Genomic DNA, 215,050 nt, shown 5'->3' with positions numbered 1-215,050 from the left:
TCACCATGTTGCCCTGGGAGGTCTCGAACTCCTGAGCTCAGGTGATCCATCTGCCTCGGCCTCCCAAACTGCTGGGATTACAGGCATGAGCCACCGCACTCAGCCTCTCTTTTTTTTTTTTTTTTTGAGATGGAGTCTTGCTCTGTCTCGCTCAGGCTGGAGTGCAGAGACATGATCTTGGCTCACTGCAGCTTCTGCCTTCCTGGGTTCAAGTGATTCTCCTGTCTCAGCCTCCCAAGTAGCTGGAACTACAAGCGTGTGCCGCCACACCCGGTTAATTTTGTATTTTTAGTACAGACGGGGTTTCACCATGTTGGCCAGGCTGGTCTCAAACTCCTGACCTCAGGTGATCCACCCGCCTCAGCTTCCCAAAGTGCTGGGATTACAGGCACGAGCTAGCGTGCCCGGCCTTTTTTTTTTTTTTCTCTTTTTGAGACAGGGTCTCTCTCTGTCGCTCAGGTTGAAGTGCAGTGACAAAACATGGCTTGTTGCAGCCTGAACCTCGTGGATTCAAGCGATCCTCCTGCTTCAGCCTCCTGAGTAGCTGGGACTACAGGCATGCACTGCTATGCCCAGCTAAGAGACCAGCTTTATCCATTACCACAAGTGTTTATCAAATTAGGATATTGTCGCAGAGAAACAGAGATAGTACAGATTTTGAAGATCAACTTTATTGAAGTACAATTTACATACAAATTTTATGTGTATTGGCCGGGTACGGTGACTCACGCCTCTAATCCCAGCACTTTGGGAGGCCGAGGCGGGCGGATCACGAGGTCAGGAGATCGAGACCATCCTGGCTAACACGGTGAAACCCCGTTTCTACTAAAAATGCAAAAAATTAGCCGGGCGTGGGGCGTGGTGGCGGGTACCCGTGGTCCCAGCTACTCGGGAGGCTGAGGCAGGAGAATGGCGTGAACCCGGGAGGCGAAACTTGCAGCGAGCCGAGATCGCGCCACTGCACTCCAGCCTGGGCGACAGAGCGCGACTCCGTCTCAAAAAAAAAAAAAAATTATGTGTATTTTTTTGATGAGTTTTGACAAATGTATAGGTAATTTTATGTGTGGTGGAGGACATTAAGTTTCCCTGGGATTGTGCAGGTCCAGGGATTTAACAGAGGGATCCTGGTTAGGAAACAGGACAACATTAAGGCTCTTGGGAAACATAATCAAACAGGAACAAGTGGAAACCCCAAGGGCTGGCCAGAGGTTGGTCCTGCGGTTTCACTGCACCAGGATCTGGCCCTCTGGAATGCCTGGCGACTTTATGGCAGCTCCTGGCCCTCCTCAGGGAGCGGTCTCACCACTCTGACGTATGTTTAGGCCACGAGATGAGACCTACGACTGGGTTCTGGCTCTCTGCCCTGCAACTTTCCTGCCACTACCCGCGCCCGTATCCCTGCCCACCAATGGGGAGCGCTCCAGTCGGTGACAGCCAACTTTCGCTGCTGCCACCACAACCGCAGGGCCCGATTACCTCTCCAGTCTGTTAGAAACCGGTTTCAGATCCGCGGTGGAACCGCGGGCGGGAAAAAGCCCAAGCGCTGTCTCGGGTGCCCCTTCGGGTCAGCCATCCTCTGGTCTCCGAGGCTCGGGGCTAACTGGGCGTGAACCGCTGAGCCCGCCTACCAATCAGGCCCTTTCTCCCGCCCCTCTGCAGCTGAAACCCTCAAAGGGTTGCAGTTTCAGCTTTCACTTAGAGACAGCAACTCCAAATTCAGGGTCGCTGGGGAAACTGAGGCAGGACTGGGGACTCTGAGTGAGAGGTCAGACGCTGGTCGCGGACTCTTTCTCCCAAGAACTGCGGATAGCTCTTCCGATAGCTCAAAGCGACTCACGCAGATCCTAGAAGAGAGCGCCGAGGTCCGGGGGGTTGGCCCCGGAAAGCGAAGCGCCGCCCACGCGGCTGGGAAACCTCAGGGTGGTGCTGGTCGGAGGTGGGGCCAGGGGCGGGTTCCGGGCGGAGGGTGGGGCAGACGTGGGTTACCGGGTGTGCCAGCCAAACCTTGCACAGAGGAGGTGGCGGTGGTGGCCCTCGCCTGTGGCCCCCGTGCTGCTTGCACTCGAACTCTTCGCCATGGAGGCGCTCCAGGAGCCTCTGAGTGGACAGCGCCGGCTCTGTTTCACGCCAGCTGCCCGGACCAGCCTCTTACTGCTCAGGCTCAACGACGCTGTGCTGCGGGCGCTGCAAGAGTGTCAGCGGCAACAGGTACGGCCGGCTCCCTTCTTCTCTAGTCCCTGCCCCTGGGAACCTTGGGCCTCAGCCGGCGACCCTGGAGAAGGTGCAGGGGAGAGGGAGCGGCATCCGCAGGCTCTGGCCTCCCCACCTCTCCAAGTGAAGCCCGCTAGGCAGGTGATCCCGGGCTCCGGACCCCAGATCCTGGGGATACCGCTTGACCTGCGCTCAATGGTCACATCTTCGCTCTCCCCGCAGGTACGGCCGGTGATTGCTTTCCAAGGCCACCGAGGGGTAAGTGCGAGCTCAGGGTGTGTGAGCGAGGTGAGGGCGAGGGAGCATAAACGTGGGCTGGAGGTGGAAGGTGTGGTCGGGGCCGGAGGCTGCCAGTGGTCACGGTCTGAGGTATTTCCGAGAACTGAACTCCAAGTGGGGCGAGGAGGCTGCTGGGGTTGTCCCAGGGGGCTGTGGTTGAGGGGACTGTGCTGTTTCAGCCTCCTGGGGAACTCAGGCCCAGCTGCACCTGGTGTGCTAACGAGCCCTGTGGGGCCCGTCTTAGTCTTACTTAGGCTGGCTCCCGGAGGAGTGGCGGCGTCAGGAGGGGGAGGGGCTGACTTCATGGGGCTTACCGTCTCCTTCCACCTCCAGTATCTGAGGCTCCCAGGCCCTGGCTGGTCCTGCCTCTTCTCCTTCATAGTGTCCCAGTGTTGCCAGGAGGGAGCTGGTGGTAGCTTGGACCTTGTGTGCCAACGCTTCGTCAGGTAAGGGGGAACAGGTAGCAGGCAAGAAAGGGTTTGTGGAAAGTGGGGGAGGGAAATGTGGAGAGGTGCTTAAGAGCTCACCCCCCTATTTTTTTCCACCATCCCTTTCCAGGTCTGGGTCTAACCGCCTCCACTGCCTAGGCTCACTCAGAGAGCGCCTCATTATTTGGGCAGCCATGGATTCTATCCCAGCCCCATTATCAGTTCAGGGACACAACCTGCCTGAAGATGCCAGACATCCTGAGAGTTGGCAGAACACAGGAAACTATTCTGAAGCAGATGTAGTATCACAGCCACAGATAGCACTAGAGGAGGTGAGGCCAGAAACTGCAGGGAGTTGTGATAAGGTGGGGCAAAGCCTGAAGTCCAAGGTATCCCAGTACTCCAGGGAACCAAGTGCTCCTGCTACTTTCCCCACCAGGTGTCAGTGTCAGATCCACTGGCAAGCAACCAAGGACAGTCACTCCCAGGATCCTCAAGGGAGCACATGGCACAGTGGGAAGTGAGGTACTTGGGATGGGGTGGGACTAACATGGGAAGCTTTGGCATTGTCTTCCTTTCTAATCTCCACTCTTAAATGTTGTAATAAAAGATCCAGTTCCACCTCCTACCCTGGTCTTCATCTGTCCCATTCCCTGAAAATATCCTAGAAACCAGACCCATCTTCCAAACAGAGAACCTGTTCAGGCGCTGCCTTCCTCTGCCAGCCGGAAACGTCTGGACAAGGTAAGTTATAATGGCAAGGGCTTTTCTTTCTTTTCTTTTTTTTTTTTTGTAACATTGATATAATGAAACAGTGGCAAAGACTATTTTGAAGAGCACTTTTAGTCAAGCGAAAACTTAGAAATTGGAAGCTCATTATATAGGAGGAATTTTTTTTAGAGACAACGTCTCTGTTCCCCAGGCTGGAGACTCCTGGGTTCAGGTCATCCTTTTTTCTTCTTCTTCTTAGTCTCACTCTGTCACTCAGGCTAGAGTGTTGTGGTATGATCACAGCTCACCACAGCCTTGAACTCCTGGGCTCAAGTGATTCTCCCTCCTCAGGTGGTGTGTGCCACCACACCAGGCTCATTTTCTGATTTTTTTGCAGAGATAGATAGGGTCTCACTATGTTACCCAGACTAGTCTTGAAATCTTGTGTTCAAGCGATTCCCCCACCTCAGCCTCTGAAACGGTTGGGATTACAGGTATGAGTCACTGTGCCCAGCCTAGGAGGAATTCTTGAGAAAAGAACATATTTAGGAAGTTCTTGGCTGTTTAGGTTACACAGATATTTTCCTCAACAGAAACGTTCAGTGCCTGTGGCCACTGTAGAACTAGAAGAAAAGAGGTTCAGAACTCTGCCTTTAGCGCCAAGCCCCCTACAAGGCCTGACCAATCAGGATTTACAAGAGGAAGAAGATTGGGAGCAAGAAGATAAAGATGAGGACATGGACCCCAGATTAGAACGCAGTTCCTCAGTTCAAGGTGAGTTAATGAGAGGAGGGTAAAAATGCCAGTGGAAAAGACTTATAATCACTTGTGTTTTCTTGATTCCTTCCTAGATTCTGAATCCCCAAGCCCAGATGTACCAGACTACCTCCTGTGAGTTCCCTTGCTTTTTCCAATTTCATGAAGCCTTGTGCATATATTAAGATACACTTCCTGGAAGCTGAGGGCTTTTCAGGGGCAATGAAATTGAAGGTGACAGCTCTCTGCTCTTGGCAGGCAATACAGGGCCATCCGCAGTGCAGAACAGCAACATGCCTATGAGCAGGACTTTGAGACAGATTATGCTGAATACCGCATCCTGCATGCCCGTGTTGGGACTGCAAGCCAAAGGTTCATAGAGCTGGGAGCAGAGATTAAAAGAGTTCAGCGAGGAACTCCGGAATACAAGGTAAGGACAGGACCCAGCCTGGCTTTCCAACTCTACTGGCCATTAACCCCCTGCTAACCACCCATATGCCTGTGTTCATAAAGTGACTAAGCAAAGTGACAAGGAAACCTGTTTGAAGGGAAAAATTAGTCTGTATCATTGTATCACTCAGTAGAATGAGAAGGGAAGTTACTTCTCTTTTTTGCAACAGTCTAGCTCTGTCTCTCAGGCACAATCTTGGCTCACTGCAACCTCCACCTCTTAGGCTAAAGCAATTCTCATGCCTCAGCTTTCCGAATAGCTGGGATTATAGGTAGGTGCCACCATGCCCAGCTAATTTTTGTTTTGTTGGAGACAGGGTTTCACCATGTTGGCCAGGCTGGTCTTGAACTCCTGACCTCAAGTGATCCACCCACCTCAGCCTCCCAAAGTGCTGGGATTACAGGTGTCAGCCACTGCACCTGGCCCCTCTTTTTTCTTTTTGAGGTGGAGTCACTTCGCCCAGGCTGGAGTGCAGTGGCACGATCTTGGCTCACTGCAAGCTACACCTCCTGGGTTCACGCCATTCTCCTGCCTCAGCCTCCCGAGTAGCTGGGACTACAGGCGCCTGCCACCACGCCCGGCTAATTTTTTTGTATTTTTTAGTAGAGACGGGTTTCACTGTCTTAGCCAGGATGGTCTCTATCTCCTGACCTCATGATCTGCCCACCTTGGCCACCCAAAGTGCTGGGATTACAGGTGTGAGCCACCATGCCTGGCCACCCCTCTCTTTATTTCTTAATGTTGAACTCAGTGCTAGTATTTTCTGTTTCAGGTGCTGGAAGACAAGATAGTCCAGGAATATAAAAAGTTCAGGAAGGTAAGACAAGGTCGGGGAATGGAAGCAAGCAAGGTAGAAATTAGAATTTTTACTTTTTGACATGCTTTTTCTCTGCAGCGGTACCCAGGTTACAGAGAAGAAAAGCGTCGCTGTGAGTACCTTCACCAGAAATTGTCCCACATTAAAGGTCTCATCCTGGAGTTTGAGGAAAAGAACAGGGGCAGCTGAAGTTATCAAGGGAGTTCTTGAGCCTCTGCTTAGTGAAACACGAAGGAACAAAGCAGCTGTAAACTAAATAGAATGCAACTATCTGCTTTTCTTATGCTGACCACTGGAGTCCATGGTGGCAAGTAGAGAGTTGCTCTAGCTTCCTGAGGTTTGGTTTTCATTGTTAATTTTTGGGGTGTGGGCACTGTGCAAAGACTCCATAGCTAGGCCTAGGAGTTTAGGAAAAGTGACAGAGTCTTGGCTGTTTCACCTTTAGTTCAGCCAAGTCATTTTCAAGTCCTGAGAAATGACATCATCTTCAGGATAAGATAATGAGGACACTAGACAAACCAAACTAAGTGAATTTAGTCTGGTAGCCTGCCTAAGGAAACAGTAATAATAACTTTTGGTAAGAGCTAAAATAACTTGTAGCATACCTAGATATAATGGGAAAGGGCCTGGGTGGTACCCACATACTGAAAATGAACTTTTTTACCAACATGGCTAAAAAATTAAAACTGACTGCTTCTATGTCCTTTGTACAGGTTTATGTTTTCCTTAAATCTTCCAAGGCAGGTGGTTCTTAACCCTACCTTCACATCTGAGCCACTTTTGGGGCTCTCTAAACAATTAGATCCCTGGACCCCAGCCCAGATGTTATGAGTTAGAATCTCCAAGATTATGGTTTAGACATCTTTTACTTTTTCCAAGCTCTGTGTGTGACCAAGATACATACTTTGCTGTAAGGCTCTACCAAATTCATCTTAAAATTGACAGCTACGGCCGGGCGCGGTGGCTCAAGCCTGTAATCCCAGCACTTTGGGAGGCCGAGACGGGCGGATCACAAGGTCAGAAGATCGAGACCATCCTGGCGAACACAGTGAAACCCCGTCTCTACTAAAAATACAAAAAACTAGCTGGGCGAGGTGGCGGGCGCCTGTAGTCCCAGCTACTTGGGAGGCTGAGGCAGGAGAATGGCGGGAACCCGGGAGGCGGAGCTTGCAGTGAGCTGAGATCTGGCCACTGCACTCCAGCCTGGGCGACAGAGCAAGACTCTGCCTCAAAAAAAAAAAAAAAAAAAAAGACAGCTACATACTGTAATTATATAGTAGGAAGAAAATTCTTTTCTGAACATAGGAGTTCCTAGGATCACCTAAAGTAGGGCTCCTACCTCGAATTATCCAGTGACTGAAAACTATAACTGGGCAGGATTTGAATTTACCTACAAAAGGAGATAAATGGTTTAATTGGACAAAAGATCACGCTTCAGTCCTTTCTGTTCCTCATTGTTACAAAGGAAAGTGAACGCTTTACTCATAACTAGGAATGATACTGCCTTTCCCAGTTCTACTGAAGGGGGAGGTTAAAGGGCCACACCCTAGGCTTTGGGAGATAGAACTGCACCCAACAGTGTCAGCAATTCCTGAAACAACTTGGATGAAACCTCGTGATGCCACACCCTTGACAGGGCATTTCTGGGCAGAGAACAGTCCTTGGGAGGTATAAATATGCAGTAAGCTTAGCTGCGTGGCAAGGAAAAACAGGAACCCATCCTTAGGACATGGACAGCCTAACAAGAAAGGCCCTTCACCTGTTCTAATCACCAGGGTAGGCCTGGGCAATAAACATGTAAGGAGAGAAAGAGATAATAAATTTTGAAAGAATTTTGAGGTGATTATGGACCCAGTCAGTCAGTCTACAGCTGCAGTGATCAGTATGGTAGCAACTGTATTGCTATTTAAATTAATGAAGACTAAAAATGTAGTTTCTAGCCATATTTCAGATGCTCCATAGCTACCTGTACTGAACAGTGTAGATTACAGAGCATTTCCATCACTGAGGAAAGCTCTATTGAACAGTGATAGTGTGCAGAGAACACCTGGTTCTCAATCTTGTGGAAAATAAGACAGTTTAAAGGGGTCTCATTTATTGTCACTGTTCCAAATGTACAAAAAAAATTAGAAAATACCCCCAACTCAACCCCACCCCCAAAACATTTCCCCCAACACAAATAATTTTTCCCAAAACCACAAACATAAACTGGTCCTGGTATTTCCATAAACAGTGCAGCTAAGAAACAGTTTAGAGAAAATTTAACAGGATTCAGATTATATCCATTCTGTCCTCTCAGCCCTGAGAGGTAATAATTCCCATTTGGGTCCCAGTCCTCCCTAATGGTTTTCCCATCTCTGGTGGAAGAGTCCTTTTACAAAGTGGCGTTTGGCTACTGCTTTAGAGATCCTCCTGTGCCTTCTTCTTCTTCTTGGGTTTTTCTTCTTGAATTACAGGGGGGTTTGTAGCTTCTCGTTGTAGATAGCTAATAAAATCACTTAATTCACGGCCACCCTGAAAACAGAAAGATTATCTTAAAAATGTAACTTTTTAAATAACCCTGATCTGCTCCAAACAGGAAGACTTTTGAGTTTGTAAAAGCCCATTAGCAGCCACATATACTGACCATGAGAGTTTAAACAGTTTTTAGTTAAATAAACCCAATTAGCCTGGCGTGGTGGCTCACGCCTGTAATCCCAGCACTTTGGGAGGCCAAGGTGGGCAGATCACCTGAGGTCAGGAGTTCAAGACCAGCCTGACCAACATGGAGAAACCCCATCTCTACTAAAAATACAAATTAGCGGGGGGAGGGATTGCATTGGGAGTTATACCTGATGTAAATGACAAGTTGATGGGTGCAGCACACCAACATGGCACAAGTATACATATGTAACAAACCTGCACGTTATGCACATGTACCCTAGAACTTAAAGTGTAATTAAAAAAAAAAATACAAATTAGCCAGGTGGTGGCACATGCCTGTAATCCCAGCTACTTGGGAGGCTGAGACAGGAGAATCGCTTGAACCTGGGAGGTAGAGGTTGCGGTGAGCCGAGATCACGCCATTATACTCCAGCCTGGGCAACAAGAGCGAAACTCCGTCTCAAAAATAAATAAAAATAAGTAAATAAACCAACCCAATTAAAGAACTATGTTTAAGAGTGTGTGTTTATGTCTGTGTATGTATTTGTGGGGATATGGGACAATTCACTTACTTCATATTTCTTTGGATTTAGCTTCTTGTTGGCTGGAGAGAAGTATATGGTAGGAAAACTGGGGAAAGAAACATTTATTAATTTGAAGCAGTTATGTGGGCTTATGTGCAGAACTCTTAAGCCAAGAAGGAATCAGTGGTTCTGCCTTCAACTGGAATATGAAGACTATGTCTAGTAATGATTTCCTGGTGGTTACAAGCTTTATTCCAATCAATTGCCTAGACACTTTTGTTAATTTTTAATCCACTTACCCTCTAACTTCATATGGAGAAGGCACATCATTGGCTGTGGCATCCATCTTGGCTATGACGATATTTGGGTCTTTGCTGAGCTGTTAATAAAACAGGTTAAATGTTTACATTTCAAGTTTTCAGTGACAGAGGGACACTTAAGTCAATTCAAGACTTAAAACAATCTCATTCTTCAAACACTAAAAATACAAAAATTAGCCGGGTGTGGTGGTGCGCTCTAATTCCAGCAGATAAACTGCTGTTCAGGTGGGAAGAGTGCTTTGCAGATGGTAGTACCTCACTTTTCACAAGCTTCCCTTTTTTCTCTTGTATTAAGACTACATATTGCCACCTTCAAATTTACCTGGTCTAAATAAAACATTACAAAGGCTAAGTCAAATGTTTTAAGATGAAGAACCATATGGATTCATGTAAGCCATTACCAAAATTGAGAAGTTCTTAGATATTTTGAACTATTATCTAGATTGAGCCTGAGGAATGGAATGTTAAAAGTGGGTATCTCAGGCACTGCACAGGCTGGAGCACTAGGGGGCAGTCAAGAGAAAGTGAGTAAACAGCAAGTAATTGGGAAAAAAATCTACCAGTACTTAGGAACCAAGCAAATGAGCCAATGCTGAATACATATATAAACTTTGCTCCTGCTCAAATGTTATCCTCAGAATAGGATTCACACTTACCTTCTCTCCAAGTTCTTTATACTTGGGCTCCAGATTCTTACAGTGACCACACCAAGGAGCATAAAATTCAATCAGTACATCTTTATTTTCATTATTCACTATTTCATCAAAATTCTCTGCTACAACTACCTGGAAAACACAGAAGAATCTCTAGTTGGTAAGGTAACATAAAAAAATAAATTAACAAGCTGTATTTGTTCCTAGACCCAATCCCTCTCCAATTTGATGTGTTACCACGGAAAATAAGTCATGGAAACCCAAATCACATTTACAGATTAAAGATGTTGTCATTCACTAGATACCAACTCGTTCCTTTGTCTGTCACCTGTCAAACTATGTTCAGGAAATTACAGGACATAGAAGTGCTACCCAACCGTTGCTTAAAATAATTTCAAGCCAGGCTTGGTGGCACATGCCTGCAGTCCAAGCTACTCAGAAGGCTGAGACAACTGAGTAAGACCACACCTCTATAAAAAAATTCAAAGTAACACACTGTTCTTAGAGGTTGCTCTATCCTCAAGAGTAACTTAGCCCAATATAAATTTCATCACAAAATTCTATGCAGGCTTTATACTCTTGCCCCTACCAAGCATTATGAGCCCTGCCAATGCTTTTTTTTTTTTTTTTTTTGAGATGGAGTTTCACTCTTGTCGCCCAGGCTGGAGGGCAGTGGCATAATCTCGACTCACTGCAACCTCTGCTTCCCAGGTTCAAGCGATTCTCCTGCCTCAGCCTCCCGAGTAGCTGGGAACACAGGCACCCGCCACCACACCTGGCTGATTTTTTTTGTATTTTTAGTAGAGTTGGAGTTTCACTATGTTGGGCAGGCTGATCTCGAACGCTCAACCTCATGATCTGCCTGCCTCGGCCACCCAAAGTGCTGGGATTATAGGCATGAACCATCGCTTGGCCTGCCAATGCTTATTTTATGACTCACGGAATAAGGACAAAAAAAAAAGAGATGGCCAACAAAGTCTTCATTTAGATCCCACAGTTTTGGAACAAAGAAATGAGGAGAGGCAATTGCTCATAGCTTGATGAGGCTGTCAGTACCTCACCTTTACAGGCCCATCATTGCTCTCTGGGATAGGTTCAGACTTCAGGTATCTCTTCAGATTGCCATCAAAGTAATCCTGCAGGAACCTCTCCAGAGCCTTCCCATCACGCCTACAATTGGAAGACAAGGGTAAGGCTTGTTAATCTATTCCCACCACTGAGAAAATTATAGCAATTGCTTTGAATAGTTACTATGTATTTTAGCTTTTCAAGGCTAAAAAAAAGGGGAACTCTTATCTCTCAATATGCAGAACTACAGACTGAAGAAACAAACCGTTCCTTTTATTTCTAATGTGTTCTTTGTGGATTTCAAAGTTCAGAGAAAGAATCATTGGTCTGCTAGAGATTCATTTTTGTAAAAGAACCAGGTCTTATTGCTCTGGAGGATAGTGTGTGTTTACAGTATTTCATTTTATTGACTGTCTCACAAGGAATATTTTCTCTTGTCTCAATCTCCCAAAATCTCAGAAAGTGAGGGTAAAAATTGTTTCTGGGGTCTTAAGATCTTACTGATTCTGAGTTTACTTTAGACCCATGTGGTATTTCAAAAAGAAAATACATTCTGTAGGGATGAGCGGGGAATGGTTTGGTTTGCAATTACATCAGTATCAATGAGGCTGGTCAATCTTTTTTTGGATTTTTCAATTTTTAAGAGACGGGGTCTGGCTATGTTGCCCAGGCTGGCCTCAAACTCATGGGCTCAAGTGATCTTCCTGCTTCAGCCTCCCAAAATGCTGGGATTATAGGTGTGAGCAACCACATCTGGCCCAAAGGAGGTTGTCCAATCTTATCTTAGTTTTTTGAGACACAGTCTTGCTCTGTCACCCAGGCTGGAGAACAGGGGCGTGATCTCGGCTCACTGCAACCTCTGCCTCCCAGGTTCAAGTGATTCTGGTGCCTCAGCCTCCCTAGTAGCTGGAATTACAGGTGCACACCATCACACCCGGCTAATTTTTGTATTTTTAATAGAGACGGGGTTTCACCATTTGGGCCAGGCTGGTCTCGAACTCCTGACCTCAAGTGATCCACATACCTTGGCCTCCCAAAGTGCTGGGATTACAGGTGTGAGTCACTGTGCTCAGCCTTTATCTGCAATTAATAATGACCAAGTGGAATTATGTAAGAATTCCAACCTGCCATCCTTTCATTAGTTTTCAGAATTCATTAAGGATCATAATCCTTAAAGTATCTATATGTATTTACTTATTTTTATTTATTTCTTTTTTTTGAGACGGAGTTTTGCTCTTGTTGCCCAGGCTGGAGTACAATGGCACGATCTTGGCTCACCGAAACCTCCGCCTCCCAGGTTCAAGCGATTCTCCTGCCTCAGCCTCCCAAGTAGCTGGGATTACAGGCATGCACCACTGTGTCTGGCTAATTTTTGTATTTTTAGTAGAGACGGGGTTTCTCTATGTTGGTCAGGCTGGTCTCGAACTCCCGACCTTAGGTGATCCGCCCACCTTGGCCTCCCAAAGTGCTGGGATTACAGGTGTGAGCCACCATGCCTGGCCTAAAGTATCTATATTTAAATTGAGAAAAACGACAGTCATAGGTCTTGATTAAAAGACCTATCTTCACATTCCAGGGTTATTGTTCTTCAGAAATCCTTTGTAGTATAAAAGGCTTTAATAAATGCCTTGGAGAATCAAAGCCCAACTAGCAACTCACGAGAACTCCTCCTGCATGACAAACTTCTCTCCTTTAGCAGTTCTGATAGCAACAACAGGAATCTCTCCAGCAGTGCTCTCCAAGCCAAAATCAGAAAGTTCATGGCTAAAGGTTTTGCGGCTAGCTACAGCAAAGTTGAGTTTGTGCCCAGCATCCAGGAATTTCTTTGCCACCATCATTACCCTGTGGGAAACAAGAGACATCTGTGCCAAGACTATACAGGGTGGTCAAGCACTTTTGAAACTAAGAACCAAGTGACTGGAAAGCAAAGACTAAGTTCTATAGTTCTAGCCTTCTGGAATCAGTCTGAACAGTCTGAGCTCCTGGGCCCTGACACAGGGTTATGATGTACTTCAATGCCTTACTGAACTTCACTGGCAAATTGGTGATGCCCAATCAACTGGTGCATTCCTGCTAAATCTTGCTGTAATATACAACTGAAATCTGTTTTAGGCATAATGACTGATTGAAAAGAAAATTTGTAAAGGTAAAATGCACTGAGAGTCTAAATGTGCAAGTAAGCACAATGCTTAAGTGCATTTTATATCAAATTTCCACCTTCTACTTAGAGTCACTGTGTCACAAAGCAAAGAAACACCTACGAAATACATGCCCAATAGATTTTGAAAACAGTTTATGTTATTTGTCCTATGGCTTCAAATGTAGTTTTTGGAAGCCAAATGTTCCCATTCTTTCCTGCTCTTATACCACACATGGTAACAGGACAGTAATTTTAATTTTTTTTTTTTTTACAGCTTAAGGAACCATTTATTGTTTTACAGATTCTTAAGGAAACAACAAGATAGTTAGAAGGGACTGTTTATACATTGGGCAAACTTGTCCATGTGGGAAAAACATAATTCTTATTACCTGTTTCTCCAGTAGTTGGAACCTTTAGCATTCTTTTCATAGTCCACGTCATAGTAAGCAATAAGTAAGTCCTTGCCCTGTATCAAATCTTTATTGTCTTCTGTCATGTGAGGGCAGATACCGAAACTGAAATGAAATAATCCATTATCAACTGGCTTGGCAAGTTTTTAGCTATATCATAAAGCTGCCACAAAGTAACTGATAGCATTTATGAAGGAAAGAGATTTTCAACATTTAGGACAAGTACTGAGCAATATATACCTTACAGGATGACAACAGGAGTTCTAACACCCATACATTACAGCTTTAATATAAACTCAAACTATTATTATTACAATCCCCCCGAATAGACCGTTTAAGCCAAAATATAGTTCTGCTTAATAACTGAGGTAAACAAACTAAAATCAAGCAAATAAATTCCAGACAAGATACAAAGAAGTACTCACATGTTTTCCTGGATGAACTTTTTAATTTTGCCACTGGTCATTTTTTGCTCTGTATATGCCACAGTCTTGTCCTCAAACTTGTTAGTCAGATGTGAAGGACGGAATAAGATGATACCCCTTAAAAAAAAAAAAAAATGTCTCAGTAGGCAGATAGCAGAACTGTCTCCCATCCTTTTTTTTTTTTTTTTGAGATAGGGTTTCACTGTTGCTCAGACTGGAGTGCAGTGGTATGATCATGGCTCACTGTAGCCTTGAACTCCCAGGCTCAAGTGATCCTCCCACCTCAGCTGCCCAAATAGCTGAGAACACAGGTGTGCACCACCATGCACAACTAATTTTTTATTTTTTAAAATTTTTATAGAGATGGGGGTCTCACCATGTTACCAAGGCTGGTCTTGAACTCCCAGGCTCAAGTGATCCTCCCATCTCGGCCTCCAAAAATGCTGAGATTACAGGCGGAGCCCCCATGTTTCATGTAATGCTCAAGACGATTACTTTTGCTGCCACTTTTAACTAGCAACATCTAAGCACATAAGGACTCTTTTCTAGTACCACAGATTCAGCAACATGACATTCTCATTAACACTAAGATGCTAACCACCTTAATCTTAAATGCAATAATTGGGTATAGGGTTTAATACATTTTGGGTTGGAAAATTAAGAGAACGTGGTTCTAATCATAGTTCCCCAACTAATTCCAAACACATTAGACCAGGTCTCAATTTAATCCTTCTGGTCTTCAGCTTTTTCATTATCTCAAAAAGGGGTTAGAGTAGATTTTCAAACCTTTACAAACAATAGCAGGCTGGCTGTGGTGGCTCACGCCTGTAATCCCAACACTTTGGGAGCTTGAGGCAGACAGATCACCAAAGGTCAGGAGTTTGAGACCAGCTTGGCCAATATGATGAAACCCTGTCTCTACTAAAAACACAAAAATTAGCCAGGTGTGGTGGTGCACACCTGTAATCCCAGCTACTTAGGAGGCTGAGGCAGGAGAATCACTTGAACCCAGGAGGCGGAGGTTGTAGTGAGTCGAGATCATACCACTGCACTCCAGCCTGGGCAACAAGGGTGAGACTCCGTCTGAAAAAAAAAAAAAAAAAAAAATCCCTCAAACTTACTCTAAATCTTCTCCTTTTCACACATGGTTAGTGACTATTGTTTACATTTTTTATACTCACTCCTTCCTATCCATTGCCACTAATGCTGTTGACCGAGTTTAGACTCTCACATGTCATCCTCAGTTTAGATTCTCCTTATAATCCTTAGAATTCTCCTTAGAATCCTTTGAATGCCTTTCACCACTCCCCCTTCAAACCATTATAATGTGGTTGCCAGTGACTTCTTCACAAATTTAACCCATTTATGTGGGAGGTTGTAAATTGTTTTTGTGAAAGATCAGACCTTGGCAATGACCTTGAGCAGGAGGCTATAACTCCCACAAGCTTAGTATTCCAATAACAGAACACTAAGCATTACTCCCCAGCCCAGAGTCTTTCAATGGCTCTCAAATGTCTAAAAGATAAAATCTAAGCTCTTTTGTATGGCACTTAAAATTTATAATTTGGTCTCTGCTTAATACTCCAATTTTATCTTTCATAATCTCAATCACAAACAATACTCCAGCAGTACTACGGGCCCCAACATACCTAGGCTATCTTACATTTCAAGGCCTTCACTCCTGGTGCTCTATCTGGAATAATTTTTATTTCAAAGGCCATAACCTTCCAGAAACAACCCATCCTTCAAGAGTCACCCCCTCTATGAATTTTTCTGATATTACCCCCTACCCCAAAAGAAGAAAAACAATCACTCCCTCTTTTGTACTTCCAACCACTCTGTATATAGTTCTATATATACTTATACTTTCATTTTTTACATATGTTCATGTATACAATCTCCCTTTACTAGATAGAGGGTTGTTCCTTGAAGGCAGCAATAGTTTCTGGCATGTAGCATAATGCTTTGAAAGTACTCAATAAACCCTTGGGAAAAATTAGGTATAAAAATGACCAATTCAGGTTGGTGTGGTGGCTCATGCCTGCAATCTCGGCACTTTGGGAGGCCGAGGAATTTGAGACCAGCCTGGGCAATATGATGAAACCCTGTCTCTACTAAAAATACAAAAATTAGCCAGGTATGGTGGCACGTGCCAGTACTCCCAGCTACTCAGGAGGCTGAGGCGCGAGAATCGTTTGAACCTGGGAGGCGAAGGTTGCAGTGAGCAGAGATCGCATCACTGCACTCCAGCCTGGACGACAGAGTGAAACCCTGTCCCAATCAATCAATCAGTCAATCAATCACACCAGTTTACACAATAATACTTGGTCCGGAGATTCAACTCAGTCACTTACTCTCCATTATCATCATACTCGTTCACCAGAGACTTAACATTCGTATGTGCAAATCGGTAGTTATCCCTCAAGTTGCTGGCTGCTTTTAGGAACTCAGAGTGAGCTTCACTGAATAAATCATCGAAAAAACCTATACAGAAAATATTAAACACAAGGAAGAAGCAATAAGTGCTGACAGATAGATATTCCAAACCATAAACGTTTATTTTTCAAGGGTTTCATTCTACTTTGAGGACTGGGTCTGCTTTGTCATGACTACCTCAGACAGGCACAATATTTAGGATGAGAATTTTCCCTCTACCCTTTACGGACACACTTCTTGAGAGAGCCAAGGGAGAAAATTTGTCAGTGTTCAAGTCTTCATTCTACTTTCCCATAATTGAACAAATTCGGGCAAATTGCTTAACTTAAGAGTTTCAGGGACTATTTGAGGTATCAGAAGGATTAAGACGATACGTCAAAATAGACTGTAAACCACTTCACCCAATTTTTTTCTTTCTCTATATTTGTCTTTAGTATTACTCATTTAGAAAAGTGACTAAAACATAAATGTTTAATGAATACACGCTAACTCTTTGTAAAATATAAAGAATCAGTAAAATTTAGATGATAAAAAGTGGCTTTTGGCCAAATTTAAACAGTAAACCATATTCTGCTCCCAGAAAGTCAGTATTTTTTGTTTGTTTGTTTTTTGTTTTGCGACAGAGTTTTGCTCTTGTTGCCCAGGCTGGAGTGCAATGGCGCGATCTTGGCTCACACCAACCTCCGCCTCCTGGGTTCAAGTGATTCTCCTGCCTTAGCCTCCCGAGTAGCTGGGATTACAGGCATGTGCCACCACGCTGACTAAGGTTTCTCCATGTTGGTCAGGCTGGTTTAGAACTCCTGACCCCAGGTGATTTGCCCACTTCAGCCTCCCAAAGTGCTGGGATTACAGGCGTGAGCCACTGAGCCTAGCAAAAGTCAGTTTTATTACAGTAATTAGGAGACTAAGAGAAGCACAAACATAGCTTTTACGTTTATATTTATTTTTTAGTCAAATTTATCATATATCACATTTAAAAAACAAAATAATGAACATCTAAGATGCAGAAAGTGTTTAACTGGCTCATGTCATTTAAAAACGAGATATTGCAACACATGAGAAAGCAATGAATGCTGCAAAAACAAGACAAATCCTAGTAATCTGATTTTAACTTTTAAGTTCCCTAATTATTGTGAAAATAGCAGAGTTTTATTATTTACTTGTATCTTCCTACCTTAAAACTTTATTTTCAGTCATAACTACCTTATGAGTTAAATCTCAGAGTTTAAGAAGCATTAGAAAATGCTGAAGATATTCCTATCCTAGTCCTTTATTTTTCTCCCACGCCCACCCCTCCTAGTCCTTTAATTGAAATTAAACCTTCACATCTATAAGACCACAAACCCACCCAAATAAAACACCAATTGCCCCCACATTATAATTACATTATATACTAATTATATAATGTACTATAGTACATTATAGTAATTGCTAACCCAATTCTGTCAGTTGCCTTTTCAATTGCCCCAAAGTTTCCTTAACTGCTTTAATTCTGTGGCTTTCCCAGACATGGAGGGTTTTGGAAACCAAGTTGATGATTCTGTGGCACAGTTTAATATTTGCTACTTACCTACTACAGACGCATCTTTATCACTAATGAATTTCTTAAATTCTTCCTCAGTCCTGAGAGGCACTGAAGCTGGTCCTGCCTGCTTCTTCAGGTGGCTGACAATTCCATCTTAGAAATCAAAATAAAAGTTATAACAACACAATTTATTTATAAATTTTGAGAAGGCAATTATTTATGATTCAAAATTCAGAAGGTACAAAAGGGTATATGACGAAATTTTCTTGCCACCCTTGTCCCTAGTCACCCAGTTTCCTCCTTATAAGATTTCAGTTTCTTTTTTTTTTTTTTTTTTTGAGACAGAGTCTTGCTCTGTCGCCCAGGTTGGAATGCAGTGGTGCAATCTCAGCTCACTGCAAGCTCTGCCTCCCATGTTCATGCCATTCTCCTGCCTCAGCCTCCCAAGTAGCTGGGACTAAAGGCGCCCGTCACCACGCCCAGCTAATTTTTTTTGTATTTTTTTTTAGAAAGACGGGGTTTCACCGTGTTAGCCACGATGTTCTCGATCTCCTGACCTTGTGATCCACCCGCCTTGGCCTCCCAAAGTGCTGGGTGGGATTACAGGCATGAGCCACTGTGCCCAGCCAAGATTTCAGTTTCTTGTATATCCTTCCAGACATTTTATGCATAAACAGGCATTTATATATAAACAGCTACTTCAACCTTTTATTACAATGGCATAGCGTTTTTATTATTGTTTTAAAAAGTTTTTTTTTTTTTTACATAAACATTGTTTACAATGCTAGTGTTTCACTATAAAAGTGCCACAGTTTAACCAGACACAACTGCAAAAATGATAGACATTTGTTTCCTATTTTTTTTTTTTTTTTCTGAGACAGGGTCTCCTTCTGTCACTCAGGCTGGAGTCCAGTGGCATGATCATTGCTCACTGCAGCCTTGACCTCCCAGGAGGGTCAATCAGATCTCTCTCCTCAGTCTCCTGAGTAGCTGGGCCTACAGGCACGCACTATCACACCTGGCTAGTTTTTTGTATTTTTATAGAGATGGGGTCTCACTGTGTTGCCCAGGATGGCCTCCAACTTCTAGGCTCAAGTGCTAGGATTCAGGCATGAGCCTTGTTAAACCATTTTTTTTGTTTGATTGTTTGAGACGCAGTTTCACCCTTGTCACCCAGGCTGCAGTGCAATGGCATGACTGCAACATTGGCTCACTGCAACATCCGCCTCCTGCATTGGCTCACTGCAACATTCAAGTGATTCTCCTGCCTCAGCCTCCCGAGTAGCTGGAATTACAGGCGCCCGCCACCACGCCCCGCTGATTTTTTCTATTTTTAGTAGAGATGGGGTTTCACTATGTTGGCTGGCCAGGCTGGTCTTGAACTCCTGACCTCGTGATCTGTCCACCTTGACCTCCCAAAGTGCTGAGATTACACACATGAGCCACTGTGCCCGGCCCTAGTTAACTATTTTTTTTGTTTGTTTGTTTTGTTTTTTTGAGACGGAGTCTCGCTCTGTCGCTAGGCCTGGAGTGCAGTGGCCGGATCTCAGCTCACTGCAAGCTCCGCCTCCTGGGTTCACGCCATTCTCCTGCCTCAGCCTCCAAACCATTTTTAAACATACAATTCTGTATACTATTTGTGCTACCTCATGTAAGTGGAATCATATAGCAGCATGTAGTCAGAATTTTCTTCTTTAAGGCTGAATAATCTTCCACTGGATGCATATACCGTATTTTGTTTACTATTCATTCACTGATAGACACTTGGGTTTCTTCTAACTTTTGGCTACTATGAATAATGCTGCTGTGGATGTAGGTGTACAACTATCTTCTTTTGGGTATACAATAAGTCCTCACTTAACATTATTCATATGTTCTCAGAAACTGCAACTTCAAGAGAAAGAATGTACAGCAAGTCCTAGAATAACACTGTTTCCTATAACATTGATGAGGAAAAAAAACACCAAGTTTTGTTATAGGTTGTTTCACTTAAAAGTTACAGCTTCCAAGAATCTATTGACAACATTAAATGAGAACTTAATGTATACTCAGAAGTGGGTATACAGAAGCTGGATCATATATATGGTAATTTTATTTTTATTTTTTTTGAGACAGGGTCTCACTCTGTCACCCAGGCTGGAGTGCAGTGGTATGTGATCTCAGCTCACTGCAACCTCCACCTCCCAGGTTCAAGCAGAATTCTCCTGCCTTAGCCTCTCAAGTAGCTAGGACTACACGTGTGCACCACCATACCCAGCTAATTTTTGTATTTTTTGGTGGAGACGGGGTTTCACCATGTTGGCCAGGCTGGTCTCGAACTCCTGACCTCAAGTGAGCTACCTACTATGGCCTCCCAAAGAGCTGGGATTACAGTCATGAGCTACTGCACATGACCTTCCATTTTTAATTTTTTTTTTTTTTTTTTTTTTTTTGGAGACGGAGTCTTGGTTTGTTCCCCAGGCTGGAGTGCAGTGGCCTGATCTCGACTCACTATAATCTCCGCCTCCCGGGCTCAAGCGATCCTTCTGCCTCAGCCTCCCAAGTAGCTGGAATTACAGGTGTGCGCCATCATACCCTGCTAATTTTTGTATTTTTAGTAGAGAAAGGGTTTCATCATGTTGTCCTGGCTGGTCTCAAACTCCTGACCTCAAATGATCTGCCTGCCTTGGCCTCCCAAAGTGCTGGGATTATAGGCATGAGTCACCATGCCCGGCCCTATTTTTAATCTTTTTTTTTTGAGACGGAGTCTCACTCTGTCGCCCAGGCTGGAGTGCAGTGGCCGGATCTCAGCTCACTGCACACTCCGCCTCCCGGGTTCATGCCATTCTCCTGCCTCAGCCTCCCGAGTAGCTGGGACTGTACAGGCGCCCGCCACCTCGCCCGGCTAGTTTTTTGTATTTTTTTTTAGTAGAGACGGGGTTTCACCGTGTTAGCCAGGATGGTCTCGATCTCCTGACCTCGTGATCCACCCGTCTCGGCCTCCCAAAGTGCTGGGATTACAGGCTTGAGCCACCGCGCCCGGCCCCTATTTTTAATTTTTAAAGGAACTACCATACTGTGTTTTCCATAGTGGTCGTCCCAGTTTACATTCCTAATAGTGCACAAAGTTTCCAATTTCTCTACATCCACACCAACACTGGCTATTTTGTTGTTTTGATTGTGTGTGTGAGTGAGACAGAGTTTCGCTCTTGTTGCCCAGGCTGGAGTGCAACAGCACAATCTCGGCTCACCGCAACCTCCGCCTCTCAGGTTCAAACGATTCTCCTGTCTCAGCCTCCCGAGTAGCTAGGATTACAGGCATGTGCCACCATGCCTGGCTAATTTTGTATTTTTAGTAGAGACAGGGTTTCCCCATGTTGGTCGGCTGGTCTCGAACTCACGACCTCAGGTGATCCGCCAGCCTCGGCCTCCCAAAGTGCTGGGATTACAGGCGTGAGCCACCGCACCCAGCCTATTTTATCGTTTTTTTTAATAGTAGCCATCCTAATGGGTATGAGATGGGTAGCCATCCTAATGGGTATGAGATGGTTATCCATATATATATGGAGACGCATACGCTTTTTTTTTTTTTTGGTGGAGATGGGAGTCTCACTCTGTCGCCCAGGCTGGAGGGCTGTGGCACGATCTCGGCCCACTGCAACCTCCGCCTCCCGGGTTCAAGCGATTCTCCTGCCTCAGCCTCCTGAGTAGCTGGGATTACAGGCGTGTGCCACCATGCCCAGCGCCAATTTTTGTATTTTTAGTAGAAATGGGGTTTCACCATGCTGGCCAGGCCGGTCTCAAATTCCTGACCTTGTGATCCGCCCACCTCAGCCTCCCAAAGTGCTGAGATTACAGGTGTGGGCTGGGCACAGTGGCCCGGACCACACTTTTTATTAGAGATGGGGACTAATATTGCCCAGGCTGTGCTCAAGACAGCCTCTCACCTCAGCCTCCTGAATAGCTAAGACTATAGGTATGTACGTGCCATTGCACCCAGCTCATCTAGATTTTTAAAACTTGTTTGTTGCCTTCTTCCCCTCATCCCCCAGAATGTAAGCTTCACAAGAGTAGGGACCTTGTCTGTTTTATCAATAAATACCAACCACCTAGTATATTTAGAATATCTGGCATATTCTAAATATGCCATTACAAATACTCAATAAATATTTGTAAAATGAAAAAATGTCGAGCTGACCTTATAAATCAAGTTTGTGTATTTTCTGTATTACTTATATAATCTGTTCATTTAGAGAGGTCTTTTGTTACCACCAAACTAACTGACCTTTTAGATGAGGAATTTTTAAGACTGAAAGTACACTGTGTAGAAAAACACATTTTTATGTTTCCACTACAAAGAATAAGGTACTTAACATTAGTTTCCAGAATGTAATTCAGGATCCTTACCAGCAGTCCTAGGTCCATCATAAGCACCTGCTTCTTCACCATCTCTAAATATCTTCAGGGTTGGATATCCACTGACTCCGTATTTATTACAGGTGTTAGTGTTGGCAGTGCAATCAACCTAAAGATCAAAATACACAAACAATTTTCTTATCCAAGTATCTGCTGCAGGTTCCTCCTATATTCTCAAAATAATAGGATTGGTCAAATCCTAAGGGGATCAAGGAATTCTTGACATACATGCCATAGAACATTAGATTTTCAAGGCAGACTGGAGCTTGCCTAACTACATCAGAACTGCCTAAGGAATTCTTTAAAACTGAGATTCCTGGGCCTCACATAAAATGCAAATGTTACTGTTTAAATTCTGCTCTTGGAGCCTCTATTAGCTAAAGCAGTGGTCTTCATCTTTTTTCTGCCTCAGAACACATGAGGGATAAATCACTTAAATTATTAACAGTGGCTTACTTTGATTATGACTATCACCAAGGGGATATATAGATAGAGGTACATATCCTTTAGGTGGAATATAATTTGATTTTGCAAATCACTTAGAGATAGTATCAAAGGTACCAATACTTGTACATGTTCCCTGAGCTAGTCTGAATCTGGGCTAAACCATAACATAACAGATCTAGTGAGACCTATCAGGAAGAAGGAAAATAATTTCCTGGAAGGAGTCATTTACTCCAACCCAGGTACGAGTACTTTGCATATATTATCTCATTTAATCTCCACAAGATTCTTAAGTATGATCCTTATGCTCTAAGATGGGTAAACTGAGATCCAGAAAATTAATGTGTCTATAGTCACACAGGTAGGAATTGTGATTGCATCTTTTTTCTTTTTTTTTTTTTTTTTGAGAGAGTTTTACTCTTGTTGCCCAGGCTGGAGTGCAACGGCGCGAATTCGGCTCACTGCAACCTCCACCCCAAAGGTTAAAGCTATTCTCCTGCCTCAGCCTCCTGAGTAGCTGGGATTACAGGCACCCGCCACCACGCCTGGCTAATTTTTGTAAATTTAGTAGAGATGGGGTTTCACTATGTTGGCCAGGCTGGTCTTGAACTCCAGACCTCAGGAGATCCACCCACCTTGGCCTCCCAAAGTGCTGGGATTACAGGCGTGAGCCACAGTGCCGGGCTGTGATTGAATATTTTTTTTCCTATGGCAAGCTGCTTGATAGGATTAAAAGTAGTTTCCAAAAATAGCCTTATATATGAACTATTTGAGGCTGGCAGAAGTATGAACTTTTAGACTAGAACAACAACGGGTTTACTACAGAATGGCAACATTCTAGAAGTATTACTTTAATTGTAAAAACAAATACAAGTTTACAGTTGACCATTTGGTTACATTTTCATCAATATCCTCAAATCATTTTCACATTCCCATCATTGTGATTATCATATGGCAGTTTAGGGAACTCATTTACTCATAGATGATGATGATGATGATGATGATGATGATGATGATGATGATGAGGGAACTCATTTACTCATAGATGATGATGATGATGATGATGGTGATGATGACGATTTGAGATGGAGTCTGCTCTTTCACCCAGGCTGGAGTGCAGTGGCCATGATCTCAGCTCACTGCAACCCTCCCACCCTCCTGGGTTCAAGTGATTGTCCTGTCTCAGCCTTCCAAGTAGCTGGGATTACAGGCACCTGCCACCACACATGGCTAATTTTCATATTTTTTAGTAGAGACAGGGTTTCACCATGTTGGCCAGGCTGGTCTCGAACTCCTGACCTCAGGTGATCCGCCCTCCTTAGCCTCCCAAAGTGCTGGGATTACTGGCATGAGCGACCATGCCCAGCCTCAATGATTATTTTAGCCTTTACAGCTGTACTTCTGCTTTCCACATTTGACCTTTAATTCTTATTTACCATATACTTTACTACTCTTTTTTTTTTTTTTTGAGACAGGGTTTTGCTCTATTGCCTAGGCTAGAGTGCAATGGCTCAATCACAGCTCACTGCAGCCTCAACCTCTCTGGCTTAAGCAATTCTTCCACCTCAGCCTCTGATTAGCTGGTACTATGCGAGCCTGCCTGTATCTTTAGTAGAGATGGAATTTTGCCACGTTGCCCAGGTTGGTCTCAAACTCCTGGGCTCAAGTGATCTGCGTGCCTTGGCCTCCCAAAGTACTGGGATTGTTTTTTTAAGAGACAGGGTCTTACTCCGTCACCTAGGCTGGAGTCCAGTAGTATGGTCATAGTTCACTGCAGCCTCAAGCAATCCTCCTGCTTCAGCCTTCTGAGAAGGTGGGACTACAGGTGAGTCACCACACCCAGCTTTTTAAATTTTTTGTAGAGATGAGGTCTTGCTTTGTTGCCCAGGGAACAAACTCCTGGCTTCAAGTGATCATCCCAAACTGCTGGAATTACAGCTGTGAGCCATCACACCCGGTCTATTTTATTTTACTTCTTATGCCAGTAATTTCCTTAGTCTCACTACTTTTAATTTTTTTTTTTTTTTTTTTTTTTTGAGACGGAGCCTTGCTCTTTCACCAGGCTGGAGTGCAGTGGCCGGATCTCAGCTCACTGCAACCTTCGTCTCCTGGGTTTAAGCAATTCTCCTGCCTCAGCCTCCTGAGGAGCTGGGACTACAGGCGTGCACCATCACGCCCAGCTAATTTTTGTATTTTTAGTGGAGATAGGGTTTCACCATGTTGGCTAGGATGGTCTGGATCTCTTGACTTCGTGATCCACCCACCTCGGCCTCCCAAAGTGCTGGGATCACAGGCATGAGCCATCGTGCCTGCCACTACTTTTAATCTTTTGAAACTAAGTCAGCTAAGTATTTGCCCAGAAACTAGTATTCACTCTTCTTAGCAGAATAAGAGTATAGAAAATAAATGTTAATCTTACAATTTATTACTGTTATTTTTTTCCAAGTAACAAACTACTTTTTAAAATACTTCACATTCGTTAGTGAAGAACCCACCTGTACTTACCTTTGCTAATGGGACTATTCCTTTTAATCTGGTAGCTGCAGCTTCATATTCAGGAGCAAGTCTCTTGCAGTGTCCACACCTATATACATATTAAAAAAGCCAAATTCTCAGTTTAATCCTGTGAATTTGGTAATGTTGTCTCACTAGGAAGAATCTCAAACTATAATATTACCTTTGAGCTAGTAGACACTTCCAAAAGCAAAATCATCACATGAACAACATTCATTATTGTTAAAGTAAACCAGAACTCTCAGAAGGTAAAGGTCCTATCTCTAGACTGACGTTGACTCTATAATACTGGCTCAACCCAGGGCAGCTTTATTTTCTCAATATAAAGTATAAGTAAGTCGTGAAAGCTGTAGTCAAAAGTGTACGCCACATTATTAAAGAGGGTTGAATGGGTTAATGCCCTTTTGACCAATTAATAAGGCTGAATGAAGGACAAGATAGAAATAATCCCATTTCTGATAGAACTCCCCAGAGGAAAATACAATTCCCTGGAAAACCAGCATTGTGGCTGTTTTGAAGCTCACACCTGTAATCCCAGCACTTTGGGAGGCCAAAGCGAGTAGATCACTTGAGGTCAGGAGTTCAAGACTGGCCTGGCCAACATGGTGAAATCCCATCTCTACTAACAATACAAAAATTAGCCAGGCATGGTGGTGGGCACCTGTAATCCCAGCTAATCGTGAGGCTGAGGCAGGAGAATCGCTTGAACCTGGGAGGTGGAGGTTGCAGAGAGCTGACATTGCGCCACTGCACTCCATCCTGGGCGACAGAGCAAGACTCCGTCTCGGAGGCGACAAAACTGTGACTGAAACCCTGTAATGTCTTTTAGATGGCAGGCCTGATTTTTTACAGCTACACAGTTCACCTGGCCATGAGAACTGAAAACAAAGCATGTAAACTAGAATACCTTTCCCAGAGGGCCACCAGAAGCACCAGAACTCCTCTGCCCAGAAAGTCCTAATCAGTGTATATACAGCCAGCACCAGCTGTACATCACGTCTTCAAAAGCCAATGGGTTGGAGAGGGATCACGTTGAGAGGGTGAGTTCTGTAACCTCCCCACAGACAGCAAAAATAGAAAGATAATATAATAGAGAAGAAACTTGAGCAGATGTAGTTCAATAGTCAATTATGTAATTTTATTAAGTGATGGATGACTTGGAAATATTGTACATCCAAAACCTGTTTAAAATAAAGGACTATAAGAGCTTATTCTCCAAGGTCTTCAACAGGCCTATTAAAGTATAAAAGAACCAAATGACAAATACCAAATTCAGGATAAAGGAGTGTATAAGATGGTAAAGGGGCACATAGGGAACTTCAAAGTACTGGCTATGTTTTTCAGACTGAGTGCAAACAAATGGTATTCCTTACGCTGTATTTCACAGATTCATTTTTTTTTTCTGAAATTAAGATATGTTTTGCAGTCATGTTATAGTTTCAATGGTAGTATTTCTTTCTCAGTGAGACACAAGATAGTTCCTCTCACAATCAGTGATACAAGATCTTATGTGTGTGAAATAGGGTATTACTCATTATATCCTCTGTATTCCTTTAATATTGCATAGTAAATGTATTTTAAAGGGAGTAACAACTGGATCTGGGTCTTGAAGGATTTAGCACTTCAGAGAGGAGAGGGCAGGGTATTCAAGATGAGGGAGATAGCAGAGCAAACATAAAAGAATACCAGTAAGCATGATGCATTCAGAAAACTGTAAAGGGCTCTTTTGAGATAATAAATGTGCATGCATGTGTACTAACACTACATCAATTAGCAATGTCAAAGACTGACAGAAAGGGAGAAAACAGAGACAAGAATAAAGGCATCTAGAAGATAATATATTTCATATGGCAGACAATAAAAGCTTCTACCAGAGTGGCAGCAATGAAAATAAAGAGACAGAAGAGAGATTTCTGTTGAATATATAGTAGTTGTCAAGGCTGAGGCAACAGATTTATGAGTTAATCGTTTCAACTACCTTCAAACACTTTAAGATAAAAAAACACATACAATAGTTACTAGGTCAAGCTAGTGGGTGTCAACTCTAGATGCTTATCGAAAATACCCATGGAGCATTAAAACAAAAAAAGTATGCATGGCTTACAGATTGAGAATCTCCAGAAATCTGGGGAGCAACCAGGTGTGTGTGTAAGCTGCAAGGCTGGGACTAAAATCCACTGCCTTAAACTTTGGCAATATCCATAAGGTCATCAAATCCACAAAATGAGTTTCAACGAGGCGGGAGGAAACTCCCCTCTTCAAATCCACCAGGAATGGAACTCAGGTGGTATTTAAGGGAAATCAGAGTCAGTTAACATAGATCCTTCAAGATTAACCACTACTTCTTTCACCCACCCCTAGAAAATATTAAAACATAATTAATTCTATCTATCCTCAGGGATGGCACCTGACAGCTGATAATGAATTCCAACATATATTCACCCAATAATCATCACTTCATCATGTGTGCCATGTGTCAAGTGCTTTTTGATAAGTGCCTTATCAAGTGTCTTTGATAAGAAAATTGATATAGTCCTTTCCTTATAGGAACACCAGTCTGGCAGGGGTGACAGAGTATTATTAGATGCCAATGGAGAGGCAGGATCAATCAGTTAGTTGTCCTGGGAAGGGAAACAAAAAAAATTTGAGCTAAATGTTGATGTTGAAAAGATCAACTGGGGGTGGGGATTACAAGTAAAGAAATTAGCATATATATATATACACACTTTTTTTTGAGACGGAGTCTTGCTCTGTCACCCAGGCTGGAGTCCAGTGGCATATCTCGGCTCACTGCAACCTGCATCTCCCGGGTTCAAGCAATTCTCCTGCCTCAGCCTCCCGAGAAGCTGGGATTACAGGCTCCTGCCACCATGCCTGGCTAATTTTTGTATTTTTAGTAGAGACAAGGTTTCACCATATTGGCCAGGCTGGCCTCAAACTCCTGAACCTCATGATCTGCCCGCCTCGGCCTCCCAAAGTGCTGGGATTACAGGCGTGAGCCTCCGCACCTGGCCATTATTTATTGCTACTGCCCTAGAGGGTAGCATACACATCTATAGCATAAATAGATGTTGAGGACTTAATATTAAATATTAACACTGATCAATAAATTTTCAGATATTTTCAAACATTGAAATAGTGTTATTTCCCCAGAGAAATTGAGATACTCTTATCCTTAGAAGTATATAGAAGATTAACTCCATAATGGAAATATTAGTCTACAAAATCAACTGCAAAGAAAGCTTTCACTATGCCGGGCACAGCGGCTCACGCCTGAAATCCCAGCACTTTGGGAGGCCAACACAGGTGAATCGGTGAAGTCAGGAGTTCAAGACCAGCCTGGCCAACATGGTGAAACCCCATCTCTACTAAAAAAAACAAACAAAACACACACACACACACACAAACAAAAATTAGCCAGATGTGGTGGTGGTGCATGCCTGTAATCCCAGCTACTAGGGAGGCTGAGGCAGGAGAATCACTTGAACCTGGGAGGCAGAGGTTGCAGAGCCAAGATCGCGCCACTGCACTCCAGCCTGGGCAACAGAGACTCTGTCTCAAAAAAAAAAAAAAAGCAAGCAAGCTTTCACCTTTCACTTTCACTTGAAACATGAAAGTGGAGAAAGAACTTGCTTAAATAGCTCTATTTTGTGATGAGACTAAGATTTTTTTAAAAAGTCCATTTTACTTTCTTTTTTGAGACAGAGTCTCACACTGTCCTTGAGGCTGGAGTGCAGTGGTGCAATCTCAGCTCCCTGCAACCTCCACCTCCCAGGCTCAAGTGATCCTCTCCTCCCACCTTAGCCTCCTGAGTAGCTGGGACTACAGGCGTGTGCTACCACGCCCGGTTAATTTTTGTCCTTTTTTGGTAGAGATGGGGTCTGGCCATGCTGCCCAGGCTGGTCTCTAATCTCGCCACTGCCTCCTGAGTTCAAGCAATTTTCCCAACTCAGCCTCCAAAGTAGCTGGGATTACAGATGTGCGCCACTACGCCCAGCTAATTTTTGAATTTTTGTATTTTTAGTAGAGATGGGGTTTCACCATGTTGGCCACGCTGGTCTTGAATTCCTGATCTCAAGTGATCTGCCTGCCTTGGCCTCCCAAACTGCTGGGATTATAGGCATGCACAACAGGACCAGACCCCATTTTACTCTTACTAAGGATTCTTTAACTGTTCCTTGTAAGATAGTACTCCTGAAATGTACAAAGGAATATAGCAGTCAGAAAACATTTCCAGCTGAAATGTTAATAAATAAAAATACCGAGGCCAGGCTAGGTGGCTCACGCCTGTAATCCCAGCACCTTGGGAGGTCGAGGTGGGCAGATCACCTGAAGTAAGGAGTTTGAGACCAGCCTGGCCAACATGGTGAAATCGCATCTCTACTAAAAATACAAAAAAATTAGCTGGGCATTGTGGCAGGCACCTGTAATCCCAGCTACTCAGGAGGTTGAGGCAGGAGAATCACTTGAACCCAAGAGGTGGAGGTTGCAGTGAGTCCAGATCGTGCCATTGCACTCTAGCCTAGACAACAAAGCGAGACTCCATCTCAAAAAAAAAAAAAAAAAAAACTGTAGTGGAATGTGAAGAAATAAAGACCTCAACAGGAGACCTCTTTAACTCCAAATTGCTCATTCAGATAACTCATCTTCCTTGCTGACATCGTGGAGGATGACTTTTTCTTTTAAACCAATTAAAAGCAGACACCACAGCAGAGATCCACCCAATTCTTGGGATAGTCAGTGCCTGATGGGATATGTAGTTCTTTTTTTTTTTTTTTTTTTTTTTTTTTTTTGAGACGGAGTCTTGCTCTGCCGCCCAGGCTGGAGTGCAGTGGCCGGCTCTCAGCTCACTGCAAGCTCCGCCTCCCGGGTTGACGCCATTCTCCTGTCTCAGCCTCCCGAGTAGCTGGGACTACAGGCGCCCGCCTGGTCGCCCGGCTGGTTTTTTGTATTTTTTTAGTAGAGACGGGGTTTCACCGTATTAGCCAGGATGGTCTCGATCTCCTGACCTCGTGATCCGCCCGTCTCGGCCTCCCAAAGTGCTGGGATTACAGGCTTGAGCCACCGCGCCCGGCCTTGGGATATGTAGTTCTTAGAGTAGCACGTGCAAAACTTCAAGTAGGAAAGACCCCTTTCTTTTTTTTTTTTTTTTTTTTTTGAGGCGGAGTCTCGCTCTGTCGCCCGGGCTGGAGTACTGTGGCCCAATCTCAGCTCACTGCAAGCTCCGCCTCCCGAGTTCACGCCATTCTCCTGCCTCAGCCTCCCGAGTAGCTGGGACAACAGGCACCTGCCACGTCGCCTGGCTAGTTTTTTATATTTTTTAGTAGAGACGGGGTTTCACCGTGTTAGCCAGGATGGTCTCGATCTCCTGACCTCGTGATCCGCCCGTCTCGGCCTCCCAAAGTGCTGGGATTACAGGCTTGAGCCACCGCGCCCGGCCGACCCCTTTCAATTCAAACAAAAAATTCTGGTTTTTTTTTTTTTGGTTTGTTTTTTTTTTTTTTTTTGAGATGGAATTTCACTGTTGTTGCCCAGGCTGGAATGCAATGGCACAATCGTGGCTCACTGCAGCCTCTGCCTCCTGGGTTCAAGCTATTCTCCTCTCAGCCTCCTGAGTAGCTGGGATTACAGGCATGTGCCACTATGCCCGGCTAATTTTGTATTTCTAGTAGAGATGGGGTTTCTCCACGAAGGTCAGACTGGTGTCGAACTCCCAACCTCAGGTGACCGCCCCCCTTGGCCTCCCAAAGTGCTGGGATTACAGGGAGGAGCCACTGTGCCCAGCCCCAAAATTCCTTTTCTATTTTTATTATTTATTTATTTATTTATTTTTGAGACGGAGTCTCACTCTGTCGCCCAGGCTGGAGTGCAGTGGCCAGATCTCAGCTCACTACAAGCTCCGCCTCCTGGGTTTACGCCATTTTCCTGCCTCAGCCTCCCGAGTAGCTGGGACAACAGGCGCCCGCCACCTCGCCCAGCTAGTTTTTTGTATTTTTTTTTTTTTTTTATTAGAGACGGGGTTTCACCGCGTTAGCCAGGATGGTCTCGATCTCCTGACCTCGTGATCCGCCCGTCTCGGCCTCCCAAAGTGCTGGGATTACAGGCTTGAGCCACTGCGCCCGGCCAATTCCTTTTTTAAATTAATATTCTAGTGGCCCACTATTCTCCAACAATTCCTACTTTAAATTGTTGCATGACCCCTGTAGTAAAAAGCATCACTCAGATCTGACAAACTCAGTGACACCCCCAGTTTTTACAAATTTAGTGACACCCCCTCAAAGCTAACAGCATGATTATATAATTGGGAAGAGTTGTTCCTAAGAGAGAACATGAGTTCCAGAGATCTATAAGAACTATCCATAGGCCGGGTGGTCTTCACTACAGGACTTTTTTTCGTGCAACCCTAGTTGATTGAGGCTAAGTTGATTGAGGCTAACTAGTTAGCTAGTTGATTGAGGCTAAGAAGTGAAGACTTGAGTCTGAAGCAAATATAAGTTACATACAACTTTTACTGACATTTTTGAACACAGATAGTTTTAAACCAAGGGTCACTGTGCCAGGAGGGGAAAAATTAAGTACTGTAATTATATATATTGAATTATATAGAGAGCTATCCCAAGGATAAAGGAATCACTGTTTACTCTGGTAATCATCTGGAGGTTTAAAACACACACACACACACACACACACACACACACACACACACAAACCAAAAAAAAACCACTCAAGTTGACTGGGCCAGAAATCTTATTTGCTCTTCCTTCTCCCTAACAGATTTTTATTTCGAGTTAGTTCTATCTAAGGAATTTACACCCTTGTTCACTTAAGTCACCCTAAAGCGGAGTATTTAATCAATATTGGTTATTTTATCATTGGAGTCTTGACATTTTTAAAAAATTCTATCAAAAACCGACAATATGGACAGATTCTGATGGAATTATTCTTGTTCACCTACTCTTTTCTTTTGGACAGAGGTGTCTGCCGGTACTGAAATGTAAGTGATCAGCTGAAGGGAGAAATTGTACACCATGTGACGGACAAATTACCTGCCTTAAGAAAGCACTTACGACCATTCTGCAGCCACTCAGTGACCTTGGCTAGAAACCAATGGCTGTGCAGTGTGATACGGTAAGAGGAAAGTAAATACCCTAGGGATCCAGGACTTGTGCATTTGGTGAAACGTCCGCTTCCACTACAAGGCTTTGGGATGTCTAGTCTGTAGACTGGAGGAACGTTAATACTGACTCACGCAGAAACGATATAGCTACATATTGAACTGGGGGAAGGGGTGGCTAAACCCTCTGCAAATAGGAAGTGCCGCAAGAGCACTAGGATGAGGATGAGGCCCTGCGTGAGCGCAGCCTTCGGGTTTTCCTTCTGCCGATCAGCACCTACTCCCCCGCTCTCGGCCAGGCGCCTCCAGCTCCCGGTAGTGAGAAATGTGCCCGCCGCAGCAGGGGCCCACAGGAATGAAGGGCGCCGGCGCTGCGTAGGCCCAACAGTTCCCCGCGCCCTCGCCCTCGGCCCAGCCCGGCCCTTCTTCCCCCGTCCCGAAAGAGTGGACTCACCAGGGGGCGAAGAACTCCACGAGCATAAGGCCCGCAGAGCCCGTGTCGGAGACGCGACTCTCGAAGTTGTCGTCCGTGAGTTCTAGCACATCAGAGGCAGCGGCGAGGCGGGCCGCGGCGAGAAGCAGCGCCACGCCCGGGAACAGCGCAAGGCGGCGAAGGCGCATGGCGGCGAGGTGGGGTGGAGGCGGCCGGAAGGGTCGCGGCTCGGCTGGGACTGCGGAGGTCGTGCGCGCGACCACACACCAGCTGCCTGCGCTCGCGCGTCTGGCCCAGGCGGACCTGCAGCCGGAGGTCCCAACCCCCAAGCCCGGCTCGGGCCGCTGTGTGGCAGCCGCCGATTGGCTGCGCGGCGCCTGCGTCGGGCGGGTGGAACCAGCTGGTAACGGCCGAGTGGCCGGAGTGCGGGGCGGGGCCGAGGCGGCGAGTGGCTGGGAGAGTGTGGCTGGGCCCGGTCCTGGGCAGGGGTCAGGAGCTAGGGCCGGGTCCCGGGGTGAGCCGAAACCTGGGGGTCGGGCGGGGCGGGGAATGGGGCGCAGTGAGGCTGGGAGGCGGTCCAGAGCTCGTCCTGCGTAGGGGTAGCCGGGCCCAGGGGGCGCCTGAGCTGGAGGCGGAAGCGTGAAGTTGGGACTGAGTGGGCGAAGAGAACCTGGGCTGAGGTGAGGCCCAGAAGCGAGAATGGAGGAGAGAAGGAGCTAGCCCCCGAAGGAGTGTTGGGGTGGACACACCTGGACGGGACCCATTTTCAAAATGTCAGGCTTTTGCATTTTGTCCAATTTCTTTTCACTTGGTTTCTCTTTCATGGGCAGGCCAAGTCCTCGCCGAACTCCATCTCATTGCCCGATTCTCTCAGGCCCAGGTGGGGCCCAGATTCTTCTTTGTCCAGTCCCGGGCCCCTGCCCTTGTGGCTGCTCCTTTTTTATTGAGGTGTTTTGTTTTGTTTTGTTTTTGAGATGGAGTCTTGCTCTGTACCCCAGGCTGAAGTGCAGTGGCGCGATCTCGGCTCACTGCAAGCTCCGCCTCCCGGGTTCACGCCATTCTCCTGCCTCAGCCTCCTGTAATTCAGAGTAACTGGGACTATAGGCGGCAGCCACCATGCCAGGCTAATTTTTTGTATTTTTAGTAGAGACGGGGGTTTCACCGTGTTAACCAGGATGGTCTCGATCTCCTGACCTCGTGATCCGCCCGCTTTGGCCTGCCAAAGTGCTGGGATTACGTAAAGGCGTGAGCCACCGCGCCCGGACTTTTTTTTTTTAATAAGCTTTTAATTAGTAATGCCGTCACAAAGTAAAGATGCGAGACCACTTGGTCGACTGCGCAATGTCTTTACGCCTCTTAGCCCCTTTTGTTTCAAAAAAAACCCTGAGTATTAGTACAGTGTTTATTCTTCCCAACTGCTCCTAGTTCCTAAATGTGGGTACATTAAGGAATCTTAAGGCCAAAGAGGGTGGGGTGGAGGGGACAGAAGACCTGTGATCCTTGGTGCAGCTCCAAGAATGAAATGACACTTGATGCTTACATTTTCTTAGCAGACATGACCACTTACCACCAAGAAGGGCAGATGCAGCTGCCCCGAGCTGATGCCTTTCGTTCACGTCTCATCAATACTTTCTCTCTCATCGAGCATTTGCAAGGCTTGAGCCAAGCTGTGCCGCGGCATACTATCAGGGAGTTACTTGGTCAGCAGCCTATTTCTTCACTAATTTAAATTTAAGACTCCTATGCACATCCTCTACATTTAAGAGTGGAAAATTCTGGGGAGGTCGGCTTAGTTTCTGGTTTACCAAACTTGATAAATCAAGGGCTTGTAAATAAAACTGAGGAGATAGAATCCATGTCTTTCACTTTTAGGCCTAGGATAGCCACTAGCCATGGGTGATTTGGAAAAGTTTCTGTCAAAGACACTTAAGACTTTGTGAACCTGTTGCTTTTGTGGGCATGGACAGTGTTGGTCATAAGCAGTACATTTTCTCTCCAAACAGAATTCTTAGTTGCTGTGAGAAGAGAAGGACCAGCAGTAAGGCATTAGGGGGACCCATTATCTGACCAATATCCCTGCCCCGAACCCTACCTGCTCTATTTTCTTTGTATTTATCCACTATCCCTTTTTAATTTTTGTTGTAGATCCTTCCCGCCAGAAGAAACTTATGTTGGGAGATCAACACCAGCTAGTGCGCTTCTCTATAAAGCCTCAACGTGTAGGACGGATTTCACATGCCCAGAGGCTGTTGAGCAGGCTTCATGTGCGCTACAGTCAGAGGCCACCTCTTTCTTTGTGGGCCGGATGGGTCCTTGAGTGTATCCTTTCACGTCACTCATTTTTGTCCTGGCTGTTGATGATCTGCCTAATGACTTATTTTTGCTCCCCAAACTCCATTTTCTCATTCTCACTGCTTATGTTATTGCCCTTACTATTTCAGCTGCATAAATCAGAAAGAACTCCACTCTGTACGTTTCCTTAAGAGACAACAGGTCCTCTCTTCAAAAACTTCATCCTCTTCCTGATCTTTTTGAATACGATCGTATTGATGGTTGAAATAGGTGAGAACTGACATTGTATGAAAGAGGAAGTGAGGCCAGGCACGACAGCTCACGCGTGTAATCTTAGCTAGCACTTTAGGAGGCGGAGGCGGGCAGATTGCTGGAGCTTCGGAGTTCAAAACCAGCCTGGGCAACATGGTGAAACCCTGTCTCTACTGAAAAAATACAAAATATTAGCCGGGCGTGGTGGCACGGCCTGTAGTCCCACCTACTCAAGAGGCTGAGTCAGGAGAATCCCTTCAACTCAGGAGGCGGAGGTTTCAGTGAGCGGAGATCATGCCACTGCATTCCAGCCTGGGCGACAGAGTACAACTCTGTCTCAAGAAAAAAAAAAAAAAAGGGAAAAGGAAGTGGGTAGGAATAATTTTTTTTTCTAAATTGATCATTTTACATTTTTGAATGTCATTTGAATTGTGACATTTATATTAAGGACAATTATATTAAGCCTCCTAGAGTAGGATTTATGCAACTGATAAAATCTAGAAATATTGGCTGGGCATGGTAGCTCACCCCTGTAATCTCAGCACTTTGTGAGGCCAAGGTGGTTGGATAACTTGAGGTCAGGAGTTCAAGACCAGCCTGACCAACATGGCGAAACCCCATCTCCACTAAAAATACAAAAAATTAGCTGGGTGTGGTGGCGGGTACCTGTAATCCCAACTACTCAGGAGGCTGAGGCAGGAGAACGCTTGATCCTGGGAGGCGGAGGTTGCAGTGAGCTGAAATCATGCCACTGGACTCCATCTCAAAAAAAAAAAAGAAATATTAATATTTGGAGGGCTCTCAAGAGTATACTAGATACAGAGCATCTAGACACATAAAACTAGCAGTAATATGTAGCAATGTAACAAATCCACAAGGAACTGAACTTGGGAAGACCACTTTTATTTCTGTTGTGAGTTTAGCCTGACGTTTGTTTGAATTAAGGTTTCCTTTTTTTTTTTTTTTTTGAGACGGAGTCTTGCTCTGTCGCCTAGGCTGGAGTGCAGTGGCCGGATCTCAGCTCACTACAAGCTCCGCCTCCCGGGTTTACGCCATTCTCCTGCCTCAGCCTCGGGAGTAGCTGGGACTACAGGCGCCCACCACCTCCCCGGACTAGTTTTTTTGTATTTTTAGTAGAGACGGGGTTTCACTGTGTTAGCCAGGATGGTCTTGATCTCCTGACCTTGTGATCTGCCCATCTTGGCCTCCCAAAGTGCTGGGATTACAGGCTTGAGCCACCGCACCCAGCCTGAATTAGTTTTCTGTTAAAGATATTGGTGCCTATTGGTGAACGGTCTAACATTTACATTTCTTTTTTTTTTTTTTTTTGAGACGGAGTCTCGCTCTGTTGTCCAGGCTGGAGTGCAGTGGGGCGATCTCAGCTCACTACAAGGTCCGCCTCCTGGGTTCATGCCATTCTTCTGCCTCAGCCTCCCTAGTAGCTGGGACTACAGGCACCTGCCACCACACCCAGCTAATTTTTTGTATTTTTTAGTAGAGACAGGGTTTCACTGTGTTAGTCAGGATGGTCTCAATCTCCTCACCTCGTGATCCGCCCGCCTCGGCCTCCCAGAGTGCTGGGATTACAGACGTGAGCCACTGCGCCCGGCCTAAGATTTACATTTTTACAGGTATATTTAGAAAGATTATTTAAGTACAAATAAGAAAGCTCACAAAGTATGGAAAGATAGGTACAACTAAGATATTAGCTGAGCCAAAAAAATTACTTAAAAGGAAATAATTCTTAAACCATAATAAATTATATGAAACATATTCAAAACATAAGGATGTCTGCAAACTCAGTGAGCTCATTTGTTGATAATCTCAAACTGCTCAGAAATGATGAAAGGACAGTAGAACTACTCATTTGTATCATTTTCACTCTTGTGGGGAAGTCTACCACTTTATTTTTTAGAGGCAGAGTCTCATTTTGTTGCTTAGGTTGGAGTGCAGTGCTGTGATCATGGCTCGTTGCAGCCTCGCCCCGCAGGGCTCAATTGATCCTTCCACCTCAGCCTTCTGAGTAGCTTGGAGTACAGGTGCATGCCACTACACCATGCTAATTATGTTGATTTTTTTTTTTGTAGAGACAGGATCTCACTATGTTGCATAGGCTGGTCATGAACTCCTGGGCTCAAAAGATCCTCATGCCTCAGCCTCCCAAAGTGCTGGGATTACAAGCATGAGTCACCATGTCCAGCCTAGGAGGAATATTTAAGAGAAGGGCATAGTTATGAAGCTCTTGGCTGTTTATGTCACATAGATATTTTCCTAAACAGAAATGTACAGTGCCTATAGCCAGTTCAGAACTCTACCTCTAGGTCCAAATCCCCTACAAGCTTATCTCTGGGGCCCAGGCATGGTGGTTCATGCCTGTAATCCCAGCACTTTGGGAGACTGAGGCAGGAGGATCGCTTGAGCTCAGGAGTTTGAGACCAGCCTGGCTAATGTGGAGAAACCTCATCTCTACAAAAAATACAAAATTAGCTAGGCATGGTGACACATGCCTGTAGTCCCAGCTACTCAGCAGGCTGAGGTGGGAGGATCACTTGAGCCTGGGAGGCGGAGGTTGCAGTGAGCCATCATGCAACTGAACTCCAGCCTAGGTGACAAAGTGACACCCTGTCTCAAAAAAATAAGATAGTCCTTTAGTGTAGTGAGGTCAAAGATATTTAAATATACAACAATAATTGATGTCACTGACCCAGTACAGTATACTATATACTTTGAGGTGTTTTATTTCTTCCTCATAATGTTGAAGATTCTGAACTAAGTCACTTATAATTGCCTTTTATTGTATGATTGCTGCCATGTATTTGCCTTGTACGGCTAGGATTATAGTCCTAAGCCTTGGAATGAAGTAAACAATAGTAAATATACAGGATTCCCTGGATCAGTGGTCCCCAGCCTTTTTGGCATCAGGGACTGGTTTCTTGGAAGACAGTTTTTCCATGGATGGGGTAGGAGGGATGATTTCAGGATGAAGCTGTTCCCCCTCAGATCATCAGGCATTAGATTCTCCTAAGGGTCACGCACATGCAGTTCACAATAGGGCTTGCACTCCTGTGAGAATTTAATGCCGCAGCTGATCTGACAGGAGATGGAGCTCAGGCGGTAATGCTCACTCACCCACCACTCATTTCCTGCTGCATGGTCGAGTTCCTAACAGACCATGGACTGGTACCAGTCCGTAGCCTGGGGCTTGGGACCCCTGCCCTAGATCTAATAGACGAATCAAAATAGAATAGCACTAACTGTTCTATTTGTTAAAACAGTTAACTGAATATGCAACATGATCACTGTGCCAGAGGATAAGTAGATTGCCAGACTGGAAATGACCTGTCAAGCTCATGGAAATTTTATCTTATTAAGCTTATTCTTGTGGTAGAGAGGGAGGAGGGATTTTGCAAAGGGAAATGATTTGTGATTAACAGATTTCTTTGAACAGACTAATTCATATGATAAACATTAAGACTTTTTTTAGGCTTAGAATTTTTTTTTCCAGATCATAAAGTGATCTAAACTGTTAGGGCTTTAAAAAATCTACTTCCACAGCTAGATATTGGTAATTCTGTTTTGTACTTTAAGCATCAATTGGCGTATTTTTAAAATCTCATATTTTGTTTCTAAATAATGAGAAAGAAAAAAAGATTTGACTCATTTGCAAGCCTTTGTCAGAAAATAACACATCGCAAGTGTAGACAATGCTTGCTTAAAATTAAAAACTGAGTGTATTGGGAGGCTGAGGTGGAAGGATCACTTGAGCCCAGGAGATTGAGGCTGCAGTAAGCTATGATCTCACCAGTGCACTACAGCCAGGTTGACAGAGCAAGACCCTGTCTCAAAAATAAAATAAAACCTAAGTATAATATCATTACAATTTTTTCCCAAAGGTGGGCGTATTCCTGAAGGTGACCATTTTTTACATTGACTTTTAAAGTCCTAGAGATGGCTTGATGTGCTATATAAAGTTTTTGGTCAAATGAATGGAATATATAGAATCTGATGAAGATCATCTTGAGATTAAACTTGCAGAATTATCATTCTTTTTTTGTATTTCTGTTTGTTTTTTTGAGACGGAGTCTTGCTCTCTCTCCCAGGCTGGAGTACATTGTTGCGATCTCTGCTCACTGCAAGCTCCACCACCCCTGGGTTCACGCCATTCTCCTTCCTCAGCCTCCCGAGAAGCTGGGACTACAGGCGCCCACCACCATGCCTGGCTAAGTTTTTATATTTTTAGTAGAGACGGGGTTTCACCATGTTAGCCAGGATGGTCTCGATCGCCTGACCTTATGATCTGCCTGCCTTGGCCTCCCAAAGTGCTGGGATTAAAGGCGTGAGCCACCGCGCTGGGCCAGAATTATCATTTTTAATGCTGTTCGTGAAATTGTATTTCTGGCTGGGCGTGTGGCTCACGCCTGCAATCCCAGCAATTTGGGAGGCCTAGTCCTGTGGATCACTTGAGGTCAGGAGTTCAAGACGAACCTGGCCAACATGGTGAAACCCCATCTCTACTAAAAATACAAGAATCAGTGGGTATCATGATGTGCACCTATGGTCCCAGTTTCTCAGGAGGCTGAGGCAGGAGAATCGCTTGAACCTAGGAGACGGAGTCTGTAGTGAGCCGAGATAACAGCTGGGCAACAGAGTGAGAATCCATTTCAAAAGAAAAAAATTATGTTTCAACATCAGTGTTCCGGCCGGGCGCGGTGGCTCAAGCCTGTAATCCCAGCACTTTGGGAGGCCGAGACGGGCGGATCATGAGGTCAGGAGATCAAGACCATCCTGGCTAACACAGTGAAACCCCGTATCTACTAAAAAATACAAAAAAAATAGCCGGACGAGGTGGCGGGTGCCTGTAGTCTCAGCTACTCGGGAGGCTGAGGCAGGAGAATGGCGTGAACCCGGGAGGCGGAGCTTGCAGTGACCTGAGATCCGGCCACTGCACTCTAGCCTGGGTGACAGAGAAAGACTCCGTCTCAAAAAAAAAAAAAAAAAAAAAAAAAAAATCAGTGTTCCTTGCTCCTTGCTTCATGATAGATATAACTGGCCAAAACATTACTAAAAATATTAAAACTGTGTAAATGTCAAAATCTACGTCTCAGTTTGTTGTTACAGTGTACTATTCTCACCTATAATATCGGACTCCTTGAAACCAATGTGAATTTACCTGGTATTCTGTGAGGTGACCTACTGTTGTTTTTCTAGAATAGGGAGTAGAAATAGATGACTGTTGATGGTGAACTCTACCCTGTAAAGCAGAATTATATCTTTAGCTGACTTGCTTGATCCAATGACTACTGTCTGTCACCCTGAGAAGAATATTCATGCATAGATGTTCACTGCTACTTCACTACACTGGCTAAGATTCCTGAGTAGACTTCACTGGGCTCCCGGTCTCTATTTCCATTAAGACTCCTTTGCCTTGCTATAGCAGCCTGAAAAATTCCAAGAATTTTAGAAAGTTGTTTTTCATCTTCAGAGAGGACACATTACTTGATGTAGAGTGGAGGCAGTCACTTTTGCATATTCTGTGCTGCTGAGGCAATTTCTGCTATTCATTCCTCTGAACTTCCTTGGGTTCGTTTAGCTTCTATGAAAGTATTCCTTTTTCCAGAGAGTAAAAGTGCTACTGCCTCTGTAATTTGGACTTCCCTACTTAAACTATTTTAAACTACTTAAAACTATCTTCTGCTTCACAAGAGCCTTATTTTACTTCATTTCTTTCTTTGGGTTCCTGTTTTGCAAGGGCAAAAACTGAATAAGAATGATAGCATTCTATTTTCCAGCCACAAATGTGGTTCTCAGCTCTTTCTAATTATATAATCCCATGCTCCTGAGAGCTAGCATTTATTAAGTGAAAAAAATTTGTATTTTATTGAATCTAAGCTGTCATCAATGGTGAAATTCACTATTTACCACTAAGAAATAAAAGTCATGCCCAATTAAACTGGGACACATCACTGGTTGTAAAATGCATCCTCACTTTGGGAGGCCAAGGCGGCAGATCACGAGGTCCAGAGATGGAGACCATCCTGGCCAACGTGGTGAAACCCCATCTCTACCAAAAATACAAAAATTAGCTGCGCATACTGGCACATGCCTGTAGTCCCAGCTACTCGGGAGGCTGAGGAAGGAGAATCCCTTGAACTGGGAGGCGGAGGTTGCAGTGAGCTGAGATTGCGCCACTGCACTCCAGCCTGGCAACAGAGCGAGACACCATCTCAAAAAAAAAAAAAGGCATCCTAATTTCATATATGTTAAAATGTGAAAAATTGTCCATCTTAGAGAAACGTGGGAGAAAGGAAAATTTATGGAAGAAACACAGAGCCTAAATAGGCATAGGAGTGCTGGGTGCAGTGGTTCATGCCTATAACCCCAGCACTTTTAGAGACCAAGGTGGGAGGATTGCTTGAGCCCAGGAGTTTGAGGCCAACCTGGGCAGCATAGGGAGACCCCATCTCTACAAGTAATGTAAATAAAAAATTAGCTGGGCGTGGTAACATGTGCCTGTGGTCCCAGTTACCCAGAGGCTCTTGAGCCCGGGAGATCGAGGCTTCAGCGAACCGTGATTATGCCACTGCACTCCTCCAGCCTGGGTGACAGAGTGAGACTCTGTCTCAAAACAAGCATAGGAATAAGTATAACATAACTCCATTGGTTTTTAGAAGGGGCCAACCTCTGTAAAATTCTAGGGATGATTGAAGTATGACTCTGTTCTTTTTGTCTGGATCCAGTTCAGCATCACAATGACTTTAAAGCCAGAGCACCACAATGTTGATTTCTATTTAGCTTTTAAGCCTATTTTAATCTCAGTTTTTTTTTTTCTAGAGCATGCCATACATCCATTAATTATATAAAAGAGATAAAGGAGGTTGAAAGAGAAAGGCAATGAATTAAGGAATAGCAATTAGTAAATAATAGGGTTCTAGAGAGGAAGTATGCATTCAATTTGCTCTGCAGAACAAAACCAATTTTAGACAGGGAAGAAAGGAAAAGTTTTAAAAGGAAGCTAACAGAACCAGGTGATTTATTGTTATACTTGGATATACCCCAATGATTCTGGCTTGTTTCTACATTCGTTATAAAGTACTTAAGATCTCATGGCCCTGTATTTTCATTCTGTTCTCAAGACCCATTGTTTTCTTGTGAACTTTGGGACTGAGATAACAGTGCAGTAGATGGGGGTGGAGGGTTGGAGGTAGGGGTAATTAAAGAGAGTATTCTCTTAGTGGCTGCGTGACCCCCACAGTGGATAGGAAGTGACTTGTAGCTGGGCAGACATAACTATATCAACAGATTAGTTGTGGCTATGTTTTATGGTCAGTTCTGTCCTTCCCTGTATTTCACAGGTTGAAGCAACAATGTTAAGAAGAGAAACTCAAAGAAAAATGGAACAGTAGTGGGCAAAACTGTGGTTTATTAAGTGTGATCATTCTCCATCATTCGGTTTCCAGCTTCCTTAACTTTTATTCCTCCTTTACTCTATCCTCACAGAATTGCTGGAATCCACAAATACCAAACTATGGCCATTGAAGCTGACTTTGGAGGTGGCAACTTTGTTTATCTTGTTTATTTTCTTCCTGGAGATCCTTCTTAAGTGGCTATCCAACTTTTCCCTTTTCTGGAAGAGTGCCTGGAATGTCTTTGACTTCGTTGTTACCATGTTGGTAAGGATAGAGATCCTGAGGGTTCCTTTAGTGGGATGAGGAATGTGCCTAGGTGAATCGAAAGGACAAGAAAAATTAACATGATAATAGGAAGAAACAAAAATTGACTTAACTTCCTTCATTTGATTTTTTTTTCCTAAAACTAAACATCAGTCATTGCAGGAGTTGTTGGTATTAGGAGCAAGGTAGACTACAACATCAATGCCAACAAGAACATCTGCCAGTTACTGAGCACTTATGAAGTGCCAGGCACTATTTTAGGTGTTTTCCTTACATTACCTCATTTATGCTCCACGACAACCCAATTAAATAACCATGAATTTTATCCCCCTTTTTATATCTGAACTAGTTGAAGTACAGTGTTTAAGCAACTTAATATAGAAACGCTGAATAGGAAACAATTCTCAGAGAATGCTGTTCAAGGGATAATGCCCAGGGAACAATGAAGAGGATGAGATGAAGAAGGTGCAACTGTGCCTGCGTGCCTTGGGGTGTATTTTACTCATAATCTGTGTGTTTTCCACAGTCCCTGCTTCCCGAGGTTGTGGTATTGGTCGGGGTAACAGGCCAATCGGTGTGGCTTCAGCTTCTGAGGATCTGCCGGGTGCTGAGGTCTCTCAAACTCCTTGCACAGTTCCGTCAAATTCGAGTTATTATTTTGGTCCTGGTCAGGGCCCTCAAGGTGATTTGACTATTGCAAGCTAAAGCAGGGGGCAAGATAGATAAATATGTGGACTTAACACAGAATATAGAACAAATCGGCCAGGCACGGTGGCTCACGCCTGTAATCCCAGCACTTTGGGAGGCCGAGACAGGTGGATCATGAGGTCAGGAGATCGAGACCATCCTGGCTAACACGGTGAAACCCCGTCTCTACTAAAAAATACAAAAACTAGCCGGGCGAGGTGGCGGCGCCTGTAGTCCCAGCTACTCGGGAGGCTGAGGCAGGAGAATGGCGTGAACCCGGGAGGCAGAGCTTGCAGTGAGCTGAGATCCGGCCACTGCACTCCAGCCTGGGCGACAGAGTGAGACTCCGTCTCAAAAAAAAAAAAAAAAGAAGACACTTACTAATATTTACACCATGAGAGCTGCAACAAGAAGGCAGAGCACTGCTTTGTTCTACCTCAGCTGGGAACATGTGTATCAGGTGACTCAAACTTGTCACTTCTCAATACAAGTCTGTGAATGACCTCAATAGCACTGTAAGTATTGATTTTGGGTTACAAACATTTAGTGACTAGGCAAATCCACTAATACAGAACTCACAAGTGTCGAAGACTGGCCGGGCGCGGTGGCTCAAGCCTGTAATCCCAGCACTTTGGGAGGCCGAGACGGGCGGATCACGAGGTCAGGAGATCGAGACCATCCTGGCTAACACGGTGAAACCCCGTCTCTACTAAAAAATACAAAAAACTAGCCAGGCGAGGTGGCGGACGCCTGTAGTCCCAGCTACTCCGAGGCTGAGGCAAGAGAATGGCATAAAAACCCGGGAGGCGGAGCTTGCAGTGAGCTGAGAACCGGCCAGGGCACTCCAGCCCGGGCGACAGAGCGAGACTCCGTCTTAAAAAAAAAAAGAAAAAAAAAAAAACAAGTGTCGAAGACTGACTGTAAATGCTGTGGGTAGTTTGGAGCCTCAGGCTATTTTGACCTTGTGACACTGCCATCTCAACATATAGTTTCTAGTTTCTGTTGCCTCAACAGGGAAGAGATTATTGGAGGCTCATTTGCTAGCTCTTAAATTCTTTGGTCAACCACAGTCCATTGAACAGAACTGAGCCCACCTAACTGCAAGAGATCTGGGAAATATGAGGAACACCTAGATATCTAGTAAGCAATTAATATTTCAGTTACAAAAGCCAAAACAAAAAAAGAGAAAAATAATTGTACTTTACAAAGGGAGGCATCTGGCTGGGTGCGGTGGCTCACACCTGTAATCCTAGCACTTGGGAGGCCAAGGCAGGCGAATTGCCTGAGCTCAGGAGTTTGAGACCAGTCTGGGCAATGTGGCGAAACCCTGTCTCTACTAAAAATACAAAAAAAGCAGCTGAGCATGGTGGCGCGCACCAATAATCCCAGCTACTCAGGAGGCTGAAGCATGAGAATTGCTTGAACCCAGGAGGTGGAGGTTGCAGTGAGCTGAGATGATACCACTGCACTGCGGCCTGGGTGACAGAGTGAGACTCAGTTTAAAAATAAAATAAAATAAACAGGCATCTGTTTTTTTTTTTTTTTTTGAGACAGAGTTTCGCTCTTGTTTCCCAGGCTGGACTGCAGTGATGCGATCTCGGCTCACTGCAACCTCCGCCTACCAGTTTCAAGCAATTCTGCTGCCTTAGCCTTCCAGTAGCTGGGGCTACAGGCACGTGCCACCACGCCCAGCTGATTTTTTTGTATTTTTTAGTAGAGACAGGGTTTCACTATGTTGGCCAAGATGGTCTCAATCTCTTGACCTCATGATCCACCCGCCTCGGCCTCCCAAAGTGCTGGGATTACAAGCGTGAGCCACCACGCCTGGCTAGGGAGGCATCTGTTCTTGTCAGGCAGAGAGTGCCCTGTGGGAGTTTTGGGGAGTGAGGATGTTTCAGAGTTCTCAACTCCTGTGGCTCTTCCCAGGTATGTCCATTCCAACTGGCAGATCACAGAGTGTTCTAGTTATCACCAGTCTTATCCATTTCATTTTAGCAGGACTAAATTTAATTGATTAATTTCTTTTTCTGGACTCTTGTAATTTAAGTTTGCTGGTTGTTCTCTGTTTCCATTTGGCCATCTGTAGGTTGGAACTTGTCTCGCTCTTGTTGAACTTTATCAAATTATAAGCAATAACCAATACACTCAAATAGCCTGGCATATTTGCCATAAACCCTAAGCACTTCGCCCTCAGTTTGCACATAGTCTGAATCCTTAGCAGCAAGAGAATTGCTTAATCAATGGTTTACAACAGCAGAACGTGGACTGCCAGGAAATTTTCCATGCTGAGTTGAGGGAATCCTCATTGTTTCTCTCTCTGGTTGACTCAACTAGTTCCATATTTGTTCCGAAGGTCTTTCACTCAAGATACAACTTCCAGATAATCATTTATGTCTTCATTAGAACTCCTTTAGTTTCAAGTAGAAAAAATCATCTTGAGCTATTCTAATATAGTAATAGTAACATTGAGTGGGCCGGGTGCAGTGGCTCAAGCCTGAAATCCCAGCACTTTGGGAGGCCGAGACGGGCGGATCACAAGGTCAGGAGATCGAGACCATCCTGGGGAACACAGTGAAACCTCGTCTCTACTAAAAATACAAAAAACTAGCCGGGCGACGAGGTGGGCGCCTGTAGTCCCAGCTACTTGGGAGGCTGAGGCAGGAGAATGGCGGGAACCCGGGAGGCGGAGCTTGCAGTGAGCTGAGATCCGGCCACTGCACTCCAGCCTGGGCGACCGAGCAAGACTCCGCCTCAAAAAAAAAAAAAAAAAAAAACATTCAGTGAATGTTTATTCTATACCAGTGTCTGGCACGTAATAAATGCTTAATCTTTGTTGAATGAATGCTAGACATTACACTAAGCACTTTAAATGCATTATCTAATTTAATCCTCACAAAAACTCTACGCTAGGATTTTTTCCTTTTTACAGTAAAAACAACAGCAACAACAACCACAACAACAACAAAACAAAAACAGAGATTTAGAAACTGCCCCAGGACACACAGTTAGTAAATGTTGGAACCAGGGTTTGAACCTAGACCATCTCATTTTTTGCTACCCTATGAGGGGAAAAGGAGAATTTATTATAAGAGGGTTGTTACAGAATGAAGGGCAGAAATTCAGAAGGATTACACAATGGGCTGGAACTGGAAAGCTGTTGGGAACTCGGGTCATAGTCTCCCTCGGATTCATCTGTCTGCTTTCTAGACTAGATGTGGTATCCTTGATGGGCAAAGGGAATGTGGGTAAAATTACACAACAGATCATTTCACACATCTCAACTTTTGATTTGCCTTGGAAAATCCCATCATTGCTCCCAGCTGTCTTTGTGACCCGGGTTAAGTCATTCCATTTCTTTGGGCTTCAATTCCCCTGTCTATAAAATGAGAAGTTCTTACCAGAGGATTCCTCAGGTCTCTTTTGTGATCCTGGGAGGCCGAGGCAGGAGGACTGCTTGAGTCCGGGAGTTCGAGGGTGCAGTGAGCTAGGATCATACACAGTATTCCAGCCTGGGCCACAGACCAACACCCTGTCTCTAAATAAATACATAAAAGTAAAACTCCGTGATCCTAAGTGAATCTTCTAGGTCAGAAGCACATTAATAATGAAGATCCATGTGTGGATTTAAGGGAGAGAATGGGGAAGGGTTCTAGGGAAAGAAAGAATAAAAGTTTGGGTATAGCTTCAGTGTTGAGTTGCTGTTTAGAGTTGGTGTAAAGTGAAGGCCTTTGGGAAGATATAAATGGAGAATGGAAAAGAGTTCTAACCCTGGCCTGGGGCAGTGGCTTAAGCCTGTAATCTCAGCACTTTTGGAGGCCGAGGTGGACGAATCACTTGAGGTCAGGAGTTCAAGACCTGCCTGGCCAACATGGTGAAACCCCGTCTCTACTAAAATACAGAAATTAGCTGGGCGTGGTGGTGCATACCTGTAATCCCAGCTACTTGGGAGGCTGAGGCAGGAAAATCGCTTGAACCTGGGAGGCAGAAGTTGCAGTGGTGAGATAGCCCCACTGTAGTCCAGCCTGGGCAACAGAGAGAGATTCCATCTCAAAAAAAACAAAATCAACCCCCCCCCCCGCAAAAAAAACCCACAAAAACAACAAAAAAGACTTCTAACTCTGACCAGACCAGATTATTTTGAATGACATCTCTTTCTCTCTCTGTTCCATGAGCAGTTCTGTGTGTAGGGAGATCAGTCCCTGTGCGTAGTGATTGAATCTGGTTTCTCTCTTCTTGGCTCAGAGTTTTTTTTTTTTTTTTTTTTTTTTTTTTGAGACGGAGTCTGGCTCTGCCGCCCAGGCTGGAGTCCAGTGGCCGGATCTCAGCTCACTGCAAGCTCCGCCTCCCGGGTTTACGCCATTCTCCTGCCTCAGCCTCCTGAGTAGCTGGGACTACAGGCACCCGCCACCTTGCCCGGCTAGTTTTTTGTATTTTTTGGTAGAGACGGGGTTTCACCGGGTTAGCCAGGATGGTCTCGATCTCCTGACCTCGTGATCCGCCCGTCTTGGCCTCCCAAAGTGCTGGGATTACAGGCTTGAGCCACCGCGCCCGTCCAGCTCAGAGTTTTTGATAGGGCTTTCACCTAGACCACAGAGAAAGAACCAAATAATAGGGGATCCCAGAGGGGAAGGGAAGACCCCAACATTTGAATAGCCTAATAAGTAAATCACATTTCTCTGGGTCTGTTTCCTTATCCATAAGTTGAAAAGTTTGGTCTATGTGATCTCTGGGGTACTGTTCAGCTCTTGACACTCTGTGATTCTGGGTAGTGAGTTGAAAGCAGCTTTCCTCTTCCTGATTTCTCCATCCTTGGACCAGACCTCTGTCTTCATTTCTCATCTGTTTATACCTTGCTGCCCAATTTCTTGCTCCTGGGCATCCTTTCTTCCTCATTTTCCTCAAATCCTACTTGCTTCTTAGCTCCTTCATATCCTCTTTGTTTTCTGTGTTTCTGCAGAACCCCAGATTACACCCTTACACACCTGTTCTCCAGTTCTCCATCTCCATGTCTGCCTATTCCTTTCTGCATCACGGGCTCATAACTCAAGCAATCTCCTTGGGTTCCTCTCAGGGGCTCCTGGGATCCCCTATCATTGGTCCCTCTCACAGAAGCATACCCTTCTCCAGAGCCAAAGGATCAGATATTCAGTGGCTCAGGTAACAAACCTGCTGTCAGGTTACAGATATTGTTTCCTGAAAGACCACAGTACAGTGTCAGTGGAGCCTCAGGCTGCCTGCAGTGCCCTGACCTCACCTGGCTATCCCACACAGTTGAGAATAACCAGAACTCCCCTCTGGTACCAGTGTTCACCTGGAAACATGGCTCGGAGACTCTGGCCCCTGCTGCTGGTGCTGCTGCTGTCCTTTGCAGGTGAGAAGAACAGTGAACAGAACTGGGGATGAGGATGAGGGTGGCTGGAAAAAGACTTTAAGAATGTGGAGGTTAACCTGTTAGATAGAAGGACAAAGGAGAGAGGCAGAGACTTATGCAAAAGGAAAAAATGAGGGCTAAGAAAAGCAGGCCAAGACTTAACTATGGGCCAATGAAAGGGGTTCAGCTCACCATCCCCTCACCTCATCTTTAGATCCAGGTAGGGAACTGTGCTCAGAGGCAGGGTTGAGTTTGGGATCTATGTTTCTCCCCTTTAGTAACATCTGGTTTCTCTCCTTACAGTGACTCTGGCCCCTATGGGTCTCAGTCCCCGGACCCTGGTCTCTCCTTCCTGAAGCCATTGCTCTCCACTCTGGACCAGGCTTCCCAAGGCTCCCTGAGCCACTCACAGTTCTCTACATTCCTGGCCAACATTTCTTCTTCCTTTGAGCCTGGGAGAATGGGGGAAGGACCGGTAGGAGACCCCCCACCTCTCCAGCCACCTGCTCTCCGGCTTTATGATTTTCTAGTGACACTGAGAGGCAGCCCGGACTAGGAGCCAATGCTAGGGCTGCTGGGGGATCTGCTGGCACTGCTGGGACAGGAGCAGACTCCCCAATATTTCCTGGTGCACCAGGCTGGGGTGCTGGGTGGACTTGTGGAGGTGCTGCTGGGAGCCTTAGTTCCTGGGGGCCCCCCTACCCCAACTCGGCCCCCGTGCACCCGTAATGGATCCTCTGACTGTGTCCTGGCTGCTGACTGGTTACCTTCTCTGCTGCTGTTGTTAGAAGACAAGTGCTGGCAAGCTCTGGTGCAGGTGCAGCCCATTGTGGATCCCACCAATGCCATAGGCCTCGATGGGAGGGAGGCAGCTCCTCACTTTTTGTAGGGTCTGTTGGGTTTACTTACCCCAACAGGGGAGCTAGGCTCCGAGGAAACGCTTTGGGGCAGTCTGCTACACACAGTGGGAGCCCCCCTCTATGCTGCCTTTCAGGAGGGGCTGCTCCGTGTCACTCACTCCCTGCAGGATGAGGTCTTTTCCCTTCTGGGGCAGCCAGAGCCTGATGCCAATGGGCAGTGCCAGGAAGGTGAGTGTGGCCAGGGTTGGGGCTGGGATGTGGCAGGGCAAGGAAAATAAAATTGGGGTAGTTCTCTTCCTTACTGTTTCTCTCCTAGGTAACCTTCAACAGCTGCTCTTATGGTAAGTAAGAGGGGACCAGTTCTGAGGGATTGGGCCTGGAAAATCTGGAGGTTGAGAGCTGACAACATCAGCCTTTAGAGAGGAAAACTCCTTTAGGGAGGAGTGTGGTTTAGTGGTTTTGGAGTGTGACGGTCTGGGTTAGTGTCCCAGCTCCACCTCTTCCTAGCCATATGACCTTGGGCAGGTTACATAATCTTTCTATACCTCAGTTTCCCCATTTATAAAATGAGAATGATAATATTAGTTACCACAGAGTTGTTGCACCCCATTAAATGAGTTGATACTGTGCATGCAAACAAAACAGTGCTGGCACATAGTGCTTAATAATGTTAGCTAGTAGAGATGGGATTTAGAAAATAGGGACACAGCTGGATTCCTCTACCCTCTTCCTACTTCAGTACAACAGTGCCAGAGCATAGTTAGACATATTGAGTTGCTGAGCAGATTTCCTAACAGGAGGCCCGCTGAGGGTTGTGTTTCAGCTATCTAAAAGCATATGAAGAAAGGAGACAGAAGGGAGCGAGGTGGACAGAAAGAATTCCAACTGGGGCTTCTCCTAGGTGATTTTGGAGCTTGGCGGGGCAGCTCTCTCCTTTTTGCCCTGTCGCAGCATTTCAACCAGTAATGCCTAAACTCTCAGGGACCTCGCTTGTAGAAAAGCCTATGCTTGCCATGCCCCTTGAGGGCTCTGAGTCAGGGTCAGAATCTTCAGCCAAAGGAAATGTGAACTGACCAGATCCTGCCTGCTCCTCCCTCTGCACCCAGGGGCGTCCGGCACAACCTTTCCTGGGATGTCCAGGCGCTGGGCTTTCTGTCTGGATCACCACCCCCACCCCCTGCCCTCCTTCACTGCCTGAGCACAGGTGTGCCTCTGCCCAGAGCTTCTCAGCCCTCAGCCCACATCAGCCCACGCCAACGGCGAGCCATCACTGTGGAGGCCCTCTGTGAGAACCACTCAGGCCCAGCACCACCCTACAGCATTTCCAACTTCTCCATCCACTTGCTCTGCCAACACACCAAGCCTGTCACTCCACAGCCCCCTCCCAGCACCACTGCCATCTGCCATACCGCTGTGTGGTATGCAGTCTCATGGGCAACAGGTGCCCAAGGCTGGCTACAGGCCTGTCATGACCAGTTTCCTGATGAGTTTTTGAATGCGATCTGTAGTAACCTCTCCTTTTCAGCCCTGTCTGGCTCCAACCGCCGCCTGGTGAAGCGGCTCTGTGCTGGCCTGCTCCCACCCCCTACCAGCTGCCCTGAAGGCCTGCCCCATTCCCCCTCACCCCAGACATCTTTAGGGGCTGCTTCTTGGAGAATGAAACTCTGTGGCCTGAGTGACTGTATGGGGAGGCAAGTATACAGGCTGTGCCCCCCAGCAACCAGGCTTGGGTCCAGCATGTGTGCCAGGGCCCCACCCCAGATGTCACTGCTTCCCCACCCTGCCACATTGGACCCTGTGGGGAACGCTGCCCAGATGGGGGCAGCTTCCTGGTGATGATCTGTGCCAATGACACCATGTATGATGTCCTGGTGCCCTTCTGGCCTTGGCTAGCAGTCCAGTGCAGGATAAGTCGTGGGGGCAATGACACTTGCTTCCTAGAAGGGCTGCTGGGCCTTCTGCCCTCTCTGCCACCACTGGGACCATCCCCACTCTGTCTGACCCCTGGCCCCTTCCTCCTTGGCATGCTATCCCAGTTGCCACGCTGTCTCTGTGGCAGCTGTGCCAGCCCTTGCTCACCCCACACGCCTACACTATCTCCTCCACCTGTTGACCTTCCTCTTGGGTCCAGGGGCTGGGGCGCTGTGGCCCAGGGGATGCTGGGTTGGGTCCTACTGCTCTCCAGTCTCCCAGACAACTGCTCCTTCTGGGATGCCTTTTTGCCCAGAGGGCCGGCATAGTGTGCTGCGGACGATTGGGGAATACCTGGAACAAGAGGAGGAGCAGCCAACCCCACCAGGCTTTGAACCCACTGTCAACCCCAGCTCTGGTATAAGCAAGATGGAGCTGCTGGCCTGCTTTAGTGTGAGTGCTCTGCCAGAGGGAAAGCTCCTAGAACAGTGAGAAGGCCCTCCAGGGGAATTCCTCGTGTACTCAGAGGCAGTAGTGTGGGGTAGTAGTTGAAGCACACAGCTCTAGAGTCAGACAGGCTTGGATTCATATCTTGGTTCTGTGACCAGCCTTAAATGAGTTATTTAACTTCTCTGAGCAATATTTTTCTCGTCTCATTTATAAACTAGGGATGATACTGGTATATGAGATAATACCTGCTGTGGGCTTAGCACAGTGCATGATACACAAATGTGCAATAAATATTACCTTGTTATTCTTTGGGGCTCTTTGACTCTCCCACTTTCTGCACCAGAAAGAAAAAGGATCAAGTTAGAGGACTCTTGATTTTTTCCTAGAGAGTGAGAATTGGAGGCTGGCAGAATACAGGAAGGTAAGGCAGGAATGAGAAAGATTCAGGGACACTACCAATCAGAAAACTTTGGTTCTAGGTTCAACTGTGCCACACATTAGTGTGATCTTAGGCAAGCAATTTAATTTAGTTTTTCTGGGCTTCAGTTTTTACTCTGTTGCATGGAAGGGTGGGAATATGTTAAACACCATAATTCATTCACTGAGTGCCTATTATATGCCAGGCACTTTACTGGGTAGGTTCTGTAGGATATATAAAGATTCCTTACTCCATTTTGGGGCTCCATTTTTCAAGCCCTGGGCCCAGTAAAATGGAATTAGATAGTCTCATAGTATTTGGTTCAGGTCTGCAGGTATTAATTGATCCAACTATGGACCTGGCATGGGAGAGGGTACAAGAGAAATTAGAGATATGATCCTGGACCTAAAAGAGCTTAATATCTGAAGAATCACAGTTGAGATGAAGGACAAGCATCCTAGCAAGTGGAGTTGGAAAGCCTGGGGGAGCTGCAGGAGAGGCAGAGAAGACAGCTCTGTTGGCATATTGTCTTTCTTCCCACCAGCCTGTGCTGTGGGATCTGCTCCAGAGGGAAAAGAGTGTTTGGGCTCTGCAGATTCTAGTGCAGGTAACAGGTGGAGGGCCCATGGGTGGGCTGGGTGACAGCCATGGCCAGAGGTCCCTGCCCTGTGAGGCCATACCCACCATGACCTCCTATTCACAGGCATACCTGCATATGCCCCCAGAAAACCTCCAGCAGCTGGTGCTTTCGGCAGAGAGGGAGGCTGCACAGGGCTTCCTGACACTCATGCTGCAGGGGAAGCTGCAGGTGAGCATAGAGAAAGAGGGGAGCAAGGGCACCTGGAGCCTTGTGTTCAGAGGGCTTGCCTTAGTGGGAGGAGGAACTCCAGAGAGGAAATGGCAGGGATACTGAGCATCTCCAGAGGCAGAATCCATTCCTGTGCCCCCACAGGTACCACCATCTGAGGAGCAGGCCCTGGGTCGCCTGACAGCCCTGCTGCTCCAGCGGTACCCGCGCCTCACCTCCCAGCTCTTCATTGACCTGTCACCACTCATCCCTTTCTTGGCTGTCTCTGACCTGATGCGCTTCCCACCATCCCTGTTAGTCAACGACAGTGCGTAAGGTTCCTGCACCACTCCTTCTGCTCCTGTCAGGGCCAGGCCAACCCCATCCAGCTGGAGCAGCTCCTTCCGGAGCTCCTGTTTTTTTCTTTCATGCCAGATAGGTAATGTGCCAACATCGTAACAAGGTTTGAGAGAGGCACATCTCATACCTGAGTGTGAAAACCCAGTCATGATGCTAATGAACTACAAAAGGATCAGAGAGGTCCTCTCTATAAAACCAGGGAGAGGCCGGGCGTGGTGGCTCACACCTGTAATCCCAGTACTCTGGGAGGCGGAGACAGGCAGATCACTAGTTCAGGAGTTCTCTGGCCAATATGGTGAAACCCTGTCTCTACTAAAATACAAAAATTAGCCAGGCTTGGTGGTGGGTGCCTGTAGTCCCAGCTACTTGGGAGGCTGAGGCAGGAGGATAACTTGAACCTGGGAGGCAGAGGTTGCAGTGAGCCAAGATCGCGCCACTGCACTCCAGCCTGGGCAACAGAGCGAGACTCCATCTTAACAAAAAAACAAAACAAAGACAGGGAGAGTCTCCTTCCTATCTAAACAGCAAGGCTATAGAGGGTCAGGGGAAAACAGTTTGGAAGAAGACAAAGGGTTAAGACCCATTACTCCTCATAGCCTGGCTGCCATCGGGGATTACAGCCCAGGAATGAGGCCTGAACAGAAGGAGGCTCTGGCAAAGCGTCTACTGGCCCCTGAACTGTTTGGGGAAGTGCCTGCCTGGCCCCAGGAGCTGCTGTGGGCAGTGCTCCCCCTCCTCCCCCACCTCCCTCTGGAGAACTTTCTGCAGCTCAGCCCTCACCAGGTATGAGAATCATCTTCTTTATTTGACTGGCCCATCTGCTAGTGGGGACGAGAGTCAATGGCGTGTCTCTCAGTGGCCCCTCCCTGCAAGAACCCCACAGTGACCCCAGTGCGAGCTAACCTTCCCCATCTCAGATCCAGGCCCTGGAGGATAGCTGGCCAGCAGCAGGTCTGGGGCCAGGGCATGCCCGCCATGTGCTGCGCAGCCTGGTAAACCAGAGTGTCCAGGATGGTAAGGAGCAGGTATGCAGGTGAGTTGTGGGATCAGTAACCAAGGCCAAAGTGGAAGAGGTAGAGAGAGGAAAGTACAGGTGTCATGGTGGGTAGGTGTTCTAGGAAGGAAGGGGCAAGGGAGTAGGCAGTGGCCCCAGGCAGCGCAGAGTTCCAGGAGAGGTCTATAGATGGTGCCCCTGTGTAGTGGTGTAGTGGTCAGAGTGCCCAGTGTGTCTGCTGCCAGGCCTGCCTTAGTGCTAGTCTTAGGGACCACACAGAGGTCAGCTTCATGCCCTCCTCAGGCTTGGGTCCCTCGCCTGTTTCCTGAGCCCTGAGGAGCTGCAGAGCCTAGTGCCCCTGAGTGATCCGATGGGGCCGGTAGAACGGGGGCTGCTGGAATGTGCAGCCAATGGGACCATCAGCTCAGAAGGATGAGTGAGCCCCTAAGCACAAGCCTAGAAGACTCTAGGTTTCCCCTGGGTCTGTGTGGATGGCTTTCCCATTGTGTCAACTTGAGCACAGTGGTGCCAGCCCCCCATCCCGCTTTTGCAACAACCTCCATTCCTTACTCCATGGCCATTCTTACCTGTTACCACCTCTTCCTGGCCCTTCCCTATCTGGTCTGTGGCACCCCAAACATACCCGTTGCCATTTTGAACCTAATCTACTCCAGTCCAATCCCTAGTTCCAAACCCTAGCCCAAGCCCTGGGAAATTCAGATATGGGATTAGAGAGGAAGTTCAAGGTTCATCTGTCTTTTCTCTCCAGTCCTAAACCTTCTTTGGTTACAGGTGGCATATGAACTTCTGGGGGTATTGCGCTCATCTGGAGGAGCGGTGCTGAGTCCCCGGGAGCTGCGGGTCTGGGCCCCTCTCTTTCCTCAGCTGGGCCTCCGCTTCCTGCAGGAGCTGTCAGAGCCCCAGCTTAGAGCCATGCTTCCTGTCCTGCAGGGAGCTAGTGTTACACCTGCTCAGGTTTGCCTCTCTCACTCCCTGGCATGCACCCTCCATCCCTGCTTGAGCCCTGTCAAGAGAATCCCATTCAGGGGTAAAAGCAGCCCCTCCTTTCCCCAGGTGAACAGTAGAGGTAAACTCTGTCCATACGAGGACAACTTCATTCCCTTTCCTCAGATCAAGAAGGGACCTGAGTCACTGAGGATGGTTACTGGGGATGTTTAAGAGGGAGCGGGAAGTTTTGGAGGGTTTGCCTTAGGAACCCACTTAGGACCTGGCTGCTGGGTCCTGAGAGCTGTTGTTTTTGGTCCCATCCCAACACAGGCTGTCCTGCTGCTTGGACGGCTCCTTCCTAGGCATGATGTGAGTAGCAGCAACCTCTCAGCCTCTCGCGGGAGGTCTCTATCCCCCTTTTCCCTGGCTTCTGCATCTGCTCCTCCTCTCTCTCCACTCCCCTCATACTTATTGCCTTGCTGCATTGTGATTGTTGTCTTCCCTACCACCCTTCCCTTCCTCTTCAGGCCTCTTGTCTCTCTTGCTCCTTAGCTATGCCTGGAGGAACTCTGCTCCTTGCATCTTCTGCTGCCTGGCCTCAGCCCCCAGACACTCCAGGCCATCCCTAGGCGAGTCCTGGTTGGGGCTTGTTCCTGCCTGGCCTCTGAACTGTCACGCCTCTCAGCCTGCCAGACCGCAGCACTACTGCAGACCTTTCGGGTATGAGAGTAGCAAGGAGGATGAGACAATCAGGGATACGGGCTCTCTCTGGTTGGGAGGAAGGCATCTCCCCTGAGGCCACGGAAGGCCTTTCATACCTCCCCACTTAAACACACACACACACACACACACACACACACACACACACACACACACACACAACCAATTCTCATGCAGGTTAAAGATGGCGTTAAAAATATGGGTACAACAGGTGCTGGTCCAGCTGTGTGTATCCCTGGTCAGGTAATTGTGAGATCTCCCAGCTGAGCTCTTCTCCCCATTTTGGGGCAGTTTCATATGGCTGGTGCTGCCTCCCCCACTACCCTGCAGTGGCCCTGAGAGTTCTGGTTAGCTCTGTACCCATTAGCAGCCCTCCCCAGTTCCAGATGCAGGACAGCATGATCCACCCAAATTGTGCTAGAATAGTGTCAAAGCTGCGAGGGCCTGAGAAATCTTCCAGGCCACCCACCCTGCTTTCAGCTGAAAAGACCAAGGCTCAGAGAAGCTAAGGGACTTTGCTTGCCTGGTGTGTAACTAGCAGCAACACCTGACCACAGCAGCCTGCAGTGTGAGGCTCTTAGGCGTTTATTGCTACAGTGGCAAATGCCATTCCACTTCTGTCCCACCTTTGGTCCGTTTCCACCCCCATGGTTTCTTTTCTCTGAGTGCCAAGTCCAGACTCTCACCTATCACTACACTGCTATACCCATTGCTGCCAGCAGCCTGTTCCCACCACCTGGCCAGACTGCCTGCTTCCCCTGCTCCCATTAAAGCTGCTACAACTCCAAAGGAGTCTTCCACTCTCAGGGGAAGTGCTGGAGACCTTAGGCCCTTTGGTTGGATTCTTGGGGATAGAGAGCACACGACAGATCCCCCTACAGATCCTGCTGTCCCATCTCAGTCAGCTGCAGGGTTTCTGCCTAGGAGAGACATTTGCCACAGACCTGGGATGGCTGCTATTGCAGGAGTCTGTTCTTGGGTATGGATCTTCGAGAACTTCAGATTCTAACTCATTCTGTACCCAATCCTTCAACCACCATCATCAGTGGCAGCCTGTTCCATATTCTTAAGATCCCTTGGAGCCCTGTGTCCCAAATCTGAGCATGTCCTCTTTTCCCCCTCCTTTTCCTCACAGTTCCCTCAGCTCCCCAGCCCCCGATTTTCTTCCTGTCCCCAGGAAACCAGAGTTGTGGAGCCAGGATGAAGTAGAGCAAGCTGGACGCCTAGTATTCACTCTGTCTACTGAGGCAATTTCCTTGATCCCCAGGGTGAGATGAAGGAAGAAGGGAAGGGAGTAAATGCATAGAGGGGACTGGTGAGCTGGTTATGAGGACCCATGGCCAAAGAGGGCAAAGGATATGAAGCCTAGATCTGGGGGGAGACTGCGAAACAGAGACAGGACTTTGGAATTATAGCTACAGCAGCAGGCCCTGATCTGTCCAGATCTCCCCACTCTCCTTCTACCTTCTCATGCAGGAGGCCTTGGGTCCAGAGACCTTGGAGCGGCTTCTAGAAAAGCAGCAGAGCTGGGAGCAGAGCACAGTTGGACAGCTGTGTAGGTGGCCACAGCTGGCTGCGAAGAAAGCAGCCCTGGTAGCAGGGGTGATGTGACCAGCTGCTGAGGATCTTCCAGGTGAAACTACCCAAATACTCATATGTCCAGTAGGATCTACAGGGAGTGTCAAACAGTCTGCGTTCTACTTGTGCTCTTCTCTGGGACTGGGTTTTCTAATTTATAAAGCAAAGAGGTTAGAGGGATGATCTTCAGATCTCTTCTAGTTCTAGAATTCTATAGCTTTGGGAGTTTGTAACTATTAAGTTTTCTTTTAGACCAGAACTTCCATTTTCCTGCTATCTTGTCTCTTTAAACAGCTGACGAAGCTCTAGCTCAGCTAAGTGTGGAGCTCTCTGCTGGGGAGATCCCTAGCAGCTTTGAAGGAGACATTGTGAGGCTCAAGAGCTGGGTTCAAATTCAGCTCTGCCATTAAATCCCTGACCAACATCCTCAGTCTTCCGTCTATAAAACAAGGGACTTGGCATCTCCAGTCACGTCTTGTTCTATTAACTTCTAAGCCCTATTCATCTTACTCTGTAATACTCCCTAGATCCCTACTTGCCACAGTGCTCCATCCTCCAAAGGTTGGAAGAGTCATTCCATCTACAGATATCTCTGGGCATATTTTATTACCATACTGACCTCCTGGCCCTGCCTTCCCCCTTCAGAACCTGTGCCAAATTGTGCAGATGTACGAGGGACATTCCCAGCAGCCTGGTCTGCAACCCAGATTGCAGAGATGAAGCTCTCAGACTTTGAGGACTGCCTGACACTATTTGCAAAAGATGCAGGACTTGGGCCCAAGGAATTGTGGGCAGCCATGGGCAAAGCAAAACAGGTTAGTGATGGAGAGCCAACTAAAGTCGGCCATGAGGAAGCTCTTTGGGTGTGATGTAGGACAAGAAGAGAATGGAGAGTTGGATGAGAGGTGAGGGAAGCAGGAGATTAAAGAGAAGATTTGGGTCACAAGTAGGAGGTGAGGGGGGATAAATATTGAGGAAAGAGAGCTAGTATAATGAATAGAGGGACTATAGCAGTGGTTACCAAATTTTAATGTGTATCACAATCATCAAGAGAACAGACTTTTTTCTTTATTCTTTTTTTTCTTTCTTAAAAAATAATGGCATGCCTCATGAATTTGTGTGTTATCCTTGCGCAGGCGCCATGCTAATCTCTGTATCATTCCAATTTATTTTGTATATGTGCTGTTGAACCGAGCACGGGAACAATGCCCGTGCCAGATTACCATGCTAGATTGACTTAATGAAAACCTTTGGGGAGGCTGGACGCAGTGGCTCACGCCTGTAATCCCAGCACTTTGGGAGGCTGGGGCATGTGGACTGCTTGAGCTCAGGAGTTTGAGACCAGACTGGGCAACATGGTGAAACCCTGTCTCTACTAAAAATAGAAAAAAAAAATAGCTGGGTATGGTGGTGCATGCCTGTAATCCCAGCTACTCGGGAGGCTGGGGTAGGAGAATCCCCTGAGCCCAGGAGGTGGAGGATGCAATGAGCAGAGATTGCACCACTGCACTCCAGCCTGAGTATTAGAGCAAGACCCGGTCTCATAAGTAAATAAGCCTCTGGGGGAAAGAGTCCAGACATCTGCATCTGCTTTTTTTTTTTTTTTTGAGACAGAGTCTCACTCTGTCACCCAGCACCCACACTGGAGTGCAGTGGTGTGATCTTGGCTCACTGTAACCTCTACATCCTGCGCTCAAACGATCCTCCTGTCTCAGCCTCTCAAGTAGCTGGGACTACAGGTGCACACCACCACACCTGGTTAATTTTTGTATTTTTGGTAGAGATGGGGTTTCGCTATGTTGCCCAGGATGGTCTTGAACTCCTGGGCTCAAGCAATCCTCCCGCCTCAGCCTCCCAAAGTGCTGATTATACCTGTGAGCCACTGTGCTGGGCCTCAGGCATCTGTGTTTTAATAAGCGTCTCTGTGTCTGATGCACATAAAAGTGTAGAACTCATGGACTAGAGTTAGTTTGCTCTTCTTTTCCACTGACTGTAATGTCTTTTGCTTATTTTTTTTTTTTGTCTTTTTTTTTCTTCCTTTTTGTGGAGAATGGGGTCTCACTATATTGCCCAGGCAGGTCTCGAACTCCTGGGCTCAAGCTATCATCCCACCTCTACCTCCCTGAGAGCTGGGATTACAGGCGTGAGCCACCGCGCCCGGCCTGCATTGTCTTTCAAAACACGTTAGTCAGAGGAACTGTAACGCAACTGTCTCATTTTATAGTGGAGGAAACTAAAGAAAAGGCAGGTGACTTGCCTAGAGTTATACAGCTAAGGGCAGAGGCAAGACTTAAAACCCAGCATTCTGACTCCCAATCCACTGCTTTTCCACTCACATTGTTCCTCTCTTTCTCCTAGTTGTGGGGTCCCCCCCGGGGATTTCGTCCTGAGCAGATCCTGCAGCTCGGTTGGCTCTTAATAGGTCTAGGAGATCGGGAACTACAGGAGCTGATCCTAGTGGACTGGGGAGTACTCAGCACCCTGGGGCAGATAGATGGCTGGAGCTCCACTCAGGTAACACCTTTCCTCCTCCCTACCACTTCCCAAACACCCATCCCACAGACCCAGCCCTGTAGATCATCTAAAGTCCAAGGAATTTTTTCCTGTGACCTTACCTGGTCATTCTTTCTATCTTTTGTTGATACCCCCTACTAGTGACCTTCAGGACTCTGATTTATTCACTCTGAGGCCCTGAACACATAATACTGTCTCCTACCTCTTTTCCTGGAGGCCTCCTCTTTTTCTATCCTTTTCTTTTCTGAGTCCTCGGCCTTCCCCGTGACTCTTTAGGTCTTAATAGTAACAGAATGTAACCCAGCAACACCTATCACTTCCCTGTCCATTCATTCTCCATAACTTTTCTGCTTCCCCTCTGCCCCCAACCCCCACCCCAGCTCCGTGTTGTGGTCTCCAGTTTCCTACGGCAGAGTGGTCGGCATGTGAGCCACCTGGACTTCATTCATCTGACAGCGCTGGGTTATACGCTCTGTGGACTGCGGCCAGAGGAGCTCCAGCACATCAGCAGTTGGGAGTTTAGGTCACTTGTGAAGGGGCTGAGGGTGGTGGTGCTGAGGTAAAGGTGGACTTACTGGGGAAAGAAGGATCATGAAGGTTTGGTCCCATGGAGGAAGGGAACTCATCTGAAACCATCTCTTCCTTTGTCTCATGACCACAGCCCCTTTCACTGAAGCTGAATTCTTCTTCCTTCCTTCCCACTGTTCTACAGCCAAGCAGCTCTCTTCCTGGGCAGCCTGCATCTCCAGTGCTCTGAAGAACAACTGGAGGTTCTGGCCAACCTCCTTGTACTGCCTGGTGGCTTTGGCCCAATCAGTAACTGGGGGCCTGAGATCTTCACTGAAATTGGCACCGTAGCAGGTGGGGAGCTGGGCTACTGCTGGTGCAAGTTGGTTTGGTTTCTATACCATGGGTGGACTGGATGGAAGACTGCCCTGCAATTCTTGAGGTGGGGACCTGAAAGTGTTTAAATAAGGGGCTAGAGACATTCTGGGGAAAGTCTACGGTAGGGCACTTTGGGAGTAGTTAGAGAAGGTCTATCAGTTTGAAGAGAAGGAAGGTGAGTAAGACAATGTTTGGATGCCACTTGCTTCAACAGCTGGGATCCCAGACCTGGCTCTTTCAGCACTGCTGCAGGGACAGATCCAGGGCCTTACTCCTCTTGCCATTTCTGTCATCCCTCCTCCTAAATTTGCTGTAAGTATTAATGGACTGGGGTGACCACAGGAAGCCAGGGCCAACTGGCATGCACTGATTCCTACCCCTGCCCCCAGGTGGTGTTTAGTCCCACCCAACTATCTAGTCTCACCAGTACTCAGGCTGTGGCTGTCACTCCTGAGCAAATGGCCTTTCTGAGTCCTGAGCAGCGACGAGCAGTTGCATGGGCCCAGCATGAGGGGAAGGAGAGCCCGGAACAGCAAGGTGAGTTCCCAGCTGCACAGCTTGAGCCTCCATCTCCCGACCCAGAATCAAACCCCTAATCTGGTGCTGTCTGGCTCTTAGAGTGCACCCAGGGAGATCCCTGGAGTGAAGGAGTCTATAGGCAGAGCGCTAATTTCCAAGTATCAATGCTCCTGGAGAGCAGAGTTGTGATATGACTCCCATTCCCTGTCTATTATAGGTCGAAGTACAGCCTGGGGCCTCCAGGACTGGTCACAACCTTCCTGGTCCCTGGTATTGACTATCAGCTTCCTTGGCCACCTGCTCTGAGCCTGTCTCTACAGTAGAAGGAGATTGTGGGGAGAGAAATCTTAAGTCATAATGAATAAAGTGCAAACAGAAGTGCATCCTGATTATTTTCAGAAGCTGATGAGGAATATGGGTAAAATGTTAATGCTTTCCACCCACCTGAGAATCAGTGTTCCCAGGATGCCATATCTGGAGTCTCTTTCCATCATAAATAATCCCACTGCCTCTTTTCATTTCCTGAAGCCTGCTCCCCTCCTCACCCCACCATTAGAAATAACAGACAGCTGCAGCATAGCAAGGAGTCTTTACTAGGATGGAGGCAGGGGATGTGGGGGCAGGTCCAGAGCAAGTAGAATGGGCCATCATTAGAATGAGCAGAACTCCTGGGAATCTTGAGTCATCAGCTGGTGGTGGGGAGTTAATGCTTGGTATGGATGACAGGTGTGGGGATGCGGATATCCTGGCCTCTCTCCAGACGCCGTTCACAATCAATCAAATAGTTTACTCCATCGATGACCAGCTGCACAAGCTCCACCTGAAGGACACTAATCTTTGATCTCTGCTTCCTACAATCTGAGCTTTTCTTTAGCACTGACTGACTTGCCTGCTCATTTCCAATCGCCTCCCCACACGACCTGAATTTCATTTCAGATTATGTTACGTCCCGGAGGCTCACTCACTGCCATATTTCAGCCCCCACAGACCTATAGCTCTCCTCACCCGAATCCCTTAGGATCTCACCTCTGATTTGCCTAGTCGGTCCAAATTAGAAATATCAAAGACACCGCCTGTGGCAGCAGTGTCCACTCCTCCAGTACCACGCTTTTGGAGTCTTAGGTTCTCCAGGATCTTTGGGAAGCGGCTATCCTAGAGAGGAGATAGGAATTGGGAGCACGGTCGATAGAGGCAGAGACTAGTCCTACCTGAAAGAGCCCTGAACCTGCTCAGAGCTCTGTTTCCTTTTTGTTTTTTTTTTTCAGACAGGATCTCTCTCTGTCACCCAGGCTGGAGTGATCACAGGTCACTGAAGCCTCAACTTCCCAGGCTTAAGTGATCCTCTCACCTCAGCCTCCACTACACCCAGCTAACTTTTGCATTTGTAGTAGAGACAGGGTTTCGCCAGGTTGCCCAGGCTGGTCTTGAACTCCTGGGCTCAGGTAATCGGCCCACCTTGGCCTTCCGAGTGCTGGGATTACAGGCATGAGCCACTGTGCCTGGCCTGTCCCCTGAACCTTTAGCCACAACATGTTTGGCTTCTTTCCAAAGGGTCCACTCCCTCCCCATCCACAACCCACCCTTCCTTACTCACACCCCTCTGTAACCCCACAACTCCTTTACTTTGCTTAGCAGGGGCAGTTTGATGTGCACTCCTGCCCGAAGTCCAGTGCCCAGGTTAGATGGACAGGTCAAGATGTATCCCAAACGCTCATTCCACATGAACTCCCAGCCACGTTCTTGGATAAGTCTCTCCACCTGAGTCCACAAAGGTTTTGTTAATGAAAAATCAGGGATATTTCATTAACCCTGGACCCTCCCTTAGCTAGACACACAAGAACACTAGAAATATGTCTAGAACAGAAACTTGGCTGTGAATGGATGACATTGGTCTTTTTTTATGAAAATGGCTTGTTATTGTTTTCATGCATACATGATGCAAAATTATGATGTGCATAATAATGAGATTGTGAAAAAATATCTTATGTGGAAGAAGAAAACTCGAAGGAGTGGTGTATTAGGGATGATCTAGGGAAATGAACAGAGGTGGTAAACTGAACAGAGAGAGGACTGATTATTCAATGAGTTCTGCATGCATCAATTATCTTTGCTTTGCTAATGAGCCTAGAGCTTGGAAGGGTCCTTTCAGACAGAAGATGAAGGTGTAAGCTTTGCCAGGAAGAGGTAAGATAAGGTTCTGTTAGCTGTGAACGGAGCACCTGTGTCAATGCAGAGAAAGATGAAAACAGAGCAGAAAAGCCAGATTCATAGGAATAGGGGCAGGGGGAAGGCGTTTTGCTTCACTTAACCACGTAGTCATGAAGATGACTATTAGAGTTGAAGAGACAAGGGATCTACCAGAGTGATGGTCACAAAGACCACTACCCAACGTGAGTAAAAGGATCCTGTTTATAGTTCAGAAAGAACCATGGCATAGGGCATATCTTACATGCTGAATGCGGAGGAAACCCATCTAGAATAATAATGCAGCTAACACTTTAACACTTATTAAGCCCTTTCTTTGGAGCAAGTACTTTATCTGTATTTCGTTTAATCCCCACAACAACCTAAAATGTAGAAAATCTCATTATCCCAATTTATAGATGAAGAAACTGAGGCATATAATTTAAAGGTACTTCCCGACCCACTCATAGTCAGAATATGTTATCTATTACTTGCCAAAAATAGTAGAAACTTCTCAGAATCTAAAAGAGGAGCCCTTTTTCTTTGCAAACCTAAAATAGAACTGTATGTTTGAGAACATAGACTAAGATTGAATTGAGTTTATGGGGATTTCTAATGTAGACTTGAATATGGAGACCCAATCTATGTAGGATTGATGATTCAGTTCAACTCTCATGTAGAGCCACATATTCTAGAACTCGAACCATTCGATTCTCCACCTTCCCCAGTCTCCCTCCCAACTCTCAACTTAAAGCCTCGACCTGATACTTTAACAAGAATGATAGAATCCAGAGTCAAGGCCTACCTTGGCTCAGAACTGGGTGGTTATATTGGAATCATGAACACAGCAACCTCTCCCCGCCAACATCAATCTAAGCTCAAATGTTCTCCTTATCTGCACACCTCACCATTCCACTGCACACATCCCAGGCACTGACCTGCCATCTCAGTTATTCCTTTTTTGCATTATCTGGCAACTGCCTTATTCACTTCCTAAGGTTCCTGACACTCTTTCTTTTCCTAATCTTAGGGTGACCACATGTCCTGGTTTTCCCAGTATGGTCCCAGCTGGTTTATACCTTTATTCCTAGAGTGAGTCCTAGATAGTCCTTTTTACTATCAGACATGTCCTGGGTGGGTTGATAAATTACATAATCTATTTATGCTACTCTTTGGTTTTCCTTATGTCCTCCCACCTAGCTCCCCTACACAATCTTTTCCAACCTCTTTGAGGCCTCGGCAGAATCTTTCAAACACTCTCTTCATGTTGCCACCCTTCTCCATGGAGATGACCCGCGTATGATCCTCCTCATTCACCCAGATCAGGAAGCTCTTCTCATTGTTGTGCCTGAGGGCAGGAGAGGGACAGTGTTCAAGAGGCAAGGCAAGAATTGGGAGAGATAGAGGGGGAAAAAAAAAGCATTTATGAGGGCATGAAGACAAAAGAAGTAAGGAGCAGCCTCATACCAAATTCCACGAGCATCTGGCCAGTCTCGAGCCATTCCTGCTGCGGTCAGCAATGGGGACACAGGCTTATCAAACAGAAAGTGGTCCTGGGAAGAGTAACGGGACTTGGGTTAAGAATCTTCATGGTGGCCCCTGGGCCTCTCAGAGCCCACGTCTCATCTGGCCCAGCCTTCCCTCTGGCTCTTTTTTCCATCTGCTCCCACCAACCAGCGCCCTCTTAAGGCCCTCACATCAATAAGCTGCTGCTGTTCAGCCTCTGTCATCTCACTGAGCCTATAGTAACGTCCAGCCAGGTCACCCTTCAGGCCACTCAGTGCATCCACCACAACACGTTCCACCTCCCGTCGCTCTGCTCGAGTGCAAGCTGGAGGCAGACTGAGTCCTCGGATGCTTCGGCCAGTTCTGACTCTAGAGGACAATACATACCTCTCATCAAAGTAGCCAGAACGGATCTGGGAGATAAGGGAAATGAATATAAGTCACAGAAACACTGTGGGAACTGAGGGCCCCTGGGAAAGGAGAGATCTTCCTTAGGCATTAGAGGACTCTTTGTGCATTCTACTTGCGTGCGTTGGAAGAAGAGGCCCGTTGGGAAAGCACTCCAATTGAAGGGCGCATTGCAGACCCTTCCCCAAACCGCCCACCTCGGGCCATGGTCATTCTTATCTATCCTTTCATCTCCATATATGCTGCCCCTTAAGATATGATTCTTCCCTTACATTAAGATTAAAAGCTCAGCAGTGTAATGACCATGAGTCAGGAAATAAGGTGAAGGGATTGGAGATACAGTGTTGTACACAGGCAATGCAAATCAGAAGCGGGATATTTGAACTCACTTTACTGGCATCCAGATCCGTGGTGTGCTTCATTGTCCGGGGGTCATATCCATTGTGTCGCTCTTGGATCACAGGGTCAAACAGGTCAGCAAATACCTAAGGGGAGTTAAGAGGGAGAGATGGTTAAGGAGAGGGGATCCCTCCCCAGACTTCAACTGTGCATTGATTTCACTGGGTCAGAACACTTAAGTATGGGGGGGCTCAGAGTCTTGGGGGAAAGTGAGAGGTCTTTAAGGGGAAGGAGCTGGGATGACTGGGAAGATGAGTTGGATCATCAGGGAGACTCTGGGGACCCCCTACCTCATAGGTCTCCTCATCTCCAGCCACCATGCCCACAGTCTTGATGAAGGGGTGGCCAGGGTTGTCCACGCCAGTCTGGATACACTGATCTAGCGTCCAACCAGTGGGTGTGGTCTTGTCGCAGAGCCGTGCATAGACTGCTGGGGTCAGGTGACTGGCCATGCAGTTGTTGTGCTTTCGGAGGTCTGGGTACTCAGCGCTGGGGAGGGGGTACCCAGTGACCATGGAGGGAGGGCACAGACCCTAGACCTAGTGCAGTTACCTGGGAGCTGTCCAGTTGGCCATGTCTGGCTTTGCTCCGTGGGAGGAGGGGGAATTAGAAAGAGGCTAAACCTTGGTAATCTCTTTAGGGACTTTCAGAGTCTATGCTTTTCTAGTAGTTCTAGTTGCCTCTGGCTGGCCAACTCAGTTTCTCCAGATCTGCTCAGTTCTTTCCTCCCATGACACAACACTAGGGATGGAGGAGGGGAAAAGCCTAAGGAGAGGAATTGAGGAAATGAGGGAAACAGATGGAGGGGAGCGAAAAGGATAGTTCCCGGCTTTACACTTAGGGATTTGGGCAGCGAGTGCAGCTGGAACTCGTAGGGCCAGAGGTGGTCTTGGCAGGTCCCCAGGAATGTTCTTGCTTTATGGTTTTGGCCCCCACCCCCACTCCGCTGAGGTCTGCAGACTGCACAGCCCTCCAGCTCCAGGGCCTTCGTGATTATAGCCCTTCTCTGTTGCCCATATTCTCATTTCTACCCGCACCTTCAATCACCACCTGCCCCCGCCTCCTCCCGCGCCTCAGGCACTGTTACCTCGGGGGATACAGCCTCCGTCGTTCACTGGCCGCTCGTACAGGTTCCGGTCGGAGCAGAAACCCAGCGGCTAGAGACCCCGCTCCGGCCAAAGCCAGGAGCCTGATTCCCGGGCGGGCGGACAGCAGACGGGAGAAGGGACCAGCCATGGCTTGAGGTCTGGCCACGGGATCCTGGAGTAGGCGCTAGCGCAAGATAGGATCCGGAACAGGGAGGGAGGATGCAACCGGATAGACTGAGGGCCGGAGCTAGGTCCGAGGCTGCAGCCGAAATGGGGGTCGGATTGGAGGCTGGAGCCGGAATGGGAGCCGGTGCCAACCAGACTGCAGGAGAGGCGCAATGAGCTAGTGGCAGGTGGGCGGAGGAGGGGGAGGCCCCAGCCGCAGTCTCCAGGGGTGGGGCTCCCCGAGGCCCCGCCTTCCCCCCCTGCCACCGCGCTAGGTGCGGCACCCGCCAGGTAATTAGCGGGACCTGAGACTCGCGCGTCTAAAGCCGGGGATGTAGCCCCCACCCGCCCCCGGGATGTGGCGGCCCAGATTTCAGCACCAAGTGGAGGACAGCACCCGGATGGACTAGCTAAACCCCAACACCCTTCCCCCAAACCCCTCGGTTTAAACCGAAACCTGATCCATCTACCCTGTGGGTGTAGAAGGGTGACATTGCCCAACCTATTCTCTGCTTTCGGCCTGCCCCAGCCTCCTCTCCCTTCTCCCGGGGGCAGCCGCGGGGAAACCGCGGAATAAACACAGATACCAAAGGAGGATATGGAGAAAGCACAGGGTTAGAGGCAGGCACTGGGAAAGACACCCATTGGCTCAAGGTCACCTTTTCCTTAGAACCAGGAAGAGGAGCAAGGTGCTTCCTTGCCACCTCTGTGCACTCCTTACAAGGCTGAGAAAGGAGTCCCTGGCAGGAACCAGGGAAATATTAATTCTTATGCCATCTGTGCTGTGTCCTCCACCTCCACTCTGCACCCAAGTCTGAAGCCCTGTTACTTCCTGCCTCTACTTCTCATGATCCCCCACTTTTTGTTTTCCTTTTGTCTCTCCCACATTCCTCCCCACCCCCTACCTTGCCTTTGATATTTTACTTCTCTGCGTCTTTTCCAGACTCTGACGTGTTCGCTGCTCACAGGATGCCCTCTGCGTTTTCGGCAAGCTTGCTCACCTGTTAGTGGTGCTGGGTGTGGGGCCGGGGTTGGGCAGGGAATCGTTAGTTTCCTCTTCCTCCTCTCCCTTGGCTTCTCTCTCCGTAGTTCCTAGTTCCTGGGCTGGAGGAGAACGTAAAGTGAGGTGGTGAAGGGTGTGGTGAGATGACTGGGTGTGGGACCGGAACAGGCAGGCACAGGTCTCCAGACACCACATGTGTTTCCTTTCTTGGCTCCCTAATGCTGTTTAATCCAGAGAGTAAAGGCAAGTGGTGTACAAGGGCATGAGGTCGTCAGGGCATCTCTGCCTTCCTCTTGGTTCCCTCTTCTGCTCTCTCTCCTCATAAAATGCATATTCAGACTTGAGAGGGCTTTGTTTCCTAGCTCCAGGTATGATTTGACCTTTGTCCTGGTAGCAAGGAGAATGAATGCTAGAGTTGAAATAGAGATGAGGGGCTTCAACGTAGAGGGTCAGTTAAGGTGGAATGGCACTGTGGCATTAGTCCCCTACCTCTGCTATCCTGTTGTACCCACAAGACAGTAAGATACTCGGAAATCTTAAGAGAGAGTATTTGGGAAAGAGAATTCCCTTTCCATCAAGAACTCCCCCATACTACTCTCATTCCCTTCTTTCCCCTTAGGCCTTCCTTGTGTTCTTTTTTTCCACCTTCTTCATTTGTGGGTATTCTTAGAAGTATCCACCTCTCCTTTGGGCTCATTCCTTCCCTCCTGGTAAGACATCAATTGTTAGAGAATAGAGTTATGCAGCTGCAGTGTGGAAAATGTTACCTGTGTTGTGGGGTCTCTTTACCTAGGTTAAAAAGTAGCCATGAGTAAATAAATATAACTTCTTAGAATAGCGTGTATTTATCCAGATTAATAGAAGATAATCTTCCAGAGCTGTAGGGTAGCTATTTGATTGAGAGGGTGGTTACTAAGATTAAGGAATAGGGAGTGGGAAGAGATAATTACAGAAGGAGAAATAAGACAGCCAGAGGAGTGGAGAAATTACCCAAGTTTAGAGAGTAGCTTCCCAAATGTGAACAATAATTCCACTGAGAAAACACATGTACTTGTGCACTTTTCTTTTCTTTTCTTTTCTTTTCTTTTTTTGAGACCTTGTCCTGCTCTGTCACCCAGGATGGAGTGCAGTGGCAGGATGTCTGCTCACTGCAATCTCCGCCTCCCGGGTTCACACCATTCTCCTGCCTCAGCCTCCCGAGTAGCTGGGACTACAGTCACCCGCCACCACGCCCGGCTACTTTTTTTTTTTTTGTATTTTTAGTAGAGACGGGGTTTCACTGTGTTAGCCAGGATGGTTTCGATCTCCTGAGCTCGTCATCTGCCTGCCTCAGCCTCCCAAAGTGCAGGAATTACAGGTGTGAGCCACCGCGCTCAGCCACTTGTGCACTTTTCTTATCCCTCCTGTGCCTTTGACAGGCACATAATATATTAATGCTCATTTAAAAAGTTATTTTACAGCATATGGAAGTAATCAATATATTGTATTGATATATGGTATTTTATTTATTTAATAAGAATTATTATTGTAAATAGTATTTAATATTTTTAAAGCACTTTACAGTTACAAGGAACTTTTATATGTATTATTTCATTGAGTTGAATTGGATTGTTCCAATGATTACTAGGGACAGAGTCTACATTTTCAGGGGGATAGGAAGGGAAGTTAACTACCTGGAAGATGCTATAATAGCTAGTTTGAAGGGCTAGAGTGATGGAGGGGGTATGAGCCTGAGCATGAACTAGGGAGGCATCTATTCCTCTTAGAATAATCTATTGCAGCCCTTAGAATCATTTCTTTGTCCATTCAGAAGGCCTTGTGGGGTCAGTACAATGTGGCACCACTGGAAAAGTGGCAAGACCTCTAATGTTGCAGAGAAGAAAGAGGGAACAACTGTCTTGACCAGGGAAACCCAAGCGAAGATGCAAAGATAATAAGAACAATAACATATACAATAGAAAATGCTTCCATATTATCAGTATCCTTTAAGTGAGGTGTTTTGTTGTTGTTGTTTTTTGAGACAGGGTCTCGCTCTGTCAGCCAGGTTGGAATGTAGTGAGGTGATCTGTGCTCACTGCAAACTCCATCTCCCAGGCTCAAGTGATCCTCCCACCTCAGTCTCATAAGTAGCTGTGACCACAGGCATACCCCACCACACCTGGCTAGCTTTTGTATTTCTTGTAGAGACAGGGTTTCCTCATGTTGCCCAGGCTGGTCTTGTACCCCTTACACTCCAGCAATCTGCCGCCTCGGCCTTCCAACGTGCTGGCATTATAGGCATGAGTCACCACAACAGGCTTTAATTAGTTTTTTTTTTTTTTTTTTTTTTTTTGAGACGGAGTCTGGCTTTCTCCCCAGGCTGAGGTGCACTGGCGCCATTTCGGCTCACCGCAATCTCCACCTCCCGGGTTTAAATAATTCTCCCAAGTAGCTGGGATTACAGGTGCGCACCACCACATCCAGCTAATTTCTGCATTTTTAGTAGAGACAGGGTTTCACTATGTTGGCCAGGATGGTCTCGCCCTTCTGACCTCGTGATTCGAATGACTCGGCCTCCCAAAGTGTTGGGATTACAGGCGTGAGCCGCCGAGCCTGGCAATAGGTTTTTAATCCCAGTTTTATGGATGAGAAAAATAAAGGCTCAGAGAAGTTAAGTGAGTCGCTCAAGGCTGCACAGATATTAAAGGTAAGGCCAGGATTCAAATCCAGCTTTGTCTGGAGCATAGAGAAAAAGCAGGCTGTGGAGATAGGAATCAATTTGTCTAGAATTCCAGGTCCATCCATTTTCTTGCCTCCTCTGTAAATGTCTCTCTGTTCCTTCTCTTAACTTTCTTGTCTGCTTCTCTCGTCTCTTTTTTGTCTCCAGTCTCCCTGTCACTGCTCTTTACATCTGTTAATATTTTCAACCTTTATTTATTGGATCTGTACATATGAGACCCTGTTTTGTCTCATAAGACAAACAGAAGACCCGTTTTTTTGTTTGTTTGTTTTGAGACGGAGTGTCGCTCTGTCGCCCAGGCTGGAGTGCAGTGGCGTGATCTCGGCTCACTGCAAACTCCGCCTGCCGGGTTCACCTCATTCTCCTGCCTCAGCCTCCCGAGTAGCTGGGACTACAGGTGCCCGCCACCGCGCCCAGCTAATTTTTTGTATTTTTAGTAAAGACAGGGTTTCACCGTGTTAGCCAGGATGGTATCTATGTCCTGACCTCTTGATCCGCCCGCCTCGGCCTCCCAAAGTGCTGGGATTACAGGCGTGAGCCACCGCGACCGGCCTTTGGAAGACCTGGTTTTGCTCTGAAGGAGCAGCAACGGCACAAACTCTGCCTCTTCCTCTTTCTCAGCATCAGGCTTCCCACCCACCCCGTCGTCTCATGGAACGTCTCTGTCTAGACCATGCATCTGGACTTTGGCGACGCAGTAAGAAATCAAAGGAAGGGAGCATCAAGTTGCATTCCCTCCGGGAGCCACCAGGGGTCACCGTCCTCCGTGCAGAAGCGCCGGCCAACGCAGCCTGACTCTGTTGCCGGTGCGCGCCCTTCGCTGATTGGTGGCACCGCAAAGAAGTCGCGCTTTGATTGGGCCGCTGTCAGGTGTCGCTGCCGGCAGGTTCGGCTGCGTGAGCGGAGGGAGGCGGGTGAATGAGGGCCGGGGGCGGTGGGGGAGTGGCTGTGGCTGGGGGCGGTATCGGAGGGGGTGGGCGCGGTAGAGTGGGCTTGGTGGATTCCCGGAGCAGGGAGGGGTTCGTTCTGGGTGGGCTCCGCTTTGGGAGGAGGCCCAGCGGAGGGGCCTTAGTGTCAGCGTAGGGAGAGTGGGGCATCGAAGGCGGGGGCGGGCAAAGGCTAGTGGAGTCGGGATGGGAGGGCGGTATTCATGACCGGGAGCTGTGCGAGGAGAGTACCGAGGAGAGGGTCGGCGGGAGAGGAGGTGGATGGGTATGTGGGGGTCTGCGTGAGGAAGAGGGGGTCCTGCGGGAGGATGGAGGAGCGGAATCATACAGGGGAGAGGATCAAGGTGGAAGGGATCTGCGCCAGGAGGGGTGGGGCTGGAGTCCAAGGGGAAGGGGTAGCTTGAGGAATGGGTTGCGGCTGAGAGAAGACAGCCTGGAGAGAGGGGTGGTGTGAGGAAAGAATGGATGGCAGGCCGTCATTGTGGGGGGGTCACTGGGGGTCAATATAAAGATGTTACCCAGTATGGTGACTCGTGCGAGGGGGTAAAGGAGTTTAATACTGGGAAATCAGTGAGTGAGAGGATTAGTTGGATTAATGGAATTAGTTGACCAATGATGCGGGGCGGGATGAGGAGGCTGCAGTCAGTATTGGGGCAAGAGTCCTAGCAAGTTGGGGAAGGAAGATGGAACGAAGCAGCTGATACTGAGAACAGGGAGAGGAGCACAGTTGATCAGAGTCGGAAGGAGGAGTGTGTCTGAAGAATTAAAAATTGCATTAAGAAGGAAGTGAGGCGTCCACTGTTCAAGGTGGGCAGAAAATAGTGTTGGTGGCCTGAGGAGTTTTTCTGTGTTGGAAGTATTCCTGCCTGAAATTTGTATTGATATTTCCTCTTCACTACCAGTGGAGTCCACCATCGAGTGCCTAGTGATTTAGGAAATTAAATGACTATGCAAGCAGCCCTAAAGTCAAAGGGATAAAGAAGTTACACCGTGTACCCTCCCTTCTACCCCTTCTCCAGATCTGATTTAACATAGATGTTCCTGAGAAGATTGCCCGCCTGCCCCTCCCTCCTTACCTTACTCGCCTATCTCCTTGCTTCTTTCCTTCCATTCACATTGATTCTTGTCAGCGTAAGACTGCCCTTTAGCCCAGTGTGGAGTGTGAAGTTTTCTTTTCTTTCGCAACACAGTTTGGGAGAGAGGCGGATGGGGAGAAGAGCATGGAAAACAAGGAAGCGGCTCTGGGAACACCACATTAAAGCCCAGCTTCTCCCAGAGGTGCATCTAAATAAATCCTGGCTTATTTCATAGCTATTTCTGTCAGGCTTCTATTTTTGCTTTGTTAACTGAGAATTTAGACCTTTCGTCTCTCTTCAGCCACTTATTTTTTAAACAGGCTCTTCCCTATTCTATTACTTACCATGCCTCGTTATGTAGTTGCAATAGAATTTCAAGACGATGACTGTACATTCGGTAGAAAACGAGGAAGGACTCAATGGAAGAAAGGGCAAAGGGTTAAGAATCTTAGACTTGAGAGAAAGTCCCTGCTTCAGAGCAAGGATGAAGAATGCAACAAAATTCTAATTGCTCAAACTATACAGGGACCTTGGGAATGTCCCAAGTCAGGGAAATTGGGTCAGGTCACTGAAAAGGAATTCAAAAAATAGCCTTTTTATCAGGGAGAAGAGTGTGTGTATGAGACATACAGTATGCAACTAGAAATATTAAGTCTAAGGAGAATGTTGCACCCCCGTGGCAGTTAAGAAGTAAAGACAGCAGTTGATGAAGACTGGAAAAATCGAGAGTTCGAGGTCTGTATAAAGGTCCGCTAGAACTTTTTTTTGTTGTTCGTTTGAGACAGGATTTTAACTCTTGTCACCCAGGCTGGAGTGCAGTGGCATGATCTCAGCTCACTGCAACCGCTGCCTCCTGGGTTCAAATGATTCTCCAGCCTCAGCCTCCTGAGTTGTTGGGATTACAGGCATGCGCCACCCCAACATTCTAATTTTTTGTATTTTTAGTAGAGACGGGGTTTCACCACGATGGCCAGACTGTTCTTGAACTCCTGACCTCAAGTGATCTGCCTGCCTTGGCCTCCCAAAGTGCTGAGATTACGGGCATGAGCCAGTGTGCCCAGCAGTCAGCTAGAACTTTCTAGTCAAAATTGCAAGCCCGGCCGGGTGCGGTGGCTGAAGCCTGTAATCCCAGCACTTTGGGAGGCCGAGACGGGCAGATCACGAGGTGAGGAGATCGAGACCATCCTGGCTAACACGGTGAAACCCCGTCTCCACTAAAAAATACAAAAAACTAGCTGGGTGAGGTGGCGGGCGCCTGTAGTCCCGGGTACTGGGAAGGCTGAGGCAGGAGAATGGCGTAAACCTGGGAGGCGGAGCTTGCGGTGAGCTGAGATCTGGCCACTGCACTCCAGCCCGGGTGACAGAGCAAGACTCCGTCTCAAAAAAAAAAAAAAAAAATTGCAAGTCCCAGTTGTAATGAAAGAGTTTAAAATAAAGATAGAGAAAATAATTCAAGATTATTTTCAAAATCTGAGACTAATTACATATATAAGATATCATTTCTGTAAGACAAGTTCATTTACTTAAGAAGTTGGTGGCTTTTACTAGAGTCACTGCTCAGTGTTTCTGAGAGCTTTTGGAGACCATGAAAAATTGCTGATGTGTGACTCAATTTTTGTTTTTGGAAAATAATAACATATTCATATCCTTACAATTCATATGAACAAATGTTAACCTTTTGTGTATTTGCTTCAGATCTTTTTTTACAATTGAAATAAACATTGTAGATAAGGTTATGAAGTACCATTTGAATCCTCAGTTCCATTCTCCCTTCTTCTCAAAAGTAACCCCTATCATGAATTTGATGTCTTTCTTTCCAGTCCCAGTTTTTATACTTCTGCTAATTATATATGCAGTCATAAACCGTATGTAACATTTGTATTTATACAAGTAGAATTGTACTGCAGGTATATTTCTGCAGTTTGTATTTGCAAACTGTCCATTTATTACATATAGCTTTTATTTTTACATTGTGATTAGTCTGTCATTTCTATATGACATTATATTTATTGATTCTACTTGTAACCTCTGAACTGTCTTGTTTTTCTCATTACCAACAGAGAGATGAAGAAGGTTAAGAACTTCCTCACAAAAGTCTTCTTATGTAGGATAATTTCTCTACAGCAGGGTTTCTCCACCTTGGCACTACTGAGATTTAAGGCTGGATAATTCTTGGTTGTGAGGAGATATCTTATGCATTTTAGAATGTTCAGCAGTATCCCTGGCATCTACTCACTAGATGCCAATAGTACCTTTCCAATTGTGACAACCAAAAATGTCTCCTGCCAAACATCCCCTGTGTAGCAAAATCACAGCTGGTTGAGAACCACTACGTTACTTGTGTGTACACAGAAGTGGAACTGCTGGTTCAAGTTAAAGTTAAAGTCTCTCTTTTTTTTTTCTTGAGACAGAGTCTTGCTCTGTCGACCAGGCTGGAGTGCAGTGGCAGATCTCGGGTCACTGCTTGCTCTGCCTCCCAGATTCACGCCATTCTCCTGCCTCAGCCTCCCGAGTAGCTGGGACTGTGGGCACCCACCACCAGGCCCGGTCGATTTTTTTTTTTTTTTTTGTATTTTTAGTAGAGATGGGATTTTGCCGTGTTAGCTAGGATGGTCTCGATCTCCTGACCTCGTGATCCGCCCGCCGCAGCCTCCCAAAGTGCTGGGATTATAGGCGTGAGCCACTGCACCTGGCCCTCAAGTTAAAGTCTTAAGATATTCTTACTTGTGCAGTTTTAGGCAGGATTTTTTTTTTTTGTCACTGTTGCTCCTGGTATGAGGGACCTTGGCCTAGACTAGCACTGGTTCTATAGTACCAGGAGACACTAGAGAGAACATTGAGATTTCAGTTTGAGAATGGGTTGGAGACTGCTGTATGGATGCCTGTATCCTCAACCTCCCCTCCCAACCACACTAGACCTCTTTGCCTGAACAGATTTTTTGAACTTGGGCGTCTGTCTTTTATTATTATTATTATTATTATTATTATTATTATTACTGTTATTATTATTTGAGGCAGGGTCTTACTCTGTCACCCAGGCTGGAGTGCAGTGGCATGATCACAGCTCACTGCATCCTTGACCTCTTGGGCTTAAACAATCCTTCCACCTCAGCCTATTGAGTAGCTGGGACCACTGGCAAGTACTACTCACTATGCCTGGCTAATTTTTAAAAACTTTTTGGCCGGGTATGGTGGTTCATGCCTATAATCCCAGCACTTTGGGAGGCCGAGGTGGGCAGTTCACGAGGTCTGGGGTTTGAGACCAGCCTGGTCAGCATGGTGAAACCCCGTCTCTACTAAAAAATAATGCAAAATATGGCCGGGCATGGTAGGGTGTGCCTGTGTTCCCAGCTGCTCGGGAGGCTGAGTCAGGAGAATTGCTTGAACCCGGGAGGCGGGGGTTGCAGTGAGCTGAGGTAGCGCCACTGCACTCCAGCCTAGGTGACAGAACGAGACTCCGTCTCAAGAAAAAAAAACTAATCTTTTTTTTTTTTTCTTTTGAAACAGAGTCTTCTGTTACCCAGGCTGGAGTGCAGTGGTACAGTTACGGCTCACTGTAGTCCTGACCTCTTGGGCTTAAACAATCCTCCCAGGTTAGCCGCCCAAGTAGCTGGGACCTCAGGCATGTGCTACCATCTCTGGCTAATTTAAGAAAAAGCTTTTGTTGGCTGGGCGTGGTGGCTCACGCCTGTAATCCCAGCACTTTCGGAGGCCTAGGCGGATGAATCATGAGGTCAGGAGATCGAGACCATCCTGGCTGGCACGGTGAAACCCCGTCTCTACTAAAAATACAAAAAAAAAAAAAAAAAATTAGCCGGGCATGGTGGCGGGCACCTGTAGTCCCAGCCACTCAGGAAGCTGAGGCAGGAGAATGGCGTGAACCCAGGAGTCGGAGCTTGCAGTGAACCGAGATGGCGCCACTGCACTCCAGGCTGGGCGACAGAGCAAGACTCTGTCTCGATAAAAAAAAAAAAGAAGAAAAAGCTTTTGTAAAGGCACGGTCTCCCTGTATTGCCCAGGCTGGTCTCAAACTCTGAGGCTCAAGCAGTCATCCTGTTTCAGCCTCCCAAAGTGCTGGGATTACAGGCATGAGCCCCTGTGCGCAGCCTTAAATTTCTTTTTGTAGAGATAGGATCTTGCTATGTTGCTCTGACTGGTCTCAAACTCCTGAGCTCAAGCGATCTTCCTACCTCAGCCTCCCAAAATACTGGAATTATAGGGATGAACCATGGCATCTGACTGGGCATCTGTCTTTTAAGGTGGAGTAGATGAAGGAGAGAGAGAGCAAGGGGGTTTTATTATGTTTTTTTTTTTTTTTTTTTTTTTTTGAGACGGAGTCTCGCTCTGTCACCCAGGCTGGAATGCTGTGGCCGGATCTCAGCTCACTGCAAGCTCCGCCTTCCGGGTTCACGCCATTCTCCTGTCTCAGCCTCCCGGGTAGCTGGGACTACAGGCGCCGCCAACTCGCCCGGCTAGTTTTTTGTAGTTTTTAGTAGAGACGGGGTTTCACCGTGTTAGCCAGGATGGTCTTGATCTCCTGACCTCGTGATCCGCCCGTCTCGGCCTCCCAAAGTGCTGGGATTACAGGCTTGAGCCACCGCGCCTGGCCTATTATGTTTTTTATTTTTGGTTTGAGAGGGGGTCTCACTCTGTCACCCAGGCTGGAGTGCAATGGCATGATCTCAGCTCACTGCAATGTCCACATCCCGGGCTCAAATGATCCTCTTGCCTCAGTCTCCCAAGTAGCTGGGACTACAGGGATGCACCACCGTGCCTGCCTAATTTTTGTAATTTTTTGTAGAAACTGGGTTTCAACATGTTGCCCAGGCTGCTCTCAAACTCCTAGACTCAAGTGATCCGCCCTCCTTAGCCTCCCAAAACACTGGAATTAAAGGTGTAAGCCAGCGTGCCTGGCCTTAATGTTCTGATATAATACTTAGAATGTAGGGTACCCTCAATAAATATTTTTTGAGTTAATCTTTGGGAAGAATGAAGATGAGGTTCAAGGGGAAAGGCAACTGAGCTCTGTCATTCCTCTGCCTTTGAATTAAATCACTGAATTCAACACTACTGTGAGGAGGTGGAAAAAGGCTAGGAACATTGTGGAATGAGTCCAAAGTTTGAAATGTCACTCTAACCTTCTCTTCTGGTAGGACTCAACAGTAGCCTTCCTTGAGGACCTGCCTTTCCCATTTGCTGCCTGAAGTTAATGTTTCTTGCTGGCCAAATCAGGGACATGCCGGCATTGTAAGGGCTGATTATCTGATCCTCTTACTAATTTATTGGTTGGGGTGGGATGAGCAGGGAGGAAAAGGGATACCTTGCTTTTCTTTTATGGCTCTTTTAGCATCTCAAGTCATAGCCCATATGCCTCCTTTCTTGTTGATCCTTCTTCCTATAGCTTTGTTTTGTTTCCCCTTATAGTTCCCTCTTATGCTTTTCATCTCCATCCCTATCTGCATCCATAGCCAGGGGGCTTGGGTTCTGAGCTGATGGGGTACCCTCCTCTGCAGAGCGGGATGAGTGGGTGTTCCGGCAGGGATGTGGTCATTGATGGCCAATGAGGGCGAGAGTACCACTGCCCACTTCTTCCTTGGAGCTGGAGATGAAGGGCTGGGCACCCGTGGAATAGGCATGAAGCCAGAAGAGAGTGACAGCGAGCTCCTTGAGGACGAGGAGGATGAAGTGGTAAGAATGGGGAAAATGATGTAACTTGGTGTTGGAGCCTCTGTCCTCGAGAGTTAAGATTCTGTTGATTGGAGATACCTCTCTGTTCTTTCCAAATGCATAAACTCCCTGTCATAAACAGGCCCTATCCTGGTTTAGGGGAGGGGGCAGTAGAGATTAGTTAGGTTGCCTCTCTTAGAAACCCGTGCCCTAGCCGGGCGTGGGTAATCCTAGCCCTTTAGGAGGCCAAGGTGGCCAGATCATTTGAGGTCAGGAGTTTGAAACCAGCCTGTCCAACATGGTGAAACCCTGTCTCTACTAAAAATACAAAAATTAGCTGGGCATGGTGGTGGGCGCCTGTAATCCCAGCTACTCGGGAGGCTGAGGCAGGAGAATCGCTCGAGCCCAGGAGTTGGAGATTGCACTTTGGGAGGCCAAGGCAGGTGGATCACCTGAGGTCAGGTGTTGGAGACCAGCCTGATCAACATGGTGAAACCTTGTTTCTACTAAAAATAAAAAAAATTGGGCAGGCTCGGTGACTTCAGCCTGTAATCTCAGCAATTTGGGAGACCAAGGTGCGTGGATCACCTGAGGTCAGGACTTCAAGACCAACCTGGCCAACATGGTGAAACCCCGTCTCTACTAAGAATACAAAAAAAAAAAAAAAAAAAAAAGAGCCAGGCATAATGGTGGGCGCCTGTAATCCCAGCTACTTGGGAGGCTGTGAAAGGAGAATCACTTGAACCCAGGAGGTGCAGATTGCAGTGAGCTGAGATCATGCCACTGCACTCCACCCTGGGTGACAAGAGTGAGACTCCATCTCAAAAAAAAAAAAAAAAAAAAAAATTAGCTGTGATGGTGGGCCCCTATAATCTCAGCTGCTCAGGAGGCTGAGGCAGTAGAATTGCTTGATCCCAGGAGGCGGAGGTTGCAGTGAGCTGAGATCATGCCATTGCACTCTAGCCTGGGCAACAAGAGCAAAACTCTGTCTCAAAAAAAAACCCAAAAAACTGTGTATAGATATATGTATATATATACACACACACACACACATATGTACATGTATATGTATGTGTGTATATATATGTATATGTGTATATATGTGTATATGTGTGCATATATGTATATATGTATGTGTGTGTGTATACATATATATTATATATATTTGAAGCGCCTATATACTCCTCCCTGGTAACATCCCCTCCCCATCCCCAGAGGGAACCACAATCCATAATTTGGTGTTTGTCATTCACATATATTTATTTATATTTCTACTGCATATGTATGGGTATTTGTTTGTATGTTTTTAGACTTTATATCAACGTATTCTTCTGCCTGCAGCCTGCTTGTTTTTGTGAGGTTCATTCATATGAGTAGTTCTGGTTTATTCGTTTTTACATGGCTTCTTTGTTTCTCTTTCTAGGAATACCATAATGCGGGAGCTTGCCCCACAGTTCCAGATTCCATGGTCCATCCCCACAGAGGCTGAGGACATTCCCATTGTTCCTACCACATCTGGCACTATGTAAGCAAAAGTAAAAGATGTGGAGTAACCTACTTAAGACCCATGGGATTCCTTCAGCCAGACTACTGGTTACTTCCTGACCCCACACTATCTGACTAATGGAGGCTGGGCCTCTTATACACAGTCTTCTTAACTCCACTTATATTCCCTGCCTTTTTTTTTTTTGAGACAGAGTCTCGCTGTGTTGCCCAGGCTGGAGTGCAGTGGCATGATCTCGGCCCACAGCAACCTCCACCTCCTGGGTTCAGGTGAGCACATCTGGCTAATTTTTGTGTTTTTAGTAGAGACGGGGTTTCACCATGTGACCAGGCGGATCCTGAACTCCTGAGCTCAAGTGATCCACCCGCTTCCCCATTCCAAAGTGCTGCGATTACAGGTGTAAGCCACCGTGCCCAGCCTCCATTTATATTCCTAATCACAGTTTCCTTTTCATTTTCTTTTTTTTTTTTTTTGTGACAGGGTCTGGCTCTGTCTCCCAGGCTGGAGTGCAGTGGTGCACTCATGGTTCACTGCAGCCTCTACCTCCTGGGCTCAAGTGATCCTCCCACCTCAGCCTCCCAAATAGCTGGGACCACAGGCGTGTACCACCACGCTTGGATAGTTTTTTTTCTTTTAACTTTTTTATAGAGACAGGCTGATCCTATGTTGCTCATGCTCACCCTATGTTTCTCCTGGGCCTACGTGATCCTCCCACCTCAGCCTCCCAAAGTGCTGAGATCACAGGCATGAGCCCTGCTCAGCCCCTCTATTTTTTGACATGTCAAGTAATGTGATGACAGGAGGTGGGATGGGGGTGTGGGAGAGGCTCTGATAACATTTATGATCTTAGGATGGAACTTCGTTGTGTCATTGCAATTGTTCGTCATGGGGATCGTACTCCCAAGCAGAAGATGAAGATGGAAGTGAAACACCCAAGGTAGGAAGAGTGTCCTAATTTATACAAATAGGTTTTCGTGAGGAAGACTGCATGGGGGGCAACTCCTGGAGGCTTTGACTGTCTCATCCCACACTGAAGCTTCTCATTACTTCTTCAGGTTTTTTGCTCTGTTTGAAAAACATGGTGGCTATAAGACAGGGAAATTACAACTCAAGTGACCTGAGCAGCTCCAGGTAAGGTAGTGAATCTGCCCAGGAGGAGCAGTGCTATGAGAGAGAGAATGAGGATATGGCATTGGGAGTGTTGATGAAAGACTAGGATCAAAAGGTAACTGTCTAGGACTTGGCCTTCTGCATGGATACCTTATTATCTCCTCTAGGAGGTGCTGGATATCACAAGGCTGTTGTTGGCTGAACTGGAGAAAGAACCAGGTGGTGAGATCGAGGAGAAGACTGGAAAACTGGAGCAGCTGAAGTCTGTATTGGAGATGTGAGAAAGGGGATAGCAAAAGGGAGCCAATAACAGTGAGAGTTGGGGTGCTGGAACAGAAAATAAACTGTGACTTTATCCTGCAGGTATGGTCACTTCTCAGGTATAAACCGGAAGGTACAATTGACTTACTACACTCATGGAGTAAAAGCTTCTAATGAGGGGCAAGGTAAGATGTAGTCCCCCTTACCATTACCTCTCAGATCTTGTGTTCTTTTTATTTATTTATTTATTTATTTTTGGTGTATCTTCTCTCCCCACCAGATCTCTTTTGCTTGAGCCTGTAGATGACCTATACCCCAAATTACCTCTCTGGCCTCCTCAGAAGACCTAACATTTAGATGTTCCCACTACTTTTCTTAGATCTAGACCATTCACTGCCGCTTATTCCCTCCGATCCACAGAGGGAGGCTCTGGCCCCATCTCTGTTGCTGGTACTGAAGTGGAATGGATAACTGACTCCAGCTGGCCCTGTTCAGGCTGAGAAGCTGGGGTGAGCTTTTCGCTACACGTACCCCGGAGGACAGGGTGAGTGTTTTGGGGAGTAAACACATAGCGGGGCCGGGATAACATGATTAGAGAGTAAGTTGAGGAAAATGAAGTGACAGAGACAGTGGGGAAATGAATATTTTTTCTTCCACGAGTATTTATAGCAGTCCATTCCTGGTCCCCCGCTTTGTCCCCAGGTGACTATGCTGGCTTCCCTGGTTGTGGGCTGCTTTGTCTCCATAGCAATTTCCGCCACAATGTCAAGATCTATGCCTCTGATGAGGGTCGTGTTCAGATGACTGCTGCTGCCTTCGCCAAGGTGCATACTACAGTTCTATAGTCCTAGTTTCCATTAGGTAGAGAAGCAGAGAATTTAGAGAACCAGTTGGAGCATTTCAGGGTGCTTGTAGGCCAATTCAGAAGTTTCTGCATGTATTGGACCCATTTTGTACTACTGAGAATGAGCTGAGAATTATCAGTGAGGGTAGGCCCCATCTCTTCAACCAGGTCCCATTCGATCCCTGGAACCATCTGGGCCTAGGGATACTGACCTGCAAGGGAAAGAAATAGACCTTGTGCTTTCTCTTTAGGGCCTTCTGGCTCCAGAAGGGGAGCTGACACCCATTTTGGTGCAAATGGTGAAGAGTGCCAACATGAATGGGCTACTGGACAGCGATGGGGATTCCTTGAGCAGCTGCCAGCACCGGGTGAAGGCTCGGCTGCACCATATTTTACAGCAGGATGCGCCCTTTGGCCCTGAGGACTACGACCAGGTCAGGCTCTAAAATAACCTGGATCCCCAAGTCCTAGAATTCTCAATAGTAGGGATCAATAATAGCGGTATTTACTGCATGCCAGGCACTGTTTTAGTTGTTTTACACATATTATTTAATCCTTACAGCAACCCTTTGAGATACGTACAGGTCCACAGTCTGTTATGCGTAATTTTGAAAGTTAAAAAGATTTTTTCTTGACATTAAGATTCATTTGGCAGCTAAACCTGACACAAACTGTCATAAGATTTTTATAATCCTTAGTTTTGCCACTTAGTGTAAATAGTCATGCATTTTGTGGCAGAAATATTAATGTGTTTGGTTGTGCCATAGGCCCTGTTGGAGGTATTATATACATATGGCGTATATACTGTATTCACTTCTAAATTCCCACACATTCTCATTCCAAAGCACAGCTCAGATCCCAAGGACCCTGAACTAAAGAATGTTTCAGTTATCCATTGTTGCATAATAAACTACCCCAAAACATAGTAATCTAAAACAACAACCATTTTATTATCTCTCACAGTTCCAGGCTCATCTGATCTTGCTTGGAGTCTCTCCTGAAATTGCAGTCAGACATTGACTGGAGCTGGAACCATCTGGAAGTTCAGCTGGGATTGTGGGATGGCTGGCTCTCTCCCTCTGCATGCTCTCCCTGTAATCTCCACATGGTTCTTCATATGGTTTCCGTAGCATGATAGTTGGATGTATTAAATGGTAGCTGTAGGGATATTCAAAAGCAGAAGCTTAGAAGCTTTCTTAAAGTGTAGGCTCAGAATTAGCACAACATAACTTTGTTATTTTTTATTGGTTAAGCAGTCACCGGGCCAGCCAGATTTAAGGGAAGAGAAGGAAGACAAATAATTGATGGTGATCTTTAAAGCACTACAAGGACTGCAGACCACAAGGACTTTCTTCCTGTTTTACAGATGAGGAAACCTAGGCTCAGAAGAATCTAAGCAATTTTCCCCATGTCATCCAGCTAATACAAACCCAAGGAGTCTAACTCCAAAGCCTAGGCTATTACAATGCTTTACAGTATTAATTCTAGTATATGCCATTACCCAATATGGTCATTCTTTTTCCTGCATATCTAGGCCACAATTGACCAGGAAGTGGTTTTCTCCTCTTCCCACTCCTCACTTCTGATATGTTATTTTTTTTTAAAGTTTAAAAATGTGGCCAGGCGCGGTGGCTCAAGTCTGTAATCCCAGCACTTTGGGAGGCCAAGACGGGCGGATCACGAGGTCAGGAGATCGAGACCATCCTGGCTAACACGGTGAAACCCCGTCTCTACTAAAAATACAAAAAACTAGCTGGGCGAGGTGGTGGGTGCCTGTAGTCCCAGCTACTCGGGAGGCTGAGGCAGGAGAATGGCATAAACCTCGGAGGCAGAGCTTGCAGTGAGCTGAGATCCGGCCACTGCACTCCAGCCCGGGTGACAGAGCGAGACTCCGTCTCAAAAAAAAAAAAAAAAAAAAAAATGTAAAATTGTGGTACCACTTTAACCATTTTTAACTGTACAGTTCAGTAGCATTACATGAATTTACATGGTTGTGTAACATTTCTGATTGGTTCTTAAATGAGCTAAGTAAGCACATTGCTATGATTCCATGGTATTTTCTGTGTTCTCTGAGTAGGACTCGATAAGGAACAGGATCTTGTTCCTTTATTTCCCAATCCATTGCTCACTGTCAAACTCAAAAAAGCTAAGGCAGCTTTCCTTTTCTGCCTTGCCTTCTTTTGCAAGCAAGAATGAAACTTGTGAGGACCTGAATAGAATTGTGCATTTTCAGCCACAATCTTGATTCTCCCTCCCCATTTCTCATTGACTGTTACTGTCCTAAAAGCCTGAGTCGGAACTCAGTTCTGAGGCAGCATTTCTACTTTAGGCTCAGGCTAGCATCTTGTTTAGAGGAAGAAGATGATGTTATCTCTGATCTCTACTCATGAAAACATTCTGTGGAGATTTTGAGGGATTTTGGTTTAATCCTTATTCTCCAGTATTTTCCATGTGTATTCTAGAGCCCTCAAGAAAAGAACTTAGGTCTGTTTTATTTTCTCTGGACTCTAAGACTCTTAAAATCAATCCTTCTTAGATGACTATATGCTAGAGCAGTGCCCTTACCTGAAGGCCTAGAGCTGCTACTATGCCCAGTAACCTAAGAATGCTCACTGGAGTGAACCAGCATACAGATCTGTATTGTGGGTAGTCTCTGTGTAATAAGCTCACAGGAATCTGGGCAATTAGTGCTGAGCTTATCTTTCTTTTCTTCTCTCAATTCTTCATAGCTGGCTCCCACCAGAAGTATTTCCCTGCTCAACTCCATGACTATCATCCAGAATCCTGTGAAGGTCTGTGATCAGGTATTTGCCCTGATCGAAAACCTCACCCACCAGATCCGGGAACGAATGCAGGACCCCAGGTCTGTAGGTGGGTATGAATACTATCTTCCCTTCAAGGTCTCGGGTATGGATGGGTTTCTCAGGCATTCTTGTGTCATCTCCTAAATGTCAGAGACCAGGCCTCCTCCTCCCTCTGGTTCTACTTCAGAGTCGTCAGGGTCTTTGGTTGGAGGTAAAATCTTTGATTCTTATCTGATTTCTGCCTTTCTTCCAGACCTGCAGCTCTACCACAGTGAGACACTAGAGCTAATGCTACAGCGTTGGAGCAAGCTGGAGCGTGACTTTCGACAGAAGAGTGGGCGCTATGATATCAGTAAGATCCCTGACATCTATGACTGTGTCAAGTATGATGTGCAGCACAATGGGAGTCTGGGACTTGAAGGCACAGCAGAGTTGCTCCGTCTCTCTAAGGCATTGGCTGATGTGGTCATTCCCCAGGTGTGTCTTGTATAAGGGACCTAGCCTGGGGATGAGGGTGTTGGGAAGGAAAGAGAAAAGGTAGAAAGGAAGGGTGATTTGGGACTAGAGGAAAGCCACTTGGAGGAGGAATAAGTTGAGTTTCTACATTTCTCAGGGTCCAGTCTGGCTCTTGGTAAGTACAGGAGGCTAATTCAGGAGACACCTGGAAGAGGGGGAATGTAGTGGATATGAAAGAAGCCCTAGACGTGAGGTGAAGACAGGCATGATCTTGGTCCTGGGAATATGAGGCATGAGAAAACAAGATTTATTGAGGTATTTATTCCTGGCCTGTGGCCCCTAGGAGTACGGGATCAGCCGGGAGGAGAAACTGGAAATTGCTGTGGGCTTCTGTCTTCCACTGTTGCGGAAGATACTGCTTGACCTGCAGAGAACCCACGAGGATGAGTCTGTCAACAAGCTGCATCCCCTGTGAGGGAGGGCTGGGAGGGGTGTTGGATGGAGGGAGGGGCATGTCAGGGAGTCTTGGGGGAATCAAGGCTGGGACAGCCTGGGGAAGCAAGAATAGACAAGATTTTGGGATGGAAAGGAGAGAAGTCTTTGAGGTGGGAGAAGAGAGTTTGCAGAAGGGTGGGAGGAGGATTAACTGACTGTGTGAGTGATTTAGCTGTTATCTCAGGTACTCCCGAGGCGTGCTCTCCCCAGGTCGCCACGTTCGAACGCGTCTCTATTTCACCAGTGAGAGCCACGTCCACTCCCTACTCAGTGTCTTCCGTTATGGAGGACTTCTTGATGTAAGGATCCTCCTTCTTCTTTAGCCTGTGAACAGATTTTTTTCCCAGCATTCTTTCACTCTTCTCCTCATGCTTTTTAAATGAAAGCTTTCTCCCTTCTCATTAGCTCCCTGCTCATTCCCTGCCTCCCTTTTCCTTAAGCAATGGCTTACCTCTTTTTGCATTTGGTAGGAGACCCAGGATGCACAATGGCAGCGAGCTTTGGATTATCTTAGTGCCATCTCAGAGCTTAACTACATGACCCAGATTGTCATCATGCTTTATGAGGACAACACACAGGTGAGGAGCCAGCAGGTTGGGGATGAGAAGAAGGCCCCTTCTTTTGACTTCTATTAAAAAAAAACTCACTTATCCTTACGATTTGGAGAATCCAGCTAGGTGTGGCACTTAGGCACAGCATGACACAGAGCATCCAGGAGGTTCTTACTGGAACAGAAAATATGTTCTGGGATATTGCTGAGCCAGAGAGATCACCTAGAACACAGCTCTGACATTAGGAAGAGTATGGAATTTGGGACAATGTTGTAAGTCTTATTTTCTTTTTTTTTTTTTTTGAGACGGAGTCTCGCTCTGTCACCCAGGCTGGAGTGCAGTGGCCGGATCTCAGCTCACTGCAAGCTCCGCCTCCCAGGTTTACGCCATTCTCTCGCCTCAGCCTCCCAAGTAGCTGGGACTACAGGCGCCCGCCATCTCACCTGGCTAATTTTTTTTTGTATTTTTTTAGTAGAGACGGGGTTTCACCGTGTTAGCCAGGATGGTCTCGATCTCCTGACCTCGTGATCCACCCATCTCGGCCTCCCCAAAGTGCTGGGATTACAGGCTTGAGCCACCGCGCCTGGCCAAGTCTTATTTTCTTAAACATGGTTATACATAGACCTTCTGCATATGGCTCCACAATGATACTTTTTTTTTTTTTTTTTTTTTGAAACAAGGTCTCACTCTGTCACCCAGGCTGGAGTGCGGGGCTGCAATCTGAGCTCACTGCAGCCTTGCAACCTCTGCCTCCTGGGCTCAAGTGATCCTCTCACATCAACCTCCCGAGTAGCTGGGATGACAGACATATGCCCCCATGCCTGGCTAATTTTTTGTATTTTTTGTGGAGATAGGGTCTCAACATGTTGCCCAGGCTGGTCTCGAACTCCTGGAATCAAGTAATGTGCATGCTCCAGCCTCCCAAAGTGCTAGGATTACATGTGTGAGCCACTGCTCCCGGCCCAGAAGATACCTTTAAATGTTGTGCTATATGCACCATAGCCAAACTGAGTTATTGTGGAAGGTGATGGGAAGGGTTGTAAAGCTGGAAGTTCAAAAGTCATGTGCAATGGTGAAATCACAAATGGTGGAGATGAGGGAATGAGGATCCTGTAAGAGACAATATATAGTTGAAAGGAAGCTATAACAGGTCAGCCCCGGAGTGGGACAAGACCCTAAATTCCTGGGAGGATGAATCCCAACACTTTGGGAGGCCTAAGAGGGAGAATCATTTGAGGTCAGGAGTTCAAAACCAGCCTGGACAACAGGGCAAGATCCTGTCTCTACAAAAAAAATTTTTTTAAATAAAAAATTAAAAAAAAAAACAAGGCACAAGCAGAGGAAAGCTCTCAGTATATCATCTCTCAGACTTGATAAGATTGATTTCTTTCTTTCAGGCCTATAGGAAGCTTCCTATTGTAATCACATTCCTTCTTTTCAATTACTAGTGCTGCTTAGACCCTGGCTTATCCAGGGTGATGGTTGTCCAGGATATTTTCCTCAGCTTTACAAGAAAATCATCTCTCTGCTCCTTGGTCACAGAGCCTTATAATACTAATATTAATATGTATCTTCCTTGCTCTATAAATATAGGCATCCAACTTGTCCTTCCCTCCATCCCTTCTTCTCCTCTTGTCATCTCATACTTTTCAACTGTTTTAGATTATAAAACTTATGACCTTCATAGCAGCTATGCCCTAGCTGGTCATCCTCTCTAGCCCTGTAACTAGCTCTGCCCTGTGGGCACTGGGACTTTTGGGATCCTGGGGTTTAAAGGAGCCGTGACTGGCTTTCCACCCAGTCTGATTGCAGGTCATGAACATGCAGTGCACGGGGAACCTGGACCTCATCCCCTTGCGGGGATGGTGCCGTAGGAGGTCGGGAGACCTTCCCGGCCTTCCCCAGCCATCGACCTACAGCCCTGGGCTGTGTCCACCACTCACCTGGCATCCTGCACACAGGTGTCCCTCCCTACCTCACCTTCCTGTTTTACCTTCTGTCTTTGCCTTTTGGGATCTAGGGACTCAGACACTATCTAGGTGGGATGTGTGTGTATTGGGGGTTGTGTGATTGGGCCCTTGTGGGCATTGTAAGAATTCTGTTTTATGTTTCTAGGGGTGAGATAGTTGGAGAGGAGGGCTTCTTGGTTCAAACAAGAAATGTAGTGTGGTTGCAGTAGCCACAGCTGTCCCATGGAAAGAAGAGAGGGTGGCCAGACTTTCTTATTTGTGGCTGAGCCATTGTGTTTGGCTTTCTGAGTCTGGTAGGGGGATAGATACAATTAGGAAACTGCTGTGCTGAGAACTAGGAATGGGTTGAATAATGATTTCTCAAACTCAGATTGGGAATGGGAGGGCTGTGGGGAAAGGGATCTTGAAAATAGAAGTGGCTTCTAGTATAGAAAGATGCCCCAGACAGTTCCCTCCATAAAGTGCATTTTCTGTTCCCTTTTCATCCCTCTTCCCCTATAAATCCTTTGGTTCTTGCAAACTTTCTAATATTGCTTGGCTTTGTAGGGACAGGAATCCAGGATAAGTATAAAACTTTAGGGTTGAGGTGGCAAGATGATTAATTATAGGGTCCTTTTTCTCCAGGTACTTTCTGAGACTTCATCCTCAAGGCCTGGTGGCTACCGGCTCTTTTCATCTTCACGGCCACCCACAGAAATGAAGCAGAGTGGCTTAGGTATGGTTTTGCCAGCATTTCTCACCTATTGTTGGAAAAGTTGTCTGTCTGTTCTTCAGAGTTTTATTGTGGGAAACCTTTGTCATGGGGTTTGGAACCATCCAGTCAGTGGAATATCATCAGGTGGGGTTAGGGAGGATGAAGTGGGAGAAGCCATAGTTAGATGTGAACTTGGATCTCAGATGATTGTTCCATCCCAGGAAGGTGTTTATCTCTTGGTTTTCTATACCAATCACATTTCCCTGGCCAAAGGGCATTTTTCTGGCTTTCCCTCTCATTCCTTATCTGTCCCTCCAGTCTAGCCCAGACCTTAAGGGGCCATGGAGACTCTGAACCTTCAGAGTTATCAGAGACAGAGCTATAAATAGAGGTGCTTGCAACCCTCGTAAATGTATTCCTCATTTGAAGAATTGTGCCATGTCTTCCTCTGAAACCTGTGTTTTTCACATCCCCACTCTTGCCCTTCCTACCACCATGCCCTTTCCTCAATCATCGCCTAATCCTGTAACTTTTTCCCCTTCCTTCTGGAAAATTGACAAGTCTGAGACTGGTGTAGTGGCAGAGGCATCTCTCAGGACTTTGAGGAAATGTCTCTTGATTTTTGGATCCCTGGAAAGGGGTAGAGAACATCATTCAACTTTTTTTGAGAGCACAGACGGCAGGAAGGACCAAGCCTCAGAGGGTATTGTATTCTTTGGGTGGGGGCTCGGTCCTTGGGAGAAACTATCTCTGAGCACAGTGCCTTGTGAGCCAGTAACTAGAACTGGAGGTCAGACATGATTGTGTGGGGCCTGGACTTGGTCCCCTTGCTCTTTCTGTCTTGTCCTATCATTCTATTTAGCGCCTCTAATTTTTCTGTTGCTTTTGTCCTTGGCACCCATTTTCTTGGCCCCAAAATGGTCAGCTTTTGGACTAGCAAGAGGGAGAAAGGTTTTGGTAACTTTCCAGGCTAATTTTATGAGAATAAGTTGCCTTCTACATTCCTGAAATGAGATAGATGGTTTGGGGCATGAGAAATAAATGGTAAGTATGTAGATCTGGCCAGGCGCAGTGGCTCATGCCTATAATTCCAGCACTTTGGGAGGCCGAGGAAGGAAGATCACTTGAGGTCAGGAGTTCTGAGACTAGCCTGGCCAACATAGTGAAACCCCATCTCTACTTAAAATATAAAAATTAGCTGAGCATGGTGACACATGCCTGTAATCCCAGCTACTGGGAGGTTGAGACAGGAGAATTTCTTGAACCCAGAAGATGAAAGTAGCAGTGAGCTGAGATTGTGCCAGTGTACTGTAGCCTGGGTGCGAGAGTGACACTCTGTCTCAAAAAAAAAAAAAAGGAAAAAAAACAAAACAAAACAACAATAGTGTAGATCTATGACATGGGCCTCTCTTCCCAGAAGTACCAGTAAAGAATAGGTTCCAGGCCGGGCGCGGTGGCTCAAGCCTGTAATCCCAGCACTTTGGGAGGCCGAGACGGGCGAATCATGAGGTCAGGAGATCGAGGCCATCCTGGCTAACACGGTGAAACCCCGTCTCTACTAAAAAATACAAAAAACGAGCCGGGCGAGGTGGCGGGCACCTGTAGTCCCAGCTACTTCGGAGGCTGAGGCCGGAGAATGGCGTAAAACCCGGGGGGCGGAGCTTGCAGTGAGCTGAGATCCGGCCACTGCACTCCAGCCTGGGCGACAGAGCTAGACTCCGCCTCAAAAAAAAAAAAAAAGAATAGGTTCCAGACAGACTAGAAAAGAGGATAGGTGTGTCTTGCCCAGTTAAGTGGGCCGTGGGTATGCTTTCAAGAACAAGGCAGAAGTGTGGACATGGAACTGGTTGGCAGATGGTGGTGGTAAGGTAGAGACCACCCTCTAAGATGATCTGAGGACTGGGCAGAACAGAGTTGGCACGACTGCACCAGAAAAGTATTCAGTGGAGGAAGTGTTTGTAGGACAAAACTTAGGGTGGTCTGGGATAGAGCCAGCTAGTTTTAGCTTCGCTGAAGAAAAGCAGTCATATTTAGCAACTGTTATTACTCTCTGGAATCTCATTCCAGAGCCTGTTTGAACATGAAAGGTGGAGGAAGTTGCTGTATAGAGGAGAGGTCCTGAATTCCTGGGTTGGAATCGTCAGCCATCTGAACTTCCTGATTGCTCTGGTGACCCCAAAATCCTGGGACCCCTGAAACCATGGTCCCTTCTTGGTGGCCTCAAGGGAATTGAACTCCTTTCCACTCCATCCATAGGGAAACCCTATGAATGTTAAGTCACAAGCCAAATCCAGGGTCTTGGCTAAGATGGATTTGGAAATAGGGAGGCAAATCCTGAGAACTTGGGTGTCAGTCTTGTTTCTTCTTGACAACTCTGTCTTTATAGGCTATAGTAGGAGAAGGAACCATCGAATCCTAACCCTCCCCTAGATCAGCTGTTGGAGACAGTGACTGGTCTGATTTATTACATATTCAGAGAATATTCAAATTTTATTTAATCTTCTCATTGGCAATGGAGTTCTCTTTGCTTTCTTTGAATTTATATGTGTGGGCTACTGGCTTTGAGCATAGGCTTATGAGATAATACACTTTTGAGAGCAGAAAAAACATATCTTTTTGTTGTTATTTCCTGTATTCCTTCTTAGTAGGGTGCTCATCACATAATAGGAATGCTTTACATATAATCAACTGATTCTTCACATGCCCTTCAATTTCTGTCCATGTTAATTTCAGAAACTGTGCTGGTTCCTGAAAAATAGTTATTTATTTTCTAACAATACAGTTGGTCCTCAGAGTCAGGAGACCTGGGTTCTAGTCCAGCTTAGCTGCTAAAGAACTGTGTGACCTTGAGCAAAGGAGGTCCCTTTTGGATCTCAGTTTCTTCATCTCTAAAATAAGAAAGTTGAACTGGATGGTCTCTGAGTCCCTTCTAGCTTAAAAAATTCAATGAGGCAGGGGGTTGTGGCTCACACCTATAATCCCAGCACTATGGGAGGCCAAGGTGGGAGGGTCACTTGAGCTCAGGAGTTAGAGACCAACTGGGCAACATAGTGAGACCTCGTTTCTATGAAAAATAAAAAAATTGTCCAGGCATGGTGGCATGTGCTGGCAATCCCATCTACTTGGGAAGCTGAGGTGGGAGGATCACTTGAGCCTGGGAGACCAAGGCTGCAGTGAGCTATGATTGTGCCACTGCACTCCAGCCTGGGCAACAGAGTGAGACCCTGTCTTAAAAAAAGAAAAAATTATGAGCCTCATACTTTAATTCTTGGGAAAGGTAAATAGGCCTGAAGGGAGGGGATGCTGGATGAAAAGCTTAGGAAGGATCAGAAGGGTGCCAGCTGAGTGTTCAGAATCAGTCTTCTAGCTTCAGTCAAAGGCTTTTCCTTTCAAATCTATAAGGACTAGATTTCTGGGTTTCTCAAGCTATATGTCCAGGGTAAGGGGTGCCCAATTAAATCTAGGGGGAATCTAGAGCAACTTACCTATTATTTGAGCATTTCTGAGAGCCACCTCGAGAGCACAGTCTATCCCTTTCAGTGTGTTGAATCCCCTAATATGACTAACCCTGCATTTGTAGTGGCCTCTTGTCTCTGCCATGTAACTCTTCAGAAGAATCCCCCTTTTGCTTGCCCACTGTGACTATGCAGAAGTGTAAAGCCATTTGTGGAATGGCCACATGGTGGTGGCTCTGAATGGCTGTGTGTGTGTCTTGATGTTATCATGTGAAGTTGTGTATAGTTCTGTGTGATAGTTGTGGCTTTACATGACTATTAACACACTCCCAGCTTGCAGGCTCACAGTGCAAGGGCTGTTCAGCACCACAGTGCTGGGTGGCTCCTCCAGCACCCCAAATCTTCAGGACTATGCCCGCAGCCATGGCAAAAAGCTACCACCTGCCAGTCTGAAGCACCGAGATGGTATGTGGGTGGGTTTTGGGGGATAACTCCTTTTTTCACTTGTCTCTCAGCAAGGACATAGCTCAAGAACTATTCATGCTTAAGATGACACTGGCCTGCCGGGCGCGGTGGCTGATGCCTGTAATCCCAGCATTTTGGGAGGCCGAGGCAGGCAGATCACTAGGTCAGGAGTTCAAGACCAGCCTGGCCAACATGGTGAAACCCCATCTGTACTAAAAATAGAAAAATTAGCTGGGCATGCTGGCGTACACCTGTAATCCCAGCTACTTGGGAGGCTGAGGCAGCAGAATCGCTCGAACCCGGGAGGCGGAGGCTGCAGTGAGCTGAGATTGTGTCACTGCACTCTCCAGCCTGGGTGACAGAGTGAGACTCACTCTCAAAAAAAAAAAAAAAAAAAAAAAAAATGACACTGGCCTTATAACAAGTTTTCTTCATCAGTAATAGATGGGAGAAAGAACCAGGACCCCTTCCACCCCTCCATTTGCTTTCCCTCTTGCCATAAAAATACTACTTTTTTATGCTTATCCCTTCGTAATCTCCCACATACAGTCCTGTTGCATCAGTTTGTACTCTGTCCTGGATTCTGGCCTGTAGGGGTAAGGACCAAGGAGGATGATGCATGGCTGGGAAGAATATAGTGGAACCTTAATTAAAATCCAGCAAATTGGGTTTAGGGAAGGGAATGTTGCTCAGCTAAGGCAGAAATGATAATATGGAAAGAGACTGGGGGAAGGGATAATATTTCTCTGAAGATTTTATTTCCAAATGACCAGAAAGAGGACACAGTGGTAAAATTAGGGTTGTTTGTATGGGTGTATTGTGGTAGAGATGACACATAGATTCCCAAGAGATTTACCAAAGGAAAAGAGATTGACATGTGTTAGTTAGAAATCCAAGGGATGGGCCGGGCGCGGTGGCTCAAACCTGTAATCCCAGCACTTTGGGAGGCCGAGACGGGCGGATCACGAGGTCAGGAGATCGAGACCATCCTGGCGAACATGGTGAAACCCCGTCTCTACTAAAAAAATACAAAAAACTAGCCGGGCGAGGTGGCAGGCGCCTGTAATCCCAGCTACTCGGGAGGCTGAGGCAAGAGAATGGCGTAAACCCGGGAGGCGGAGCTTGCAGTGAGCTGAGATCCGGCCACTGCACTCCAGCCTGGGCGACAGAGCGAGACTCTGTCTCAAAAAAAAAAAAAAAAAAAAAAAAAAAAAAATCCAAGGGATGGGGAGGGGAGCAGGTCAGATAACTAACTTTAAAGTAAAGAATATCTGGCCGGGTGCGGTGGCTCATGCCTGTAATCCCAGCACTTTGGTAGGCCGAGGTGGGCAATCACAAGGTCAGGAGATCGAGACCATTCTGGCTGTCACGGTGAAACCCTGTCTCTACTAAAAATGCAAAATATTAGCTGTGCGTGGTGGCGGGCACCTGTAGTCCCAGCTCCTCGGGAGGCTGAGGCAGGAGAATCGCATGAACCCGGGAGGCAGAGCTTGCAATGAGCCAGGATCGCGCCCCTGTACTCCAGCCTGGGCGACAGAGTGAGACTCCGTCTCAAAAAAAAAAATAAAATAAATTTAAAAATAAAATAAAATAAAATGACAGACTATCTTGTGGGCAAACTCCAAAGCGGAGGGTGGGGACAAGGGTGGGTATAATCCCCATGATGTCTTTTCTCCCCAGAGCTCTTGTTTGTCCCGGCCGTAAAACGATTTCTGTGTCGTTTGCAAAGCATCCGACTAACGGTACGTTTGCTTCTGACTCAGTGTCATTCCTCCTCACCATGTCACCTCTAGACACTTGACTCTGAGTTTTGACACTGACTTTGCTTCTCCTTCCACTGTGTTGACACCCTGCTGTCTCTGAGCCACTCACTAAGTGTCCCTCCTGGGATGGTTTCCTTGTGACAGCCTTAGTCTTGGCTACAGCTTGGCTTCCCCATCCCTGTGGCAACTCAGGGTCTTACTTCCATAATCACCATCATCACTTTTGTCAGCATCACCACCAAAACACCATCAAAACCTCTCCCTTTCCTATCACATGACTGCCAGGCTGTGTACAGATATGATGGTTCCCCTTCTTAGGATGGGAATAGTGTTTCCTAGATTGATTCCATTTCTTCTCTTCTCCCATACCCCCAATTCCTCGGCTTATATAACTTTGATCTTTCTGTTTTTTCTCCAACTCTTTTGTTGGGGTGGATGTGGATAACTAGTTTGTTCCTTTTTTGGAGCAATGCTGCAGTTCCCAGCTCCTAAGCCTACTTATATGGGTGTTAGTCTTGAGTATATAGTTTCCCATCTCCATATTTCTTTCTCCTGCCATTATGTGTATGTTGTGTGGCTCTTGTGCTCCTGACATTTGCTTTATGTTACTACTAACCTAGTGCCTGGGCCTAGAAAACAAGAGCCCAGGTTGCTTTGGGATAAAAAATAAAAAGAAAAGAGTAGGAGGTAGTAGGTAAAAGAAAAAGGACCGTACCTTGAGTTTTTAAGTGTAGTTTCCATGTGGCACCAGCCTACCTATGAGATGTCTGCTGGGGATTCTGGGGGAGCTTAGGAATGAATAATATTTTAAGAACATTGAAGAACCGGGTCTGCCCACACTGCGGTGGGAGAGCTTGGAGATCTCTGTAAACCATAAATTGAGGGGTATGGTCTCTTTGTAGGGTATAGCAGGAGAACCGAGGCTCACTCTCTTTGTAAGTTTTATCCTTGGTATCCTTATTTTTCTCTCTGTATTATATTTTGTCTTCAAGGTAAATCTAGTTTTTTAGGTATGGTTTTCTTCTGTTCAAGAGCCAAGACTCTCTGAGGGAAGTAAAATTAGACTAGAAAACCTCTATATGCTAATCTCCTATTGCCTAGCAAGTGACAGCTGCTAGATTTTAGCCCAGTCAGGTTGTACATCTTCACAAGGCACTGCTGAAATCTCTCCCTAGGTTGACTAGCCTATGCTGGCTCAGTTTATCCCTGCCCCCAGGCTCCCAATTGTGCCTGTGGCAGGAATTCCCATTCAGAGCCTCATGGGTGTGCCCGCTCATTTAGCTTCAAGCTCTTTTGTCCTTCATGTGCCACAGCCATCTCCAGAATAGAACCTGATGCATCAATAGCACAGCCTGGGACTTGGACTTAGGGTCCACAGTATAGTACGAGGAACGTGGGCTACTCAAATCAGAGCTAAATCACATATCTCCTAGTTCTTAGGTGCCATAAGAAAAGACCCAAGTCCATAAAGCAGACCCTCAGACCTATGTACCTCCAGTTCCCCAAAGCCCTGTTTAGCAGCCTCACCCATTGAAGAAGATTTAATTCTGTCAAAAGGAGGTGAGGAAAAAAGAGCTGGATAATGCAGGTATTGTGCAGGAAAACAAATTTAAGATCCCCAATACCCTGCACACTTCCTTAGGGGTCTTGTGGCCTCCTTTGTTTTTCTTGTGCTGGAGCTTGGAGGCTAATATGCTTAAGAAGCCAGAATCTGGGTTCTACCTGTTGACAACAGCAGAAATTTGGAGCTGTATGTCACTTGCTGAGGAAGATTATCTAGATTCAATTTGACTCTCAAGAAATATGAAGGCTCTCCTTCATGGCCAAGATCTTGCTTAACTGACCAACAATTACAAAGTGGATGTTTTGTCTGTAGTTGCAGATAAGTCACAGCAGCTCTGTCATCACCATCTCCTTGCCATGATATCTGGCTTTGAAACAGCAGCTAGACGTACTGGACCTGGCTTTGGAAAAGAGGCAAAGCAGTGTGTCTTCACACTTTGATGGGAGAGCAGCCCTCAGCCTATCCCTGCCTCTGTTCCTGATAAGCTGCTGTTATATCCTGGAACTATATCCAGCACACAAGTATAGCCTGTTACTAAACTGCACACTGAACTCACCAAAGTAAATTAATAAAGTGGGGAAGACTGTGGCTCATGCTCATCCAGAATGTCAGCATGTGACCACTGGATTTGTCAAGTCCATTATCTTCTAGGGACCCATGTAACTATGTGACCATTGGTACATACAGTTAGTGCTCACAAGATTAGCCTAGGTAGAGCTGAAATCTGTCCTGACATCCAAGCTAAGGTCTCTGAAGACCACAGTCTCATGGGATCACCTTGTGGAGCCAGTTCTGGTCTGGGAGTTTTGAGCAGTCATCCTCAGCTGCCTTGATTCTACCTTCTCTATACCAACATCCCGTATTCAAGTTCTTGTCCATCCTCACATCATGTCTTAAGATCCCATACCTTTTCTCTAAGATCTTTCCCTGTTGTTCCTCTTACACTCCTCTCCACATGCCTTTGACTGCCTTCAACCTTTTGTAGCTCAATTACATGCATCCACAAAGTTTGCCAAGTAGCTAAAATGAGGGGTTCAGAATCAAAGCTGTTCTACTCACCAGCTGAAAAATGTGCAGTTAGACTTACCAGCAGTGGGAAGAACATATAAAATTTTATCTAACTTTCACCTTCGTAATGGATACAGTATCTCTAAGTCCTGAGTTTTTTTTTTTTTTTTTTTTTTTTGAGACGGAGTCTCGCTCTGTCGCCCAGGCTGGAGTGCTGTGGCCGGATCTCAGCTCACTGCAAGCTCCGCCTCCCGGGTTCACGCCATTCTCCTGCCTCAGCCTCCCGAGTAGCTGGGACTACAGGCGCCCGCCACCTCGCCCGGCTAATTTTTTTGTATTTTTTAGTAGAGACGGGGTTTCACCGTGTTAGCCAGGATGGTCTCGATCTCCTGACCTCGTGATCCGCCCGTCTTGGCCTCCCAAAGTGCTGGGATTACAGGCTAGAGCCACCGCGCCCGGCAGTCCTGAGTTTTATGTGCACTTTTTTTTTTTTTTTTTTTTTTGAGGCAGAGTCTCGCTCTGTCGCCCAGGCTGGAGTGCAGTGGCCGGATCTCAGCTCACTGCAAGCTCCGCCTCCCGGGTTTATGCCATTCTCCTGCCTCAGCCTCCCGAGTAGCTGGGAGTACAGGCGCCTGCCACCTCGCCCGGCTAGTTTTTGTATTTTTAGTAGAGACGAGGTTTCACCGTGTTAGCCAGGATGGTCTCGATCTCCTGACCTCGTGATCCGCCTGTCTCGGCCTCCCAAAGTGCTGGGATTACAGGGTTGAGCCACCGCGCCCGGCCTACTTTTTTTTTTTTTACGTGATTGTTTAAACAACAGTAAGGTCAAGGATGGTTAGTCAATATTGGTATTTTCACATATTGATTCCATTTTCCACACATACCGTTTTAAAGGAGTTCTACATCTGGTTTCCTGTCAGTCTCCTGTGCCAGCTGCCTAATACCATCCCTGTCTTTGGCTATCTTAGAGTGTGGTCCAGAAGGCCTGCCCTAAAAAAGAGCCTTTTTAGCTTGACTGTCTTGATACCAATACCATCCTTGAGACTCTTCTCGGAGTGCCTTTGAACTTTTCATTTTTATGCCTACTTCATAAATCCATTCACCTGAGAATGCAGGCCCTAAGTAGGGTTCATCCAATGATGAGGGATCCTGAAGCTGTAGTCAAGACTCCCAGCCACAAAACTGCCAGCTCACCCCTGTTCACAATGATGTGACTGCTGTCTACAAGCACCGACTCAATTATGCTCAAGGAGGAAGGGGAGGACATTGCTGTATGATGAGGTCTCACTTATCCCTTCTTTCAGACTCGTTGTGTGATGACACCACTCTTCTTCCCTGTAAGAGATGCCCAGTGGCTCTGACCATCTCTGCTTCTCTCTTAGCTCACCTTGGATCTGAGTGTCCCCGCCTCCCAGTAATGCTTGTGCTAGTCAGTGCCCCCCTCATTGTCTCTCCCTCTTCTCTTTCTCTATCTTTGTGCTTCCTGCCGTGGTCCCCTCACCCCCTCCAGAGCTGCTGGATGACCAGCACCCTGTGGTCCGGTTGCTGCGCAGTTTTTCCTCTGACTGTACAGGGGGCCGGCCAGTCTCCTTGGATGCCACGCTGGCGCATCACCTGCACCAGTGCTCCTACCACCTGCGCCTCTTCCGGAACTGGCTGCGCTCAGGCCAGGATGATCCCGAGTGCCTCTACGGTACCCCCTGCCGCCAAGCTGGCTGCTGCCACTACCCTGGCTGGGACTGACTGCTTTGCTTATTGCACTTCTGGCAGGAGAGCCCACCTATTTCTTTCTCCTGTTTGCCTTGAGGTTATGTAACTTGCATTTTAGTGGCTTGGATGGGATTGGGGCCGGACTGCCTGGTAGCTGTAGCATTGGCTGCTCATCCCTTCCTATTCTTCTTTCTCACCGCCCCCTAATGTTACTCATCCCCTAGTTCTGTTCAATACAGGAGTAATCTCTTGCCTTGGAATCTGTTCTTATCACTCTAACACTCTACTGCCACCATCTTCAAATCCAAATGTTTTTCTAGCCACTCTGAAGAGCTAGAGGCAGTAACTTTCCTGCCCTCCTGCCATTAGATCATGGGGGAAATTGAGGCACAGAAGCCTCAATTGTATCCTTGGGGCAAACAAAGGACAGAGCTTAGAAGATGGTCAGGTTATAACCCTTTTGAGTTACGGGCTTTAGTCACTGGTAAACAGGAAGCTGTCTTGCATCGACATTGTTGTCCCGCATATCCTTAGTCCCTTTAAGGAGATGTTGAGGAGGCATAGGAAAGATTGGGGACTGAGAAAGTGGTTGGGATGTGTTTTTCTTGATCCTCCAATGGGGACATTTTTTCCATCACCAATCCCTAGTATTAGGGTTACATATTTATGTTTACCCTTGACCCCACCCAGACTGATAGACCTACATTGGAATTCTTGGGTTTCGAGCAGAAAATCAGTGCTTTTTCTTTTTTCTAGGGCATTTGCCTCATTTTTCTGGTGAAGTACAAAGATCCTAGCAAGTCTGGGGTTTTCCAGTAGATCAGAAGGGTGAAGCTTTGTCTTTTTTTTTTTTTTTTCCTTTTTGTGGAGAACGGGGTCTCGCTGTATTACCCAGGCAGGTCTCGAACTCCTGGGCTCAAGCTATCCTCCCGCCTCTGCCTCCCTGAGAGCTGGGATTACAGGCGTGAGCCACCGCGCCCGGCCTAGAAGGGTGAAGCTTTGATGTGATGGAAACTGTCAAGAAAGAACTTCCATCCCCATCCTGTTCATGCATGTGGTTTTCCTGGGCTGAGCTTCATGTGTATTGCATGCCCTCCAGTTTGCATCCAAGTACTCTAGCCTTTCTACCGACATCCTAAATTTGCATGAACCCCTTCTCAGATTCCATGTCCTTCTCCTTAATCTGGTTCTCTTATTCATGATACCCAAAATCTGCTGTTTCTTCCCAGTTCCCTGACCTCCCTATCTCATGTTAGATCTGCAGTTTCACCCCTTACCTCTGGATCCTTGTTTTATTCCCCCAGAAAGTGTGAGAACAATGTTGGTGCTTACCCTACTGGGATTCTGTTTATTTTTCTATGGGACATTGCAAGGTCTCCATAGGTAGCATGAGAAGTGATTTGATTCACCTGGAGGCCGTAGCAGGTAGATGTTTCAGGAAATCTGAAGGTGAGAGAAACAGACTCCCCTAAGGGCTCTAAAGAATTCCCTCTCCTAAGAGTCTTGGATACCCCACACTCCAAAAGCCACGGACTCTCCTGATGGTTCTCAGGGACTCTCCATGCTTCCTTGTCCAGTTGGGGTATATCTGGCAGGAATAACATTGACTTTGCCCATCTCTTTTCATGCACCACAGGGCCAGACCCCATTTTACTCTTTTTTTTTTTTGAGACGGAGTCTCGCTCTGTCGCCCAGGCTGGAGTGCAGTGGCGCGATCTCAGCTCACTGCGACCTCCGTCTCCCAGGTTCATGACGTTCTCCTGCCTCAGCCTCCCGAGTAGCTGGGACTATAGGCACCCACCACCACGCCCGGGTAATTTTTTATATTTTTAGTAGAGACAGGGTTTCACCGTGTTAGCCAGGATGGTCTTAATCTCTTGACCTCATGATCCGCCCGACTCGGCCTGCCAAAGTGCTGGGATTACAGGCGTGAGCCACCGAGCCCGGCCCATTTTACTCTTACTAAAGATTCTTTAATTGTCTCTTGTAAGATAGTACTCCTGAACTGTAGAAAGGAATATAGCAGTCAGAAAACATTTCCAGCTGAAATGTTAATAAATAAAAATACCGAAGCTGGGCTAGGTGCCGCATGTCTGTAATCCCAGCACTTTGGGAGGCCGAGGAGGGTGGATCACCTGAGGTCAGGAGTTTGCCACCAGCCTAACATGGTGAAACCCTGTCTCTACCAAAATCCAAAAATTAGCCGGGCTTGGTGGTGTGTGTCTGTAATCCCAGCTACTTAGGAGGCTGAGGCAGGAGAATCGCTTGAACCTGGGAGGTGGAGGTTGCAGTGAGCCCAGATCATGCCATTGCACTCCAGCCTGGGCAACAGAGCAAGACTCTGTCTTAAATAAAATTTTAAAAAAGGCCGGGTGCGGTGGCTCACTCCTGTAATCCCAGCTCTTTGGGAGGCCGAGGCAGGTGGACTACCTGAGGTCAGGAGTTCAAGACAAGTCTGGCCCAAATGGTGATACCCCATCTCTACTAAAAATATAAAAAAAATTAGCTGGGCACCTGTAATCTCAGCGACTCGGGAGGCTGAGGCAGGGGAATCACTTGAACCCAAGAGGCAGAGGTTGTAGAGAGTCAAGATGGGGCCATTGCACTCTAGCCTGGACAACAAAGCGAGACTCCATCTCAAAAACAAAAACAAAAACAAAAAAACCGTAGTGGAATGTGAAGAAATAAAGACATCAACAGGAGACTTCTTTAACTCCAAATTGCTCATTCAGAAAACTCATCTTCCTTGCTGACATCGTGGAGGATGACTTTTTCTTTTAAACCAATTAAAAGCAGACACCACAGCAGAGATCCACCCAATTCTTGGGATGGTCAGTGCCTGATGGGATATGTAGTTTTTAGGGTAGCACGTGCAACAACTTCAAGTAGTAAAGACCCCCTTCAATTCAAACAAAAAATTGGTTTTGGTTTTTGTTTTTTTGAGACAGAGTGTCACTCTTATTGCCCAGGCTGGAGTGCAATGGTATGATCTTGGCTCACTGCAGCCTCTGCCTCCTGGGTTCAAGCTATTCTCCTGCCTCAGCCTCCGGAGTAGCTGGGATTACAGGCATGTGCCACTATACCTGGCTAATTTTGTATTTTTAGTAAAGACGGGGTTTCTCCATGATGGTCAGGCTGATCTCAAACTCCCAACCTCAGGTGATCCGCCCGCCTTGGCCTTCCAAAGTGCTGGGATTACAGGTGGGAGCCACCATGCCTGGCCCCAAAATTCCTTTTTTAAACTAATATTCTAGTGGCCCACTATTCTCCAACAATTCCTACTTTAAATTGTTGCATGACCCCTGTAGTAAAAAGCATCACTCAGACCTGACAAACTCAGTGACACCACCAGTTTTTACAAATGTAGTGACACCCCCTCAAAGCTAACAGCATGATTATATAATTGGGAAGAGTTGTTCCTAAGAGAGAACATGAGTTCCAGAGATGTATAAGAACTATCTATATATGTAATCTGTACTGCCAGTTAGCCCCAGAAATGCCCTGGACACAAAATCTATCCAAGCTGAACACAAAATTTGCCATCTCTAACACATCATTCTGATTCAGGTGGTCTTTACTACAGGACTTTTTCCGTGTAACCCTCAGCAAGTTGTTTGAGGCTAAGAAGTGAAAACCTGAGTCTGAAGCAAATAAAAGTTATATACAACATTTACTGACATTTCTGAACATGGATAGTTTTAAACCAAGGGTCCCCAGGAGGGGAAAAATTAAGTACTGTAATTATATATATTGAATATATTGAGCTATCCCAAGGATAAAGGAATCACTGTTTACTATGATAATGATCTGGAGGTTTAAAAAAGAAAAAAAAACCCACACACACACAAAACAAAGAAAACCACTCAAGTTGACTGGGCCAGAAATCTTATTTGCTCTTCCTTCTCCTCAACATATTTTTATTTCGAGTTAGTTCTATTTAAGGAATTTACACCCTTGTTCATTTAAGTCACCCTAAAGTGGAGTATTAATCAATATTGGTTACTTTCTCATTGGAGTCCTGACATTTTAAAGAAATTCTAATTAAAACGGACAATATGGACAGATTCTGATGGAATTATTCTTGTTCACCTACTCTTTTCTTTTGGACAGAGGTGTCTGCCGGTACTGAGATGTAAGTGATCAGCTGAAGGGAGAAATTGTACACCATATGACGGACAAATGACCTGACTCAAGAAAGTAGTTATGACCATTCTGCAGCCACTCAGTGACCTTGGCTAGAAACCAATGGCTGTGCAGTGTGAGGTAAGAGGAAAGTAAACACCCTAGGGATCCAGGACTTGTGCATTTGGTGAAACGTCCGCTTCCACTACAACAAGGCTTTGGGATGTCTAGTCTGTAGACTGGAGGAACGTTAATACTGACTCACGCAGAAACGATATAGCTACATATTGAACTGGGGGAAGGGGTGGCTAAACCCTCTGCAAATAGGAAGTGCCGCAAGAGCACTAGGATGAGGATGAGGCCCTGCGTGAGCGCAGCCTTCGGGTTTTCCTTCTGCCGATCAGCACCTACTCCCCTGCTCTCGGCCAGGCGCCTCCAGCCCCCAGTAGTGAGAAATGTGCCCGCCGCAGCAGGGGCCCACAGGAATGAAGGGCGCCGGCGCTGAGTAGGCCCAACAGTTCCCCCGCGCCCTCGCCCTCGGCCCAGCCCGGCCCTTCTTCCACCGCCTCGGCAGAGTGGCCTCATCAGGTGGCGAAGAACTCCACAAGCATAAGGCCCGTAGAGCCCGTGTAGGAGACGCGACTCTCGAAGTTGTCGTTCTAGCACGTCGGAGGCAGCGGCGAGGCGGGCCGCGGCGAGAAGCAGCGCCACGCCCGGGAACAGCGCAAGGCGGCGAAGGCGCATGGCGGTGAGGTGGGGTGGAGGCGGCCGGAAGGGTCGCAGCTTGGCTGGGACTGCGGAGGTCGTGCGCGCGACCACACACCGGCTGCCTGCGCTCGCGCGTCTGGTCCAGGCGGACCTGCAGCCGGAGGTCCCAACTCCCAAGCCCGGCTCGGGCCGCTGTGTGGCAGCCGCCAGTTGGCTGCGCGGCGCCGCCGTCGGGCGGGTGGAACCAGCCGGTAACCGCTGAGTGGCAGGAGTGCGGGGCGGGGCCGAGGCGACGGGTGGCTGGGAGAGCGTGGCTGGGCCCGGTCCTGGGCAGGGGGCAGGGACTAGGGCCGGGTCCCGGGGTGAGCCGAAACCTGGGGGTCGGGCGGGGCGGGGAATGGGGCGCAGTGAGGCTGGGAGGCGGTCCTGAGCTCGTCCTGCGTAGGGGTAGCCGGGCCCAGGGGGCGCCTGAGCTGGAGGCGGAAGCGTGAAGTTGGGACTGAGTGGGAGAAGAGAACCTGGGCTGAGGTGAGGCCCAGAAGGGAGAGAAGGAGAGAAGGAGCTAGCCCCCGAAGGAGTGTTGGGGTGGACACACCTGGACGGGACCCATTTTCAAAATGTCAGGCTTTTGCATTTTGTCCAATTTATCTTCACCTGGTTTCTTTCGTGGGCAGGCCAAGCCCTCCCTGAACTCCACCTCACTGGATTCTCTCAGGCCCAGGTGGGGCCCAGATTCTTCTTTGTCCTGCCCCAGTCCCCTACCCTTGTGGCTGCTGCTTTTTTATTGAGGGGTTTTTGTTTGTTTTGTTTTGTTTTGTTTTTAATTAGAAATGCCGTCACAAAGTGAAGATGCCTGGCCACTTGGTCGACTGCGCAATGTCTTTACCACTCTTAGCCCCTTTTGTTTCAAAAAACCCCGAGTCTTAGTACAGTGTTTGTTCTTCCCAGCTGCTCCTGGTTCCTAAATGTGGGTACATTAAGGAATCTTAAGGGCAAAGAGAGTGGGGAGGAGGGGACAGAAAACCTGTAATCTTTGGTGCAACTCCAAGAATGAAATGACACTTGATGCTTAACATTTTCTTAGCAGACATGGCCACTTACCACCAAGAAGGGCAGATGCAGCTGCCCCGAGCTGATGCCATTCGTTCACGTCTCATCGATACTTTCTCTCTCATCGAGCATTTGCAAGGCTTGAGCCAAGCTGTGCCGCGGCACACTATCAGAGAGTTACTTGGTCAGCAGCCTATTTCTTCACTAATTTAAATTTAAGACTCCTATGCACATCCTCTACATTTAAGAGTGGAAAATTCTGGGGAGGTCGGCTTAGTTTCTGGTTTACCAAACTTGATAAATCAAGGGCTTGTAAATAAAACTGAGGAGATAGAATCCATGTCTTTCACTTTTAGGCCTAGGATAGCCACTAGCCATGGGTGATTTGGAAAAGTTTCTGTCAAAGACACTTAAGACTTTGTGAACCTGTTGCTTTTGTGGGCATGGACAGTGTTGATCATAAGCAGTACATTTTCTCTCCAAACAGAATTCTTAGTTGCTGTGAGAAGAGAAGGACCAGCAGTAAGGCATTAGGGGGACCCATTATCTGACCAATATCCCTGCCCCGAACCCTACCTGCTCTATTTTCTTTGTATTTATCCACTATCCCTTTTTAATTTTTGTTGTAGATCCTTCCCGCCAGAAGAAACTTATGTTGGGAGATCAACACCAGCTAGTGCGCTTCTCTATAAAGCCTCAACGTGTAGGACGGATTTCACATGCCCAGAGGCTGTTGAGCAGGCTTCATGTGCGCTACAGTCAGAGGCCACCTCTTTCTTTGTGGGCCGGATGGGTCCTTGAGTGTATCCTTTCATGTCACTCATTTTTGTCCTGGCTGTTGATGATCTGCCTAATGACTTATTTTTGCTCCCCAAACTCCATTTTCTCATTCTCACCGCTTATGTTATTACCCTTATTATTTCAGCTGCATAAATCAGAAAGAACTCCACTCTGTACGTTTCCTTAAGAGACAACAGGTCCTCTCTTCAAAAACTTCATCATCTTCCTGATCTTTTTGAATACGATCGTATTGATGGTTGAAATAGGTGAGAACTGACATTGTGTGAAAGAAGAAGTGAGGCCAGGCGTGGTGGCTCATGCGTGTAATCCTAGCTAGAACTTTGGGAGGCCAAGGCAGGTGGATTGCCTGAGCTCAGGAGTTTGAGACCAGTCTGGGCAACATGGTGAAACCCCGTCTCTACTAAAAAATACAAAAAATTAGCCAGACGTGGTGGCACGCACCGGTAGTCCCAGCTACTCGGGAGGCTGAGGCAGGAGAATCGCTTGAACCCAGGAAGCAGAGGTTTCAGTGAGCCGAAATTGTGCCACTGCCATTTCAGCCTGGGCGACAGAGTGGAACTCTATCAAAAAAAAAAAAAAAAAAAAGAAGTGGTTAGGAGTAATTTTTTTTTCTAAATTGGTCATTTTACATTTTTGAATGTCATTTGAATTGTGATAGGGACAATTATATTAAGCCTCCTGGAGTAGGATTTATTCAACTGCTAAAATCTAGAAATATTGGCTGGGCGTGATAGCTCATGCCTGTAATCCCAGCACTTTGGCAGGCTGAGGTGATTGGATCATTGAGGTCAGGAGTTCAAGACCAGCCTGGTCAACATACTGAAATCCCATCTCTACTAAAAATACAAAAAATTAGCTGGGCATGGTGGTGGTCACCTGTAATCCCAGCTACTCAGTAGGCTAAGGCAGGAGAACGCTTGATCCTGGGAGGCGGAGGTTGCAGTGAGCTGAAATGCCACTACACACCATCTCAAAAAAAAAAAAAAGTTAGTATTTGGAGGACTCTCAAGAGTATACTAGATACAGAATATCTAGGCACATAATACTAGGTGTAATATGTAGCAATGTAGCAAATCCACACGGAACTGAACTTGGGAAGACCAGTTGTATTTCTGTTGTCAGTTTAGGCTGACATTTGTTTGAATTAACCTTTTCTGTTGAAGAGATTGGTGCCTATCACTGAACGATCTAACATTTACATTTTTAAAAGTGTATTTAGAAAGATTAAGTACAAATAAGAAAGCTTACAAAGTATGGAAAGGTAGGTACAACTAAGATATTAGCTGAGCCAAAAAAATTACTTAAAAAGGAAATGATTCTGAAACCAATAATAAATTATATGAAACATATTCAAAATATAAGGATGTCTGCAAACTCAGTGAGCTCATTTGTTGATAATCTCAAGCTGCTCAGAAATTATAAAAGGACAGTAAAACTACTCAGTTGTTTAATTCTCACTGTTGTGGGGAAGCCTCCCATTGTATTTTTTAGAGACAGAGTCTCATTTTGTTGCTTAGGTTGGAGTGCAGTGGTGTGATCATGGCTCGTTGCAACCTCGACCTCCAGAGCTCAGTTGATCCTCCCCCCTCAGCCTCCTGAGTAGCTTGGACTACAGGTGCATGCCACTACACCAGGCTAATTATGTTGATTTTTTTTTTTTTTTTGTAGAGACAGGATCTCACTATGTTGCCCAGGCTGTCTTGAACTCCTGGCCTCAAAAGACCCTCATGCCTCAGTCTCCCAGAGTGCTCGGATTACAGGCGTGAACCACCGTGTCCAGCCTAGGAGGAATTTTTAAGAGAAGGGCAGGCCGAGTGTGGTGGCTCACGCCTGTAATCCCAGCACTTTGGGAGACCGAGGCAGGTGGATCAAGAGGTCAGGAGATCGAGACCATCCTGGCTAACATGGTGAAACCCTGTCTCTACTAAAAATATAAAAAATTAGCTGGGCGTGGTGGCGGGCGCCTGTAGTCCCAGCTACTCGGGAGGCTGAGGCAGGAGAATGGTGTGAACCGGGAAGGTGGAGCTTGCAGTGAGCCGAGATCGCGGCACTGCACCCCAGTCTGGGAGACACAGCGAGACTCTGTCTCAAAAAAAAAAAAAGAGAGAAGGGCATAGTTATGAAGCTCTTGGCTGTTTATGTCACACAGATATTTCCTCAACAGAAATGTCCAGTGCCTGTAGCCAGTTCAGAACTCTACCTCTAGGTCCAAATCCCCTACAAGCTTATCTCTGGGGCCCAGGCATGGTGGTTCATGCCTGTAATCCCAGCACTTTGGGAGGCTGAGGCAGGAGGATCGCTTGAGCTCAGGAGTTTGAGACCAGCCTGGCTAATGTGGAGAAACCTCATCTCTACAAAAAATACAAAAATTAGCTAGGCATGGTGACACATGCCTGTAGTCCCAGCTACACAACAGGCTGAGGTGGGAGGATCACTTGAGCCTGGGAGGCGGAGGTTGCAGTGAGCCATCGTGCAACTGAACTCCAGCCTAGGTGACAAAGTGACACCCTGTCTCAAAAAAAAAGATAGTCCTTTAGTGTAGTGAGGTCAAAGATATTTAAATATACAATAATAATTGATGTCACTGACCCAGTACAGTATACTATATACTTTGAGGTGTTTTATTTCCTCCTCGTAATATTGAAGATTTTGAACTAAGTTACTTATAATTCCCTTTTATTGTATGATTGCTGCCATGTATTTGCCTTGTACGGCTAGGATTATAGTCCTAAGCCTTGGAATGAAGTAAACAATAGTAAATATACAGGATTCCCTGGATCAGTGGTCCCCAGCCTTTTTGGCATCAGGGACTGGTTTCTTGGAAGACAGTTTTTCCATGGATGGGGTAGGAGGGATGATTTCAGGATGAAGCTGTTCCCCCTCAGATCATCAGGCATTAGATTCTCCTAAGGGTCACGCACATGCAGTTCACAATAGGGCTTGCACTCCTGTGAGAATTTAATGCCGCAGCTGATCTGACAGGAGATGGAGCTCAGGCGGTAATGCTCACTCACCCACTACTCACTTCCTGCTGCATGGTCGAGTTCTTAACAGACCATGGACTGGTACCGGTCTGTAGCCTGGGGCTTGGGACCCCTGCCCTAGATCTAATAGATAAATCAAAATAGAATAGCACTAACAGTTCTATTTGTTAAAACAGTTAACTGAATATGTAACATGATCACTGTGCCAGAGGATAAGTAGATTGCCAGACTGGAAATGACCTGTCAAGCTCATGGAAATTTTATCTTATTAAGCTTATTGTGGTAGAGAGGGAGGAGGGATTTTGCAAAGGGAAATGATTTGTGATTAACAGATTTCTTTGAACAGACTAATTCATGTGATAAACACTAAGACTTTTTTTAGGCTTAAACTTTTTTTTCCAGATCACAAAGTGATCTAAACCGTTAGGGCTTTAACAAATCTACTTCCACAACTGGATATTGGTAATTCTGTTTTGCACTTTAAACATCAATTGGCTTATTTTTTAAATCTCATATTTTGTTTCTAAATAATGAGAAACAAGAAAAGTTTTGACTCATTTGCAAGCCTTTGTCAGAAAATAACACATCGCAAGTGTAGACAATCCTTGCTTAAAATTAAAAACTGAGTATATTGGGAGGCTGAAGTGGGAGGATCACTTGAGCCCAGGAGATTGAGGCTGCAGTGAGCTATGATCTCACCAGTGCACTGCAGCCTGGGTGACAGAACAAGACCCTGTTTCAAAAATAAAATAAAATAAAACCTAAGTATAATATCATTACAATTTTTTCCCAAAGGTGGGCATGTTCCTGAAGATGACCATTTTTTACATTGACTTTTAAAGTCCTAGAGATGGCTTGATGTACTGTATAAAGTTTTTGGTCAAATGAATGGAATTTGTAGAATCTGTTGAAGATCATCTTGAGATTAAACTTACAGAGTTATCATTCTTAATGCTCTTCATGAAATTGTGTTTCTGGCTGGGCGTGTGGCTGACGACCTGTAATCCCAGCAATTTAGGAGGCCTAGTCCTGCGGATCACTTGAGGTCAGGAGTTCAAGACCAATCTGGCCAACACAGTGAAACCCTGTCTCTACTGAAAATACAAGAATCAGTGGGTATTGTGATACGTACCTATGGTCCCAGTTTCTTAGGAGACTGAGGCAGGAGAATCTCTTGAACCCGGGAGGCGGAGTTTGTAGTGAGCTGAGATGGCAACTGGGCAAGAGTGAGTGACCATCCATCTCAAAAAAAAAAAAAAAGAAACTATGTTTCAACATCAGTGTTTCTTGCTTCATGATGGGTATAGCTAGCCAAAACATTACTAAAAATATTAAAACTGTAAATGTCAAAATCTATGTATCAGTTTGTTGTTACAGTGTACTATTCTCCTCACCTATAATATTGGACTCCTTGAAACCAATGTGAATTTACCTGTTATTCTATGAGGTGACCTACTGTTGTTTTTCTAGAATAGGGAGTAGAAATAGATGACTGTTGATGGTGAACTCTACCCTGTAAAGCAGAATTATATATTTACCTGACTTGCTTGATCCAATGACTACTGTCTATCACCCTGAGAAGAATATTCAAGCATAGGTGTTCACTGCTACTTCACTACACTGGCTAAGATTTCTGGGTAGACCTCACTGGGCTCCTGGTCTCTATTTCCATTAAGACTCCTTTGCCTTGCTATAGCAGCCTGAAAAATTCCAAGAATTTTAGTAAGTTTTTTTTCATCTTCAGAGAGGACACATTACTTGATGTAGAGTGGAGGCAGTCACTTTTGCATATTCTGTGCTGCTGAGGCAATTTCTGCTATTCGTTCCTCAGAACTTCTTGGGTTCGTTTAGCTTCTATGAAAGTATTCCTTTTTCCAGAGAGTAAAAGTGCTACTGCCTCTATAATTTGGACTTCCCTACTTAAACTATTTTAAGGTACTTAAAACTATCTTCTGCTTCACAAGAGCCTTATTTTACTTCATTTCTTTCTTTGGGTTCCTGTTTTGCAAGGGCAAAAACTGAATAAAAATTATAGCATTCTATTTTCCAGCCACAAATGTGGTCCTCACGTCTTTCTAATTACATAATTCCATACTCCTGAGAGCTAGAATTTATTAAGTGAAAAAGTTTTGTATTTTATTGAATCTAAGCTGTCATCAATGGAGAAATTCACTATTTACCACTAAGAAATAAGTCATGCCCAATTAAACTGGGACACATCGCTGATTGTAAAATGCATCCTCGCTTTGGGAGACCGAGGTGGGCAGATCACGAGGTCCAGAGATGGAGACCATCCTGGCCAACATGGTGAAACCCATCTCTACCAAAAATACAAATTTTAGCTGGGCATGGTGGCACAGGTCTTTAGTCCCAGCTACTCGGGAGGCTGAGGCAGGAGAATCGCTTGAACCCGGGAGGCGGAGGTTGCATTGAACCAAGATCGTACCACTCCAGCCTGGCAACAGAGACTCCGTCTCAAAAAAAAAAAAAAAAAAAAAGCATCCTAACTTCATGAATGATAAAATGTGAACAGTTGTCCATTTTGGAGAAATGTGTGTGAAAGAAAAACTTTCGAAAGAAGCACAGAGCCTAAATAAGCGTAGGAGTGCTGGGTGCAGTGGCTCATGCCTATAACCCCAGCACTTTGGGCGACCAAGGCGGGAGGATCGCTTGAGCCCAGGAGTTTGAGGCCAACCTGGGCAGCATAGGGAGACCCTGTCTCTACAAGTAATTTAAAGAGAAAATCAGCTGGGCGTGGTGACATGTGCCTGTGGTCCCATTTACCCAGAGGCTCTTGAGCCCGGAAGATCAAGGCTTCAGCGAACTGTGATTATGCCACTGCACTCCTCCAGCCTGGGTGGCAGAGTGAGACTCTGTCTCAAAACAAGCATGGGAATAAGTATAACATAACTCCATTGGTTTTTAGAAGGGGCTAGCCTCTGTAAAATTCTAGGGATGATTGAAGTATGATTCTGTTCTTTTTGTCTGGATCCAGTTCAGCATCACAATGACTTTAAAGCCAGAGCACCACAATCTTGATTTCTATTTAGCTTTTAAGCCTATTTTAATCCATTTTTTTTTTCCAGAGTATGGCATACATCAATTGTATAAAAGAGATGAAAGAGGTTGAAAGAGAGAGGCAATGAATTAAGGAATAGCAATTAGTAAATAATAGGGTTCTAGAGAGGAAGTATGCATTCAATTTGCTCTGCAGAACAAAACCGATTTTAGGCAGGGAAGAAAGGAAAAGTTTTAAAAGGAAGCTTTTAAAACAATAAAAGTGATTTATTTTTATAATTTGATATACCCCAATGATTCTGACTTGTTTCTACATTCGTTATAAAGTACTTAAGATCTCATGGCCCTGTATTTTCATTCTGTTCTCAAGACCCATTGTTTTCTTGTGAACTTTGGGACTGAGATAACAGTGCAGTAGATGGGGGTGGAGGGTTGGAGGTAGGGGTAATTAAAGAGAGTATTCTCTTAGTGGCTGCGTGACCCCCACAGTGGATAGGAAGTGACTTGTAGCTGGGCAGACATAACTATATCAACAGATTAGTTGTGGCTATGTTTTATGGTCAATTCTGTCCTTCCCTGTATTTCACAGGTTGAAGCAACAATGTTAAGAAGAGAAACTCAAAGAAAAATGGAACAGTAGTGGGCAAAACTGTGGTTTATTAAGTGTGATCATTCTCTATCATTCGGTTTCCAGCTTCCTTAACTTTTATTCCTCCTTTTCTCTATCCTCACAGAATTGCTGGAATCCACAAATACCAAACTATGGCCATTGAAGCTGACTTTGGAGGTGGCAGCTTGGTTTATCTTGCTTATTTTCATCCTGGAGATCCTTCTTAAGTGGCTATCCAACTTTTCCCTTTTCTGGAAGAGTGGCTGGAATGTCTTTGACTTCGTTGTTACCATGTTGGTAAGGATAGAGATCCTGAGGGTTCCTTTAGTGGGATGAGGAATGTGCCTAGGTGAATCGAAAGGACAAGAAAAGTTAACATGATAATAGGAAGAAACAAAAATTGACTTAACTTCCTTCATTTGATTTTTTTTCCTAAAACTAAACATCAGTCATTGCAGGAGTTGTTGGTATTAGGAGCAAGGTAGACTACAACATCAATGCCAACAAGAACATCTGCCAGTTACTGAGCACTTATGAAGTGCCAGGCACTATTTTAAGTGTTTTCCTTACATTACCTCATTTATGCTCCACGACAACCCAATTAAATAACCATGAATTTTATCCCTCTTTTTATATTTGAACAAGTTGAAGTACAGTGTTTAAGCAACTTGATATAGAAAGGTTGAATAGGAAACAATTCTCAGAGAATGCTGTTCAAGGGATAATGCCCAGGGAACAATGAAGAGGATGAGATGAAGAAGGTGCAACTGTGCCTGCGTGCCTTGGGGTGTATTTTACTCATAATCTGTGTGTTTTCCACAGTCCCTGCTTCCCGAGGTTGTGGTATTGGTCGGGGTAACAGGCCAATCGGTGTGGCTTCAGCTTCTGAGGATCTGCCGGGTGCTGAGGTCTCTCAAACTCCTTGCACAATTCCGTCAAATTCGAGTTATTATTTTGGTCCTGGTCAGGGCCCTCAAGGTGATTTGACTGTTGCAAGCTAAAGCAGGGGGCATGGTAGATAAATATGAGGGCTTAACCTAGAATGTGAAACAAGTCGGCCGGGTGCAGTGGCTCACGCCTGTAATCCCAGCACTTTGGGAGGCCAAGGGGGATGGATCACGAGGTCAGGAGTTCGAGACCAGCCTGACCAACATAGTGAAACCCCGTCTCTACTAAAAATACAAAAAAATAAAATAAAATAAAATAAAGCTGGGCTTGGTGGTGTTTGTCTGTAATCCCAGCTACTCAGGAGGCTGAGGCAGAAGAATAGCTTGAACCCAGGAGGCGGAGGCTGCAGTGAGCCAAGATTGTGCCACTGCACTCCAGCCTAGGCGACAGAGTGAGACTCCGTCTAAAAAAATATATACATGTATGAAACAAATCTTGGTGGGTCAAAGAAGGCAATGAAACGTCCTGTGATATGTTATTGGATGAGAAGGGGCTGGGGACAGGTGCTGTGATTCAGAGATGACTGGGTTCAGGAGTACAAGGGAGGGTTTGGTGTGGGATTGCCAGGTGGGCTTGACTGGGCTGTTGGTGGAAATCAGCCTAGTCTGGCCCACATTTGACTTGAGGTTATGGCCTCTAGAGCATGACCTTCCTCTTGATGTTGCTGCTCATCTTCTTCTACATTTTTGCTGTGACTGGTGTCTACTTCTTCTCAGACTACACCCGTTCACCTCGTCAGGACCTGGTGTACCATGTGTTCTTCTCGTAAGCAGAGCTGGGGGACAGCTGGGTGAGGGGAGAGAATTTGGCTAAGAGACCGGAAAGCTTGTCCAAAGTATAGTAATATAAAAAGTACAGTCTATTCCAAGAAACAAATAGAACACAATAGGGAGAGGGAAAGAGAAAGCAGAAGAATAGTGAGTGGTTTTAGCTCTGATCTTGAGAGTAGGGCAGCTAGTTCCATGTTTATTCTGGGTTTTGCAAATTCAAACCACACTGTCATCAGGCATCTTTTTTTTTTTTTTTTTTTTGAGACGGAGTCTCGCTCTGTCGCCCAGGCTGGAGTGCAGTGGCCGGATCTCAGCTCACTGCAAGCTCTGCCTCCCGGGTTTACGCCATTCTCCTGCCTCAGCCTCCCGAGTAGCTGGGACTACAGGCACAGGCGCCCGCCACCTCGCCGGCTAGCTTTTTGTATTTTTTAGTAGAGACGGGGTTTCACCGGGTTAGCCAGGATGGTCTCGATCTCCTGACCTCGTGATCCGCCCGTCTCGGCCTCCCAAAGTGCTGGGATTACAGGCTTGAGCCACCGCGCCCGGCCAATCAGGCATCTTTAAATAGCAGTACACTCCAGTGGTTAAGCTTGGTTTCTGTGTCTCAGTTACCTCTTTTGAAAAATGGGGGCCAGGCGTGGTGGCTCACCCCTGAAATCCCAGGACTTTTGGAGGCTGAGGCAGTTGGATCATGAGGTCAAGAGATTGAGACCATCCTAGCCAACATGGTGAAACTCTGTGTCTACTAAAAACACAAAAATTAGCCAGGCGTTGTGGTGGGTGCCTGTAGTCCCAGCTACTCTGGAGGCTGAGGCAGGAGAATTGCTTGAATCTGGGAGGTAGAGATTGCAGTGAGCCGAGATTGTGCCACTGCACTCCAGCCTGGCAACAGAGCTAGACTCCATCTCAAAAAAAAAAAAAAAAAAGATAAAAAGAAAAATGGGAATAGGCTGGGCACGGTGGTTTATGCCTGTAATCCCAGCACTTTGAGAAGCCAAGGCAGGTGGATCACCCAAGGTCAGGAGTTCGAGACCAGCCTGACCAACATGGTGAAACCCTGTCTCTACTAAAAATACAAAAATTAGCCAGGTGTGGTAATGGGCACCTGTAATCCCAGCTACTCGAGAGGCTGACACGGGAGAATCACTTGAACCCCAGAGGCGGAGGTTGCAGTGAGCTGAGATTGAGCCACTGCACTCCAGCCTGAGCAACAAAGAGTGAAACTCTGTCTCCATCTCAAAAAAAGAAAAAAAAAGGAATAATAGCAGTGCTACTGCATAAGAGTGTGGGGATAAATGTGGTAATGCATTTAGGCACTTAGCACAGTATGTAATATATTGTAAGTGATCAATGAATGTTACTCTGATTCTCAAATATGATCACTGGTTTTATCCCAATCTCTAAATATTACACGTGCACGTGCCTATTCCTGATCTCTGTCTAGAAAGCACTAATCAGTGCTCACTTGGGCAGCACATGTACTAAAATTGGAATGATATAGAGAATATTAGGAATGATATAGAGAATATTAGGAATGATATAGAGAATATTAGCATGGCCCTTCTGCAAGGACGACACACAAATTTATGAAGTGTTACATAGTTTTTTAAACATTAAAAAAGAAACATCACTGTTTTCTAGAAGGAAATCAACTTGAATTTCGAGTAGATAATCCCATTTATGAATTAGAATTCAATCTTGTCTGCGCTTCTCAGGACTCCGTTACACTCTTAACAGATAGTTTTGTAAGAGTATTGAGTTAGGAAAGTCCTAGAATTTATCCTATACAAGCTCTGATGTTTTCAATAAATTGTATATGGAGAACTAAAAAGAAGGGTATGAAAATTTAGATACCTTCCCAGAAACTTTTTACTTTTTTAGTGATTTTAAAATATCACTCATTTTATAATCTGTATATATTCATTATTTAGGATCACATATGTTTATGTAGCATACCCATTTACCTGCATATCATTTCATACCAGCAAACTAATAGGAATAATTTTGTGAATGATCTTCTATTTCACTAAATTTGCTAATTTTGCTAAATTTTGCTAAATTTGTGAGTGATCTTCTATTAAGTGGAGTCCATAGAGCAGTGGAGAATAAAATTTGAAAAAACGGCCAGGCATGGTGGCTCACACCTGTAATCCCAGCACTTTGGGAGGCCGAGGCAGGCGGATCACTTGAGGTCAGGAGTTCAAGACCAGCCTGGCCAACGTGGTGAAACCTTGTCTACTAAAATTACGAAAATTAGCTGGGCATGGTGGCGCATGCCTGTAATCCCGACTACTCGGGAGGCTGAGGTGAGACAATCATTTGAGCCTGGAGGGCAGAGGTTGAAGTGAGCTGAGATCACGCCACTCTAGCCTGGATGATAGACTGAGACTCTGTCTCAAAAAAAAAAAAAAAAAAAAAAAAGAACTAGTTGGTGATTCACTCATCTTTTAAAAATTCAGTTAATGCCTATTTATTGAGTATTTATTATACCCCAGGACTAATGGGATAGTGAGAGGTAGTCATAGATTATTCATGATAAAGGAGAATTTAGGCTGAGTGCAATAGCTTACACCTGTAATCCTATACTTTGGGAGGCTGAGACTGGCGGATCACCTTAGGTCAGGAGTTCGCGACCAGCCTGGCCAACATGGCAAAACCCCATCTCTACTAAAAATACACAAATTAGCTGGACATGGTGGTGCATGCCTGTAATCCCAGCTACTTGGGAGGCTGAGAAAGGAGAATCTCTTGAACCCAGGAGGTGGAGGTTGTGGTGACCCTGGATTGCGCCACTGCACTCCAGCCTGGGCAATAGAGTGAGACTCCATGTAAAAAAAAAAAAAAAAAGACAACTTGAAACTGAAGAATGATTAGCTAAAAACTGAGTATGGTAGAAAAGGAGCCAAAATCAGAACAAACTACAAAGAAATGCTTTACGTTTCTTTTTCTTTCTTTTTTTTTTTTTTGAGACGGAGTCTCACTCTGTCTGTCACCCAGGCTGGAGTGCAGTGGCCGGATCTCAGCTCACTGCAAGCTCCGCCTCCCGGGTTTACGCCATTCTCCTGCCTCAGCCTCCCAAGTAGCTGGGACTACAGGCGCCCGCCACCTCGCTCAGCTAGTTTTTTTGTATTTTTTTAGTAGAGACAGGATTTCACCGTGTTAGCCAGGATGGTCTCGATCTCCTGACCTCGTGATCCGCCTGTCTCGGCCTCCCAAAGTGCTAGGATTACAGGCTTGAGCCACCGCGCCTGGCCTACGTTTCTTTAAAAGTAAGAATGGTACCATTTTTGAAAGGTTTAGGCCTCTGTTTCTGTCTATTCACGTGCCTTTTTCTTTAGGGACCTCCCAAATTCCCTGGTAACAGTGTTCATTCTCTTCACCTTGGATCATTGGTATGCACTGCTTCAGGACGTCTGGAAGGTGCATGAAGTCAATCGCATTTTCAGCAGCATTTATTTCATCCTTTGGTTGTTGCTTGGCTCCATTATCTTTCGGAGTATCATAGTAGCCATGATGGGTAAGCATAGAGGAGGTGAAACTTGTTTGGGAAGGGTGGGAAGAAATTAGTCTGAAAGCAGGGATTGGTGGCTTATCGGTATAAAGAACCTAGTGTAGCAGGAAGGCTTGGGTTCTGGATGGGATACTTGGATTCTCCCCACCCAAGCCCTCTTCCCAGGTCTAGTCATTACCATCTCCCAACTGCTAATGGCCCTTTGGGGCAGTTACTAACTTTCAGAATATCAGGAAAGAGATGAATGAGGAGATGGCACGTCAGGAGGTTCAGCTCAAAGCTGACATGTTCAAGCGGCAGATCATCCAGAGGTCTGCTTCTCCCTTTTCAACCCCAACTTTCCTTCTCAAGGGTTTCCTGAGCTCATTTCTTGTTTCTGCTCCTTGACCCCACTTTTCCCTTTGTGACAGAAGATTTTCTCCCAAGGGTAAGAATTCTCTAGCTCTAGAACATTGCCTGATTCTTCATCCACTGTGGGGAGTCCTCCATTTTTTTTCACCCCTTGACTACAATTTGTTCTCCCCAGTTAGTTTTCTTCACTTTCTGATATGAACTCCTTTTTCCTTACCACACTTTTACTTGAATGTAACTGTCTTCGCTCTTTTTTTTTTTTTTTTTAATTTGCTTTGCAGGAGAAAAAACGTGTCACAGGAGGCACTGAGGTCAAGCCATAGCAAAATAGATGACAGGTTAGGAGTATGTACGTGAACTGGGATAGAAACACATGAAGGAGGAGAAGGTGGAAAACTAAAGATGAAGATTGGCTTTGAGAGAGAATTCATTCATTTAATAACTGCATATTGTAGTAGGTTGACTAGTGGCACCCAAAATAATATGTCCATGTCCTTACTCCCTGGAACCTGTGAATGTGACCTTATTTAGAAAAAAAAAAAGATCCTAAGTTAGGGATCTTGAGATGAGATCATGCTAGATTATCTGGGTAGGTCCTAAATCCAATGGCAAGGGCCCTTAAAAGAGATGAAAGAGGAGAAGACACAGAGAATAGGAGAAGGCTATGTGAAGATGGAGATAGAGGTTGGTGCTAAAGCCGCCACAAGCCAAGGGAGGCTGAGGAATGCCAGGCAGCTGCCAGAAGGTAGAAGAGGCAAGGAACTTCTCCCCTAAAGTCTCCAGAGGGAGTATGGCCCTGCCAACACCTTCATTTCAGACTCTGGCCTCTAGAATTGTGAGGGAATATATTTCTGTCATTTTAAGATACCAAGTTTATAGTAATTTGTTATGGCTGCCACAGGACACTAATACAGATAGCTTCAATGAAACAGATATGATTCTAGACCCCAAGTGTTTAGCAGTGGACAAAGAAAGCAGAAGCAAAAATGAACCCATTCACTCATTAACAAATAATTACTGACTAGATGTGGTGGCTTATACTTGTAATCCCAACACTTTGAGAGGCCAAGGCAAGAGGATTGTTTGAAGTTCAAGCCAGAAGTTCAAGGCTGCATTGAGACATGATTGCACCACTGTAGTCCAGCCTGGGCAACAGAGCAAGATCCCGTCTCAAAAATTTAGCAGGGTGGGTGTGGTGGCTCATGCCTGTAATACCAGCATTTTGGAAAACTGAGGTGGTCAGATCACTTGAGCTCAGGAGTGTAAGACTAACCTAGGCAATATGACAAAATTCCGCCTCTACAAACAAAAATTAGCTGGATGTGGTGGTGTGCTCCTGTGGTCCCAGCTACTTAGGAGGCTGAGGTAGGAGGATCACTTAAGCCTGGGAGGCTGAGGCTGTGGTGAGCCGTGATTGTGCCACTGCTCTGCAGCCTGGGTGACAGAGCAAGACCCTGTCTCAAAAAAACAAAAAACAATAAAGAACAAATAAGTATTGAATACTTAGTAGGTGCTTGGGATGTATCAATGAACAAAATAGACAATAATGCCTGCTTCATGAAACTTACATATTAGTAGTGGCAAAGAGATAATAAGCAGTGAACATATTAAGTAAATTAATCTGTTAAAATATGATAAGCATTATGGGAAAATTAAACGTAGAACAAGTTAAGGGAGATTGGGAGTAGAAGGTGGGATTGCAGATGTGTTGTCGTTTTGTTTTTTTGTTTTTTTTGAGACAGAGTCTTGCTCTGTTACCAGGCTGGAGTGCAGTGGTGCGATACCGGCTCACTGCAACCTCTGCCTCTGGGTTCAGGTGATTCTCCTGCCTCAGCCTCCCAAGTTGAGACTATAGGTGCCTGCCACCACATCCGGCTAATTTTTTTTTCCCCCCCGTAGAGACGAGGTTTCACCATATTGCCCAGGCTGGTCTCAAACTCCTGAGCTCAGGCACTCCATCCGCCTCAGCCTCCCAAAGTGTTAGGATTACAGGCGTGAGCCACCGTGCCCAGCCACAGATGGGTTGTAGTTTTAAACAGGGTAGTCAGGGTGACCTCATTGAAAAGGTAATGTGAGCAAAGACTTGAAGGAGGTAAGGGGATCACCATGTGGATATCTATAAGAAGAGTGTTAATAGGCAGATGAAACAGCTAGTGCAAAGGTCCTAAGCTGGAAGCATGCTTGTTTTGTTTGAGAAACAGCAAGGAGGCCATTGTGAATGGAGTAGAGTGCGCAGCGGGAAGAGTGCTGGGAAATGAAGTCAGAGAGATAATGGTGACATGATCCTGTAGGGTTTTGGGTGCCATTGTAGGGACTTTGAAATGGAAAGCAGAACAGAGGAGTGATATGAGGTGACTTACATTTAAGAAGGATTACTTGCTGTGTTGGTAGAAGAACAAGGGAAGGAGCAGAGAGATCAGTTGGGAGGCTATGCTGCTGCCCAGGCAAGAAATGATGACAGCTTAGGCCAGAGTGGTAGCAGTGAGTTAGTGAGAAAAGATTTATTTCGAAGGTATAGAGTCAGCAGGACTTCTTGATGGACTGGATATGGTAGGGAAGAGAAGAGTTAAGGATGACACATGAATGATTGAGTTTGGAAGTGCCTGAGTTGAGAGTTTGGGAGTTGTTTGGCTCTCATTATCTTATGCCCCAGCTTTAGGGGGTGGCCAGGGCCAGAACCAGAATAATGAGTGGACTAGTCATGTCTTGTAAATGTTTGTGAAGTCATGATTTTCTCCTTTCAGTTCAAGAGTTGCTGGTCAACAAAGGGAAAGTTTGGACTTATCAGAAGTGTCTGAAGTAGAGTCTAATTATGGTGCCACTGAAGAGGATTTAATAACATCTGCATCAAAAACAGAAGAGACCTTGTCAAAAAAGAGAGAGTACCAGTCTTCCTCCTCTGTCTCCTCCACATCCTCTTCCTATTCTTCCTCTTCTGAATCCAGATTTTCTGAATCTATTGGTGAGCCAAAGAACTATAATAATGAGTGTTTTCCATTTGAATTCAGACTACTCTATAAGACATCTTACTCTTGACAGGAGCTCTCCTACTGTATCTCCTTTCCAATTTTCTGGTCTTAATGAGTTTCTTTTTGCTTCTAATTTCCCCTGTCCTCCTTCTTCACTTTGGGTAAGTGTGGCTGTGGCCCTCTTTGCTCACTGTAAAAAGTGATTTCTTGCTGATGCACCCTTTCCCTCCTTGCTTCCTGTTACCTTTTCCCACCCCACCTTTCCACCCACACCACAGGATTTACCAGCTCTTACCCAACTTTTACAAATCTAGCCATGCTTTTCTGAAGCATTCCTCTCGACAGGTCATTTGGACTGGGAGACTCTTGTGCATGAAAATCTGCCCGGGCTAATGGAAATGGATCAGGATGACCGTGTTTGGCCCAGAGACTCACTATTCCGATATTTTGAGTTGCTAGAAAAGCTTCAGTATAATCTAGAGGAGCGTAAGAAGTTACAAGAGTTTGCAGGTATGGAGTTAAGGTAGTCATGGGGACCATGGGAATATATACATATAGCGTTTATAACTGTGGAGGAGGAGGGTGTCCACTATTCTGGCATCTCAGCTTCTCAATTTCTGCCTACACCTAAAATAGGCAAATTCTTGGTTTGGTTTGTCACATTCTGGGCATGTGTCCCACTTTTCCCTAACTGAGAGAGAATCTAGAAACTCTACTTCTGTAGCAGGGGACGCCCAAATCCTATGAGGTATGAGAGCTTATTTCCCAAGAAGAGAAAGTCTAATCCCAGTTGTTGGGAATTAGGACAAGGTAGGCTCTTGCTTGATTTGGGCAGCCCACCAGTTTCTGCACATTTATTGTCTCTGAAGATTGCATTTCAGACTTGAACAGCAGGGCCTAAGGCTCAATCTGGAGAGCTATGGGGGATCAGACAATGAACGGGAGGCCCACAAGTGCTCACTGTCCTAACTCCCTAAAGAGGTTTATGAATTCTAAACTTCTGTTTGTATCTGCCCCTTCTAGTGTCAGCCTCTATAAAGATAAATTTGTGATTTAAATAGTAGAGTTTGATGTAAACTGAGCACTATCTATTCAAAGTTATTTTTCCTAAATTTCATTACTTCATGACTAATTTGGATTCAGTTTCCCTCTAAAAGGGGGAAAAAAAAAAAGGCTGGGCATGGTGGCTCACGCCTGTAATCCCAGCACTTTGGGAGGCTGAGGCGGGCGGATCACGAGTTCAGGAGATCAGGATCATCCTGGCCAACATGGTGAGACCCTGTCTCTACTAAAATACAATAAATCAGCTGGGCATCGTGACGCATGCCTATAGTCCCAGCTACTCCAGAGGCTGAGGCAGGAGACTTGCTTAACCTGGAAGGCAGAGGTTGCAGTGAGCGGAGATCACGCCACTGAACTCCAGCCTGGCAACAGAACGACACTCCGTCTCAAAACAAAGCTAAAACAGAAGAGTTAGGGGTGGATTTTTATAATTTAATATGTGTTATCTGGGTTTTTCCCCTCATACCTAGTTGAAATCAACTCAGTGTGAAAATAAGAAATTAGAGAGGAGGACTGTGTGTTTGTGTGTGGTGGGCACAGGTGGGCAACGAGGAATTTATAACATTGGAACACGGAATTTAGGGCAAGATGTGAAAGACAGGCTTTGCTTACTTCAAAATGTTGCCTAAATTTAATCCTGTTCCTGCTAGTCATTCTTAGCCCTGCCTTCCCACTTATTCTCTAGGGAGGACAGGGTGAAAAGGAGGAAAATGCAGCAAGGTGGTTTCTTTAATCCTGATAAACTTGTCTATGGCAAAGAGTACACAGAATCATAAGACTTAATTTAAAGATTAGTAAAGACTTATGGGAACCTAGAACCCAGAAAAGCAAGGTCTTCACCAAACATTTATATATGTAGAATATTCTTAGTTCTCCAGCCTGACAGTCTGTTTCCTTTGCAGTGCAGGCACTGATGAACTTGGAAGACAAGTAAAGCAATGGATGGCTTCAATATCCTTGGGCCCAGCAAAAGATAATGAAGGGAATTGTTGAAAATAGAGAATTGAAAATATAAATGTCTGTTCAGATAGAACAATGTCTGTTCATTAAAATTAAAAAGTGTAAGTGTCTAGGTCAGGCGTGGTGAAACCCCGTCTCTGCTAAAAATACAAAAAAAAAAAAAAAATACAACAAAAAATTAGCTGGGTGTGGTGGCGGATGCCTGTAATGCCAGCTACTCGGGAATGTGAGGCGGGAGAATCACTTGAAGCTGGGAGGCAGAGGTTGCAGTGAGCCAAGATCACGCCACTGCACTCCATCCAGCCTAAGCAACAGAGTGAGACTCTGTCTCAAAATAAATAAATAAATAAAAGTATACGTGTCTAATAAATACTCCTGATAGCTGCTCAGTAAGATAAGGCATATTGAAAGGCGTAAGGTCAAGAAAAAGAGTTAGTTCAAGCTGAGTATGGTGATGTGTACCTCTAGTCCCAGCTATGAGCTGAGGCAGGATTGTTTGAGGTCAGGAGTTCGAGGCTGCAGCAAATTAGGATCATACCACTGCATTCCAGCCTGGGCAACATAGCAAGACCCTGTCTCTAAAAAAGAACAAAACAAGTTAGCTCAGATGCCAGTGGAGACTGTGCTTCTTAGCTTTCTACCCTTTCCATGGCTCCTGAATCCAACTCATTTCTTGTCTTTATCATTATAGCTTCCACCCTTCCTGCAACCTCTACTGCCTGATTAGAGTCCTAATTTTACCCTCTTCCTCCCTGATGCATAGGTAAAGGCCTCTGTGGAGTAAGGAGATCTTCAGAGCTGTTAGTATAACTAATTGAGAAGTATTGTTTCCATTGCCTGTTCTACTCATGTTGCTTCTCTTGTGAACCATTAACTTTAATTGGATATTATTTTTACCTGTTACTGGACCAAAAGTCTCTTTATTTCATTTTGCCATTGCTCAGGGCAGTGTTCACATCAGTAAGTGTTGTACAGGTTTTTAGTGTTAGAAGGGATTTCAGAGTTAATCTGTCTCCCATCAAAGCAGGAACACCTTATAGAACATCACTGAAAGGAGGATTATCCAGGTAATGCTTAATGTTTCTAGTTATTTGGGATTTATTATCTAGAAGGGATCCCATTCCATTGTTAGAAGACTTAAGTCTTTAGACATGTTTATGATTAAAAATTATATCACTTATTGAGTGTTTAACACATATGAGGATATTTGTATATTTAGTATATATATACTGTATGTAGAGTATGTATATTTCATAAAATAATCTTATATGGAAGATAGCCTCTTATTTTGAGAGATCAGAAAACTAAGGCCTAAAGAAATTAAGTAAGTTAAGTAACTTGCCCAAGAGCATATACCAAGTAAGAGGTAGAGCTAAGGTTCTAACTCAGGTTAAAAATTCTGAGTTGTGAAAAAAATCAGTTGAAGCCGTTTAAACAACCAAATAGCTTACTGGAGACTGGGCAGTTCAAAGGTAGTATAGCTTCAGGATTGATTTAATGTAAAAATTCACTGTTGTTAGATCTGTGGTTTTGTTTCTCTGGAATTTTGCTATCTGCGCTCTCCTCCACGTGTTCTGGTTATTCTCGGACTGGCTTCACTTGGGTAGCCAGATAATTTTCTGAAGTGCCTAGGCTTGCATACTTATTTACCCATATCCAGGGGAAGAGAGCCAGTGACTCCTTTCTTTGTCAATGAACAAAATGTTTGAGCTTTGGGTCACAATCATGGTTATTCTTGGAGTGAAGATACTGATGGGGAGGAAGCATGAAGCCTCTGGAGTGCTGTAGATGTGTTCCATATCTTGATCTGCATAGTGGTCACACAGGTATATATAGATGTAAAAATTCAACAAACTTTACACTTAAAATTTGGGCATTAACTGTATGTAAGTCAATCTCCACTCCTCTACAGACACATCCTGACCACCACTCTGATTGGACCAAGAAGTTAGGTCATATGCTTACATCTGAACGAATTGTTGAGGTAAGGTGAATGTGATGGAATCACTAATTAAGGCTTTCTCCTGAACTGGAGGTAAGGTCAGTAACACCCAACCTGAAGTAAGGGCTGCTACCCAAATGGGGAGGAGATGAAAGGGGACAATAAGGAGATAATTATAAAGTCCTCACCTAAGAGTGTGTCTGGCAAAAAGGCCAAGATGGGGAGAAGGCAAATGAATTGAATGTCCAGAATAAACAAATCTATGAAGACAGAAAGTAAATTAGTGGTTTCTTGGGGGTTGGGGAGGGAGGAATTGAGACTGACTGGTGATAGGTATAGGATTTCTTTGGCAGGTGATGGAAATGTTCTGGAATTCAATAGTCTTGAATAGTTCAACAATATATTTAAAAACACGGAATTGGTCCGTGGGCAGATGGAGTATCACTCTGTCGCCCAAGCTGGAGTGTAGTGGCACAATCTCTGCTCATTGCAACCTCCGCCTCCTGGGTTTAAGCGATTCTTGTGCCTCAGCCTCCCAAGTAACTGGGACTACATTCACACGCCACCACGCCTGGCTAATTTTTGTATTTTTAGTAGAGACGGGTTTTTGCCATGTTGGCCAGGCTGGTCTTGACCTCCTGGCCTCGAGTAATCCGCCCCTCCTTGGCCTCCCAAAGTGCTGGGATTACAGGTGTGAGCTACTGTGCCCGGCCCCCTCCTGACTTTCTATAGCTGATCTGTGGTCTGTGCATTCTGCATTTTATTCTTTAACTCTTTCTTCAGTGAAAACAATCTGGCTTTAATCCTACAGGAGTGGAAGTTTATACAACAAATTTGTTGAGTTTGTATGTTCCAAACATTGTTCTAGACACTTGGGATATATCAGTGAATGAACAAAACAGAAATCCCTGTCCATCCTAACTAGTTCCTCATATGATCAAATAATAAGACTTCCATGAAAATAGTAATTTTATCTCCTCCCCTGTTTTCTGGTTGTTGTTTGGTTTGGTTTGGTTTGGTTTGGTTTTTGAGACAGGGTCTAACTCTTTCACCCAGGCTGGAGTGCAGTGGTGCAATCATAGCTCACTGCAGCTTTGATCTTCTAGGCTCACGTGATCCTCCTGCCTCAGGCTCTCGAGTAGTGCGGACTGCAGGTGCATACCACCACACTTGGCTAATTTTTTAAATTTTTTGTAGAGATGGGGTTTTCACTGTGTTGTAATATGTCCAAAACTGAACTTATTCCCACTTCTTCAAACCTGTTCTTCCTATTCTAATCTCAAGAACTGCCAAACAATTTCTATGGGCTGGTGGAGTCCTCAAAGATCTCCTTACTGCTTAACTTTTTCTGTATTTTGTCTGAAGGTCTTTCACTTAAGATGCTATTTCTTGTACCAGTTTTTGTGTTAAGATTCTTTAAGTTGGCCAGGCGCGGTGGTTCACACCTGTAATCCCAGCACCTTGGGAGGCCGAGGCGGGCAGATCACCTGAGGTCAGGAGTTTGAGAGCAGTCTGACCAACATGGCAAAACCCCGTCTCTACCAAAAAATACAAAAAATATCTGGGCATGGTGGCCTGCACCTGTAATCCCAGCTACTGAAGCTGAGGCAGGAGAATTTCTTGAACCCGGGAGGCGGAGGTTGCAGTGAGCCAAGATTGTGCCATTGCACTCCAGCCTGGGCGTCAACAGTGAAACTCCATCTCTAAAAAAAGAAGGTTCTTTTTTTTTTTTTGAGTCGGAGTCTCACTCTGTCTCCCAGGCTGGAATGCAGTGGTGCAATCTCGGCTCACTGCAAGCTCCTCCTCCCGGGTTCATGCCATTCTCCTGCCTCAGCCTCCTAAGTAGCTGGGACTACAGGTGCTCACCACCATGCCCAGCTAATTTTTTGTATTTTTAGTAGAGATGGGGTTTCACTTTGTTAGCCAGGATGGTCTCGATCTCCTGACCTTGTGATCTACCCGCCTTGGCCTCCCTAAGTGCTGGGATTACAGGCGTGAGCCACTGCACCCAGCTGAAAAGACTAAGTTGCAGAAGAAGAATTCATCTTGAGCTAGTCTATTCATAGTGGTGATAAGATTTAGTGGATCTGTTCCAGTACCTGGCACATCAAGACACTTTATAATACAAGTGAATGAGCAAAATTGGGTGGGTGAGTAATAGTATCTCCATTTTACAGATGAGTGAATTATAGAAACTTCTTGGGGTCACCAGACTAATAAATATGGAATGAAGACCTAGAATTCAGAGATCTGATATCAAAATGCAAATATAATTTAACTGTCTTAATCAGGAGAGTCAAAGGCTGTGCTGCAAGAATAAATTAACCCCTACATCTCAGTGGTTTAAGTATAAGAAAGGCATATTACTCACTCGTGGAGGTTTCAATACTGGTTGGGTAACTGTTCAAGGCAGCTACAGTAAATTTTTATTATTCGTGATAATTATGTTTTATAAAGTTGCAGTAAACAACTGAATTAGTGACTACTGAACCACTGCTCCCAGGAGAAATACAGCGTTAGATTCCTGTGGGCCTCTGGTCACAACATTTTCATCAACTGATCAAATGTATAACCTTGGTTTTCTTTGTGTTTCTGTTTATAGACACCTTATTTAATATATGTTGTTGATAGATTAACATTGAACTCATGGCCAGCAACACTGTGACTCATGCCTGAATGAAGCTTGTCTTTTTTTTTTTTTGAGGCAGAGTCTCGCTCTGTCACCCAGGCTGGAGTGCAATGGAGCGATCTTGGCTCACTGCAATATCTGCCTCCCAGGTTCAAGTGATTCTCCTGCCTCAGCCTCCTGAGTAGCTGGCATTACATGTGCCCGCTACCACACCCAGCTAATTTTTGTGTTTTTAGTGGAGACGGAGTTTCACCAGGTTGGCCAGGCTGGTCTTGAACTTTTGACCTCAGGTGATCCACCTGCCTCAGCCTCCCAAAGTGCTGGGATTACAGGCGTAAGCCACCTCGCCTGGCAGTGAATGAAGCTTTTCTAGCATAGTTTATAAGGCACATTACAGCCTTCTTGCTCTTAAGAACACCACACAACACTTTGGCATTAAGCGTAAGAGCCATTTTAAACAGTGAAATCACCAACAAATAGCCCCAAAATGCAAAAAGTGCATCAATAGATAGACCTTAAAAAAGACACTTACTGGCCGGGCGTGGTGGTCACACCTGAAATCCCAGCACTTTGGGAGGCTGAGGTGGGCGGATCACGAGGTCAGGAGATTGAGACCATCCTGGCCAACATGGTGAATCCCCGTCTCTACTAAAAATACAAAAAATAGCTGGGGCGGTGTCACGTGTCTGTAATCCCAGCTACTCAGGAGGCTGAGGGAGGAGAATCACTTGAACGAGGGGATTGGAGGTTGCAGTGAGCTGAGATCACCACTGCACTCCCACCTGGTGACATAGCAAGACTCCGTCTCAAAAAAAAAAAAAAAGAGACACTTACTAATATTTACACTACGAGAGCTGCAACAAGAAAAGAAAGCAGAGCACTGCCTTGTTCCTCCTCAGCTGGGAACATGTGTATCAAGTGACTCAAACTTGTCACTTCTCAATACAAGTCTGTGAATGACCTCAATAGCACTGTAAGTATTGATTTTGGGTTACAAACACATTTAATAACTAGGTAAATCCACTAATACAGAACTCACAGGTGTCGAAGACTGACTGTAAATGCTGTCGTAGTTTGGAGCCTCGGGCTATTTTGACCTTGTGACACTGCCATCTCAACATGTAGTTTCTAGGTTGCCTCAACAGGGAAGAGATTGTTGGAGGCTCATTTGCTAGCTCTTAAATTATTTGGTCAACCACAGTCCATTGAACAGAACTAATCACCTGAGCCCACCTAACTGCAAGAGATCTGGGAAATATGAGGAACACCTAGATATCTAGTAAGCAATTAATATTTCAGTTACAAAAGCCAAAACAAAGAGAAAAATAATTGTACTTTACAAAGGGAGGCATCTGGCTGGGTGCGGTGGCTCATGCCTGTAATCCTAGCACTTGGGAGGCTGAGGCAGGCGAATTGCCTGAGCTCAGGAGTTTGAGACCAGTCTGGGCAACATGGCGAAACCCTGTCTCTACTAAAAATACAAAAAAAGCAGCTGGGCTTGGTGGCGCACACCTGTAATCCCAGCTACTCAAGGAGGCTGAAGCATGAGAATTGTTTGAACCCTGGAGGTGGAGGTTGCAGTGAGCTGAGATGACACCACTGCACTGCAGCCTGGGTGACAGAGTGAGACTCAGTTTCAATTTTTTTTTTTTTTTTTTTAAAAGGAGGCATTTGTTCTTGTCAGGCAGAGAGTGCCCTGTGGGAGTTTTGGGGAGTGAGGATGTTTCAGAGGTCTCAACTCCTGTGGCTCTTCCCAGGTATGTCCATTCTAACTGGCAGATCACAGAATGTTCCAGTTATCACCAGTCTTATCCATTTCATTTTAGCAGGACATATGATTAATTTCTTGTTCTGGACTCTTGTAATTTAAATTTGCTGGTTGTTCTCTGTTTCCATTTGGTCATCTGTAGGTTGGAACTTGTCTCGCTCTTGTTGAACTTTATCAAATTATAAGCAATAACCAATACACTCAAATAGCCTGGCATATTTGCCATAAACCCTAAGCACTTCGCCCTCAGTTTGCACATAGTCTGAATCCTTAGCAGCAAGAGAATTGCTTAATCAATGGCTTAGAACCGCAGAACGGGCCGGGCGCGGTGGCTCAAGCCTGTAATCCCAGCACTTTGGGAGGCCGAGACGGGCGGATCACGAGGTCAGGAGATCGAGACCATCCTGGCTAACACGGTGAAACCCCGTCTCTACTAAAAAATACAAAAAAAAAAACTAGCCGGGCGACGTGGCGGCGCCTGTAGTCCCAGCTACTCGGGAGGCTGAGACAGGAGAATGGCGTGAACCCGGGAGGCGGAGCTTGCAGTGAGCTGAGATCCGGCCACAGCACTCCAGCCTGGGTGACAGAGCGAGACTCCGTCTCAAAAAAAAAAAAAAAAAAAAAAAAAAGAACCGCAGAACGTGGACTGCCAGGAAATTTTCCATGCTGAGTTGAGGGAATCCTCATTGTTTCTCTCTCTGGTTGACTCAACTGGTTCCATATTTGTTCCGAAGGTCTTTCACTCAAGATACAACTTCCAGATAATCATTTATGTCTTCATTAGAACTCCTTTAGTTTCAAGTAGAAAAAATCATCTTGAGCTATTCTAATATAGTAATAGTAACATTGAGTGAATGTTTATTCTGTACCAGTGTCTGGCATGTAATAAGTGCTTAATCTTTGTTGAATGAATGCTAGACATTACACTAAGCACTTTAAATGCATTATCTAATTTAATCCTCACAAAAACTCTACACTAGGACTTTTTTCCTTTTTACAGTGAAAACAACAGCAACAACAACCACAACAACAAAAACCCAAAAAACCAAAAACAGAGATTTAGAAACTGCCCCAGGACACACAGTAAATGTTGGAACCAGGGTTTGAACCTAGACCATCTCATTTTTTGCTACCCTATGAGGGAAAAAGAATTTATTATAAGAGGGTTGTTACAGAATGAAGGGCAGAAATTCAGAAGGATTACACAATGGGCTGGAACTGGAAAGCTGTTGGGAACTCGGGTCATAGTCTCCCTCGGATTCATCTGTCTGCTTTCTAGACTAGATGTGGTATCCTTGATGGGCAAAGGGAATGTGGGTAAAATTACACAACAGATCATTTCACACATCTCAACTTTTGATTTGCCTTGGAAAATCCCATCATTGCTCCCAGCTGTCTTTGTGACCCGGGTTAAGTCATTCCATTTCTTTGGGCTTCAATTCCCCTGTCTATAAAATGAGAAGTTCTTACCAGAGGATTCCTCAGGTCTCTTCTGTGATCCTGGGAGGCCGAGGCAGGAGGACTGCTTGAGTCCGGGAGTTCGAGGGTGCAATGAGCTAGGATCATACACAGTATTCCAGCCTGGGCCACAGACCAACACCCTGTCTCTAAATAAATAAATACATAAAAATAAAACTCCGTGATCCTAAGTGAATCTTCTAGGTCAGAAGCACATTAATAATGAAGTTCCATGTGTGAATTTGAGGGAGAGAGTGGGGAAGGGTTCTAGGGAAAGGAAGATAGAATGAAAGTTTGGGTATAGCTTCAGTGTTGAATTGCTATTTAGAGTTGGTGTAAAGTGAAGGCCTTTGGGGAGATATAAATGGAGAATGGAAAAGAGTTCTAACCCTGGCCTAGGGCGGTGGCTCAAGCCTGTAATCTCAGCACTTTGGGCGGCCGAGGTGGACAAATCACTTGAGGTCAGGAGTTCAAGACCAGCTTGGGCAACACAGTGAAACCCTGTCTCCGGGCAACACAGTGAAACCCTGTCTCCACCAAAAAATACAAAAATTAGCTGCGCGTGGTGGTGCGTGCCTGTAGTCCCCAGCTACCTGGGAGGCTGAGGCAGGATAATAGCTTGAACCAAGGAGGTGGGCAGATCACTTGAGGTCAGGAGTTCAAGACCTGCCTGGTCAACATGGTGAAACCTCATCTCTACTAAAAGTACAAAAATTAGGCAGTAGTGGTTCACACCTATAATCCCAGCTACTCGGGAGGCTGAGGCAGGAAAATCGCTTGAACCTGGGAGGCAGAGGTTGCAGTGGTGAGATAGCCCCACTGCACTCCAGCCTGGGCGACAGAGAGTCCATCTCAAAATAACCAAAACCAAAAACCCAAAAAAACCAAAAACAACAAAAAAGACTTCTAACCCTGACCAGACCAGATTATTTTGAATGACATCTCTTTCTCTCTCTGTTCCATGAGCAGTTCCGTATGTAGGGAGATCAGTCCCTGTGCGTAGTGATTTAATCGGGTTTCTCTCTTCTCGGCTCAGAGTTTTTGATAGGGCTTTCACTTAGGCCACAGAGAAAGAACCAAATAATAAGGGATCCCAGGGGGAAGGGAAAACCAAAACATTTGAATGGCCTAATGAGCAAATCACATTTCTCTGGGTCTGTTTCCTTATCCATAAGTTGAAAAGTTTGGTCTATGTGATCTCTCGGGTACTGCTCAGCTCTTGACACTCTGTGGTTCTGGGTAGTGAGTCGAAAGCAGCTTTCCTCTTCCTGAATTCTCCATCCTTGGACCAGACCTCATCTTCATTTCTCATCTGTTTATACCTTGCTGCCCAGTTTCTTGCTCCTGGGCATCCTTTCTTCCTCAATTTCCTCAAATCCTACTTGCTTCTTAGCTACTTTCTATTCTCTTTGTTTTCTATGTTTCTGCAGAACCCCAGATTACACCCTTACACACCTGTTCTCCAGTTCTCCATCTCCATGTCTGCCTATTCCTTTCTGCATCACGGGCTCATAACTCAAGCAATCTCCTTGGGTTCCTCTCAGGGGCCCCTGGGATCCCCTATCATTGGTCCCTCTCACAGAAGCATACCCTTCTCCAGAGCCAAAGGATCAGATATTCAGTGCTCAGGTAACAAACCTGCTGTCAGGTTACAGATATTGTTTCCTGAAAGACCACACTACAGTGTCAGTGGAGCCTCAGGCTGCCTGCAGTGCCCTGCCCTCACCTGGCTATCCCACACAGTTGAGAATAGCCAGAACTCCCCTCTGGTACCAGTGTTCACCTGGAAACATGGCTTGGAGCCTCTGGCCCCTGCTGCTGCTGCTGCTGCTGCTGTCCTTTGCAGGTGAGAAGAACAGTGAACAGAACTGGGGATGAGGAGGAGGGTGGCTGGAAAAAGACTTTAAGAATATGAAGGTTAACCTGTTAGATAGAAGGACAAAGGAGAGAGGCAGAGACTTATGCAAAAGGAAAAAATGAGGGCTAAGAAAAGCAGGCCAAGACTTACTATGGGCCAATGAAAGGGGTTTAGCTCACCATCCCCTCACCTCATCTTTAGATCCAGGTAGGGAACTGTGCTCAGAGGCAGGGTTGAGTTTGGGATCTATGTTCCTCCCCTTTAGTGACCTCTGGTTTCTCTCCTTACAGTGACTCTTGCACCTACTGGGCCTCAGTCCCTGGGCCCTGGTCTCTCCTTCCTGAAGTCATTGCTCTCCACTCTGGACCAGGCTTCCCAGGGCTCCCTGAGCCGCTCACAGTTCTCTACATTCCTGGCCAACATTTCTTCTTCCTTTGAGCCTGGGAGAATCGGGGAAGGACCAGTAGGAGAGCCCCCACCTCTCCAGCCACCTGCTCTCCGGCTCCATGATTTTCTAGTGACACTGAGAGGCAGCCCAGACTGGGAGCCAATGCTAGGGCTGCTGGGGGATCTGCTGGCACTGCTGGGACAGGAGCAGACTCCCCGAGATTTCCTGGTGCACCAGGCAGGGGTGCTGGGTGGACTTGTGGAGGTGCTGCTGGGAGCCTTAGTTCCTGGGGGCCCCCCTACCCCAACTCGGCCCCCATGTACCCGTAATGGGCCCTCTGACTGTGTCCTGGCTGCTGACTGGTTGCCTTCTCTGCTGCTGTTGTTAGAGGGCACACGCTGGCAAGCTCTGGTGCAGGTGCAGCCCAGTGTGGAACCCACCAATGGCACAGGCCTTGGTGGGAGGGAGACAGCTCCTCACTTTTTGCAGGGTCTGTTGGGTTTGCTTACCCCAACAGGGGAGCTAGGCTCTGAGGAGGCACTTTGGGGCGGTCTGCTACGCACAGTGGGGGCCCCACTGTATGCTGCCTTTCAGGAGGGGCTGCTCCGTGTCACTCACTCCCTGCAGGATGAGGTCTTTTCCCTTCTGGGGCAGCCAGAGCCTGATGCCAATGGGCAGTGCCAGGGAGGTGAGTGTGGCCAGGGCTGGGGCTGGGATGTGGCAGGGCAAGGAAAGTGAAATTGGGGTAGTTCTCTTCCTTACTGTTTCCCTCCTAGGTAACCTTCAACAGCTGCTCTTATGGTAAGTAAGAGGGGACCAGTTCTGAGGGATTGGGCCTGGAAAATCTGGAGGTTGAGAGCTGACAACATCAGCCTTTAGAGAGGAAAACTGATGGGAGGAGTGTGGTTTAGTGGTTTTGGAGTGTGACTGTCTGGGTTAGTGTCCCAGCTCCACCTCTTCCTAGCCATATGACCTTGGGCAGGTTACATAATCTTTCTATACCTCAGTTTCCCCATTTATAAAATGAGAATGATAATATTAGTTACCACAGAGTTGTTGCACCCCATAAATGAGTTGATACTGTGCATGCAAACAAAACAGTGCTGGCACATAGTGCTTAATAATGTTAGCTAGTAGAGATGGGATTTGGAAAATAGGGACACAGCTGGATTCCTCTACCCTCTTCCTACTTCAGTACAACAGTGCCAGAGCATAGTTAGACATATTGAGTTGCTGAGCAGATTTCCTAACAGGAGGCCCGCTGAGGGTTGTGTTTCAGCTATCTAAAAGCATATAAAGAAAGAAGACAGAAGGGAGCGAGGTGGACAGAAAGAATTCCAACTGGGGCTTCTCCTAGGTGATTTTGGAGCTTGGCGAGGCAGCTCTCTCCTTTTTGCCCTGTCGCAGCATTTCAACCAGTAATGCCTAAACTCTCAGGGACCTCGCTTGTAGAAAAGCCTATGCTTGCCATGCCCCTTGAGGGCTCTGAGTCAGGGTCAGAATCTTCAGCCAAAGGAAATGTGAACTGACCAGATCCTGCCTGCTCCTTCCTCTGCACCCAGGGGCGTCCGGCACAACCTTTCCTGGGATGTCCAGGCGCTGGGCTTTCTGTCTGGATCACCACCCCCACCCCCTGCCCTCCTTCACTGCCTGAGCACAGGTGTGCCTCTGCCCAGAGCTTCTCAGCCCTCAGCCCACATCAGCCCACGCCAACGGCGAGCCATCACTGTGGAGGCCCTCTGTGAGAACCACTCAGGCCCAGCACCACCCTACAGCATTTCCAACTTCTCCATCCACTTGCTCTGCCAACACACCAAGCCTGTCACTCCACAGCCCCCTCCCAGCACCATTGCCATCTGCCAGACAGCTGTGTGGTATGCAGTCTCATGGGCACCAGGTGCCCAAGGCTGGCTACAGGCCTGTCATGACCAGTTTCCTGATGAGTTTTTGAATGCGATCTGTAGTAACCTCTCCTTTTCAGCCCTGTCTGGCTCCAACCGCCGCCTGGTGAAGCGGCTCTGTGCTGGCCTGCTCCCACCCCCTACCAGCTGCCCTGAAGGCCTGCCCCCTGTTCCCCTCACCCCAGACATCTTTTGGGGCTGCTTCTTGGAGAATGAGACTCTGTGGGCTGAGCGACTGTGTGGGGAGGCAAGTCTACAGGCTGTGCCCCCCAGCAACCAGGCTTGGGTCCAGCATGTGTGCCAGGGCCCCACCCCAGATGTCACTGCTTCCCCACCCTGCCACATTGGACCCTGTGGGGAACGCTGCCCAGATGGGGGCAGCTTCCTGGTGATGGTCTGTGCCAATGACACCATGTATGATGCCCTGGTGCCCTTCTGGCCTTGGCTAGCAGGCCAGTGCAGGATAAGTCGTGGGGGCAATGACACTTGCTTCCTAGAAGGGCTGCTGGGCCCCCTTCTGCCCTCTCTGCCACCACTGGGACCATCCCCACTCTGTCTGACCCCTGGCCCCTTCCTCCTTGGCATGCTATCCCAGTTGCCACGCTGTCAGTCCTCTGTGGCAGCCCTTGCTCACCCCACACGCCTACACTATCTCCTCCGCCTGCTGACCTTCCTCTTGGGTCCAGGGGCTGGGGGCACTGAGGCCCAGGGGATGCTGGGTCGGGCCCTACTGCTCTCCAGTCTCCCAGACAACTGCTCCTTCTGGGATGCCTTTCGCCCAGAGGGCCGGCGCAGTGTGCTACGGACGATTGGGGAATACCTGGAACAGGAGGAGCAGCCAACCCCACCAGGCTTTGAACCCACTGTCAACCCCAGCTCTGGTATAAGCAAGATGGAGCTGCTGGCCTGCTTTAGTGTGAGTGCTCTGCCAGAGGGAAAGCTCCTAGAACAGTGAGAAGGCCCTCCAGGGGAATTCCTCGTGTACTCAGAGGCTGTAGTGTGGGGTAGTAGTTGAAGCACACAGCTCTGGAGTCAGACAGGCTTGGATTCATATCTTAGTTCTGTGACCAGCCTTAAATGAGTTATTTAACTTCTCTGAGCAATATTTTTCTCGTTTCATTTATAAACTAGGGATGATACTGGTATATGAGATAATACATGCTGTGGGCTTAGCACAGTGCATGATACACAAATGTGCAATAAATATTACCTTGTTATTCTTTTGGGCTCTTTGACTCTCCCGCTTTCTGCACCAGAAAGAAAAAGGATCAAGTTAGAGGACTCTTGATTTTTTTCCTAGAGAGTGAGAATTGGAGGCTGGCAGAATACAGGAAGATAAGGCAGGAATGAGAAAGATTCAGGGACACTACCAATCAGAAAACTTTGGTTCTAGGTTCAACTGTGCCACACATTAGTGTGATCTTAGGCAAGCAATTTAATTTAGTTTTTCTGGGCTTCAGTTTTTACTCTGTTGCATGGAAGGGTGGGTATATGTTAAACACCATAATTCATTCACTGAGTGCCTATTATATGCCAGGCACTTTACTGGGTAGGTTCTGTAGGATATATAAAGATTCCTTACTCCATTTTGGGGCTCCATTTTTCAAGCCCTGGGCCCAGTAAAATGGAATTAGATAGTCTCATAGTATTTGGTTCAGGTCTGCAGGTATTAATTGATCCAACTATGGACCTGGCATGGGAGAGGGTACAAGAGAAATTAGAGATATGATCCTGGACCTAAAAGAGCTTAATATCTGAAGAATCACAGTTGAGATGAAGGACAAGCATCCCAGCAAGTGGAGTTGGAAAGCCTGGGGGAGCTGCAGGAGAGGCAGAGAAGACAGCTCTGTTGGCATATTGTCTTTCTTCCCACCAGCCTGTGCTGTGGGATCTGCTCCAGAGGGAAAAGAGTGTTTGGGCTCTGCAGATTCTAGTGCAGGTAACAGGTGGAGGGCCCATGGGTGGGCTGGGTGACAGCCATGGCCAGAGGTCCCTGCCCTGTGAGGCCATACCCACCATGACCTCCTATTCACAGGCATACCTGCATATGCCCCCAGAAAACCTCCAGCAGCTGGTGCTTTCGGCAGAGAGGGAGGCTGCACAGGGCTTCCTGACACTCATGCTGCAGGGGAAGCTGCAGGTGAGCATAGAGAAAGAGGGGAGCAAGGGCACCTGGAGCCTTGTGTTCAGAGGGCTTGCCTTAGTGGGAGGAGGAACTCCAGAGAGGAAATGGCAGGGATACTGAGCATCTCCAGAGGCAGAATCCATTCCTGTGCCTCCACAGGTACCACCATCTGAGGAGCAGGCCCTGGGTCGCCTGACAGCCCTGCTGCTCCAGCGGTACCCGCGCCTCACCTCCCAGCTCTTCATTGACCTGTCACCACTCATCCCTTTCTTGGCTGTCTCTGACCTGATGCGCTTCCCACCATCCCTGTTAGTCAACGACAGTGTGTAAGGTTCCTGCACCACTCCTCCTGCTCCTGTCAGGGTCAGGCCAACCCCATCCAGCTGGAGTAGCTCCTTCTGGAGCTCCTGTTTTTTTCTTTCATGCCAGATAGGTAATGTGCCAACATCGTAACAAGGTTTGAGAGAGGCACATCTCATACCTGAGTGTGAAAACCCAGTCATGATGCTAATGAACTACAAAAGGATCAGAGAGGTCCTCTCTATAAAACCAGGGAGAGGCCGGGCGTGGTGGCTCACACCTGTAATCCCAGTACTCTGGGAGGCGGAGACAGGCAGATCACTAGTTCAGGAGTTCTCTGGCCAATATGGTGAAACCCTGTCTCTACTAAAATACAAAAATTAGCCAGGCTTGGTGGTGGGTGCCTGTAGTCCCAGCTACTTGGGAGGCTGAGGCAGGAGGATAACTTGAACCTGGGAGGCAGAGGTTGCAGTGAGCCAAGATCGCGCCACTGCACTCCAGCCTGGGCAACAGAGACTTCATCTTAAAAACAAAAAAACAAAACAAAACAAAAAAGGGAGAGTCTCCTTCCTATCTAGACAGCAGGGCTACAGAGGGTCAGGGGAAAACAGTTTGGAAGAAGACAAAGGGTTAAGACCCATTACTCCTCATAGCCTGGCTGCCATCCGGGATTACGGCCCAGGAATGAGGCCTGAACAGAAGGAGGCTCTGGCAAAGCGTCTACTGGCCCCTGAACTGTTTGGGGAAGTGCCTGCCTGGCCCCAGGAGCTGCTGTGGGCAGTGCTGCCCCTCCTCCCCCACCTCCCTCTGGAGAACTTTCTGCAGCTCAGCCCTCACCAGGTATGAGAATCATCTTCTTTATTTGACTGGCCCATCTGCTAGTGGGGACGAGAGTCAATGGCATGTCTCTCAGTGGCCCCTCCCTGCAAGAACCCCACAGTGACCCCAGTGCGAGCTAACCTTCCCCATCTCAGATCCAGGCCCTGGAGGATAGCTGGCCAGCAGCAGGTCTGGGGCCAGGGCATGCCCGCCATGTGCTGCGCAGTCTGGTAAACCAGAGTGTCCAGGATGGTGAGGAGCAGGTACGCAGGTGAGTTGTGGGATCAGTAACCAAGGCCAAAGTGGAAGAAGTAGAGAGAGGAAGGTACAGGTGTCATGGTGGGTAGGTGTTCTGGGAAGAAAGGGGCAAGGGAGTAGGCAGTGGCCCCAGGCAGCGCAGAGTTCCAGGAGAGGTCTATAGATGGTGCCCCTGTGTAGTGGTGTAGTGGTCAGAGTGCCCAGTGTATGTACCCACACTGTCTGCTGCCAGGCCTGCCTTAGTGCTAGTCTCAGGGACCACACAAAGGTCAGCTTCATGCCCTCCTCAGGCTTGGGCCCCTCGCCTGTTTCCTGAGCCCTGAGGAGCTGCAGAGCCTAGTGCCCCTGAGTGATCCGATGGGGCCAGTAGAACGGGGGCTGCTGGAATGTGCAGCCAACGGGACCCTCAGCCCGGAAGGACGGGTGAGCCCCTCAGCCCAAGCCTCGAAGACTCTAGGCTTCCCCTGGGTCTGTGTGGATGGCTTTCCCATTGTGTCAACTTGAGCACAGTGGTGCCAGCCCCCCATCCCGCTTTTGCAACAACCTCCATTCCTTACTCCATGGCCATTCTTACCTGTTACCACCTCTTCCTGACCCTTCCCTATCTGGTCTGTGGCACCCCAAACATACCCGTTGCCATTTTGAACCTAATCTACTCCAGTCCAATCCCTAGTTCCAAACCCTAGCCCAAGCCCTGGGAAATTCAGATGTGGGATTAGAGAGGAAGTTCAAGGTTCATCTGTCTTTTCTCTGCAGACCTAAACCTTCTTTGGTTACAGGTGGCATATGAACTTCTGGGGGTATTGCGCTCATCTGGAGGAGCGGTGCTGAGCCCCCGGGAGCTGCGGGTCTGGGCCCCTCTCTTCCCTCAGCTGGGCCTCCGCTTCCTGCAGGAGCTGTCAGAGCCCCAGCTTAGAGCCATGCTTCCTGTCCTGCAGGGAGCTAGTGTTACACCTGCTCAGGTTTGCCTCTCTCACTCCCTGGCATGCACCCTCTATCCCTGCTTGAGCCCTGTCAAGAGAATCCCATTCAGGGATAAAAGCAGCCCCTCCTTTCCCCAGGTGAACAGTAGAGGTAAACTCTGTCCATACGAGGACAACTTCGTTCTCTTTCCTCAGATCAAGAAGGGACCAGAGTCACTGAGGATGGTTACTGGGGATGTTTAAGAGGGAGCGGGAAGTTTTGGAGGGTTTGCCTTAGGAACCCACTTAGGACCTGGCTGCTGGGTCCTGAGAGCTGTTGTTTTTGGTCCCATCCCAACACAGGCTGTCCTGCTGCTTGGACGGCTCCTTCCTAGGCATGATGTGAGTAGCAGCAACCTCTCAGCCTCTCGCGGGAGGTCTCTATCCCCCTTTTCCCTGGCTTCTGCATCTGCTCCTCCTCTCTCTCCACTCCCCTCATACTTATTGCCTTGCTGCATTGTGATTGTTGTCTTCCCCACCACCCTTCCCTTCCTCTTCAGGCCTCTTGTCTCTCTTGCTCCTCAGCTATCCCTGGAGGAACTCTGCTCCTTGCATCTTCTGCTGCCCGGCCTCAGCCCCCAGACACTCCAGGCCATCCCTAGGCGAGTCCTGGTTGGGGCTTGTTCCTGCCTGGCCCCTGAACTGTCACGCCTCTCAGCCTGCCAGACCGCAGCACTACTGCAGACCTTTCGGGTATGAGAGTAGCAAGGAGGATGAGACAATCAGGGATACGGGCTCTCTCTGGTTGGGAGGAAGGCATCTCCCCTGAGGCCACGGAAGGCCTTTCATACCTCCCCACTTAAACACACACACACACACACACACACACACACACACACACACACACAACCAATTCTCATGCAGGTTAAAGATGGCGTTAAAAATATGGGTACAACAGGTGCTGGTCCAGCTGTGTGTATCCCTAGTCAGGTAAGTGTGAGATCTCCCAGCTGAGTTCCTCTCCCCATTTTGGGGCAGTTTCATATGGCTGGTGCTGCCTCCCCCACTACCCTGCAGTGGCCCTGAGAGTTCTGGTTAGCTCTGTACCCATTAGCCGTCCTCCCCAGTTCTGGATGCAGGACAGCATGATCCACCCACATTGTCCTAGACTAATGTCAAAGCTGCGAGGGCCTGAGAAATCTTCCAAGCCACCCACCCTGCTTTCAACTGAAAAGATCAAGGCTCAGAGAAGCTAAGGGACTTTGTTTGCCTGGTGCCTAACTAGCAGCAACACCTGACCACGGCAGCCAGCCGTCTGAGGCTCTTAGGCGTTTATTGCTACAGTGGCAAATGCCATTCCACTTCTGTCCCACCTTTGGTCCCTTTCCAACCCCATGGTTTCTTTTCTCTGAGTGCCAAGTCCAGAGTCTCACCTATCACTACACTGCTATACCCATTGCTGCCAGCAGCCTGTTCCCACCACCTGGCCAGACTGCCTGCTTCCCCTGCTCCCATTAAAGCTGCTACAACTGGATTCCTTGGCTCTTCTGGCAAACCGAAGACACTACCGGGAGCTGCCCTGGTCTGAGCAGCAGGTAATTCTCCCCATTTAATTTTAGAACTCCTTCCCTCAATGTAGTCTACCTTCTTTACCCGTATCTCAGCCCTATTTGGTCAGCTTATCGCTAGTATCCTTTATTGATTGATTGAGACAGAGTCTCACTCTGTTGCCCAGGCTGAAGTGCAGTGGCATGATCAGAGTTTGCTGTAGCCTCAAACTCCTGAGCTCATGCAATCTTTCTGCCTCAGCCTCCTGAATAGCTAGGACTACAGGTGGTTACCACCATGCCTGGCTAATTTAAAAAAAATTTTTTTTAAGATGGAGTCTTGCTCTGTTGCCCAGGCTGGAGTGCAGTGGTGCGATCTCGGCTCACTGCAACCTCTGTCTCCTGGGTTCAAGTGATTCTCCTGCCTCAGCCTCCCGAGTAGCTAGGACTACAGATGCCCGCCACCGTGCCTGGCTAATTTTTTTTTTTTTTTTTTTTTTTTTTTGTGGAGATGGGGGGGGGTTTCACCATATTGGTCAGGCTGGTCTCGAACTCCTGACCTTGTGATCTGCCTGCCTTGGTCTCCCAAAGTGCTGGCATTCCAGGTGTGAGCCACCACGCCCGGCCAATTTTTAAAATTTTTGTGGAGACACTATGTTAAGGTACTATGCTATCCAGATTGGTCTTGAATTCCTGGCCTCAAGCAATCCTCCTGCCTTGGCCTCCCAAAGTGTTGGGATTACAGACCTGAGTCACTGCACCCAGCCCCTTAGAATCCCTTATAATTTGACTTGCTTTTCTTTTTCTTTCTCCTTCCCTTTTCTTTCATTTCTTTCTCACTCTCTAAGAGAGGAGTGGGCATCTGGGAAAGTCAGAGGCTGCTGCATCCTACAGAGTGAAGAGGCAGGACTGGGTCCAAGGCAGTCCTGCCTCTCTACTCTAGGGAGTATCCTTGGACAGTGTCTCTTCTAGGAAGTGGCTCCTCTTTCTTTCTTTTGTAGGCACAGTTTCTCTGGAAGAAGATGCAAGTACCCACCAACCTGACCCTCAGGAATCTACAGTGAGTAACTTGTGTTGAGCAGTGCACTGAATTTGACCAACATTTTTTTGAGTGCTTACTATGCGCCAGGCACCATGTGATATGAAATGGGGGTATAGGGATGAATGGTGCATAGTCCCTGCCTCATGGACGTTCTCCTAGCTCCTCCCTTTGCCCTCCTGTCCTTCCACAGTGCCATACCTATCCTGACTAGAGCCAAAGGACTCAGAAAACCTGGATTCAGGTTCCAGTCCTGTCACCTACTTGTGCCCTTGGGCAAGTCATTTAACCTCCCTGTGTCAGTTTTCCTTTCTTTAAATGAGAATTACAATGGCACCAGCCTCATAGGTAGTTATTGTGAAGATCAAATGAGGTAAGTCATGTGAGGTGTGTAACACAGTTCCTGGTCCATTGTAAACTCCCAGTAGGCATTTGCTACTATTAGTTTATTTCAGGGTGACTTCAGAGGCACCGTCCAAGCAAGAATAAATAGGAATAAGAGGGTATCACTTTACTTACAACCACAGTAAAAGAACAATGGACTTCAGAATCTTTTTTTTTTTTTTTTTCCAAGACAGAGTCTTGCTCTGTTGCCCAGGCTGGAGTGCAGTGGTGCGATTTCGTCTCACTGCAACCTCTGCCTCCAAGGTTCAAGCGATTCTCCTGTCTCAGCCTCTGGGGTAGCTGGGATTACAGGCGCGTGCCACCATGCCCAGCTAATTTTTGTATTTTTGTAGAGATGGGGTTTCACCATTTTGGCCAGGCTGGTCTCAAACTCCTGACCTCAGGTGATCCACCCACCTCGGCCTCCCAAGGGCTTCAGAATCTAAGACATGGCTCTAGTTTCAGTTTACCACCTTTCTAGTAGAATGATGTTGGGAATGTCACCTGACCTCTGTAAATCCTTATTTTCTTCTCTGATAAACAGCAGTGATGTTATGGGGAGTTGATGAGAATATCTATGTAAAACATTTCTCAAACCATAAATTGCCGTGAATGAACTTGTGTTGAGAGTACTGATATCAAGTAGCAAACAGGCTGTTGTATGTGTTGAATGAGCATCTCCCGACTCACACACCCACAGGGCTCTGGGCACCCTGGCAGGGGGCATGTCCTGTGAGTTTCTGCAGCAGATCAACTCCATGGTAGACTTCCTTGAAGTGGTGCACATGATCTATCAGCTGCCCACTAGAGTTCGAGGGAGCCTGGTGAGAGGGGGTGCCTGGACATTAGTAGGAGCAGGGAGGCTGGGACCCTAGATATAGAAGCCAGCTCATATGTTCTGCTCTGGCCTCACCCTGCTTCCCTACAGAGGGCCTGTATCTGGGCAGAGCTACAGCGGAGGATGGCAATGCCAGAACCAGAATGGACAACTCTAGGGCCAGAACTGAATGGGCTGGATAGCAAGCTACTCCTGGACTTACCGTAAGTACTGCAGCTAGAAATATTGGCCCCTCAGAAAGCTCAATCTGGGGTGAAGATCTGCCCTTAGGGATTGCCCTAGAGGAGGCGGTTTTTCTGTCTGGTAGTTCCCCGACATCACTTACAGCCCAAAGCAGAGGATTTTATTCAAAGTTGCCCTATGTATTGACTGATTCCCAGAATATGCTCCAGCATGGGGCAGCTGAGGGTGGCAACACTGTATTGAGGCCTGCTGAGTAATCTTACAATAACCTAGTCCACATTAATTGAGATTGAGATATAGGGTCTGAAGTGAGGGAGGCAATGCTCCAATGCTGCCCCAGAGGATTGTAGTTTGCTCAGGGCACTGTGTTCTTAGTGCGTTCAGAGGAGTAGATCGAGAGAAAATGTATGAAAAATGTGATAAATGCCTTCAAATACCTGAGGGGCTATCAAGTAGAAATTAGATTCTCATATTTACGATTGGCCCCATTGGGCAAGACTAAGAGTAGTTAATGGAGATCAGATTTTTACATAGTATAAGAAAAACTAAGGTAGTGAGTTCCTGGTCCTTGGAGCTGTTTAAGCCTAGGTCAGATGGCCCTATGGTAGGAATGTTGTAGAGCACGTTCATATATAGGTTGTGGGAAGAAAAGGCTATAGGAACCCAAGGCTCCTCCCTACCGATAGAGAAGTTTATTAGTATCTTACTCGTATGCTACTTTTCTCATTTTACCCCTACCACCACCCCATTGCCATCTGCACTGTAAGTCAGAATAGGAAAATGCTGGTGTTACAGTCTTGCTGGGGAATATGGAGATGAAATGGAGTAAAAGTAGTTGACTTCATTCTTTCTTTTTGTTTTGTTTTGTTTTGTGTTTTTGAGACAGAGTTTTGCTCTGTCACCAAGGCTGGAGTGCAGTGACGTCATCTCGGCTCACTGCAACCTCCATCTTCCAGGTTCAAGCAATTCTCCTGCCTCAGTCTCCCGAGTAGCTGGGACTATAGGTGTGCACCGCCATGCCAGGCTAATTTTTGTATTTTTTATAGGGATGAGCTTTCACCATGTTGGCTAGGCTGGTCTTGAACTCCTGACTTCAAGTGATCTGCCCACCTCGACTTCCCAACCTTTTTACATTTTTATAGGCGTTTCCACATATTTTAGCTCTTGTATGACTTAGCCCAGTTCCAGAATTGGCAATCCTAGGTATGGTACAGGCTATCACCTCTGATTTCTGGGCAAAAGGGATTTATTTATTTATTTATTTATTTATTTATTTATGTTTTTGAGACGGAGTCTCGCTCTGTCACCCAGGCTTGAGTGCGATGGTGCCATCTCAGCTCACTGCAATCTCCACCTGCCGGGTTCAAGCAATTCTCCTGCCTCAGCCTCCTGAGTAGCTGGGATTACAGGCGTGTGCCACCACACCCAGCTAATTTTTGCATTTTCAGTAGATACGGGATTTCACCATGTTGGTCAGGCTTGTCTCTAACTCCTGACCTCGTGATCTGCCTGCCTTGGCCTCACAAAGTGCTGGGATTACAGGCTTGAGCCACCGCGTCCAGCCAGTTTTTACTTTTTTTTTTTTTTTTTTTTTTTGAGACGGAGTCTCGCTTTGTCACCCAGGCTGGAGTACAGTGGCGCGATCTCGGCTCACTGCAAGCTCTGCCTCCCGGGTTCACGCCATTCTCCTGCCTCAGCCTCTTGAGTAGCTGGGACTACAGACGCCCGCCACCTCGCCCGGCTAGTTTTTTGTAATTTTTAGTAGAGACGGGGTTTCACTGTGTTAGCCAGGATGGTCTGGATCTCCTGACCTCGTGATCCGCCCGTCTCGGCCTCCCAAAGTGCTGGGATTACAGGCATGAGCCACCGCGCCCGGCCTGTTTTTACTTTTTTAAATGCCATTCAAATCTGTTTAAATATATGGGTTCTGTGAGATAATTTAAAATTCCAAGGTTATAGATGAGGTGGAAGGTCCTGGACAATGCATCAAAAAACTTGAGTTCCTCATTTGTGAAAGAGGGATAAAAGAAACACCTATTTTCTCCAGGTGCAGTGGCTCATACCTATAATCCCAGCACTTTGGGAGGCCAAGGTGGGTGGATCACTGAGATCAGGGGTTCAAGACCAGACTGGCCAACATGGCAAAATGCCATCTCTACAAAAAATACAAAAGTTAGCTGGGCATGGTGGCGCGTGCCTGTAATTCCAGCTATTCGGGAGGCTGAGGCACGAGAATTGCTTGAACCTGGGAGGTGGATGTTGCAGCGAGCTGAGATCGCAACACCACTGTGCTCCGGCCTGGGTGATGGAGTGAGGCCAGGTCTTGTGGGATCAAATGAGATAACACCTCAAAGAACTTTGTAAACTGTGTAGCACATACAAAGAAGATGAGACCTCTTCACAAGTAGAGGAAGGGTGGCCCTGTGGAAAAAAATGGGAATTGGGAGGGAGAGACCTCAACATTTGACCTCTGTGAACCTCAGTTTTTTAATCTATGAAATGGGGAAATGTTAATGGTACTTAATATTTCGAGCTTTTGAGTCCATTAGATCAGGTAGGATTGTTTGTTATTTTTTTTTAGGAAGACTAGAAATATGTCACTCCCTTTTTCTCCCCTATTCAAGCTTGATGGTGGGAATTGGCCCTGGAGCTGTTTACTATCAGTTCCTGTCCAGCTTCACTAAGTTTGGCCTGGGGTCACATCTTAGCTGGGGACTGTGGGGTTCTGTGGTCCCTTCTCGAATTGGCCCAGTTCCAGCTGAATGCTGTTGTTGTCAAATTGCTATAATAGAATCCAGTTGATGGACAGACTATCCAATGAATCCATTATGTTGGTGGTGGAGCTGGTGCAGAGAGCTCCAGAGCAGCTGCTGGCACTGACCCCACTCCACCAGGCAGCCCTGGCAGAGAGGGCACTACAAAACCTGGTAAGAGTCCACCCTACCAGACTCAGATTTGCTGCCCTGGACAATTCTTGCTCCTCAGACAATGCTCTCTGACTGTCCCCCAACCCTCTACTTCTTGCTTTCCTGCTGCCGAACAGGTTCCTGTCTTCAAGGCCCTGGCCCCTGTTTTGCCTCTGGCTTCCGTTCCTTGATAATATGCTTCATGCTACTTGTCCAAACCTCTTGGAGTCCGAGAAATCTCTAAGAGTCCACCTCTCAGACTTTCTGCCTGCTCCTATGTGGGCTCATTGCTTAAGAAAGTGAACAAAAGTAGTAAGCATCACAGGGTGCTGAGTTGGGAGCAGGAGAGAAGGTCAAGGGGCTTGGTGTCTTGATCAAGGTTTCTGGTACTCTGAGTCAGAATTGCATTGTCCATGTTCTGATGCTCTTCTCCAGGCTCCAAAGGAGACTCCACTCTCAGGGGAAGTGCTGGAGACCTTAGGCCCTTTGGTTGGATTCCTGGGGATAGAGAGCACACGACAGATCCCCCTACAGATCCTGCTGTCCCATCTCAGTCAGCTGCAGGGTTTCTGCCTAGGAGAGACATTTGCCACAGAGCTGGGATGGCTGCTATTGCAGGAGTCTGTTCTTGGGTATGGACCTTCGAGAACTTCAGATTCTAACTCATTCTGTACCCAATCCTTCAACCACCATCATCAGTGGCAGCCTGTTCTATATTCTTAAGGTCCCTTGGAGCCCTGTGTCCCAAATCTGAGCATGTCCTCTTTTCCCCCTCCTTTTCCTCACAGTTCCCTCAGCTCCCCAGCCCCCGATTTTCTTCCTGTCCCCAGGAAACCAGAGTTGTGGAGCCAGGATGAAGTAGAGCAAGCTGGACGCCTAGTATTCACTCTGTCTACTGAGGCAATTTCCTTGATCCCCAGGGTGAGATGAAGGAAGAAGGGAAGGGAGTAAATGCATAGAGGGGACTGGTGAGCTGGTTATGAGGACCCATGGCCAAAGAGGGCAAAGGATATGAAGCCTAGATCTGGGGGGAGACTGCGAAACAGAGACAGGACTTTGGAATTATAGCTACAGCAGCAGGCCCTGATCTGTCCAGATCTCCCCACTCTCCTTCTACCTTCTCATGCAGGAGGCCTTGGGTCCAGAGACCCTGGAGCGGCTTCTAGAAAAGCAGCAGAGCTGGGAGCAGAGCACAGTTGGACAGCTGTGTAGGGGGCCACAGCTGGCTGCGAAGAAAGCAGCCCTGGTAGCAGGGCTGGTGCGACCAGCTGCTGAGGATCTTCCAGGTGAAACTACCCAAATACTCATCTGTCCAGCAGGATGTACAGGGAGTATCAAATAGTTTGGGTTCTGCATATGCTTTTCTCTGGGACTGGGTTTTCTAATTATAAAGAAGAGGTTAGAGGGATGATCTTCAGATCTCTTCTAGTTCTAGAATTCTATAGCTTTGGGAGTTTGTAAACTATTAAGTTTTCTTTTAGCCCAGAGTTTCCATTTTCCTGCTGTCTTCTCTCTTTAAACAGCTGACAAAGCTCTAGCTCAGCTAAGTGTGGAGCTCTCTGCTGGGGAGATCCCTAGCAGCTTTGAAGGAGACATTGTGAGGCTCAAGAGCTGGGTTCAAATTCAGCTCTGCCATTAAATCCCTGACCAACATCCTCAGTCTTTCATCTATAAAACAAGGGACTTGGCATCTCCAGTCACTTCTTGTTCTATTATCTTCTAAGCCCTATACATCTTACCCTGTAATAATCCTTTGGTCCCTACTTCCCACAGTGCTCCATCCTCCAAAGGTTGGAAGAGTCATTCCATCTACAGATATCTCTGGGCATATTTTATTACCATACTGACCTCCTGACCCTGCCTTCCCCCTTCAGAACCTGTGCCAAATTGTGCAGATGTACGAGGGACATTCCCAGCAGCCTGGTCTGCAGCCCAGATTGCAGAGATGGAGCTCTCAGACTTTGAGGACTGCCTGACACTATTTGCAGGGGACCCAGGACTTGGGCCTGAGGAACTGCGGGCAGCCATGGGCAAAGCAAAACAGGTTAGTGATGGAGGGTCTACTGGGGATGGCCATGAGGAAGCTGTTTGGGTGTGATGTAGGACACAAAGAGAATGGAGAGTTGGATCAGAGGTGGGGGAAGCAGGAGATAAGAGTTAGAAGATTTGGGTCACAAGTTGGAGGTGAGTGGGGATAAATATTGAGGAAAGAGAGCTAGTATAATGAATAGAGGGACTAAAGCAGTGGTTACCAAATTTTAATGTGTATCAGAATCATCAAGGGAACAGATTTTTTTCTTTATTCTTTTCTTCTTTCTTAAAAAAATAATGGCATGCTTCGGCCAGGTGCGGTAGCTCATGCCTGTAATCCCAGCACTTTGGGAGGCTGAGGTGGGTGGATAATGAGGTCAGGAGATCAGGAGATCGAGACCATGATGTCTAAAACGGTGAAACCCCATCTCCACTAAAAATACAAAAAAGTTAGCCAAGCGTGGTGGCGGGCGCCTGTAGCCCAGCTACTTGGGAGGCTGAGGCAGGAGAATGGCGTGAACCCGGGAGGTGGAGCTTGCAGTGAGGCGAGGTCAAGCAATACACTCCATCCTGGGCGACAGGGCGAGACTCCACCTTGAAAAAAAAATAAAAATAAAAAGAAATAAAATAATAATAATATTAATAATAATAATGGCATGCTTCATGAATTTGCGTGTTATCCTTGCGCAGGTGCCATGCTAATCTTTGTATCATTCCCATGTTTTTATGTGTATGTACTGCTGAACGGAGCACAGGAACAATGCCAGTGCCGGATTACCATGCTACACTGACTTAATAAAAACCTCTGAGGAGGCTGGACGCAGTGGCTCATGCCTGTAATCCCAGCACTTTGGGAGGCGGAGGCAGGTGGAGTGCTTGAGCCCAGGGGTTTGAGACCAGACTGGGCAACATGGTGAAACCCTGTCTCCACTAAAAATAGAAAAAAAATTATCTGGGTATGGTGGCGCATGCCTGTAATCCCATCTCCTCGGGAGGCTGGGGTAGGAGAATCCTCTGAGCCCAGGAGGTGGAGGATGCAATGAGCCAAAATCGCACCACTGCACTCCAGCCTGGGTGTCAAAACAAGACCCTGTCTCATAAATAAAATAATAAGCCTCTGGGGGAAGGAGTCCAGACATCTGCATCTGCCTTTTTTTTTTTTTTTTTTTTTGAGACAGAGTCTCACTCTGTCACCCAGCACCCAGGCTGGAGTGCAGTGGTGTGATCTTGGCTCACTGTAACCTCTACATCCTGGGCTCAAGCGATCCTCCTGCCTCAGCCTCTCAAGTAGCTGGGACTATAGGTGCACGCCACCATACCTGGCTAACTTTTGTATTTTGGTAGAGATGGGGTTTCGCTATGTTGCCCAGGATGGTCTTGAACTCCTGGACTCAAGCAGTCCTCCCACCTCAGCCTTCCAAAGTGCTGAGATTACAGCTGTGAGCCACTGTGCTGGGCCTCAGGTATCTGTGTTTTAGTAAGTATCTCTGTGTCTGAGGCACATAAAAGTATAGAACTCATGGACTAGAGTTAGTTTGCTCTTCTTTTCCACTGACTGTAATTTCTTTCAAAACACGTTAATCAGAGGAACTGTAAGGCAACTGTCTCATTTGACAGTGGAGGAAACTAAAGAAAAGGCAGGTGACTTGCCTAGAGTTATACAGCTAAGGGCAGAGGCAAGACTTAAAACCCAGCATTCTGACTCCCAATCCACTGCTTTTCCACTCACATTGTTCCTCTCTTTCTCCTAGTTGTGGGGTCCCCCCCGGGGATTTCGTCCTGAGCAGATCCTGCAGCTCGGTCGGCTCTTAATAGGTCTAGGAGATCGGGAACTACAGGAGCTGATCCTAGTGGACTGGGGAGTACTCAGCACCCTGGGGCAGATAGATGGCTGGAGCTCCACTCAGGTAACACCTTTCCTCCTCCCTACCACTTCCCAAACACTCATCCCACAGACCCAGCCCTGTAGATCATCTAAAGCCCAAGGAATTTTTTCCTGTGACCTTGCCTGGTCATTATTTCTATCTTTTGTTGATACCCCCTACTGGTGACCTTCAGGACTCTGATTTATTCACTCTGAGGCCCTGAACACATAATACTGTCTCCTACCTCTTTTCCTGGAGGCCTCCTCTTTTTCTATCCTTTTCTGAGTCCTCGGCCTTCCCCGTGACTCTTTAGGTCTTAATAGTAACAGAATGTAACCCAGCAACACCTATCACTTCCCTGTCCATTCATTCTCCATAACTTTTCTGCTTCCCCTCTGCCCCCAACCCCCACCCCAGCTCCGTGTTGTGGTCTCCAGTTTCCTACGGCAGAGTGGTCGGCATGTGAGCCACCTGGACTTCATTCATCTGACAGCGCTGGGTTATACGCTCTGTGGACTGCGGCCAGAGGAGCTCCAGCACATCAGCAGTTGGGAGTTTAGGTCACTTGTGAAGGGGCTGAGGGTGGTGGTGCTGAAGTAAAGGTGGACTTACTGGGGAAGGAAGGATCATGAAGGTTTGGTCCCATGGAGGAAGGGAACTCATCTGAAACCATCTCTTCCTTTGTCTCATGACCACAGCCCCTTTCGCTGAAGCTGAATTCTTCTTCCTTCCTTCCCACTGTTCTACAGCCAAGCAGCTCTCTTCCTGGGCAGCCTGCATCTCCAGTGCTCTGAAGAACAACTGGAGGTTCTGGCCCACCTCCTTGTACTGCCTGGTGGCTTTGGCCCAATCAGTAACTGGGGGCCTGAGATCTTCACTGAAATTGGCACCATAGCAGGTAGGGAGCTGGGCTACTGCTGGTGCAAGTTGGTTTGGTTTCTATACCATGGGTGGAATGGATGGAAGACTGACCTGCAATTCTTTTTTTTTTTTTGAGACGGAGTCTTGCTCTGTCACCCGGGCTAGAGTGCAGTGGCCGGATTTCAGCTCACTGCAAGCTCCGCCTCCCAGGTTTAGCTAGTTTTTTGTATTTTTAGTAGAGACGGGGTTTCACCATGTTAGCCAGGATGGTCTCGATCTTCTGACTTCGTGATCTGCCCGTCTCGGCCTCCCAAAGTGCTGGGATTACAGGCTTGAGCCACCGCGCCCGGCCTGCCGTGCAATTCTTAAGGTGGGGACCTGAGAGGGTGTTTAAATAAGGAGCTAGAGACATTCTGGGGAAGGTCTATGGTAGGGCACTTTGGGAGTAGTCAGAGAAGGTCTATCGGTTTGAAGAGAAGGAAGGTGAGTCTAAGACAATGTTTGGATGCCACTTGCTTCAACAGCTGGGATCCCAGACCTGGCTCTTTCAGCACTGCTGCGGGGACAGATCCAGGGCCTTACTCCTCTTGCCATTTCTATCATCCCTCCTCCTAAATTTGCTGTAAGTATTAATGGACTGGGGTGACCACAGGAGAGCCAGGGCCCAACTGGCATGTACTGATTCCTACCCCTGCCCCCAGGTGGTGTTTAGTCCCACCCAACTATCTAGTCTCACCAGTACTCAGGCTGTGGCTGTCACTCCTGAGCAAATGGCCTTTCTGAGTCCTGAGCAGCGACGAGCAGTTGCATGGGCCCAGCATGAGGGGAAGGAGAGCCCGGAACAGCAAGGTGAGTTCCCAGCTGCACAGCTTGAGCCTCCATCTCCCGACCCAGAATCAAACCCCTAATCTGGTGCTGTCTGGCTCTTAGAGTGCACCCAGGGAGATCCCTGGAGTGAAGGAGTCTACAGGCAGAGCGCTAATTTCCAAGTATCAATGCTCCTGGAGAGCAGAGTTGTGATATGACTCCCATTCCCTGTCTATTATAGGTCGAAGTACAGCCTGGGGCCTCCAGGACTGGTCACAACCTTCCTGGTCCCTGGTATTGACTATCAGCTTCCTTGGCCACCTGCTCTGAGCCTGTCTCTACAGTAGAAGGAGATTGTGGGGAGAGAAATCTTAAGTCATAATGAATAAAGTGCAAACAGAAGTGCATCCTGATTATTTTCAGAAGCTGATGAGGAATATGGGTAAAATGTTAATGCTTTCCACCCACCGGAGAATCAGTGTTCCCAGGATGCCATATCTGGAGTCTCTTTCCATCATAAATAATCCCACTGCCTCTTTTCATTTCCTGAAGCCTGCTCCCCTCCTCACCCCACCATTAGAAATAACATAGACAGCTGCAGCATAGCAAGGAGTCTTTACTAGGATGGAGGCAGGGAATGCGGGGGCAGGTCCAGAGCAAGTAGAATGGGCCATCATTAGAATGAGCAGAACTCCTGGGAATCTTGAGTCATCAGCTGGTGGTGGGGAGTTAATGCTTGGTGTGGATAACAGGTGTGGGGATGCGGATATCCTGGCCTCTCTCCAGACGCCGTTCACAATCAATCAAATAGTTTACTCCATCGATGACCAGCTGCACAAGCTCCACCTGAAGGACACTAATCTTTGATCTCTGCTTCCTACAATCTGAGCTTTTCTTTAGCACTGACTGACTTGCCTGCTCATTTCCAATCGCCTCCCCACACGACCTGAATTTCATTTCAGATTATGTTACGTCCCGGAGGCTCACTCACTGCCATATTTCAGCCCCCACAGACCTATAGCTCTCCTCACCCGAATCCCTTAGGATCTCACCTCTGATTTGCCTAGTCGGTCCAAATTAGAAATATCAAAGACACCGCCTGTGGCAGCAGTGTCCACTCCTCCAGTACCACGCTTTTGGAGTCTTAGGTTCTCCAGGATCTTTGGGAAGCGGCTATCCTAGAGAGGAGATAGGAATTGGGAGCACGGTCGATAGAGGCAGAGACTAGTCCTACCTGAAAGAGCCCTGAACCTGCTCAGAGCTCTGTTTCCCGACCTTTTTTTTTTTTTTTTTTTTTCAGACAGGATCTCTCTCTGTCACCCAGGCTGGAGTGATCACAGGTCACTGAAGCCTCAACTTCCCAGGCTTAAGTGATCCTCTCACCTCAGCCTCCACTACACCCAGCTGACTTTTGCATTTGTAGTAGAGATAGGATTTCGCCAGATTGCCCAGGCTGGTCTTGAACTCCTGGGCTCAGGTAATCGGCCCACCTTGGCCTCCCGAGTGCTGGGATTACAGGTATGAGCCACTGTGCCTGGCCTGTCCCCTGACCCTTTAGCCACAACATGTTTGGCTTCTTTCCAAAGGGTCCACTCCCTCCCCATCCACAACCCACCCTTCCTTACTCACACCCCTCTGTAACCCCACAACTCCTTTACTTTGCTTAGCAGGGGCAGTTTGATGTGCACTCCTGCCCGAAGTCCAGTGCCCAGGTTAGATGGACAGGTCAAGATGTATCCCAAACGCTCATTCCACATGAACTCCCAGCCACGTTCTTGGATAAGTCTCTCCACCTGAGTCCACAAAGGTTTTGTTAATGAAAAATCAGGGATATTTCATTAACCCTGGACCCTCCCTTAGCTAGACACACAAGAACACTAGAAATATGTCTAGAACAGAAACTTGGCTGTGAATGGATGACATTGGTCTTTTTTTATGAAAATGGTTTGTTATTGTTTTCATGCATGCACGATGCAAAATTATGATGTGCATAATAATGAGACTGTGAAAAAATATCTTATGTGGAAGAAGAAAACTTGAAGGAGTGGTGTATTAGGGATGATCTAGGGAAATGAACAGAGGTGGTAAACTGAACTGAGAGAGGACTGATTATTCAATGAGTTCTGCATGCATCAATTATCTTTGCTTTGCTAATGAGCCTAGAGCTTGGAAGGGTCCTTTCAGACAGAAGATGAAGGTGTAAGCTTTGCCAGGAAGAGGTAAGATAAGGCTCTGTTAGCTGTGAACGGAGCACCTGTGTCAATGCAGAGAAAGATGAAAACAGAGCAGAAAAGCCAGATTCATAGGAATAGGGGCAGGGGGAAGGCGTTTTGCTTCACTTAACCACGTAGTCATGAAGATGACTATTAGAGTTGAAGAGACAAGGGATCTACCAGAGTGATGGTCACAAAGACCACTACCCAACGTGAGTAAAAGGATCCTGTTTATAGTTCAGAAAGAACCATGGCATAGGGCATATCTTACATGCTGAACATGGGGGAAACCCTTCCATCTAGAATAATAATGCAGCTAACACTTTAACACTTATTAAGCACTTACTTTGGACCAAGTACTTTACCTGTATTTCATTTAATCCCCACAACAACCTAAAATGTAGAAAATCTCATTATCCCAATTTTACAGACGAGGAAACTGAGGCATATAATTTAAAGGTACTTCCCGACCCACTCATAGTCAGAATATGTTATCTATTACTTGCCAAAAATAGTAGAAACTTCTCAGAATCTAAAAGAGGAGCCCTTTTTCTTTGCAAACCTAAAATAGAACTGTATGTTTGAGAACATAGACTAAGATTGAATTGAGTTTATGGGGATTTCTAATGTAGACTTGAATATGGAGACCCAATCTATGTAGGATTGATGATTCAGTTCAACCTCTCATGTAGAGCCACATATTCTAGAACTCGAACCATTCGATTCTCCACCTTCCCCAGTCTCCCTCCCAACTCTCAACTTAAAGCCTCGACCTGATACTTTAACAAGAATGATAGAATCCAGAGTCAAGGCCTACCTTGGCTCAGAACTGGGTGGTTATATTGGAGTCATGAACACAGCAACCTCTCCCCGCCAACATCAATCTAAGCTCAAATGTTCTCCTTATCTGCACACCTCACCATTCCACTGCACACATCCCAGGCACTGACCTGCCATCTCAGTTATTCCTTTTTTGCATTATCTGGCAACTGCCTTATTCACTTCCTAAGGTTCCTGACACTCTTTCTTTCCCTAATCTTAGGGTGACCACATGTCCTGGTTTTCCCAGTATGGTCCCAGCTGGTTTATACCTTTATTCCTAGAGTGAGTCCTAGATAGTCCTTTTTACTATCAGACATGTCCTGGGTGGGTTGATAAATTACATAATCTATTTATGCTACTCTTTGGTTTTCTTTATGTCCTCCCACCTAGCTCCCCTACACAATCTTTTCCAACCTCTTTGAGACCTCGGCAGAATCTTTCAAACACTCTCTTCATGTTGCCACCCTTCTCCATGGAGATGACCCGCGTATGATCCTCCTCATTCACCCAGATCAGGAAGCTCTTCTCATTGTTGTGCCTGAGAGCAGGAGAGGGACAGTGTTCAAGAGGCAAGGCAAGAATTGGGAGAGATAGAGGGGACAAAAAAAACCATTTATGAGGGCATGAAGACAAAAGAGGTAAGGAGCAGCCTCATACCAAATTCCACGAGCATCTGGCCAGTCTCGAGCCATTCCTGCTGCAGTCAGCAATGGGGACACAGGCTTATCAAACAGAAAGTGGTCCTGGGAAGAGTAACAGGACTTGGGTTAAGAATCTTCATGGTGGCCCCTGGGCCTCTCAGAGCCCATGTCTCATCTGGCCCAGCCTTCCCTCTGGCTCTTTTTTCCATCTGCTCCCACCAACCAGCGCCCTCTTAAGGCCCTCACATCAATAAGCTGCTGCTGTTCAGCCTCTGTCATCTCACTGAGCCTATAGTAACGTCCAGCCAGGTCACCCTTCAGGCCACTCAGTGCATCCACCACAACACGTTCCACCTCCCGTCGCTCTGCTCGAGTGCAAGCTGGAGGCAGACTGAGTCCTCGGATGCTTCGGCCAGTTCTGACTCTAGAGGACAATACATACCTCTCATCAAAGTAGCCAGAACGGATCTGGGAGATAAGGGAAATGAATATAAGTCACAGAAACACTGTGGGAACTGAGGGCCCCTGGGAAAGGAGAGATCTTCCTTAGGCATTAGAGGACTCTTTGTACATTCTACTTGCGTGCGTTGGAAGAAGAGGCCCGTTGGGAAAGCACTCCAATTGAAGGGCGCATTGCAGACCCTTCCCCAAACCGCCCACCTCGGGCCATGGTCATTCTTATCTATCCTTTCATCTCCATATATGCTGCCCCTTAAGATATGATTCTTCCCTTACATTAAGATTAAAAGCTCAGCAGTGTAATGACCATGAGTCAGGAAATAAGGTGAAGGGATTGGAGATACAGTGTTGTACACAGGCAATGCAAATCAGAAGCGGGATATTTGAACTCACTTTACTGGCATCCAGATCCGTGGTGTGCTTCATTGTCCGGGGGTCATATCCATTGTGTCGCTCTTGGATCACAGGGTCAAACAGGTCAGCAAATACCTAAGGGGAGTTAAGAGGGAGAGATGGTTAAGGAGAGGGGATCCCTCCCCAGACTTCAACTGTGCATTGATTTCACTGGGTCAGAACACTTAAGTATGGGGGGGCTCAGAGTCTTGGGGGAAAGTGAGAGGTCTTTAAGGGGAAGGAGCTGGGATGACTGGGAAGATGAGTTGGATCATCAGGGAGACTCTGGGGACCCCCTACCTCATAGGTCTCCTCATCTCCAGCCACCATGCCCACAGTCTTGATGAAGGGGTGGCCAGGGTTGTCCACGCCAGTCTGGATACACTGATCTAGCGTCCAACCAGTGGGTGTGGTCTTGTCGCAGAGCCGTGCATAGACTGCTGGGGTCAGGTGACTGGCCATGCAGTTGTTGTGCTTTCGGAGGTCTGGGTACTCAGCGCTGGGGAGAGGGTACCCAGTGACCATGGAGGGAGGGCACAGACCCTAGACCTAGTGCAGTTACCTGGGAGCTGTCCAGTTGGCCATGTCTGGCTTTGCTCCGTGGGAGGAGGGGGAATTAGAAAGAGGCTAAACCTTGGTAATCTCTTTAGGGACTTTCAGAGTCTATGCTTTTCTAGTAGTTCTAGTTGCCTCTGGCTGGCCAACTCAGTTTCTCCAGATCTGCTCAGTTCTTTCCTCCCATGACACAACACTAGGGATGGAGGAGGGGAAAAGCCTAAGGAGAGGAATTGAGGAAATGAGGGAAACAGATGGAGGGGAGCGAAAAGGATAGTTCCCGGCTTTACACTTAGGGATTTGGGCAGCGAGTGCAGCTGGAACTCGTAGGGCCAGAGGTGGTCTTGGCAGGTCCCCAGGAATGTTCTTGCTTTATGGTTTTGGCCCCCACCCCCACTCCGCTGAGGTCTGCAGACTGCACAGCCCTCCAGCTCCAGGGCCTTCGTGATTATAGCCCTTCTCTGTTATCCATATTCTCATTTCTACCCGCACCTTCAATCACCACCTGCCCCCGCCTCCTCCCGCGCCTCAGGCACTGTTACCTCGGGGGATACAGCCTCCGTCGTTCACTGGCCGCTCGTACAGGTTCCGGTCGGAGCAGAAACCCAGCGGCTAGAGACCCCGCTCCGGCCAAAGCCAGGAGCCTGATTCCCGGGCGGGCGGACAGCAGACGGGAGAAGGGACCAGCCATGGCTTGAGGTCTGGCCACGGGATCCTGGAGTAGGCGCTGGCGCAAGATAGGATCCGGAACAGGGAGGGAGGATGCAACCGGATAGACTGAGGGCCGGAGCTAGGTCCGAGGCTGCAGCCGAAATGGGGGTCGGATTGGAGGCTGGAGCCGGAATGGGAGCCGGTGCCAACCAGACTGCAGGAGAGGCGCAATGAGCTAGTGGCAGGTGGGCGGAGGAGGGGGAGGCCCCAGCCGCAGTCTCCAGGGGTGGGGCTCCCCGAGGTCCCGCCTTCCCCCCCTGCCACCGCGCTAGGTGCGGCACCCGCCAGGTAATTAGCGGGACCTGAGACTCGCGCGTCTAAAGCCGGGGATGTAGCCCCCACCCGCCCCCGGGATGTGGCGGCCCAGATTTCAGCACCAAGTGGAGGACAGCACCCGGATGGACTAGCTAAACCCCAACACCCTTCCCCCAAACCCCTCGGTTTAAACCGAAACCTGATCCATCTACCCTGTGGGTGTAGAAGGGTGACATTGCCCAACCTATTCTCTGCTTTCGGCCTGCCCCAGCCTCCTCTCCCTTCTCCCGGGGGCAGCCGCGGGGAAACCGCGGAATAAACACAGATACCAGAGGAGGATATGGAGAAAGCACAGGGTTAGAGTCAGGCACTGGGAAAGACACCCAGTGGCTCAAGGTCACCTTTTCCTTAGAACCAGGAAGAGGAGCAAGGTGCTTCCTTGCCACCTCTGTGCACTCCTTACAAGGCTGAGAAAGGAGTCCCTGGCAGGAACCAGGGAAATATTAATTCTTATGCCATCTGTGCTGTGTCCTCCACCTCCACTCTGCACCCAAGTCTGAAGCCCTGTTACTTCCTGCCTCTACTTCTCATGATCCCCCACTTTTTGTTTTCCTTTTGTCTCTCCCACATTCCTCCCCACCCCCTACCTTGCCTTTGATATTTTACTTCTCTGCGTCTTTTCCAGACTCTGACGTGTTCGCTGCTCACAGGATGCCCTCTGCGTTTTCGGCAAGCTTGCTCACCTGTTGGTGGTGCTGGGTGTGGGGCCGGGGTTGGGCAGGGAATCGTTAGTTTCCTCTTCCTCCTCTCCCTTGGCTTCTCTCTCCGTAGTTCCTAGTTCCTGGGCTGGAGGAGAACGTAAAGTGAGGTGGTGAAGGGTGTGGTGAGATGACTGGGTGTGGGACCGGAACGGGCAGGCACAGGTCTCCAGACACCACATGTGTTTCCTTTCTTGGCTCCCTAATGCTGTTTAATCCAGAGGCAAGTGTTGTACCAGGGCATGAGGTCGTCAGGGCATCTCTGCCTTCCTCGTGGTCCCCTCTTCTGCTCTCTCTCCTCATAAAACTCATATTCAGACTTGAGAGGGCTTTGTTCCTAGCTCCAGGTATGACTTGACCTTTGTCCTGGTAGCAAGGAGAATGAATGCTAGAGTTGAAATAGAGATGAGGGATTTCAGCGCAGAGGGTCAGGTAAGGTGGAGTGGCACTGTGGCATTAGTCGCTTACCTCTGCTATCCTGTTGTACCCACAAGACAGTAAGATACTCGGAAATCTTAAGAGAGAGTATTTGGGAAAGAGAATTCCCTTTCCATCAAGAACTCCCCCATACTACTCTCATTCCCTTCTTTACCCTTAGGCCTTCCTTGTGTTCTTTTTTTCCACCTTCTTCATTTGTGGGTATTCTTAGAAGTGTCCACCTCTCCTTTGGGTCCATTCCTTCTTCTCCTGGTAAGACATCAATTGTTAGAGAACAGAGTTATGCAGCTGCAGTGTGGAAAATGTTACCTGTGTTGTGGGGCCTCTTTACCTAGGTTAAAAAGTAGCCATGAGTAAATAAATATAACTTCTTAGAATAGCGTGTATTTATCCAGATAAATAGGGAGATGATCTTCCAGAGCTGTAGGGTAGCTATTTGATTGAGAGGGTAGTTACTAAGATTAAGGAATAGGGAGTGGGAAGAGATAATTACAGAAGGAGAAATAAGACAGAGGAGTAGAGAAATTACCCAAGTTTAGAGAGTAGCTTCCCAAATGTGAACAATAATTCCACTGAGAAAACACATGTACTTGTGCACTTTTCTTTTCTTTCTTTTCTTTCTTTTTTTTTTTTTTTTGAGACGGTGTCTTGCTCTGTAGCCCGGATGTAGTACAGTGGCACGATCACGGCTCACTGCAATCTCTGCCTTCCGGGTTCACGCCATTCTCCTACCTCAGCCTCCCAAGTAGCTGGGACTACAGGCACCTGCCACCATACCTGGCTATTTTGTGTGTGTGTGTGTGTGTGTGTGTGTGTGTTTTTAGTAGAGACATGGTTTCACTGTGTTAGCCAGGATGGTCTCGAGCTCCTGACCTTGTGATCTGCCTGCCTCGGCCTCCCAAAGTGCAGGGATTACAGGTGTGAGCCACCAGGCCCAGCCACTTGTGCACTTTTCCTATCCCTCGTGTGCCTTTGACAGGCACATAATATATTAATGCTTATTTAAAAAGTTATTTTACAGCATATGGAAGTAATCAATATATTGTATTGATATATGGTATTTTATTTATTTAATAAGAATTATTATTGTAAATAGTATTTAATATTTTTAAAGCACTTTACAGTTACAAAGAACTTTTATATGTATTATTTCATTGAGTTGAATTGGATTGTTCCAATGATTACTAGGGACAGAGTCTACATTTTCAGGGGGATAGGAAGGGAAGTTAACTACCTGGAAGATGCTATAATAGCTAGTTTGAAGGGCTAGAGTGATGGAGGGGGTATGAGCCTGAGCATGAACTAGGGAGGCATCTATTCCTCTTAGAATAATCTATTGCAGCCCTTAGAATCATTTCTATGTCCATTCAGAAGGCCTTGTGGGGTCAGTATAATGTGGCACCACTGGAAAAGTGGCAAGACCTCTAATGTTGCAGAGAAGAAAGAGGGAACAACTGTCTTGACCAGGGAAACCCCAATGAAGATGCAAAGATAATAAGAACTGTATCATATACAATAGAAAATGCTTCCATATTATCAGTATCCTTTAAGTGAGGTGTTTTGTTGTTGTTTTTTGAGACAGGGTCTCGCTCTGTCAGCCAGGTTGGAATGTAGTGAGGTGATCTGTGCTCACTGCAAACTCTATCTCCTAGGCTCAAGTGATCCTCCCACTTCAGCCTCATAAGTAGCTGTGACCACAGGCATACGCCACAACGCCTGGCTAGCTTTTGTATTTCTTGTAGAGACAGGGTTTCCTCATGTTGCCCAGGCTGGTCTTGAACTCCTTGTACTCCATTACACTCCAGCAATCTGCCGCCTGAGCCTCCCAACGTGCTGGGATTGTAGGCCTGAGCCACCACAACCAGCCTTAATTAGTTTTTTTTTTTTTTTCCTGAGAAGGAGTCTGGCTTTCTTGCCAGGCTGGGGTGCGGTGGCTCCATTTCGGCTCACTGCAATCTCCACCTCCCGGGTTTAAACAATTCTCCTACCTCAGCCTCCCGAGTAGCTGGGATTACAGGTGCGCACCACCACATCCGGCTAATTTCTGTATATTCAGTAGAGACGGGGTTTCACCATGTTAGCCAGGATGGTCTCCACCGCCTGACCTCGTGATCCGCATGACTCGGCCTCCCAAAGTGCTGGGGTTAGAGGCGTGAGCCGCCGAGCCCGGCCATAGGTTTTTAATCCCATTTTTATGGATGAGAAAAATAAAGGCTCAGAGAAGTTGCGTGAGTCGCTTAAGGCTGCACAGCTATTAAAGGTAAGGCCAGGATTCAAATCCAGCTTTGTCTGGAGCGTAGAGAAAAACAGGCTGTGGAGATAGGAATCAATTTGTCTAGAATTCCAGGTCCATCCATTTTCCGGCCTCCTCTGAAAATGTCTCTCTTTTCCTTCCGTTAACTTTCTTATCTGCTTCTCTCCTTTCTCTTTTTTGTCTCCAGTCTCCCTGTCACTGCTCTTTACATCTGTTAATATTTTCAACCTTTATTTATTGGATCTGTACATATATGAGACCCTGTTTTGTGTCATAAGACAAATGTAAGACCTGGTTTTGCGCTAAAGGAGCAGCAACGGCACAAACTCTGCCTCTTCCTCTTTCTCAGCATCAGGCTTCCCACCCACCCCGTCATCTCAGGGAACGTCTCTGTCTAGACCATGCATCTGGACTTTGGCGACGCAGTAAGAAATCAAAGGAAGGGAGCATCAAGTTGCATTCCCTCCGGGAACCACCAGGGGTCACGCTCCTCCGTGCAGAAGCGCCGGCCAACGCAGCCTGACTCTGTTGCCGGTGCGCGCCCTTCGCTGATTGGTGGCACCGCAAAGAAGTCGCGCTTTGATTGGGCCGCTGTCAGGTGTCGCTGCCGGCAGGTTCGGCTGCGCGAGCGGAGGGAGGCGGGTGAGTGAGGGCCGGGGGCGGTGGGGGAGTGGCTGGGGCTGGGGGCGGTATCGGAGGGGGTGGGCGCGGTAGAGTGGGCTTGGTGGATTCCCGGAGCAGCGGTTCGTTCTGGGTGGGCTCCGCTTTGGGAGGAGGCCCAGCGGAGGGGCCTTAGTGTCAGCGTAGGGAGAGTGGGGCGGCGAAGGCGGGGGCGGGCAAAGGCTAGTGGAGTCGGGATGGGAGGGCGGTATTCGTGAGCCGGAGCTGTGCGAGGAGAGTACCGAGGAGAGGGTCGGCGGGAGAGGAGGTGGATGGGTATGTGGGGGTCTGCGTGAGGAAGAGGGGGTCCTGCGGGAGGATGGAGGAGCGGAATCATACAGGGGAGAGGATCAAGGTGGAAGGGATCTGCGCCAGGAGGGGTGGGGCTAGAGTCCAAGGGGAAGGGGGTAGCTTGAGGAATGGGTTGCGGCTGAGAGAAGACAGCCTGGAGAGAGGGGTGGTGTGAGGAAAGAATGGATGGCAGGTCGTCATTGTGGGGGGTCACTGGGGGTCAATATAAAGATGTTACCCAGTATGGTGACTCGTGTGAGGGGGTGAAGGAGTTTAATACTGGGGAATCAGTGAGTGAGAGGATTAGTTGGATTGATGGAATTAGTTGACCAATGATGCGGGGCGGGATGGGGAGGCTGCAGTCAGTATTGGGGCAAGAGTCCTAGCAAGTTGGGGAAGGAAGATGGAACGAAGCAGCTGATACTGAGAACAGGGAGAGGAGCACAGTTGATCAGAGTCGGAAGGAGGAATGTGTCTGAAGAATTAAAAATTGCATTAAGAAGGAAGTGAGGCGTCCACTGTTCAAGGTGGGCAGAAAATAGTGTTGGTGGCCTGAGGAGTTTTTCTGTGTTGGAAGTATTCCTGCCTGAAATTTGTATTGATATTTCCTCTTCACTACCAGTGGAGTCCACCATCGAGTGCCTAGTGATTTAGGAAATTAAATGACTATGCAAGCAGCCCTAAAGTCAAAGGGATAAAGAAGTTACACCGTGTACCCTCCCTTCTACCCCTTCTCCAGATCTGATTTAACATAGATGTTCCTGAGAAGATTGCCCGCCTGCCCCTCCCTCCTTACCTTACTCGCCTATCTCCTTGCTTCTTTCCTTCCATTCACATTGATTCTTGTCAGCGTAAGACTGCCCTTTAGCCCAGTGTGGAGTGTGAAGTTTTCTTTTCTTTCGCAACACAGTTTGGGAGAGAGGCGGATGGGGAGAAGAGCATGGAAAACAAGGAAGCGGCTCTGGGAACACCACATTAAAGCCCAGCTTCTCCCAGAGGTGCATCTAAATAAATCCTGGCTTATTTCATAGCTATTTCTGTCAGACTTCTATTTTTGCTTTGTTAACTGAGAATTTAGACCTTTCGTCTCTCTTCAGCCACTTATTTGTATACAGTCTCTTCCCTGTTCTATTACTTACCATGCCTCGTTATAGAATTTCAAGACCATGACTGTACATTCGGTAGAAAACGAGGAAGGACTCAATGGAAGAAAGGGCAAAGGGTTAGGAATCTTAGACTTGAGAGAAAGTCCCTGCTTCAGAGCAAGGATGAAGAATGCAACAAAATTCTAATTGCTCAAACTATACAGGGACCTTGGGAATGTCCCAAGTCAGGGAAATTGGGTCAGGTCACTGAAAAGGAATTCAAAAAAATAGCCTTTTTATCAGGGAGAAGAGTGTGTGTATGAGACATGCAGTATGCAACTAGAAATATTAAGTCTAAGGAGAATGTTGCACCCCCGTGGCAGTTGAGAAGTACAGGCAGCAGTTGATGAAGACTGGAAAGGTCGAGAGTTCGAGGTCTATGTAAAGGTCCTCTAAATTCATTCTTTCTTTCTTTCTTTCTTTCTTTCTTTCTTTCTTTCTTTCTTTCTTTCTTTCTTTCTTTCTTTCTTTCTTTCTTTCTTTCTTTCCTTCCTTCCTTCCTTCCTTCCTTCCTTCCTTCCTTCCTTCCTTCCTTCCTTCCTTCTCTCTTTCTCTCTCTCTCTCTCTTTCTTTCTTTCTTTTCTTTCCTTCCCTTCCTTCCCTTCCTTCCCTTCCTTCCGTTCCTTTCCTTTCTTTCCTTTCTTTCCTCAGGATTTTCACTCTTGTCGCCCAGGCTGGAGTGCAGTAGGCGATTTCAGCTCACTGCAACCTCCGCCTCCTGGGTTGAAGCGATTCTCCAGCCTTAGCCTCCTGAGTAGCTGGGATTACAGGCGCGGGCCATCCCACCTGGCTAATTTTTTGTATATTTAGTGGAGACATGGTTTCGCCATGTTGGCCAGGCTGTTCTTGAACTCCTGACCTCAAGTGATCTGCCTGCCTTGGCCTCCCAAAGTGCTGAGATTACAGGCGTGAGCCACCACGCCCAGCGGTCAGCTAGAACTTTCTAGTCAAAATTGCAAACCCCAGTTGTAGTGAAACAGTTTAAAATAAAGATAGAGGAAATAATTATTCGGCCGGGCGCGGTGGCTCAAGCCTGTAATCCCAGCACTTTGGGAGGCCGAGACGGGCGGATCACGAGGTCAGGAGATCGAGACCATCCTGGCTAACACGGTGAAACCCCGTCTCTACTGAAAAAAATACAAAAAACTAGCCGGGCGAGGTGGCGGGCGCCTGTAGTCCCAGCTACTCCGGAGGCTGAGGCAGGAGAATGGCGTAAACCCGGGAGGCAGAGCTTGCAGTGAGCTGAGATCCGGCCACTGCACTCCAGCCCGGGCAAGAGCGAGACTCCGTCTCAAAAAAAAATAATAATAATAATAATAATTATTCAAGGCTATTTTCAAAATCTATGAGACTAATTACATATATAAGATATCATTTCTGTAAGACAAAGTCATTTACTTAAGGAGTTGGTGGCTTTTACTAGAGTCACTGGTCAGTGTTTCTGAGAGCTTTTGGAGACCATGGAAAATTGCTGATGTGTGACTCAATTTTTATTTTTGGAAAATAATAACAGATATTCATATCCTTACAATTCATATGAACAAATGTTAACCTTTTGTGTATTTGCTTCAGATCTTTTTTTACAATTGAAATAAACACTGTAGATAAGGTTATGAAGTACCATTTGAATCCTCAGTTCCATTCTCCCTTCTTCTCAAAAGTAACCCCTATCATGAATTTGATGTCTTTCTTTCCAGTCACTGTTTTTTTACTTGTACTAATTATATATGCAGTCATAAACCATATGTAATATTTGTATTTATACAAATAGCATTGTGCTGCAGGTATGTCTCTGCCGTTTGTATTTGAAAACTGTCCATTTATTACATATAGCTTTTATTTTTGCATTGCTATTAGTCTGTCATTTCTATATACAACGTTATATTTATTGATTCCACTTGTAACCTCTGAACTGTTTTGTTTTTCTCATTACCAACAGAGAGATGAAGAAGGTTAAGAACTTCCTCACAAAAGTCTTCTTATGTAGGAGAATTTCTCTTCAGCAGGGTTTCTCCACCTCGGCACTACTGAGATTTAAGGCTGGTTAATTCTTGGTTGTGAGGAGATATCTTACGCATTTTAGAATGTTCAGCAGTATCCCTGGCATCTACTCACTAGACGCCAATAGTACCTTTCCAATTGTGCCAACCAAAAATGTCTCCTGCCAAACATCCCCTGTGTAGCAAAATCACAGCTGGTTGAGTACCATTATGTTACTTGTGTGTACACAGAAGTGGAACTGCCGGTTCAAGTTAAAGTCTTTTTTTTTTTTTTGAGACAGTCTTGCTCTGTCACCCAGGCTAGAGTGCAGTGGTGGGATCTCAGCTCACTGCATGCTCTGCCTCCTGAGTTCATGCCATTCTCCTGCCTCAGCCTCCCGAGTAGCTGGGACTATAGGCGCCCGCCGCCACGCCCAGCTAATTTTTTTTTTTTTTTTTTTTTGTATTTTTAGTAGAGACGGGGTTTTGCGGTGTTAGCCAGGATGGTCTTGATATCCTGACCTCGTGATCCACCCGCCTTGGCCTCCCAAAGTGCTGGGATTATAGGCGTGGGCCACTGCACCCGGCCCTTAAGTTAAAGTCTTAAGATACTCTTACTCGTACAGTTTTAGGCAGGATTTTTTTTTTTTTTAATTGTTGCTCCTGTTATGAGGGACCTTGGCCTAGACTAGCACTGGTTCTATAGTACCAGGAGACACTAGAGAGAACATTGAGATTTCAGTTTGAGAATGGGTTGGAGACTGCTGTATGGATGCCTGTGTCCTCAACCTCCCAACCACACTAGACTTCTTTCCCTGAACAGATTTTCTGAATTTGGGCATCTGTCTTTTATTATGATTATTACTATTACTATTATTATTATTATCATCATTATTTGAGGCAAGGTCTTGCTGTGTCACCCAGACTGGAGTGCAGTGGCACAATCACAGCTCACTGCAGACTTGACCTCTTGTGCTTAAACAATCCTTCCACCTCAGCGTATTGAGTAGCTGGGGCCACTGGTGTATACAACTCACTATGCCTGGCTAATTTTAAAAAACTTTTTGGCTGGGTATGGTAGTTCACGCCTGTAATCCCAGCACTTTGGGAGTCTGAGGTGGGGGGATCACGAGGTCAGGAGTTTAAGACAGCCTGATCAGCATGGTGAAACTCTGTCTCTACTAAAAAGTAAAATACAAAAAATTGGCCGGGCATGGTGCGATGTGCCTGTGGTCTCAGCTACTCGGGAGGCTGAGGCAGGAGAATTGCTTAAACTCGGAAGGCGGAAGTTGTAGTGAGCTGAGGTCACACCACTGCACTCCAGCCTGGGTGACAGAGTGAGACTCTGTCTCAAGAAAAAAAGAAAAAAAATTTGTTTTCTTTTGAAGCAGGATCTTTTTCCGTCACCCAGGCTGGAGTGCAGTGGTACAATCACCACTCACTGCAGTCCCGACCTTTTAGGCTTAAACAATCCTCCCAGCTTAGCCTCCCAAGTAGCTGGGACCATAGGCACATGCCACCATGCCCGGCTAATTTAAGAAAAAGCTTTTGTAAAGGTCCTGTCTCCCTATATTGTCCAGGCTGCTCTCGAACTGTTAGTCTCAAGCAGTCATCCTGTTTCAGCCTCCCAAAGTGCTGGGATTACAGGCATGAGTCACTGCGCCCAGCCTTAAAATTTTTTTGTAGAGATGGGGTCTTGCTATGTTGCCCTGGCTGGTCTCAAACTCGTGAGCCCAAGCGATCCTCCTGCCTCAGCTTCCCAAAATACTGGAATTATAGGGATGAACCATGGCGTCTGGCTGGGCAACTGTCTTTTAAGGTGGAGTAGATGAAAGAGAGAGAGCAAGGGGGTTTTATTATTTTTTTAATTTTTGGTTTGAGAGAGGGTCTCACTCTGTCACCCAGGCTGGAGTGCAATGGCGTGATCTCGGCTCACTGCAACGTCCACATCCCGGGCTCAAATGATCCTCTTGCCTCAGCCTCCCAAGTAGCTGGAACTACAGGCATGCACCACCATGCCTGCCTAATTTTTGTAGAAACTGGGTTTCGACATGTTGCCCAGGCTGGTCTCAAACTCCTAGACTCAAGTGATCCGCCCTCCTCAGCCTCCCAAAACGCTGAAATTATAGGTGTAAGCCAGTGTGCCTGGCCTTAATGTTCTGATATAATGCTTAGAATGTAGGGTGCCCTCAATAAATATTTTTCGAGTTAATCTTTGGGAAGAATGAAGATGAGGTTTAAGGGGAAAGGCAGCTGAGCTCTGTCATTCCTCTGCCTTTGAATTAAATCACTGAATTCAACACTACTGTGAGGAGGTGGAAAAGGGCTAGGAACATTGTGGAATGAGTCAAAGTTTGAAATGTCATTCTAACCTTCTCTTCTGGTAGGACTCAACAGTAGCCTTCCTTGAGGACCTGCCTTTCCCATTTGCTGCCTGAAGTTAATGTTTCTTGCTGGCCAAATCAGGGACATGCCGGCATTGTAAGGGCTGATTATCTGATCCTCTTACTAATTTATTGGTTGGGGTGGGGTGAGCAGGGAGGAAAAGGGATACCTTGGTTTTTCTTTTATGGCCCTTTCAGCATCTCAAGTCATAGCCCATATGCCTCCTTTCTTGTTGATCCTTCTTCCTATAGCTTTGTTTTGTTTCCCCTTATAGTTCCCTCTTACGCTTTTCATCTCCATCCCCATTCCCACCCACTGCCAGGGGGCTTGGGTTCTGAGCTGATGGGGTACCCCCCTCTGCAGAGCGGGATGAGTGGGTGTTCCGGCAGGGATGTGGTCATTGACGGCCAGTGAGGGCGAGAGTACCACTGCCCACTTCTTCCTTGGAGCTGGAGATGAAGGGCTGGGCACCCGTGGAATAGGCATGAAGCCAGAAGAGAGTGACAGCGAGCTCCTTGAGGATGAGGAGGATGAAGTGGTAAGAATGGGGAAAATGATGTAACTTGGTGTTGGAGCCTCTGTCCTCAAGAGTTAAGATTCTATTGGTTGGAGATACCTCTCTGTTCTTTCCAAATGCATAGACTCCCTGTCATAAACAGGCCCTATCCTGGTTTAGGGGAGGCAGTAGAGATTAGTTAGGTTGCCTCTCTTAGAAACCCCTGGCCTGGCTGGGTGTGGGTAATCCCAACACTTTGGGAGGCCAAGGCAGCCGGATCATTTGAGGTCAGGAGTTCGAAACCAGTCTGTCCAACATGGTGAAACCCTGTCTCTACTAAAAATACAAAAATTAGCTGGGCATGGTGGTGGGTGCCTGTAATCCCAGCTACTCGGGAGGCTGAGGCAGGAGAATCACTTGAGCCCAAGAGTTGGAGGTTGCAGTGAGCAGAAATCATGCCACTGCACTCCAGCCTGGGCGACAGAGTGAGACTCCATCTCAAAAAAAAAAGAAAAAAAGAAACCCCTGCCCTTAGGATCTTCCTGTTGTCTCATGGTTGTTGGTTCTGTAGCTCTCCTGCTTGAGCACCTATTTCCTACTGTGGAAAGGCTCCTATTCTGTAGGCAGTTGGAATCCCTAGCTGTGCCCCAACCTGGATCAAAGTTAGGAGGCACCGTTTATCCCATAGGTCCAGAGTCCTGGCAAGAAACTCTGTGCCCTAAGAAGATAAGACAGTGTTCCCAGAAGGGGGTGATATTGGTGGGAAGTTCTTGAGCTTCTGATAGCACTTCCTCTCTGTAGCCTCCTGAACCTCAGATCATTGTTGGCATCTGTGCCATGACCAAGAAATCCAAGTCCAAGCCAATGACTCAAATCCTAGAGCGACTCTGCAGATTTGACTACCTGACTGTTATCATTCTGGGAGAAGATGTAATCCTTAATGAACCTGTGGAAAACTGGCCATCCTGCCACTGTCTCATCTCTTTCCACTCCAAAGGTTGGGGTTTGGGAAGGAAAATGGGAAGGAATGGTGGTGGGAATACTGGTTTGGGACATGAGGTTCTTATTGTCTTATTTCCTTAGTAAAGAGCCGTCAGCTACTTGTGACACACTAGAGAATGGTGCCAAGGAGTTTGCTTTCCCTACATCTTGGAGAAGTTGCTGGGGATTTAAAGCCTATAGTCTAACCTCAGGACAACTCTTAGGATCTCTGGACAGAATTGGGTCTCTGGAAGGACTGTAAAAATAATTTCTGTTTTACTTTTTCTTGATAAATATCCTAGACTTGGGGAGCTGGGCAGAAGAATAAGTGATGGCTTGAATGGGTAGAGGAGCTCAGTGACAGCTAGTCGCTATAATATGTCTTTCTATCTCTCTTGCTCTTTTCTCGTTCTCTTTCTCTTCCTTTCTTTGGTCTCTTTATTTTGTGTCTCCATTCCAGGCTTCCCTCTGGACAAAGCTGTTGCTTACTCCAAGCTTCGAAACCCCTTTCTTATCAATGATCTGGCCATGCAGTATTACATCCAAGATAGGTATAACTTCCTGTTGACCAGTGAGATGGGCGGCTTTGGGATCATGCATGTTCAGGGAACCCACTCTGAGAGGGACAGAGTCAAACAAACATGCCTAATTTTTGTACCATAATTTTGTGCCCTGGTGTCTTTTAATCATGTGCAAATGAAATCCCTAGCCTCTCCCCTTAGTTACTCCCACCTCTCCCAGCTATTTTATTTGGGGGTGACAGGAGGGAGGTGTACCGGATCCTGCAGGAAGAGGGTATTGATCTGCCTCGATATGCTGTGCTCAACCGTGATCCTGCCCGGCCTGACGGTGAGTACCTGGCCTGAGGGAGGGTTAGTCCTGCCTTTCCTTGCTTTCTATGACTTAGCCACGTTTCCATCTTCTAGACATCTCCTATATACCACCTATCTATGTGGGGTTTTGGTTATTGGATTATGGGTGGGGTTAGAGCCATAAGTCTTTGGACAGAGTCTTGGACCTGTTACATAGAGATTTTACCTCATCTATTACAAAGATATAGTCATAAAAATTTGAGGGTTATAGAGATGAAAACCTGGGGAAATGAGAATTAGTAACATTCCATAACCATAGGCCATAGGAATGACCACACACCCACCTTTCAGAATGCAACCTGATAGAAGGTGAAGACCAAGTAGAGGTCAATGGAGCTGTCTTTCCCAAGCCCTTTGTGGAGAAGCCAGTGAGTGCAGAAGACCACAATGTTTACATCTACTACCCCAGCTCAGCTGGAGGAGGAAGCCAGCGTCTCTTTCGTAAGGTAGGGGAGACATTTGAGCATCTGGAGAGTCAGAGAGGTAAAAGGGCAAGGATGAGGTTGTGGGGAAGGAAGATGGAGAATTTGGGGACAGAATAGAGAGTTGAGACAACATTGTTTTTTCTTCTTTTTTTTTCTCTTGAAGATTGGCAGCCGAAGCAGTGTTTACTCTCCTGAGAGCAGCGTCCGAAAGACGGGATCGTACATCTATGAGGAATTTATGCCAACAGATGGCACAGATGTCAAGGTTGTGGTGGATACAGGGATTTAAGAGGTTACAAATGTCTGGGTGGGGATGGGGTACTTGGGAAGCAGGTGAAAGTATGTGGGGAGGAGGTCCTAGAAAATAACATGATGTGAATGTGATTGGCTTTCATATTCAGGTGAAGATAATGAGTAGAGGATTCAGACATTCACATTTTCACTATCAGAGCAAGGGCAAGGCTGACTTAGAAAAATGGTATAATGTTGGTAAATTATTTTTTAATAAGGACTGTCTGACAGTAGTGGAGTCCTGAGGAGAAATTGGTAATGATACTTGAGTAGGGCTCAGTAGGAAAAATGTTGGTCAGTCCCCTTAATGCTCAGGATTTGTTGGTTTTGTTTTTGTTGTTGTTGTTTTACTCTGAAACTAGTCTACAGACCTAGTGCTCATATTGTCTTCTTATATACAGGGTGAGCTGTGAGCATACTCAGTGATGCTATGTACCTGCAGGTGTATACAGTGGGGCCAGATTATGCCCATGCTGAAGCTAGAAAGTCTCCAGCTTTGGATGGGAAGGTTGAACGAGACAGTGAGGGGAAAGAGATTCGATATCCAGTCATGCTGACTGCCATGGAAAAGCTGGTGGCCAGGAAAGTCTGCGTAGCTTTCAAGGTAGAGGAGGGCCCAGGGAGGTTGCGAAATGAGGGAGAAAGGAAGGAACAGGGGTCCAGGAAGAGTAACTGTCTTGTTCTCATCTTTCTTCTTTTCCTTGCAGCAAACAGTTTGTGGGTTTGACCTTCTTCGTGCCAATGGTCATTCCTTTGTGTGTGATGTCAATGGTTTTAGTTTTGTCAAGAACTCGATGAAATACTATGATGACTGTGCCAAGATTCTGGGGTAAGAGACATAGTGGTCTATGCTGGGGAGAATGGGCTTACAGAAGAATATTTGAAAGTTTTTGCTTTATTTTAAATATCATAAAGATGATTTAAAAGTGAAAAAGCAGGCCAGGCGCGGTGGCTCATGCCTGTAAACTCAGCACTTTGAGAGGCTGAGACAGGTGGGTCACCTGAGGTCAGGAGTTAGAGACCAGCCTGGCCAATGGGGTGAAACCCTGTTTCTACTAAAGATACAAAATTAGCCAGGCATGGTGGTGCATGCCTGTAATCCCAGCTGCCAGGGAGGCTGTGGCAGGAGAATCGCTTGAACGCAGGAGGTGAAGGTTGCAGTGAGCTGAGATCGTGCCATAGTACTCCAGCCTGGGCAACAAGAGCGAAACTCTGTCTCGATAAACAAATAAATAAATTAATTAATTAAATAAAAATAAGAAAGAAGGGGCTCCTCAGGCTCCTTGCCTTTCTAACACTGCCCCTCCAGAGACCATTGTTGTTACAAATTTTAGACATAACAATTTATCTTTTTCTGCCATATCCAAGCTGTATTTATTTTACTAAATGTGATCATACTATAATACTGCTCTGCAACTTGACTTTCCAAGAAATTTGTCACATAATGTATAAACCATTCAAAAATATATAAGGAATGATGACTATAGTGAGCATCTATGTATTCACCACCTAGCTTATGAAATAAAATGTTAGGAATATAGGCCGGGCACGGTGGCTCACGCCTATAATCCCGGCACTTTGGGAGGCCGAGGCAGGTGGATCACCTGGGGTCAGGAGTTTGAGACCAGCCTGACCTACATGGTGAAACCTCATTTCTACTGAAAAGACAAAAATTGGGCAGGCTTGGTGGCTTCCGCCTGTAATCCCAGCACTTTGGGAGGCCGAGGTGCATGGATCACTTGAGGTCAGGACTGGTGAGACCAGCCTGGCCAACATGGTGAAACCCCGTCTCTACTAAAAATACACACACAAAAAAATTGGCCGGCATAATGGTGGGTACCTGTAATCCCAGCTACTTGAGAGGCTGAGACAGGAGAATCACTTGAACCCTGGAGGCGGAGATTGCAGCGAGGTGAGATCATGCCACTGCACTCCAGCCTGGGTGACAGGAGTGAGACTCCATCTCAAAACAAAACAAAACAAAAACAAAGAATTAGCCATGGTCAGGTGGGCCCCTGTAATCTCAGCTGCTCAGGAGGCTGAGGCAGTAGAATTGCTTGATCCCAGGAGGTGGAGATTGCAGTGAGCTGAGATCATGCCATTACACTCCAGCCTGGGCAACAACAGTGAAACTCTGTCTCAAAAATATATAGATAGATAGATATATACACATACACACACACACACAGGTACACATGTGCGTATATGTACATATATGTATATATACACATACATGTATACATATGTGTAGATATACATATGTGTGTATGTATACATGTATGTGTATGTGTATATATATATTTTTGTATATATATATGTAATTGAAGCCCCTATATACTCCTCCCTGGTAACATCCCCTCCCCATCCCCAGAGGGAACCACAATCCATAATTTGGTGTTTGTCATTCACATATATTTATTTATATTTTTACTGCATATGTATGGGTATTTGTTTGTATGTTTTTAGACTTTATATCAACGTATTCTTCTGCCTGCAGCCTGCTTGTTTTTGTGAGGTTCATTCATATGAGTAGTTCTGGTTTATTCGTTTTTACATGGCTTCTTTGTTTCTCTTTCTAGGAATACCATAATGCGGGAGCTTGCCCCACAGTTCCAGATTCCATGGTCCATCCCCACAGAGGCTGAGGACATTCCCATTGTTCCTACCACATCTGGCACTATGTAAGCAAAAGTAAAAGATGTGGAGTAACCTACTTAAGACCCATGGGATTCCTTCAGCCAGACTACTGGTTACTTCCTGACCCCACACTATCTGACTAATGGAGCCTGGGCCTCTTATACACAGTCTTCTTAACTCCACTTATATTCCCTGCCTTTTTTTTTTTTTGAGACAGAGTCTCGCTGTGTTGCCCAGGCTGGAGTGCAGTGGCATGATCTCGGCCCACAGCAACCTCCACCTCCTGGGTTCAGGTGAGCACATCTGGCTAATTTTTGTGTTTTTAGTAGAGACGGGGTTTCACCATGTGACCAGGTGGATCCTGAACTCCTGAGCTCAAGTGATCCACCCGCTTCCCCATTCCAAAGTGCTGCGATTACAGGCGTAAGCCACCGTGCCCAGCCTCCATTTATATTCCTAATCACAGTTTCCTTTTCATTTTCTTTTTTTTTTTGTGACAGGGTCTGGCTCTGTCTCCCAGGCTGGAGTGCAGTGGTGCACTCATGGTTCACTGCAGCCTCTATCTCCTGGGCTCAAGTGATCCTCCCACCTCAGCCTCCCAAATAGCTGGGACCACAGGCGTGTGCCACCATGCCTGGATAGTTTTTTTTCTTTTAACTTTTTTATAGAGACAGGCTGATCCTATGTTGCTCATGCTCACCTTATGTTTCTCCTGGGCCTAAGTGATCCTCCCACCTCAGCCTCCCAAAGTGCTGAGATCACAGGCATGAGCCCTGCTCAGCCCCTCTATTTTTTGACATGTCAAGTAATGTGATGACAGGAGGTGGGATGGGGGTGTGGGAGAGGCTCTGATAACATTTATGATCTTAGGATGGAACTTCGTTGTGTCATTGCAATTGTTCGTCATGGGGATCGTACTCCCAAGCAGAAGATGAAGATGGAAGTGAAACACCCAAGGTAGGAAGAGTGTCCTAATTTACACAAATAGGTTTTCGTGAGGAAGACTGCATGGGGGGCAACTCCTGGAGGCTTTGACTGTCTCATCCCACACTGAAGCTTCTCATTACTTCTTCAGGTTTTTTGCTCTGTTTGAAAAACATGGTGGCTATAAGACAGGGAAATTAAAACTCAAGCGACCTGAGCAGCTCCAGGTAAGGTAGTGAATCTGGCCAGGAGGAGCAGTGCTATGAGAGAGAGAATGAGGATATGGCATTGGGAGTGTTGATGAAAGACTAGGATCAAAAGGTAACTGTCTAGGACTTGGCCTTCTGCATGGATACCTTATTATCTCCTCTAGGAGGTGCTGGATATCACAAGGCTGTTGTTGGCTGAACTGGAGAAAGAACCAGGTGGTGAGATCGAGGAGAAGACGGGAAAACTGGAGCAGCTGAAGTCTGTATTGGAGATGTGAGAAAGGGGATAGCAAAAGGGAGCCAATAACAGTGAGAGTTGGGGTGCTGGAACAGAAAATAAACTGTGACTTTATCCTGCAGGTATGGTCACTTCTCAGGTATAAACCGGAAGGTACAATTGACTTACTACCCTCATGGAGTAAAAGCTTCTAATGAGGGGCAAGGTAAGATGTAGTCCCCCTTACCATTACCTCTCAGATCTTGTGTTCTTTTTATTTTATTTTTTTGTCTATCTTCTCTCCCCACCTATAGATGACCTATACCCCAAATTACGTCTCTGGTCTCCTCAGAAGACCTAACATTTAGATGTTCCCACTACTTTTCTTAGATCTAGACCATTCACTGCCCCTTGTTTCCTCAGATCCACAGAGGGAGGCTCTGGCCCCATCTCTGTTGCTGGTACTGAAGTGGGGTGGAGAACTCACTCCTGCTGGCCGTGTTCAGGCTGAGGAGCTGGGGCGAGCTTTTCGCTGCATGTACCCTGGAGGACAGGGTGAGTGTTTTGGGGAGTAAACACATAGCGGGGCCGGGATAACATGATTAGAGAGTAAGTTGAGGAAAATGAAGTGACAGAGACAGTGGGGAAATGAATATTTTTTCTTCACGAGTATTTATAGCAGTCCATTCCTGGTCCCCCGCTTTGTCCCCAGGTGACTATGCTGGCTTCCCTGGTTGTGGGCTGCTTCGTCTCCATAGCACTTTCCGCCATGATCTCAAGATCTATGCCTCTGATGAGGGTCGTGTTCAGATGACTGCTGCTGCCTTCGCCAAGGTGCATACTACAGTTCTATAGTCCCAGTTTCCATTAGGTAGAGAAGCAGAGAGTTTAGAGAACCAGTTGGAGCATTTCAGGGTGCTTGTAGGCCAATTCAGAAGTTTCTGCATGTATTGGACCCATTTTGTACTACTGAGAATGAGCTGAGAATTATCAGTGAGGGTAGGCCCCATCTCTTCAACCAGGTCCCATTCGATCCCTGGGACCATCTAGGCCTAGGGATACTGACCTGCAAGGGAAAGAAATAGACCTTGTGCTTTCTCTTTAGGGCCTTCTGGCTCTAGAAGGGGAGCTGACACCCATTTTGGTGCAAATGGTGAAGAGTGCCAACATGAATGGGCTACTGGACAGCGATGGGGATTCCTTGAGCAGCTGCCAGCACCGGGTGAAGGCTCGGCTGCACCATATTTTACAGCAGGATGCGCCCTTTGGCCCTGAGGACTACGACCAGGTCAGGCTCTAAAATAACCTGGATCCCCAAGTCCTAGAATTCTCAATAGTAGGGATCAATAATAGCGGTATTTACTGCATGCCAGGCACTGTTTTAGTTGTTTTACACATATTATTTAATCCTTACAGCAACCCTCTGAGATACGTACAGGTCCACAGTCTGTTATGCGTAATTTTGAAAGTTAAAAAGATTTTTTTCTTGACATTAAGATTCATTTGGCAGCTAAACCTGACACAAACTGTCATAAGATTTTTATAATCCTTAGTTTTGCCACTTAGTGTAAATAGTCATGCATTTTGTGGCAGAAATATTAATGTGTTTGGTTGTGCCATAGGCCCTGTTGGAGGTATTATATACATATGGCGTATATACTGTATTCACTTCTAAATTCCCACACATTCTCATTCCAAAGCACAGCTCAGATCCCAAGGACCCTGAACTAAAGAATGTTTCAGTTATCCATTGTTGCATAATAAACTACCCCAAAACATAGTAATCTAAAACAACAACCATTTTATTATCTTTCACAGTTCCAGGCTCATCTGATCTTGCTTGGAGTCTCTCCTGAAATTGCAGTCAGATATTGACTGGAGCTGGAACCATCTGGAATTTCAGCTGGGATTGTGGGATGGCTGGCTCTCTCCCTCTGCATGCTCTCCCAGTAATCTCAGTGCCTCTTTTCTCCACATGGTTCTTCATATGGTTTCCGTAGCATGATAGTTGGATGTATTAAATGGTAGCTGTAGGGATATTCAAAAGCAGAAGCTTGGCCGGGCGCAGTGGCTCAAGCCTGTAATCCCAGCACTTTGGGAGGCCGAGATGGACGGATCACGAGGTCAGGAGATCGAGACCATCCTGGCTAACACAGTGAAACCCCGTTTCTACTAAAAAAATACAAAAAACTAGCCGGACGAGGTGGCGGGCGCCTGTAGTCCCAGCTACTCGGGAGGCTGAGGCAGAATGGCGTGAACCCGGGAGGCGGAGTTTGCAGTGAGCTGAGATCCGGCCACTGCACTCCAGCCTGGGCGACAGAGCGAGACTCTGCCTCAAAAAAAAAAAAAAAAAAAAGCAGAAGCTTAGAAGCTTTCTTAAAGTGTAGGCCCAGAATTAGCACAACATAACTTTGTTATTTTTTATTGGTTAAGCAGTCACCAGGCCAGCCAGTTTTAAGGGAAGGGAAGGAAGACAAATAATTGATGGTGATCTTTAAAGCACTACGAGGACTACAGATCACAAGGACTTTCTTCCCATTTTACAGATGAGGAAACCTAGGCTCAGAAGAATCTAAGCAATTTTCCTCATGTCATCCAGCTAATACAAACCCAAGGAGTCTAACTCCAAAACCCAGGCTGTTACATTGTTTTACAGTATTAATTCTAGTATATGCCATTACCCAATATGGTCATTCTTTTTCCTGCATATCTAGGCCACAATTTACCAGGCAGTGGTTTTCTACTCTTCCCACTCCTCGTTTCTGATAGGTTCTTTTAAAAAAAGTTTAAAAATTTAAAATTGTGGTGCTACTTTAATCATTTTGAAGTGTACAGTTCAGTAGCATTACATGTATTTACACTGTTGTGTAACATTTCTGATTGGTTCTTAAATGAGCTAAGTAAACACATTGCTATGATCCCGTAACATTTTCTGTGTTCTCTGAGTAGGACTTGATAAGGAACAGGACGTTGCTCCTTTATTTCCTAATCTGTTGCTCACTGTCAGACTCAAAAAAGCTAAGGCAGCTTTCCTTTTCTGCCTTGCCTTCTTTTGCAAGCAAGAATGAAACTTGTGAAGACCTAAATAGAATTGGGCATTTTCAGCCACAATCTTGATTCTCCCTCCCCATTTCTCATTGACTGTTACTGTCCTAAAAGCCTGAGTCGGAACCCAGTTTTGAGGCAGCATTTCTACTCTAGGCTCAGGCTAGCATCTTGTTTAGAGGAAGAAGATGATGTTATCTCTGATCTCTACTCATGAAAACATTCTGTGGAGATTTTGAGGGATTTTGGTTTAATCCTTATTCTCCAGTATTTTCCATGTGTATTCTAGAGCCCTCAAGAAAAGAACTTAGGTCTGTTTTATTTTCTCTGGACTCTAAGACTCTTAAAATCAATCCTTCTTAGATGACTATATGCTAGAGCAGTGCCCTTACCTGAAGGCCTAGAGCTGCTACTATGCCCAGTAACCTAAGAATGCTCACTGGAGTGAACCAGCATACAGATCTGTATTGTGGGTAGTCTCTGTGTAATAAGCTCACAGGAATCTGGGCAATTAGTGCTGAGCTTATCTTTCTTTTCTTCTCTCAATTCTTCATAGCTGGCTCCCACCAGAAGTATTTCCCTGCTCAACTCCATGACTATCATCCAGAATCCTGTGAAGGTCTGTGATCAGGTATTTGCCCTGATCGAAAACCTCACCCACCAGATCCGGGAACGAATGCAGGACCCCAGGTCTGTAGGTGGGTATGAATACTATCTTCCCTTCAAGGTCTCGGGTATGGATGGGTTTCTCAGGCATTCTTGTGTCATCTCCTAAATGTCAGAGACCAGGCCTCCTCCTCCCTCTGGTTCTACTTCAGAGTCGTCAGGGTCTTTGGTTGGAGGTAAAATCTTTGATTCTTATCTGATTTCTGCCTTTCTTCCAGACCTGCAGCTCTACCACAGTGAGACACTAGAGCTAATGCTACAGCGTTGGAGCAAGCTGGAGCGTGACTTTCGACAGAAGAGTGGGCGCTATGATATCAGTAAGATCCCTGACATCTATGACTGTGTCAAGTATGATGTGCAGCACAATGGGAGTCTGGGACTTGAAGGCACAGCAGAGTTGCTCCGTCTCTCTAAGGCATTGGCTGATGTGGTCATTCCCCAGGTGTGTCTTGTATAAGGGACCTAGCCTGGGGATGAGGGTGTTGGGAAGGAAAGAGAAAAGGTAGAAAGGAAGGGTGATTTGGGACTAGAGGAAAGCCACTTGGAGGAGGAATAAGTTGAGTTTCTACATTTCTCAGGGTCCAGTCTGGCTCTTGGTAAGTACAGGAGGCTAATTCAGGAGACACCTGGAAGAGGGGGAATGTAGTGGATATGAAAGAAGCCCTAGACGTGAGGTGAAGACAGGCATGATCTTGGTCCTGGGAATATGAGGCATGAGAAAACAAGATTTATTGAGGTATTTATTCCTGGCCTGTGGCCCCTAGGAGTACGGGATCAGCCGGGAGGAGAAACTGGAAATTGCTGTGGGCTTCTGTCTTCCACTGTTGCGGAAGATACTGCTTGACCTGCAGAGAACCCACGAGGATGAGTCTGTCAACAAGCTGCATCCCCTGTGAGGGAGGGCTGGGAGGGGTGTTGGATGGAGGGAGGGGCATGTCAGGGAGTCTTGGGGGAATCAAGGCTGGGACAGCCTGGGGAAGCAAGAATAGACAAGATTTTGGGATGGAAAGGAGAGAAGTCTTTGAGGTGGGAGAAGAGAGTTTGCAGAAGGGTGGGAGGAGGATTAACTGACTGTGTGAGTGATTTAGCTGTTATCTCAGGTACTCCCGAGGCGTGCTCTCCCCAGGTCGCCACGTTCGAACGCGTCTCTATTTCACCAGTGAGAGCCACGTCCACTCCCTACTCAGTGTCTTCCGTTATGGAGGACTTCTTGATGTAAGGATCCTCCTTCTTCTTTAGCCTGTGAACAGATTTTTTTCCCAGCATTCTTTCACTCTTCTCCTCATGCTTTTTAAATGAAAGCTTTCTCCCTTCTCATTAGCTCCCTGCTCATTCCCTGCCTCCCTTTTCCTTAAGCAATGGCTTACCTCTTTTTGCATTTGGTAGGAGACCCAGGATGCACAATGGCAGCGAGCTTTGGATTATCTTAGTGCCATCTCAGAGCTTAACTACATGACCCAGATTGTCATCATGCTTTATGAGGACAACACACAGGTGAGGAGCCAGCAGGTTGGGGATGAGAAGAAGGCCCCTTCTTTTGACTTCTATTAAAAAAAAACTCACTTATCCTTACGATTTGGAGAATCCAGCTAGGTGTGGCACTTAGGCACAGCATGACACAGAGCATCCAGGAGGTTCTTACTGGAACAGAAAATATGTTCTGGGATATTGCTGAGCCAGAGAGATCACCTAGAACACAGCTCTGACATTAGGAAGAGTATGGAATTTGGGACAATGTTATAAGTCTTATTTTCTTAAACATGGTTATACATAGACCTTCTGCATATGGCTCCACAATGATACTTTTTTTTTTTTTTGAGACAAGGTCTCACTCTGTCACCCAGGCTGGAGTGCAGGGCTGCAATCTGAGCTCACTGCAGCCTTGCAACCTCCTCCTCCTGGGCTCAAGTGATCCTCTCACATCAACCTCCCAAGCAGCTGGGATGACAGACATGTGCCACCATGCCTGGCTAATTTTTTGTATTTTTTGTGAAGATAGGTTCTCAACATGTTGCCCGGGCTGGTCTCGAACTCCTGGACTCAAGTAATCTGCCTGCTCCAGTCTCCCAAAGTGCTAGAATTACAGGTGTGAGCCACTGCTCCCGGCCCAGAAGATACCTTTAAATGTGCTGTATGCACCATAGCCAAACTGAGTTATTGTGGAAGGTGATGGGAACGGTTGTAAAGCTGGAAATTCAAAAGTCACGTGCAATGACGAAATCATAAATGGTGGAGATGAGGGAATGAGGATCCTGTAAGAGACAATATATAGTTGAAAGGAAGCTATAACAGGTCAGCCCCGGAGTGGGACAAGACACTGAATTCCTGGGAGGATGAATCCTCTTGAGTTCCTCTCTACTTCCACCACAGTATCCAGCTTCTCCCAACTTCCCCCTCTTGTGGTGATGCCCCATAGGATCCCTTATCAGAGGAACGGTTCCACGTAGAGCTACACTTCAGCCCTGGAGTGAAAGGTGGTGAGGAAGAAGGCAGTGCCCCAACTGGCTGTGGATTCCGTCCAGCCTCTTCTGAGGTGGGTCAGAGTGCTGGGATTTGGGACTGAAGGAACCAAGTGGTGGGAAACGGTACAGGGAAAAGTAAAAGGGTTGGGTAGTCTGGGATTAGGAGTTTGGAGGCCATTAACACCTCTCTTATCTGCCTTTTTTTGTATAGAATGAGGAGATGAAAACCAACCAAGGCAGTATGGAGAACCTGTGTCCAGGAAAGGCATCAGATGAGCCAGACCGGGCATTGCAGACTTCACCCCAGCCTCCTGAGGGCCCTGGCCTCCCAAGGAGATCACCCCTCATTCGTAACCGAAAAGCTGGTTCCATGGAGGTAATGAGAGGTCCTTGGGAAAGAAATGAAGGGGTGGCAGTGCTCACAGGACTATATCCACAGATCCTCTAGATCCCCTTGGGGGTACTCTTGGGACTTGAAGCAGAGTCCTCCTGCTCTGATTGATGTTTTACTTAATCTCTCTTTCAAGCTGGTCTCTCAATAGAGCTTCTTTAACCTGGTTGCTACGTCTCAGATTAAAGAGTTGCCACTGAGGGGTGCCTGAGAGATAAGGGTTTAAAGAGATAAGATTAAGGAGGAGGGCTCTGGATGAATTTGAAAAGGTAGTTCTTTAAAATGAAATCTAGTAGAAACAGCTTGAACTCTGGGCTAAAATCCCAGTCTGATACTTGGAAGCTGTGTGACTTGCTGGGTAACTTCTCTACACTTCTCTGGCCTTAACTTCTCTAAGCCTCAATTTTTTTTCACCTCTAAAATGTGAGTAGTATCCACCTTATAGATGCTCAACAGACAGTAATATAGTAACAATACAATTGATATTTAAGGTCCGGTCCTCTCCAGCTCTTGGTCACCTTGGGTAAAAATTATAGCTCAGATAGGAGCAAATACCTGGCACTTTTTCTGTACTGTCGTTCCAGAAAGTGGGTCAGCCAAGAGCTTTGTCTGTCTTCCTCTTGTTCTGATGAGGATCTTTATCAGCATGGGCCTGTATTCTGCTATTCTTGAAGTTTGTCTTAGTTCTGGTTCTAGATCTTTAGCCTAAAGGAAGTAAGTGTTATTAATCTCACATTATGTCCAGCTAACCATCTGAGCTTTTTGTTTTGGTCTTTTTCCTGGAAAAACTGTTTCTGTCTTTGGCCCAATTATATCCCCCCTCCCTTTTTTTTCCTATCTAGCTCCTTCTGTATCACTTACATTCATTTTGACACCACAATTTATCCCTGTCTCAGAGACTTTGACTATCTGATTTAGATTCTGCTCTGTCCTAATGACTCTGTTCACCTGGCTCAGTGCCAGGTCTCTATCTTAGAGGAATTGGTTTTTCCATTTTAGGGATCTATCAGAAGAATCCATAATGAGCTGACCTAGGTTCAGCAAAAGGTTTGCAATTCAGATTTTGGAGAAAGCTGAGAAGATGAACTGCAGTCTCTTCTTTTGATTCATCCTTTACTTCCTGATTATTTTAAGGTGAAATTGACATTGGTAATATGCACAGTTTCTTTAGGTAGGATATACATTATTTTATCTTTGAGTGTAAGTTGGTATCCGTAGTACTCTATTACCCTTCATACTCACATGCAGTAGATCACATGGATAGAATGACGCATAATCTTCCATCAATAAACTGCTCCTCCAAATGTCTTTCCTATTCACGTGGTCTGCTAGTCTCTCCTGGTGCTGTTGTGCTTGAACCACGCCCCTCGCCCCCCACCACCATTTTCTTGTGGTTTATGCAGTTATAAGACATAGGCAGCTGGGTGTGGTGAATCACACCTGTAATCCAAACACTTTGGGAGGCCTAAGTGGGAGAATCATTTGAGGCCAGGAGTTCAAAACCAGCCTGGGCAACAGGGCAAGATCCTGTCTCTACAAAAAAAAATTTTTTAATTAAAAAATGTAAAAAAAGAAGGCACAGGCAAAGGAAAGCTCTCAGTATATCATCTCTCAGACTTGATAAGATTGATTTCTTTCTTTCAGGCCTATAGGAAGCTTCCTATTGTAATCACATTCCTTCTTTTCAATTACTGCTTAGACCCTGGCTTATCCAGGGTGATGGTTGTCCAGGATATTTTCCTCAGCTTTGCAAGAAAATCATCTCTCTGCTCCTTGGTCACAGAGCCTTATAATACTAATATTAATATGTATCTTCCTTGTTCTATAAATATAGGCATCCAACTTGTCCTTCCCTCCATCCCTTCTTCTCCTCTTGTCATCTCATACTTTTTAACTGTTTTAGATTATAAAACTTATGACTTTCATAGCAGCTATGCCCTAGCTGGTCATCCTCTCTAGCCCTGTAACTAGCTCTGCCCTGTGGGCACTGGGACTTTTGGGATCCTGGGGTTTAAAGGAGCCGTGACCGGCTTTCCACCCGGTCTGATTGCAGGTCATGAACATGCAGTGCACGGGGAACCTGGACCTCATCCCCTTGCGGGGACGGCGCCGCAGGAGGTCGGGAGACCTCCCCCGGCCTTCCCCAGCCATCGGCCTACAGCCCCGGGCTGTGTCCACCACTCACCTGGCATCCTGCACACAGGTGTCCCTCCCTACCTTACCTTCCTGTTTTACCTTCTGTCTTTGCCTTTTGGGATCTAGGGACTCAGACACTATCTAGGTGGGATGTGTGTGTATTGGGGGTTGTGTGATTGGGCCCTTGTGGGCATTGTAAGAATTCTGTTTTATGTTTCTAGGGGTGAGATAGTTGGAGGGGAGGGCTTCTTGGTTCAAACAAGAAATATAGTATGGTTGCAGTAGCCACAGCTGTCCCATGGAAAGAAGAGAGGGTGGCCAGACTTTCTTATTTGTGGCTGAGCCATTGTGATTGGCTTTCTGAGTCTTGTGGGGGGATGGATACGATTAGGAAACTCTGCTCTGCTGAGAACTAGGAATGGGTTGAATAATGATTTCTCAAACTCAGATTGGGAATGGGAGGGCTCTGGGAAAAGGCATCTTGAAAATAGAAGTGGCTTCTAGTATAGAAAGATGCCCCAGACAGTTCCCTCCATAAAGTGCATTTTCTGTTCCCTTTTCATCCCTCTTCTCCTATAAATCCTTTGGTTCTTCCAAACTTTCTAACATTGCTTGGCTTTGTAGGGACAGGAATTCAGGACCTGGGTTTTATGCTTTTGGGTTGAGGTGGCAAAATGATTAATATAGAGTCCTTTTTCTGCAGGTACTTTCTGAGACTTCATCCTCAAGGCCTGGTGGCTACCGGCTCTTTTCATCTTCACGGCCACCCACAGAAATGAAGCAGAGTGGCTTAGGTATGGTTTTGCCAGCATTTCTCATCTATTGTTGGAAAAGTTGTCTGTCTGTTCTTCAGAGTTTTATTGTGGGAAACCTTTGTCTTTTGGTTTGGGACCATCCAGTCAGTGGAGTATCATCAGGTGGGGGTAGGGAGGATGAAGTGGGAGAAGCCATAGTTAGATGTGAACTTGGATCTCAGATGATTGTTCCATCCCAGGAAGGTGTTTATCTCTTGGTTTTCTATACCAATCACATTTCCCTGGCCAAAGGGCATTTTTCTGGCTTTCCTTCTCATTCCTTATCTGTCCCTCCAGTCTAGCCCAGACCTTAAGGGGCCATGGAGACTCTGAACCTTCAGAGTTATCAGAGACAGAGCTATAAATAGAGGTACTTGCAACCCTCGTAAATGTATTCCTCATTTGAAGAATTGTGCCATGTCTTCCTCTGAAACCTGTGTTTTTCACATCCCCACTCTTGCCCTTCCTACCACCTTGCCCTTTCCTCAATCATCGCCTAATCCTGTAACTTTTTCCCCTTCCTTCTGGAAAACTGACAAGTCTGAGACTGGTGTAGTGGCAGAGGCATCTCTCAGGACTTTAAGGAAATGTCTCTTGATTTTTGGATCCCTGGAAAGGGGTAGAGAACATCATTCAACTTTTTTTGAGAGCACAGACGGCAGGAAGGACCAAGCCTCAGAGGGTATTGTATTCTTTGGGTGGGGGCTCGGTCCTTGGGAGAAACTATCTCTGAGCACAGTGCCTTGTGAGCCAGTAACTAGAACTGGAGGTCAGACATGATTGTGTGGGGCCTGGACTTGGTCCCCTTGCTCTTTCTGTCTTGTCCTATCATTCTATTTAGCGCCTCTAATTTTTCTGTTGCTTTTGTCCTTGGCACCCATTTTCTTGGCCCCAAAATGGTCAGCTTTTGGACTAGCAAGAGGGAGAAAGGTTTTGATAACTTTCCAGGCTAATTTTATGAGAATAAGTTGCCTTCTAGATTCCTGAAATGAGAAAGATAGTTTGGGGCGTGAGAAGTAAATGACAAGTATGTAGATCTGGCCAGGCGCAGTGGCTTATGCCTATAATTCCAGCACTTTGGGAGGCCGAGGAAAGCAGATCACTTGAGGTCAGGAGTTCTGAGACTAGCCTGGCCAACATAGTGAAACCCCATCTCTACTTAAAATACAAAAATTAGCTGAGCATGGTGACACATGCCTGTAATCCCAGCTACTGGGAGGTTGAGACATGAGAATTGCTTGAATCCAGAAGATGGAGGTTGCAGTGAGCTGTGATTGTGCCCACTATACTCCAGCCTGGGTGACAGAGTGACACTCCATCTCAAAAATACAAAAAGAAAAAGAAAAACAAAACAAAAACCGAAACAACAGTAGTGTAGATCTATGACATGGGCCTCTCTTCCCAGAAGTCCCAGTAAGGAATAGGTTCCAGACAGACTAGAAAAGAGGATAGGTGTGTCTGGCCCAGTTAAGTGGGCCATGGGTATGCTTACAAGAACAAGGCAGAAGTGTGGACATGGAGCTGGTTGGCAGATGGTGGTGGTAAGGTAGAGACCACCCTCTGAGATGATCTGAGGACTGGGCAGAACAGAGTTGGCACGACTGCACCAGAAAAGTATTCAGTGGAGGAAGTGTATGTAGGACAAAGCTTGGGGTGGTCTGGGATAGAGCCAGCTAGTTTTAGCTTCGCTGAAGAAAAGCAGTCATATTTAGCAACTGTTATTACTCTCTGGAATCTCATTCCAGAGCCTGTTTGAACGTGAAAGGTGGAGGAAGTTGCTGTATAGAGGAGAGGTCCTGAATTCCTGGGTTGGAATCATCAGCCATTCGAACTTCCTGATTGCTCTGGTGACCCCGAAATCCTGGGACCCCTGAAACCATGGTCCCTTCTTGGTGGCCTCAAGGGAATTGAACTCCTTTCCACTCCATCCATAGGGAAACCCTATGAATGTTAAGTCACAAGCCAAATCCAGGGTCTTGGCTAAGATGGATTTGGAAATAGGGAGGCAAATCCTGAGAACTTGGGTGTCAGTCTTGTTTCTTCTTGACAACTCTGTCCTTATAGGCTATAGTAGGAGAAGGGACCGTGGAGTCCTAACCCTCCTCTAGATCAAATGTTGGGGACAGTGACTGGTCTGACTTATTCCATACTTGAGAGAATATTCAAATTTTATTTAATCCTCTTATTGGCAATGGAGTTCTCTTTGCTTTCTTTGAATTTATATGTGTGGGCAACTGGCTTGCAGCATAGGCTTACAAGATAATACATTTTTGAGAGCAGAAAAAAACATGTCTTTATGTTGTTTCCTGTATTCCTTCTTAGTAGGGTGCTCATCACATAATAGGCATGCTTTACATGCAATCAATTGATTCTTCACATGCCCTTCAATTTGTGTCCATCTTGACTTCAGAAACTGTGCTGGTTCCCAAAAAATAGTTATTTATTTTCTAACAATACAATTGGTCCTCAGAGTCAGGAGACCTGGATTCTAGTCCAGCTTAACTTCTAAAAAACTAGGTGACCTTGAGCAAAGGAGGTCCCTTTTGGATCTCGGTTTCCTCATCTCTAAAATAAGAAAGTTGAACTGGATGGTCTCTGAGTCCCTTCTAGCTTAAAAAATTCAATGAGACAGGGGGCTGTGGCTCACACCTACAATCCCAGCATTATGGGAGGCCAAGGTGGGAGGGTCACTTGAGCTCGGGAGACCAACTGGGCAACATAGTGAGACCTCGTTTCTACTGAAAACAAAAAAATTGTCCAGGCATGATGGTGTATGCTTGCGATCCCATCTACTTGGGAAGCTAAGGTGGGAGGATCACTTGAGCCTGGGAGACCAAGGCTGCAGTGAGCTATGATTGTGCCACTGCACTCCAGCCTGGGCAACAGAGTTAGATCCTGTCTTAAAAAAAAAAAAAAAAAATTGTGAGCCTCATACTTTCATTCTTGGGAAAGGTAAAAAGGCCTGAAGGGAGGGGATGTTGAATGAAAAGCTTAGGAAGGATCAGAAGGGTGCCAGCTGAGTGTTCAGAATCAGTCTTCTAGCTTCAGTCGAAGGCTTTTCCTTTCAAACCTACAAGGACTAGATTTCTGAGTTTCTTAAGCTATATATCCAGGGTAAGGGGTGCCCAATTAAATCTAGGGGGAATCTAGAGGGACGTACCTATAATTTGAGCATTTCTGAGAGCCACCTGGAGAGCACAGTCTATCCCTTTCAGTAGCGTTGAATCCCCTAATATGACTAACCCTGCATTTGTAGTGGCCTCTTGTCTCTGCCATGTAACTCTTCAGAAGAATCCCCCTTTTGCTTGCCCACTGTGACTATGCAGAAGTGTAAAGCCATTTGTGGTTATGTGGAATGGCCACATGGTGGTGGCTCTGAATGGCTGTGTGTGTCTTGATGTTATGTGAAGTTGTGTATAGTTCTGTGTGATAGTTGTGGCTTTACGTGGCTACTAACACACTCCCGGCCTTGCAGGCTCACAGTGCACAGGGCTGTTCAGCACCACAGTGCTGGGTGGCTCCTCCAGCGCCCCGAATCTTCAGGACTACGCCCGCAGCCATGGCAAAAAGCTACCACCTGCCAGTCTGAAGCACCGAGATGGTATGTGGGTGGGTTTTGGGGGATAACTCCTTTTTTCACTTGTCTCTCAGCAAGGACATAGCTCAAGAACTATTCATGCTTAAGATGACATTGGCCTTATAACAAGTTTTCTTCATCAGTAATAGATAGGAGAAGGCACCAGGACCCCTTCCACTCCTCCATTTGCTTTCCCTCTTGCCATAAAAATACTATTATTTATGCTTATCCCTTCATAATCTCCCACATACAGTCCTGCTGCATCAGTTTGTACTCTTTCCTGGATTCTGGCCTGTAGGGGTAAGGACCAAGGAGGATGATGCATGGTTGGGAGGAATATAGTGAAACCTCAAATAAAATCCAGCAAATTGGGTTTAGGGAAGGGAATGTTGCTCAGCTAAGGCAGAAAAGATAATATGGAAAGAGACTGGGGGAAGGGATGAATATTTCTGTGACGATTTTATTTCCAAATGACCAGAAAGAGGACACAGTGGTAAAATTAGGGTTGTTTGTAGGGGTGTATTGTGGTAGAGATGACACATAGATTCCTGAGAGATTTACCAAAGGAAGAGATTGACATGTGTTAGTTAGAAATCCAAGGGATGGGGAGGGGAGCAGGACAGATAACTAACTTTAAAGAACAGACTATCTTGCGGGCAAACTCCAGAACAGAGGGTGGGGACAAGGGTGGGTATAATCCCCATGATGTCTTTTCTCCCCAGAGCTCTTGTTTGTCCCGGCCGTAAAACGATTTTCTGTGTCGTTTGCAAAGCATCCGACTAACGGTACGTTTGCTTCTGACTCAATGTCATTCCTCCTCACCATGTCACCTCTAGACACTTGACTCTGAGTTTTGACACTGACTTTGCCTCTCCTTCCACTGTGTTGACACCCTGCTGTCTCTGAATGAGCCACTCACTAAGTGTCCCTCCTGGGATGGTTTCCTTGTGACAGCCTTAGTCTTGGTTGCAGCCTGGCTGCCCCATCCCTGTGGCAACTCAGGGTCTTACTTCCATAATCACCGTCATCACTTTTGTCAGCATCACCACCAAAACACCATCAAAACCTCTCCCTTTCCTATCACATGACTGCCAGGCTGTGTACAGATATGATGGTTACCCTTCTTAGGATGGGAATAGTGTTTCCTAGATTGATTCCATTTCTTCTCTTCTCCCATACCCCCAATTCCTCGGCTTATATAACTTTGATCTTTCTGTTTTTTCTCCAACTCTTTTGTTGGGGTAGATGTGGATAACTAGTTTGTTCCTCTTTTGGAGCAATGCTGCAGTTCCCAGCTCCTAAGCCTACTTATATGGGTGTTAGTCTTGAGTATATAGTTTCCCATCTCCATATTTCTTTCTCCTGCCATTATGTGTATGTTGTGTGGCTCTTGTGCTCCTGACATTTGCTTTATGTTACTACTAACCTAGTGCCTGGGCCTAGAAAACAAGAGCCCAGGTTGCTTTGGGATAAAAAATAAAAAGAAAAGAGTAGGAGGTAGTAGGTAAAAGAAAAAGGACCATACCTTGAGTTTTTAAGTGTAGTTTCCATGTGGCACCAGCCTACCTATGAGATGTCTGCTGGGGATTCTGGGGGAGCTTAGGAATGAATAATATTTTAAGAACATTGAAGAACCGGGTCTGCCCACACTGCGGTGGGAGAGCTTGGAGATCTCTGTAAACCATAAATTGAGGGGTATGGTCTCTTTGTAGGGTATAGCAGGAGAACCGAGGCTCACTCTCTTTGTAAGTTTTATCCTTGGTATCCTTATTTTTCTCTCTGTATTATATTTTGTCTTCAAGGTAAATCTAGTTTTTTAGGTATGGTTTTCTTCTATTCAAGAGCTAAGACTCTGTGAGGGAAGTAAAATTAGACTAGAAAACCTCTATATGCTAATCTCCTATTGCCTAGCAAGTGACAGCTGCTAGATTTTAGCCCAGTCAGGTTGTACATCTTCACAAGGCACTGCTGAAATCTCTCCCTAGGTTGACTAGCCTATGCTGGCTCAGTTTATCCCTGCCCCCAGGCTCCCAATTGTGCCTGTGGCAGGAATTCCCATTCAGAGCCTCATGAGTGTGCCCGCTCATTTAGCTTCAAGCTCTTTTGTCCTTCATGTGCCACAGCCATCTCCAGAATAGAACCTGATGCACAGCCTGGGACTTGGACTTAGGGTCCACAGTATAGTACGAGGAACGTGGGCTACTCAAATCAGAGCTAAATCACATATCTCCTAGTTCTTAGGTGCCATAAGAAAAGACCCAAGTCCATAAAGCAGACCCTCAGACCTATGTACCTCCAGTTCCCCAAAGCCCTGTTTAGCAGCCTCACCCATTGAAGAAGATTTAATTCTGCCAGAAGGAGGTGAGGAAAAAAGAGCTGGATAATGCAGGTATTGTGCAGGAAAACAAATTTAAGATCCCCAATACCCTGCACACTTCCTCAGGGGTCTTGTGGCCTCCTTTGTTTTTCTTGTGCTGGAGCTTGGAGGCTAATATGCTTAAGAAGCCAGAATCTGGGTTCTACCTGTTGACAACAGCAGAAATTTGGAGCTGTATGTCACTTGCTGAGGAAGATTATCTAGATTCAATTTGACCCTCAAGAAATATGAAGGCTCTCCTTCATGGCCAAGATCTTGCTTGACTGACCAGCAATTACAAAGTGGATGTTTTGTCTGTAGTTGCAGATAAGTCACAGCAGCTCTGTCATCACCATCTCCTTGCCATGATATCTGGCTTTGAAACAGCAGCTAGACATACTGGACCTGGCTTTGGAAAAGAGGCAAGGCAGTATGTCTTCACACTTTGATGGGAGAGCAGCCCTCAGCCTATCCCTGCCTCTGTTCCTGATAAGCTGCTGTTATATCCTGGAACTATATCCAGCACACAAGTATAGCCTGTTACTAAACTGCACACTGAACTCACCAAAGTAAATTAATAAAGTGGGAAAGACTGTGGCTCAGGCTCATCCAGAATGTCAGCATGTGACCACTGGATTTGTCAAGTCCATTATCTTCTAGGGACCCATGTAACTATGTGACCATTGGTACATACAGTTAGTGCTCACAAGATTAGCCTAGGTAGAGCTGAAATCTGTCCTGACATCCAAGCTAAGGTCTCTGAAGACCACAGTCTCATGGGATCACCTTGTGGAGCCAGTTCTGGTCTGGGAGTTTTGAGCAATCATCCTCAGCTGCCTTGATTCTACCTTCTCTATACCAACATCCCGTATTCAAGTTCTTGTCCATCCTCACATCATGTCTTAAGATCCCATACCTTTTCTCTAAGATCTTTCCCTGTTGTTCCTCTTACACTCCTCTCCACATGCCTTTGACTGCCTTCAACCTTTTGTAGCTCAATTACATGCATCCACAAAGTTTGCCAAGTAGCTAAAATGAGAGGTTCAGAATCAAAGCTTTTCCACTCACCAGCTGAAAAACGTGCAGTTAGACTCACCAGCAGTGGGAAGAAAATAAAATTTTATCTAACTTTCAGCTTCATAATGGATACAGTATCTCTAAGTCCTGAGTTTTATGTGTACTTTTTTTTTTTTTTAAGTGATTGTTTAAACAACAGTAAGGTCAAGGATGGTTAGTCAATATTGGTATTTTCACATATTGATTCCATTTTCCACATATACCGTTTTAAAGGAGTTCTACATCTGGTTTCCTGTCAGTCTCCTGTGCCAGCTGCCTAATACCATCCCTGTCTTTGGCTATCTTAGAGTGTGGTCCAGAAGGCCTGCCCTAAAAAAGAGCCTTTTTAGCTTGACTGTCTTGATACCAATACCATCCTTGAGACTCTTCTCGGAGTGCCTTTGAACTTTTCATTTTTATGCCTACTTCATAAATCCATTCACCTGAGAATGCAGGCCCTAAGTAGGGTTCATCCAATGATGAGGGATCCTGAAGCTGTAGTCAAGACTCCCAGCCACAAAACTGCCAGCTCACCCCTGTTCACAATGATGTGACTGCTGTCTACAAGCACCGACTCAATTATGCTCAAGGAGGAAGGGGAGGACATTGCTGTATGATGAGGTCTCACTTATCCCTTCTTTCAGACTCGTTGTGTGATGACACCACTCTTCTTCCCTGCAAGAGATGCCCAGTGGCTCTGACCATCTCTGCTTCTCTCTTAGCTCACCTTGGATCTGAGTGTCCCCACCTCCCAGTAATGCTTGTGCTAGTCAGTGCCCCCCTCATTGTCTCTCCCTCTTCTCTTTCTCTATCTTTGTGCTTCCTGCCGTGGTCCCCTCACCCCCTCCAGAGCTGCTGGATGACCAGCACCCTGTGGTCCGGTTGCTGCGCAGTTTTTCCTCTGACTGTACAGGGGGCCGGCCAGTCTCCTTGGATGCCACGCTGGCGCATCACCTGCACCAGTGCTCCTACCACCTGCGCCTCTTCCGGAACTGGCTGCGCTCAGGCCAGGATGATCCCGAGTGCCTCTACGGTACCCCCTGCCACCAAGCTGGCTGCTGCCACTACCCTGGCTGGGACTGACTGCTTTGCTTATTGCACTTCTGGCAGGAGAGCCCACCTATTTCTTTCTCCTGTTTGCCTTGAGATTATGTAACTTGCATTTTAGTGGCTTGGATGGGATTGGGGCCGGACTGCCTGGTAGCTGTAGCATTGGCTGCTCATCCCTTCCTATTCTCCTTTCTCACCGCCCCCTAATGTTACTCATCCCCCAGTTCTGTTCAATACAGGAGTAATCTCTTGCCTTGGAATCTGTTCTTATCACTCTAACACTCTACTGCCACCATCTTCAAATCCAAATGTTTTTCTAGCCACTCTGAAGAGCTAGAAGCAGTAACTTTCCTGCCCTCCTGCCATTAGATCATGGGGGAAATTGAGGCACAGAAGCCTCAATTGTATCCTTGGGGCAAACAAAGGACAGAGCTTAGAAGATGGTCAGGTTATAACCCTTTTGAGTTATGGGCTTTAGTCACTGGTAAACAGGAAGCTGTCTTGCATCGACATTGTTGTCCCGCATATCCTTAGTCCCTTTAAGGAGATGTTGAGGAGGCATAGGAAAGATTGGGGACTGAGAAAGTGGTTGGGATGTGTTTTTCTTGATCCTCCAATGGGGACATTTTTTCCATCACCAGTCCCTAGTATTAGGGTTACATATTTATGTTTACCCTTGACCCCACCCAGACTGATAGACCTACATTGGAATTCTTGGGTTTCGAGCAGAAAATCAGTGCTTTTTCTTTTTTCTAGGGCATTTGCCTCATTTTTCTGGTGAAGTACAAAGATCCTAGCAAGTCTGGGGTTTTCCAGTAGATCAGAAGGGTGAAGCTTTGATGTGATGGAAACTGTCAAGAAAGAACTTCTATCCCCATCCTGTTCATGCATGTGGTTTTCCTGGGCTGAGCTTCATGTGTATTGCATGCCCTCCAGTTTGCATCCAAGTACTCTAGCCTTTCTACCGACATCCTAAATTTGCATGAACCCCTTCTCAGATTCCATGTCCTTCTCCTTAATCTGGTTCTCTTATTCATGATACCCAAAATCTGCTGTTTCTTCCCAGTTCCCTGACCTCCCTATCTCATGTTAGATCTGCAGTTTCACCCCTTACCTCTGGATCCTTGTTTTATTCCCCCAGAAAGTGTGAGAACAATGTTGGTGCTTACCCTACTGGGATTCTGTTTATTTTTCCATGGGACATTGCAAGCTCTCCATAGGTAGCATGAGAGGTGATTTGATTCACCTGGAGGCCTTAGCAGGTAGATATTTTAGGAAATCTGAAAGTGAGAAAAAGAGACTCCCCTAGGGGCTCTAAAGAGTTCCCTCTCCTAAGAGTCTTGGATACCCCACACTCCAAAAGCCACGGACTCTCCTGATGGTTCTCAGGGACTCTCCATGCTTCCTTGTCCAGTTGGGGTATATCTGGCAGGAATAACATTGACTTTGCCCATCTCTTTTCAAACAGGATTTGAAGGGTGTTCCATGGTGCCTACCATCTACCCTCTGGAAACACTGCATAATGCCCTTTCCCTACGACAAGTGAGTGAATTCTTGAGTAGAGTCTGCCAGCGCCACACTGATGCCCAGGCACAGGCATCTGCAGGTATGGATACTTTTATTTTTTACTCTTCTGTCTGCCCCCATGCCCATGCTTCCTAGAATATAAGAAAGTAGTAAATTAAAAAGCTAGTTAGGCAATCCACAAAGACACAAAAGTACCCTTAAAAATGTATAATTGGTGGCTGGGCGCGGTGGTTTGTGTCTGTTATCCCAGCACTTTGGGAGGCCAAGGCAGGTGGATCACCTGAGGTTAGGAGTTTGAGACAAGCCTGGCCAACATGGTGAAACCCTGTCGCTACTGAAAAAAAAAAATACGGCTGGGCGCATTGGCTCACGCCTGTAATCCCAGCACTTTGGCAGGGCTAGGTGGGCGGATCACAAGGTCAAGAGATGGAGACCATCCTGGCCAACGTGGTGAAACCCTGTCTCTACTAAAAATACCAAAATTAGATGGGCATGGTGGTGTGCACCTGTAGTCCCAGCTACCTAGGAGGCTGAGGCAGGAGAATCGCTTGAACCTGGGAGGCAGAGGTTGGAGTGAGCCGAGATCATGCCACTACACTCCAGCCTGGCAACAGAGTGAGACTCCATCTCAAAAAACAAACAAACAAACGAAAAAAAGCAAACAAAAAAATACAAACATTAGCCGAGCATGGTGGTATGTGCCTGTAGTCCTAGCTACTTGGGAATCTAAGGCAGGAGAATTACTTGAGCCCGGGAGGCGGAGGTTGCTGTGAGCCAAGATCATGCCACTGCGCTCCAGCCTGGGTGACAGAGCGAGATTCCATCTCAAAAAAAAAAAAAAAAAAAAAAGGATAATTGCATAGGCCAACTAAACATCATAGAAATATCACTCCTTCCTAAGGTAATTAATTCAGCATAATCCCAATAAAAATATGGTTTTTCTAAAATCAAATCACTTCTGAAGTTTTCATTGAAAAATAAGAACAGTGAAGAGTGAGTTGGGTGCAGTGGCTCACGTTTGTAATCCCAGCAACTCTTGAGGCTGAGGTAGGAGGATTGCTGAGGCCAGGAGTTCAAGACTAGCCTGTGCAGGCCAGGTGCAGTGGCTCACACCTGTAATCCCAGAACTTTGGGAGGCCGAGATGAGCAGATCACGAGGTCAGGAGATCGAGACCATCCTGGCTAACATGCTGAAACCCTGTCTCTACTAAAAATACAAAAAATTAGCCGGGCGTGGTGGTGAGTGCCTGTAGTCCCAGCTACTTGGGAGGCTGAGCCAGGAGAATGGCATGAACCTGGGAGGTGGAGCTTGCAGTGAGCCGAGATTGCGCCACTGCACTCCAGCCTGGGTGACAGAGCGAGACTCCATCTCAAAAAAAAAGAAAGAAAAAGGGACTAGCCTCTGTAACATAGTGAGATCCCCATCTCTTTGGGGGGGAAAAAAAAAGCTATGCATGGTGGTGTGTGCCTGTACTCTTATCTACTTGGGATGTTGAAGCGGGAGGATCACTTGAACCCAGGAGTTCAAGGCTGCAGTGAGCTATGATCACACCACTGTGCTCCATCCTGGGTGGACAGAGCAAGGTTCTACCACAGAAAAAAGAGAGAGAGAGAGAGAGTGAGAAGTGAAGAAAACCCTGAAAAGAAGAGCAAGCAAATACTAGCCCTACCACATTTTAAATCATTCTATAAAACGTCATTTTAGTTTTGATTTTTGTGATCATAGCTCACTGCAGTCGGAAACTCCTGGGCTCAAACAATCCTCTTGCCTTGGCCTCTCAAAGCACTGGTATTACAGGTATGACAGAAAGACTTTTTTTGAGACAGAGTCTCACTCTGTCACCCAAGCTGGAGTGCAGTGGCAGGACCTCAGTTCACTGCAACCTCTGTCTCTCGGGTTCAAGCAGTTCTCCCTGCCTCAGCCTCCTGAATAGCTGGTATTACAGGCACTAGCCACCATGCCTGGCTAATTTTTGTATTTTTAGTAGAGATGGGGTTTTGCCATGTTGCCCAGGCTGGTCTTGAACTCCTGACCTCAGGTGATCCACCTGCCTCAGCCTCCCAAAGTGCTGGGATTACTGGTGTGAGCCACCACACCCATCCAGAAAGACTTTTTAGTAAATAGACTGGGGGTAATTGAATAGCCATTTGACAACAATTAAAATTGAACCCCCACTGTATACTAGGATAAACTCCATATGGATCAGAAATCTAAATGTAAAAATTAAATCATGTGGTAGGTAACTCTAAGGGCTTGTTCATCCACAGAAACACCAAAAAGTAAGAAGAAACTGTCAGAACCAACATTTTGAGAACTCTGGAGAATAGTAAAAGATTTGCAGTAACCAGGAGAATGCTGAATCCAGGAAGAGGCAACCTAAAAATGGCAGAAAAGCTTTGCAGCATTTTTACTCACTCTTGCCCCACCCCGCCTCCCTGGCTTGGTTGTACTCTTGAAGATGGCAGCCCATGTTCTCAATGTAGGACCCTGGTTCCGGGTTCCAGAGGGAGCAGAGAAGACCTTATTCTCAAAGAATTTTGTCTGTTCTAATTTGTTGGTGGGCTACTTGAAGGATTGACACAAAGTGCCTACCTTTGTTTTGTCTAACTCTAACTCAGGGCAGAAAAGTGGCTGTGCAAAGAGCATTCCTTAAAAACATTGTAAGGCAAATGAACAACCTGTGCCTGGTCTCAGAATGCACTTTTTTTTTTTTTTTTTTTTTTTTTGAGATGGAGTTTCGCTCTGTCACCCAGGCTGGAGTGCCACCATGTCCGACTAAGTTTTGTATTTTTAGTAGAGATGGGATTTCGCCATGTTGGCCAGGCTGGTCTCGAACTCCTGACCTCAGGTGATCCACCCACCTCGGCCTCCCAAAGGTGCTAGGGTTACAGGTGTGAGCCACTACACCTGGCCAGAATGCACTTTTTTTTTTCTTTTTTTCTTTTTTTTTGAGATGGAGTTTCGCTCTGTTGCCAGACTGGAGTGCAGTGGCACAATCTTGGCTTACTGCAACCTTCACTTCCCAGCTTCAGGCAGTTCTCCTGCCTCAGCCTCCCGAATAGTTGGGACTACAGGTGCGTGCCACCATACCCAGTCAATTTTTGTATTTTTTAGGAGAGACGGGGTTTCACCATGTTGGCCAGGATGGTCTTAATCTCTTGACCTTGTGATCTGCCTGCCTCGGCCTCCCAAAGTGCTGGGATTACAGGCATGAGCCACCACGCCCAGCCCACAATGCACTTTTTAAAGTGTCCACAGGACACTCTATTTATTTATTTAAAGTTGAATTGGTTTATTTTCTAATTTGCAATTCTTAAATGTTTTTATAGAAAATGCAATATTACTTACAGTCAAAATTTTAAGGCCAGGCGCGGTGGCTAACGCCTGCAATCCTAGCACTTTGAGAGGCCAAGGCGGTTGGATTGCCCGAGCTCAGGAGTTCGAGACCAGCCTGGCCAATATGGTGAAATCCGTCTCTACTAAAAATAAAAAAAAGTTAGCTGGGTGTGGTGGTGCACATCTGTAATCCCAGCTACTCAGGAGGCTGAGGCAGGAGAATTGCTAGAACTGGGGAGGTGGAAGTTGCAGTGAGCCAAGATCGTGCCACTACACTCCAGCCTGGGTGACACAGCGAGACTCCATCTCTAAAAAAATAAAAATTAAACAAAAATTCAACCAGTCTTGGTGGCTCACACCTGTAATCCCAGCACTTTGGGAGGCTGAGGCTGGCAGATCACTTGAGTTCAAGAGTTCAAGATCAGTCTGGGCAACATGGCAGAACCCCATCTCTACCAAAAAAAAAAAAAGGGCCGGGCACGGTGGCTCAAGCCTGTAATCCCAGCCCTTTGGGAGGCCGAGACGGGCGGATCACGAGGTCAGGAGATCCAGACCATCCTGGCTAACACGGTGAAACCTCGTCTCTACTAAAAATACAAAAAAACTAGCCGGGCGAGGTGGCAGGCGCCTGTAGTCACAGCTACTCGGGAGGCTGAGGCAGGAGAATGGCGTAAATCTGGGAGGCGGAGCTTGCAGTGAGCTGAGATCCGGCCACTGCACTCCAGCCCGGGCGGGACAGAGTGAGACTCCACCTCAAAAAAAAAAAAAAAAAAAAATTAGCCAGGTGTGGTGGCATGCACCTGGGGTCCTAGCTATTTGGAAGGCTGCAGTGGGAGGATCACCTGAGCCTGGGAGGTGGAGGTTGCAGTGAGCCGAGATTGTGCCACTGCACTCTAGCCTGGGTGACAGACTGAGACCCTGTCTCAAAAATAAATAAATAAATAAAAATAGAAAACTCCAACAGTTTTCTTATTGCAAGACTATTGTAATAAGGTGAGCAGAAGAAAAGCAATCAAGATTTAGGAAAATATAGTAGTGTTTTATGTTTTTAATTTATTAATTTATAGTTTATACTCTTAACGCCTGGGCATGGTGGTTCACGCCTATAATCCCCGTACTTTGGGAGGCCGAGGAGGGTGGATCACTTGAGGTCAGGAGTTCAAGACCAGCCTGGCCAACATGGTGAAACCTTGTCTCTACTAAAAAATACAAAAATTAGCCAGACATGGTGGCAGGCACCTGTAATCCCAGCTACTCAGGAGGCTGAGGCAGTAGAATCGCTTGAACTTGGGAGGCGGAGGATTCAGTGAGCTGAGATTGCGCTACTGCACTCCAGCCTAGGTGACAAGAGCGAAACTCTGTCTCAAAAAAAAAAAAAAAAAAAAGGCCGGGTGTGGTGGCTCACGCCTGTAATCCCAGCACTTTGGGAGGCTGAGGCGGGTGGATCACAAGGTCAGGAGATCGAGACCATCCTGGCTAACACGGTGAAACCCCGTCTCTACTAAAAATGCAAAACAAATTAGCCGGGCGTGGTGGCACGCGCCTGTAGTCCCAGCTACTTGGGAGTCTGAGGCAGGAGAATTGCTGGAACCCAGGAGACGGAAGTTGCTGTGAGCTGAGATTGTGCCATTGCACTCCAGCCTGGGCGACAACAGCTAGACTCTGTCTCAAAAGAAAAAAAAAAAAAAAATTAAACGTAGAATTACCACATGACCCAGCACTTCTACTTCTAGATATATACCCAAAAGAATTAAAAACAGGCCGGGCACGGTGGCTCAAGCCTGTAATCCCAGCACTTTGGGAGGCCGAGACGGGCGGATCACGAGGTCAGGAGATCGAGACCATCCTGGCTAACACGGTGAAACCCCGTCTCTACTAAAAAATACAAAAAACTAGTCGGGCGAGGTGGCGGGCGCCTGTAGTCCCAGCTACTCGGGAAGCTGAGGCAGGAGAATGGCGTGAACCCGGGAGGCGGAGCTTGCAGTGAGCTGAGATCTGGCCACTGCACTCCAGCCCGGGTGACAGAGCGAGACTCCGTCTCAAAAAAAAAAAAAAAAAAAAAAAAAAGAATTAAAAACAGAGCTGGGCATGGTGGCTCACACCTGCAATCCCAGCTCTTTGGGAGGCCAAGGTGGGCAGATCACTTGAACCCAGGAGTTCAAGAACAGCCTAGGCAACATGGTATAACCTTGTCTCCACAAAAAAATACAGAAAATTACCCGGGCATGGTGGTGCACACCTGTAGTCCCAGCTACTCAGGAGACTGAGGTGGGTGAATCACCTGAGCCCCAGAGGTTGAGACTGTAATGAGCCAAGTTCATTCTACTGCACTCCAGCCTGGGTGTCGAAATGAGACCCTGTCTCAAAAAAAAAAAAAAAAAAAAAAAAAAATTGAAAACAGGTACGCAAACAAATACACACAGATGTTCATGGCAACACTATTTACAATAATCAAGGCTGAGGGTGATGGCTCACACCTGTAATCCCAGCTCTTTGTTAGGCCAAGGAAGGAGGATTGCTTGAGACCAGCCTGGACAACATATCTCTACAAAATAGGAAATAAAAAAATTAGACAGGCACGGTGGTGTGCACCTGTAGTCTTAGCTACTCTGGAGGCTGAGGCAGGAGGATCACCTGAACCCAGGAATTCAAGGTTACAGTGAGCTATGATCACACCACTGCACTTCAGCCTTGATGACAGAGCAAGACCCTTTCTCAAAAAGTCAAAAGGCAGAAACAACTGAAATGAAATAACTGAAATGCCAATGAATAGATAAAATATAGTATGTACACACAATGGAGTATTACTGAGCTATAAAAGGGAATGAAGTACCGATACGTATTAACATGTGAATGAACCTTAAAAACATTATGCCAAATGAAGGAAACCAAACACAAAAAGTCACATATTGTATGACTTCATTTGTATGAAATATCCAGAATAAGTAAATCCATAGAGACGGAAAGTAGATTGGTGGTTTCCAGGGTTTGGGAGTAGGATGGAATGGGGATTGACTTTTTTTTTTTCCCATAAAGTGAAAGCAAGTTTATTAAGAAAGTAAAGGAATAAAAGAATGGCTACTCCATAGGCAGAGCAGCCGGGATTGACTTCTTAATGGATATGGGGTTTCTTTTGGGGTGACGAAAATGTTTTGGAACTAGATAGAGGTGGTGGTTGCACAACGCTGTGGATGTACTAAATGCCACAGAATTATACACTTTAAGATGGTTAACTTTTACGTTATATGGATTTAACCTTAATAAAAAAAATTAAGCTATGCAAGTGCTAAAAGTAAGCAGGGTGTTAGTGGTAAATTCCTTTATCATCTGAAAGTAAGGAAAGCCTAATTCTGACTCAAAGTCAAATTTGTGAATCAATAAAAAAGATTGATAAATTAGGCCAAGTGTGGTGACTCATGCCTATAACAGCGTGCTGCTCTCAAACACGTGTTTGGGAGGCCGAGGCAGAAGGATCGCTGGAGCCCAGGAGTTCGCGGATGGAGTGAGCTATGATTGTGCCACTACATTCCAGCCTGAACAACCCCATCACTCAATTAAAAAAAAAAAAAGTGTACAGAGAAAGAAATGCAGATAGCCATTGTACATACAAAATTATGCTTAACCTTCTATAAGAGGTATGCAAATTAAAACTACACTGAGATATTATTTCTCACCTGTTAGATTGGAAAAAATCCAAAAGTTTGACAATACACTCTCTTGGCAAATCTGGTGAAACTAGAAATCCTGTACATTGTTGGTGGGGGTACAACAAGGGTACAATCTCTGTGGAGGTAAATTTTGTAGTATCTCACAGAATTATAGTTAATCTCTGGTCCAATAATCCACTTTTTTTTTTTCGAGACAGAGTCTTGCTCTGTTACCCGGGCTGGAGTGCAGTGGCACCATCTTGGCTCACTGCAAGCTCCACCTCCTGGGTTCACGCCATTCTCCTGCCTCAGCCTCCCGAGTAGCTGGGATTACAGGTGCCTGCCACCACACTAGGCTAATTTTTTGTATTTTTAGTACAGACAGGGTTTCACCATGTTAACCAGGATGGTCTCAATCTCCTGACCTCATGATCCGCCTGTCTTGGCCTCCCAAAATGCTGGGATTACAGGCGTGAGCCACCGTGCCTGGCCCCAATAATCCACTTTTAAGACTCTATTCTGAAGCCATTTCTATGCAAAGTTGAAATAACATTTATTTATTTATGTATTTTTTTAGAGACAGGGTCTTGCTCTGTCACCTAGGCTGGATTACAGTGGTATCATCATGCCTGGAGAACAGTGGCATGATCACTGAAGCCTGGAAATCCTGTGTTCAAGCAATCCTCCTGCCTCAGCTTCCCAAATACCTGGAACTACAGACATGTGCCACCATACCCAGCTAATTTTTAAAAATTTTTGTAGAGACAGAGTCTCACTTTATTGCCCAGGCTGGTCTTGAACTTCTGGCCTCAATGACTCTCCTGCCTAAGCCTCCCAGAGTGCTGGGATTATCGATGTAAGCCACTGCTCCCAGCCTGAAATAACATTTATATACAGTTATTCATTGTGACATTATATAAAGTGGCAAAATATTGGAAATGACTCAGAAGTACTTTAGTGCAAGAGTGGTTGAAAAAGCTGTGGTCGGCTGGGCGCAGTGGCTCAAGCCTGTAATCCCAGCACTTTGGGAGGCCGAGACGGGCGGATCACGAGTCAAGAGTTCGAGACCATCCTGGCTAACACGGTGAAACCCCGTCTCTACTAAAAAATACAAAAACTAGCCGGGCGAGGTGGTGGGCGCCTGTAGTCCCAGCTACTCGGGAGGCTGAAGCAGGAGAATGGCGTAAACCCGGGAGGCAGAGCTTGCAGTGAGCTGAGATCTGGCCACTGCACTCCAGCCTGGGCGACAGAGCGAGACTCAGTCTCAAAAAAAAAAAAAAAAAAAAGAAAAAGCTGTGGTATGTCCACTCAATTGAATACTATGCATCTGTTAAAACTAATGAGGAAGCTCTATATGATCTGATATGAAGTAATCACCAGGATATATTATTAAGTGAAAAAAACAAGATGTAGAATACTGTTAATACTATATTACCTATATTGTAAGTAGAGAGGGGAAATAAAGAAAAAATACATACGTATTTAAAAAAATACTTGCTAGAGGCCAGGGCGTGGTAGCTCATACCTGTAATCCCAGCACTTTGGGAGGCCGAGGCAGGCGGATCACAAGGTCAGGAGATCGAGACCATCCTGGCTAACATGGTGAAACACCATCTGTACTAAAAATACAAAAAATTAGCCTAGCATGGTGGCGGGTGCCTGTAGTCCCAGCTACTCAGGAGGCTGAGGCAGTGAGCCAAGATGGCGCCACTGCACTCCAGCCTGGGTGACAGAGCGAGACTCTGTCTCAAAAACAACAACAGGCCGGGCGCGGTGGCTCAAGCCTGTAATCCCAGCACTTTGGGAGGCCGAGACGGGCGGATCACGAGGTCAGGAGATCGAGACCATCCTGGCTAACACAGTGAAACCCCGTCTCTACTAAAAAATGCAAAACACTAGCTGGGTGAGGTGGCGGGCGCCTGTAGTCCCAGCTACTGGGGAGGCTGAGGCAGGAGAATGGCGTGAACCCGGGAGATGGAGCTTGCAGTGAGCTGAGATCCGGCCACTGCACTCCAGCCTGGGTGACACAGCGAGACTCCGTCTCAAAAAAAAAAAAAAAAAAAAAAAAAAAGAAATACAAAGTTAAATCAAAAAAGAAAAGAAGCAAAACCTAAAATTGCAAAAAAAAGAGAAATGACCCTAACTGTATATCAAAATAGTAACATAACCACACAGGTAAAATAATTTTTCAGATAACTTTAGAATACTTTATCAGTTCTTTGGTGGGATAAAAAGAACTATAATTGTAATCCTTATTCAGTAGTTTAATTGTTAATAGTGACGTTGATACTACAGTGATATTGATACTATGTATATAGTGTTTGAATATGTATATTTATATACATTATAGAGTAATGCAAATAAGGAATTATGTTCCTGTTGTTAGGAACCAGGATTTTCAAAGTAAGATAAATTAGATAGAAGTATAAATTCAAAAGACTTTTAAAATACTGTAATGATAAATATGAATGGGAAATATCAATATGATTTCTGGTTTTTAAGTGCTTTTTCTAGCACTATGCATTGGCAAATGTAACATGAGCTCCTTTAGCAACTAGATTTTGGTCTCTATGTACCATTCTCCACTAAAAGTAACCAGGATTCCATAGGGAAATAACTTGATTTTTGGTCTAGAGCAGAGTTTTTTTAAACTTTTAAAAAATTACTCTCCATCCCAGGAGTTTTTTTTAGAATTTTTTTCCCTGGTTACCTCCTACTACATGAAAATTTAACACTGCAGATATATCATATATCTGTTTATGTATTGTGACCATTTGGTGGACGATAAACCATTGGAATAGCTAAGATTTTTTTACTCCCACCAAAAACCAATTTTGTTTAGAATGCATGGTTGAGGGCAAAGAAAGCCCAGGATGATCTTGCAGCATGTTGTAAAGGAAAGTAAGGAAGCAGTCAAGCCCAAAGAGGCTCTCAGTGACCAAAATTGGGACAATTTGAGCATTTGAGAGAATAATCACTATAGTTGATTAAAGTATGCTAAATGTAGCTACTCAGGAGGCTGAAGTGGGAGTATCGCTTGAGCCTAGGAGTTTGAGACCAGCCTGGGCAACAAAGCTAGATCTTATCTCTAAGAAAATTTAAAAAGTAGCCAGGCATGGTGGCACACACCTATAGTCCTAGCTACTCCGTAGACTGATGTTGGAGGATTGCTTGAGCCCAGGAGTTTGAGGCTGCAGTGAACTATGCTTGCATCACTGCATTCCAGCCTGGGTGACAGAGTAAGACCCTGTCTCTAAGAAAACACACACACACACACACACACACACACACACACACACACACTCTGAATATATATAATAAAAATCCACAAGCTCATAATGAATGAAAACAAGAGCTGGGTGCTGGGTGAGGTGGCTCACGCACCTGTAATCCTAGCACTTTGGGAGGCCGAGGAAGGGGAATCACTTGAGTTCAGGAGTTCAAGACCAGCCTGGGCAACATGGTGAAGCCCCATCTCTACAAAAATACAAAGATGAGCTAGGCATTGTGCTATGCACCTGTAGTCCCAGCTACAGGAAGCTGAGGTTGGAGGATCACTTGAACCTGGGAGTTTGAGGCTGCAGTGAGCTGTGATCGTACCAGTGCACTCTAGCATGGGTGACAGAGGACGACTCTCCCCCCAAAAAAAATTAAATAAATAAAACAAATTAATACTCATCCGCCACTATTGGAGAATATTTTTCACACTCTCTACTCTGAAAACCAATTAAAGAGAAATAAACATTCTTCCTTTTCAGTGAGAACTATAGTTCAGTATAATCAAATAGTCCTATTTGCAGAAGGAAAATATTCCAGTTGATGGTGGAGAACTAGACATTCCTCAAAAGATCACCCCTAATCAGAAGGGGAAAACTTCACAGTGAGATCTTGTTGGTGCTACCTTAACCTAGTTAGTAAACTTAGCCTTACTTATAATGGAACAATGAGACAATATGCCTCCACTATGATGCAGTATACAGTACATGGGATCACCTCTTAAAGTATTCTTAACAAAATTATTTAAAATAAATCAGCTAAGTTAGATCTAATTTCCAGTTAATAGGAAATACAAGAGATAGTGAAATAAGTTAAATGATTTTATGTGGAAACAATCAGACAAGTCCAGAATGTGGGACATGACCTTCTGCAAAGACAACTGGCCTGTTCTTTCCTCTTTTTTTTTTTTTTTTTTTGAGATGGAGTCTTGCTTTCTTGCTTTGTTGCCCAGGCTGGAGTGCAGTGGCATGATCTTGGCTCACTGCAACCTCTACCTCCTAGGTTCAGGGTTCAAGTGATTCTCCTGCTTCAGCCTCCCGAGTAGCTGGGATTACAGGTGCCCACCACCATGCCCAGCTAATTTTTGTATTTTTAATAGAAATGGGGTTTCTCCATATTGGCCAGGCTGGTCTCAAATTCCTGACCTCAAGCAATCTACCCGCCTCGGCCTCCCAAAGTGCTGGGATTACAGGCATGAGCCACCATGCCTGGCCTTCTTTTCAAAAAGTTACTATGGGCTGGGGATGGTGGCTCACACCTGTAATCCTAACACTTTGGAAGGCTGAGGCGGGCAGATTGCTTGAGCCCAGGAGTTCAAGATAAGCCTAGGCAACACGGTAAAACCCATCTCTACTAAAATACAAAAAATTAGCCAGGGGTGGTGGTATGTGCCTGAGTCCCAGCTACTCAAGGGGCTGAGGTGTGATGATCGCTTGAGCCAAGAGGTAAAGACTGCAGTGAGCTGGCCAGGCGCGGTGCAGATCACGAGGTCAGGAGATCAAGACCATCCTGGCTAACACGGTGAAACCCTGTCTCTACTAAAAATACAAAAAAAATAACCGGGCTTGGTGGTGGGCACCTGTAGTCCCAGCTACTCAGGAGGCTGAGACAGGAGAATGGCATGAACCTGGGAGGCAGAGCTTGCAGTGAGCCGAGATCGCGCCACTGCACTCCAGCCTGGGTGACAGCGAGACCCTGTCTCAAAAAAGTTACTTTGAAAAAAAGGAGAGGCTGCACTATTCTAGATTAAAAGAGGCTTCAGAGACATAAGATGCAGTGCATGGTTCATATTTGGATGCTTTTATAAATGACATTTGGGGGAATAATTGGGAAATTTTGAATATGGACTGGGTATTGAATAATACTAGGGAATAATTTTTAATTTTGTTTAGCTTGTTAATGGTGTTTGGCTATGTTGGAAAAAATTCTTCATGTATATCTTTCCTTTTTTTTTTTGAGATAGAGTCTCTCTGTGTTGCCCTTGGTGGAGTGCAGTGGCACAATCTCTGCTCACTGTGCAACTTCTGCCTCCTGGGTTCAAGTGATCCTCGTGCCTCAGCCTCCCAAGTAGCTGGGATTACAGTCATGTACCACCACACCCAGCTAATTTTTTTTCTTTTTCTTTTTCTTTTTTTTTTTTTTTTGAGACAGAGTCTTGCTCTATCGCCCCTAGGCTGGAGTGCAATGATGTGATCTTGGCTCACTGCAATCTCTGCTTCCCGGGTTCAAGCGATTCTCCTGCCTCAGCCTCCTAAATAGCTGGGATTACAGGCATGCACCACCACACCCAACTAATTTTTGTATTTTTAGTAGAGACAGGGTTTCACCATGTTGGTCAGGCTGGTCTTTGAACTCCTGACCTCGTGATCTGCCTGCCTCGGCTGCCTAAAGTGCTGGGATTACAGATATGAGCCACTGCGCCTGGCCTTAATTTTTATATTTTTAGTAGAGACCTAAACATGGTTTCTCCATGTTGACCAGGCTGGTCTTGAACTCCTGGCTTCAAGTGATCCATCCACCTTGGCCTCCCAAAGTGCTGGTTTACAGGCATGAGCCACCACACCCAGCCGGAAAACATTCTTATATTTTATTATTATTATTATTATTGAGACAGAGTTTCACTCTGTCCCCCAGGCTGGAGTGCAGTGGTGAGATCTCAGCTCACCACAACCTCTGCCTCCCAGGTTCAAGCGATTCTTAAGCCTCAGCCTCCCAAATAGCTGGGATTACAGGCATGTGCCACCATGCCAGCTCATTTTTGTATGTTTAGTAGAGATGGGGTTTTGCCATGTTGGCCAGGCTGGTCTCGAACTCCTGGCCTCAAGTGATCCAGCCGCCTCAGCCTCCTAAAGTGCTGGGATTACAGGCATGAGCCACTGCACCCAGCCATTTGTTATATTTTAGAGATGCATTTTGAAGTATTTAGAGGTGACATGTTTCATAATGTCTATCATTTATTTTAAAACACTTTAGCACACAGAAATAGATGAAACAAGTATGGCAAAAATGTCAATGTGTTAAATCTAGGAGACGGGTATATGGGCATTGGCTGCACCAGTCTTTCAACTACTTTTTAAAAATATATGTTTGAAATGTTCATAATATAAAGTTTAAAAAATTGAAAATGGTTTGGTTGAAGGGTCCCCAGGAAATGCTATTTCTCAGCCAAGGAAGGGTACGTTGGCTTTGACTTACGTTAAGAACCTATGGCTCTTGGATTCTTCCTCATATGTCTTTTTTTCTTCCCTCTCCCTTCACCCTACCTCCTTTCCAGCCCTCTTTGATTCCATGCACAGCAGCCAGGCCTCAGATAACCCATTTTCTCCACCACGTACTCTTCATTCACCTCCTCTGCAACTCCAGCAGCGCTCTGAGAAGCCCCCTTGGTGTAAGTAATCCTTTTGGAACTGCCTAGACAAAAGTCAAGAAGAATGGAGTGATTGGTGAATGAGGGGCCTGTTGCATGAGGTAAAAGAAGGTGAGGGTTGAACGACCAGGAATATCCATTCTGGGAAGCAGTCTCATCTGCCATTTCTAAGATGAAAGGAGAATCTGTTTATTCTCTCTTTACCTCTGTTCTCCATGTTCCTTCTATTTCATTGGAGAGAAGCTTTTCTGCAGTATTAGGAATAATTTTTTTTTTTTTTTTTTTTGAGAGATGGAATTTCGCTCTTGTTGCCCAGGCACGATCTTGGCTCTCTGCAACCTCTGCTTCCCGGGTTCAAGTGATTCTCCTGCCTCAGTCTCCTGAGTAGCTGGGATTACTCAAAGGGCCCTTTGGGGAAGAAAGAATGGAGACTTCATTCTCCTTTGATCCCTATTTGATCTCTACAGCTTTCTCTGGTAAAGATGACTAGCCGACAACTTAGATATATAGAAAAGCTGGGAGCAGGAGGCTGGGCCCAGTGCCTCACGCCTGTAGTCCCAGTACTTTGGGAGGCCAAGGCAGGCGGTCACGAGGTCAGGAGATCAAGACCATCCTGGCTAACACGGTGAAACCCCATCTCTACTAAAGATACAAAAAATTAGCCGGGTGTGGTGGCGGGCACCTGTAGTCCCAGCTACTTGGGAGGCTGAGGCGTGAATGGCGTGAACCCGGGAGGTGGAGCTTGCAGTGAGCCGAGATCGCGCCACTGTACCCCAGCCTGGGGGACAGAGTGAGACTCTGTTTCAAAAACAACAAACAAACAAACAAACAAACAAACAGAAAAAGCTGGGCGCAGGAGAGACTAGAATCTGCTACTTATTTCTACATGACCCTTCTCTCTGTTGTCTGTTTTCAGTTTTTAGTTTAAGTTGAGGTGCTGCTTTTTCCCATCTCTTGTTTATTATCTGTAATCTATCACTAGTTGTTTTTGGTAACAATGTGAACAGTGGAGCCACACAGAATTGTTAGAGTGACCGCAGAGAGGAGGAGCTACTCGTGGTAATTGGAGGTGGGGATGTGGGCCAGAGGCACTGGTGAAGTATTATCCTGCCTCCGGGGAATAACTGAAATCAAACATGACTTTCATTATTTTACTTGGATAGGACCAAAGTAAAGATTCTTACTTCATTCAACATTGGACTTAACAGTTGTAGAATTTTGCTCTTTTTCTGGCACCCTGTTTGAGGAAGAAACTTTCCTCTCTGACACCAAGAATTCCTCCCCTGAATTTCAGATTATCCTACACTCACCTTGCCATTGCCCTTTTTACCTATCTCCTGGAGTGTTTATGAGTTCTGTGCCCCTGGAAATCTTTTTTTTTTTTTTTTTTTGAGACGGAGTCTCGCTCTGTCACCCAGGCTGGAGTGCAGTGGCCGGATCTCAGCTCACTGCAAGCTCCGCCTCCCGGGTTTACGCCATTCTCCTGCCTCAGCCTCCCGAGTAGCTGGGACTACAGGCGCCCGCCACCTCGCCTGGCTAGTTTTTTGTATTTTTTAGTAGAGACGGGGTTTCACCATGTTAGCCAGGATGGTCTCGATCTCCTGACCTCGTGATCCGCCCGTCTCGGCCTCCCAAAGTGCTGGGATTACGGGCTTGAGCCACCACGCCCGGCCTCCCCTGGAAATCTTACCCTTCTCCCTCTTCTGTTTCTGTTTGACCTTTTTGATTCGCCTGAATCAGACCACTAGCAGGATATTAAGGCTACTTCTTTACTTGGGTAAAGCTCAGCTTACATCTTTTCTTTTTCTTTTTTTCCATCTAGTATCAGATTTTTGACTCAGTATCAGGTGTGTAGCCTCACTGGTAAACATCTTCTTTAGGGTCTGTATGTCTGCACCAGAAATAGGCTCCACATCTCTTAAAGGCTTGTTGGTTCAAAACCATGATCTTCTCTTTTTTTTTTTTTTTTTTTTTTTTTTTTGAGATGGAGTCTTGCTCCAGGCTGGAGTACAGTGGCATGATCTTGACTCACAGCAACTCCCACATCCCGGGCTCAAGTGATTCTCTTGCCTCAGCCTCCTGAGTAACTGGGATTATAGGCAAATGCCACCACACCTGGTTAATTTTTATATTCTTAGTAGTGACAGGGTTTTGCCATGTTGGCCAGGATGGTCTCGAACTCCTGATCTCAAGTGATCCACCCGCTCAAAGTGCTGGGATTACAGGCGTGAGCCACCGCACCTGGCCTCTTATTCTGCTTGAAGCATGCCTCCTTTGATTATTATTATTATTATTATTATTATTTTTGAGGTGGAGTCTTGCTCTGTCATCCAGGCTGGAGTGCAATGGTGTGATCTCAGCTCACTACAACCTCTGCCTCCCGGGTTCAAGTGATTCTCCTGCCTCAGCCTCCTGAGTAGCTGGGATTACAGGCATGTGCCACCACGCCTGGCTAATGGTTTTTTTTTTTTTTTTGTAGTTTTAGTAGAGACAGAGTTTTACTATGTTGGTCAGGCTGGTCTCGAACTCCTGACCTTGTGATCTGCCTGCGTCGGCCTCTCAAAGTGCTGGGATTACAGGGGTGAGCCACTGCACCCGGCCCCTCCTTTGATTCTTTACAGAAGAGAGATAACTAGCATACCTTCAACTCAATGATGGATTGAGCCTTTGTAGGCTCAGGTTTACCAACTTTTCGAGGTTTTCTTCAATGGCAATATGTCCCGATGTCCCCTTTTCTCAGAATCTGTCATTATTGATACCATAGTGCTTTAATATATCGTTATAATATTATCAATAAAATGATATTTACCAAGGGAGAAGTAGGTTAGTCCCATACTAGAGGTCAATGAAGCAGTAGCAGATGGAGTAGGAATCATCCCACAGTGTAATTGAAGACTCTGAGGTCTTTATTACACTACTGTCAGGATCTAGGAAATCAGTTTTTTAATGTTTTCTGTGTATATAATTTGCACAAGCCTATGACATTCATTGTATGTCCCAAGACTTACAAGAGTCTTAACCCTGGATCCATAGATGTGGTTTCAGGGTAGAGTCTATGAGCTTCAGGAATCACATGTAAAGATTAATGTGAATATTCTTATATACATTTTTCCTGGACTTTCATTAGCACCTCAAAGGGGCCACTGACCCCTAGAAAGGTTAAGAACTGCCATGTAGAAATTCCATGGCCATCTTCCATTTTTGGGTAAACCATTTTCTTTTTTTCTTTTTCTGAGATGGAGTCTTGCTTTATCACCCAGGCTGGAGCACAGTGGCATGATTTCAGCTCACTGCAACCTCCACCTCTGGGGTTCAAGTGATTCACCTGCCTCAGCCTCCTGAGTAGCTGGGATTACAGGCAGCCGCCATTATGCCTGGCTAATTTTTGTATTTTTAGTAGAGACAAGATTTCGCCATGTTGGCCAGGCTGGTTTCGAACTCCTGACCTCAAGTGATCTGCCTGCCTTGGCCTCCCAAAGTACTAGGATTACAGGTGTGAGCCACCGCACCCAGCCAGGTAAACCATTTTCTTTCCTATTGTTCTGATTTACGTGGTTTTTCTACATTCTCTTGCCAACTTATCATTTGGGCTATAAATAATGATTACCTCTGCCCCAGAAATACATTGATTGCTTTAAAGAATGATTCTTAACAGAAGGTGTACATCAGAATCAACTGGGAGTGTTCCAACAAAATTATATTGCCTTCATCCTCCTCCCTCCTCCAAGCTACACCTTTACACTAAACCTATAGAATTAGAATCTCTGGAGTTGAAAACTGGAAATTAGTATTTAAAAAATTTTTTTCATGATTTTGATTATGAACCACTGGGCTAAAGTATTCATATGCTTCCAAAGTAGGAATGAGAGGCCTTGGGAACTTGGAATTCTGATGGGAGTGTATTTGTGAAAGAACCAGATGAAGTGGGTCTTAGCACTCTCTCCTGAAGTCTTATATGTACCTTATTGTTACTCTCAAAGTATACCTTAGGCCAGGGTGAGAGTTCTTGAGCTAAGCAAACTTAGGAGTCTGCTTAACTTAGGAAGAATTCAGACACTCTTCCCTCAAGACATAAGTAGCACAGGCCAACCATTCTAGCATTTGAACTATCTGCACAGGGTAGAGCCTACTCTTCCAGCTTCTCTGACTTGATCTCTTGACTTTGCTTTACAGACAGCAGTGGCCCTTCTAGCACTGTGTCCAGTGCTGGTCCTTCTTCCCCTACTACAGTAGATGGTAACTCCCAATTTGGCTTCAGTGATCAACCCTCCCTAAATTCACACGTGACTGAAGAACATCAATGCCTTGGGCTGCTCCAGGAGACCCCTGGGAATGGAGCACAAGAGCTCTCCATAGAAGGGAAACAAGAGCTTTTTGAACCAAATCAGTCCCCACAGGTGCCACCTGTGGAAACCAGCCAGCCATACGAGGAGGTGGCTGAGGAGGTCAGCCAGCCATGTCAGGAGGTCCCTGACATCAGCCAGTCATGCCAGGACATTTCTGAGGCACTCAGCCAGCCATGTCAGGAGGTCCCTGACATCAGCCAGCAATGCCAGGAGAACCATGACAATGGTAACCACACATGCCAGGAGGTCCCTCAGATCAGCCAGCCATGCCAGAAGGCCAGCCAACTGTGCCAGAAAGTCTCTGAGGAAGTTTGCCAGCTATGTCTGGAGAACCCCGAGGAGGTCAGCCAGCCATGCCAGGGGGTCTCTGTGGAGGCTGGCAAGCTGGTCCATAGGTTCCATGTAGGGGTTGGTGGCTTGGTCCAGGAAACCCCTGTAGAAGTTGGCATCCCAGCTGAAGAGATCCCTGAGGAGGTCAGCCAGCCATACCAGGAGTGGAGGTTGTTCTCTGTGGAGGTTGGCAGGCTGGCCCAGGAGCCTTCTGCGATCAGTCTGTTATCTCAGGGCATCCCTGAGATTGATAAACCATCCCAAGAGTTCCCTGAGGAGATTGATCTGCAGGCCCAGGAGGTCCCTGAGGAGATAAATTAGAAGTCCTGGGTGGTCCCTGAGGTGATCCATCAGCTGCCTGGAGAGGGTATTCCTCAAGCCCAGCATCTATCTGGTGATCCAAACCCTCAGAGTCAGTCTCTAGCCCATGACCAGCACTCACCCCTTCCACCAGCAACATGTGATTAATTTTCTCGTTAGTGGTGTCACACTATACCAGCCATCTGAGCCAGCAACCTTTTCTGTTGACTAACTCAATGGCCAGCTCTCACCAGCGGTGTCTGGGGAAGTAGTTCTCTTGGTGTGAAGCATACCTGTGCCAGAGCTGTGCTTAAGGAGGAGCCAGTTTTAGGTTCAAAGAAGCCATTGGCTCTTCACCTAACCATTAGACTTGAATAGGATTTCCTTGGAGTGGGTTGATCTGTCATTACCCAGCCTTCTCTGAGCATCCTAGGAAATCATAGATTGTTAAAGGAAATGCTGCTTCACTGCTGAAGACACCATATGGGGACAGCAAATGCAAAAGAGGGGACTCTAGGGTCTTCACTTTTCTGGGGAAATATTCACGACTTCTCAAGGTATGCTTAGACCATATGTGCATTCGGGGGACTCTTGTCTTTGCCAGCACTCCTCAGATGAGCCTGGGACGGCTATCTGAGATGTCTGGAAAATAAAGTCCCCTCCCCAAACGTCTGTCACGGCCACTAAATCTTTAGACTTGCCTTATAGATCTTTCCATATCATCCCCAAGTGCCCCTTCTGTCTCAGTCCCGTTCCTCTGGGCAATAGCTCTAGGGAAAAGTAGGTCTTAGACTGCTGTACAAAATTCAAAGCAATGACTTAAAATGCTCTAGAAGATTCTTAGCCAGTCTGTGAAACTGGGCCTCCCTCTGTGGTGGGCTGTTTGGCTTAGGAGATGCTGTAGTAGTAGAGATAATCAGATTCTATTGTAAGCAATGAGCAGAGATCAGTATTGTACAGATACAAGCAAAGGTTTAATAAATAAATATAAATATATATATACACATATAGATGTGTATGTATGTGTGTGTGTATATATATATATATTTCTGTAGCTGTGCCAGGGACAGACTGGCCAAAGACCAAACACTCCAGGGTCCCCAAGAAATTTGTCCTTATATCATTGTATCTGAGGGCCAGATATGATTATGAAGCTTTTTCCAAAGATCCAGGGATGGGAATGGGAGTGGGTAGGAGGGGTAATACGGTCACTGGAGTCAGGGGCCGGAACATTATGAATGCTCAATAAATATGAAATAATGAGAATGATGATGATGGATGATGGTGATGTCCTTGTGAATTCAAGAATGAATATGGGCTGGGCACAGTGGCTTATATCTGTAATCCCAGCACTTTGGGAGACCAAGGCGGGCAGATCATGTGAGGTCAGGAGTTGGAGACCAACCTGGCCAACGTGGTGAAACCTTGTCTCTACTAAAAACACAAAAATTAGCCAGGCATGGTGGTGGACACCTGTAATCCCAGCTATTTGGGAGGCTGAGGCAGGAGAATCACTTGAACCCTGGAGGCGGAGGTTGCAGTGAGCTGAAATCACACCAATGCACTCCAACCTGGGCAACAAAGCAAGACTCCGTCTCAAAAAAAAAAAAAAAAAGATATATATATATATATATGTGACTGTGAGTCATGTGAGTCAATTGTGTCTATAACTGATCTGAATTAGTCAAAAGCCATTATACTTGAGCAGGAATGGGCTGTAAAAATACAGAGATTAGGCATCCAAAAATAGACTATAAAAATATAGAGATCAGCTGGGCACGGTGGCTCACACCTGTAATTCCAGCACTTTGGGAGGCCAAGGTGGGTGCATCACGAGGTCAAGAGATTGAGACCATCCTGGCCAACATGGTGAAACTCCATCTCTACTAAACATATAAAAATTAGCCGGGCATGGTGGCGCATGCCTGTAATCCCAGCTACTCGGGAGGCTGAGGCAGGGGAATTGCTTGAATC

The 215,050-nt window shown here is 46.4% G+C and overlaps 8 protein-coding genes, 4 non-coding genes and 1 pseudogene across 31 annotated transcripts; 6 read left to right on the top strand and 7 right to left on the bottom strand.

Annotated features, from left to right (window-relative positions):
• The first annotated feature begins 1,034 nt into the window (after window positions 1-1,034).
• Window positions 1,035-6,363, top strand: ELL3 (elongation factor for RNA polymerase II 3). 2 transcript variants are annotated; one of them, XM_030931285.1, is made up of 11 exons: window positions 1,035-2,208; window positions 2,434-2,469; window positions 2,824-2,936; window positions 3,049-3,250; window positions 3,358-3,443; window positions 3,611-3,662; window positions 4,223-4,403; window positions 4,481-4,520; window positions 4,644-4,815; window positions 5,609-5,653; window positions 5,732-6,363. In XM_030931285.1, the coding sequence occupies exons 1-11, from the start codon at window positions 2,077-2,079 to the stop codon at window positions 5,840-5,842; spliced, it is 1,170 nt and encodes a 389-aa protein (XP_030787145.1). In that variant the 5' UTR covers window positions 1,035-2,076; the 3' UTR covers window positions 5,843-6,363. The 2 variants fall into 2 exon arrangements, with proteins under 2 accessions (XP_030787145.1, XP_010383549.1); XM_010385247.2 differs by having other exon boundaries at window positions 3,587-3,662.
• Window positions 6,364-7,726: 1,363 nt separating this feature from the next.
• PDIA3 (protein disulfide isomerase family A member 3) lies at window positions 7,727-33,108 on the bottom strand. The gene is made up of 13 exons (XM_010385248.2): window positions 32,719-33,108; window positions 25,142-25,220; window positions 22,184-22,301; window positions 17,843-17,950; window positions 16,191-16,320; window positions 13,837-13,953; window positions 13,391-13,516; window positions 12,521-12,703; window positions 10,855-10,963; window positions 9,797-9,925; window positions 9,120-9,199; window positions 8,869-8,926; window positions 7,727-8,167 (listed from the first exon to the last, which is right to left on the bottom strand). The coding sequence occupies exons 1-13, from the start codon at window positions 32,883-32,885 to the stop codon at window positions 8,054-8,056; spliced, it is 1,518 nt and encodes a 505-aa protein (XP_010383550.1). The 5' UTR covers window positions 32,886-33,108; the 3' UTR covers window positions 7,727-8,053.
• A 1,295-nt stretch (window positions 33,109-34,403) lies between these two features.
• On the top strand, window positions 34,404-62,489 carry LOC104673766 (stereocilin-like). Its single transcript, XM_030930803.1, is given in 29 exon segments — window positions 34,404-35,016; window positions 42,739-42,911; window positions 48,775-48,969; window positions 49,273-50,057; window positions 50,146-50,170; window positions 50,936-51,435; window positions 51,438-51,880; window positions 51,882-51,963; window positions 51,966-52,051; window positions 52,053-52,193; window positions 53,153-53,215; window positions 53,312-53,416; window positions 53,561-53,727; window positions 54,352-54,538; window positions 54,673-54,780; window positions 55,542-55,724; window positions 56,028-56,066; window positions 56,250-56,417; window positions 56,629-56,660; window positions 57,091-57,396; window positions 57,595-57,685; window positions 57,894-58,050; window positions 58,641-58,810; window positions 60,354-60,509; window positions 60,890-61,032; window positions 61,222-61,370; window positions 61,609-61,706; window positions 61,784-61,931; window positions 62,131-62,489. Coding segments are annotated over 28 exon segments (4,845 nt in total). The 5' UTR covers window positions 34,404-35,016; window positions 42,739-42,882; the 3' UTR covers window positions 62,220-62,489.
• LOC115898053 lies at window positions 53,825-53,928 on the bottom strand. The gene has a single exon (XR_004057811.1). It is a non-coding gene; the product is annotated as a small nucleolar RNA U13 (small nucleolar RNA).
• Window positions 59,087-59,193, bottom strand: LOC115897804. The gene has a single exon (XR_004057597.1). It is a non-coding gene; the product is annotated as a U6 spliceosomal RNA (small nuclear RNA).
• LOC104675001 (creatine kinase U-type, mitochondrial) lies at window positions 62,484-68,777 on the bottom strand. Of its 5 annotated transcripts, none has more exons than XM_010379459.2 (10): window positions 68,665-68,777; window positions 67,498-67,820; window positions 66,701-66,899; window positions 66,401-66,496; window positions 65,795-66,016; window positions 65,565-65,650; window positions 65,322-65,445; window positions 63,537-63,671; window positions 62,940-63,065; window positions 62,484-62,733 (listed from the first exon to the last, which is right to left on the bottom strand). In XM_010379459.2, the coding sequence occupies exons 2-10, from the start codon at window positions 67,644-67,646 to the stop codon at window positions 62,617-62,619; spliced, it is 1,254 nt and encodes a 417-aa protein (XP_010377761.1). In that variant the 5' UTR covers window positions 67,647-67,820; window positions 68,665-68,777; the 3' UTR covers window positions 62,484-62,616. The 5 variants fall into 5 exon arrangements, with proteins under 5 accessions (XP_010377761.1, XP_030787137.1, XP_010377766.1 ...); XM_030931277.1 differs by having other exon boundaries at window positions 65,795-65,972; XM_010379464.2 differs by having other exon boundaries at window positions 67,498-67,757; window positions 68,665-68,768.
• Window positions 68,778-73,130: 4,353 nt separating this feature from the next.
• Window positions 73,131-99,762, top strand: LOC104678550 (inositol hexakisphosphate and diphosphoinositol-pentakisphosphate kinase 1-like). The gene is given in 18 exon segments (XM_030930802.1): window positions 73,131-73,610; window positions 78,562-78,655; window positions 78,922-79,096; window positions 80,499-80,600; window positions 81,430-81,516; window positions 81,635-81,710; window positions 81,857-81,966; window positions 82,053-82,135; window positions 82,330-82,494; window positions 82,653-82,774; window positions 83,046-83,228; window positions 85,524-85,665; window positions 85,852-86,075; window positions 86,398-86,525; window positions 86,734-86,848; window positions 87,020-87,127; window positions 89,695-89,785; window positions 99,530-99,762. Coding segments are annotated over 16 exon segments (1,977 nt in total). The 5' UTR covers window positions 73,131-73,610; window positions 78,562-78,655; window positions 78,922-79,088.
• Window positions 99,763-103,969: 4,207 nt separating this feature from the next.
• Window positions 103,970-152,833, top strand: STRC (stereocilin). The gene is made up of 33 exons (XM_030931269.1): window positions 103,970-103,992; window positions 104,515-104,599; window positions 105,647-105,793; window positions 106,239-106,412; window positions 133,075-133,236; window positions 133,539-134,324; window positions 134,413-134,437; window positions 135,199-136,453; window positions 137,414-137,476; window positions 137,573-137,677; window positions 137,822-137,988; window positions 138,616-138,802; window positions 138,937-139,052; window positions 139,330-139,462; window positions 139,819-140,001; window positions 140,305-140,343; window positions 140,527-140,694; window positions 140,866-140,931; window positions 141,408-141,536; window positions 142,490-142,548; window positions 143,612-143,735; window positions 143,840-143,952; window positions 146,724-146,859; window positions 147,274-147,470; window positions 147,669-147,759; window positions 147,968-148,124; window positions 148,713-148,882; window positions 150,621-150,776; window positions 151,152-151,294; window positions 151,484-151,632; window positions 152,120-152,217; window positions 152,297-152,444; window positions 152,644-152,833. Exons 1-33 carry the CDS (start codon window positions 103,975-103,977, stop codon window positions 152,730-152,732), a joined length of 5,838 nt encoding a protein of 1,945 aa, XP_030787129.1. The 5' UTR covers window positions 103,970-103,974; the 3' UTR covers window positions 152,733-152,833.
• Window positions 116,198-116,346, top strand: LOC115897803 (annotated as a pseudogene).
• On the bottom strand, window positions 138,086-138,189 carry LOC115898052. Its single transcript, XR_004057810.1, has one exon. It is a non-coding gene; the product is annotated as a small nucleolar RNA U13 (small nucleolar RNA).
• Window positions 149,515-149,622, bottom strand: LOC115897823. The gene has a single exon (XR_004057608.1). It is a non-coding gene; the product is annotated as a U6 spliceosomal RNA (small nuclear RNA).
• Window positions 152,834-152,998: 165 nt separating the features above from the next.
• Window positions 152,999-159,286, bottom strand: CKMT1B (creatine kinase, mitochondrial 1B). 5 transcript variants are annotated; one of them, XM_030931270.1, is made up of 10 exons: window positions 159,195-159,286; window positions 158,028-158,350; window positions 157,231-157,429; window positions 156,931-157,026; window positions 156,325-156,546; window positions 156,095-156,180; window positions 155,852-155,975; window positions 154,061-154,195; window positions 153,455-153,580; window positions 152,999-153,248 (listed from the first exon to the last, which is right to left on the bottom strand). In XM_030931270.1, the coding sequence occupies exons 2-10, from the start codon at window positions 158,174-158,176 to the stop codon at window positions 153,132-153,134; spliced, it is 1,254 nt and encodes a 417-aa protein (XP_030787130.1). In that variant the 5' UTR covers window positions 158,177-158,350; window positions 159,195-159,286; the 3' UTR covers window positions 152,999-153,131. The 5 variants fall into 5 exon arrangements, with proteins under 5 accessions (XP_030787130.1, XP_030787135.1, XP_030787132.1 ...); XM_030931275.1 differs by having other exon boundaries at window positions 156,325-156,502; XM_030931272.1 differs by having other exon boundaries at window positions 158,028-158,287; window positions 159,195-159,272.
• A 3,175-nt stretch (window positions 159,287-162,461) lies between these two features.
• Window positions 162,462-214,433, top strand: PPIP5K1 (diphosphoinositol pentakisphosphate kinase 1). Of its 11 annotated transcripts, none has more exons than XM_030931263.1 (30): window positions 162,462-162,543; window positions 168,364-168,457; window positions 168,725-168,899; window positions 169,659-169,854; window positions 170,299-170,389; window positions 170,602-170,687; window positions 171,002-171,156; window positions 171,299-171,400; window positions 171,869-172,030; window positions 172,134-172,255; window positions 174,006-174,107; window positions 174,934-175,020; window positions 175,139-175,214; window positions 175,361-175,470; window positions 175,557-175,639; window positions 175,837-175,968; window positions 176,126-176,247; window positions 176,519-176,701; window positions 179,015-179,156; window positions 179,343-179,566; window positions 179,889-180,016; window positions 180,225-180,339; window positions 180,511-180,618; window positions 181,541-181,657; window positions 181,798-181,962; window positions 184,817-184,907; window positions 188,383-188,508; window positions 194,415-194,552; window positions 208,008-208,121; window positions 212,274-214,432. In XM_030931263.1, the coding sequence occupies exons 3-30, from the start codon at window positions 168,753-168,755 to the stop codon at window positions 213,095-213,097; spliced, it is 4,248 nt and encodes a 1,415-aa protein (XP_030787123.1). In that variant the 5' UTR covers window positions 162,462-162,543; window positions 168,364-168,457; window positions 168,725-168,752; the 3' UTR covers window positions 213,098-214,432. The 11 variants fall into 11 exon arrangements, with proteins under 11 accessions (XP_030787123.1, XP_030787126.1, XP_030787124.1 ...); XM_030931266.1 differs by lacking the exon at window positions 168,364-168,457 and adding exons at window positions 184,031-184,180; window positions 189,207-189,269 and having other exon boundaries at window positions 162,483-162,543; window positions 168,636-168,899; window positions 170,299-170,687; window positions 212,274-214,430; XM_030931264.1 differs by lacking the exon at window positions 168,364-168,457 and adding exons at window positions 184,031-184,180; window positions 189,207-189,269 and having other exon boundaries at window positions 162,515-162,543; window positions 168,636-168,899; window positions 169,659-170,389; window positions 212,274-214,430.
• The last annotated feature ends 617 nt before the right edge of the window (window positions 214,434-215,050 follow it).

This window comes from Rhinopithecus roxellana, chromosome 5, assembly GCF_007565055.1.
Source record: "Rhinopithecus roxellana isolate Shanxi Qingling chromosome 5, ASM756505v1, whole genome shotgun sequence".
In the NCBI taxonomy this organism is placed as follows: Eukaryota; Metazoa; Chordata; class Mammalia; order Primates; family Cercopithecidae; genus Rhinopithecus; species Rhinopithecus roxellana.
Note: the sequence above shows the minus strand (reverse complement) of the source record. Positions and strands in the feature narration are given on the sequence as shown.

Coding starts and splice junctions, on each gene's coding strand:
- ELL3 (XM_010385247.2), top strand. CDS start 2,077: ATGGAGGCGCTCCAGGAGCCTCTGAGTGGACAGCGCCGGCTCTGTTTC. Junction 2,209..2,433: donor AAGAGTGTCAGCGGCAACAG/GTACGGCCGGCT, acceptor CTCTCCCCGCAG/GTACGGCCGGTGATTGCTTT. Junction 3,444..3,586: donor ATGGCACAGTGGGAAGTGAG/GTACTTGGGATG, acceptor AAAATATCCTAG/AAACCAGACCCATCTTCCAA.
- PDIA3 (XM_010385248.2), bottom strand. CDS start 32,885: ATGCGCCTTCGCCGCCTTGCGCTGTTCCCGGGCGTGGCGCTGCTTCTC. Junction 12,704..13,390: donor TCCAACTACTGGAGAAACAG/GTAATAAGAATT, acceptor TGTTTCCCACAG/GGTAATGATGGTGGCAAAGA. Junction 8,168..8,868: donor TAAATCCAAAGAAATATGAA/GTAAGTGAATTG, acceptor TTCTGTTTTCAG/GGTGGCCGTGAATTAAGTGA.
- LOC104675001 (XM_010379459.2), bottom strand. CDS start 67,646: ATGGCTGGTCCCTTCTCCCGTCTGCTGTCCGCCCGCCCGGGAATCAGG. Junction 66,497..66,700: donor GAGATGAGGAGACCTATGAG/GTAGGGGGTCCC, acceptor AACTCCCCTTAG/GTATTTGCTGACCTGTTTGA. Junction 62,734..62,939: donor ACCGACTAGGCAAATCAGAG/GTGAGATCCTAA, acceptor AGTGTCCTTCAG/GTGGAGCTTGTGCAGCTGGT.
- STRC (XM_030931269.1), top strand. Junction 140,344..140,526: donor GGCTCCTTCCTAGGCATGAT/GTGAGTAGCAGC, acceptor CTTGCTCCTCAG/CTATCCCTGGAGGAACTCTG. Junction 148,125..148,712: donor AGCTGCTGAGGATCTTCCAG/GTGAAACTACCC, acceptor TTCCCCCTTCAG/AACCTGTGCCAAATTGTGCA.
- CKMT1B (XM_030931270.1), bottom strand. CDS start 158,176: ATGGCTGGTCCCTTCTCCCGTCTGCTGTCCGCCCGCCCGGGAATCAGG. Junction 157,430..158,027: donor CGGAGGCTGTATCCCCCGAG/GTAACAGTGCCT, acceptor CCCTCTCCCCAG/CGCTGAGTACCCAGACCTCC. Junction 153,581..154,060: donor AACTGCCCCTGCTAAGCAAA/GTAAAGGAGTTG, acceptor TCTCCTCTCTAG/GATAGCCGCTTCCCAAAGAT.
- PPIP5K1 (XM_030931258.1), top strand. CDS start 168,753: ATGTGGTCATTGACGGCCAGTGAGGGCGAGAGTACCACTGCCCACTTC. Junction 170,688..171,001: donor TGATCCTGCCCGGCCTGACG/GTGAGTACCTGG, acceptor CCCACCTTTCAG/AATGCAACCTGATAGAAGGT. Junction 175,021..175,138: donor ATGGAAGTGAAACACCCAAG/GTAGGAAGAGTG, acceptor TTACTTCTTCAG/GTTTTTTGCTCTGTTTGAAA.